This window comes from Tamandua tetradactyla, chromosome 24 (assembly GCF_023851605.1).
Source record: "Tamandua tetradactyla isolate mTamTet1 chromosome 24, mTamTet1.pri, whole genome shotgun sequence".
NCBI lineage: Eukaryota > Metazoa > Chordata > Mammalia > Pilosa > Myrmecophagidae > Tamandua > Tamandua tetradactyla.
The window spans coordinates 24,713,447-25,001,804 of NC_135350.1; the positions used below are offsets into that span (position 1 = coordinate 24,713,447).

At 37.9% G+C, this 288,358-nt stretch overlaps 4 protein-coding genes, 2 long non-coding RNA genes and 2 pseudogenes across 11 annotated transcripts; 4 read left to right on the forward strand and 4 right to left on the reverse strand.

Annotated features, from left to right (window-relative positions):
• The first annotated feature begins 3,062 nt into the window (after nucleotides 1-3,062).
• On the forward strand, nucleotides 3,063-29,956 carry C24H4orf54 (chromosome 24 C4orf54 homolog). 2 transcript variants are annotated; one of them, XM_077142716.1, is made up of 5 exons: nucleotides 3,063-3,171; nucleotides 9,330-9,426; nucleotides 11,711-11,743; nucleotides 14,267-19,737; nucleotides 27,550-29,956. In XM_077142716.1, exon 4 carries the CDS (start codon nucleotides 14,298-14,300, stop codon nucleotides 19,698-19,700), a length of 5,403 nt encoding a protein of 1,800 aa, XP_076998831.1. In that variant the 5' UTR covers nucleotides 3,063-3,171; nucleotides 9,330-9,426; nucleotides 11,711-11,743; nucleotides 14,267-14,297; the 3' UTR covers nucleotides 19,701-19,737; nucleotides 27,550-29,956. The 2 variants fall into 2 exon arrangements, with proteins under 2 accessions (XP_076998831.1, XP_076998832.1); XM_077142717.1 differs by lacking the exons at nucleotides 3,063-3,171; nucleotides 9,330-9,426 and having other exon boundaries at nucleotides 11,659-11,743.
• On the reverse strand, nucleotides 26,088-147,400 carry MTTP (microsomal triglyceride transfer protein). Of its 3 annotated transcripts, XM_077142719.1 has the most exons (19): nucleotides 116,265-116,417; nucleotides 109,959-110,146; nucleotides 108,518-108,661; nucleotides 102,446-102,553; nucleotides 101,197-101,313; nucleotides 100,766-100,905; nucleotides 98,764-98,914; nucleotides 96,518-96,675; nucleotides 93,444-93,612; nucleotides 92,450-92,557; nucleotides 83,429-83,641; nucleotides 81,671-81,882; nucleotides 79,367-79,464; nucleotides 79,143-79,264; nucleotides 77,122-77,349; nucleotides 72,785-72,909; nucleotides 70,891-71,061; nucleotides 69,214-69,394; nucleotides 26,088-26,473 (listed from the first exon to the last, which is right to left on the reverse strand). In XM_077142719.1, the coding sequence occupies exons 1-18, from the start codon at nucleotides 116,323-116,325 to the stop codon at nucleotides 69,223-69,225; spliced, it is 2,685 nt and encodes an 894-aa protein (XP_076998834.1). In that variant the 5' UTR covers nucleotides 116,326-116,417; the 3' UTR covers nucleotides 26,088-26,473; nucleotides 69,214-69,222. The 3 variants fall into 3 exon arrangements, with proteins under 3 accessions (XP_076998834.1, XP_076998835.1, XP_076998833.1); XM_077142720.1 differs by lacking the exons at nucleotides 26,088-26,473; nucleotides 116,265-116,417 and adding an exon at nucleotides 147,151-147,400 and having other exon boundaries at nucleotides 68,911-69,394; XM_077142718.1 differs by lacking the exon at nucleotides 26,088-26,473 and having other exon boundaries at nucleotides 68,911-69,394.
• LOC143668119 (uncharacterized) lies at nucleotides 71,050-75,799 on the forward strand. The gene is made up of 3 exons (XR_013168311.1): nucleotides 71,050-71,452; nucleotides 75,093-75,176; nucleotides 75,613-75,799. It is a non-coding gene; the product is annotated as an uncharacterized LOC143668119 (long non-coding RNA).
• Nucleotides 147,107-172,593, forward strand: TRMT10A (tRNA methyltransferase 10A). 2 transcript variants are annotated; one of them, XM_077142721.1, is made up of 8 exons: nucleotides 147,107-147,255; nucleotides 152,140-152,335; nucleotides 153,760-153,922; nucleotides 154,643-154,714; nucleotides 156,061-156,135; nucleotides 158,010-158,159; nucleotides 170,303-170,408; nucleotides 171,630-172,593. In XM_077142721.1, exons 2-8 carry the CDS (start codon nucleotides 152,151-152,153, stop codon nucleotides 171,896-171,898), a joined length of 1,020 nt encoding a protein of 339 aa, XP_076998836.1. In that variant the 5' UTR covers nucleotides 147,107-147,255; nucleotides 152,140-152,150; the 3' UTR covers nucleotides 171,899-172,593. The 2 variants fall into 2 exon arrangements, with proteins under 2 accessions (XP_076998836.1, XP_076998838.1); XM_077142723.1 differs by lacking the exon at nucleotides 147,107-147,255 and adding an exon at nucleotides 147,454-147,622.
• LOC143668511 (uncharacterized) lies at nucleotides 161,378-163,692 on the reverse strand (annotated as a pseudogene).
• LOC143668469 (immediate early response 3-interacting protein 1 pseudogene) lies at nucleotides 165,042-165,373 on the reverse strand (annotated as a pseudogene).
• Nucleotides 172,138-206,635, reverse strand: C24H4orf17 (chromosome 24 C4orf17 homolog). Of its 2 annotated transcripts, none has more exons than XM_077142725.1 (9): nucleotides 206,465-206,635; nucleotides 201,626-201,847; nucleotides 193,665-193,874; nucleotides 190,187-190,251; nucleotides 184,721-184,864; nucleotides 177,882-177,963; nucleotides 175,359-175,545; nucleotides 174,368-174,411; nucleotides 172,138-172,973 (listed from the first exon to the last, which is right to left on the reverse strand). In XM_077142725.1, the coding sequence occupies exons 2-9, from the start codon at nucleotides 201,693-201,695 to the stop codon at nucleotides 172,774-172,776; spliced, it is 1,002 nt and encodes a 333-aa protein (XP_076998840.1). In that variant the 5' UTR covers nucleotides 201,696-201,847; nucleotides 206,465-206,635; the 3' UTR covers nucleotides 172,138-172,773. The 2 variants fall into 2 exon arrangements, with proteins under 2 accessions (XP_076998840.1, XP_076998839.1); XM_077142724.1 differs by having other exon boundaries at nucleotides 206,403-206,635.
• A 61-nt stretch (nucleotides 206,636-206,696) lies between these two features.
• On the forward strand, nucleotides 206,697-217,867 carry LOC143668016 (uncharacterized). Its single transcript, XR_013168244.1, has 3 exons — nucleotides 206,697-206,948; nucleotides 208,441-208,542; nucleotides 217,737-217,867. It is a non-coding gene; the product is annotated as an uncharacterized LOC143668016 (long non-coding RNA).
• Nucleotides 217,868-288,358: the final 70,491 nt, after the last annotated feature.

Genomic DNA, 288,358 nt, shown 5'->3' on the forward strand with positions numbered 1-288,358 from the left:
AGAGAATCACTGGCCAAAGCAGGAAGAGAGCCTGTCTCTTCTGAATCCTCCTTAAAGGGCTTCCAGTGATTAGATTAATCATCACTCATTGCAGAAGACATGCCCCTTAGCTGATTACAAATGGAATCAGCTGTGGATGCAACTGACGTGATCATGATTTAAATTCTATGAAATGTCCTCATCAGTTATGGCAGCCAGCACTTGTCCAACCACTTGGCTAAGTTGAAACATGAAGCTAACCATGGAAATTACCATTTACGTTCTTCTTCCACATGTGAAATACACACCTATAACAGTCATTATTTAATTTTAAGACATACCTATTTCTCCAGCTACTTAACTCCTTTTTTTGATAACCCTTCATAAAGCAGGTAGATTATAGGTATTCTCATGATAGAAGCATTATACTATTGAGTCAAGTAATGCACAATTTTAGTAATACATTTAATTTTGTTAATTGTTTATATTCCTACTGATTACCCTCTTTGCAAATAGGTGACCTAATGTTAAAAAGATACTAACAGTACATCTTTATAGAGAAGTGTAACTATAATTTTGACCAACTATTTGAAAACCTTGTTGGGTTAGTCAAATCTCCATTGCAGGATTAACTAAGAAGCTACATCGATCTCACTCTTTCTCTAAAGAAGATTGGACTATGTTTTAGTTTGCTAGGACTGCTGTAATGAAATTCTAAAGACCAGTTGGCTCAAACAATGAAATTTAGTGTCTCATAGTACTTTATACCACTAATCCAAATTCAATGTGTCAGTGTGGCCATGCTTACTCTGAAAAGGGAGAATCCATTCCATATCTCTCCCTGGCCTCTGCTAGATGACCAGCAATCCATGACATTCCGTGGTTTGTGGCAGCCTGACTCACTCTCTGCCTCCATTGCAAGACCACCTTTCCATTTCTTCTCTCTCTTTACTCACTGGGTCCAAATTTCATCTGTTTATATGTACAGCAGTTATTTGGATCAAGGGACCGCCCTAATCCAGTTTGACCTCATTTCAACTAACGACATCTTCAGAGATCCTATTTACAAATAAATTCACATTTATAGGCCTAAGGATTGGGAGTTGAACATGTCTTTTTGGTGGGGATATTTGGCTGGAGCCCATAATAGACTATTTCAATCTCATGGCTAAACATGATTTTGGTTTTCTTTCCCCATAGAAATCGAGAAATAGGGAAAGAATATCTACTCATCACTGTTAGTGTTAGTCATCACTATCTACTCATAGTGTTATGTCTCATGCTCTCAGTCTTATCTTTAAAGTAAATGGATTGGACTAAATTACTTTAAAGATTTCTTTGAGAAATGAGAGCAACTGCTTTTATGACTAGTCAGGTCATCCATCTGCCACTGCAATTTTAAAACAAAAAATAATCCTGAAGAAACACAGAATAAATCTTTCTATAGGTTTCTACTCCTTCTCCAACAGGGAAATTACAAGCCCACTATATTTTTTCCCAAAGGCTGCAAAAGATAGAATGATTAGCTGCATCTTCTTTGAACTCTACCCAGCCTTTTATATCTTTTGGAATATCTTGGGTTGGTTAAGTCATGAAAATTTCACTATATGACCCCTAAAAGGTCTGAAAGTCTCTCACAGGATGCCCATTCTCATGAGGCCAGTAATGGAAGCAATAACAACTAACAACAGTGGAGGGCTCACTCTTTGCCAGGCACTGCTTTAAGCACAGCATGCGTATCAATTCCTTTAGTCCTTGTCCAGACCCTATTTACTGTCATTATCTCCATTTTACAGTGTTGCCTTGTGTTTCGTTGAGTGTTCTCCATTCTCCACTCACCAGACATAGGAGAGCATGTTCTTACACTCTCCATAGGGCTATAGCCTAAACAATGGAGTCATCAATATTGTTTCCTTTGTGCAGCAGAAGTAGGTGCTGAACTTCAAAAAGTACAGTTCTGCAAAGTGAGAACTAAATAAGGCATATTCATTAGCAGCAAAGGTATACACACAAGGCATTCACCTCAGCCATTTTTAATTATTTAAATTTTATTTCATACCTCATTATAGGAAATGGAACATATTTCACATTTAATGGCTTTAGTAAAATCTCAATTACCACACCAAAAATCAACTAGGTGAAGGTATCATTCATAGAATGATTTTATGAACAATTTAAGGGATTTCCAATGATAAATTTTATTTTATTTGCCTTTACCTTAAGCATTGACTTAGGAGTCCAAACAGTGAGCCACATGCAACTTTACTGTGAAATAAAATGGCCTTTTAGTAAGTAAGAAGGCCCATTGGATGTCTCCTGGTTCCAAGTGCTAACCCTAATCTGCAGTTAATAGGTGGGTCAGATCCTGCAATTCACCAGTGCTAGAGAGGGAAGCTGACTCAGGAGTGTTTTTATTCGTCCATTAGGTCTTGTCCAGAATCATGCAGAGCTTGCGTTAATCACACTTAGACAAGTGGGAGAAAATTTAGGTAAGAAGACCATTTGAAACTGGGAGAACTATATTCCAATGTCAGTGAGAGACTCTTTCGTGAGCTACCATACCAAAAGTGTTTTATATTGGCTTAGATAGGGTTTCTTCCCCATGTGTTTGCTTCCTTAGCTACTGAGGACATACAGAGAGTACAGGCCACCAAAATTACCCAGAAAAATCCTCTGCATCCATATCTATTCTTAGAGGCTATATATGTGGTAAATACACAGACACCAACTCAAGTCTCATGGAAGAGTGTATATGTTTACAGGGACAAAAATAGTAGTACATTAAAGTCAAGGCAGGTGCTTGGTTGGGGAATGTGAAGCCATCTTCTCAAAAGAGTTTCTGGAAGTTCTTATTTGTGTTTTTGTTGGATGGATAAATAAAAAATACTCAATATAGTCCTTCAGCTGGAAAATGCTTAGTATAATCTTCAGTAGCCAGGAAAAACTGTTTAGTATAATCACTTCACTCACGCAAACTTGAATTATTTTAAACATAAAAAGCCCTTGTTAAACTAGTTTGTCCTTGTCCTAATCTCAATGCTCTCTGTTCTCAGAAACTTTCTCTTCCTTTGCTTGCAGGAATGCAACATCATATGAACTAATATCAGTGCCTTCTTCCTCCTGAAGGACAAGATCAAAGGCCTGTCGGGTCTACCAGATAACAGGATATGCTGATCAAGCACAATGAAACAAGTAACCCTTACTCAATTTTAATGAATCCTGTGACTTTTACTTAGTTTTTAAATTTTTTCCTGCTTTCTTCTGGACTTTTGCCATTTCTTTTTCTGTTTGGGATTATAAAATCCCAAACCACCCTTCCCACTCTGAACTGGTCGTGGAAAGTTTTTCCTCTAGTTTCCTGATGATGCATCTTCAATAAACTCACCTTCTCACCAAAATAAAGAGACTTGCTTCTCTGTTTGATCCTGCCTATTTAGGATCAAGTTTTCTAATGGCAACATTTTCAGCTTAATAAATTATTACTAGGAAAATATGTTGTTAAAATTATAAGGTCTGTAGGTCTGAAATGTATCTGGCTGATTTCTCCTTCCTTTGTAATCCCACTAAGCCTAGGCTCTCAGCAGTGAAAGTTGAATCCCTTTGCACTCTTCATCATCCATGACTACTGGCAGAATTTGTCAACCTTCTGAGCTGAAAGTAAATAGCCTGTTTTGAGTAATACCTCTGATATTTTAAAGATTATGTATACAGAAAGTTTATTTTGACAATTTTGAGAGATACCTGGATGATAATATTATAATATAATGTAATATAATGTACAGGGTGGTGGGATAGAAAGTTGTTCTGAGACCCACTTTAGGTATGGTGGTCAGGGAAGATCCCATAAGGAAGTGATGATTAAATAAAACATGAAGATAAGAAGAACCCAAACATTTAAAGATCCATTTAAAGATCTCATTGATATAAAAGGCCAATTTCCAGCAGTAAAGAATTTTGATGGTAGTAGTGATTGATCTAATGAAGTGCTATGGCATATTCCAAAGATGCTTACTCTGAATTTGTCTCATCAACTGAGTTGAATAATAAACAATAGTCATTAATTTAGGATTTATTAATTCCGAATTTGTATTGACAACAACATATTTACAAATTTATCTTTGTTTTATTTACAAAAGGAGTGTTTACTTAGAACACTTATAAGCTAAGCAAGATGGCAACAGAATTGCTAACTTTTGAGTGTTGCATTCCTAAAGTCTTTGTATGTAACCACTTATAAACAACATATTAACAATACCCATAGATCATAATTCTTTGATGTATTAGTTATAAATCATTCATAGCCATTCATTTAAGAAGGACTATCCATAAATAATTTTAAAGTTATCCAAAAGTAATAACTAAACTATTTAATGATTGATTCAATAATTCAGACAAATACCACTTACTGAATCCCTCTTATTCTTTCATTCAATAGTTACCAAAGTTATTCATTTTGTGCCTACTATGTAACAGACCCTTCCTTAAGCCCTGGGGATAATATCAATGGACAAAAATGTGAAAAAGAAAAGAAAAAGAAAAAAAGTCCCTACACTTATAGATGTTAATCTCAATCCTAGATGTTGAGATTAAAGCAATAAATGAATTAGACACAATCTCTCCTTCCACAGTGTTTAAATTCTGGTGGAGTGGATGGACAAGAAACCAGGATGACAATTTTGAGAGATACCTGGATGATAATATTATAATATAATGTAATATAATGTACAGGGTGGTGGGATAGAAAGTTGTTCTGAGACCCACTTTAGGTATGGTGGTCAGGGAAGATCCCATAAGGAAGTGATGATTAAATAAAACATGAAGATAAGAAGAACCCAAACATTTAAAGATCCAGGAAAAGGGGAGAAGAGTTTTTCAAGAAGATAGCTCAAAGTGGGGAAGAAGTCACTGCTGGAGGAATATAGAGAAAGTTGCTACAAGTAGAGTTTAGTATGAATAACACTGGAGATGCAGATGGAAACTGGATTATATGTGTCTTTGTAATTGTGATAAGGAATTTGGACTTTATTCTAAGTACAATGGAAACAGTTCTAAGAGAGCCAGTGGCTGCATGCAAATATAATGATTTGTATTTGTAAAAACCTATTCTGCCCTGGAAATGTGGGAGATGACTCCCAGGGATGAGCCTGGCCCTGGTATCATGGGATCAAAAATACCTTCCTGACTAAAAGCCAGAAAACTTGTAACAAAGAAATTATCAGTGACTGAAGGAGTTCAAATAAAGTTGACAGGCTACTCTGGGGGCTACTTTTATGCAGTTTCAACTAGATATTGTTATTTATCATGGTTTGCCAAACACAAACCAAAACCATTCCTGCTACCCCTAAAGAACACTTAGAGCTTTATCTGAGATTCTACAAATGTTCCACGCACTATGATTAATTTCTAGAACCCTACAACTTCCAGATGGGTTCCTGGGCCAGATGGGTCCTGAAACCTAGAGGAGTCAGCCTCTCCAGAACATCAACCAGTTCCATTCCCATCCCTTTCCAACATTAAAAAGTTAGAAGTATCGACAGTCCTTTCCAACATTAAAAAGTTAAAAAGTTACATAGCCCAAATTCCCCTAAAGATTTAGAAAAGGTGGAGTTATAAGAGAGAAGATAGGATTTAACAAATGAGTATGGCTGCTGAATCATTATACTGTTATTTTTCTTTAGTCTCCAGTATCTTGGAGCAGCTAGAAGTAAAAAGGTAACATTGTGGAATTGTAACCCATATCAAACTCTGAAATCTGTTCCATAACTAATTGTTGCAGTGTGCTTTGAAATTTATTGCTTTTGGTATGTATGTTATTTTTTCACAGCAAATAAATAAGCTGAAAAAAAAAAACTAAACAAACCATTCTGACTACTAGAGAACGGATTGCAGAGTACAAAGCAAGAGTAGGGCGAGCAGTTTGGAGGTTAATGAATAGTCCAGGAGAGAATGATGAGAGCTTGGACCATGGTGGTGATTCTGGAGATGGAAAGGATTTGGAGATATATATTGGGGGTTGTTTATTAAGTGATGAGATTGGAATGGGCAGAGTAAAAGGGAGGAACAAGATATAGATTGATGGAAGTGCCATATATTGAGATGGAAAGGACTGGGATAAAAATAAGTTTGGCTTGGAGAAAGGGAAGGGTGGCATGAGCTACCACAAGTTCCTTTTTGGTCATTTTAAGCCCATGCTGCCTATTGGACGTCCATGTGAAAATGTCATATACCTTGTGGTATATGAGTCTGGCATTCAGGAGCAAGGTCTAACCTGAAGGCATAAAGTTCGTGGATTTGAGCACATGAACAGTGTTTAAGGCCATGGGTCAGGATGTGATTGCATGGAGAAAGAATGTAGATGATAACGGGTCAGTTAATAACAAATCTTTGTCATGTACTTACTATGTGCAAGGTCCCCTGCCTAGGTGTTGCGGGGCAAACAAAAATGTAGAGACAGAATCTTTATCCTGGAGAAACTTATGTTTTGGGTGAGGAGGAAAAGACAATAACATGAAAATGAAAGTAAATATCAAAAGAAAGAGCAATTTATTAGTCCAGAGAGTAATTACTACAGGCAGAAAAGAATCGCTTTGTGGTGGTCATGGTAATATGGGGATTGTGTGGGGACTTTCAGGGGTTTTAGGAGGGATTGTGAAACCTACAAAATCTTATAGTTTGTGTATTTGTGCATATTTTTTCCCTATGAGAGGGCCTTAGCTTTTGTCAAATTCTCAATTTGTGACTCAAAAAATATTAGAAGCTTTGCCACAGGAGTACAAAGCTTTGATCTTGGTCTTAAATAATGTATTAAATTATAGAAGGCACAAAGAAAGAGAAAGGATATTTTAGGAAGTGGAGAGCGTGCAAGACAGGAGAAAATAAATGTTCTGTGACAGAAAAGTGTGAGGCATCATGGGAATGCTTTTAGACCTTGTGATTGGAATAGGGGATTTATATAGGGTAGTGGAAAAACTGAAGCTGGAAAATAGGTAAAGACTGAAATGTGGAAAACTAAAGAGATTGGACTTTCTCCTAAAGTCCATGGGGAATCATGGAGAATCAATGGATTCAATTAAAATTTTTAAAAAAATATTGAGCACCTGATATATAGAAAGTGATGTGTGGTGTCCTGGTCAGGGGTAGGAGATGCATATGTAAAGAGAGGCCAGTTAAGAAGTTCACATGGTATAGCAATAGTTTCCAATAATTATAGTTATTCAACACCTATTATGGACCAGGCTCTGTTATAAGTGCTTTAGATGAATTATCTAATTTAATCGTCATAACTCTATGAGGTGGGCACTAAATATCATTTCTTTTTCTCTAAATGAAGAAATTGGGGGTACAGAGAAGTTAATTTGTCCTTGGTGATATGGCTAGGGGGACTGGAGTCATTGACCACAGTGCTGGAGATCTGAAATACTCTGTTGACAGTCCAGGAAAATCCTGACTTACTGCAGCAGTTAGAGGTGGTTGTGCCCCCCCCCCCACCCCTCCCAACCTTGTCTCACATCAGGGGGTATTGAAACGTCTGAAGGTGCTCTTGCATTTACCAAAGATGACAAAATAAATATTTTGTAAACTATCAATTTTCTTTGAAGATCTGAAAAAAAAAGAAAATAGACACGGGCACATTGTGGATTAGGTTGTAAAATTTATGTTAATTTTTAGTGAACATATTGCAGAACATAAACAGAAGTGCACACATCATAGGCACACAGCTCAATGAACTTGAACTAAGTGAACGCATTCATGTAGCCACCACACAGACAGAGCAGATTTCTATCTGCACTCCGGAGCTCCTCTGTGCCCCTTCTCTGACACTGTTACCTAAGTTAACCTCTATCCTGACTTCAAGCACCACTGATTTTCCTGATTTAGATCCTTATATTAATGAGTCACATTGCATGTTCTCTTTGCAGCTAGCTTTTGTTTCTTAATATTATGTTTTCTTGAGATTCATCTGTATCATTGCATTTGGTAGTAGTTTGTTTATAAAGTTCACATTAATTTTTAGTGTAAAATATAATACGATGAAGTTGTTTGCTTTCTTGGGGTACATACCCTGATTTTTTGAGAGTGCAAATTTACTCTCCTTTTCCCTTTAGGACACTTTGATGAAAACGTTTGAGCAATGCTAGAACAAGGGAATTTAGGGACAGGTGACCTGGGTCTCTCTACTTTTCTACCTCTCCTCTTCTTTCTTCTACTACTCATTAGCATGTGACCTTGGCAAGTCATTTAATTTCTCTGAACTTCAGTTCCCATATTTATAAAATGATGGTCTTAAGCAAAAGTGCCTCTTTAGCCTATTTCACTAAGAGTTGTCTTTTCCCCAACTGTAAGTTGAATGGGTCTAAGGGGAGTTTATAGAAGAAATGAAATTTTTCCTAAATAATATTATTTTTCTATTATAAAAGAAAAATACATTTGTTGTAACAATTCAAACAATACTGAGTGGCATAAAAGAAAATTCAATGATGTACCCACTATTTTTTCAATCTTACTTTTCCACATATAACAAAACAATGTGAGTTTGGTGCTTATATTTCCATATTTTCTGTTGATTCAACGTTATGTTCACTTAAATGGGTTATTATTGTAGTTGCTTTGGAAAATGAAGTCATACTGATACATTTTATTCTGCAATTTGACTTCCATGGAAATCCTTTCAACATTGGTTTATTTGTTCACTTTCATTTGAATTAATGTCTGTATAATATTCCATAGCATGTGTGTGCTCTAACCAATCAACCATTCTTTTACTGATTGATATCTAGAATGTTTCCAGTTTTTTTACAACATCCCTGCCCCCAATTAATATTAAGACTTCATGTTCTTATTCTATGTGATAGATTTAAGGTACATGCATTGACATTTTAATAATTGCAGTCAGATTGTTTTCCAAAAACTTGCTCTTATTTGTATCTAGGTAGCTGAGTTCTGAGCAGATTTAAATGTAAGATTTGAAGCAAGGGAAGAAATTAATTTTAAACAATTTTCATAGTTCTTTTGAAAACAGAAGACTGAACAATAAAACATATTGAGTATATCTTTACAGGCTCATGTTTGAAACTGCTGAAGTTTGAAATTAGACATGTGGGGAGAAGCAACATTTTCAATGTAAAATAAAAAACAGGACATGATTTTAGCCCCCCAAAATGAAATATCAAGATTTAAAAGGCAAAGGGGAAAATCATTCCTAAAACCATAATGACAAGTCATGCATGTAATTCTGTAGACAAGCAGCTGAGTCGGTTGGTTATTTAGGCTCTGTTTCCACAGCAAAATGGCAAAACTAAGAATAACCTGTTAAAGCCTGATGTGGCATCTTCTCTGTCTTACCCTCCCAGGTTGCGCATGTCCTTACTGACTCCCACCTCAGGGCCCTGCACCCTGCATGAAGGATTAGAGACGGAAGTCCTGGGTAAGATGAGCAAAAATTTAGAGGTAGGCCATTGGAAATGGTCACTACTTTAAAGAGAAATATTAATTTGTCCTATTGCTGTTTCACTTGGAAGTTGGTCTGGGGGGGATAATTTTCTTTTATCAAGTAAGATTTAAAACTCTAAAATCTGACAATCTCCAACTCCCTTAAGGAAAAAATAGACAGAAATGTTTGCCCAGGATCAAAGCCAATGGCTAGGAGGAGGAAGGAGGAGAATGAGCATGGGTAGAGAGAGGGTAAAATATCTAAGACCATTGGGTGAGGAGAGGGGAGGACAGGAGACCAGAGGAAGCAACTCCTTGATATACGTCCTAACTCCAGGGAAATAGTAAAGAACTCTTTTTTTTTTTTTTTTTTTTTTTGCACCACCTGTATCCTCTGTTTACATGCTTGAGTGTCTGTTAGTAAGGTTTTATTTCTGGTGGCAGACGTTCCTTCCTGTCCTTCCAAGTTTTAAGGTCATAGCTAAGAGGAGGCATTTACAACATGCATAGCACAATTCTGCAATAATGTGCATTTCTTTGCACAAAAAGCTAGTGCTACTTATTTATCCACATATAGATGCTGTTGTTCTATTCATAGGAATAATTTTACACTAATCCTTCCCCTCTATTTCCTTGGACTTCATTGTGACCAGCTGGTTCCATGTGCAGGCAGCTGGTTGTGGCTGTAGAACGCTTAATTGGCCAGCAGTGGGAATGACCCTGCAACTTCCACGTCATAGAATGAATGCTCGATCATCACCGAGCATGGGCTCGAGTCAGTCGGTGTTGGGTTCCAACCTGGGCTCCGGCACTTACTGTCTGTGAAATGTCATGCAGGCCACATGTTTTGATTCAGCCTAAAGTTTTTATACTTAAAGTGGAAATAATAGTTGCTCTCTCATGATATTTTTGAGAAGATTGTATGAGCTAATGTAAAGCATTTACATCAGTAATTAAATAACTAGACAATCTTTGGCCATTGACCCCTGTCCCCCTCTCCCCCAGCAGAAATGATACATGGTGCATTTCTTTCAAGTGTGATTCTTTGTGTGCCTACCTGAGCACAGTACAGAAACAGCTGATCACACTCTGGGTGTGGTCAGCAGAAAAGCCTCCTCAGGGTCAGTGTGTGTGCCCACGTGCAGGTGTTTACAGAAGGTCTTACAAAATGCAGGGCAATCAGAGAATATTCCAGCTCCCTCATGCCCCAGAAAATTCTGAGAAAGGCTGTGTTTGAAAGGACCTTTTAATGACTCCAAGGTTCAGAGAAATTTGGAAATGGAAAGTTTAAATACCCTGCCTCTTTTGAGTCTGAGTTTAAATTTGTCTCTTCATTTCCAGTCTAGTGGTCTACATTTGATAAATGGTTCTTCCTTTCTCTCTCTTTTTTTTTTTGTATGCTGTATGGTGGGGGTCACATTTCATTCTTTTTCATTGTGACAATCCCATTATTGCAGCACCATTTGTGGAATTTTTGGGGGGTGTGTGGGGAGTACATGGGTTGGGAATCGAACCCAGGTCTCCGTGTGGCAAGTAAGCATTCTACCACTGAACGACCTTCGCATCTTCCTTTTGAATGACATGCTTGTTTAATGATGTTGTCAGAGGCCCTAATTATAGCCATGTCCTTTTACCAGTCGATGCATAAGTCTGGCCTTCATTCTTAATTTCTTTAATCATTTTAAAGTTTTACATACTATGATAGAGCTGATAAGTCTTGCAGGGAATGTTAAGAAACTTTCTCTGAGGAGATAAAAATAATGCCACTGCATCATTTCCTTTGTTGCTCCCTGAATTCCCATATAAAGCTATCAGCTGAATATACCTTGCCTAGTTGAACAAGTGCCCACTTCACACTGGTTAATGCTGGTGACATTAGTCACTGTTAATTGCTCAAGAGTTGAGATCAGGTAGGCAATCACTGAGTTCATCTGTAAAAAAAAAAAATTACTGTGGGCATCAAAGAATAAAAAGCTCCATGGCTACCAGATGACTTCAAATTATTTCAGTAGAGAGTCTCCACTTTCACAGTAAAATATTCTGATCCAGAACTCTGAAAATATCAAAAAGCAGGCAATTTGGGGTTCTTAATTATTTTACGATAACCTACAATTGGCTATTATTTATTTTCTATGTATTCGTTTATTTTTGTTTTCTTTTAATAGAGATTGCCTATTCCAAGTTATAGATTTGTTTGATTTTTAATAGAATTTGTAGTTTGAATTAAACTCTACTTTTTGGAAATTAACCTTTTTTTTTAAAAAGAATTCCTTTCAAATTTTTTCCACATTTATTTTGATAGAGGCAATAAAGGAGCCACACAGATCTTTTGGAGGTAAGTACCTCTTTTATAGAAATTCTCTCTTTTGTCTTTTGGGGTGTTTTAGCTAGGACAGTATTTTCTGAAGGAAACCAGATTTTGTAGGTAGATTTTCAGAGTCTCAGGCATGAAACAATTATGCTTTAACCTGCAGCCAGGACATCTGGACTTCCAACTTTGTAGTTTGCCAACTCCAAGGAGAAATTCTGCTGAAATCTGTTGAATTGCATAAGACACAGGGCCATACAGAAAGTGCTGAAAAGATTCCTCCATGGACTATAATTGCCCTGATGGGCAGATAATTTGCCTTCTTCAAATTTTCCTCAGCTATGGTGTGTGTATGCCTCACAGTCCCTGAGATAGTGTTCAGATTTTATTGTCCAAGGCACAGTCAGCCTCAGGACAAAATTAAAATGGGGCGCTAAAAATACTCTGTTTGCCTGAAGGAGTCAACTGTATTTTATTTCATTTTATTTATAGGGTCATATTTCTTAACCCCTGAATACACAATCTGTCTAAGGTTGATTACATGATTAAAAAAAAGAAGTGGCTCCTTTTGTGGTCATGCAGATGAAACTGCCTAGCTGATAAGTTGTTCCCTTCTAATTGAGCACCTGGGTGCCAGGCAGACACAGTATTTCGGTGTGAGAATCAGCAAGGTAGTGCAACATAATGGTTAAGGTCCAGGTCCAGGAGTCAAACTGCTAAGGTTTGAATTCTGTGTCCATAATTTCTTAACATCTATGTGCCTTTTCCCATCTATAAAACGAGTATAATAATTACATCTAATTCATGAGGCTGTCAAGAGGATTAAATAAATCAATATATATATAAATTAAACAATGCTTAGAATAGTATCTGGCACAGAGTAAGCACTATATAAGACTTCATTGTAATTATTCTTATTATTATCATTAAGAATCTAAAATTGTGTGCCGTTAATCATGGTTCACAATAATTTAAAAAGTTCATTGCAAATCTAGCAGGTCATGAACTTCTCTCTCTTCTTGTTCTTTTTCCCTCTTTCTTTGTTCCTTGCTCTTTTGCTGTCTTTACCTGGCTTTATAGCCACATTTTGATTCTTGATGTTTCCAAGCTTTTTAATAGAGGCAGTGTGAACAGGAGGGATTTGTGGTGGAGAGAATGGCAGGATTGTGCTGTTTGTCCACTTCCCAAGTTTGAGAAGGTGGGTCCTTCAGTTGTCAGCAGGCTCCTACTCCATACCTACCCACATGTGTACCCAGAGGAAGGAACATTTTTCTGCGTGGGGTTGGCATTCAGGTTGTAAGGAGATGGTTGATGGTGTTATTTTTGTTCCTCACAAATGTGGATGTTTAAAATAGTGCTTTATTCACTCGGCATAAGTGACACATAGACTATGTATAGTGGTGGAATCGGACTTAGCAGGTGACGAGGGCCAGAACTCATCAAGAGTCATGGGTGCTGGCTACTATTGCCCAAGGGATCTGCCCTGAGGATGGCCTACGCAGAACCCCCTTTGGGTTGCCTGACAAATTGGCTTGCACAACTACTGAATTGCCTGAAATGGCTGCATCTCAGAGCCAGTGAACTTGGCTCTTGGCTCTATTTCTACGGGGCATGCCAGAGGGTCACATTTCCTTTCTGAACCTCCCTCCAAGCCGCACTGTACTCATGAAGGGTAAGTGTATTCGTTGTTCTTTCGTGCCTTTTGACTTGATGCCCTGCAGGGCTGGAACTCAGCCAGAGTAACCTGAATCGTGGAACTGCAGCTGAGGCTATATTTAATTGGGGGCTTATTGTCTTGCCATGGTTTTGCAATCTTAGGGAACTTTTTTTTGAGATTTATTGGATATTGTAGATATTTGAACTAGTGTCAGTTTTGACCCCATGTGATCTTTTTCAGTGACTATGGTTAAAAATTTATTCAAGGTATAATAAGGTTTTAGGTCTTTGAACATTGCATTGTTTTACTTTTAGTCGACACAGTAAGGATTCTAGAAAAGATTCTTCATATTTTGAAGCAAACAGGTTAATGTTTCATAGAGTGTAACTAGGGGGGAAAGAGGGATGGAGAATTTTATTTCTATGAAATAAAATATTCCTATGAATAAAATTTGTTACCAGAACTCATTTGATCTCATTATTCAGAGAAAAAGATAAATAGATTTCTAGATGAACATAAACCCCCTTCATTTACAAGCAAAATTTTGACATATTTCTGGACTGTTCTTGATGTGAAATGCAATACAGAATTTGAATTTTTTTAAAGAACAAGGGAGAAGACTCATTTAATCAGGGACTTGGGAGAGAGATAGCAATGAGTAAGGAATAATTTCATACTTGCTAGACATCTTTATAATAGATTATACATAACATTTGCATGCTTTGAATTAAAACCCACATGCTTCCTCCACCCCCACCCTTCTTTTTTTTCCCATCTTTTTAGAGCCTCTTCTCTCTACCCTCAAGTAGTTTCAGTATGTAGTTTCAGTATGACTACAGAATGGACACTAAAAACATTTCTGGAATGACGTGACCCTCTCTTGCCCCATCCAGGAAAGGGACAAGGCTTCACAAGAAACAGCGCATGCTTTCCCTTCATTTCTGGGAGTCTCAGAGTCAGTCTACAGATGCTGCTCCTTCCGTGGCCGATGGCATTCAGGCTCACAGCTGCCGACAGTGCCAGGGAAACAACTGTGCAGGACAGCTCAGCTCTGGGACACTGGCCACAGTCTCGGCCAGAGCAGCAGCCCCCCGGGGGCCACAGACCACCTCTGCCACCCCAAACAGGAATCTTCCCACCTCCCTCAGGTCTGCCTTGGTCCCGCCACAGAGGCTGAAGCACTTGGAGGTGGTGGCAGCAGTGGCAGTGGTGCCTACAGCCTTGGGGGCAGTTCAGGCACGTGGGACCCTACTTCGCGCAACACTGCAGCCCCTCCAGGGCCAGAAAGGTACCCAGGATAGACCCAGCGCTCACCACTGCCTCATCCTGTCGCTGAGACCTAGGCAAGGGCTCAGAATGGAAGGCGCCACTCCTGAACTGATGTCGCAGGTCAAACTGACGGAGGTGGGGGACGGGGTGAGCAGTGCTCAAGACAGCCAAGAGCTAAAGCAGCAGCTGCGGCCACTTCCCAGGGCTTCAGCTCCCTCCCAGGGAGAAGCGAAATATGTCGAGATGTGTGCTTCAGCTGGAGTACAGGGTCCCCCGAGGATGAAACTTACACTGGAGCCCAGCCCAGGAAATCAGAGGGCCTCTAGAAGCCCCAAGGAGAAAGCCAGGGAAGCACAAGATGAACTCAGAGGTCAAGGGTCCAAGGCTCCAAGGCTCCAGAAGAACTCTCCTTCCTCTGAACTCTCCAGATCCCAGTTCTGCACTGGTGAGGCTGGCAACTTCTCGTCCCTGTCATCCTCCTCTTCCTCCCCTATGGACAAAGCAGAGCAGGATGGACTTTCCAAAATGGATGATACCACCACATCGACAGGGGCTCTGGCCACCTCCTCTTCATCCTTAGGTTTTGAAAGTGACAATGGTGAGGGTAAACTGAGCTGCCAGCTTGGAAGAGCAGAAGGAGGGAAAAAAGCAGGAGGAGGAGGAGGAGGGGGAAGAGGTGGTGGAGAAGGAGGAGGAGATGGCACAGAGTGCAGGGACATTATTGCCAAGTCCCAGGGCAGCAGGGACCCCCCCAGAAATGAGGAGGCTCACTACATCACCACCCATGAGATCCAGCTGAGTGAGGTGGAGCAGGACATGGATTTCGATGTGGGGCTGGCCTCCCGCTGGGATTTCGAGGACAACAATGTGATCTACTCGTTCGTGGATTATGCTTCCTTTGGTGGCAGCGACGAGACCCCGGGGGAGGTCACCACCCCCACTGAAGAGGACGACGACAACAGCTGCTACCTTAGCACCACTCCCAGCATCAACGCCACCCGGACACCCAGCCCCACCAGCAGCGACCCCGCCCACCCCAACGCGGGCAGCAGCGGCCGTGACACCAGCAGCACAGAAGTGGGCAGCGGCCCCTCTGACAGTGACCCCACTCCCCCACCCCCTGGGCCTGGCACTGCCACGGCGTGTGAGCCCTTGCCGAAGCCTCCGGAGGCGGCTTCAGCGGCAGCAGCCGCCCCGAGCAGCTGTGGGAGTGCAGCAAGCCAGATCCTCCTATCAATCAAACCAACTTCCCGGGCTATAAATGAGCCTAGCAACGTGCGTGCAAAGCAAAACATTATTTATGCTGCCAAGCATGAAGGCGACATGAGCCTCCGCATCTCCAAAGCTGCCGAACACAATTCAACTTCACTGAAGCAAGACACGGCTGCAGCCGTGGCTCAGGACAATGCGAAGAAATTCATTGCTCTCCCTGCTCGCCTGCAAACCAGGTGCGGGGCCATCCGGGCGAAGGAGCTGGTGGACTACTCCAGTGGAGCCTCCAGTGCCGTGAGCGAGCTGGACGATGCCGACAAAGAGGTGCGTAACTTGACCTCCCGCGCCTTCCGGAGCCTCGCTTACCCCTACTTCGAGGCTCTGAACATCAGCTCCCGGGAGTCCTCCACCACACTCTCCGAAGTCGGCTTTGGGCGCTGGTCGACCTTCCTGGACTTAAAATGCGGGGGTGTTGGAGCCAAGGTGGAACAGAGCCTCCTCCGGAGCAGCGCAGCCTCGGTGGCCGCGGGTCTGAGGAAAGGCGGCGGGGCCAGGCCCACTGCAGACCAGCTCTACATCCAGTCTAAGAAGTCCCAGACCAAGGCCTTGGAGTTTGTAGTCAGCAAAGTTGAGGGGGAGATCAAGCACGTGGAGACACCCCTGTGCTTCCAGAAACAGGTCCAGAAGCCGGTCCAGACGGGCTCCCGCGTGGTCACCCTTCTTGAGCCCCTGACGTTGTGCAGTGAGAGCAAAGCTAGTTCTGCCCGTGGGCCCGGCAGGACCACTAAAGGCTCCAGCAAGGGCCCTGGGTCGGTGTTCACGGATGATGGCTCCGAGGCCTCAGAAAACATTAAGCCTGCCTTCCGGGCTGAAGGCCCCCAGAAGAAATCCACGTTTGCCTCCAGCCTACTCAAAAATGTCATCTCCAAGAAGATGCAGCGGGAGCACGAGTTCAAAATGGAGAGGGGAGAGGTCACCGACACATCCCACAAGAACCTCCCCAGCAGCTCCAAGGAGACAGAGGGCTGTTCTGGGTGTGAGAAACAGAGGGAGAGGGGCTTACAGAGGCAGAGTTCTCGCCACTCAGAGGCCGGCTCTGAGTACACCGTGGTCAGTGTGTCTGATGCAGGTGGGGAGGGGCCTGTGGCTGAGGCTAAATCCCCAATTTTCAAAGCCAGTGCTCCTCGGGAGAGCCATGCAGTTTCTGGCAGGAATTTTGCAGATGGGCACACAGGTGAAGTGTGTGAAATTAAGAAGAGTGCCTCAGAGACTGTCAAGGGCATCTTCCTCCGTAGTCAGAACAGTGCATTCCGGTCATGGAAGGAGAAAGAAGCCGAGAAACATGAGGAGAAAGCCCCCATTGGGAAGCTGAAGCTCCTCAAAGGGGGGGACTGGCGAGCTGACCTCGGGGAGATCTCTGCCAGCAAATCCACCATCATGTCTCGCCTCTTTGTCCCCAATATCCAGCAGACACCCAGGGACAAGCAGCCAGGGAAGCAGGCCACCAAGTATCCTGCTGCCCAGGCCACCTCCACAGCAGTGATCAGGCCCAAGGCTCCTGAAATCAAGATCCGCCTGGGGAGTGTGCAACAGCCAAGCTCGGACTTCAACATTGCCAAGTTGCTCACACCCAAGCTGGCCAGTGGCAGCTCCTCCAACCTCTTCAAGACCGTTGAGGACAACAGCAGAGCCCAGCAGAAACCCTTACGTGGGGACAACCTGGAAAAAGTGCCCCAGTTCCAGGTGAGAGACATCAGAGACAAATCCAAGGTTCAAGGCCCCCTCCATCAGGTGAGAGATGTTAGAAAGCTCATCAAAGGGTCGGGGGATAGCAGTGATAAGGGCAGCGTTACTCCAGAGCAGGGACTGACTGGTTCCAAACCCAGGCAGCTGGCAGCTGCAGCTGGCGGATCCCAACCCCTGTCCCCAATGGTGATTACATGCCAGGCCGTTGTGAATCAGAGGGAAGACAGCATGGACCGAGAGTCAAGGGAGAGCATGGGCAAAAGCCGAGTCCTGAGTGCCTCCTCCCCAGAAGGGACAGTGTTGGTTCACAGGGCATCTGGCAGGCTGCCCGTGGCCACCATTGCACCCAATAAGCCTGAACAGGGCTCGTACCTGCCTGTGCTCAAGATTGTCTCCAAGGCTTCTGCCCAGAAGACCCCAGAGAAGCCCAAGGATGAGGAGGGCAAGGAGGACGGGAAAGCCCCAAAGCCTGCCCGGAATGCCCTGGAGAAGTTGACTGCAGCTGTGAGGTCCATGGAAGAGCTGTACAGCTTCAACAGGAACGAGTGGAAGCGCAAAAGCGATCCCTTGCCTATGATGACAGATAGCCATGTCCTGTCGCTCATTGCCAGGGAGGAGAGGGAAGGGGCAGGGAGTGTGGAAGGGGATTCCGACAAGCTGACCAAACGGCTGGGGGAGGCAGAAGAGCGGGGCACAGGAAGCAAGGGTGGCGTGGTCCTGCGTGGGGCCCCTATAGAACGTCTGCAGCGGAGAAATTCCAACCCAAGTACCGAGAGCGTGTCCGCCCGGGCAGCCGCCTTTGAGAACCTGGCCAAGGAAAGGCCACGATCCCTCTATATTCCCCCGGTCCACAAAGATGTGGAGAGAAGCCAGCCGCTGCAGCCCCTCCCACCACTCCCCAGCAGTCGGAACGTGTTCACAGTAAGTGCCAGCAGCACCCAGAAAACCGGAGGCATTGCCGGCAAGTTCCCACAAGGGCCTTCTGCAGAGCTTGCTTCAGTGGCAAAGGGCATCAAATCTCAGGGACTCCGGTCCCTCAAGATCTCTCCAGCCACAAGGGCACCTCTTGAGGAGGTGACCAACAGAAAAAGCAGTTTGGAAAAGAGTAATAGTGACTGTGAGAATTACCTGACCATCCCTCTCAAAGGAAACTCTGCAGCCAGGGAGATTTCTGGAAAGCCTGGGACTGGCAGGGAGGGTCCTCCAGCTTCCTCAGCTGCCACTCTGTGCAACTTGCCCCCCCTGAGTGCCCGCAGTCAGGTTCCAAGTAGCCCCAAAGGTTCCCAGGTCAGCGGAACCAGCCGGCCAGCTTGGCGTAGCAAACCTGACAACCCCCGGGAGACAGTAGCTGTCCCGACAGGGCTGCAGAGTCCAGACCATCCCCCCACTGCCATCTACCATCAGCAGCCACTGCCCTTCACCCTGCAGGGGGCCCAGCCCCAGGTCCTCTGCTTCTCCCCACCTAGCATGCCTGCCCCAGCACCAGCAGGCCCAGCTCCGGTCCCCACAGACCCCTTCCAGCAGTCACAGCCTCAGCAAACCCAGCGCAAAATGCTCCTGGATGTGACGACTGGCCAGTACTACTTAGTGGACACACCAGTACAGCCCATGACGCGGAGACTGTTTGACCCTGAGACAGGGCAGTACGTCGACGTGCCCATGACCGCCCAGCAGCAGGCGGTGGCTCCCATGTCCCTTCCTGTGCCCCCCCTGGCCCTGAGTCCTGGGGCCTACGGACCCACCTACATGATCTACCCAGGGTTCCTGCCCACGGTGCTGCCCACCAATGCCCTGCAGCCCACACCAGTTGCTCACACACCAGGGGTCAGCGAGCTCTCCCCCATATCGGCAGAGACCCCTGGCAAAGAGGCAGCTGCGACGTTCGCTGAGGTCCCATACTTCGTGGCTTCTGGTCAGTCTCCCGCCTCCTCTTCCTCCTCTACCCCAGCAGCCACCTCCCAGCTCGTGGGGGCCAAGGGCTTTGCCCAGCTGCACGGCAAGCCTGTCATCAGCATCACCTCGCAGCCCCTGGGGCCGCGGATCATTGCCCCCCCTTCTTTCGACGGCACCACCATGAGTTTTGTGGTGGAACACAGATGACAAGCAGTCACCAGAAGGCAAAATGGAGCAGCTGCTGGTGAGTGGATTTTACTTTGATAAGGGTTAAGGGATTAAAAGCAATCCTGTTTCTTTGTGTTTGACGTGGCAGATTTCTAGCAGGGGAGGCTATCTCTAGAAGTGGACGTTTTTGGAAGAATAAACCAAATAAAACAAAACCCCATCCAAATGATCGAGGAACTAGTATTCTTGCCAAATCTCTTCCTCTTCCCACTTCTCGGTCCCCAAGACCAGTCTTTCCCCAAAGAACTTTCCAAATTGCCTGATTGCTTTTCCCGTGGGAGCGCAGAAGGAAAGTGAGCCTTCCATTGGTCGTTTTAGCCTATGATAAAAAGCTGGGGGAGAAATAAAAACCCGGGCTGGATTTGGCAGCGCCTCACACCCTGTTCCCAGCAATACCAGCAACAGAGGGCACTGACCCTCCCAGGAAATCATTGGAAGCATATTAATCTGTTTGCTCCTCAGAAGGAAGGGAAATTTCTTGGTAGGGAGATACCTCATCCTCCTCTTGTGCCAAGTGACTATTTTTAAAAAGCTCTTGCTTTTCAGTTTTCAGATGCTCAGAGCACTTTTTCTTAGGGTGAGTCCCAAAGTCTTTCAGGTGTCTTACGCACACAAATGCACACACAGACATCTGGACTTCTATTAGAGGGAGAGATTCCAGGACTGTAGGTGCTCTTTGGAGGGGGTTGCTGTACTTGATCCAGTGCATTCAAACCGAATCCGTTGCGTTCTTCTGCTAATCCCTACTAGACACTCACTTTCATAGATGTATCCCTCCCTCTTTCTAATCTTACCAGCCCCCTTCTTCCCCCAAGGAAATCAGTTACTGCCTCTTGAGTTAATCTGCATTCACAGACAGGAATCTCCTGCTGTGAATACAGTTCCTGCTCGGGAAAACTGAGGTTAGCTTGTCTGAACCAGGACGCATCAAGTCAAATGTACAGGACAGGAGGAAAGATACAGCTGGCTACAAGCGCAGAGCTGGTAGTGCTGTGGAGATCAACCTGCCCCACAGTCCATTCGCTTCAGATAAGGAGGGGTTGAGATCATAAATGCTGTTAGGATCTTTTACTCCTAGTAAGATCATACTGAATAAAGAAAGAAAGAGGAGAGAAATCCTTTCTGTGCTTATATGAAAGAAAGAAGCCATGTATTTCTTTTCTAAATTAAGGAAAAGGAGCAGAGGAACTTTCTTTGTGCAGCAGAAGACTTTAAATTAGGAAATAGAATCACTGGATTACAGTCACAGCTGCTGCTTCTCACCAGCTGTGTGATCTTGAGTATGATAAACTCTCTAGCACTGGTTGTGTTATCTCGAGGGGACAATAAGATTGACCCCTCAAAATTTATCTGAACATCAGATGATATGATGCCTCTATACCTAGATTATGAGCTATAAAATATGTTTTTAAAGTGCAATGGATTGTCACGGTGTATCCACAAGATAACATTAGGACACTGTTCAGAAATCCTTGCTTTTTTTCTCTAAGAATTTAGGTGAAGGTACAAGAATCACATTACTTGCAGTCTAGAAGTAGATTATTTGAATCCTTCGTCTCTAAGAGTTTGCAACAGGCACTGTGTGATGATCAAAAAGAGGGGAGGATGTGAATTTTAAAGTAAATCATGCATCTTTCGCTTGGGTAGAAAATTTTTTAAAAATTCAATATGCATGGGGATGAGACAGAATTAGAGAAGTGGTTTTGCAGAAGGAGAAGAGGAGCCTATAGGCAAAAGCATTTTGATTTTCTTGACAGGTGGTATGCATACCTAAGGCTGTCTGGGACCAGCTAATCCTGTGGGGCCTTTGTGTAAGCTGCTGAGGTGCAGAAGCAAGGTGAAGGGAGGGCAGAGAGGAGGGAGGAAGGGAGCACAGAGAGGAGAGGAGGGAGGAATTGGGCGCTCACTCCCTTAGTGTCCTCTTAGCAGCTGCCTTTGGCCTTTCTCCTGCCTGCTGAGTCTAGAGAGATTACGCTTGGAGTTGTTTCCATCAGTCACAAACATGAATCAAAGTTTGTAGCATTCAAAATTTCACCAGTGTTTTTGTTAGAATTTTTCCCGTTTTGAAAGCAAAACCTTTATTTCAGTCCTAAAGATAGACAGATAGGGGAAAACGTGCTTTCTTGATTTACAAATCTAGTCATCCAAACTCCAATAACTAATTAAAATCCTTCAAAACTCACCTTCCTGAAACATCTATGCCCCTTGCCAAAGAAAAGTCAGCATTCATGTGTAGTTCTTTCCTTATGTGAAAAACTGTTGTTAAAGCCCTGTTTAGTTATATCAAAAAATTATGTTGTGCACAAATTTGATGTTTATAAGGATGGTCAGTGTGAGGAATCTTGGATGATGCTTTCAGTTCAAGATTTCTTCTGAAAAGCACACTTATCCCAGAGATCTTTTATGAGGTGGGGTTGCATTTGTATGTGCCCCTTTCAAGTCACATAAACAATCTGATCCAACCACAACATTGGATTGGGACTTAAAAAGGAATGGTTTTTCTGAGGCCCCCAGAGGGTGAGAGAGCCAGGACCCGGGGAGCTGGTTCTCAGCTTCTAGGCCCACTCCACGCTCCTGGCAGGCTGCTGTTTGTGCTCCGTGGTCGAATGCATGGAGCAAAAGAAAGGTAGTGGAAGAGGCCTAATGAGCTCTGAACTCAGCTGCAATCTACTTCCAGGTGGTATTCAGACATTAGCATCTGTGTTTCCATTTGCCCTTCTGGACATCTGTAAATTAATATTTGAACGAAAGTCTTCAGTTGTTTCATTCATTAGACAAACATGAATCACATTCCTAAAACCCACCTATGACCCTGTACCTCTACAGAGAAAACTGCAAAATTCACGTTCGAGTTCTGTCATGTCCTTTAAAATTCTTTCCAGCTCAAATAATAAGTGCTTCATCATCTAATTTTGGCACCTCATTGTTCAGGGAGCTTTACTTTCCCCTTTCTCCTCATGCCCCTCTGCCCCCATACCCACACCCTGTATATTTAGAGTATAACTGGCTGCTGTTACCTGCTTTTGATTATTCTCTTGAGTTTTCCCTTATTTTTTGCTTTTATATAAAGGTGGTTCTTTGCCATTTCTCTCTTCTTATATTCAATATTCCAGCACTTCCCAAACTTCGCTATGTGGCCACCCATCTAAAATATAATAACTAATAATATTTATTTAATTATTTTTTGACAATATGGCCTGCTGGCCATAGCTACAGGGCCATAACATTACCCATTCGCAACACCCTACTGTGGTAGGCATACCAGTTGCAAAACTTCTACTTTCTCCTTTACTGAAATGCTTCTCTGTTTAGTGCATTAGGCCTTTTGTCTGTCTATTTTTGTTTTGAAAGTCCTTCTCCAGAGGATCTTTGATGAATTTTGACTTAGATTACTTTTGTTTTTAGTTTTCAGTCATTCTGGGCACGTGGCTATATTTTTCCTTCCTTGACATATTCATTCTCGTGCTTTCTCCTGCCTTCTTAGATGCTGTATTTTTGTTTTAAAATTTTGAGATTAAAAAATGAAAGGTATAAAGATAGAATAAATATGCAATAACAACACAAGTTAACTTTAATTGACATGCTGCATAGTTGGTACCAGCCAAATAAGAGAACTACAATTGTTTTGTTTCATTTGAATGTCCTTTCTTTTCCCTTTAAGACTGGATCCATTTGTTTCTGTCATTTCTGAGTGTGCTGCATGTTGCTATTCTATCCTTGCTCTTTCTTTTACTTCTTCAGAGTTATTTTTACCCCTTGAATAGGGACCCATACAGCAGTCACAGAACTGGAAAGACCAAGGAGGCTAAATTCAGGGAGACATATTTTCATCGTGTTTGAAGGGACCTTAGGGGGGGGCCTTGGACCGTCAAATCAGTCCCCTTGGGCCAAGCAGATGAAAACAGGAGCTCAGACAAGTCAAACGACCCCTCTTAAATCAATGCCCCTTTGAGGCAGACCTGGGACTCAAAACCTGGCTTATCCCGTACCAGGGACTTATTTCAATTTGTTTTTTTCTTGTATATTCTGCATTTTTTTTGTTCTTTTCCCTTAAACCAACCTTCTTTGGTGATTCTACTTCTTCATGTCTCTCTCACTCATCTATTCCCTGCCCCCACCCCTTTTTTCTCCTTGCCATTTGTTTGAGAATATATTTTAGATTCTCTCTCTTTCTCTCTTGTTTTTTTTCTTTCAATTTTTGTTGTCTTCTTTCTTATTTGGCTCCTCATGTCACATTAATTTCAAGTAGATTTAGTTCAGTGCCTTCCACTCCCCACCCCACTTCTTCCCTTCTCACTTTTTTTGTAGTTTGTTTTCATCATACACTGAACAGCTTAAAAGGCAAGGCTGGGGGGAGCCCTGCCTGCTTCCTCACCTGTACCTTGTGCAGCTTTGTGCAGGTCTGACCATGGTTCCGGCTGGCGGAGGTGGCTCGCTGGGCTGCAGGCTGCTGACCCTGACATTTCATTTACAGTTCATCCCGTAATCAGTCTCCTGAATCAATTATTTTACTTTTAGTTTTTCTCCCCCCTAACTTGGTTGCAGCTTCCTCTCCCAATTACCATATCAACTGCCCATTTATGTTATCTTTGTAATGTCTATTTTTGCCTTTTCTTTTCTTCCTTTCCCCTTTCTAAATGGTAGCTTTCCTGTAGCTTACTATTTCGTGCCTTTCTCCACAATTTCACTGCCTTTAGATTTTCTTCCCTCACCTCCCCATAAGTAATACAAAATAAAAAAGAACAGTTTATGTATACTCATCGCTTATTACAGGCCAAGACTTAACATGATGTCATTTGATTGTTAAAACAAGTTGGTACTATTTTTACTCTCTGTTTGACAAATGAAAAAATAACTTGTCCCAGATCACCAGCGAGAGAAGGACTAAAATCCAGGCACACTGGTCCCCACAACGGAGCTCTGAATCCTGACCCCCTTGTTTAGTTACTTTTCTTGCTCTCTGCGCTCTGCGTTTCAGTTCTTTGTGGTAAACTGTCCCTCTTCCTGTACCCCTTTTGCTTCAAGGCCTTTCTTGCTACCTAACTTCTTCAAAAGCTTTCAGCAGTTACGTTTTGTCTCTTGTCTATACCTTTCCTGCAAAAGGATTAATTAGGTAGAACAATAACCTTGGAAAGGGTGAGAGGAGAGAGCACAACTGGGTGAGGTCTCCCTGGTACAAATTTTCCTGACCTCATTTTCATTCAGTGGAAAATGTAAGTCCTATTCAGGGAAAAAAAAAATCTTGTAGCCATCTCACCCCTGAGGGATGTGTGTGTGTGTATATACATGTGTGTGTTTTGCAGAGTTGGAGAAAAGGGGGAAGAGCAGGGGAAGAGAGTAAGAAATTGACCCTGAGTCTAGCAATGCCCAGCATATGCTAAGCCTCCATGTATGTTTTCATTTAATTAAAAAATTTGCTATCTATCCTTAGTCATTAGAACATTTTATGCTACAAAGAGAAGCCTAGCCACTTTTAGAACTTTTAGGGGCTATGGCTGCCAGTGGTGGGGTAATTCTGTGTTTATGTAAAGAGGGGTGGACATGGGATGTCCTGTTCGCAGGACATTAGGAAGATAAAGTGAGTGTGATTCATCTGGTATGAAAGGAGTTAATACATTTTATTTTAAAGGGAGCTGTGTGGCTTTGATGAAAGAGCAAGTCCATATGCTTTGAGTTTAGGCCAGACCTGGGCTCAGATTCTAATGCTGTTTGTTACTACTCTAGGCAGTCAACTTGCCCTCTCTGATCCTCTGGTTTCCTAACTGTAAAACAAAGATACCTTGTAGGAATGTTATGAAGATTGAATTATAACATCACTACAAAGGACATAGCATAATTCATGGCACATAGGAAATATTTGATTTCCTTTGGAAACTGGAACCTCATAAATGCCTCAGAACCAATTTGCTTTCTCAGGGGCCCTTATCAGAGCAGAAAATCTCAGGGCAGCTTCGAGGGGACCCACGGTTGCTTTCTATTTCCTCAAATGGGAAGCGATGCCCATAACTCTGCAGTCTGTTTTGAGTTAGTTGATCTCTTAGGGCAGGCCAATGGGCTGTGTGCCAAGGTATTCTAGTATCCCCTAAGACCTTCTAGAATGTTATACAACTCTGGGCATAGCTTGCCAGCTCTGTGTAGTGATTTTCCTCTCTGTCTGGGCTCAGGCCTGTGTGGAACAAGGGAGAATCTGACCCAGCATCCTTGCTGAACTTGGTCGTGTATTTTGGTCCTACAATCTTGGGACGTCATCCAGACCACACTCCACAGTCACCCTCTCATCTCGACTGACTTCTTAAAGATCTGCCACACCACAATAAATGTGAGGCCCCTGTTAGGTTAAACTGGCAATTTGTGCTATTTTATCCTTACTAGGAATTGGAACAACTTTACGACTTTCAAGATTTCAAACAAAATTCTTCCACAGTTAGTGTAAGCAGAGCGATATGGGAAGGCATGGTGAAAAACACAGTAGCTGGACTACCAATCCCTAAAAATAATCCCAGTAGATTGAATAAACAGATTTCTCACTTGTCTCTCTCGCGCTCACCCTGCTGTAGTATACTTCTTTCTCTCTCTTCTTTTTCTCCCCTTTATGTCCTCTCATTCTGCTCAGGAAGTCTTTGCAAAGCTTGCCTTCTGATGGGACTTAGCATGGGCTGTTGTCAGATCCTTGGATCCTCATTTGAGTTGTTCTTTGTGTCCTGTTGTCTTCTCCTCTTATATTTTCTTTTCCTTTTGCTGCTCTATGTATCCTAGTGTAGAATAACAAAATTTATTACATTGAAAGCTTTAATCTCCAGCACTTAAATGCAAAGCAAAACCTTATGAACACTACACAGAATAAAATTCCTAAACCCTCTTGAAAGTCATTCCTCAATATAAACTACCAAAGAATAAAATAAACATAAGTGAAATATATACATATGAGCTATAAAGCTAATTATTCTTATGGACTTTTTCATAACTCTTATTTAAACAGGTCAGTTTCTAGATGAGAGGATTAAAATATCCCTTGCCTTCCTACTCTGATTGCATGTAATTGGTTAGAGAGCCATTACTTAATAGTTGCTGGAGGGTTTTTTCATGGGATAGCATCTTCCTAATCCCTAACAAATATTACCTGTAGGCCTCTCTATTTCTATCTTCATAATATGTTCAAATATCGACTCTAAAATATTTTTAAAAAATTATTCTTTAGGTAAAGATCTAATAGCTATGCTAGAACATATATAGAAATCAGCAGGAAAAAAGGATACTTTTTGGTAAGTTTTTGAACATGTCAGTTCTTGTCTTGGAATGAATGTAGCTACATTTTAGGCTTTCACTGCTATCTTCCATTTTAAACAAAACTCACCAGGTAAAATTCCAGGCAATTAGGTAATTGTCACTGGCTTTTCAAGAATTTCCATTATAATAATCTTTACTCATATCTAATTAGTTTATTAACTCATGGTGAATTTCAAATGTTTCAATTTAACTTAAATATCATTTCTTCATGCTAACTTTAGGAACATATCTATTGTACTGTTTTAACCCTGCTACGAATAAATTCTATGAAACTAAACATTTAATTCTAAAATAATTTTTGAATAGTTAAGTGGATTTAGTTCAGTTTTCAAAGAGAGATTTCACTTTGGGCACTTCCTTGAAGTCGGCATAATGCCTACAGGGTTCAGAAGCACATTTCCCAAGCACATTTTAAATGTGAACTTTATCATTATTAATGTGGAAATTAGACAGATAGCTAAATAAAAGGTATTTTGACATTTTTCTTGCTGCTTTAAAAATGAGATTTGCTTTTACAACTAACAATTTTTTTTTTTTATAGGAGCAAGACAGAAAGATGGACTACTCTGCTCTAATATGAAATTTGCATTGTAATGGTACTAAGAATTCATCTGAAAACTCTCTACATTTGTTATTCCTAGTTTTTACTTCTTATATACCAAGTGTGTAAGTTTTTAATATTTTCCTAAACCATCCTGTTAAGGCAGTTTGTGTTTTAGTTTTACAAAGCTGATTGATGGTGGTTGCATTATTTTTTTCTCCCTGTAAAACTATTTCTTTTTATACTTTAATACTGGATATAATCTGTTCACCTCTTTCTCTCCTGCATTTGTGACTAGGTAAAAAAAGATCCTTTAAGTATTCATATAGTTCAATCAAAACATATAACAGAATGGGATTGATTCTGCCCTACTTTTATAAATCAAGCCAGCAAAAATCAATAATTTTAACCAAAAATCCCCCTATTGGATCTTGAAGTGTTTCAGTAATCAGGAACTAGCTGGCAGAATTGCAGCCCAGAGTTTGGAGATTAAATATGATGGGTCTGCACTTTGAAATATATACCAGCCAAAATTGGTCATTCTCTTGGTTATGTTCTACCTGTTCTTTTATTGGGTTTGGCATGATTTCAAACGTGATTGTGAAGAACAGTGGTTTTAACTTTTGTGCTTTGCTTTAATTTTCTCATTTGTACAATGCCGTGACTGTATTTGTAGCCTTAAAATAGAATGCCTTGAAACACTGGAGAGCCAGTAATTGCATTTAAAAATATTAAGTTAGTCTCAGGAAGGTATAAAGTGTCTATCTCCCTTTAAGAATCCAACATTTGTTATCAGCACATGGTATATCCTTCTTTAATAATCCCCTTCATAGTTGCACACTCCTGTCTTTCACAGATTGTTTGGAGTCTGAAGAATGAACTGTTTGGGGCAGTAGAGTGGAATGTGAACTCTTGTTTAGGGGCTTTAATTCACTCTAGCCTTAGCCATACCTATAGCAGTAACCTGGAATTACAAGCACTTGCTCTTTATAAGGCAGATTTTAAGAGACATAGAGAATCCGGTTCACAGATTCTTTCATCAACATTCAGTACTGCTTCAGTTGTAACCCAGTCCTGAAGGTTATTTTTGTGAGTGTTCACAATGAGTCTTGAATAGTTGATTGAACAGATATATATTTAGCTTGTAATTAATGTGTGTCAATATATATATTTGACAAATATTGCGTTGAATATTACACTGAAATATTTCTTACTTTTAAAAGAATAACTTGAACATTCTCCTAGGGTTTCTGGAAGGACTCTCCTCTTATCTACTCATATTTGTTCAAAGATAAAGCATTCTGATAACTTTAAAAGACCTTATTTTGATTTTAATGATTAGCAATATTTGGCTTTTGCTTAAAATTGTTTTTTGAAGCTAATGAGTTTTATGCTAGGTTGTGAGTGAAAAAACTATGTGATCATTTTTGTATGATTTGTGTAATCTCATCACTTTTTAGTTTTGCTTCCCATCCCAGACTCTTTAAGAAATAACTCAATTTCACTTTTAGGGCCTTCATTAAAGGGATCTTATTGTAGAAAGAAGTTCTGTTGGGTGAAGGGAAAGGTTTGAGGAGGGAATAGCAAACTCTGGTCACAGTTTCCATCAGTCACTGGGCTAATGAGCTATGTAATGGAGTTATACCTTGTATGAAACATGTATGACAGAATGCCCTTGTGCCGTATTCGGGGACACATTAGCCATAGAGATCTTCTTTCCCAGGTACATCAACACATCCTCTCCAGGAGTCACTTAACTTTTCACCCCTGGGGAACTTCTCACAGAGCAGCAGCAAGTTCTCATTTTCAGGAGAGATTGGCTGGGCAGGATGTCACTTAATATTGAAACAAGAAAGATCTTCAAAGATCTCAAACATGTCATACTCAAAGTGGCACTACAAAACATCAAGTATTTGAACACATTTGGTGAAACTGATGTAGGGTTTGGACTGCACAGTACCAGAAGGCATGAGACAGTTTTAAAACCATGGGTGACTTTTAGGAAAACCTAGTGGATATATTGCATTCTCAACTCCTTGCCAGCTTTTCAGAAGGAAAGATACCTCCTTAAATAGAAAATGTGATAGAGTTCTGACCTACTGAGGGTCTGGTGGCCTTGTAAGCAATTTATCAATATTTATCACCAACAGATTTGAGCCTGAAATTCTCACTCTGAGGCCAACAGGGACAGAAACTAGGAATGTAAGGAGAACTTTTCACTTGTTGGTCCTATCAGAGAGACCACATCCTCTAGGAAGCTGCCAAGGAAGTAGTGAATGTCCAAGTGGTTGAAAAAATAACTTAAAAATACTTTTCTAGGGGGTGGGCAATGGTGGTGCAGTGGCAGAGTTCTTGCCGGCTGTGGGAGAACTGGGTTAGATTCCCAGTGCTTGCCCATGAAAAAAAAAGCAATCAACTTTTCTAGGAATACCACCGCATCTGATTTGAATTTTATCATTCTATTTTTCAACAAATTGTACGAAGCTGCTAGGCCATTTACTACCTCAAGTGTTAGGGGGAACGTTTTGATAGGCATGAGATAAATCTAAACCCTCATTTTTGTTGTTATTTCTTGAGGTTGTTTTGATATCTGAATGCAGTGGTTATAGCCTTCCTTCTTCAACTAAATTTAAATGGAATAAAGCAAGAGTGTATGATGCCTTCTGACCCATAAAACTATTTCCACAACAATGTTCTTTTAGATATGGAACTTCCTTTTTCTGTTTTATGTGCATAAAACCCTTAATAGAGCGTGTAGCATTCCCTAAATGGTGCCCTGAGCCTGCATCTAATCAAAAGTGCAGAGTCTGGCTTTTGTGTTTTCCTCTCAGGGTTACATGTGTGACTCAGTTTTCTAGGGGAACCATAGGGCATCATGTATAGAAAACTCTACCCATTTCCCTTTTTCCCTGTTTGGTAAAATGGTCATGTTGAAGTATGCCCCATTTGAATTGTTTCTGGAAGACTGAACACATTTGTAAACAGAATTTTAATTCACTGGAATGTATTTTCTTAAAAGCACTCACTAAAATTGCCTTTAGGATTAAATGAAATCCAGATATGCAAGTGGTGACTTAGAATGCAGGCTGTCTATATTTCTGTTTATCACCAGGTAAATAAACTGAAACAAATTGTGCTTTGACATTATCACAATAAATCTTGAAGGTTAACATACTTTTCAAATTCATCCTTATATTACAAGGAAATATTTAGTGATAGGAATTTCCTTTTTCTTGATTTCAGATTTGACTTATCATCCTTGCCTCTTAAAGAGATTTAATGCATTTTAATTGTACTTCATAGAAATGAAAGAATGTGTTTGCTACAAATTGAATGTTCATACTACTTGAAATGATATTTTGGACTGCGGGACAGTATTAATTCATCAGTAGATTGACTATATTCTCATAATCAGTAATGTATATGTGCATGGGAGAACACATAAAATAATAGTCTTTGTGTCTAAAAGTTATCATGGTATACATTTTCCTATGTGGTGCTTGAGGAATTTCATTCTACGGTTTACAAGGTGTAGGTTTGCACCCCCAGATTCTCAGGGTATGCTATTTTACCCAAATACTTGAAAGAAAAAGGTGCCCTGTATTTTATCAGTACTGTTGAGGGGAATGATTATATGTAAGTCTGTTGTTTTATAAAACTGCTGATAAAAATCAAATTCATAAAGTATGCTAGACTTTTCTGTAATTTCTAAGGAGATACACAAATGTATCCGACATTTTTGCAAGAGACTGCTTATATATTCTTAACTAATTTCTGGGCCTTAAGTAGACCTCACATGTGCATAAAATCAATACAGCATGTAGCATTTGCTGAATGGTGGCTTGAGCTTGAATCTAATAAAAATTGCAGGGTCTGGTTTTCTGGGAATAAAGTGTGTCTGTCTGTGCCACATGTGATTACAAGGCCCAGTTGAGGATTCTGGAAATTGAACTTGTTTCTGTGTTCTGTGTCTCAGAATAAAATTCTATGCTTACATCAACATTTATAAGCTGTTAACATTCAGTGTATGTGCAACTGCAACACATTATTAGATTTATTTCTATTTAATTCACAATGGTGCCGAATTTAAAACACACACACACAGTATTAATTTGCTTTATTTTTTAATTTCTTTTTTTAAGTTTCATAATTGCTTTTACAAGCTAGAGTTTATGGCAAAAAGCCTTTGAAAATACCTATTCCACCTGTATTCATTTCGTAACAGGTGGTCCTTTCTCCCCTCTCTCCCCCCTTGGAAGATGTGCGTTTCTGTATTTATATATAAATCATACTTTGTATAATAAAAACAGTGGTGGTTGAAAAGAATGTGATGACTGTGGAAGTTATGTCTGAATAGATGCAAATTGTGTGATAATTGGGGAAGGACGTTGGATAATGCTGATTTCTACTTCTGCCTATGAAAAAGGCCAGAGATAAATGGAAAGAATGTGAAATTTTAAACTGCTTTCAACAAAGAAATCTTGGTGGAAAAGTTGTTACCTGAGGTCTGATGTGATTAAATTAAATTATAGAATACAGTGAGTTTGGCCAAGGGGACTTTGAATCTTGCATAACAGCTGTGAGAATTACATTATCAATATATTGCCTATGGAGAAAACTAGACAAGGATTCTTTGAGACGAGCCTACTCAACTTTATTGCCAGCATTTGTAAATGATTGTGCAATGTTGTGTAATGGTCTTTTGACTGTTTAAAAAAAAGTTTTCTTTTTTCCAAGTAAAAGTAACTGCAAAAAAAAAAACACATGTTGTTTGTCTTTATTTTAACTCAAAAATAATGTCAAAAAGCAAATTTTGGACATTTTCATTTTCTTCTGGCTTCTATCTTAAAATTTTCATTTAACTAAAATACTTTTTTATTAATGTTTTGCATTCAATTTGTACTAGTTTTCTATTGCTGCTGTAACAAGTTACTGGTAGCTTAGTGGCTTAAAACAACACACATTTATGATTTTATAGTTCTGGTGGTGGAAGTCTGGTACGGGTCACACCAGAGTGTATCGTGCATGCAAACCTGGAAAATCTGACTGCTTGCAACTTTAAGTAGCACTGAGAGGACCACTCAGCAGCATGTGTGAGACTCTGCTGACACCAAGGAACAACCCAGACAATAAGTGTCCCATCACCAAGGCCTGTGAAAGTAATTTTAGTTCTTGCCCGGGGGAACCACACATATTAGGGCTTCTCTTTGGAAACTTACTGCACAATAAGGATCAACCATGTATCATGTCCCTTTAGTCCCTTGGGTCCCTTAATCACCCGAGGTCACTATTAATTCTCATGATTGGTGCCAAAAGAAATTTGAATCCATATTTTACAAAGAGTGACACCCAGAAGTTCTCACATTATGTCCAGGGATTAAGGGTTGTAGAGCAAGAAAGAAAGCTGAGGGCAGTTCGAGGCCTTTTGTTCTGCTGAGTCACCCTGGTTTATAGCTCTTGTTTCTGGTCAAGTCTCAAATTCCATTTGCCTCCAGTGTGTGCTGTTCTTCTCTATGTTGCATTGCCCCACAGCCTTCATTACAGCACAGCCATCCAATCCTGACTATTCCAGCTTCAAGGCTGTATGTACAGCAGGATTTTGCTGAAAGTATAGAGTAAATGGGATATAGATTATCAGATGGGCCACCGGAGCTGCATGAACAAACAACTTAAACCTAAAACATTGACATCCCTCTTCTTAAATAGCCTCATGCTATCTCTGGCACTAGATAATTTTCACTGAATGTTGATCCCATTTGTTCTTCAGCCACTCTCTCTGTCGCTAGAATCCTCTTCTTCCTTTCACCTTCCACATTCTCAGCTCCCTAGCTTGCTGGCTCCCAGTGCTCCAATTTCCTGATTTTTCTTTCATAAAACAATTTAACAACTAACGAAGTCTTTGGATTGCAGGATCACTTTGGTACGACCAGAAGACTTCATCTCCATAACCAAGAGTGCACGTTATTCTGCATAGCAATCCACCCCAAAACTTTGTGGCTAAGACCACAAAACTGGCTTATTTAGCTCACAGATCTGTAGTTTGGGCAGGGTACAGCCTGGAAGGCATGGCTTTGCTTCACACAATAAAGGATCCATTGCCAAGTTTGGTTCATTCACATAATGGGAAAGTTGATGCTGGGGCCGAGAGCAGGTGCCTCAGTTCCTTTACATGTGAGCCTCTACATGGGCTGCTTGAGGGTCCTCAAACATGGTGGTTGGGTTCTAACAGTGAGCATCCAGAGAGAGAAGGATTTTGCAAGTTTCTTAGGTCTTTGGTCAGAAAATGATGATGCATCATTTTCAATATAACCTTTTTGACAAAGATTCACTGAATTCATATTCAGCAGGTTGGGAACATAGATTCCAGCTGTCAATGAGAAGTGTGTCAAAGAGTTTAAGGGGCATATTTTAAAATCAGCATATTCATGAAGGTATGTTTTTAAGCAGATACTTTTTTTTATTAATTTAAAATTTTTTTTTAAATACCAAAAAACACCAAACGCAAACATTCGTAACTTTTGATCATTCCATTCTACATATATAATCAGTAATTCACAATATCATCACATAGTTGCACATTCATCCAGATACATTTTTAAAAAATAATTCTGAAATCAGTTCTTGGATTATTATAGACAATGTCAAACATTCTAGGAGGAATCTAGAATTAGAGTATTCTATACAAGATTTGCTTTTTTGTGTGTGTGTTGGGCAAAACATTGGAGTCTGTTAAGGTAGAAATTCATATGTACTTTCAGTATTGAGGGAATCCATTTTCTTCAGGAAAAAGAAGAGTGCCTACTATACGCTGGTGCTCTGAGTCACGAAGAGGGTGGATTTCAGAAGTCCTTAAATATGGTGAGAATGCCTGCTATGTTGATGAGGTATCTAGTCTAAGCATTGCCAAAGGCATTGAGATTGAAAGAGGAAATTGGCTAACAGCCACAATAATGAGCTCCATGCCAAAGACCCAGCATGGAGAAGGAAGGGAAGCAAAAATGACTATGTGTGAAGACAAACAGAAAAACTAGGGCAACAGCAACCAACTGAAAGTAAAGTGAAAGTGGCATAATCAAAGACCCCCAGTAGGCAGGGGATAAATAGAAATAGTGTGAAAAGATAAAAGATAACCATTGAAAGACACAACAAATACTAATATTTGTTATTACCACATCAGCAGATTATCCCAACTATAGTCTTCTCTGAAGGCTTAAACTTCAGTACTACTGGAGAGAAAGAACAGATTTATTCCAGTCATATATTCATGGGTTCATACAAGCCCTTATCAAGTTACTTTACCTCTCTAAGCCTCCATCATCTTTTTGTTGTTTTTCTTTTTTTGTTGGTAAAGTTATCTTACTAAGAGTGTATTAGTGTATTATATAAGATACATATATGTAATATACTACATATAATATATAAAGTATATGTTAAATGAGGTATTTGTATAACATTATATACCTAAGATGTGATATATTTATATTTTTCAATTTTCAGATTTTATTGAGATTTATTCACATACCATATATTCCATCCAAGTACACAATGATGTCTCACGGTATCATCATTTAGCTGTGCAATCCTCATCATACTTAATTTTAGACCATTTTCATTGCTCCAAAAAGAAAATGATCGATTGACATGCACAAAAAAGACCCAAAACACCCTTGTTTGGGTTTGATAACGCTGCCAACTCAATATACTAGAAGTGGATTGGCTTTTATAAAGGGGATTTATTAAACTACAAGTTTACAGTTCTAAGACCATGCAAATGTCCAAATAAAGGCACCAATAAGAGGATACCTTCTCAGAAGAAAGATATCCAAGGCTTCTGTGTCACGTGGGAAGGCACATAGGGATGCCTGTTATCCTTCTCTCCCAGCTTCTGGTTTCAAATGGCACTCTCTCTAAGCATCTATGGGTCCTCATTTATCTTCTCTGGGGCAATTTCTGAGTTTTTTTTCTTTTAGCTTTAGCATCTCCAAACATCTGTGTTCTGGTTTCATCTTTCTGCTCTCTATGATAGCTCTGAGCTCTTTCTCTCTCCATTAGCTCTTTTAAGGACTCCAATAAACTAAGACCAGCCTTGAATGGGCAGGGTCTCCTCTCCATCTAACCAAAAGGTGGATGGGACACATCTCCATGGAAACAACCTAATCAGAGAGTCCTATCCAAACAATAGGTCCACCCCCACAGGATTGGATTAAGATTAGAAGAACATGGCTTTCTAGGATGCATACAGTTTCAAACCAGCACAACCCCATATCCATTATCCATTCCCCCACCATTATTGACCCCTAATATTGGTGTGTTACACCAGTTACTGTTGATGAAGGAATAATAAAGTATTACTGTTAACTAGAGTTCATAGCTTACAATAGGTAATACCACTCTATTATTAACTCTGTACAGTGGTATATAATTGTAGCAGTCCATTAATTTTATTTGTAGTGTTAATTGTTGACACACATGACTCTAAATAACCCCTTTCAACCAAATTCACCTACATTATAGCACTATTACTTATAATCCCAATAACAAGCTACCATTACCTCTATCCATTCCCAATGTTTAAATTCAACCTTGCAACAACTTTGTATATATTAGGTAGCTGCTCCCCCTTCTCTAGCTTCTATCTATTTCTAGGCACCTGTATTCTATGTTTTAATATAAGTTTACATATTCCAGTTAGTTCATATTAGTGAAATCATACAATATCCTTTTGTGTCTGACATTTCATTCAGCATTAAATTCTCAAGTTTCATCTAGGTTGTTGCATGTTTCAAGACCTTTCTTTCTTACTGCTGTATAAATTTCCATTGTATGTATATATCACATTTTGTTTATCCACTCATTTGTTGGTGGACACTCGGATTGTTTACAATTGTGAATAATGCCACCATGAACATCATGTACAGATGTCTGTTCATGCCCCTGATTTTAGATTTTCTGGGTATACACTGAGAAGTGGAATTGCTGGGTCATAGGACAGTTCAATATTTAGATTCCTGAGGAACCATCAAACTGTCCTTCACAGTGGCTGTACCATTTTACATTCCCACTAGCAGCAAATAGGTATTCCTATTCTTCCATATTCTCTACAACATTTGTAGTTTCCTTTTTGTTTAATGACAGTTATTCTTATAAGTGTGAAATGATCTCATTGTGGTTTTGATTTGCATTTCCCAAAGAGCTAATGAAGATGAACATCACCATGTGCTTTTTAGCCACTTGTATTCCTCTTTGGAAAATGTCTGTTAATATCTTTGCCCATTTTATAATTGTGTTGTTTGTGTTTTTATTACTGAGTTGTACGTTCTCTTTATATATTGTGGTTATCAAACCCTTCTCAGAATATATGGGTTACCAAATATTCTCTCCCATTGAGTTGGCTGCTTCTTCACCCTTTTGACAAAGTCCCTTGAAGCACAGAAGTGTTCAGTCTCAAGGAGTGTCCATTTATCTATTTTTGTTGCTGTTGTTGTTTGTGCTTGGCTATGAGGTCTAAGAAGTTACTTCCTATCACAAGGTATTAAAGATGTTTTCTTATATTTTCTTCTAGGAGTTTTATGGTACTGTTATATTTAAGTCTTTGGCCCACTTTGAGTTAATTTTTGTATTGGATGTGAGTTAGGGGTCCTCTTTCATTCCTTTGGATATGGATATTCACTTTATTGAAGAGATTTAGTGGATTTGGGGGCCTTGTCAAAAATCAACTGATGATAGATCTGAGGGTCCATTTCTGAACTCTCAATTTGATTACACTGATCAATATGTCTATCTTTGTGCCAATACCTTGCTGTTTTGACCACTGTGGCTTTACTATAAGCTTTAAAGTCAGGAGGTGTACTTCATTCTTCTTTTTTAGGATGTTTTTGGCTACTTGAGGCCCCATTCTCTTCCAAATAAAATTGAAAATGAACTTTTCCAAGTCTGCAAAGTAGGTTGCTGGAATTTTGATTGGTATTGCATTGAATCTGTAGATCAATTTGGGTAGAATTGGCCTCTTAATGACATTTAACCTTCCTGTCTGTGAACACAGAATGTCTTTCCACCTATTTGGGTCTTCTTTGATTTCTTTTAGCAATGTTTTGTAGTTTTCTGAGTACAGGTCTTTTACTTTCATGGTTAAGTTTATTCCTAAATATTTGATTCTTTTAGCTGCTATTGTGAATGAAATTATTTTCTTAATTGTCCCTTGGTTAGCTTATTACCAATGTATAGAAACACTACAGATTTTTGTGTGTTAATCTTGTATTCTGCCACTTTGCTGAATTTGCTTGTAAGCTCAAGTAGCTTTGCTGTAGATTTCTCAGGATTTTGCAAATATAGAATCATGTCATGTGCAAATAATGAGAATTTTACTTCTTTCTTTCTGATTTGTATGCGTTTTATTTCTTTTTCTTGCCTAATTGCTATAGTTAGAACTTCTAGTGCAATGTTAAATGACAGTGGTGACAATGAGCATCTGTGCTGGTTTGAATCTGTAGTGTGCCTCAGAAAAGCCATGTCCTTTAATCTTCATTCAATACTGCTGGGTGGGAGCTTTTTGCTTATCCATGGAGATGTGACCCACCCAATTGTGGGTGGTAATTTTTGATTAGATAATTTCTGTGGAGATGTATTTCCACCCATTCAAGGTGGGGTTGCTTACTAGAGCTGTTTAAGAGGATGCCATTTTGGAAAAAAAACTTTAGAGCCTACTCAGCCAGCAACCTTTGGAGATGAAGAAAAACGCTCCTTGGGAAGCTTCCTGAAACAAAAAGTCTGGAGAGACTTCCAGGTCAAGATGGCAGCTTAACAATGTGCGCATTTAGTTCATCCTCCAGAACAACTACTAAATAACCAGAAACAGTACAGAACAGCTCCCGTAGCCACGAGAGTGACCAAACACACAGCATACCCCATTCTGGACCAGCTGGACCAGCTGTGAGCACCCCCCAGAACCGTGAGTTCCCAAGCTGTGGCGGCCAGCTCCCACCCACACACACACAGGCCGCTTCCCAGAGGGGAAAGGAAAGGACTTTACCAGCAGCAGGGACTGGGCACAATCAAACGCCAATTGTGGAACTAATTAACAAATTCTGACTACTAAAAATAGCCCCCCAGCTTAGGTGGACCTGATCAAAGTGGAGGTTGCTCATTTTTGCCCCAGCGCCAAGGAGGCAGAACTGACAGAAAAAGGGGGAAAAAAAGAGAAGGAAACAGAAGTTTTTGTGGCTGTGTATCTACAAAGGCTTGACTGCCTCTGGATACAGCAGCAGGACTTTTCAGGCTGCAACTGCCCCAGGCATAGGCAGAAGTGAGCTCTTTTGGGGGCTTATCTGGAGCTTATGCCTTCCCCAGGGGAGGGGTGAAGCCCCACCCAGGTGGAATCCCTCCATCAAGGAATTCAGACACCAGGGCTTGGTAATTTGAAACCATTAAAACCAGCCTACAACCTCTCCTCTGTCTCCACCATGCCCCCAGCAGGGAGAGTCTGCCAAAGTTAAAGGTACTGCATCACCTTATGCTAGTGGGACCTGCAATCAGACAAGCGCCACATACTGGACAGGACAACAAAAACAGTGTCCAGAGACTTCACAGGAAAGTCTTTCAACCTGCTGGGTCTCACCCTCAGGGAAAAACAACACAGGTGACTCTTTCCTCCTGATAGGAGGCCAGTTTGGTCTGGGAAAATCTGGCTGGGGTTTATAAATATCTAAGTAGACCCTCCTAAGTGTGTGGGGGGGGCAAGAAACAAGAACTGAAAAATTCTCCTCTGTTAAACAAAACTTAAGCTAAAGGTCCAGATAAAGCTGAACAGAATGTCAAAGAACAGATAGACAACAAATTCATCCAGCAAGAAAACCCTAGATAAAAGAAGTGAAAGCAATCTCCAGAATAAACTAATTAAGGTAATTAAATGTCTAGACACTAGCAAAAAATAACAAATCACACTAGGAAAATTGAAGATATGGGCCAGTGAAAGGAACACAAACCAACAATTCAAATGAGATATGGGAGCTGAAACAATTAGTTCAGAATATACAAACAGACATGGAAAACTTCATCAAAAACCAAATCAATGACTTGAGGAAGGATATAAAGAAGGCAAGGAAAGAACAAAAAGAAGAAACTGAAAGTCTGAAAAATCAAATCACAGAACTTACGGGAATGAAAGACACAGTAGAAGAGATGAAAAAAACAATGGAAACCTACAATGGTAGATTTCAAGAGACAGAACATAGGATTTCTGAACTGGAGGATGGAACATCTGAAATCCAACAAGAAACAGAAACTATAGGGAAAAAAATGGAATATGAGCAGGGACTCAGGGAATTGAAAAACAATATGAAGTGCATGAATATACGTGTTGTGGGTGTCCCAGAAGGAGAAGAGAAGGGAAAAGGAGGAGAAAAACTAATGGAGGAAATTATCACTGAAAATTTCCCAACTCTTATGAAAGACTTAAAATTACAGATCCAAGAAGTGCAGCATACCCCAAAGAGAATAGATCCAAATAGACATACTCCAAGACATTTAATAATCAGAATGTCAGCGGTCAAAGAGAAAGAGAGGATCTTGAAAGCAGCAAGAGAAAAGCAATCCATCACATACAAGGGAAGCCCAATAAGACTATGCGCAGATCTCTCAGCAGAAACCATGGAGGCGAGAAGACAGTGGGATGATATATTTAAATTACTAAATGAGAAAAACTGCCAACCAAGAATTCTATATCCAGCAAAATTGTGCTTCAAAAATGAGGGAGAAATTAAAACATTTTCAGACAAAAAATCACTGAGAGAATTTTTGACCAAAAGACCAGCTCTGCAAGAAATACTAAAGGGAACACTGCAGACAGATATGAAGACAGAGGAGAGAGGTGTGGAGAAGAGTGTAGAAAGGAAGACTATGAATAAAGGTAAAAAGAAGGAAAATTAGATATGACATATAAAATCCAGAAGGCAAAATAGTAGAAGAAAGTACTACCCATGCAGTAATAACACTGAATGTTAATGGATTAAACCCTCCAATCAAAAGACATAGTCTGGCAGAATGGATTAAAAAACTGGACCCATTTATATGCTGTCTCTACTCAAAGGACATGAGGCCAAGGACACAAATGGACATTTACACACCAATGTTTATAGCAGCATTATTAACAATTACCGAGAGATGGAAACAGCCAAAATGTCCATCAACAGACAGGTGGCTAAACAAACTGTGACATTTACATTAGATGGAATATTATGCAGCTGTAAGACGGAATAAAGTTATGAAGTATGTAACAACATGAACGGACCTTAAGGACATTATGCTGAGTGTGATTAGCCAGAAACAAAAGGACAAATACTGTATGGTCTCACTAATATGAACTGACATTAGTGAATAAACTTGGAATATTTCCTTGGTAACAGAAACCATCAGGAGATAGAAATAGGGTAAGATATTGGGTAATTGGAGCTGAAGGGATACAGATTGTGCAACAGGACTGAATATAAAAACTCAGAAATCGACAGCACAATATTACCTAACTGTAATACAATTATGTTGAAACACTGAATGAAGCTGCATATGAGAATGATAGAGGGAGGAGGGCTGGGGCATAAATGAAATCAGAAAGAAAGATAGACAATAAAGATTGAGATGGTGTAATCTAGGAATGCGTAGGGTGTATAATGATAGTGACTAAATGTACAAATTTTAAAAATGTTTTTGCATGAGGAAGAACAAAAGAATGTCATTATTGCAGTGTGCTGAAAATAGATGGTACTTAATAGTTTAAAATTTCAACTAATGTGTGAGACTAAAGCAAAAAATGTTTATTTGGTACAAATCTATACTTTGACTAGTGCATCTCCTAATATAACTTATGTAGATAGTTGATTGAACACCTTAAGTACATGGAACTTTGTATAGGACATGAGATTTTTTTGGTTTGTCCAGATGATGCTCTGATGAATCCCAGAGTGATTTGATCAGTGACTGGAAAAGTATTTGCAAAGTTCCCTTCGGGGAATGGTGAGAATGGGGAGAAACTCAACTTCCCCAAGTTAAATTCTTGATATTCTCACAAGCAGTGTGGACAACCAAAGCTATAGACTGAGCCCCCAGTCTTGGGGTTTGTTCATATGAAACTTAACTCCACAGGGGATAGGTCAAGCCTACTTGAAATTAAGCCTAAGAGTCACCCCCAAGAGAACCTCTTTTGTTGCTCAGATGTGGCCTCTCTCTCCAGCCAACACAGCAAGCAGACTCACCACCCTCCCCCTGTCTATGTGGGACAGGACTCCCAGGGGTGTGGATCCTCCTGGAAGTGTGGGACAAAAATCCCAGAATGAGCCAGGATTCAGCATCAAGGATTGAGAAAAACTCTAGAATGAGCTGAGACCCAGCATCAAGGGATTGAGAAAACCTTCTCGACCAAAAGGGGGAAGAGTGAAATGAGGCAAAGTGTCAATGGCTGAGAGATTCCAAACAGAGTCAAGAGGTTATCCTGGAGGTTATTCTTATGCATTAAGTAGATATCACCTTGTTATCCAAGAGGAAGTGGAGAGGCTGGAGGGAACTTCCTGAAAATGTAGAGCTGTGTTCCAGCAGCCATGTTTCTTGATGATGATTGTATAATGATATAGCTTTCACAATGTGACTGTGTGATTGCAAAAACCTTGTGTCTGATGCTCCTTTTATCTACCTTGTCAACAGATGAGAGGAACATATGGAATAAAAATAAATAATAGAGGGAACAAATGTTAAAATAGATTTAGTTTGAAATGCTAGTGATCAATGAAAGGGATCAGTAAGGGGTATGGCCTGTAAAATTTTTTTTTTCTGTTATATTTTTCTGTTGTCTTTTTATTTCTTTTTCTGAATTGATGCTAATGTTCTGAGAAATGATCATGATGATGAATATGCAACTATGTGATGATATTGTGAATTGCTGGGTGTATGTGCTGGGAATGTTTGTTTCTTGTAATTTTTTTAATTAATAAAAAATTTTTTTAAAAAAGACTACAATGAAAAAAAAAAGAAGTCTGGAGAGAAAGCTAGCAGACATCACCATGTTTGCCATGTGTCTTCTAGTTGAGAGAGAAACCTTGAATGTCATCGGCCTTCTTAAATCAAGGTATCTTTCCCTGGATGCCTTAGATTGGACATTTCTATAGCCTTGCCTTAATTTGGACATTTTTGCAGCCTTAGAATATGTAAACTTGCAACTTAAGAAATTCCCGTTTTTAAAAGCTGTTCCGTTTCTAGTATATTGCATTCTGGCATCTTTCAAACTAGAACAGCATCCTTGTCTCAAATCTGATCTTAGGAGGAAGGCTTTCAGTTTCTCACCATTGAGTACGATGCTGACTATGTTTTTTTCATATATGCTCTTTATTAAGTTGAGGAAGTTTCCTTAAATTTTAACATCTTGAAGAGTTTTTATCAAGAAAGGATGCTGAATTTTGTTGAATGCCATGTCAGCATCAATTGAGATAATCATTTGATTTTTTCCTTTTGATTTGTTAATGGGTTGTATAACATTAATTTATTTTCTTGTGTTGAACCACCCTTGCACGCTTGGAATAAACCCCACTAGGTCATGGGGCATAATTCTTTTAATGTGCCATTGTATTTGATTTGCAAGTATTTCATTGAAAAATTCTGTGTCTATATTCATTAAGAAGATTGGCTTGTAATTTTCCTTTCTGTGTCTTTATCAGGTTTTAGTATTAGAGTGATATTAACATCATAAAATGAGTTAGGTAGTAATACCTTTTCTTCAATTATTTGAAAGAGTTTGAGCAGGAATAGTGTTAGTTCTTCTTGCAATGTTTGGTAAAATTCCCCAGTGAAGACTTTTGTGCCCACAAGGAGGGTCTCTGCCGAGGTGCTCAGTGCCCATTCCCACTCACCCACCCTTGAGCCAGTAGCTTTCAGTACACATGGAGACCTGCAACCTTGACTGGATTGTTGCCTGGTCAGGTACCTGCCAAATGAGCTGCTGCTGTCAGGGAGAGATGGGAGTGTTGGGAAGAGGTGGATCAAGAGTGGGTACTCCAAAACATATGAGGCAAACACTTGCAAACTGAAACAAGCAGCAGACATTTCTACAGTAATGATAAGAGACTTCAACACACCACTCAGTTCAATAGAACAACCAGACAGAGGATCAATAGGAAATAGAGCACCTAAACAATATGATAAATGAATTAGACCTAATAGACATATATAGACCATTGCACCCCAAAACATCAGGATATGAATTCTGCTCAAGCATAGAACATACTCCAGCATAGATCATATGCTGGGGCAAAGAGCAGGTCTTAATAATTTAAAAAAGATTAAAATTGTTCAAAGCACTTTGAACAGGGGAAGGGCACCCGGTGTGGCAATGCATCTCCCTCCCTTGCTCCCTTCTCTCTGCTTATATAAGCATGCAGTGAGCACTCTGGCTTTCCTTGGGGAAATGATGGAGACAATAGGACCCAGAATGTCTCTCTCATTGCCAACTGTCAGGTTGTCACTGCTCTGCACTTCCCTATCCTCCCAACAGGAAGGTCCTGAGTCTCCCCCGAAACCATGTGCCCTGACTAGCTTGCCTCAGAGAGGCAGGGTAGGCACTGGACACCATAGCAAGGTCTCTGTGTGGATTAAAGGAGTCTACTGGCTCCTGGATTCTCCTGAGTCACCTCTAGGCTGTGGCACTGAGAGGGTTGATCTCCCCAGGTGCAGGGGAAGTGAAAGTGTGCCACTCCTCAGCCACCCAATCTGGTCAGTGTGCAACAGGGGGCCCTAGGGATGGTTCACAATTGAGCACACTCACTCCAACTCCCTAGTCATAGTTCCTCCACTTTTCCATCTAGGTCTCCCGTATAAAATGCAGAGGTCCTTCTCTGGTCACCTGGGCCCTGGAACTGCTGTCTTGGTTGTTTTCTGCCTTTTCTCTAGTTATCCCATTGTGGAAGAGTAAGCTGTGCCTATCCTATTCTTCTATATTCCTGGAAGTCTGCACCAGTCAATTGAGGTTTTTTTGCATGGGCAGGCACCGGGAATTGAACCCCGGTCTCCGGCATGGCTGGTGAGAACTCTGAGCCACTGTGGCCCGCCCCAGTCAATTGATTTTTGACAAGGCTCCCAAGTCCACTTAATTGGGATGGAACAGTCTCTACATTAAGCGGTCCTGGGAGAACTGGATATCCATATCACAACAGCACAGACTTGACAAGCTGCAAACAGCAAACACAAGGACATTAGGGACACCCAAACCAATAGGCCAAGCCCTTGATCTTGAGGCCTGCTCTTGTGAAGTAGAGGAAAAGCTTAGCCTACCTATAGGTATGCCTAAGAGTCACCTCCAGACGACCTCTTTTGTTGCTCAGATGTAGACTCACCCTTTCTCTAAGTTCAACTTTGTTGTGAAATCATTGCCCTCCCCCTTATGTGGGACATGACATGAAAGTCTCCCTGGAGGTGTGGGAGATGACACCCAGGGATGAGTCTGGCCCTGGCACTGTTGGATCAACAATGCCATCCTAACCAAAAGGGGAGTGTGGGTAACACTCCATTCAAAGACTGGGGTCCATGGCAACAGATAGGTTCATCATCTTGGTGGAACCCCCAGAAAAACTATGACAGAGAGCCAGCAAGCTGAGAAGGTGCCTTAATCTCACTCAAATTTACATGTTATTCCTAAAAACTTTCTGGATGCTGGGAAACTCTTTCTATGTGCTATGAAAACATTCATCCCAGACACTCAACATGCTCCTGGAGAGGAACCCCGCTGGTGCTGCAAGGTACTTTGTTGGGAGGACTAACTCGGCCCCTTCTCTCCACAGAGCAGATCTTTATTTCTTGTGTCTGTTACCGGAAAATGGCTGTGGATTTTTTTGTCTGATGTCCTCGATAACCAATTCCTGAAACACCAGGGTTTCAAAGAGAGAAAGAATGTATTACTAGGTGCATAGTAGGAGAGCAGATGGCCTATTGGCTCAAAATCTGTCTCCCTAAACTGCAGTAATTTTGATAGATTTATTAGAGAAAAAGATGGGCAAGATTTAGGGTAATGAGCACGGTGGCCCCAGCTGAAGTAATTAGGGGTGATCTAATTATTGAGCATATGCAGATTGCTTATGTAAAAAAATGGCAGAGTCCATGTAAAAAAAAAAAATGGCAGAGTGAGGTATAGGTGACTTGTAGGTTAAAGTCTAAGCTACTGCACATGTCAGGTGGGCCCAGTTTGGTTAGATCTAATCTTGGTTATCCAGATTGTTTAAGACTTGGGGTGGGTCAGCTCTGGGCTGACCCGAGACCCTTCATTAATAAACATTAGGGGCTGTCTTTAGAGACTATAAGACTCTGAAGTTGAAAACTGGGTAACTGGGTAGAAATGAAGGTTAGTCACAAGGTTTTTACAATCACAGAGCAGAAGATAAATGTTGTACAATCATTATCAGAGATCAAGTCAGTTGGATTATAATTTAGAGATTTTAGGTATTTGACTCTGTCTACTCCAGTATATCAGAAAGTAAAAAAGGAATGTCTACATAGTGATTCAGCAATCAAAATTATCCCTTAAATCCTGATTTCTCAGTTACATGTTCACACAACCCAATCAATACCTCACACAGACAAACCCGCCTCTCCTTGAACTCATAGCCCCACTTAGTGGCAAAGGTAGAACTTAGAACTTAGTTTCTCTAATGGGTGAGATGTGATATATTATATTTTACATATGCATATAATAATATATTATTAAAATATGAGAATTAAATATACTAAGCTTCTAGACAATAGTTAAGATGGGAAATATTAACAACATATACCTCTCCATTATAGCATTTCTGCTTCTGAAAAATTCAAATTCACTGTTTTACAGGTTGCTTAAAAATATTTAAACTATTTAATGGGATATTTTGTATTTATAGCAACAATACATATTCAAATAAAGTAAATGGGAAATATTAAAATATTAAAAAAATTAAAAGATGCAAAGAAGTAAACCTTAATCACTTAGACTTACTACACAAATGCCTTTAAAAAGCAAATATTTCTAAATATATCTGATACTTTCTATGCTATTTTTTAGTCTCCTTTTTTGTGTGTGCTTCACGATATTATAAACGTATTATCATATCCTCGATATTCTTAGAGGACATGATTTTTTAAAACTTTTTTATTGTATAATATAACATATAGACAAAGCGAAGAAAGAAAAAAGCAGTAATTTTCAAAGCACTCTTCAACAAGTAGTTACAGAACAAATCCCAGAATCTGTCATGGCCTACCATTACATCATCTCAGATTTTTCCTTCTAGCTGCTCCAGAATATTGGAGGCTAGAAGGAATATATATATATATATATTTTTGTTTTTGTTTTTGTTTTTTCAATCACCACAATTGACTTTTCTCTCTTTTTTTTTGTGAAAAATAGCATATATACAAAAAAGCAACAGATTTCAAAGCACAGCACAACAGTTAGTTGTAGAACAGACTTCAGAGTTTGGTGTGGATTACAATTCCACAATTTTAGGTTTTCACTTCTAGCTTCTCTAGGTTACTGGAAACTAAAGGAAATATCAATAAAATGATTCAGCAATCATAATCATTTGTTAAACCCTACCTTCTCTGTATAACTCCACCATCACCTTTGATCTTTTTCTCTCCTTTAGGGGTATTTGGGTTATGTCCATTCTAACTTTTTCATGTTGGATGGGGCTATCAATAATATGGGCTAGGAAGAGGTATCTAGCTGACGTTTTGGAGAGGCTGGGCCCTCTAGGTTTCAGGACTTCTATGGTCCAAGAAACCAACTGGAGGTTGTAGGTTGTAGATTTCCTAATGCATGGAAACTTTGTAGACTCTTATGTAATGCCCAAAGTATTCTTTAAGATTGGTAGGAATGGTTTTGGTTGGGGTTTTGCAAGTTATGATAGTAGCAATGTCCAACTGAAGCTTGCATAAGAGTGACCTCCGGAGTACTTGCAACACTATTTGAGTTCTCTCAGCCACTGATACCTTATTTGTTACACTTCATTTTCCCATTTTGGTTAGGATGGCATTGTTGATCCAACAGTGCCAGGGCCAGACTCATCCCTGGGTGTCATCTCCCACACCTCCAGGGAGACTTTCATGTCATGTCCCACATAAGGGGGAGGGCAATGATTTCACAACAAAGTTGAACTTAGAGAAAGGGTGAGTCTACATCTGAGCAACAAAAGAGGTCGTCTGGAGGTGACTCTTAGGCATACCTATAGGTAGGCTAAGCTTTTCCTCTACTTCACAAGAGCAGGCCTCAAGATCAAGGGCTTGGCCTATTGGTTTGGGTGTCCCTAATGTTTGACACAGTATCAGGGGTTTCCCTAGTGGTAAAGTTAAATAGTTCCATAATTTTTCTCCCATCTGTCAAGGAACTTTGCCAATAGAGGACATGATTTTTCATGACTGTCTTACTTCCTCAGGTGGCTTTGTTATAATATGTTTAAGTAATTCTGTATTTTTATGTTTACTTTTTATAGTTTGAGCCTTTAAAGTAATGCTGCAATGAGCATCTCTGAACAAAGATCTTTGCAAACATCCCTGATTATTTCCTCGAAGTAGAGTTACTGACTAAAAAGGCTGAACATCTTAAGACTTTTGACACATGTGATTTTGAGATGTCTCTGTCACCCGACTCTAATGCCCCAGCACACCTAAGTTAGCTATTCTTTGAAAATAGTTTATTCTAATGAGAAGCTGACATGCAAATATCCCATCTAGGAATCTCATATTTGAGTATTTTACTCATTTTATATGTTAAAAGTAATAAAACAAAATAGGGTTTCTTTGGCTAAGAGATTTCAAACAGAGTACAGCAGTCATTGTGGAGGTTACTCTAATGCAAATCTCAGGTGGATATCACAAACTGCCAGAGTATGCAAATCCTCAAACAGTGATGTTTCTCAAACCTTAAGAATTTCTGAGCACCACAAATAAACCAGGAGGAAAAGAACTCAGTTAACTATGTAATCTGAAAGACAACTGGAGTAACCCAAATAGCCACCAACCACAGACAACTTGTGCACTCTCCTTTTTTTCTAGAAGCTCCCTTGCCTGGAAATGCCAAGGCAGGCTGATTTGGGTTGCTATATGAATCTCTGCTCCACAAATTGCAATTCTAAGACCCCAAATAAATACTTTTATTGCCTTGAAGCTTAGTTTGTTATTTCTTGGTTGACAATATTATTCTAAAGATAAATGGATATGAGGCTCCTTGTGACTTGCAAAAAATAAATATTTCATAGCTCAAAGTAAAAAGTGTTGCCTTCACATCTTATTTTCTTTCCCATTTACAACCACAGGAAAGATGAATGTTGTTTCTGTGATTTTAGTGTGTTCCTTCCTCCCTGGGTCAAATTTCTCTAGAGCAAATGTGGGTCCCAGACCAACAGCTTGAGTTCACTTGGGAAACTTGTTTTTCACTGCAAATTCCAGTCAGGCCTGCTAAGTCAGAAATCTGTGGCAAGGTAGGAGGGGAACAGCTATCTGCGTTTTAAAAAGTCCTCTAGGTAACTCTGATGCATACTCAAATTTAAGAAACACTGCGCTGGACTTGGAGGCACTGACAACAACCACAAGTTGCTGCTTTCCTGGAGGGAAGTAGAAGGGTGGTAATACTGAACAGAAAGCTCAGCTCTGTCATGTTGGTAGAGATATTTCCTCTTCAATACTCATTTTCCTCAGTTATTATTATTATTATTATTTTTGTGTGTGAAAGCTATATCATTGTTCAATCATCTTCAAGAAACATGGCTCCTGGAACACAGCTCTACATTTTCAGGCAGATCCCTCCAGCCTCTCCACTACATCTTGAATAACAAGGTGATATCTACTCAATGCGTAAGAATAACCTCCAGGATAACCTCTCGACTCTGATTGGAATCTCTCAGCCATTGACACTTTGTCTCTTCCCCCTTTTGGTCAAGAAGGTTTTCTCAATCCCTTGATGCTCAGTTTCAGCTCATTCTAGGGTTTTCCTCAATCCCTTGATGCTGAGTCTCAGATCATTCTGGGATTTCTGTCCCATGTTGCCAGGAAGCTCCACACCCCTGGGAGTCATGTCCCACATAGACAGGGGGAGGGTGGTGAGTCTGCTTTCTGTGTTGACTGGAGAGAGAGGCCACATCTGAGCAACAAAAGAGTCTCTCTTGGGGGTGACTCTTAGGCCTAAATTTTAAGTAGACTTGACCTATCCTTTGTGGGGTTAAGTTTCATATGAACAAACCCCAAGACTGGGGGCTTAGCCTATAGCCTTGGTTGTCCACACTGCTTGTGAGAATATCAAGAATTTAACTTGGGGAAGTTGAATTTCTCCCCGTTCTCACCATTCCCCGAAGGGGGCTTTGCAAATACTTTTCCATTCACTGATCAAATCACTCTAGGATTCATCGGGGTATCACTCTGGACAAACCAAGAAAATCTCATGTCCTACCTGAGATTCCAAGTACTTATGGTGTTCAATCAAACTATCTACATAAGTTATATTAAGAAATGCACTAGTCAAAATATAAATTTTGTACCACATAAACATTTTTTTGCTTTAGTCTCACACATAAGGTGGCATTTTAAAATATTAATTACCATCTATTTTCAGCACCCTGCAATAATGAAATTCCTTTGTTCTTCCTCATGCAAAAACATTTTTAAAATTTGTACATTTAGTCTCTATTATTATACACTCTAGGCATTCCTAGATTATACCATCTCAATCTTTAACATCTATCTTTCTTTCTGATTTCATTTATGCGCCCAGCCCTCCTCCCTCTGTCATTCTCACATGCAGTTTCATTCAGTGTTTTAACAAAATTGTATTACAGTTAGGTAGTATCATGCTGTCCTTTTCTGAGTTTTTGTGTTCAGTCCTGTTGTACAGTCTGTAGGTTATTATTTTTTTTAATGGAGACAATAAATACCTGCCTTACAGGAGTTTTGTGAGCATTTTTAAGGAGTTTTGTGCTTAAGAAATATTGATTTCCTTCCTTTTTGGCAAATTAATCTAGCCTGACATTTAGCCCTTAATTTTCTAACAGCACAAGACCATGAGGAGAGAGTAAATTGCTTCATTATAGAGACTCTGGCTGAATTCTATCCCTTCAAGTGGCACCTTGGCCATTGTGTAAGCAATTGAAGTTGTGAATGCCCTGGCAACTACAGGCAATTGTTCAGTACTTTTTTTTTTTTAATAACATTGTTTGAAGCTGAATATACCCTGAAAAAGATCATGTTCTTAGACTAATCCACTCCCGTGGGTGTGGACCCATTGTGAGTAGGATCTTAAATTGAGGTGTGACCAACCGCATTCTGGGTGTGGCTTAAACCTTTTACAAGAGTCCTTTGTAGAGAATAAAAAACAGATAAAAGACACAGAGAAAAGCCAGAGAATCTCAGAGAGAAAAACTAGAGAGGCTAAGAGAGGACACGCAGAAAACAGAGAGAAGACACAAAAAACACGCTGTGTTTTTGCCACTGAAGCCAGAAGCTAGAAACCTGGGAGAGATCTGCAGGCATCACCATGTGTCTAGCTATGTGACAGAGAAGCTGAGGATCACTGGTATCTTATCTTGGGGGAGAAGTTATTGTCATGTTGATGCCTTGATTTGTACATTTTCATAGCCTCAGAACTGTAAAGTTGTAAGTTAATAAATCCTCATTTTTAAAACCAACCCATTTCTGGCATATTGCAGTTCATCAACTTTAGCAAACGAAAGCAATATACTATATATTACTTAGAAGATATTAGGGATTCATGTCCCTGCTCTTGAGAAATCACACTTTTGGGGGAAAGTTAAGATATTTGCATAATAAAAACAAGACAAAATGTAAAACAGTGGGAAGCAACAGAGAAAGGCAACCACCAAAGTTGATATGGTTAATTCCCAAGTGGGTATTAACCACTGTACCTGGAAAGCAGGTGCCTCAATAAGCCGCAGCTTCTATGTAAGGGATCTGCGATGGGAGCTAGGCTTGTTAATACCTATGAAGTGCCCAGAACAGTGCAGGTACCTAAGAAGTGCAGCAGTAATAAACGATAGAGAAAGACTTCAGAAGACTTTGATTCGACATTAATAGTTTTAATTCCTGCAAATTGTTTACTTATCCAACAAGTGCATTGTATTAAGTTCACCATACCACCTTAAGGTTTTGTTTAAACAGCTAATTTATTTTCTAATTGAAAATTGTATTAGAACATTCACCTTTATGCATCCATGTATATCTCAACAATTTGAAAGATTCATCTCACACTGTAATCTTGCTCTATGACTGTTTACATAATTACTTCAAACAAAATTGAGTGGAACAAGTGTAAATAAAAGTGGGGATAGAGTGCCCAAAAACAGAATGGTGGTGACTCACTTTCACTAACAAAAGGAACCAGGTAATTAAAACCTAAAGCCTATTCTGGAAAGAGAATGTCCAAACCTTCACATGTAATCCTAGAAGATTATGGCAGGAATCTTTCTAGTAAAAATAGAAGGGTGAAAATAGCTTACAAGTTCATGTGCTGCCCCAAGTTAAATGTGAATAAATTAAACTTTTATTAATAGGAGGGTAGCAAAGGATTGCTAATGTCATTCTAAATGAACTACAATTCCCTGATGGAGGGCAAATGATTAGTTAGTGTACCTCAAATGGTGGAATTTTTATTGGCTTAAATTTTTATGTTCTGTTCTAATCTCATCAAATAGAATTTGCTGTTGTACAGTAGGCTCTGAGAGTGCTAATTGTTTATTTGAGCACTTAAGCTGAAAGCAAACAGAACTCTCTCCATTTGGGGGTTTCAGATATAATGAATAGTAAAGGAAGCTGATACATAGCAAGGTAAGTGGCTGATTCTGGTTAAGTAGTAATTGAGGTGCAGGTAAAAAAAATTATATGTCCTGGCTCAAATGTTACCTTGTTAATGATGCTTTCTTTACCTTTCTCCCATTTATGTTCCCTTAGAATTTTGAAAACATTGCTTTAAAAGCATTTATACCATTTTGGTAGTTTGAAGCTGTTATGTGCCTTGGAAAAGGCTGTGTTATTTTAATCCATTCATGGGAATGCAGACTTATTATGGTTGTGACCTTTTGGTTGGGTTATTTCAATTGTGATGTGACCATCCTCATTCAGGGTGAGTCTTAAATCTCTTTACTGGATTCTTTTAATAGGAGATTAATTTAAGTAAAAGTGATGGAGAAAAGCCCCAGAGAAGCTTGGAGAAGACCCACAGATGTTCAAAGAGGAAGCCACTGGAACCAGAAGCTGAAAACAGTGGAATTCAGGAGTGAAGGACCAGTACATGTTGGCCATATGACTTCTCATGTGACAGAGGTGTCTGGATGCAAGCAGCCTGTCTTCAGAGTCCAGGTGTTATCCTGTTGATGCCTTGAGTAGGAAATTTTCACAGTCTAAGAACTGTAAATTGTAAGTTAACTAATCACCATTGTAAAAGCCAACCAATTTCTGGTATATTGTACTCTGGCAGTTTTTGTAAACCAAAATAACCCATTGTACTAAATTTTTTTTGCATTGCTTCCCTCAGTTCTCTAAGTTCTTTGGAATGAAGCACTGCATTTTACTTTTAGTTTTTAAAATTGAAAGCACTTCTTGATCCTAATAGGCCCTCCATGTTGTGTAAGATGCATGATGAAATAAATTAATAAATTGTATGGAAGGACCCATCATATAAGCCTTGGCTGGATTTCTTCCATTTTTACCTCCAACCCCCTTTCCACTCCTTCCTTCTGCTTCCTGTGTAATCCTTTTGCCCTCTGGCTTCTGGGTGGTTTCAGCCAATGGGTCCCCATAGCAGAAGATCAGAGAGAGGAAAGAAAGTGAAGTCAGAGTATTTTAATTCCTAGCTGCGTGATGGTGGGGTTGGTGAAGGCCACTTGTGCCCCTCAACCTAAGGCCCATCTCTCCTTGCTTGTAGTCTCTGAGTTCCAGAAATCACTTCCTTCCTTGACCTTTCAAGCTTCCTGAAGTTATGAGCTTTAGGATGCTACACCATCTTTTATAGTTTCTCTTTGCCCTGACTTTGTCTTTAAAAAGTTTATTGAGCTCTTCTCAAATTACTTAGTTTGAATGGGTTATACCTTTCATGTAGCAATCCTGTTTCCTGCAGGGATCAGCTGTGATTAGATATAGCCATGGTATTCTGCTCAAGTCCTTAGGAAGAATAATGACTAAGCTGGAAAGCAGTTTTCTTCCAGTGTCTTTCCTTCCCTTTTAAAAATGCTAACTATTTCACTTCTTATGTGGAATTCTTTAACTATTTTCTCTAAAACTTTCTATTGCAACTTATTTATATTATGGCTGCATTTTGGATTCATCCATACTTCTTCATGAAAATACTTATTCTTGCATCTTGGAGATTATCACTTTCATAGAGGACAAAGGCTAGGGCTTATAGAGCAGGCTTTCCATAAGAAATGGTGTGCTGTGGGGGAGAAAATACACTGAGTCTTAAAGAATCAGCTCACTGTTCAGCTGTGAATGAGAAGGTGGAAAAGGAAGTCACAGAACCTAAGAGTTGGAAAAGGCCATGCACCAGTTTGAAAATAGTATGTACCCCTGAAAAGCCATGTTTAATCCTGATCAAAACTTTTTGGGGTAGCCATTTCTTTTGATTCTGCTTCAATACTTTAGTTTGTGAACTTTTGATTAGATTATGTCCACAAAAATATGGCATGCCCAATTGTGGGTGTGACTTTTTGATTAGATGGAGATGTGACTCTATGCATTGCAGGTGGCCTTGATTACTAGAGTCTTTAAAAGAAGAAACATTTTGGAGAAACCTCAGATGTGACAGAGATGACAGAAACTTCAGAGCAGAACTGTCACAGATGCTAAAACTTGGAGAATAGAGACACAAAGGTATAGAGATACTTGAAGCCCAGCAGACATTGCCATGAGATGCTAAGCAACCTACAGACTGGAGAGACTCAAGGGAAGCCAAGAGATGAAAGCCAACCCCAGAGAAGTAAAGTGAGGGACCCCCACAGGAGCAGAGGCTGAAAGCAATGGAGCCCAGGAGCAAGGCACCAGCAGATGCCAACCAGGTGCCTTTCCAGCTGACGGAGCTGTTCGAGACCCATTGGTGTTTCTTGAATTAAATTATCTTTCCCTGTATGGCTTAGCCTGTATGGCTAAGTTTTCACAGGCTTAGAACTGTAAACTTGCAACTTATTAAATTCACTTTTTAAAAACCATTCCAGTTCCAGAATATCACATTCCGGCAACTTACAAACTAACACAGGCCACAGAGGCCATCTATTTCTAGAATGGAGAGGCTGATTTGCTGTGGATACATGGCTGGTTAGTGACAGAGTAAGGGGTAATAAAGCTGAGCTTGGAGTTGGGCAAAGAAAGAGTCAGTAAATTCTGAAGCCAAGTTGCGGGTGTGGAGAAATGGATGGAAGTCATGTTTTTATAATGTATCATAATAGTTCCTATAATGAAAAAGTAAATTTTCCATTTTAAATAAACCTGGGAGACTTCCCAATATCAGTGATGTTCAAGGGTGAAAGTTAGCAAAATAAGTTCACTGTATGAAGTCAGAACATAAAATGTTTATTCAGGAGTTCCATAGGATTGTGCATTAAATGTTAATAATGATGTTAGCAATATTAGTCAAGTTTCACCATTAGCAATCAGCTGACTCCTGATTTAAATTTATCTATGTAATATCCTAACAGTAATAATCAGGCCAATCTTGCTTGACCAGACTGGACACCATAACCTAGCCAAGTTGACACATGAAATTATCCAACAAGTTAACAAATACTTATTAAGTGCTTTTTATGTGCTAGACACTGATTCATTACCTTTTCTAATCCATACAACCATTTATGGGGCATGGGGAGTGTGGTGTATTTTACAGATGGAGAAGCTGGGAGACTTGGAAGTTCATACAGGAGTAGTGAGAAGAGGTGAGTCTCCCATAGTGGCTGCACCATTGTACGTTCCCACCAGCAGTGCATAAGAGTCCCAGTTTCTCCACATTCTCTCCAACATTTATAGTTTCCTGTTTGTTTAATAGCAGCCATTCTTATAGGTGTGAGGTGGTAACTCGTTGTAGTCTTGATCTGCATTTCCCTTATAGCCAATGAAAATGAGCATCTCTTCATGTGCTTTTGAGCCATCTGCATTTGCTCTTTAGAAAAATGCCTATTCATATCTTTAGCCCATTTTTTAATTGGGTTATTTGTTCTTTGTTGTTGAGTTGTATGATTTCTTTGTATATGCAGGAATTCAAACCTTTGTCTGATATATGATTTCCAAATATTTCTCCCATTGAGTTGGCTGCCTCTTCACCTTTCTGACAAAATCTTTCAAGGTGCAGAAGCATTTGATTTTGAGGAGTTCCCATTCATCTATTTTTCTTTCATTGCTTGTGCTTTCGGTGTAAAATTTAGGAAGCTACCTCCTATTACTAGGTCTTGAAGATGTTTCCCTACATTTTCTCCTAGAAGCTTTATGGTGCTAGTTCTTATATTTAGGTGTTTAATCCATTTTGAGTTAATTTTTGTGTAGGATGTACGATAGGGGTCCTCTTTCATTCTTTTGGCTATTGATATCCAGTTCTTCTGTGCCCAATTATTAAAAAGACAGTTCAGAGGATTTGAGGACCTTGTCAAAAATCAATTTATCATAGATTTGTTCGTCTCTTTCTGTACTCTCATTTCGATTCCATTGGTCAATGCTTCTATCTTTGTGCCAGTACCGTGCTGTTTTGACCACTGTGGCTTTATAACAGGTTTTAAAGTCAGGGAGTGTTAATCCTTCCATTTTGTTCTTCCTTTTTTAGGATGTTTTTGGCTACTTGGGGTCTCTCTCCCTTCCAGATTCATTTGGTAATTAGCTTTTCAAAATCCTCAAAGTAGGTTGTTTGGAATTTTGATTGGTACTGTGGTGAATCTGTAGATCGATTGGGAGAAAAATGACATCTTAATTATATTTAGCCTTCCTATCCATGAGCAGGGAATGTCTTTCCACCTATTGAGATCTCCTTTGATTTCTTTTAGCAATGTTATATAGTTTTCTGTTTACAAGTCCTTTACCTTGGTAGTTAAGTTCATTCCTAAGTATTTGATTCTTTTAGTTGATATTTTGAATGGAATTTTTTCCTTAACTGACTCCTCAGTTAGGTCATTGCTTGTGTATAGAAATATTACTGATTCTTGCATATTAATTTTATATCCCATCACCTTCCTGAATTTGTTTATTAGCTCAGGTAACTTTGCTATAGATTTCTCAGGATCTTCCAAATATACTATCACATCGTCTGCAAATAATAAAGAATTTTACTTCTTCCTCTCCAATTTGGATGCCTTTTATTTCTTTGTCCTGCTTGATTGCTCTAGCTTGAACTTCTAGCACATGTTGTATAATATTGGTGACAGTGGGCATCCTTTTCTTGTTCCTGATCTTAGGGGGAAAGCTTTCAGTCTCTTTATATTGAATATGATGCTGGCTATCAGTTTTTCATATATTCCTTTTATCATATTGAGGTAATTACCTTTGATTCCTATCTTTTGACTGTTTTTATCAGAAAAGGATGCTGAATTTTGTTAAATGCTTTTTCAGCATCAATCAAGATGATCATGTGATTTTTCTCTTTTGATTTGTTAATGTGCTGTATTACATTAATTGATTTTCTTGTATTGAACTGTCCTTGCATTGCTAGTATAAATCCCACTTGGTCATGGGGTATAATTCTTTTAATGTGCTGTTGGATTAGATTTGCTAACATTTTATTGAGAATTTTTGCATCTATGTTCATTAGGGAGATGGCCTGTAGTTTTCCTGTTTTTAATGTCATCTTTACCTGGTTTTGGTATTAAAATCATATTACCTTCATGAAATGAGTTAGGTAGAGTTCCTTTTTCCTCAAATGTTTGGAAAAGTTTGAGCAGGATTGGTGATAGTTCTTTTTGGAATGAAAGTTCCCCTGTGAAGCTGTCTGGCCCTGGGCTTTTCTTTGTAGGAAGATTTTTGGTGATTGATTGAATCTCTTTCCTTGTGGTTGGTTTGTTGAGATCTTCTATTTCTTCCTGAGTCAGTGTAGCTTATTTGTGTGTCTCTAGGAATTTGTCCATTTCATCTAAATTGTTTAGTTTGTTGGCATAGTGTTGTTCATAGTATCTTCTTATGATATCTTTTATTTCTTCAGGGTCTGTGGTAATGTACCTCTTCTCATTTCTGATTTTATTTATTTGCACCCTCTGTCTTTTTTTCTTTGTCAGTCTTGCTAGTGGTCCATCAATTTAATTAATTTCCTGAAAGAACCAACTTTTGGTTTTATTGATTCTTTCTATTGTTCTTTTGTTCTCCCATTCACTTAACTCTGCTTTAATCTTTGCTATTTCTCTTCTTCTATTTGCTTTGGGGCCAGTTTGCTGTTCTTTCTTAATTTTCTCCAGGTGTGCTGTTAAGTCCTCAATTTTTCCACTTTCTTGTTTTTTGATATAGGAATTTAGGGCAATACTTTACCCTCTCAGCATAGCCTTTGTCACATCCCATAAGTTCTGATAAGCTGTATTCTCATTTTCATTCATCTCCAGATAGCTACTGATTTCTCAAGCAATTTCTTCTTTGACCCACCAGTTGTTTAAAAGTGTCTTATTTAATCGCCACATATTTGTGAATGATCTCATTCTTTGGTGGTTATTGAGATCCAGCTTCATCCCATTGTGATCAGAGAAAGTGTTTTGAATAATTCCAATATTTTTAAATTTATAAAGAACTGTTTTGTGTCCCAGCATACGATCTATCCTGGAGAATGTTCAATGAACACTAGAGAAAAATCCATATCCTTGTGCTTTGGGGTGCAATGACCTATATATGTCTGTTAGGTCTAATTCATTTATCAAGTTGTTTAACTTCTCTATTTCCTTGTTGATCTTCTGTCTGGTTGTTCTATCTATAGAGGAGAGTGTTGTATTGAAGTCTCCTACTTTTATCATTGAAACATCTATCACTCCCTTCAGTTTTGCCAATATCTGTCTCCTGTACTTTGAATCTCTTTGATTGAAAACATAGACATTTATGATTGTTATATCTTCTTGGTGAATTGACCCTTTAATTGGCATATAGTGTCCTTCTTTGTCTCTTATGATGTCTTTACATTTAAAGTCTATTTTGTTGATATTAGTATGGCTATTCCTGCTTTCTTTTGGTTACAACTTGTGTGAAAAATCTTTTTCCATCATTTCACTTTCAATCTATTTTTGTCCTTGTGTCTAAAATGAGTCTCTTGTAAGCAGCATATAGCTGCATTATGTTTCTTAATCCATTCTGCCAATCTGTAACTTTTAATTGGTAAGTTTAGTCCATTAACATTCAAAGTTATTACGGAAAAGGCATTTCTTGAATCCACCCTCTTATCTTTTTAATTTTATTTGTTAGATCTATATATTCTTTTCCCTCTTTCTCTTTGTATTCTTTAAATTACCCTTAGTGGTACTCTTCAATTCTGTGCCCTCCTCCAGACCTCCCTCTCCTGTCTTTTTTTTTCCCACCAGCAGAACTCCTCTTAGTATTTCTTGTAGAGCCGATCTCTTGTTGACAAATTCTTTCAGGATTTCTTTGTCTGTGAAAACTTTAATCTCTATATCAGTTTTGAAGGAAAATTTGGCTGGGTACAGAATTCTTGGCTGGAAGTCTTTCTCTTTTAGGATCTTAAATATATCATATCATTGTCTTCTCACCTCCAGGATGCTAGTTGTGTAGTCTGAACTCAGTCTTATTTGGTTTCCCTTGTATGTAGTAGATTGTTTTTCTCTTGCTGCTTTCAGGATTTTCTGCTTCTCTTCAACATTTGAGAGACTAGTTAGTATGTACCTTGGGGAAGGCATATTTGGATTTATTCTGTTTGGAGTTCTTTGGGCTTCTTTGACTTGTATATTTATGTCCTTTATGAGGGTGGGGAAGTTTCCCCCATTATATCCTCAACTAGTCTTCCTAGCCCTTTACTCCTCTCTTCTCCTTCTGGGACACTAATGATTCTTATATTTTTGCACTTTTTTTGGCCTATGATTCCCTGAGATCCAATTCAAATTTTTCCATCTTTTTTATCATTTGCTGTTTTGAGTCTTCAAAGTCAATTATCCTGTCCTCTATATCACTTATTCTTTCTTCTGTCTCTTCAAATCTGGTGTTGTGTGCCTCTAGTATGCTTTTATTTGGTCAACAAAGTCTTTAATCTCTGTGATATCCACCACTTTTCTATTTATTCTTTCAAATTCTTCTTTATGCTCTTCTACTGTCTTCTTGTTCTCCTTTATGTGATTTGCTATCCCAATTATTTTATTTAGTAGAGATGTATAAACATCTCTGATTAGTTGCTCTAACATCTGTATCTCCTTTGGTGTTTTAATTTGGTCATTAGCAGGTCTGTATCTGTCTGCATCTTGATATGCTTAGTGATCTGTTGTCTTTGTGGCATATAAATATCTTGATTGATTTACTTTGGGAGTTGATTTCTTTCAGCAGTCTAAGGCCTTGTGTTTGCAGGATGGTTGTATAGCAGGGAGCAGGGTACAGAGTGGGGTACTGTTTCAGGGCAGGTATAGGTGCAAGTTGGGGATGTTACACTGATGCATATAAATATGGGTGCCCAGTGGCCAGGGAGGATGTAGCTGTGCAGGTGCACCAGTCTGGGTGGCTTAACCCTGGCATGTGCAGGTCTAAGGCATGGGGCCCTTTGTGCATATGCATAGAGTTGGGGCAGCAGCTCAGCATTATGCCTTCATGGACTGGGGGCAAATTTGACCCAGCTGTGCAGGTCAGCACTTTCTCAGAGCTGGGAAGTATGGCTGAGGGCTGTGTGCATGGGTGATTCTAAACTTGCTGTAAACTGAGGTTCCCAGAGCTGAATGATGTGATTGGGAACCTGTGAGCATGCATGGGTCTAGGACTGCCATAAACTGATGCTCAGAGCTTGGGGGTGGGGAGGGTGGTGAGGTTGTATGACACTATGGGTAGGGAGCCAGGGGTAGCCTGGGTGTGGAGGTTAGTGCCCACAGCCTTTATGTATTGGTGTTCTAGTTTCCTAGCTGCCAGAATGCAACACACCAGAGATGGTTTGGCTTTTAATGAAAGGGGATTTATTTTGTTGGTTCTTCAAAGGAAAGGCAGCTAACTTTCCACTGAGGTTCTTTCTTACGTGGAAGGCACAGGATGGTCTCTGCTGGTCTTCTCTCCAGGCCCCTGGGTTCCAACAACTTTCCCCGGGGTGACTTCTTTCTGCACCTCCAAAGGCCTGGGCTGAGCTGCAAGTGCTGAGATGAGGAATGCCGAGCTGCTTAGCAGTGCTACATTGCAATCTCCCATTTAAGCACCAGCCAGTTAAGTCAAACGTCACTCATTGCAGCAGACACGCCTCCTAGCTGACTGCAGATGTAATTGGCAACAGATGAGGTTCACGTACCATTGGCTTATGTCCACAGCAACAAGATTAGGTATGCTCACCTGGCCAAGTTGACAACTGAATCTAACTAACACAATTGGCAACAGCCTGCAGGAAACAAGGAGGGAGAGGTAGTGCTCAGGAGGGGTACAGGAGAGGTAGGTTGGGCTGCACTTAGATCAGGGTGTGGGACAGGTATGTGCATTGGGGGCTGATGGGGTGGTGGCGTCTGGAGTATGGGGAATGGGAGCAGGTGACAGGGTTTGGGTGTATGGGGTTAGTTGCTGGTCATGGGGCTGTGCTGGTGAGGGTAGTGCATGCAAGGAATATGGTCTGGCTTACTTCCTAGTCCCTGCCTCCCGGTCGTGCACTCCCATGGGCTCTGCACCTCTACACCAGCCTCCACCTTTCTGCCTCTCAATTCCTTGGCCTCTACAACTAGGGCTGCTCTATGTGGTGCAGAAAGTTCTCCCAGGTCAGCTGTACTCCCAAACTGTCACCTCAGTTGCCCTCCTATCCCTTCTCTAACTTTTCCATGGAGCAGGGCTAATCTCTAGCTATTCTATTTGACCATCTTCCTGGAAGTCTCTAGTACATGGAATTTTGAATACAGCATGAGATCTTGTTGGTTTGTCCAGGTTAGTGTGATGCCTCAATATGAACCAGAGTAATTTGGGCAGTGAATAAAGAAGAATTTGCAAACCCCTTGAGGACTGGGGAGAAATCATGAAATATTCAACTTCCCCATTTGGAGAATTCCTGATATTCCCAAAAGCAGTGGGGACAGCCAAATCAATTGGCAAGGCCCTCAATCTTGTGTTCACCGCTATGAAACTTATTCCTACAAAAGATAGGCTAACATTATAGGCCAAGATGGTGGCTTAGTAAGGTACATGCATCTTAGTTCCTCCTCCAGAGCAACTACTAGGTGACCAGAAACAGTGCAGAACAGCTCCCGGGGCCACGGCAGGGACCAGACACACAGCGTACCCCAGTCTGGACTGGCTGGACCAGCTGCGAGACTCAGCTGCGGTGAGCTCCCCGAGCGGCGCACGCTTCCCCGGGCCGCGGCAGCTGGCGGCCGGCACCCCTCCCTCCCTCCTTCCCAGACCGGCTGAGAATCTTGGAGAGGCAAGTTCCCCAAGCCACGGCGGCCGGCGGCCGGCACCCCTCTCTCACGGGCGGCTTCCCGGACCGGCTAGGAGTCTCGGATCAGTGAGTTCCCCAAGCTGCGGGGGCCGGCGACCTGCACCCCTCCCCCACAGGCGGCTTCCCGGTCCGGCGGCAAGTCTAGGATCAGCGAGTTCCCCAAGCCGCAGCGGCTGGCGGCCGGTGCCCCTCCCCCACAGGCGGCTGCCCGGAGGGAGAGGAGGGAGTCTCCGACAGTGGCAGGGACTGGGTCCAACCAAACACCAATAGTGACATTAATAAAGGAGCCACAACATCTTTTGCTGGTGGGACCCGAGACAGACAAGCGCCACATACTGGGCAGGATAAAAAAAACAGAGCCCAGAGACTTCACAGGAAAGTCTTTCAACCTACTGGGTCTCACACTCAGGGAAATCTGATTAAATGTCCAGACGCCAGCAAAAAATAACAAATCACACCAGGAAAATTGAAGATATGACCCAGTCAAAGGAATAAACCAAGAGTTCAAATGAGATACAGGAGCTGAGACAACTAATTCTGAATATACAAACAGAAATGGAAAACCTCTTCAAAAACAAAATCAATAAATTGAGGGAGGACATGAAGAAGGCAAGGGATGAACAAAAAGAAGAAATGGAAAGTCTGAAAAAACAAATCACAGAACTTATGGGAATGAAAGACACAGTAGAAGAGATGAAAAAAACAATGGAAACCTACAATGGTAGATTTCAAGAGACAGAGGTTAGAATTAGTGAACTGGAGGATGGAACATCTGAAACCCAAAAAGAAACAGAAACTATAGGGAAAAGAATGGAAAAATTTGAGCAGGGGATCAGGGAATTGAATGATAACATGAAGCGCACAAATGTATGTGTTGTGGGTGTCCCAGAAGGAGAAGAGAAGGGAAAAGGAGGAGAAAAACTAATGGAAGAAATTATCACTGAAAATTTCCCAACTGTTATGAAAGACCTAAAATTACAGATCCAAGAAGTGCAGTGCACCCCAAAGAAAATACATCCAAATAGGCATTCTCCAAGACACTTACTAGTTAGAACGTCAGAGGTCAAAGAGAAAGAGAGGATCTTGAAAGCAGCAAGAGAAAAGCAATCCATCACATACAAGGGAAACCCAATAAGACTATGTGTAGATTTCTCAGCAGAAACCATGGAGGCAAGAAGACAGTGGGATGATATATTTAAATTACTAAAAGAGAAAAACTGCCAACCAAGAATTCTATATCCAGCAAAATTGTCCTTCAAAAATGAGGGAGAAATTAAAACATTTTCAGACAAAAAGTCACTGAGAGAATTTGTGACCAATAGACACATCTACCATAATAGTTGGAGACTTCAATTCACCACTCTCATCAATGGACAGAACATCTAGACAGAGGACCAATAAAGAAACAGAGAAATGGAATATTACAAATTGAATAAATGAGCTAGACTTAACAGACATTTATAGGACATTACACCCTACAACAGCAGGATACACCATTTTCTCAAGTGCTCATGGATCATTCTCAAAGATAGACCATATACTGGGTCACAAAGCAAGTCTCAACAAATTTAAAAAGATTGTAATCATACACAACACTTTCTCAGATCATAAAGGAATGAAGTTGGAAATCAATAAAAGGCAGAGTGCCAGAAAATTCACAAATACATGGAGGATCAACAACACACTCTTAAATAACCAGTGGGTCAAGGAAGAAATTACAAGAGAAATTAGTAAATATCTCGAGGCAAATGAAAATGAAAACACAACATATCAAAACCTATGGGACGCAGCAAAGGCAGTGCTAAGAGGGAAATTTATTGCCCTAAATGCCTATGTCAAAAAAGAAAAAAGGGCAAAAATTCGGGAATTAACTGTCCACTTGGAAGAACTGGAGAAAGAACAGCAAACTAACCCCAAAGCAAGCAAAAGGAAAGAAATAACAAAGATTAGAGCAGAAATAAATGAAATTGAGAATATGAAAACAATAGAGAAAATCAATAAGACCAGAAGTTGGTTCTATAAGAAAATCAACAAGATTGATGGGCCCTTAGCAAGATTGACAAAAAGAAGAAGAGAGAGAATGCAAATAAATAAGATCAGAAATGGAAGAGGAGACATAACCACTGACCTCACAGAAATTAAGGAGGTAATAACAGGATACTATGAACAACTTTATGCTAATAAATACAACAATGTAGATGAAATGGACAAGTTCCTAGAAAGGCATGAACAGCCAACTTTGACTCAAGAGGAAATAGATGACCTCAACAAACCAATCACAAGTAAAGAAATTGAATCAGTCATTCAAAAGCTTCCCAAAAAGAAAAGTCCAGGACCAGACAGCTTCACATGTGAATTCTACCAAATGTTCCAGAAAGAATTAGGACCAACCCTGCTCAAACTCTTCAAAAAAATTGAAGTGGAGGGAAAGCTACCTAATTCATTCTATGAAGCCAACATAACCCTCATACCAAAACCAGGCAAAGATATTACAAAAAAAGAAAACTACAGACCAATCTCTCTAATGAATATAGATGCAAAATCCTCAACAAAATTCTGGCAAATCGAATCCAGCAACACATTAAAAGAATTATACATCATGACCAAGTAGGATTCATCCCAGGTATGCAAGGATGGTTCAACATAAGAAAATCAATTAATGTAATACACCATATCAACAAATCAAAGCAGAAAAGTCACATGATCATCTCAATTGATGCAGAGAAGGCATTTGACAAGGTTCAACATCCTTTCCTGATGAAAACACTTCAAAGGATAGGAATACAAGGGAACCTCCTTAAAATGATAAAGGGAATATATGAAAAACCCACAGCTAATATCATCCTCAATGGGGAAAAATTGAAAACTTTCCCCCTAAGATCAGGAACAAGACAAGGATGTCCATTATCACCACTGTTATTCAACATCATGTTGGAGGTTCTAGCCAGAGCAATTAGACAAGAAAAAGAAATACAAGGCATCAAAATTGGAAAGGAAGTAAAACTATCACTGTTTGCAAATGATATGATACTATACCTCGAAAACCCTGAAAAATCCACAGCAAAACTACTAGAGTTAATAAATGAGTACAGCAAAGTAGCAGGTTATAAGATCAACATTCAAAAATCTGTAGTGTTTCCATACACTAGCAATGAACAAGCTGAGGGGGAAATCAAGACATGAATTCCATTTACAATTGCAACTAAAAGAATAAAATACTTAGGAATAAATTTAACTAAAGAGACAAAAGACCTATACAAAGAAAACTACAAAAAAGTGGTGAAAGAAATCACAGAAGACCTAAATAGATGGAAGGGCATACCGTGTTCATGGATTGGAAGACTAAATATAGTTAAGATGTCAATTCTACCTAAATTGATTTACAGATTCAACGCAACACCAATCAAAATCCCAACAACTTATTTTTCAGAAATAGAAAAACCAATAAGCAAATTTATCTGGAAGGGCAGGGTGCCCCGAATTGCTAAAAGTATCTTGAGGAAAGAAAACAAAGCTGGAGGTCTCAAGCTGCCGGACTTTAAGGCATATTATGAAGCCACAGGGGTCAAAACAGCATGGTACTGGCATAAAGATAGATGTATCGACCAATGGAATCGAATAGAGTGCTCAGATATAGACCCTCTCATCTATGGACATTTGATCTTTGATAAGGCAGTCAAGCCAACTCACCTGGGACAGAACAGTCTCTTCAATAAATGGTGCCTAGAGAACTCGATATCCATATGCAAAAGAATGAAAGAGGACCCGTATCTCACACCCTATACAAAAGTTAACTCAAAATGGATCAAAGATCTAAACGTTAGGTCTAAGACCATAAAACAGTTAGGGGAAAATGTAGGGAGATATCTTATGAATCTTACAATTGGAGGCAGTTTTATGGACCTTAAACCTAAAGCAAGAGCACTGAAGAAGGAAATAAATAAATGGGAACTCCTCAAAATTAAACACTTTTGTGCATCAAAGAACTTCATCAAGAAAGTAGAAAGACAGCCTTCACAATGGGAGACAATATTTGGAAACGATATATCAGATAAAGGTCTAGTATCCAGAATTTATAAAGAGATTGTTCAACTCAACAACAGAAAGACAGCCAATCCAATTACAAAATGGGAAAAAGACTTGACCAGACACCTCTCAGAAGAGGAAAAACAAATGGCCAAAAGGCTCAATGTCCCTGGCCATTAGAGAAATGCAAATCAAAACCACAATGAGATATCATCTCACACCCACCAGAATGGCCATTATCAACAAAACAGAAAATGACAAGTGCTGGAGACGATGTGGAGAAAGAGGCACACTTATCCACTGTTGGTGGGAATGTCAAATGGTGCAACCACTGTGGAAGGCAGTTTGGCGGTTCCTCAAAAAGCTGAATATAGAATTGCCATTTGACCCAGCAATACCATTGCTAGGTATCTACTCAGAGGACTTAAGGGCAAAGACACAAACGGACATTTGCACACCAATGTTTATAGCAGTGTTATTTACAATTGCAAAGAGATGGAAACAGCCAAAATGTCCATCAACAGACGAGTGGCTAAACAAACTGTGGTATATACATATGATGGAATATTATGCAGCTTTAAGACAGAATAAACTTATGAAGCATGTAATAACATGGGTGGACCTAGAGAACATTATGCTGAGTGAGACTAGCCAAAAACTAAAGGACAAATACTATATGATCCCACGGATGTGAACCGACATTCAAGAATAAACTTGGAATATGTCATTGGTAACAGAGACCATCAGGAGATAGAAATAGGGTAAGATAATGGGTAATTGGAGCTGAAGGGATACAGACTGTGCAACAAGACTGGATACAAGAACTCAGAAATGGACAGCACAATACTACCTAATTGTAATGTAATTATGTTAAAACACTGAATGAAGCTGCATCTGAGGTATGGTTTTTTTTTTTTAATTTTTAATTTTTTAAATTTTTTCTTTCTATTATCGTTTTATTTTTTTTCTGTTGTCTTTCTATTTCTTTTTCTAAATCGATGAAAATGTACTAAGAAATGATGAATATGCATCTATGTGATTCTATTAAGAATTACTGATTGTATATGTAGAATGGAATGATTTCTAAATGTTGTGTTAGTTAATTTTTTTAATTAATAAAAAAAAAAGATAGGCTAAGCCTATTTATAGCTATGCCTAAAACTCACCCCTAGAGAACCTCTTTGTTGCTCAGATGTGGCTTCTCTCTCTAAGCCAACTTGGCAAGTGAACTCACTGAGCTCCCCACTACATGGGACATGACTCCCAGGGGTGTAAATCTGCCAGTGTGGGACTGAACTACCAGATGAGATAAGACCTAGGATCATGGGATTGAGAAAGCCTTCTTTACAATACAGGAAAGAGAAATGAGACAAAATAAAGTTTCAGTGGCTGAGAGATTTCAAACAGATTTGAGAGGTTATCCTGGATTATATAGATATCCTTTTATAGTTTATGGCATACTTGAGTGGCTGGAAGGAAGCACCTGAAACCACTGAGCTGTGTTCTAGTAGTCTTGGTTTTTGGAGACAATTGTATAACAATATAACTTTCACAATGTGACTATGTGATTGTGTGTCTCATGCTTCTTTTGTCCAGGGTATGGACAGATGAGTAAAAAATATGGATAAAAAATAAACAAAGAATAGGGGGGATAAATGTTGAAATATATTGGGTAGTTGGAAATATTAGTGGTCAATGAGAGGGAAAGTAAGGGGTATGGCCGATATTAGGGTTTTTTTCTTTTTATTTCTTTTTCTGGACTGATGCAAATGTTCTAAGAAATGACCATAGTGCTGAATACACAACTATTTGATGATATTGTGAGCCACTGATTGTACACCATGTATGAACTGTATGTGTGTGAAGAATTGCTAATAAAAAATGTTTTTAAGTAGTAGGAATGGACAAACACAATATTCAGATTAGTGAAAGACAAAAGGAATTCATTAAGATTTCCACATATTTATTTAATCATATTTTGTTTTCAATTTACAACCAATGGCATACTAGCATAACTTTAAATTTATAACCAAAGAATGGTATGTTAGCTAAATATATATTTAGCTAACATATTATATATATATATATTAATGGACATATGACCATCTGATAGCTGTTTTGGGTTTATCACTGTAAACACATCTGTTTTACTGAATAAATATTTGGAAATGTTTGACATGGCTCCTTTAATTCATACAAATAAAGACATTCCTTCCTTGACTTCATGTTTCAGCAATCCAAATTCCTCATTTTCTTGAAGTGATATTAAATTCTCTCAGCTCTACTGGCTGTTGTGCAGATTGTAGTTAGACTAGAGCTTCTATTGCATAACAATTGAAGCAGAGATAAAATGATGATATATGAATATGTCCCTTATAAAGGACAATGTAGCACATACAGTCTCAAAGTGACACAAACCAAGAGAAATCAAATAGAGTTTCTTACATTAATTTTCTAATACCTTTGTGCTAAGTCCAATATTGTTGTTGGGCTAGAGGAAGAGAACAGAAAGGCTTCCTTTTTAAACCTGGCTACATGGTCGGCAGAGTGATGAGACTGTATGTTTTAATTTTGCATGCCCTCTAACAATGCTTAATAAAATTAAAAACAGCAGAAGAGATAAATAATAATTCTTGAAATTGGCTAATAAAAGTCTTCAAACTGTCTCTGTCCCCCAGCCCCCAAAGTTGGCCTGTTTTTTTTTCTTGATTAGGCTACATGTTTTGTGGAAAGCAAACCATAAATAAGGTTCTGTCAAGAAAGGGTTTCATACACATTGACTGAATTTTTTTGAAATAAAATTGACTTCTCCTGAATAGAATTATCCTTATTCTACCAAATGGGATTTGAGAGAGATACAAGAAAACTAAGAATATTGCTGAAAATGTCCCATGTGTTGACTCAAAGTGACACTTGTAGATAATATACTAATAGGTCTAAATCTAATCATTTGTGGTTTTTCATAGTTTTTCTTACAAACATCTTAAATACAGGTAAATATGTAAACACCATGCTCTCTGAGAGCAAGCACTTAGGCATGTCACATCGTATTCCTTCTTGGGAGATGGATTCATGTGAAATATCACCTTTTAGTTTCAAAACCAACCACTGGAAGGACTCTCCGGCTCAGGGGCAAAGACGACCTTGCACATGTCAGAATTCTCTTGATGGAGTGGGAATTCAGATCCTGCTATTAGCCTTTCTTTTCCCTTCCGGGAGATGTAACCTCTGCCTGTAGAAAGCCTTTCATACTTTGTCTCAAGTTGCCTGCATAACAAGATCAAAATTACACGCACATTAAAGTCATTCTTACACTTCTCACAGTCAAATATCAACTGTACACTTGAAGCCTCTGTTTCAAAGAAATTTGACGTAAGTTCTAAGTGACAAAGGTTACCAGCCTCCGTTCCCATGAATGGGGGTTATTTTCTTCCCCCATTTCTTTGAACACCCACAGATATATACTTGGCGTGCCTGAAATAGGTGATCCTGCTATACATTTTCCTTGAATGAAGGGCTGAATTCTTTTCAACTCTCTGGAAATGCTGTTAAATTTTTCAGGCCTTGCTATGTGTTTCACCCCTCATTCCAGGAGCCCCACCTTGGCAACACTCCCCTTTCCAGTAAGTACTAAGTCCAACTGGACTTAAGCTGAGACTGCTGACAGGGAAACATTCCCAGAACTCTGACTCGAGTGAAATGTGGATTTATATCAATTAGTCAGGTGGCTGGGTTGGTGGTCGCTGCATTTTGACAATTGGAAGTTTTTTTCTTTTAGTGTGCACTTTTGGAGGTTTATTTTCAACATTAGTTAGTATAAGCTAGTGACAGTTTAATATTCTAGCTACAACCCATAATCTTTTATACTACTCACATTTGTACTTATATTTATACAATTCATGCCTTCCTATGTGGATCTTGATATATCAGTAAATTAATGAAGATGCTTAACTCTGCCCACCTTGTTAGAGGAGAGGATGTCAGATGTGGCTTGTTGTTTTAAGTATACATATTGCTTTAATGGTTATAATGCATGTCAGAGTGACCTTTACAACTATTACGAAGTGTCAATGCTGCCTAGATCCAAAGCACTCAATCAGTTCTTCTAGCTCCATGAGACAGTAGTATTGTAAATAATGGTTACATGATTCAAAGGATACAGAGCAAATGAGAATTAAGCTCTGAAATGGAAGAGATGTTGAGAAACTTTCATGGATAATTGTATGGTTGGTTTTTGCGACACTAAGAATTCTACTGAAAGCATTAAAAAATATATTCAAAATTCCAAGACTCAAGCTTGAGCTAAAATTTAAACAAGATCAAATTGAAGTTGTATGGAATACCTGAGAATTGTAAATTCATTTGGGCCCTAAACCATGGTAAACAGGTTGCTAGGTATTTTATTTTGAACTTTCTGTCCAGGAAACAATTATGAAACACCAGACAGTAAATATGCAATTGGTGTTTTTGCTGAAACCATTTGGCAACTTCTCTGTTAAATAAAATACCTTTGTTTCCTTCATAAGTTATTTCTGGGTTAGAACTGGATACTATCTCCACAATTGCATATATTAGCCATTAGAGTTTCTTGGTATCCTAGGGACTGACTTTTCTTAGCTTTATCAATTATTCTTTTACTTATTCAAAGAAAACTCATCTTTCACTAGGTTTCAGCCATTGTTTTTTAATTCTGAAACTGAATGCTCAAAACTGAGAGCAAGTTCACGGTGGACCTAGACCATTTCATGAGCACTGCTTCTTACCTCACTGGGACTTCACTCTTGTCCATCTGCATGCAAACCAGGAAAGGGTACTGAGAAAACTGCACCGTGGAGACAAACTCCAGTCCTGCTTCTGTTTCCACACTGGTTTCCAGGCCAGTTTTCACAAAAGAAGAGTCCACTGTGATGTCACCATTTATTACTAAGGCCACCCTAAAAATTTGCACAAGAATACTCTATTAACATCTGATTAGATTGAGTTGGATTAACAGTTACAATTTCACAGGGTCTGAACTAATGATGCTGATGAAAGGAAGGAATCCTTACGGGACTGATAGGTGACCTAGTGTGCTTGGAGTTCCTGTTGGTAACCAGGGCCTGAGTAGTCCCAGGGACTGGGCCATGAAGGTTTGCCCTTCACCCATACCCTTCCCAGCTTTCAAGGGATATGGGAAAGAAGCTTTCAACTCTGGATATGTCTATCAGTTACTACTGCTGTTTCGTAGGGGCATACCAAGGGCCCAGAGGAAGACACTCCTGGAATCCAGTTCTCTTGGGAGGTCACCTTAAAAGGAAGTCTAAACTCACCAAGATGTGAATTGATGTTTGTAACAGTTTTCTTGCTAAGTATCTCTCTGTTGGCAATTTTATGCAGCTAATATATTCTTTGTAAATATTCCACTTTCACTACTTTGTCTAAAGAATTTCTGGAGATATAAATCTGTGGTTGCCAAGAAATCTGAAAAGCTATTGTTTTACCAGAAACCTTTGGTATTAGACATGGGTCATGTACAGTATGGACCCAGGAGAAACAGATACTGTGGGAGCTCCAGTGATGGTCCAGAGAACTGGATAGACAGACTGGAGTGGTGAGGGAATATGGCTTGGGTGATAATGAAGAGTAAAAACAATCCCACTAGAATGCTTACCTCCAGAACCCAAAACTAATTTGATAATAGACTTTAAATTAAACTGTGGGAAATTACTCCTACAATTCCACCAAAGTCACATATCCATGGTTTTTCTTATAGGGTACTAATTTTTTTTGTGCATGATTTCAAATGCTTGCTGCTATTGTTCTCAGTGTAAAAATAGTCAGAGGTGGTACTTTTTAATCTCTGAATTCTTTTAGAGTACCTCATGATGACATACTCAACAAAGTCTTAAGAAATACTTTTTAAATGAATGAATGAATGAACAAATGAAAATGGAATATAGAATGGTTACAATGTGGATATTGATAGATTCTTGAATATACTCTTCTTTTAAATGTTCAAGGTATTTGTTTTTGCTATTGATTTCTATCTGAAAGAATTCAATTTGGTTTAATTTGGGGAAGCTTCTGTCTAGAAAATACTACAAAACAAGAGAAAGTTAACTCTTCTTAAAATTAGGAAGTCATGAATTGTATTGTTGCCCTCTGATGGTCAGTTCCATTTCTCATTCTTTGGTTCCTTTTAGTAACATTGTAGGTCACCTTGCTTCTTTTTCATTCTTTCCAATACTTGCATCTGCAGTTCTAAACTTAAGGACTTCTAATGTTCAAGACTTAGATTTTGCCCAGAAGTGATGGTCTTGCTTTTTGTCCTCCATTGAAGGCAGAAAAGCACAAAATGTTTTAAAGATAGCAAGAAGGATAAGCCAAAAAGTTTGCTGCAAAGTAAAATTTCCTTATACTGTCAACAACTACTAAAGTAGAATATCAAGATGAGCCCCTCATCCACAGTCCATGCCGTCTATGAATCTTTAAAAGTAGGAAGAGTCTCAGCTTTCTGAGTTGTATTAGGTACTGAATGATTTTCCATGGCCACTTCCAACTCTATGATTTAATGATTATTAATCAAAAACATAAATTTTGAAAAGTCAGAAGGTTAAAAAATTTCCAAAATATATCTCTGCAGTATTTTGCATAGAGCATTATACATATTATGCTTACCGATTGTTCACTCGGGTTTTGGACTCACGATACCACAGACTAAATTCCATTGAACCTGAAATATCAACAGCTAGACCACCCTGCATCTCCATATTGGCCTTTAGTCCAGACTGCAACTGAATCTCCTAAAAGCAAAATAAATAAATAAATAAATAGTTAAGCAGATAATAGCTAGCTAGCTAGAGATAGACAAACAAGTAAATAGTGCAGTTTAGTGAACTCGCTTTCCAAAGGAACATTCAACTACCTGTGTAGATAGTAACATTTGGGTTGTGTTGATGTTAGAGTTTTTCTCTAGCCTTGGAAAAACCTCATTCTAATCTTGATCACCAGCAGTAGATTGCTGTTGTGCTAAAAAAAAGTTTAGTCAGTTAAAAGAGTAGAGAATCAGAGAGCCCGTTAAGAAGGGGGTTTTCCTTCAGTCATTGCCACACTTGAAGAGCAAGGGTTCTCAAAGTATGGTCCCCTGACGAACAAGAGCAGCATTACCTGTGAGCTTGCGAGAAATGCATATTCTTGGGTTTTTCCAGACCTATTGAATAAGAAACTCTGAGGGTTGGCTCAGTAATCTGTGTTTTCATAGCCCCATGTGTGTGATTCTGATTTACCTAAATTTGAGAACCACTGGATCTCACTGAAGGCACTGAATGCCCTTTAGCACTTGTCTAGTTATGTGCTGTGTTGAATATGGACAACTGCATCCTGATGGTGAGGGAAAAACAAGACAAAAACTGCGGGGACAACATACAAATCCCAGAAGTCACCTACGTCAAGCTAGGAAAGGAAGACAAGCAATTTAATTAAGCCTTAATACCTAACTGTTTGACATTTGGAATGACATCCAATTAGAAGTCAAGTCCAACATTAACTCGACATTTAATTAGATGAACAATAATAATTTACAAACATAGTCCATCTGAGTAATTTTTTGGTTGCCTGAAACCCATTGTTTTGTGCTTTTTGCTAGAATTTAGCCTTAAATCTTGCATTTTCAGTGTACATTGACTGGGTGATGTTGGCCGGAAACCTTTACAACTAGCTTGGAATCAGATTGCATGGGGACAGTGTTGGAGGTGATAATGGTTCTGAGAAAAAGGCTCAGTATCCTTGATTCTGATATTCCTCCAAAGACCTTGAGTTCATGGCATTGATAGAATGACTAACTTCTTTATGTAACTGCCCTACTCAGACTAAACAAGCTGTGAATTTGCCAACTATAAATGCCACGATTTCACTTTTTAGAAAGGATAGTGTTGATCTCCTTGAGTTATCGCCACTTCCCAAAAAAATGTGGCAGGAAATCTCAGTCAAAGGACTTGGTTTACTATCAATTGTACTAAAAAAGTATGATTGGGGCATGATCCCATTTTCAATCTGAAGTACACACTTTGGATGAAGGCATTTGATTCTTGACGCAATGAACAGGCTACACATAGAGCCAGAATGAAAATCCAGACTTTTCTACTTTATACATAGCTATCATGAAATCATGCTTGTCTTTTCTCTCCTGATGTGCAAGGAAGTCTGTTCTTAAAAATGCCACAAAAAGGACCCAAAATGCATATTTAAATTCTTGTCTATGAACTAGAAGAACAAGATAATGGAGCTTTACATTTATATATAATGGGATCGCTTCCACCTTTTACTTTTGTTTCCAAAGTTGTTTCTTTTAAGACATTAACATTTTGATAACTCATCGCATTAACTTCCATTCAGGAAAATATGTTCTTTGCTGGCTAAAGAGGTTTCCTTTATTAAGCTGACTTCATCAGTCTTTGTCCTCTGAAGAATAATCCAATTATCCAGAGAGAGAGAGAGAGGGAGAGCAAGCACAGAGTAATTCCATCTGCCCTGGTGGCTGTGACAGGCTATCCCCTGCCAAAATTTTCTTCAATGTCAGCACTTGACCTAGAGTGGTATGTACTTCTGAAGCTGGGATAGCATTACCGGAGTGTTTTATAGAGCCAGGGGGGCCTCAAACAGCTTATCTATATAGTAACCCTAAACATTCCATCTGAAATATAGAGCTAAGGAATGATTTTTCTCTTAGAATATGCCTTAAGTGCTCTAGTTTAATGAACATCAAAATTCTACAAGATACTCTCAGTGGGTATTGGAAAACTATGACCTGTAGGAAACTCAGGCTCACTGGTTGTTTTTGTAAATAGCATTTTATTGGAACAGTTACACTTACTTGTTAATATATTGCCAATGACTGCTTTCACACTATAACGGCAGAGTTGAATAGCTGCAAAAGAGACCACATGGCCTACGAAGGCTAAAATATTTATTTTCTGGATCTTTATAGAAAAAGTCCGTCATTCTTGATTTAAACTACAATTTACGTGTACATCAAGTTTTATACCCAGATTCAGATCATCAGGAATTTTTGGTAAGTCATTACATACAGATGGTATCGAACTGTTATTTCTGTCCTTTAAATGTAGGCTACTTCCTTGGCATTTCTATGACATTTTAAGAGGATTCTTTCATTAAGAGTGCATCTCACTAGAGGTAACACTGCAATAGAAACATGCAATGCTAACATGTGATATAATTTGAGAACAGTTTTTTTACGTATGACTGTGAAGATTAAGAGGTAGGGCAATCACTGCCGGTAGTCTATTCTTTTCATTCATATGAACAGAAGCACAATTTGCTCAGAGTGTCAATACACCCACTGAAACAACTATTTAAAGCTTCCCTTGCAGCTAGAGACATCCACATGACACAATTTTGGCCAATAACATTCTTGGTAGGGCTCGCATGATAGTTCTTGGAAAGGAGGCAGACTCTGCTGCCCCTTTTCCTTCCCTTTTTCCCTTTAGGAATGAGGAAGCAGTGCTGGAAGTAAGCAGCCATTATATACCCACGAGGAACAAGGATGAGAATAAAAGCCACAAGTAAGCACGGCTGAGCTTGGATGCAAAAGAGCTTGGATCCTGAGTCGTATCATTCCCGGACTGCTTACTTCCAATTATTTTTACACAATAAAAATAAAACGATTTGGTTAAGTCACTCTGAACTAGATATTTTGTTAAATACAGCTGTTCTGATATACTATGAGGAATAGCAAAGACAGAGAATATGATACAGTCCCAACCAATGGTGTTTGGAGGCGTTTTAGTAAAACCTTGTATCAACAGTCTTTCTCAGCTCTTAAAATCTATGATTTCACAAGCAGTACCCAGTAAATATTAGAATCTTCAAATTATCTGACAAAGAACTAACAAATCTGGTAAACTCTTTGGATCATCTATTCCAAATGACTCACTTTTTAAGGAGTAAATGATAGTATAAAGAAATTAAATATTTGTCCAACAGCTCACAGCAAGGAAGTAGTGGAAGCAAAATTTAAGTCTGGGCTGTTTCCTTTGAATTTACTAAACCACAAAAGCAAACTTCCACAAGTAAGTCCTAGAATCTGTAACATTTTAATCCAATCTTCTTATATATCTTAGTATCATAAATATGAATTAGAGTGCACTGGGATCTCTGTTTCACCATAGAATCTTATGTAGTAAATATTCCAGTTTTTATATTGCTATGCTTAGTAAGTTTAAAAAAGGTTTTAAACATCAAATATTCAAACTCAAAGGATATTCTGATGAACCCTCTTTTGTTTCTTAGGAAGTCCAATTAGTCAGACCACACCTATTCTGTAGTATCTTGGTCATTTAAATCTTAACTCTATAGAATAGAGTATTGTAAGACTTTAGTGCAATATCATCAGATTTTGAACTGAGGAATACAGGAAAGCCATACTGAAGACTATGGCTCAAGAGAAAGAAAGTACTTCTGTTCTCTAAGAATGAAAGAACCGTTCTAAGATTCTGCAAACATGAAAATTTTAGGTCAAGTTTGTGAAACACGGGGCTGATGTCAACAGTTGCTTGTGACTCTGCTAATTAGGAAAAGAAAGGTCAAAAATCCACTACATGGATTTTTATCATCATTGTCATTATAAATAACGCCTGTAATTTATAAACCATCTTTTTGGCTCCTACCTTCAGGATAAATATAAAATCTATTGGACCAGGAAAGTCAAGTGACCAAGCAATGCTACTCTGCTTTCTATTACATCTCATTAAGTCCCTATAAGTAAGTCCGTGCTTCTGTCAGCAAATATTTTCACTTTTGCCTCAACAATGAGGAGGCCGCTTAATCTACTAATAACTGCAGAAAAAAACTCTGTTTGCCTGTAGCAAAGGAGAAAAAGGAGAAAAACCAAGACAGCTGGCACTTTGTCTCATTTCCTCTGAGCATAGAGAGTACATTTAAAATGTACCTGACACATTTTAGGGACTCGATAAATATTTCCAGAATGAATTAATTACCTGGGAATGATCTATTAGTAGAATAAGTCCTTTCACCACACTGACAGGGTCACCAGATGCTGACAGAATTTTGGACATCAAATCACTGTATCCACTGAAAAAAGTGACAGGTCTGAGTTGAACATCAAAGAGGATGGCTGACATGCCCGCGTAGGAGTCAAGGTTCTCCTCCCCCTCATCAGGAGTGGCTGCAATTAAGGTCTCCAGTCCTTGAGCTTCAATGACCACCTAGGGAAGACAATATAAGGTACATGACACAAGCTACCTGCCTGTTCTGTAAGAGATGGTGAGGCTTCTGAGCTGCAGCTAGAACTTTTCTTGAGGTAACAAGTTGAAAAATCTGCAGAGACTAAGCAAAACCAATCAAAAAGAAAACATTCTGTATGCCTGATATAAGGACAGTTTGTTTTCTACATTTAATCCTCATAATCACCCTTGGAAGTACATATGATTTAACCATTTTTTAGATGAGGAAAAATAGGCTCAAATTCATCTGGTGAAATGGGAGAGGCAGAATTCAAACCCCTCTGTCTGACTCCATAGCCCGACAGGAGAGGGAGAGGTGTTGGGAGAGTCAGAGCAGACCCTAGAACTGCAATGAGAGGAAATGGAACTCTCTTAACCGTGGATTTCCATGTCAAGCTTTCTTCTCTAGTTTAAAAAAAAAGAGTTGAATGCAAGGGGGTGCACAAACTTATTTCTGTCATATATAGTACTGGGGGATCAAATAGTATTGGGGATCAAATCATATACCACACAAAAGACATGTTCTTAATTTTCATCCACATTCCTGAGGATGTGAACCCATTTGTAAATAAGATCTGTTAAAGATGTTACTATTAAAGTGTGGCCAGATTGGATCAGGGTGGGTCGTAATTCATATGACTGTATTAAAAATTCTGGTGCAGTAAGAGAGACAAAGGAAGATGCCAGAAGTGGAAACCAGAAGAGCAGACCCAAAGAAAAAGAGATTGTCATGCGATAGGAGGCAGAGATGCAAGCCAAGAACCCCTAAGGATTTGTAGCAAGCCTGCACCAGAATGCTGCAGGCTTTGGGGAGAAAGCATGGTCTTGCCAATGCCTTGATTTTGGATTTCTAGCCTCTCAAATGATGAGACAATATATTCCAGCCAGGGTGTGGCATTTGTCATAGCAAACCTTGGCAAACTAAGACAGATAGGAATCTACATGTATTCTCTCCTTCAAACACAGTCCCTTAGCCACTGGGTACTTGGCATTTCAGAGTGCATATCAGGAAACAGATGGTGATTCCTAAGGACAGAGGGACATAGCATTTTGACTATAGTATTAACAAATGGTGTAGTAATATAATATCGATAAGAGCTCCAATTTATGGAGCTCTGGGTAATTTTTTAAGCTTAGACAAACATATTTAAAGGTTATCATTTGATATGCAGAACAACTAAAAAAGGAAGCATGTTCCATAAATAGGAAGCCTTTATAGATTGTCACCTATTTTGGATAAATTTAAAGGGATGGAAGTCAGCCTACTGCCAAATGCCCCCCCTTAATTCTTTTTTCTCCTAGTAGTATTGGGAGAATAAGGATTGACTTTTAGAGCTCCACATTCTGTTATGAAGGTTTTCATTATGAGGAGTTTCAATGTTTTCATAGAAATACCCAGAGAAGAAAAATATACTCTAGAATTAAACATTTGGGATTCTAAGAATTTATCCATGAGTAAAAATAAAATACTATAGAATATGTATGTGAGAAATACTAGCATGAATTCAATTTTGTAAATATGTGTATCTTTGAAAGGCTAACTGGATGTTTGGCAAGTCTAGCGAATCAAATTACTTAGCTTGTAAGTTCATATTTGAACTCTTTGAGACTCTAAACCTACAGCCTCTTTCGGATGATGGAATCATGGGTGAGAGATGCCAGAAACTAACATTAACTTACACATTCTTTAGTGTTGCCATCAGTATATATTCAATTTTATATCAGACTCATTTCTTACATACTTAATTAGGCAAAATGTGTGGAAAATAAATTACCTGAGTAGCATGAAGACGAGTCTTCCCCATGTATTGCAAAATGTTCAGGTTGCTTCTTCTTAGAATGCCAGAACCAGAGTACAGAATATCAAGGCTGTAAGTAGATGTTGAATGGGGATGACCTAATACAAACAGGAAAATCAACGACAGTAACGTATTAACAACTCCAGCAATACAAATTTGGAGAGAAGCCCAGAGGGAGAATCCATTTTTGGGTTACGTACGTTCTATGTAGCCAGTATAGGCAGAAGAGGATCCACTTTTGGAGAAACGGTCATAATTGTGAGCAATCATTTCTTTTAGAACTTGACGGACCATTTTGCTGCAACATATAAAAAGAAAAAGCTGCACACTCATTGTGATATCTGCTTCCCAGTTAGATTTGGAAAAAATCGATATCAGTGCACAAATGGGGGCCAAATTTTCTTCATGCCACTCCATGTTTGGGGGAGATGCCAGCTGGAGCATCAGCATTAGGTTTCCCATTCATTCCTTAGAGATTTGAAATTTAGTTTGGTATCAAAACAACAGTGAGAGGAGGGCACCCAGCTGTGAGATGGTTTATGACTAAGTAGTGGACACACTTTAAGAGTGGAAACACATTTTCTTGAATCATCATGGTTCCATTGTTAAAACTTTAAAGGAAAGCTGTACCAAAGTGGGGGAGGTTGCATAAAAATCTTTTACACACTTTAATGTCATCACTGGCTAATAATATATAACAGTTAATTTCAGTGAAATTATTCTATATTTATGTAGTTTCCAAATAAAGAGACACTTCAGTAAAACCCATATATGAACCATCATCTCCTCCAAAGAAAGTCTTAATCCTTATCCAATCCCTCTATCTTATCTACCAGTCCAATGTAGTTTTGAGATATTTTCATTTCTGATTACCTAGCCATAATTGTATCATTATTAATAAAATTATGAAAACACAACAAAAACATCAAAATAATCAACTAAAGGAATCTGGAAATAGATCTGAAAATTAGTGAGGGGGAAGGAATGGAAATCTTATAGGTTCCCCCTTCCCCTCCCCAAAGTCACTCAGTTATACATGAGAAGAAAAGAAGATCATGATAGCTGTCCTCCAATATTCCAAGGGCATCCATGTGGAGAGAAGAAGGATTAGATATTCAGCTTTGATTCAGTGATAAAACCAGGGCCAACTGGCAGAAATTATGGAGAAGATTTCAGTTTCACAAAGAAGTAATGATTAGACTCCCAAGCAAATTGCCTCAAAGGTGGGTGAGCTCTCTGCCACTGGAAAAAACTGCAACCAAAATTGGGACAACCAAGACTTTGTCAAGAGAGTAAATCCCTACACCAGAAAAAGATATCTAGTGAGGTGGTCTTTAACTTCCCTTCCAACTCTAACAACATGGGTTCTGAGAATCTGGCCTGGGTTTATGGTTTCTCATGTTCTCTAGGCTGCCCCTACCCCATTTCTGCCTCTGCTCTTCCCTGAATGACTAGTTTCAAAAAACAAAAGCAGTAAATAGAGCCACCTCTCCACCCATTCTCATAAAAGCAAGCAAACAAACAAAAAACCAGAAAGATCAAATTCATTCCACTAGAGATACATGGCTGCAAATGGACTTTGCTTCTTTTCTCCCTCACTCCCCTATTTTTTTCTTCTTTCCTCTTCTTGCTCTTTTTTGTGTTCTACTCATTCCTCCTGTTTCTTGTTCTGTTCCTTCAATTCTCTTGTTCTTTGTTGTTCTTTCCATCTCTCGTTTACTACCCTCTCTTGCTGTACTTATTTCTTTTCTCCTTATCTATCTTTGCCCTCCCAGATCTCTGTTTTTCTTTACTACTAAGTATGTTCAAATTGTAACTTTCCTAGGGGAGTGGTCTGCATGTAACTCAGGGTAAATAGAAATTCCTTCTCTGGCCCTCTGATTCCAATAAGGAGTAGAGGGGCTTTGGGAGAGCCACTTTGAAGAATGGTATCAGTGACTTGAGGGAGGAGAGACTCAAAACTAGCAGGAAGATGAAACCAGTGAGACTCACTGAGAGCGGTGAAGTCTGCTGATCCCTCTCTTCGTATCTAGAAGTCTTAAAATGTGGGTCACTCCCAAGATTTTTTTTTTTTTTTCATGGACAGGCACCGGGAAACTCCTAAGATTTTTAACTTAAATGGTAAGTTCATTTGATCTGTGATAAATGAGGCTCTAAAGACCCCTAAATTATGGAAAGTTAAGATGAAGACCATTTGGTTGAAAGCTTACATTATTTTGTTGTGCTATCTGTAAAAATAGTCCTGTTGAAAATAGTTAGAATTTTAAAGATTACTAACATTTGGCAATATATATTCACCAAAGAAAAAGAATACTTTCCAAATCAAACTGCAAAGTGAAATTGTTCTCTGTGGTCCACTACATAGTTCTCTTATGGGTAATTTAGCAAACTCTTTGGTTTTATGTAACATAGCCTAGTACAATGGCCTACCCCTGTGGTTGGCCACATGGCTATCACACCAACACGCAAACAAGCTTGAAAAATCAGTGACCGTGGCGTCATACCTTGCAGGCATTTCAAAACGCAGAATGTCATGGACAATGGCAAGCATATATTTATTCATTTCTTTGGGAAGCTCCCCAATAGACAGGAGGAGGTTTTTTACTTCCATGTAGGTTGGATTGCTATTTAAAATGATAGCAGCTGCAGTGGTACGCACAGTCTTTTCATGAATTTTATGATTCTGGTGGTATATCCTGTTCAAAGTCTTCTTCACCTGTTCATAAGATGATCAAGCTTGATTAATGCATATCTAGATTTCTGGAATTGACATTACGGCAGAAAATAAACGTCCATTAAAATATACATGTGCTCCAACATTTCCCAGGTTCCTATGCAAATAGGTTGGGGCTATGTGACTAGGTCTGGCTAGTAGACTGTGTACAGAATGGAAAGCAGTCACTTCTGGGCTGAAGTAGTTAAGTGCTGATGTGACTTCTCCATCTCTTGCCTCTGCTACTATAGTTAACTTGGGGCCACATATTCCCTTACCCACATTGGGCATAGTATGAATGAGAAAAATCATTGTTAAACTGTTGAGATTTTTAAGTTTGTTACTGCAGAATAATCTCATGTTACCTAATACAGACTTTTAGGGGTACAACTGCCATGTGGCAGTAGGGCTCTGGTGAGAGATGAATACATGAAAAGATATGTACCTACAGTCAAGTTCCTCAAAATCCTCTTCACCATTTTTGTTACAAAACATTAACACCAAAAAAAACTTTCCTTAATAATTGTATTTTGTGGCAGTGAACAATTTCACTGGTTAATAGACTGCCTCCTAATAGCAAGGTGTGAAATTCTGTACTAGACATTTATAAATATTTCTTTCAATTCCACTCTCTTCTGCCTTTTTCTAACTCCCTCAAATCTTGGACTTGCTTTTGGGCATATAAAGGTTAAGTGACCAAGAGCAAAATAAAAAGAGACAGAGCCAGAATTTATGCATAGGTCCTTCTGTCTCAAAATCTTCTGACCCTCAGGTATACCTGAATGTGATTATAAAGGGAGATTTTGGGTTGTATGCATGATAACAGAATCAACATTTTAAAGAAAATCTGTGGAACTTTACTACACAAACAGTGAACCCTAAGTTAAACCATGGACTACAGTTAATAGTACCATTTTTTCAATGTACTATTAATTGCAACAAATGTTTCACACTCACACAAGGTGTTAATAAAATAAGATGGTATATGGGAATCCTGTATTTTATGTACGATTGTTTTGTAAACCCACAAAGTCTCTAATAAAAAAAAAATCCTGTGACCCTAACTACTTTGCTTTGTAGTCTACTGACAATTTGACAAAAACTGCAAACTGGAAACACCATTCACAGCAAGCGGTTTATTCTGAGATTTATAAACAATGTATGCCTTAACAAAAGTTTGATTTTGATGGCTTCCTGAAAATGTAGTTGTAGCAACAACTGTGTTATAGAAACAAGGTAGTATTAGTGTTGAAATTTTTTCAGCATTTAAAACCTTACAGAAATGTAATGACCGTTCTGAAAAGGATTTGTTTCTAAATATAAGAGAATATGCTTTAATATTTACGCTTCAGGATATAGGACATTATCTATTATAAATACAAGGCTGTTTCAAAAAAACCTTAAATCCAGTTTGAGTTATTTCTAAGCAAAAAAGAAAGACAGTTTTAAAAAAAATAATGGGGTCACGAGAGGAATTTGCATTTTACTCTTGCTTAGGCATGTTTTTCTGCTGTTGTTGTGAATGCTGCATATATTCTTGGGGTTTTACCTCCTCAGTTATGAAAGGGACATCATATCTCTGGAGTGCAGTGGTAGCAAGGTGGCTGATGGGCCCTTTGCCTGCCTCCGCGTACTTCAGGAGCAGTGGAATGCCTTCTGGAAGCAAGGCATTTTTCAAAGCCAGCAGGTACATAATGATGTCCTCTTTTTTCTCTGCTCTTTCAAGTCCTCCCAGGATTAACTTCTTGGCTTCGACCACTGCCTGAAAAATACCTCAGACATAGGTATGACCATGCATTAAGAAGGCTTGGACAAGATTGGCTTCATTCCTGAGTCCGAGAAAACAACCTACAGTTTTGCATCGGTTGCCAGAATGAAGCACAAAATGAAAGTTTGATAAAGATGCTGTACTTACAAAAAAAAATACATATACTAACACATTCTTTCAAAAACAATAAGGATAAATTAATAATAGACATTTACTTTTGAACACATTCTGAATATATAAAATCATTTTAAAAATGATTGATTAATGTGATTGATTATTTATTAAATCGCCCATTTATTGAATTTCTAGAGAAATAATTGGATGGCGCCTATGTGGCCCTACACACCTTTTTTTTAAGTAACAACTTTGATGGAAGCACTTAGAGCTCAACCATAAGGTCTTATACTAAGTGTTTTGAAAGTGCTTGACTCTACTCAATCACAAATTTGATCAATGTTACCATACAGCTTAAGAAACATTTTTGAGAGTTTCCTATACGGCAGGCACTTTCCAAGATACTTTTAAAATATGCTCTTTAATCAGAAAAAACCTTTTTTTTTTCTGGCCTGGACAGGAAAAGAAATTGAGTACAAGTCAACAGTTTAATGGAAAACCAAACCAGAAGGAGGGACTTCTAGGTCCTGATTTAATCTTTGTCACTACCTATGTTTTAGGTGCCTCAGTTTTATCTTTAAAATAAAGATCCCTAAGAACTAATTCAGCTGTATGATTCAGGAACTCTGAAATTATGCTGTAGGTACATGCACACACACAGGAGAGACAAAGAAAAAGATACAAAAGACCCTAAATAGAAGAAAAGATGCTTAGCTTCACATGTAATTGTGCATTTTTAAATTAAGAAAATGAATCACTATACTGATGTTCTAGTCACTGTGGAAGAAGGAGGATATGATTATAGAATGCAGGGAGTAATGTAAAAATTCTATTTCTTAATGATCAGATTGGTAAAAAATTCAAATGTTCGGAAAAACAGTTTCTTGGCAAGGCTGGGGGAAATAGGCATTTACACACATAGCTAATGGAAGTATCCAGGGGTTCAATTCCTATGGAAGATAATTTGGCAAAACCGATAAAACTGCATATGTTGGTTTGAAAGTATTATGTACCCCAGAAAAGCCATGTTTTTTTTCCTTTATTCTAGTTTTTGTGAAAAATAACTGCTCTAGTTTGCTAGCTGCTGGAATGCAATATACCAAACTTAATGGCTTTTAAAAAGGGGAATTTAATAAGTTGCAAATTAACAGATTTTAGGTCATGGAAATGTCCCAATTGAAGTAAGTCTATAGAAATGTCCAATCTAAGGCATCCAGGGAAAGATACCTTGATTCAAGAAGGCTGATGAAGTTCAGGGTTTCTCTCTCAAGTAGAGAGGCACATGGAGAACATACAGTCAGGGTTTCTCTCTCAGCTACAGGGGCACTTGGTGAACACAGCGTCATCTACTAGCTTCCTCCCTACCTCCCTGGGAGGCGTTTTCCTTCTTCATCTCCAGAAGATGCTGGCTGGCGACTCTCTGCTTCATGGTTCTGTGGTATTCTGTCATCCTTCTCTACTCTCTCTGAATCTCCCATTTTCTCCAAAATGTTTCTTCTTTTATAGGATTCCAGTAAATGAATCAAGACCCACCTAGAATAGGTGGAGACATGTCTCCAACTAATCCAGTTTAACACCCATTCTTGAGTGAGTCATATCTCCATGGATATATTCTAATGAAGGTTTCCAACATGCAGTACTGAATAGGGATTAGAAGGAATGGCTGCCATTACAAAATGGGATTAGGATTAAAACATGGCTTTTCTAGGGTACATACATCCTTTCAAACCAGCACAAATAACATATATACAAAAAAGCCATAAATTTCAAAGCACATCACAACAATTAGTTGTAGAACAGATTTCAGAGTTTGGTATGGGTTACAATTCCACAATTTTACGTTTTTGCTTCTAGCTACTCTAAGATACTAGGGCACTTTCCAAGACACTTTAAAATAAGCTCTCTAATCAGAAAAAGCCTAAATAAATCAGAAAAAAATTTTAATCAGAAAAAGCCTAAACAAATGAAATGTCAATATAAAAATTCAGTAGTCATGCTCATTTGTTAAACCCTATATTCTCTGTATAACGCCACCATTGCCTTTGGTCTTTCTCCCCCTCTATGCCCATCCTAACTTTTTCATGTTGCAAGGGGCTGTTGATAATATAGGATAGGGGGATGGAACTACTTGATGTTCTAGAGAGGTTGGGCCCTCTGCATTTCAGGACTCATTTGGTCCAGAGACCCATCTAGAGGTTGTAAGTTTCTGGAAAGTTACCCTAATGCGTGGAACCTTTGTAGAATATCATATAATGCCCTGAGTGTTCTTTAGGATTAGCAGGAATGGTTTTGGGTGGGATTTGGTAATTATGATAGGTAGCAATGTGTAACTGAAGCGTGCATAAGAGCAGCCTACAGAGCAGACTCTCAATTCTATTTGAACTCTCCCAGCCACTGATACATTATTTGTTACACTTCTTTTCCCCCTTTTGAACAGGATGGCATTGTTGATCCCATGGTGTCAGGGCCAGATTTATCCCTTGGAGTCATTTCCCATGCTGCCAGGGAGACTTTCACACCTAGATGTCATGTCCCATGTGGTGGGGAGGGCTGTGGTTTCACTTGCAGGGTTGGGTTTAGAGAGAGAATGAGGCTTCATCTGAGCAACAAAAGAGGTCCTCGGGAAGTAACTCTTAGGCATACCTAAAGGTATACTAAGCTTCTCTGCTACTACGTAAGCCTTACAAGAGAAGGCCTCAAGAACAAGGGCTTGGCCTACCAATTTGGGTGTTCCTAATGTTTGACACAGTATCAGGGGTTTTCCCAGTGGTAAAGTTTAATAGTTCCATAATTAGAAAAGCCACGTTTTAATCCTGATTCCATCTTGTGGAAGCAGCCATTTCTTTTTAATCCCAATTTAACAATATGGGTTGGAATCTTTTGAATAGATTATCTTTATGGAGATGTGACACACCCATTCCAAGTAGGTCTTGATTAATTTACTAGAATCCTTTAAAAGACAAAAACATTTTGGAGAAGCCTATAGAAACAACAGAGCCTACAGAAATGACAGAAGCTTCAGAGCTGACAGAGAGAGCAGATGTAGAGGCTTGGAGCCCAAGACATTGCCATGAGCTGCTAAGCAAGCCAAAACCTAGAGAGAGCCAATGGAAGCCAAGAGATGAAAGCCAGCCATGGAGAAGTAAAATGAGGGACCACCACAGGAACAGGCTGAAATCAATGAAGCCCAGGAGCAAGGCACCAGGAGATGCCAGCCACAGGACTTCCCAACTGACAGAGGTGTTCCTGACCCATTGGCCTTTCTTGAGTGAAGGTAACCTCTTGTTGGTGCCTTAATTTGGACACTTGCACTTCCTTAGAACTGTAAACTTGTGGCTTATTAAATTCCCTTTTCAAAGCTGTTCCAGTTCTAGTATATGTTATTCAGGCAGTTTGCAAACTAACAGACTGAATCTTGACCTAGCAACCCATCCCTGAAGATCCATCTCCAAGCACATTTAAAAAAAAAATGTACTTAAGGATATTAATTTATGTATTATTTGTAATAGCAAGATAGTGGAAACCACTTACATGACCATACACAGGAGATGGGTTAAATGATCTGTGGTGCATTGTCAAGGTGGAGTATGAGGCAGTTGTAAAAAATAATGAAGCTATATCTAACAGGAAAACATCAGCACTACCACAGCAACACCAGGGTAAGAAATGGGGGGAGGGACAAGAGTTAAGGGGAAGTTTAGATTTCTTATTTGGTGATGGTGTGTTGATTGGTTTTCTTTTCTCTTGGGAACAACGAAATTATCTAAAATTGAGAGTACTGATGGATTGTGGACTTTGGGCATTATACATGATCCATGATGAATGCAGGTGACTGATGGATGCACTGACTGAGAAGCAGATGGGTGAACGACATTGTACATATAGGACCAAATACTGTGCTGCTACAAAAAAGAATGAAGTCATGAGGCATGTAATGATGAGAATGAACCTGTGGGACATTTGGTGAGGCAAAATAAGCCAGAAACGAAAGAACAATTATTGTATGGTCTCCTTTAGAAAATGCTTGTAAGGAAACAGGGGTCTAGATTGTAAGTTCTTATAGTAGACACATTCAGTTTGGAGCGGTAATTATTATTTCTGGATTTTGAGAGGCTGTTTTATATATCTATAACCTGGTATTTAGAGATAAGAACAAATCCGATCAGGTTGGGATTAAGGTAATTCAGAACACAGGCGTAAGGAAGACATTGTCTATATTTTAGAATCCCACCTACTCTTTGAGTCTGAAAGAAGAAAGGTTTATTTTGTCTAGAACCTAATTTTTTGGTAGCACATAATATAACACAACCTGTCTGAATAGCTCATTTGACCAACTGAAACACAGGGAGCCCAGAATAAGAATGAGGGCCTTTAATCCTGTATAGCTTAATGTAATGTCTGGATACATCTAGAATATATTAAGCAGATAATGAAAAAGTATTGGCAAAGTCCCTTGAAGGATGGGAGAAAAAATATGGAACTATTAAACTTTACCATCAGGGAATCCCCCGATACTGTGTCGAACATTAGGGACATGCAAATCAATAGTCCAAGCCTTTGTTCTTGAGGCTTACTTTCGTGAAGCTTATGTAAGTAGAAAAGAAGCCTCTCCAGATCATCAGTTAGTTCTATCTCCCTACCCCATATTATTGACAGCCCCTTCAAATATGAAAAAGTTAGAATGGCCATAGCCCAAATACCCCTAAAGAGTGGGATAGAAAGATCAAAGGTGATGGTGGAGTTATACAGAGAAGGTAGGGTTTAACAAATGAATATGATTGCTGAATCATTAATTGATTTTTTTTTATTTAGTCTCCTGTATCTTAGAGCAGCTAGAAGTAAACACCTAAAATTGTGGAATTGTAAACCATACTAAACTCTGAAATCTGTTCTACAACTAATTGCTGGATGTGCTTTGAAATTTATTGCTTTTTTGTATATATGCTATTTTTCACAAAAAAAAGAAAAAAAAGTCAATTGTGATGATAAAAAGGTATTTATTCCTTCTAGCCTGCTATACCCTGCAGCAGCTAGAAGGAACAATCTGAGATGATGGTATGGTCGCCCATGACAAACTCTGGGATTGTCATGTAACTATTTATTGAAGAATGCTCTGAAAACTATTGTTTTTCTTTCTTTGCTTTGTATATATGTTTTGTTACACAACAACAAAATTTGAAAAAAAAGCAATGAAGAAGTTCTCTTTGAACCAGTATGGAATGATTTCCAAGGTATGGTATTAAGTAGAAAAGCAAGATACAAAAGGATATATATAAGAATGCTATCTTTTGTGTAAGAAAAAAGGAGAAAAAGAAATGAGCATATGTGTGTGTGTGTTGGAAAAAGCTACAGAGTCCATACAGCCAGAGATCTTTGGAGATGCAGAAGGAAAACGCCCCCAGGGGAAGCCTTATGAAATGGAGAGAAACCCAGCAGGCATCACCACGTGCCCTCCCAGCTGAGAGAGAAACGAGGGATACCCTGAAATTCATTGGTCCTTGCTTTGGAGTTAAGGTGTCTCTGTCTGGATGCCTTAATTTGGACATTTTCCCAGTCTTAGAACTATAAACTTGCAATTTAATAAATTCCCCTTTTAAAAGCAGCGCATTTCGGGCTGAGCCACGGTGACTCAGCAGGCAGAGTCCTTGCCTGCCATGCCACAGACTTGGGTTCGATTCCTGGTGCCCACCCACACATAAATAAATGAATAATAAAATAAAATAAAATAAGCCGTTCCATTTCTGGTATACTACATTCCGGCAGATTACAAATTAAAACACCAAGTAATAAGTATTTAGGGGTAAAGTGTCAGACTCATTTAAAATGGTTTAAGCCCCCACCCACGTCTCACCCCTACAAAAAGGAAAAAAAGAAAATAGAACAAGATAAAGCAACTATGGCAAAATGTTAACAATTGGTGAATCCAGGCCAAGTCTTTCAATCTTCCTGTGTCTGAATTTTTTAAAATACAAATTTGGGGAAAAAGAAGAAAATACGTCAAAATGTAAAGAAAAAACAAATTGAAAAAAAATAGATGGGATGGATTTAATACTAATTATGAATTTAGCTAGCTGCTATTCTGATTGTCATATGGCAGCAGCTTTCATGATAGAAAATGCTGAAAAACCATAACCCCTGATAAAACGGTATGTTCCTTTTGGGCAGTACAAATATGTGGCTAGCAGATTTCTTAAATATGGACTTAAAATATGTCATTTTCTTTCTACTCATATGTCTTTGACTTAGGCAAAAGGTAGGTGAGTATTCCAAACCAGAGAGTGGAAAAGAAAATTTGAATATTTACTACAGTCAGGGAGGGGGCAGGAAGCAAGTCTCATTATTTTCAAAGATACATTAGAAAAAAAAGTTTCTCAAAAGCATTAATAAAATGTCATGACAGCGATAGTGGATAGTTTGCAGCTACCTACAAGGCAACTTTAAAGATGTGCTGAAAACCAGGCCGTCCTGTTATCAGAAGAATTTCAAAGGTAATCTGCTCAGTTTTCACCTCATGCTGAAGTGAAATCCCTTTCTCTCCCAAGGCAAGATTTCGGTCACTCTCTACTCCTAGCCCTAAGTCCTCTTCTGAGCTGCAGCTATCTGCCTACAGGATAACTTATTGTGGTGGCCCAAAGGATTTCAGACTTAGCATGACCCAAACAAATTACTTCTACCTTCCTCCACCCCCAAACCTGGCTCTACAAATCTGGCTTCAGTCGTTGGACCACCATTCACCTAATGCTCTAACCGGGAAGCTTTCAGACACCTTGATTCTTTTTTCTCTCTCATTCCCCACATCCCATTGGCCACTAAATACTATCTGCCCCCTAAATGGCTCTTGAATTTGCCTCCTCTTACTCCACTGCTCCTATATTAATTCGAAACTTTACTAATTTGTACCTAGGTTATTGCAAATGTTTCCTATCAGAGTTCACTGACTCCAGCTGACATACTCCTTTGCTTCTTCCTAAATAAAAAATCTGACCATGTCATTCATCTGCCTAACAGCCTTACTGGTCTCCCTTTCTAGAGAATGAAGGCCAGAGTCTTTGGTTTGTCATGAAAGACTCCTTAGTTTGCCATTGATGAATATCCACTCAGCCTCTTTTTTCTCTTTCCCTCTTTTCTGTTTCTTCATTTCCATCTATCTGTCCCCACAAACATAAGCATTTTGTACTCCAGCTGCACAGAATTTCTGTTTCCAAGCACACCCGGTCCATTTTGACTTTGGGCATTTTCATACACTGCTGTTTCTCCTGGAATGCCTTTCATTCTGTGCTACCATCTGTTCACCTAAAACTCTTTAGATTAAGCTGAACTAGTAGCACTTTGAAGAAAACTCTTCCAATATTCCCAAACAGAATATATGACTGCATTTTCTGTATTCTCAGAGCACTTTGCACATATTTCAATGTTATTATGTATCTGTTTATATTAGTTAGAATAGGAGTTCTCTCAGAGTGGTATAGTATCTTCAGAATCTTTATACTCAGAGATTAGCATTGCACCTCATATAGAGTTGATGCTCATTAAATCTGCTGAATGGATGTTTTTAGGCATAAGCTTGGCCTTTAGCCAAGATATTTTACTATGTAACTTGCTGAAGTAAATCAGTTACTCAAAAAAATTTTAAAAACTAAAAAAAATACAAAAAGTCATAGTTCCTTATTGTCATAAAAATAATAAATTTGGTTTTGGCCAGTATTTAATAAAGTGATATTCAAACATTTTCAAGACCATTCTTTTTTAGTAATCTTTTTTATACTTTACATTCTAGCTGTGAGGTGCCACTTTGGGGACCATTTTGTTTCAAGAATGTTCTCCTTATTGTTTTTAATAAAAAGCACTTAGTAAGCAAAATAATATAGCGATATCTGTCTGGGTTAGAGAAAAATGCTGACTTGAAGTTGGCTGTATAATAAATGTGGGCAGAAAAAAAGACCATGCTTTTGTATATTCAGCATCTTTAATCTATTTGCATTATTGAAAGATGGGTTGTATTGCCTCTTAATCCATTTGGACTTTCCATATTTAGTTATGGTTATAAAGTAAGTATTTTTGTCTTTTATTTTTCATGAGGAAGTTGCAAAAATTGAAATGCATACATTTCTTAAATGGAGAAGCTTTGAGCAAATGAAATTTTAAAAAAACAATGCAAAATTCCAAATAATGAGAACTAAATTTCTACCATTAAAACTGCAAACCACACTTACTACATACAGACAAAGTTCTGCTCTAGAAGATAGTCTTGAATTCTAATATTTTTCTTATAACAAGAACAAGAACTATACCATACACACTAAGCACACTCCAAGCACAGGTGGTACTCACTAAGTATATACTGATAGAGAGATTAATAGACTGCTCACTTTTTAATAAGTATTTATTAATCATTATCTATGTGCCAGGTATTGTTTTAAGCAGTAAAACAATTGGTGTTGGTTGGTGTTGAATGAAATGAAGATATATATTTTGTGTGGAGCTTACATTCTAGTAAGTGAAGACAAATAAACAATAAATCACAATAAAAAATTAATTACAAAATACTTTATATGACAATAATCACTATTGAAATAGGGAAAGTAGAGCAGGATAAGAGGAATTAGATGAACTTGTGATGGGCAGCATGCTGCACATTAAAAGGATGGTCTGGAATCATATAATACATGGGATTGGATTCTCACTTACCTTAAGTTTGCAGCCTTCATTCTGGCACAACTTCCTGACAAGGGCCCCAATGATGATCATTACAGTTTCTCTGATGTCATTGCTCCCAAAGGAACCATGATATTTTGTCTGTTAGCCAAACAGGAATAAAATAGTTTACCGAAAACATGTAAACACTTTACATTCAGGAATAAAGTAGCCAATGCCAGAGGGAGATGTTTTTATCCTCCTAGATTGCAAACTCAGAATTTTGCTTTAGGACAGTTACAAATTCACTATCTAGCTTTGTAATAAAGAGTTAATAGTATCTTCTCTTTCCAGGCATTCTTAACCTGGGGTCTGTGAATTTCTTAGGAATTTATGAATTGGATTTATTGGGTTAGTGAGCCCAAAACTGATCTGTAAAATTTTGTATATGGTTGAAGAGGGGTTTAGTTGTTCTTATTAAATTCTCAAATAGGCCCATTTTCCAAAAATGATTACAAACTTTTCCATCAGATCATTTCTAGTAACATAAGAAGCACTTAGAATTTAATCTTGAGATCCAAGAAAAGCCTAGCTTTTGTTTCTAACGTAAAATTTTTGATATTGGAAGAATTGTATCTCTTCAATATACTGTGTATTAAATACCACAGGTTTTTGAAGCCAAAACAAGTCTTTTAAAATTGATTGTTGGAGCATAATAAATATTTTTCCTCTTTGAAATTTTGTCATAACTATGTCACAGTATATGATAAGTGAACACATCTTTTAAATTTCCATAATTTATAGTTCGTTATTTGGAAGAATGGTAAGGAAGGTTTTTAAATGAAATGATTTACTGCAAAGTTAATGATGAGTGGACAGGAAATAGTCTAATAGATTTTGAATACGAATAATCAGAGGCTCCAGTTTGCAGCCCTCATTCTGACCAAGCAGCTTTTCACTATTGCTTAGATTCTTAAAAGCTTAAAAGCAGCTGAGGACTTTGTTTTTGTTTTTGTTTTTTTTCCCCACTGTCCATTTGACGACTTACAATGAGGGCTTTCAGGAGTGCTTCATTGGGGTGGGAAGCAAATCCACAGGCATAGAGAAACCTTTCCTGAAGGATAATGTCACTGTCACTTTTGAAATCCAGAAAGTCCAAAATAGCTTCTAATGAGTGTGGAGTCTGCGCAGAGGTGACAGCATCCACCAGCTGAGGTCTATAAAAAAAGCATGGCCATGGATATCAGTGTGTAAAATGTTGAAGGAATTATTAAAGATCTCTACCACTCGCAGACTCCCCACTGTTTTTATTTTTCCGTAGATACGAAATGTTATTATTACAAAGACAATCCAATGGATAAGACAAAAAACTAGTCATGTTGGTGGTGAATGAGGCAGAGGCTGAATAGAGATAATGTATTGAGGGTTGAATGTGTAATCATTGCACTAGAAATTTTACATGCGCAACCTCTTGTTACTTTAATTTCTTTATCTATAAAATGGGACTAAAATACTAGTTACCTCAAGATTGTTAGGAGGATTAAATTGCATAATCTATGTAAATAATTTCAAATAGAGCTTGGCACAAATACGTAATGAGTAGTAGCTGTTATTAATACTATCACCTCAGGTAACCTCCTGAAAATCCCTATACATTTAATATCAATATTTCCAGTTACATATGAAGAAACAGACTTAGAAATAATGAGTCATCTGTTCAAAGTTATATAGCTAGTAAATGGTAGCTGGGACTAGAACCCAGGCTTTAGTGACACTGGAGTTCATGGTGTTTTCCAAAGTGTCTTCCCCTTTCCACTAGTCCTACAAAATGCTTTCCGAAAAAAAGCTTCACGCTCACTGTGATTTAGAAATTTTTCAAGGAAACTTACGAAGACTATTATCAGATTAAAGGCTTTGAAAATGTTTGCAGCAAAGAGAACTATGCAATTTGACTGAACCCAGTGCTTTCCAAATTCGGTTGCTCACGGGATCCTTTCCTCATGGTGTATCTGCTAAACTCTTGCAATTACAGGATACGGACAACAGACACTTTTGAAATGTTGCATTCTACCATGCAACTTTTCACTACCCAACAATAAAGAGGAGGGATTATGAACCTTATTTTACAGATGCTGAAAGTAAGACTGATTCAATGAGGCTAGATGTATATGACTTGCCTATAGGAACTGCTATTGGAAGTCTTCTGATTTCAGTGCAGCGTCCTTTTTACTACACTAGGCTACATACGATATGGTACAGTATAGTCCCAAATAATCTGATTTAGAAATTACAGCATTCAGATATCCAAATATTGCTGCCTTAAAATTTTCAGGAAACAAAATAAATAACAAAGGGAACAAATGCTAAAATAAATTTAGTTTGAAATGCAAGTGATCAATGAGAGTGAGGGGTAAGGGTTATGGTAGGCACAATCTTTTTTTTTTTCTTTCCTGTGTTCATTTTATTTCTTTTTCTCTTGTTTTTTTATTTCTTTTTCTGAATTAATGCAAATGTTCTAAGAAATGATGAATATGCAACTAAGTGATGATATTGTGAATTACTGATTATGTATGTTGATGTTTTATTTTGTTTCTTAATTTTTTAATTAATAAATAAATTTAAAAATATTTTTAGGAAACAGACAAAGCCAAGGTTTAGCATAATCACTATTCTAAATTAAAAGCTAAGTTTTGCACTTTTTTTCTCAAATATTTTTACCTATGCTATTAAGACAAAACACTCTACTAATATATTTTAAAGTTCTATCATTAAAACAGAGCCTGGGAATTCATGATTTTTGCATTTTTTCAACTTCCAGTTTAAACATTTATTTTTGAAGTGAGTAAACAATGTGTGGTTAGTTATGTCATAAAGGCGGGTAAATAACAACTGCAATCAATAGTAAACAGACTTCTCAGAAAAAAGCTTAATTCTCTCCTTTCAGGCAAGCTGAGTCCTTTGAACTCACTGAATTGCTGCTGTTGCTCTATGTGTGCATGTGTGTGTTTGCAACTAGGCCAGTTTCCACTACTGGGTTATGTTAATGGCTACTTTCTACCACTTGGCAAATGAATTGGGCCATGATCTGTGACATCAATTAGGATAACTGTCATCATACAGCTGATGAATTTGGTTAATTTTGTAGTCCAGTAACTTGTGTTCACAGACCTAGTGACTTTGAGAATTACCTCACTCTCTTACAAATGTAAAATGAATCACACTTTCAGCAAAAATTTTAAAATGTAGGGAGTTCTTCTCTCTTGTTTCTTTTGGGTATTTATCTCAGTTCTTAGTTTTTTATAAAACTTGGTTTCGATGGGGATAACCATTATATCTTTAATGAAATCAATTTTTCAACTGAAGCAGACATACTCTCTTCTTGTCTTTTAATCAACTCTGAAATCTTTTCAAACGTAAATTTATAGCTTCAGGGTCATGATTTCTAAAACAGTGAGGCAGCATATGCCCCACAGTGCCATGGGAAGCCCTGCTCTCAGTCCTGATTTAACTCATAAACACCAAAAAAGGAAGAAAGAGAGAAAGTAATGGGAAAAAAAAAAGATACTCTATGTCCCTGCTGAAAACTTATAACTGTACTAAATTACTGTACTGTGGTATAACTATTTGATGAAATCAGAAAAACAAAATAATTGATTTAGAGTAGGGACAGTTAGTTTAAAAGGGTCTTTATTTTTTTAATAGCTTTATTGAGATGATCATTTTTAGCACATTTGTATCACCTCAGAAAAATAAATAAGAAGAAAAAGAATAAACTCATTCAACCCATACTCCTTATCACTCCCTTTCATTGACCACTAGTATTTCAATCTACCTTTTTTTAAAATCCTTATCTGTCCCTATTATTTATTTATCTGTTATCCTTACTGTTTTTACTCATCTGTCCATATCCCAGATAAAAGGAGCATCAGACACAAGGTTTTCACAATGACACGATCACATTGTAAAAGCTACAGGGTTACACAATCATCTTCAAGGATCTAGGTTACAAGAATACAGTTCCACAGTTTCAGGTATTTCAAAGGGGTCTTTTTTGATTAATAATAAACAGCAACTTAGCACTGTTTTGCTACAGACAACCCCATACAATGCCGTGGGACTTACAGTATTTCCTTGTTTTCAGTCTTTAGTATTTGGAGTATCTCTTCCTTCTTCGCTGTCCTGAGGTGCTGAATGAAAGCCAGGAAGTTTCTGACAGCCTCGGCCTTGGAGAGGTTGTCAGGCTGCAGATGTTTTCTGATGGCCTGCCAGTGCTCTGCAAGCTGCAAAACAGAGTGGCAGGTTCACACCCCATTCACAATTCTCAACATCCACATTGACAAAAGATATTCTCCCCAGAAAGAAATTTTCCCTTGTATCTGTCAAGCAAGAGAGCTTTCTATATCTATCTTACATCCACATACCTGAGCCTCCTGCCCATATAACTCTCAGAGGCAGAGGAGGCCTGCTAACCCCTGTACATCCATCTGTGAGAGGCCCGCCTTTGTCTACTACTTTATTTAGCTTGAAGCACCTCAGGCAAAAGTTAACTCATTTCTGGGTGCATAGGTTGTCCTGTGGTTACAGGGTCATAGTGAAACTGCAGAATTTCAATTAACAGTAGGATAGTTTAGGAGGGTGGGGAGGGGAATCAAAACTGCAGAAAAATTACCCCAAGTTTCTAATTTTCCTGAACTTCACTGAAAATCATTTTTTAAAATAATTGATGTGAGTTCCCTGTAATATCTCAATTGCATTTTTGGTATGAAATGCTGTGTTTTAAAATTGTTGTGTATGAATTGTTCAGTACTTACATAATATCTATGCTAAGTAGTATTTAGATAAGGATTATTTTCACTCACATGGCTCTTATTTTACTGTGGTTTTAAAAATAGCAAATTGTTTTAAATAGTGACATCTCTCGACATTGAATCAAGCAGAAGAAGATATTTTTCATAATTTACCACTTCTTCCCTAGTTGTAAAGATTGTGTTACATATTGTCTGCAATTTCCTACCTCTAATTCTGGCTAGTCATCAGACTATGGGTTTTAACTTATTCCTTCCCTCTAATAAGCAATAGACACATATTTTTTTCTTTTCCAAACCTTTGGTTATCTAATCATAACAGGCTATTCCAAAGCAATATTCTAGCTTTCTTAGCTAAAGATTTATAGGGTCATTTCTGAGGGCAGAGAGACTGTCAATGTGAATTCAATTTATTTATTTGTTTATTTTTGCTTTACATAGTTGCAAAAGTGACATCATACTAAATTTGGGAAATCAAATTTCTTAATGATTTAAAACCTTCCTACAATAACTAAGAAATAATTATCAAACATCTTAGATGATTTGTAATGTTTAATAACTATGAGGGGAGAAACATAGTTTGCAGCATAAAACAAGATCGTAAACTTCATGATTCAATGTTCTAAATAATTTCCAACTCATATGACATTAGAAAATTCCCTCAGAACATTCAATAACATATAGAATAAAAACAAAAGAAAAAATAAAGTTTCAGACGAAGATTTTTCTTGCCTTTTGTTTTCCCCTTGATTAGATTCAGTAAATTTGAGAAACTGGCAATAAATTACCAGTGCCTTATACTTTAAGCAAATTAAGAAATTACTTCTTGATGATTCTATTTTTGTGAACACCAATAACGTCCCAAGGGAAGAGCATTTCTGGTAGTATTTTGCAGAGTACGAAGCCAAGGGTTCGCTCTCCCAACAAGAGGTTAAGCATTAGAAAATGTTGGACCCTAAAGTCATTTCTGTGGCAATGTATCATTTCTGATTCATGTAATAAATGAAATTGCTTTTTCTTGGATTAAAATATTACAAGATGATCTACACTTTGCCTTGCAGATATTACACTGGCTGTAATGTAGGGGAGGTTGGGACCCAGTAAAGAAATATTCCTTAACTTAGGCAGAGTGTTTGGCTCCCCATTTAGTCCTCCTAACAGTACTCCATAGAATGAGTTTAGTAAAGGATCTCACCTGCGAAACATCGTTAGGGGGATTTTAGGATTCAGACCCATACCATCTCTTGACAGCACACGCTTACCCAAATTTCAACAGATGTTTATCTCCCTACATTCTAGGTGCTACATTTTTAAAAGCTGCCATTAAATCATAATGTCTTTGGTTTGAGGTGAGTGGGTGGTAATTGTTCATTTTTGCCATATCACAGGCCATGTCAGATGCATACTGTTAGGTGACTCTCCTCACAACTCAGTGGTGGCTGGTAGCTCTTTATAAACTTTCTTCATAGAATGAACTGAAGCTTCCAGTGGAGACACCAGGAAAACAGAGTTTTAAGCCATGAGTATTCCCATTCATTATATAACGAGGTTGTTCACACTTACAGAAGGGCATCTTGTACACTTGCTCTGAAAGACCTGTCCCACAATGGGAACAGCCTTGTACTTTGAATCAACTCCTTTAATTACTGCTGCAAACTGTTTTCCAGGTATCATTCTTGGGCCTGTTTCAGTTGTCCTCAGCTCTAATTTCTGCCTGCATAACCACAGAAGAGAAATATCGCATTATCAACATTTGAGTGAGCAAAATACTAATTGCCTTTCTTTTACAAACAAGATACTAATTTTCTCAATTTGTATGAGGTCATATCTTTCAAGCTATAATATCTCCAGAGGTACCTAAAAAAAAAAAAAAAACTCAAGATAATTATGCAGGCTTCCTAGAACAATAATTTTATTTAAAGATTTGGAGTGTTAAGTTTGGATTTTCAAAATATTATGACAAGAGAATACAGAAAATTGGCCTGTATGATGAATGAGATAAGTGATGTATGACTTTTTAAAATTCTAGCTCAGTGTTCTGAAAATGTCTTCTACACAACCACATACCACTTCATTAACCAAGACAGGAAATTTTTTTTTCAAAAATTGCCCCAGTATTTTTGTCTCACATGATCTTCCAGAACTTTGTCACCCAACCATTGAGAGGCAGTCTATGTCCCTCTCCTTGATGCTGGGCAGGAGTATGTGACCGCCACATTTAAAAAAGGACATTGGAAATAACACTCTGACTCTCAAGGCTCAGTCATAAAAGAGAATTTGGGTTTTCATCTGGAGATCTTCCAGGACATGTGCCATTGGAGCCTTGAGCTGCCATTTAAGAAGTCTGGCTACTCTGAAGCTACTTTGCCAAGAGGCCACATGGAGATAAGGAGAGATATGTGAGGAGTCTCAATTATTCATCTCCCATCTCAGGCACCAGATGGGTGAGGGAGCCACTTTTGAATAATTCCAGCCACGGCCAGTGACTGCCCACAATTGTGTAAGAGACCCTGAGCAAGATATGCTTAGCTGGACTGAACCAAACCCAGAATTATGAGAAAATTTTTTTAAAAATTAGTTATTGTTTACTTCACTAAATTTTGAGTGGTATATTGCAGAGCAATGGAAAACTGATAGACCTGATAAATAACTAAAAAAAATTTTTTTGGGGGGGTGGTTTTTTAACCTCTTTATGCTTCAGTTTCCTGGTATATAAAATGGAAGTAGTTATATCACATGCCTATAGCAATGTACACATAAGAAACATTCAATAAATAAAAAAAAATTAGAAAGTTAAAATTTATTTCATGTGAAAATATATGAAAACAATATATAGTATGAGGTAAAATGCAAAATTTTACTCCATACGAGATTTCAGTAAAATTTCAAGCATTTTTAGTTTGGAGCATTTCTGCCAAGATTCTGAAGCCATTCACTTCTGACATTAGAGCTTCTTCAGAAGAAATGTCTAAGAAGCTATCGCATAAAGTATATATGTTGAATGCTAGAAAATATTCTTTTCTGAAAATAATACATACTCTTAGATTTGAAATTCCAGTTCTTAATCCTGTGTGAAGTATTCCAACCAAAAAATTTTTCTCAAATTGAAAAAACAGGCTTGACTATTTAATGTTATAAATCACAAAAAAATTCAGGCACATCTCTTTACTATGGATCTTGTTATGTATTTCTTAAAAAAAGAAAAAAAAAACTTTGAAGGGGGGAAAATGTAAATGCCACCATTTTTTACCTTAACATTAAAAACATTTGACAGAGAAATTAGAAAATGCACCAGAATCAATCATATTGTGTGGCTTTTAAAAATTTAAATTCTATTCAATAAACTACTGATTTTTAATTAAATTTTACTTTTAAAGTTAAATATTTATTATGTATAATGTATTATTGTAGAAGATATGAGGAATACAATATCTATTTACTATTTTCAAGGAGTCCATAGTCAAAATGAAGAAGCACAATGTATATATAAATATCTACTTTAAAACAAAGTATGATAATATAATAAAGAATAGCAAAGAAAATTTAAAAATTAGCATTATCTTACTTTGATACGATCTTGCCTGCAACAGTTCTTAGGAAATTCAGCCCAAAAGCACGTGTCTCTTCTGCGAGCACAGCTACAACAAAACTGTCTTCTATCTTATAGGTAGTGAGAGATGTAGCTTTTGAACTAACACCCAAGACCTACATGCACAAACAAGCAAACCTATTTATAACAAATAGTTCTTATTTCTGAATGAAGTTAAATAACAAGTTATCTTTTACTCTTCAATACAGCTTTCTCCCCACCCTTTCCCCATGACCCTCAGCTGCAACAGTCTATTCATTTATGTGTGAAACTATAATCTAAAAAAACATAAATGTTCCCAAATTATATTCTGTTATTTAGTCTTACCTTATTCTTCTATCATTTTCAATTAGTTTCTGCAAAATATAATCCTTTGAATGTCTCAAAGAAAATTATATTGAACATACCTGATTTTGGGTAGTAAATCCAGACCTTGCTATTTTGCAGGAATCCAAGGTCTTAATTTTGGTCACTTTGTCTTGATGAGCCTGGTAGGTCACTTTACAGTCCCCAGAGATATCTACCTAAAAAGAAAAGTATGAATATAATGTTTGAGATTCTCTCTTGGACTGTTGGAATTCTAATGGGAAATGGCTTGAAAATCGTAGCATGTGGATTCTTTGTCATCCTCTTGGCTGATTCTTAGTAGTACCTACTTACTGTTGTAAGAATAACACAGGATTCCCTACTTCTCTCTAATGCCCAATAAGAATTGAACTAATGGCCTGGTGATAAATGAAATCTGATAAATGGTTGATTGTGCGACAAAGGAAGTTGACTTTTGATGCTGTTATCTCAGCTTTGTGTGTGTGTGGAGGTGGGTATGTGCATGTTTAACTTCGACTAACTGAGCACAACAGAAGTTCCTAGAAAACTAGATATTAATTCTACTCATTATTAGTCATATCAAAAATCTGAGTTTAGGGAAACACGTCCAATACAGACTCTGCTTAGCTTTTCTGAGCTTTTCCTAAAGTCACTGCCAGCACCACACTGGTTTTTATTCTAATACACTAACCAACATTCCCTTGGCCCAGCCTGTGGTTAGATTTTTTCACCTGACTATTGGGCTAGCTAGATTCAGATTCAGAAACTTGGACTCCAACCTCAGCTGTGCCCTTGACTCCAGATGTGATCCTAGATGAGTCACTTAATGTTTCTAGTTTAACTTCAGTTTCTTCATCTATAGAATGAGGGGGATTACTACAGACCAGCGGTTCCACAAATTATCATACTTCTATGAAGTAAGTTAAAATGTAAGCTCAGGTCTTCCCTAATTTACTAAATCAGAATCTCTGGGGTGAGTGCAGGGAATTTATATTTTTAATGAACTCTGCATGGAACAGTAGTGCATGGTGAAGTCTGGGAACTACTAGAATTATCTCCAAGGTTTTCTGCATCTCTAACATTCAGTTATTCTCTGGACCCCCTTAATATAACTGACTCTAATTCCTTTTAGCCTGTATTTGAAAAATAAAATATTGAGGTAAATAGCAATTATTTTATATGTAAATGAGAGTTGGCCATTTGATACTCCTTTTCTGAGCATTACCATGGTAGCAACTCTTTTACTGAATATCTACAAATAGAAATTCATATAAATATTTGATAATCTTATAGCCAAATATGATGCCAAATCCTTAATGTTAGTGGTACCTCACTGGTGGTTCCGGAGCTCAGTTGCATCTGAAATAAGCTAGCCAGGCCTCTCTTGAGATTTTCTATAGCCACTGGTTCATTTTGATATGAGTAGAACTCTTTGACCTAGGGGAAAAAAGGACAAACACAAATGAAGTAAAAATGCATCATTTATCAGATTTGGTTAAACAAGTGGGAGGAAAGGTCAGGTCCTCACTTCTATTAATTCTGGGAGAAGGAGAATTAATTGTTACTCCAAAGTTGGCATTTCTTTATTTGTGAAAAGAAGATATTTAAATTCCTAAGTAGCTAGGCCACCAAAATATGAAATTAGGGGAGCCCGGTAGTGAAGGTTCTAAATATTATGGGCTGATATAGGGAAGGGAAAAAGCTAGGATTTCTGTGAAAAAAAAGAAGGATTGCTCAAAGAAGAGAAATCAGGATCATTCTGTAACCCTGATTGAAACAAAAACTAGCCAAGTTATAAAATAATGGTGAAGAAAAAACATTTTTGGAAGAGAATAGCAATCACCATCCTTGAGAACCCTGAGATGGCACAGCCTATAAACGTGATGACAAGGTCCCAGGCATAGCCATGATATCCATGGACATCCACAATGATGTCTTGTTCTCACCCTACATAACAGTCATGTTGGTCTTGGTTAAAAGGAGATAGAGAAGGTTGGACGATTTGAGGTTGAGATTGCTACTGCTGCAATACATACCCTAGATACAGCTTTGGGGTGCTTTTTTTAGAAAGCAGGGAAGAAAAAGTTAAAATGGGGGAGGATGTGGATTGCTGATTTGGCAGCAATAGGAATTTGAACAGCTCCTCTTAGCTTTGCCTCATCTTTAATATTTACAGGTACAGGAGTGATAACAATGTCTTATACTACTTTGATAATTTAGTTCATGTTTATAAGAAACAAAGATAAAAATACAAAGAGAATTTTCCAGAAAGAACCTGCTGTTTTCCTTTTGTATTAACTCCATTTGCATCTCATGATTTAGAAATACAGCATAGATACATATATCTTCCCTGTAAAAATTCCAAAAGATCTATGATAATTATAGCTGGGTATTTCTACCAGAAATATCCTGACGGCCTTCCTATTTCTCTTTAAAAGTAACCATGACATCTCAAAGTGAAACAGGGAGCTCAGCAATTATCAAAATAATTCAATTAATACCAGTCTGAATAATTTAGCCCATAGAACAACTCTATAATGTCTCAGAAACAGAGAATATTTTGCCCAAAGGATCCAAATAGCTCACTCAAGTCCCTATTTTTACTTTCTACATAGACTCGGCCTGGCAACATATTTACTGGGTACCTTAACTGGTGATCAATTTTAATCATTTCACTGGATGAACCTATAAATGTTGGAATAGTGTTTGTCCCAGTTAAAAGGGAACTGGAATACTGACCACAGCGTCTGTAAATCTATGGTATCATGTTCTAAAACAACTCACTGGCAACTTCTCAGCCCCAACTCTGAATTTCTTATGTTCTATTTTGTAAGCTGGGTCTTCTTTCTTTAGTAGTCACAGCACAACTTCCTTTGCAAAATAATTGCGAGTATGATTTCTTCGTGATTATAATGACTATCAGAGGTTCTAACTGGATCACTTGAGCTTGAAGAGTTGAATTGTTCACATGGTGACAATGCACACATGCCTACTACCCATGACTTCTTGGCCTGAGTCTTAAGTACTTTAAAGGCAAGAAGTGTCATTAGGTAGGGAAAATATGTCATGTCATCATTCTGCTCATTTTCCTCCCAGGCTACAAAATGTATCTGAACTATATAAAGTTTTACCTAAAATTTCAGGAAATCTGGTTCTCAGATTTAACCTTTGAATTTCGTTCAAGGCCTCTTCTATTACTGGGCCCCTTGCATGAATCAAATTTTGATCTTGAGCTCTAAGTCACTAAAAAAGTTGTGTCAGAGCCCCCCACTCCCCCTTTTTTTAGTCTGGCAGGCTGAATGATGTAAACTTGGAGACAGAAAGAAAATCTTTATCTTTTTTTCTTCATTCTTTCAGATAGTTTTTTAAAAATATTTTTATTGAGAAATCTTCACACACATCATTCTATCAGTTTTTATTGTCACTCTAGAGGACAAATCTCTACTTTTTATAGACTACTATCTGTGAGGTCTAAATTCTGTTCCTTTAGTGCAGGCTGATGAGATCAAAAGTGGATCTCACATTATCTACATTTCAAAACTGTGTTAGAATTGAGCTAGTTTGTGATTAAAAAAAAAAAAGTCAGAACTTTGCAGTTCAATTCGTGTGTTGGTCACAGCAATAATCCTAAATTCATTATGTGGCAATAGGAACTAAGTTTTATTATACTCGGGCCATAAAGCTGATTACTTCATTCAGTACTGAAATGAATTCTGGACATCTGCGAGCATGGAACTCATCTAAATTCACAGTCCCCAGTGCCTCCAGAGAGCAGGAGCAGACACAACCTGGTTACAAACTAAGCCTTTTAACCCAAGGAAACCAAAATGAAGAGGAAGCTAGGGAGTGTTATAAGTAAGGAGAAGCAGTGCTACTTCCAGCCAAATAATTTCATGGACCCCCTTGAAATTATTCCCCTTGAAGTCAGTCAGCATTATTCAGTTTCGTTAGAAAAAGAATATGCCTCTCTATAGATTTCCTTAATTTATACATTCTTTAAGAATAAGAAGAGGAAAAATTCCATCAACTGGCCAACCAGCAAAAATAAAGCAGATAAAAGGATCCCAGCAAACAGGAATTAGTTGATGAGTTGACAGAGTCTAGTTGAAAATGGCACACTGGAAAACAAACAAATGAAATAAATGAGAAATTAGAAGGCCTTCAAAGTGTCACTTTTCTTTCAGCGTCAGCATGTGTAGAATCTGTCACACTACCAAATTTAAAGAGCAAATCAATATCTAGAAACAATACCAAATAAAGGGCAACCTCAGCAGCCATGGGATTAATTTAATCATTATAGACAGCCCAAACCAGAAATGAAATCTGGTAATTATCCAGTTAATCAGATGAGCATCTCAGGCCTGTAAAGAATCCACACCAAAGCTTGAAGCATCCTACACTTGTCAGTGCTAATAAACTTAAGCAGATAACTGTCATGTTTCCAACGTACTTTACGATTTGTAGACAAAACTGGAGTCATGCTGAAACACTTATGCAGGGGAGATGAGTGGGCATGGAAAAAAGAACCTGTGCAACAAGAATATTCATCTAAGTATTTTCATGGGCATTCTTTTAAAATGTAAACATTAGATCTTAATATGGGGTCTCTGTCCTTTCAGACGACCACATTATATATATTCTATAAATACATACAAACATATAAATGAAAAAAATATATATATACTGATGAACAAATCACAGAAACTTCAGGGAGAAAAACTAAATTTGAGCTTGGGGTAGAATATATTCTCTAAGAAAATTGCTGATCAACAGTGTAGCCAGTCTCCCCGTAATGTCCCCCATAGTAAACTGAAATGATAGTTTAAGTAATGATCTTTCTGACAGTGATGTGGCTCAAAACTTCACATATCTTCTTTAGTCTCCTGGGTCATATTTTTTCCAAGTACATTATCATATAATTTGAAAGATACCATGATGTACTTTAACCTGTGGCTACACTAATTCATCGCAAATCACTACTCGTTTAGAATTGGCATGTTGGAGTCACAGAAATAATGATGTGGCAGCTCCATTCCAGCCTTTGGACAGTGAGGACATTGAGACTTTTTGTGTAACAAAAGACTTTGCACTCAGCTGGTTGTCATTAAGCTATAATAAATGCAATTAATATTTTATGGGCACAAGCATCTTGCCACATTGGAAGCCCAGAGAAAAAAATAAAAGTATTTCATGTTAATGAAATTGTGTCATATGCAAATAAAGTGAGTTTACAGATACAGTAAAGAATGAAATAAGAATTATAACAAGTCGACCAAAGAGGCAGATACTTTCTCAAATATTTTCCCACTAGAAGATGGTATAACATAGAGACTTCAAGCAAATCCTCTGAAATTAGACCTTCTGTTTCAAATTCCAGATCCACCACTTGCTAGTTGTGTAACCCTGGAAAGTTTCTTAATTTCTCATGACTTTGTTCCCACATCTATTACAAGAGGAGGATTATACGGTATTTTTTTCTGAGGTCTGTTATGAGGATACAAAGAGATAATTCATGCAAGGTCTTCACTCAGAGCCTGTACATTTGTAGTAAATGTTCAGTAGATTTTTGCTATTATTAAGCAAACCATAAGCAAAATCTTTCTCAAAATCTAATGCACTTTAGCCCAATGTAATCTTATTTGTTCATTTATTTATTTTATGAACAAACTGAGTCCCCACCAAAAGCAAGATGTTGTGTATACAGAGATAAAGGCTCAATTGCAGTACACAAGAAGCTAACTCTGAATGTGAATGGCAGACAATTAGAGGATCCAATACACCATGATAAATATTTCCATAGAAATAAGCCCAGGGGACTGTAAAGTTTGGGAGGATGTTGGGAAGAGCTACACAGGATATCAATTGAGTCATTGCAAGGCACAGTTCTTGATGTTATGGGGACCGATGGTAGTGGAGGGGAGGTGGAGGGGCTGTAATTTAAAGGGGAATGGGAATTTTCTCTGCCAAAAACCACAAGCCAGCGATGAACACAAATGACCAAAAGGAAAATGAGAAGGATCATAAGTGAGATACAAAGTGCTAACAGAGTTCTAAAGAGGGATAGTTTTTTCTAGTTGACTAGAATGATGTGAACTTTAGAAAAACAGGGGCTATGAGCAAAGCCTGAGACATGGTAAGTATTTTGACAAAAGTGGAGAAGGAAGAAAAAGCATTCCCAAAGATGGTGATTCATATTTGCTTGTAGGAGAGGTGATAACACAAGATTGTTTCTTGCAAGTCCATTTTTAATACTTTATTTTAAAATGTGCATCATGATTAGCAAGAGATTAGGTATCTGGAATTTACATTTTGAAGTTTTTTTTTTCATCTTTATTTTGAATGTGAGAGTTTAATTTTGGAGTTGCGTAAAATTGTAACTATAATGCTCACTTTGTGAGTCCTAAAATAGAGATCTCATATTTACTGATTCTTTTTTTTTTTTGTATGCTATATGGCAGGGTCACATTTCATTATTTTTCCATGTGACTATCTTGTCATTGCAGCGTCATTCACTGAATTTTTTTTTATTTGTTTGTTTGTTTTGCTTGTTTGCTTTATTTTGGGGGGAGTGCATGGACCGGGAATCGAAACCGGGTCTCCCGCATGGCAGGTGAGAATTCTATCACTGAACTACCCTTGCACCCCCACTGATTCATTTTTATATGTCAATACAATATCTTTATTTTCATAAACCCTCATGTGTAATGACTAATAATTCACTGATCATTGTTCTTCTCAGTTCCAAATATATAAAGACCATTTCAGTGGACTAGAATCAAAACATAAATAATTTACCCTTACAGAATTTTCTGAGTAGAAAATTTCCAAATGGATATTATAAAAGTTTGTTCACTCATTATTTTAATGCATACAATATTTTTCAGTCATATAATGTTTAATTAATCTCTAAATGCTTTTTAAAAAATCTATTTTCCCTTAAAAATGCCATGTCCTTTCAAAGGCGTGAACTTTTGCTGGATGTTCATATTCTCATAACAAGTTACTATCATTTACCCAAGTTGGATGATTTCATTATCATTTGTCTACTTTCTTGAACTTATCCAACCATGCTGTAATGACTTACTTTATTCCACTATCCTTACAATCCTTCCTAATTTGACACAGGACGCACCTTTAATAATGCCTCACGTCAGTAAATAAGTACTTGATTTTACTATAAAGGCTTTCATAAAAATAGGAAATATTAAATAGCTAGAAAATATAAGGGAATTTGGTGTCTTGATTTACTTCTGAAATATTTAATTGCAACTTCTGCTTATTTGTTCTTGTAAGACTTCCATTTATCATAAAAGTAGTGACACTATGATCACCTCAAAATATCTATAAGAAGGAAGAAAAGTACAAAGTTGGAAAAAAAAGATGTGTGACATTCAAAATTACCTTTCCATGAACTAGATGAAGGAGCACAGGTCTTTGCAGAGCTTCCAGGTTTTCCTTTCCTATGATTTTAGGTGGATTTTTTCCTTTGAAGATGCTCTTCTCTCCTCTCTGCTGATTTACATTCTCAACATTTACGTCCATTATCTAGAGTCATGGAAAGAAATCTTTTAGAAAACTCTCATGTCCATTTCCACAAGAGTCTTTAGAAAATAAAATGGTAAAAAAATGGACAGAGTGAGGCAATAATTTCTTCTGCCATTTCTCAATACATGCATCATAGTACCTAACCATTAGAGAATAGAGAAGGAATTTAAAAATTAGGTAATTGAATCAGGTAAAAATATTGATATTTAATGTAATCTATAACTTCAAGCTTATAATAACATGACCTGAATATGAGGATCCTATTCAATGTCACTCTTTTCATTCATTCTGAACTGTTCCTGTCTGCCTGATTTTCTCTTTACATTCTATACCATCTGTTTGGCAAGAATGCTGTTCCATTCTACTTCATCTGTATATATATAAAATCAATGATAACAGTGTAATTACTGAACAAAGAAGAACCTGTTTTCTGCAGAACAGTTTATTATCCTATTGAGAAATGACTCAGCATGGTGGATGATGAAGTTTTGCTCCAATTTGGAAAATATGACAGTTATTAGAGACATCCAAAGAAGTAAAGATCTTGGTAAATTTATTGCAATGACACGTTATTATGTAGTGCATCAGCAGTTACTTATTGGTTATAACAGAACAAACTTTGTTCCAAGTACTTGGTCCTAGGTACCTATTTCATATTAACAGGAAGAAAAACAATCAACTCACTAAAAGAAACTATTGCCTTATGCTCTTGACAAATCAAATATGGAATCACAGTATCTTAAAGTTTGAAAAGGCCCCAGAGGTCATCTAATTTGACCTTCTTTCTCAACATGTAAATTCTAAACACATTGTGACTGACTTAACTAATGGCAGCCCCTGGTTTCTTCCTCAAGAAGTATATGGAATAGGTTTACTTCCTCATTGATAATTCTACCTGTTGTATCAAGGAACTTAGGCACCTCCTAATGATCCCCCTCTCTCAGTTAGAGTTATTTCAATTGTTTTTTTTCTTTCATGACATAGATCTACAGTTCTCATTCCCAGAATAATTTGAGTGGATTCTAGTTCAATGTCAACAGACGAAACTGGACATTGTATACGTACCTGTTAATCACTAGCATGTGCCTTCTTTCACCTACTTCAACAATTTGGAAAAGTCAGATAATTTTTGATTAGCAAAAACTTCAAAATTATAGATCTACATATTTCAGTGAAAGATAAGCAAACTGAATGGATAGATATAACCAAGAGCACAACCAAGTGATATTGAATGGTATACTTCTCACAAACTTTGCTGACATTTAATTTTTGCATTTGTCTGGTAAAAAATGCCCACCGTGATTTTGATCAGTTGGTCATCGTCACCATCAGGATTCCTCCAAAGTAAGACAACGTCCACATTGGATGAAATTCGATAGCCCACAGTGTCATGGAGTTTTCCTTTGCCCCGATCAAGAAAAACTTCAGTGGAGTATGTGAGTTTGTATAGCCGGTCATTATTTAATGAGAGGCCAGTTGTGTGACCTGCATAAAGAAATGATATAAGTAAAGTTTTAGCTGTAAGGCACTCATCAGGCTAGGGACTGTGCTATCTTGTTATCAGTGCACTCCTTGCTGTTTAGCTCGGTGGTGCCCTGTGTAAGTTTGGTAAATATTAGCGGAATAAAGGAATGATTCTACTTTTCCATCTACTTAAATTATTGCCTTGAAAAAATAAATAAATAGGTAAACCAACAAACAAGTTCTCATTTCAGAAGACCTTAGTTTGTATCCTTACTCAATAATCAGATTGTCTATCTAAATATTATCTTGGTTAAACTATAGAACATTTTTAAAAGAAATGCCATTGTAGCACTTTTAGTTTTGTGAATAGGATTACAAGTAGAGGTCCTGTCAGAGATTGCTTTATAAAATCAATCTGAACCATTTGAATTAGCATTTTATTTGAATGCAAAAAGGTCAATGCTAAAGTAATTTTAAGGGTTAAAAGGCAGTTCTATTTCTTAATTTGGTTAATGAATTTCTCTCCAATGCAAGGCTCTCTATTAACTAGCAAATTTTTGGTACAAAAATTCAGTTCAGGGCCATACATATGTAAAGTTAAATTAGCTGAGCCTTATAAAATGATCTTTTATTAGATAAAGATAAATCTTGGCATAGGCTTAAATTTGGAGGTAACAATTTAATACCTAACAATATACAGTCAGTATTGTGAGCCAAGAAAATTGATATATGGACTAGTTCATTCTCTTTAATTCAGTGTAACTTATCTCAGATAAATGTAAGGGAGTAGTATCAAGTCTTTCCCACAGAAGGCTTGAAGAGTTATGGTCATGCAAACTTTTTTTGTTTATTTTCTCTCTATGTTTTTCAGGAGATAGGCAAAAAAAGATTTCAGAATACGTTTTTCCTCATTGCTAATGAGGTTGCATTGCCTAGTTAACTATATAGAGTAGGCAATCATAACTTGTATTTCCTCCTCAGGATGTATACTTACGCTGATGGGAGGGCAGGGGAAGAGGCGGTATAGTGGAAGGCAGTAGGGGTGCAGGAAAAAAGGTTGGGATTACTAGGCCGGAAGTGAGACAGCTGACAAAGGAAGTAAAATTCTTTTGCAAAACCAAAAAATTAAGTAAACCTCTGAAGCCTTTAGACTCTACATAGAAACAGTCTTTTCCATTGTCTCCGCAACCTACCGTAGCACCTCCTGTCCAGAGAAAAAAATGGTCATAATACATTACATCTAATAAGCTGTTCCAAAAGTTTTATCTGTATTAATCATTTAATCTTCACAAAAAAACTAATGGGGTAAGTACTGTTATCATCATCATGTAATAGATAAGGAAACTGAGCAGCACAGATATTATACAATTTACCTAAGCACCCCACAAATAGTTGAGTGGTGGAGCCAGGATTCAAATCCAGGGGGCCCAGCTCCAGAAACTATGCTTTTACTCTTCTGCTCTAAAACATGAGGTTGAATTATTTTCCATTTCTAGGGAATGAGATGGAAAATTAATTCACAAAGATGTATGGGGAACTATTCTAGTCTTTGGGCCTATATCATTTAACAAGCAGATACCCTTATGCAGTCTACATATAAATGAGGGGGAAATAACAATGAAAAACCAAGTAAATACATTAATTATATAGGATGCTAGTAGTGCTAATGAAGAAAAATGAAACCAGGAAGGGGAATAGGGATGCTGAGGGATAGGCCCCTGTGAAAAGATAATAATCAGGGCAAAGGCTTTAGGCTAGCCATGTGGATATCTGTGGGAACAGCATTCCCTGCAGAGGGAATAGCATGTGGAGATGTGGAAAGGCAGGTGTGATGGAGACACAGAAGAGAGGCAGAAAGGAATAGCAGGGAGGTTAGAGAGGCGGGTACTGAATGAAAAACACAGCAATAGGAGATGAAGTCAAGTAGGTATTTATGGGGCGGTAAAGAAAGGTGGGGAAAACATTTGCATGGGCTTAGAATTTGGCTCTGAATGAGATGAGAAACAACCACAGTGTTTAGCTGAAAGAGTGACATGATCTTGACAAGGGACAAGCTATTTTTTAAAAATATTTTTATTGACAAAACACCATACAAACACATTCTTAACATACAAACATTTCATACTTGGTGTACAATCAATGGCTCTCAATATCATCACATGATCATTTTTTAAGAACATCTGCATTACTCCAGAAAAAGTAATAGAAAGAAAAAAGAAAAAACTCATAGATACTATACCCTTTAACCCTCCCTCTCATTGACCACTAGTATTTCCATCTACCCAGTATATTTTAACCTTTGTTCCCCCTATTATTTGTTTATTTTTTTATTCGGATTTTTTTACTCATCTGTCCATACCCTAGATAAAGGGAATATCAGACAAAAGGTTTTGACAATCACACACTCACATTGTAAACATTATATCTTTATACAATCATCTTCAAGAAACAAGGCTACTGGGGAACAGCTCTACAGTTTCAGGTATTTCCCTTTAGCCACTCAAATACACCATAAACTGAAAAAGGGTATCTATATAATGCATAGGAATAACCTCAGGATAAACTCTCCACTCTGTTTGAAATCTCTCAGCCACTGACACTTTATTTTTGTTTCATTTCTTTCTTCCCCCTTTGGGTTGAGAAGGTTTTCTCAATCTCTTGATGCTGAGTCCCAGCTCATTCTAGGATTTCTGTCCCACATTGCCAGGGAGGTTTATGCCCCTCAGAGAAGGACAAGCTATTTAATAGGAACCAAGAAGAGCCAGGAGAGAGAAGTGTGGGAGTGGGTATCTATGTATATTTACACAAAGCAGTCTGTGCTTAAGCACCAACTCAGTCAGAACCTGAGGTACGAGATACAATAGGTAGAAAGTCTTCCCTATCTCCCTCTTTTCTGTATTTTATGCAGGGACTCTGCTGCAAGTTCAAATACTGGCTGTCCTGGACAGGAAAGATATTTTGGCCAGGGAGGACTTCTTTTCTGGCGCTTCTCAAATTCCACATACAGCATGAAAGAAAATATATATTGTCTTATATATTCCTGAAAGGCAGCCATTATTCTGATCTTTGACAGAAAGTGATTGAATTGAAACTCAGCAGTCAACCTAATGTAGCAGCCATTATGCGGAGTTTGATGTTTAAGTTTATTGACATCCAAGCATTATAGGCGATGTGACAGCGTCTTTAAAATACATGTAAAAACATTTTTGAGATTTTTTTTTTTTTTAACTATCATGCAGTTCATTCTTTTGCAGCTCTTGACTGTCACACGGAAGTGATGAAACATGGGAAAGAATGGCCTCGTTCTCCTAGAATTTTTCCCTACCTCTTTCAATAGGAGATACAGTTAAAATGGCTCTTTTAAAATGTAATTTAGAGATCTGGCAACACAGGGCAATGGGGATGGAGATTTAACTTGATTCTGTTCCGTTTATACTGTTGACAATTTCCTTTGTAGGGTGTTGCCCATTAGAGTTACATAAAGACATTTTGTGAGAAACAATGTTAGGCAAAACCATCTAATTAATTGTAGCCAAAAAGCAGTCAATACCTTTTAAAATTTACCCTCAAGTTCATTATGAATTTTTTTAAGGTACTTAAATGCCAAAACTTTTAGTTTTGAACTTTTTAAGAAATGTCTTTAAATGTTCATTGATAAAATTTAGATGAACTCAATAGCAGTTATTTGGCTTAGAAGACAAAGGAGAGGTAAGTTAAAGGTGAGGCTGAAAGAGAAGTGTAATGGTGATATGGTGATAAGGGTGATAGATAATGGAGTTTAGCAATCTAACAGAAAACTATAAAATTAGAAATAAAAGAGTAAGATGAAGGGTAAGGAAGAAGAAGAAAAAAAGAACCGAAAGTAAATATGTGTAAAAGAACTGAAAGGTGATTAATGAGAATGGACTGAAAAGCTAGGGTTGGGCCAGAGACAAAGAAAGACTGGAAGTGAAGGAATGGTTCAGGTTTTAAAGTGACAATATTACATAGGAAGTTTATGTGTGGGTTAAAAGTTAAAGTCCTAAAAGAAAACCCAAAGAAGGCACTAGACTAGACAAACCAACACAAAGTATAATTATGAAAAAGTAGTAAAAACTTGAGTCTTTAAAATGTCCACATTCAGCATATCTCTTCTAAATAGACCTTCCTCCATACTAATCCTAGCCCCTTTATTCTCTTCTGTCTTTATATTCCAACCTGCCCTCATCATAAATCTGGAGATTTGTCACATAGCTACATTTGACAAGTGTAATTTAAGCTATGAGAAGAGTTTTGAAACAATACGTGGGATCCCAAAATTTAGATGGCCCAATTGTAAGGTGGACCCTTCACAAGTAGTTTGCTAATTAAATGTCAAACTTTACAGAGGGCAAGAAGTCCATATACTACAAAAGGTTATCAAGTCCAAGATGACATAAGCAGCTTGTGCCAGGAAGCTAATGAAGCTTAAGATTTAGAGCCTCTCACTTACTCAGGCTCCTTCTAACTTCCTAAAAGGGAATCCAGGGAATTTATTTTTCAGTAAAATTAAAAGTAAGATATTTTTGTAATCTTTTCTCAAAGACAGATCCTAAATTGCATATTTTCAGGTTCTAAATCTCTGGATCTGTCTCTGAGCTCATACACACAAAAAACCTGTAGCTATCTGTCAGATCTTAAGCTGTTGACTGGTGTGTGTGTTTGTGCATGGATTTAAACCTTTATAAGTGCATTTATTTGGAAACCTTTAGTTTCTCAACTTTCTGATCTATAGAATGGGAATATAGGAGAAGCCCCAATAAATATTATCTCAATTATTTTTCATCAATTGTTTCAATAAGTTTGAAATTATGATTTTGAAATCACTCATAGTTCCAATTCTCAACAGTTTATCTGATAGTTAATAAAACAGTAAGCTTTCCATGCAACACTTCTCAGTCAGATCTCATTTACAAATCTTCATTTTGTTCTTATTTTCAGAAAATCAAGACTGTCTTTAAATCCTAAACTTTTTAGAAACTGGTGAAAAATATCATGTTTAGTTCAAGATAGAGTGTGATTTGCTTAGGTGAAATAATTTAAATTAAGCCTCCCTTTTATTGTTCTAATAACAAAAATGATCGTTTTTCCTCACGTGTAAATTTTCTATGCCAAAAAAATCTTTAGACAAACTCTGCTTTGTGATCAAAAGCCACTTCATCACAAAAGTGTTTTACAAGTTTCTTAGTGAATTATTGCATACCTATTACTTAGAATAAACAGTTTTAAAAATTGAACTTTACTATACTCAGCTATATATTAGATCAATTGGCTGAGAGACTCTAAAATGTGATCACTTCACATGGTGCAATATTTAAAAATCCAAGGGCTTTAAAATACAACTGATTAAAAACAAGATTCCATATTAATACATTTCATGGAGCATTTTGAAACTGTTCCTCAAAAAATGTTTGGTTTTCCTCTGAAGAGTATCAATTTATGTTTTTATTTTTCATCAGTTTTATATTAAAATAGAAACTACAAGTAGCAAAACAATTTTTTCAAAGATAATAAGTCTTCTTTAAGTCTATATCATGTAGTTTTATTATTTTTAATTCACCAACTATAAGTCTATCAATTTTCAATGGCAATGGAATTAAATACATGCTTTATCATTTCATTCATAGTTCTTTGGTAAATCAAATGCCTTTTTCATTGGGTCTAATTCTTCCTGATGTCATAATGCTAAGCAACTAGAAGGAAATTTAAGAACTGCTTTTTGATGTCTTTTTTTTTTTTAATCCTCTTTTTACAATTCAAATGAGGAAGCAGATTTCAATGAGTGGCCAACAGCAACAAGTAACACTAGCTGGCATCTCGCCCCCCCCCCCTTTTTTAAAAATAGAGTATGAATGGAAATTGAAGCAAGAAGTACAGAGTCCAAGAGACTGAAGACTAAAAGGAACCTCTGTTTTCTTAATGTACGTGAGAATTTGAATTTGGTTTTCATTCCAACCCAGTCGTGCCTTCACAAACATTCCAAAGTTACATGGTTTAGAAGATGATTTAGATAGGAAACTCATTATTTACTCACTCACACACACACACACACACACACACACACACACTTTTTCACCTAGAGATTAAAATTAAAATTTATCCAAAGGCAATGTAAACTTACCTTTAACCGAAGCTGAATACGAAGAAATAAAGCAGAGGAAAAGGACAGCAAGAAGAATCATATTGACTAGCCCTCTACTGCATCCAGTACCCAGCTAAGAGTCCCTGAGAAGTGCACTCTTCAGATGGCCGCCGAGGGACTGACCCCCTCAGAACCTGCAACAACAATGCTTATCTTTGGGGAAAGGTCAGATTCCAAACTCCAAAATCAGGACCTAAGTACAATGAAGGACTCACTGTTAATGATTAAACTTTGGTGGGCTGCAGTTTTCGGTCTCTCATTCTTTTTAATTTTTTCACTCCTTAAGGAAAATCAAGGAAGTTTTCATTTTTGAGAGCTCAACCAAGCTAGCCAGTCTATCTTATTAAAGCAGAAATACTGAGGCATATTTTGAGAAAAATAATGGTCACACTTTTCTACCCAATATATAATCATCATCATTATGCCCGTAATAATAATTGCCTGTCTTCATATTTCAACAATCTTTATGGGTAGATGATGAGGATTCTCAAATTCAGCTAAGCTTAATTGAATTTTATTATTTCTTGTATAGTCAGCTTTACACTTTTTACACTATTTGCATGCAACTGCAAAAAATCACATTGAATTTTAGGATATAAGTTGTTAAGTTATAACCATCACCAATCACTTCAAAATGATAGAATAAATTTCTCAAAGCCCAATTCTGTAAGTGAAATCATTGCCCACCCCCCCAATGTGGGACATAACATTCAGGGGTGAAAGTCTCCCTGGCAGCATGGTAGATGAATCCCAGAGATGAGTCCAGCTCTGGCATCATGAGATCAATGATTCCATCCTGATCAAAAGGGGGAAAAGAAGTATAACTAATAAAGTATCAGTGACTGAGAGAGCTCAAATAGAGTCGAGAGGCTACTCTGGAGGTCAGTCTTACTCAAGCTTCAGTTAGACATTGCTACTATCATAACTTGTCAAACCCCAACCAAAATCATTCCTGCCAATCCTAAGGAATACCTAGGGCATTATACAAGATTCTACAAAGTTCCCATGCATTAGGGTAACTTTCTAGAACCCTACAACCTGCAGATGCATCCTGAAATGAAGAGTGGGCAGCCTTTCCAGAACATCAACTACTTCAATCCCCTATCTCATATTATCAACAGCCCCTTCCATCATGAAAAAGTTAGAATGGGCATAGCCCAACTAGATAGACAGATTGATATCTATCATAACTTGCCAAAATCCAGCCGAAACCATTCCAGCCAGTCCTAAAGAACACCTAAGGCAATATAGAAGATGCTACAAAGTTTCCATGCACTAGGGTAATTTACCAGAAACCTACAACTCCAGATGGGTCCCTGGACCAGAGAAATCCTGAAACCTAGAGGGCCCCACCTCTCCAAAACATCAGCTAGTTCCATCTCCCTATCCCATATTATTGACAGCCCTTTCCCACATGAAACAGAATGGCTATAGCCCAAATACCCCTAAAGAATGAGATAGAAAGATCAAAGGTGATGGTGGAGTTGTACAGACAAAGCAGGGTTTAACAAATGTATATGATTGCTGAATCATTAAATTGGTATTTTTTTTTTTAGTTTTTTTAGAGCAACTAGAAGTAAAAACATAAAATTGTAGAATCGTAATCCATACCAAACTCTGAAATCTGGCCTACAACTAATTATGCTGTGCTTTGAAGTTTATTGCTTTTTTGTATATACATTATTTTTCACAAGAAAAAAAAAAGTTGATTGTGATGATAAAAAAATATTGATTCCTTCTAATCTCCTATATTCTAGAGCAGCTAGAAGGGAAAATCTGAAATTATGGTATGGTAGCCCATGACAAACTCTGGGATCTGTTGTGTAACTTCTTTGAAAAAAACTATTGCTTTTTCCTTTCTTTGCTTTTCATATATACTATATTATACAATAAAAAAATTTAAAAAAAACTCATGGAGAAAAATGAGTGCATATAAAAACTTGTGAAACTGGAGTAAGGTCTGGATTCTAGTTAACTGTATCATGGCAACGTCAACTTCCTCGTTATGATAATGTACTACACAGTTATATTAGGCATATCACTGGGAGAAGTTAAGTGATTGACACCTCTTAATACTATTTTTGCAACTGCTTCTGAGTTATGATTATTTCAAAATAAAAAGTTTTTAAAATTAAAAAAAAAAAGAGAGTAGAAAGAACTTTTATTCCTGAAACTTAGATGGTTTTCTTTACGTGTGAGACTTTAACTATATGGGATTGTAACAAATCAGCATTGTCTGTTATTAATGTGCCAGTGTTGGAACAGGCCAACTGGGTATATCATAGTAGACCTCTAGTTCTGTCTAGGAGAAGATACACTTGACTGAGTACCTCAACCAATTAGATTGAGTTCCATACTGTTTTGAATCCCATTTCTGGAAGATTTAGAAAAGGGATTCAAGTCCTTAGCATTTTTCTACAGAAAATGAATTGCAAAACTTCCCTAAAACTAAAATAAACACTTCTGTATGGCTAAGGCCACTCTGACCAAACCAACACTTGTTGCTGGCAACTCTCATGAAAAAGCCTGTTATGAACAAAACTTACTAAATGAGATGATGTAAGGGACATGTAGGGATGATTTGGCAAGAGAAGGAATAAAATATTTCCTCCAGGAAGGCTTTTTGAATGTACTTGAAAATACTGTGGCCATGTTTCAGTCTAAAATAGAATCTACCCTGGTCCCTCTCAAACCCTTTTCTAGAATTCTAACCTTGAACTGAAATCTCTTATCAAATAGAGCAGACTTGTTAGGAAGGGCCACAAAATGAAATATAAAATATAAAAATCTAAAGTTAAGCAAATTCTCATTCAAAAAAAAAAAAATATATATATATATATATATTTTTTTTTTTTTTTTGCATGGACAGGCACTGGGAATAGAACCCAGGTTTCCAGAATGGCAGGCGAGAGCTCTGTTTGCTGAGCCATCATGGCCCGCCCCGAAATATATTTTTATATAAAAAATTGAAAATTGTTAAGATCTTCTTTATTGAGATTAGAGACTTTATTTCCATAAGTTTTGTATTCAAATCAAGGCTAAAATAGCTAAACAAAACTTGTTTTGTTGGGAATATACCTTAAAGTTATAGATATTAAGTTTCTATGGTGTCAAACAGACTAGGTTATTCTTAGAGAAGGACTTTTGTTGAAGAAATACAAGTTTTTATGAATAGTCATTATTATGAATACAATTTACTGTGAAACTGCTTTATTTCTTTATATTTCACTAGATGCCTATGTGCTCCTACAATTTATACATTACATGTATAGGGATATGAAGCATTATAGTCAGTTAAACCTTACACAAACTTACATATATACTTAGTGAAGTCAAGATTAGTTTGCTTCTTATTTTATTTTATGAGAAAAGTCTTTTGTGTTTTCATTTGAGGTTCACGGTTACCTAGACCTTTAATGCTTGTGGTTAGACTATGTGGTGCAACAAACGTGTCTCTTCGGGTAAAGTACTATTCATTGTCAGGTGGTTACCAGAGTCCAACCAATAAAAAAACTCATCACCATCGCCTAATAAAATAAATGCTATTTCATTTAGGCATTTGCTTTCTACTGAAAAGCTCTGATAATTCATTGTATTAAGTAGTCATTTCAACATAGAATATTCAAATAAGGTGCTTCTGTTGGTAATCAATAACATGACCATTTGATATCTTACCTGTAACATTCTTGTTTCTAAAAGACATTTGAGAGAAAGGCTTCTTGAGCTTGTGTCAACAGAGATGAAATAAGAACACCAAAACCCTTTTGATACTCAGTGAACTCTGCCAAAGCAGAGGCATTCTCTGTTTCTCTATTGATCAACCTAAGCAAACACTGTACAAGATATATGGGAAATAACCTCCCAAAGCTCAACAGATGTTTTATATAGTTAGTGAAGCAGGGGAGAAGTACAGTACATACAGTAATAGAACAAGAATTATCATCTATGGAACAATTTCTATGTACAATACACTATAAAGCATTCTACTTTCTTTTTTTTAGTAAATTCTCACAATAATCATTTACATATTAGAAAAATGCGGCTTGGTTTAATTTAGTGTTTTAAGGAATATAGAAAACATAAACACTCAAATCCAGAGCCAGTGTTCTCCTTTGCTTAAACAATATTAGAGACAAATGGTGGAAAAATTGACTTCTTGTAGATAATGTGAAATTATTAATTGGTACCGTCCTTTAATAAGTTAATCACAACTTTGTATGGAGACTAATAGAACAATTGATTTTTGTGGTAAGATGTACCAGGCTGAACACATAGTGAGAAATACTGATTCTAGTATAGTCAGACCATTATCAAATAATAGATTTTAAAACAATGTTATTGCAATGCTATTTCTTTTTTGGTAGTGCATAAAGTTGTTAATATTTACCATACTATCATTTTGCAGTGATAAGGATACTATGAAATAAAGATGGATGACTAATTCCAAAGTACAGTTGTGTTTCTGTTGAGTGTCAGAGGTTGTTAGGAGTCAAACAACTCATATCCTCAGATTAGAAAATAAATGAACTTCACCCTGCTAAAGGTTGGAAGCAAACGTACTACCCTACTAGATATATAGTAAGTCAGGGTGTATGACAGAAATAGGAAAAAGTCTATTTTTAACATCAGGCCTCTTTACTTTGTTCTAAAGAGGCTTGGCATGGATGAAAATTTCTTTTTTCAAAAGACACTTCCAGCTTGATCATTATGGTTTGAATGATCATAATGGTTTAAAATCTAATGGCATTTTCAATTCAGTAAGGACTTAGCATTTTCAAGGAATTCTGTAAAAAATATTTTTCTAAGGTTAAGAATGTTCTTATAATGTGATGGTTTCTTACCAAGGCAGACTATAGATGAAAACTAAACCGGTGCAAAAGCTATTATTTAAGGATTTTCTTTGAGAAAATGACTTTATTAAATGGCTTGCCTTAACAAAAGTCAACTTGAGATTTAAGTTTGACACATTTGAAATTTAAGACTCAAGAAAGGGCAGTCATTTTCTCAAAGTAGAGTTACTAGCCAAACTTAACACCCCCAATATAAACAAATTTGACAACAACCCTAAAATCCTTATAGGTGATATTAATCATGCTAGGAGGATTCCAATGTTACATGATCTTTGGCCACAAAAAACTGAGTTTCTATCATTTAAAAGAAAGAATTGATGGAGCTGTTTCAGCAGCAGACATTTATAAAGAGAACAACATTCTTAATTTTGATTGAAAACTTGCATTTGAATTTTTTAAAAAGCAAATTAAAAATTCAGAACCTAAAATAAAATATCCATGTATAAATACAACTATCTTTGAAAATTGTATGCAATCTAATAAAATTAAATTTGGGGACAAACTCAAAATATAGATATAAAAATATGAGCTTATTTAAGTAGAATCAGATGCAAAATATTTTGAATAACCATGAAATAAGATGGAAAATATTAGAGAGAAGTCAAAACATAGAGAGAATAGAGTGAATGGGGTGAAGGCAATATTTGGACAGAATATTTGAAAATTTTTCCTAAAGTACTGAAAGAGAATATATTAGTTTTCTATACCTATTGTAACAAATTACCACACACTTAGTGGCTTAAAACAAGACAAATTTATTATATTACAGCTCTGAAGGTCAGGAACCCAAAGTGGTCTCACTTGGGTTAAAAACCAAGGAGTTGGTAAGGCTTTATTTCTTTCTGGGGTTTCTGGGGGAGAACCATTTCCTTACATTTTCTGGCTTCTAGAGGCCACTTATATTTTTTGACTCATGGCTGCCTTCTTCTATCTCCAAAATCAGCACCAGTAGGTTGAGTCCTTCTCACTTCACATCACTCTACCACTGACTCTTCTGCCTTCCTTTTTTACTTTTATGGACTCATGCTTACTTTGGTTCCACTCAGATAATCCTGGATAACCTTTCTGTCTTGAGGTTAGCTGTTTAACAACCTCAGTTCTATCTGCAATTTAATTTCCCTTTGCCATGCAAGATAACACAGTCACAGGTTCTGGGGATTAGAGTATGGACATCCTTGTGGAGTCACTTTTCTGCCTACCACAGGTATCAATCCAAAGATTCAAGAATCTCACTGAATCTCAAGCAAGCTAAGTTAAAAAGAAACCTACACCTAGCTACACCATAGAGAAACTGCACTATACCAAACAGAAAGGGAAGATATTTAAAGGAGCCAGATAGAGAGGGTAGATTTCCTTAAAGGACATTATCAGTAGCAACAATGGATATTAGAAGATGATAGAATGATGTCTTCAATGTGCTAAGAAAAAACAATTGTCTATTTAAAGGTCTATACCCTGTAAAAATGTCTTTTAAGTATAAAGCTGAAATAAAGATATTTCCACAAAAATTAAAACTGAGACTTTTCAACGATCGATTTTACTAAGACATTTTAAAGATGTACTTCAATCAGAAGTGAGCCCAGTTGGAATCTGAGATGCAAAAAGGAATGAACAGCAAAGAAAGTGGTAAATACGTGGGTAAATGCACTGACTCATTACACCTTAAAAAACAATGTCTTGTGGGGCAGAACTTAAAAATACACAATAATAACAACTTTTATTGTAAAGAATGATGTCACAAGGATCTTATTTGTGGTAAAGTGAGTATTTGGATACCATAATGTTTTTCTACAACAAGAATTAGTTCAATAAATTATGGTAATTATGGTACATCAAGTCCTTGGAACTTCATGAAGACATTTAAAATAGTATTGTACAAATATATTTATCCATATATTTACCAAATCTTTGTAAGTAAAAGAAAGCACTCTTCTAAACATTAGTAGAGATAAAATTTATCTAATTAGTAGAGAAAAATATATATGCATATTTATATATGGGCATAGAAAAAGAATTAGAAGAATATTTATTGAAACATTATTATAGAATTAGGGCTGATTTGTATTTTATTTTTTCACTTTTATTTTCCTATTTTTAAATAATACTCAAAGAATAGATTTTACTGTTTAGAACTGTGGTAGTTAGATTCAGTTGTCAACTTAGCCAGGTGAGCATACCTAGTTTTGTTGCTGTGGACATAAGCCAATGGTATGTGAACCTCATCTGTTGCTAATTACATCTGCAGTTGGCTAGGAGGCGTGTCTGCTGTAATGAGTGACGTTTGACTTAATTGGCTGGTGCTTAAATGAGAGAGAGCAATGTAGGCCAGCCTAAGCAGCTCAGCATACCTCATCTCAGCACTCGCAGCTCAGCCCAGGCCTTTGGAGATGCAGAAAGAAGTCACCCCGGGGAAAGTTGTTGGAACCCAGGGGCCTGGAGAGAAGACCAGCAGAGACCATCCTGTGCCTTCCATGTAAGAAAGGACATCAGTGGAAAGTTAGCTGCCTTTCCTCTGAAGAACTAACAAAATAAACCCCCTAAAAAAGCCAATCTGTCTCTGGTGTGTTGCATTCCGGCAGCTAGCAAACTAGAACAAGAACAATTTTAATTTATAGAAAAATTCCAAAGATTACAGAGATTTCTCAGATAGCCTGCATCCAGTTCTCCAATTAGTAAATATTAATTAACTTTAGTGTGATACATACATTTGTCATAATTAATAACCAATAATAAAATGTTATAATAATACATCATAAAATAATTTATAGATAAATTTATAGATAAATAATATAAATAACCATACATTATTTAGGTTTCCTTAGTTTTTATCCAGTATCTTTTTTCTGTTCCAGGATTCCATTCAGGATACTATATTACATTTAATTGCACTGTTACCTTAGACTCTTTTTGGCTATGACAGTTTCTCAGACTTTGTTTTTGATAACCTTAACCAGCTTTAAAGAGTTCTGATCACTCATCATAGCTTCAAATCAACACAGGAGTGGTATGTATGCCAGAAAAACATGTTCTTAAATCTAATCCATTCCCGTGGGCTTAAACTCATTATAAGTAGGGCCTTTTTAAAAATTTAATGCAATTTTATGGATATATATGATATATTCACATACCATGTACTCATCCAAAGTATGCAATCAATGGTTCACAGTATCATCATATAGCTATGAATTTATCGTCACAATCAACTTTTTTCTTCTTTTCTTTGAAAAATAATATACATACCAACAAGCCATAAATTCCAAAGCACACAGTAACAACTAGTTGCAGAACAATTTTCAGAGTTTGTTATGTTACAATTCCACAATTTTAGCTTTTTATTTCTAGCTGCTCCAAGACACTGGAAACTAAGAGAAGTATCAATATAATGATTCAGAAATCAAACTCTTTTGTTAAATCCTATCTTCTCTGTTATAACTCCTTCTTCTCCTTTGATCTTTCTCCCATTCTTTAGGGATATTTGGGCTATCTGCATTCTAACTTTTTCATGTTGAACAGGGTTGTTGATAATAGGGGATGGAGGATGGAACTAGTTGATGTTCTGGAGAGGCTGACTGCATTTCAGGACTTATCCAATCTAGGAACCCATCTGGAGGTTAGAGGTTTCTGGAAAGTAATCCTAGAGCATGGGACTTTGTAAAATCTCATATAAAATCCTAGGTGTTCTTTAGGCAGGGATGGTTTAGGTTTAGGTTTGGAAGACTATGAAAGACATGGCTATGTCTAATTGAAGCTTGCTTAAGTAGCCTCTCAAGTCCATTTGAACTCTTTCAGTATGATACCTTATTTGTTACACTTCTTTTTCCCTTTTGGTCAGGATGGCTTAAGTAGGGCCTTCTGATAGCTTCCTTCCAATAGCAGTTAAGGTATGGCCCACCTCATTGAGGAAGGTTTTTTTTTTTATTTTTAGCTATAGAATATTTATTTATTTGCTTATTTATTTACTTAGGCCCTTAAGTTGGGTCAGACTTGGTATTTTGCTTTCTTCTGTAGATGAATGTTTGTCTCTTCCCAAGTGCTTTCAGTTGCACAGCTTTTATTCTGTGGTGGCTTGCAGGCCAGGTGGCTCCATATACTGCAGGACAATTTCACTTTCAAAGATGTCTCTGCAGCATAGGAGTGACAACTTTTCCCCAGGACATGAGAGTCCTCAGCCAGCTAGCAATTCAGAAGGGCTGAAAAATTTGCTCCCTAATAGGAAGTCAGTGGCTTTTTCTAGTTCTTATGTTACTGGGAGTAAGCTGGAGGCTTAACTTCCCCTTGAGATGTAGGTTAAATTGGCTTAAACTCTCAAGTTACTGGGCCCATGGAAACTGAAAACCAAGATTTCTGCTCAATCTTTCTAATCCTCCTTGGCCTCCCACTTCTTCCTGGGTTGTCTAGGTCATCCCATGTCAAATTTGAAATTTAATCTTTTTAGGTTTCACCACATAAGGTCATAGGTACCAAGTATGAATAAGATTTTTCATTGAGGAGGGTTCTGGAACACAGTCCCTCCTCTGAATGGTGTCCATTTCTCTCCCTTTCACTTCTCTTCTCACTTCTGGATTTCCCAAGGAGAGCCAACTACTTCTCCCTTTATTTGTAAGAGCATTTCAGCTCTTTTCTCTTGCACCCTGGTGCTGGTCTTCAAGGAGATTCTTGGTGCAGATGGTGGTGGCTTGGGGAGGCATGGAGGTGCATTTTTCCTGAAGTCTTTCTCAAAACATTTTTCCAAAAAGGAAGCATGCCCTTCATTAAGCTCCACTCACATCCCTGATCTTGATACATGGAAAAAGCTTAATCCTATCCACATCAGCTTCATTCATATCTCTTTTCAACTTCTTGTCATTTTTTCAGCTTTTTAAACAGATGCTGTATGGGGTAATCTTGACTTTCATAGCTTCAGTGCTCTAACTCTGAGTCTCAGGTGTCATGTAGATACCTGAAGTTTCAGGGAACAACCAGGCTATACACTAATAGCTCAGTATCTCAGAATTTAGGAATAAAAGTTATACACGAAACTGCTGTAAGAGCTTACAATCTAGAATCCTTTAAATAGGCCCCAAACTATAATCCATGCTCTCAGGTTCAATTCTTTGAGTTTGTATATTATAGTTAGTCCATGTGAGTGAGGCATGATATTTGTCTTTTTGTTTTGACATTTCATTCAACATACTGTCCTCAAGGTTCATTCACCCTGTTGCACGCCTCAAGGATAGGTCTGAATCCTCTTACAGGAGTTCATTATAAATAGAATGAATACAGATATATATAGAGAAAGCAATGGAAGCAAAAAGCTGAAATTTATGAAACCCAGATGAGAAGAGAGAAATCAGCAAACAGTCATGTGCCTTACCATGTGGCAGAGAAGCCAAGGATTGCTGACAGCTGGTCTTCAGGAAGAAAGGATTACCTTGGTGATGCCTTGATTTGGACATTGTCTTGGCATTAAATGATAAGTTAATAAATTCCCACTGTTGAAAGCCAATCCATTTAATGGTATCTGCTTTGAGCAGCCTAGGAAAATAAAACAACCCCTTCAGCAAGGTCATTTAATACAATGGTGCTGAGGTTTGCAAATACCAAACATGTGGAGATAGTTTTTTAAATGGATAAGAGAAAGATTCTGGAAGAGTTGTGAGGATCTTGATAGAGAAGGCCTAGAAGGTTTCAAAGAGACTGTTGGTAGAAATGTGGACTCTAAAGATACTTCTGACAAAGCTTTAGACAAAAATGAGGAATGTGTCATTGCAAACTGGAAGGAAGTTGATCCTTGTTTTAAAATGAAAGATAATTTGGCCAAATTGAGTACTGCTAGTGGAAGGAAGCTAGAATTTAAAAGTGGCAAGCCAGGGTACTTAGCTGAAGAAATTTTCAAACTAAATGTGGAAAATGCAGCCTAGCTACTCCTTGAAGCTTATAATAAAATGCAATAGGAAAGTGATAAGTTGAGAACTGAACTCTTGGGTACAAAGAAAACAGAAATTGATGGTCTGGAAAATTCTGGGCTCCCAGAAAGTGAGACCCCAGTGAAGAGGGTTCCATGTGAGAATTTAATCAAACATGGAACCAGTCAGCCATTTCAGAAAAAGCCAAGACTAGAGATGGAGTTATCCAGAAAGCATTTATGGAAAGTCCTATTGTCTGATGGCATAGATCCTTGTGTACTACATGGAAAATAAAAAAAAAAAATTTTTTTTTTTTGTGAGATCTGCATGTATGGACCCCACTGCAAGTCTGGACTAAAAGGGACAGAAAAGGGACAAATTGAAGCAAAAATGGCTTCAGAGGCAGACCATGGAAGCTAGGTCTGGAGCCAGGAAATCGAGCAAACTCACTGTTCTAATTTGTTAGCTGCTGGAATACAGTATACCAGAAACAGAATGGCTTTTTTAAAGGGGGAATTTAATAAGTTGCAAGTTTACAGTTCTGAGGCCATGGAAAATGTCCCAATTAAGCAAGTCTGTAAAAATGTCCAAATTAAGGCACGAACAAGAGTTACCTTCACTTAAGAAAGGCCGATGAAGTTTAAGGTTTCTCTCTCAACTGGAAAGGCACATGGAGAACATGGTGACATCTACTAGCTTTCTCTCCAGGTTTCTTGTTTCATGAAGCAACCCCAGGGATGTTTTCCTTCTTCATATCCAAAAGTCTCTGACTGGTGATAGTTCTCGCAGCCTCCCATGGCTCCAAAGGGGACTCTTTCCAAAATGCTTCCTCTTTTAAAGGATTCCAGTAAACTAATCAAGACCCACATGAAATGGGTGGAGACACATCTCACTATAATGAAAAGTTAATACCCACAATTGGGTGAGTCACATCTCTGTGGAGATAACCTAATCAAGTTTCCAACTTATAGTACTGAGTAGAGATTAAAGAGTTTCTCCCATAAGATTGGATCAGGATTAAAACATGGCTTTTCTAGGGTATGTAATCCTTTCAAACAAGCACACCAACCCATACACATGGAGAGGGTGCTTGCCCTGGATGCAGAGGGTAGGCTCAGGAAGAGTTTTGCTGCCCCAGGCCTCGGAGAGGGTGGAGCACACAAACCAGGAATTGAGGGGTGCCTAGCTACCACTCTATTGTTCTGGAGGGGTTGAACATGTGCCCTGGAGATAACAGAGATCCTAGTGCTGCCCTGAAGCTTGGAGAGGTTAGAGTTGAGAGAAAGGTGGTCCCCTAATGTTACAACCCTCACCCCAGCATTTGAAAAGAACAAGATTACTGAATAGGTCCTTAGAAAGGGTGGGACTGCTTCTTTCTAAAGCTCCAAGGATGAATGACTTTCATACTTTGAAATCCAATGGAGTTTGCCCTACAGGTTTTCGGAACTGCTTGAGTCTGGTGACCCCTGGTACCTTATGATTTTTCCCTATGGCAATGGAAACATGTACCCCTTACTATGCCTCCTTTATATATTGGCAGCAGATAACTGGTTCTGAGTTTCACAGGTGCAGAGCTAGAGGTAAATTTTTTGCCTTAGGACAGACCATGCCTGTAACTAACTTTGATGAGATTTTGTACTGTTTTTGACTTTGTGTGGTATTTGTTTATTGTTACTGAAATGATTTAAGGCTTTTTTGATATGGTGATGGAACAAACATATTTTACGTATGGAAACAACATCTCTTTTTTTGTGGTCCAGATGGTAAGAATATGCCTGTTTGAAACTATTACATACCCCCAGAAAAGCCATGTTTTAGTCCTGATCCAATCTTGTGAAGTCAGACCTCTTTAGGGTGGGAAACTTTGGTTGCATTGTTTCCATGGAGATGCGACACAGCCAGTTGTGCTTGTGGCCTTTTGATTAGATGGAGTTGTGATTCCATACATTCAGGTGGGTCTTGATTACTTACTAGTTATTTGAAAGTGGAAATGTTTTGGACAAACCTCAAATGCAGATGCTTGGAGAATAGCTGCTTCAGACAGTGACATGGATGTTTGGAGATGTTTGGAGTGCTAAGAGAGAGAGCAGATGCCTAGACACAGGCAGAGCCCAGCAGACATCGCAATGTGCCTTCCCATGAGATGCTAAGCAAGTCAGAACCTGGCGAGACCTAAGGGAAGCCAAGAGATGAAACTCAGCCCTGGAGAAGCCAAATGAGGAACCCCCACAGAAAACAAAGGCTGAGAGAAACAAAGACCAGGAAAAAGGGACCAGCAGGTGCCAGTCATGTGCCTTCCCAGCTGACAGAGGTGTACTAGATGGTAACAGCCTTTCTTGAGTGAAGGTAATCTCTTGTTGGTGCCTTAACTGGACATTTTCACCACCTTAGAACTATAAACTGTAATGCAATAAACTCCCTTTTTAAAAGCTGTTCCATTTCTGGTACATTGCATTCTGGCAGCATTAGTAAGCCAATACAAATGGCAATACAATTAGATTCTCTTATCATAGTCAGCATTCCTTTCTTGGACACTCTGAATTTCTAAATTAATGTTTTAGTTCATATAATTCAAGTAACTCTTTGTGCTCTAAAGTTCTATGAACTTTAACAAATGTATAATGTTATGTATTCACAAATTACAGTATCATAGAGAATAGTTTTAGCACCCTAATAACAATTCCCTGTACTGCACTTATCTGAAACTCCCCCCATCAAATCCCTGGAAATCACTGATGTTTTTACTGTCTCTATAGTGCTTTATCCGGTATATCATATTATTGGAATCATACAGTGTTTATCCTCTTCAGACTGGATTATTTTACTTGGCAATATGAATTCAAGTTTTATCTATGTCTTTTCTTCAATTGCTAGTCATTCCCTTTTATTGATGCATAATATACCAATGCATGGAAGCACTTTCATTTGTTTATTCATTTACCTATTGAAGGATATATTGGTTGGTTCCTGTATTTGGCAATTATGAAAAAGCTGCTATAAATATTTATGTGCAGGTTTTTCCATGGACATAACTGTTCTTATCAGTTGGATAAATAATAGAAGTGTGATTGTTTAATTGTATGGAAAGACAATGCATACCTGTTTTAGTTTGCAAGCTACCAGAAAGCAATATACCAGAACTGAGCAGCTTTTAAAAAGTAGAATTTAGTAAGTTACAAGTTTATAGTTCTAAGCCTATAAAAATGCCCAAACTAAAGCATCCAGGGAATGATATCTTAATTCAAAGGTCTATGGGTACAGAACACCTCTGTTAGCTGGAAGTCATATGGCTGGCATCTGCTGGTCCCTTGCCCCTGGGCTCCAATGCATTCAGCCTCTGTTTCTGTATGGGTTCCTTACTTTGCTTCTCCAGGCTAGCCTTCATCTCTTGGCTTCCCTTGACTCTGTCCAGGTTCTGGCTTGATTAACATATTATGGTGATGTCTGCTGGGTTCCAAGAATCTCCAAACATCCATGTCTCTGTTCTCCAAGTGTCAGCATCTGCCAGCTCTCTCTGTTGGCTCTGAGGTTTCTGTCATTTCTGACTCCAAATTTTTCCTCTTTTAAAGGATTCCAGTAAAATAATCAAGACCCACCTGGAAATGGATGGAATCACATCTCCACCTAATGAAAAGGTCACATCCACAACTCGGTGTGCCACATCACCATGGAGATAATCTAATGAAAAGTTTCCACACTGGATGCATGGGTGGTTCAGTGGTAGAATGCTCCCTTCCATGCAGGAGACCTGGGTTTGATTTCTGCATGCTCCCTTCTCATCCCCCCCAAAAGTTTCCACACTACAATATTGAATCAGGATTAACAGAAACAGCTGTCCACACAAGATTGTATTAGGCTTAAACATGGCTCTTCTGGGGTGTATAATATTTTCAAACCTGTACAATACCAAAGACTCAGCTTTCTAAGAAACTGCCAAACTGTCTTCCAAAGTGGGTATACTATTTTGTATTTCCACCAGTAATGAATCAATGTTCCTTTGCTCTGTATCTTTAACAGCATTTGGCATTATCCATTTTTTTGGATTCTAGCTATTCTAATAGTGCTTAGTAATATCTAATTGTTGTTTTAATTTGAAACTTCCCAATGACAAATAATGCTAAGCTTATTCTCCATCTATATATTTTCCTTGATGTCTGTTCAGTTCTTTTGCCCATTTTAAAAATTGGGTATTTACTGTCTTACTGCTGATTTTTAAGAATTCTTTGTAATTTTTAGATAAAGTCCACTATTTGATATGTTGTTCTAGTTTGCAAGCTGCCAGAATGTGATATACTTGAAATGGAATGGCTTTATAAAAAGGGGAATTTATTAAGTTACAGGTTTATAGATCTAAAGCTGTGAAAATGTCCAAATTAAGGCATTCAGGGAAAGATACCTTGGTTCAAGAAGGTTGGCCGATGATGTTCAGGGTTTCTCTCTTAGCTGGAAAAGCACATGGCAATGTGTGCTAGCTTTCTCTTCAGGAATCTTTAATGGCTTCCCCAGGGCTCTGTCTGTTCTATTGGCTCTGTTAGTTCTGGTGGCTCTAAAGCTTTTTCCAAAATGGTTCCCTCTTAAAGGGCTCCAGTAGGCAACTCCACCTGGAATGGGTGGAGACACATCTCCATGGAAACTGTTCTAGTTTGCTAGCTGCTGGAATATACTAGAAACATGAAGTTCAGGGTTTCTCTCTTAACTGGAAAGGTACATGGTGAACATGGTGACATCTGCTAGCTTTTTCTCCAGGCTTCTTGTTTCACGAAGCTCTCCTGGGGTTTCCTTCTCCATCTCCAAAGGTCTCTGGTTGCCTGGGTTCTGTGGTTCTTGGCCTCGTGGCTCTGCTGCTCTCTCCAAAATGCTTCCTCTTTTTAGGATTCCAGTAAACTAATCAAGACCCACCAGGTATGGATGGAGTCACATTTCCCTCTAATTGCAGGTTAATCCCCACAAATGGGCGAGTCACATCTCCATGGAGATAATCAAAAAGGTCCCACCCAGCAATACTGAATGAGGATTAAAGGACATGGCTTTTCTGGGGTCCACAAATTCAAACTGGCATAGAAACCATCTAATCAAAAATTACCACCCAAAATTGGATGAGTCACAACTCCATGGAAACAATGAAAAAGCTCCCACCCAGCAATACTGAGTGAAGATGAAAGGACATGGCTTTTGTGGGGTACACAAAAGACTCAAACTGGCACATATGTGTTTTGTAAATGTTTTCTCCAAGTCTGTGGCTTGTCCTTTCATTATATTCAGTGTTTTTCAAAGAGAAAAGTTTTTAATTTATTAAAGTACAACTTGATTTTTCTGTCATGGATAAAACTTTAGTATTATGTCAAAAACACATCAGCAAGCAAAAGGTCATCTAGATATTTTCATATTTTTTCCTTTAGAAGTTTTATAGTTTTTGCATTTTACATTTAGATTTATGAACCATTTTTACTTAATTTTTCTGGAAGGTATAAGGTCTGTACCCAGATGTTTTTTAATGCATTTGGACATCCAATTGTTCCAGCACAATTTGTTGAAGAAACTGTCCTTTTTCCATTAAATTGCCTTTGCTCCCTTGTCAAAGATCATACAACCATACTTACGTAGGTCTGTTCTGGGCTCTCTATCTGTTCCTCTATCTATGGATCTATTTTTCAACAATGTCAGACTTTCTTGATTACTATTGCTTTATAGTAAGTCTTGAAATTGAGTAATGTCAGGCTTCCAACTTTTTTCTTCTTATTCAATATTATGTTGGCTATTCTAGGTTTTTTTTTTTGCCTTTTCATATAAACTTTAGAATCAGTTTATTGATATTTATGAAATATCTTAATGAGATTTTGATTGGAATTGTGTTGAATATATAAATTAGGTTGGGAGGAACTGGCATCTTAACAATAGTGAGATTTTAAAACCATGAACACAGAATACCTATTTATTTAGATTTTCTTTGATTTACTTCATCAGCGTTATGCAGTTTTTCACATAGATTTTGTATATATCTTGTTAGATTTATGCCTAGGAGGGGCTGTTACTGTAACTTAATTTAATTTTTTTAAATTAAAAAATCAAATTCCAATTATCTCTTCACTGCTGTTATATAGGAAAATAGTTGTCTATTTATTTATTTATTAGAGAAGTTGAAGATTTACAGAAAAGTCATGAATAAAATACATAAAATACCAGTTCCCATATACCACCTTATTAGCCCCTTGCATTAGTGTGGCATATATATATTTTTTTATTAATTAAAAAAAAATTAACTAACACAACATTTAGAAATTATTCCATTCTACATATGCAATCAGTTGTTCTTAATATCATCATATAGATGTATGATCATCATTTCTTAGTACATTTGCATCAATTTAGAAAAAGAAATAGCAAGACAACAGAAAAATAAATAAAATGATAACATAGAGAAAAAATACAAAAATATATATAAAAAACAGAACAAACAAACAAACAAAAAAAAACTATAGCTCAGATGCAGCTTCATTCAGTGTTTTAACATAATTACATTGCAATTAGGTAGTATTGTGCTGTCCATTTTTCAGTTTTTGTATCTAGTCCTGTTGCACAGTCTGTATCCCTTCAGCTCCAATTACCCATTATCTTACCCTATTTCTATTTCCTGATGGTCTCTGTTACCAATATTCCAAGTTTATTCTTGAATGTCGGTTCACATCAGTGGGACCATACAGTATTTGTCCTTTAGTTTTTGGCTAGTCTCACTCAGCATAATGTTCTCTAGGTCCATCCATGTTGTTACATGCTTCATAAGTTTATTCTGTCTTAAAGCTGCATAATATTCCATCGTATGTATATACCACAGTTTGTTTAGCCACTCGTCTGTTGATGGACATTTTGGCTGTTTCCATCTCTTTGGAAATAATAAGGCAGTCAAGCCAATTCACTTGGGACAGAACAGTCTCTTCAATAAATGATGCCTAGAGAACTGGATATCCATATGCAAAAGAATGAAAGAGGACCCGTATCTCACACCCTATACAAAAGTTAACTCAAAATGGATCAAAGATCTAAACATTAGGTCTAAGACCTAGTCAGTCATTGGACTGACTTCCAATGCTGCTATAAACATTGGTGTGCAAATGTCTGCTTGTGTCTTTCCCCTTAAGTCTTTTGAGTAGATACCTAGCAACGGAATTGCTGGGTTGTATGGCAATTCTATATTCAGTTTTTTGAGGAACCGCCAAACTGCCTTCCACAGTGGTTACACGATTTGGCATTCCCACCAACAGTGGATAAGTGTGCCTCTTTCTCCACATCCTCTCCAGCACTTGTCATTTTTTGTTTTGTTGATAATGGCCATTCTGGTGGGTGTGAGATGATATCTCATCATGGTTTTGATTTGCATTTCTCTAATGGCCAGGGACATTGAGCATCTCTTCATGTGCCTTTTGGCCATTTGTATTTCCTCTTCTGAGAGGTGTCTGTTCAAGTCTTTTTCCCATTTTGTAATTGGGTTGGCTGTCTTTCTGTTGTTGAGTTGAACAATCTCTTTATAAATTCTGGATACTAGACCTTTATCTGATATGTCGTTTCCAAATATTGTCTCTCATTGTGTAGGCTGTCTTTCTACTTTCTTGATGAAGTTCTTTGATGCACAAAAGTGTTTTTTTTTGAGGAGCTCAAATTTATTTATTTATTTCTTCAGTGCTCTTGCTTTAGGTTTAAGGTCCATAAAACCGCCTTCAATTGTAAGATACATAAGATATCGCCCTACATTTTCCTCTAAATGTTTTATGGTCTTAGACCTAATGTTTAGATCTTTGATCCATTTTGAGTTAACTTTTGTATAGGGTGTGAGATACGGGTCCTCTTTCATTCTTTTGCATATGGATATCCAGTTCTCTAGGCACCATTTATTGAAGAGACTGTTCTGTCCCAAGTGAATTGGCTTGACTGCCTTATCAAAGATCAAATGTCCATAGATGAGAGGGTCTATATCTGAGCACTCTATTCGATTCCATTGGTCAATATATCTATCTTTATGCCAGTACCATGCTGTTTTGACCACTGTGGCTTCATAATATGCCTTAAAGTCCGGCAGTGTGAGACCTCCAGCTTCGTTTTTTTCCCTCAAGATACTTTTAGCAATTCGGGGCACCCTGCCCTTCCAGATAAATTTGCTTATTGGTTTTTCTATTTCTGAAAAATAAGTCATTGGGATTTTGATTGGTATTGCATTGAATCTGTAAATCAATTTAGGTAGGATTGACATCTTAACTATATTTAGTCTTCCAATCCATGAACATGGTATGCCCTTACATCTATTTAGGTCTTCTGTGATTTCTTTCACCACTTTTTTGTAGTTTTCTTTGTATAGGTCTTTTGTCTCTTTAGTTAAATTTATTCCTAAGTATTTTATTCTTTTAGTTGCAATTGTAAATGGAATTCGTTTCTTGATTCCCCCCTCAGCCTGTTCATTGCTAGTGTATAGAAACACTACAGATTTTTGAATGTTGATCTTGTAACCTGCTACTTTGCTGCACTCATTTATTAGCTCTAGTAGTTTTATTGTGGATTTTTCCAGGTTTTCGACGTATAATATCATATCGTCTACAAACACTGATAGTTTTACTTCTTCCTTTCCGATTTTGATGCCTTGTATTTCTTTCTCTTGTCTAATTGCCTTGGCTAGAACCTCCAACACGATGTTGAATAATAGTGGTGATATTGGACATCCTTGTCTTGTTCCTGATCTTAGGGGGAAAGTTTTCAATTTTTCCCCACTGAGGATGATATTAGCTGTGGGTTTTTCATATATTCCCTTTATCATTTTAAGGAAGTTCCCTTGTATTCCTATCCTTTGAAGTGTTTTCAACAGGAAAGGATGTTGAATCTTGTCAAATGCCTTCTCTGCATCAATTGAGATGATCATGTGACTTTTCTGCTTTGATTTGTTGATATGGTGTATTACATTAATTGATTTTCTTATGTTGAACCATCCTTGCATAACTGGGATGAATCCTACTTGGTCATGATGTATAATTCTTTTAATGTGTTGCTGGATTCGATTTGCTAGAATTTTGTTGAGGATTTTTGCATCTATATTCATTAGAGAGATTGGTCTGTAGTTTTCTTTTTTTGTAATATCTTTGCCTGGTTTTGGTATGAGGGTGATGTTGGCTTCATAGAATGAATTAGGTAGCTTTCCCTCCACTTCGATATTTTTGAAGAGTTTGAACAGAGGTGGTACTAATTCTTTCTGGAAAGTTTGGTAGAATTCACATGTGAAGCCGTCTGGTCCTGGACTTTTCTTTTTGGGAAGCTTTTGAATGACTAATTCAATTTCTTTACTTGTGATTGGTTTGTTGAGCTTGTCTATTTCTTCTGGAGTCAAAGTTGGATGTTCATGCTTTTCTAGGAACTTGTCCATTTTATCTACATTGTTGTATTTATTAGTGTAAAGTTGTTCATAGTATCCTGTTATTACCTCCTTTATTTCTGTGAGGTCAGTGGTTATGTTTCCTCTTCCATTTCTGATCTTATTCATTTGCATCCTCTCTCTTCTTCTTTTTGTCAATCTTGCTAAGGGCCCATCAATCTTATTGATTTTCTCATAGAACCAACTTCTGGTCTGATTGATTTTCTCTATTGTTTTCATGTTCTCAATTTCATTTATTTCTGCTCTAATCTTTGTTATTTCTTTCCTTTTGCTTGCTTTGGGGTTAGTTTGCTGTTCTTTCTCCAGTTCTTCCAAGTGGACAGTTAATTCCTGAAATTTTGCCTTTTCTTCTTTTCTGATATAGGCATTTAGGTCAATAAATTTCCCTCTTAGCACTGACTTTGCCGCGTCCCATAGGTTTTGATATGTTGTGTTTTCATTTTCATTTGCCTCGAGATATTTACTAATTTCTCTTGTAATCTCTTCCTTGACCCACTCGTTGTTTAAGAGTATGTTGTTGAGCCTCCACATATTTGTGAATTTCCTGGCACTCCGCCTATTATTGGTTTCCAACTTCATTCCTTTATGATCCAAGAAAGTGTTGTGCATGATTTCAATCTTTTTAAATTTGTTGAGACTTGCTTTGTGACCCAGCATATGGTCTATCTTTGAGAATGATCCATGAGCACTTGAGAAAAAGGTGTATCCTGCTGTTGTGGGGTGTAATGTCCTATAAATGTCTGTTAAGTCTAGCTCATTTATTGTAATATTCAAATTCTCTGTTTCTTTATCGATCCTCTGTCTAGATGTTCTGTCCATTGATGAGAGTGGCAAATCGAAGTCTCCAACTATTATGGTACATATGTCTATTTCCCTTCTCAGTGATTGCAGTGTATTCCTCATGTATTTTGGGGCATTCTGATTCGGTGCGTAAATATTTTTGATTGTTATGTCTTCTTGTTTAATTGTTCCTTTTATTAGTAGATAGTGTCCTTCTTTGTCTCTTTTAACTGTTTTACATTTGAAGTCTAATTTGTTGGATATTAGTGTAGCTACTCCTGCTCTTTTCTGGTTGTTATTTGCATGAAATATCTTTTCCCAACCTTTCACTTTCAACCTATGTTTTTCTTTGGGTCTAAGATGCGTTTCCTGTAGACAGCATATAGAAGGATCGTGTTTTTTAATCCATTCTGCCAATCTATGTCTTTTGATTGGGGAATTCAGTCCATTAACATTTAGTGTTATTACTATTTGGGTTAAAATTTCCTCTACCATTTTCCTTTTTGTATTATATATATCATATCTGATTTTCCTTATTTCTACACTCTTCTCCATACCTCTCTCTTCTGTCTTTTCGTATATGACTCTAGTGCTCCCTTTAGTATTTCTTGCAGAGCTGGTCTCTTGGTCACAAATTCTCTCAGTGACTTTTTGTCTGAAAATGTTTTAATTTCTCCCTCATTTTTGAAGGACAATTTTGCTGGATATAGAATTCTTGGTTGGCAGTTTTTCTCTTTTAGTAATTTAAATATATCATCCCACTGTCTTCTTGCTTCCATGGTTTCTGCTGAAAAATCTACACATAGTCTTATTGGGTTTCCCTTGTATGTGATGTATCGTTTTTCTTTTGCTGCTTTCAAGATCCTCTCTTTCTCTTTGACCTCTGACATTCTAACTAGTAAGTGTCTTGGAGAACGCCTATATGGATCTATTCTCTTTGGGGTGTGCTGCACTTCTTGGATCTGTAATTTTAGGTCTTTCATAAGAGTTGGGAAATTTTCAGTGATAATTTCTTCCATTAGTTTTTCTCCTCCTTTTCCCTTCTCTTCTCCTTCTGGGACACCCACAACACGTATATTTTTGCGCTTCATATTATCATTCAATTCCCTGAGCCCCTGTTCAAATTTTTCCATTCTTTTCCCTATAGTTTCTGTTTCTTTTTGGATTTCAGATGTTCCATCCTCCAGTTCACTAATTCTAACCTCTGTCTCTTGAAATCTACCATTGTAGGTTTCCATTGTTTTTTTTCATCTATTCTACTGTGTCTTTCATTCCCATAAGTTCTGTGATTTGTTTTTTCAGACTTTCCATTTCTTCTTTTTGTTGATCCCATGCCTTCTTCATGTCCTTCCTCAATTTATTGATTGGTTTTTGAAGAGGTTTTCCATTTCTGTTTGTATATTCAGAATTAGTTGTCTCAGCTCCTGTATCTCATTTGAGCTATTGGTTTGTTCCTTTGACTGGGCCATATCTTCAATTTTCCTGGTGTGATTTGTTATTTTTTTGCTGGCGTCTGGGCATTTAATCAGATTTCCCTGAGTGTGGGACCCAGCAGGTTGAAAGACTTTCCTGTGAAGTCTCTGGGCTCTGTTTTTCTTATCCTGCCCAGTATGTGGTGCTTGTCTGTCTGCGGGTCCCACGAGCAAAAGATGTTGTGGCTCCTTTAACTTTGGAAGACTCTCACTGCTGGGTGTGTGGTGGAGACAGAGGAAAGGTTGTAGGTTGGTTTTAATGGCTTCAAATTGTGAAGTCCTGGGATCTGAATTCCTTGAGAGAGGGATTCCACCTGAGTTGCGTTTCACCCCTCTCATGGGGAAGGTTCAGGTAGTAGAGAGCCCTGAAAGCAGCCTGTTTCTGCATTCGGGGCAGTTGCAACCTGTGTAATCCCAGCGCTGAGCCCAGAGGCAATGAAGCCTCCATAGAAACAGTCGCGGAAGGCTCTTTTTTGCCCCCTTTCCTCTATTTCAGTTAGCCCAATAGGCGACTTCCACCTTGATCAGTTTTGCCTGAGCTGAGGGCCTATTTTTAGTAGTCAGAAGTTGTTCATTAATGCCACTATTGGTGTTAGGTTGGGCTCAGTCTCTACTACTGTTGGAGACTCTTTCCTTTCCGTCCGGGAAGTTGTCTGTGTGGGAGGGTCGCCGGCCACCGCGGTTTGGGGGTCCGCTGATCTGGGGCTCCCAGCCAACCCGGGAAGCCGCATGTGTGGAAGGGACTCCGGTTGCCGGCTGCCACGGCTTGGGGAACCACTGTTCCGAGGCTCCCAGCTGGCCCGGGAAGCCGCGCGTGGGGGGAGGGGCTCCAGTTGCCGGCCGCCGCGGCTTGGGGAACCGCTGTTCAGAGGCTCCCAGCTGGCCCGGGAAGCCGCGTGTGGGAGGGCTGCCGCAGCTTGGGGAACCGCCGATCCAAGGCTCCCAGCCGGCCCGGGAAGCCGCGTGTGTGGAAGGGGGCTCCAGTCGCCGGCCGCCGCGGCTTGGGGAACCGCTGTTCCGAGGCTCCCAGCCGGCCTGGGAAACCGTGCGTGGGGGACGGGCGCCGGCCACCGCGGCTTGGGGAACCGCCGATCGGAAGCTCCCAGCTGGCCCGGGAAGGAGGGAGGGAGGGTCTCCGGCCGCCAGCCACCGTGGCCCGGGGAAGCGCATGCCTCTCGGGGACCTCACTGCAATGGAGTCTCTTAGCCGGTCCAGCCATTCCAGAATGGGGTACACTGTGTGTGTGGTCTCTGTGGTGGCTCCAGGAGCTGTTCTGTACTGTTTTTAGTTCTTTATTAGTTGTTCTGGAGGAGGAACTAAGACCCGTGTGCCTTACTAAGCCGCCATCTTCTCCAGAAGTCTAGTGTGGCATATTTTTTACAATTCATGAAAGAATATTTTTATAATTGTACTGACTACAATTGTTCTATTAACTATAGTGCATCATTTACAATAAGTTTCACTGTTGTACAGTCCTATGTAGTTGTTTTGTTAAAATTTTTATTCTGGTAACATATACACAACCTAAAATTTCCCCTTATAACTTTAACAGCAACATAATTCACTGTTGTTAAATACATTCTTATAGTTGTACTACCATAATTGCCTCCAATTACCAACACTTTACAATCAACCCAAATAGAAACTGTACAACTCAAGTGTTAATTCCTCACTCTAACCCCAACCCAGCCCCTTGTAACCTGTATTCCAGATTAGGACTCTATGAATTACTTATTCTAAGTGTTTCATATCAGTGAAATCATATAACATTCGTTGTTTTGTGTCTCAGCTTTTTTCACTCAACATAATTTTCTCAAGGGTCATCCATATTGTCCCATGCATCAGGACTCATTCCTTCTTAGGAATAATAGTCCATCATATGTAAATATCACATTTTGTTTATTCATTAATCAGCTGATGGACTAGATGGGTTGTTTCCATCTTTTGGCAATTGTGAATAATGCTATTATGAACATCAGTATGTAAATGTCTGTTCATGTCCCTCCTTTCAGTTCTGAGTATCTCTAGTAGGGGACTGCTGGATCATATGGTAGTTCTATATTTAACTTCCTGAGGAATGCCAAACTGTCTTATACAGCGGCTATACCATTTTACATCCCCACCAGCAATGAATAAGTGTTCCTATTTCTCCACATCCTCTACAACATTTGTAGTTCTCTGTTTGTTAAACAGTGGCATTTTAGTAGTTGTTGATGTCTCATAGGCTTTTGATTAGTATTTCATTAATAGCTGTTTGGTTTGCTAAAGCTGTTGGAATGCAATTTACCAGTAATGGAGCAGCTTTTAAAAAGGGAATTTATTAAGTTGCTAGTTTACAGTTCTAATGCTTAATCTGGGTGAAGATGTCCAGATTAAGGCACCAACAAGAGGTTATCTTTAAGAAAGGCTGATGCCATCTGGACCATCCTTTTCAGTTGGGAAGGCATGTGGCTGGCATCTGCTGGTCCCCTGCTCCTGGGCTTTGTTGCTTTCAGCCTGTTTCCTGTGGGCATTCCTCACTAGATTTCACAGGGGCTGGATTTCATCTCTTAAATTCCCTTGGCTCTGCCTAGTTCTGGCTTGCTTAACATCTCATTGGAAGGCACATGATGAAGTCTGCTGGGTTCTGCATTTCCAAACATCTGCGTCTTGTTTTGGCTCTGTTGGCTCTCTAAGCATCTGCAAACATCTGTGTCTCTGTCATCTCTGAAGCAACCGTTTTCTAAGTGCCTGCATCTCAGTGCCTGCATCTGAGATTTGTCCAAAATGTTTCCCCTTCTAAAGGATGCTAGTAAACTAATCCAGACACACCTTGAATGGGTGAAGTCACATCTCCATCTAATCAAAAGGCCACACCCCACAACTGGATGTGTCACGTTTCCATGGAAATTCAAAGTTTCCTGCACTAAATAGGTCAGGGTTAAAACATGGCTTTTCTGAGGTAAATAATAGTCTCAAACTGGTACAATGACTAATGATTTTGAGCATCTTTCATGTGCCTTTTTAGCCATTTGAATGTCCTCTTTGAAGAAATGTCCATTCAAGTCTTGTGCATTTTAAAAATTGGGTTGTCTTTTTATTGTTGAGTTACATGGTTTCCAAATATTTTCTCCCATTGAGTAGTTTGTCTTTTCACTTTCATGATACACTCCTTTTATGCACAGAAGTTTTTAATTTTGATGAAATTTATTTTTCTGTTAGTTTTTTCTTGGTTGGTTGTGCTTTGGGTATAAAGTTTAAGACCCTGAAGATGCCTTCCTGGGTTATCTTCTAGAAGTTTTATAGTCTTGATTCTTATAATTAGGTGTTCAGTATATTTATTTTTATATTTCTTATTCTTTTCTGAGCTGTTACTACTCTTTAAATCTTCTCTTCTTCAATCATCTTATTTCTGAATTTTTGTTTTATATTGTTCTTTTCTATCTACTATCATTTTAAAAATTCCTCTTAATTTGTTCTGAAATACTGGATTATAGTTTCATCTGTGTTCTGGTACTTCATATTCTCTTTTTAATTATCACATCTTTAATATGAGATGTGATCCTTCTCTGTGGTATAGTTTTAGGCAAAATAAGTTATTCTGTACTTTTAAGAGGGAGGAGTCAATAGGATAGTTTTCCTAGCTAAGGATTTGAGAGTGTCCTTTTCTGTTCTTTTCATAAAACAGGATTAATGTATCCATGTATTTTCTGAGTGCTTTCTACTCTGTTTCCATCTTCCATTTTAATTAGGGCCTATTTTTTCCTTAGCTCCTACTGCTCATGCTCTCTTCAATTTGGATTCTACCGCTAGCAGATTCTCCATAGCTGGACTTTGTCCAAGAAGGGGGTTCTGGTTTGAGATATTATAGGTCACATATCCCTCCAGAACCTTCAGACCTTCTTGCTAACTCCTTTGAAGTCTTCCTGAAATTAGTCACTGAACTCTGCCAGTTTCATTGCTGATCTCAGATTGGGTTCCCCTTGCTTTACAGTGATTACCTATTGTCAGCTTTAGGGTTCAACAGCAGCCTTCAGATGCTGTTGTCTTCCTACCATTTCCTCCTACACAGATGCTGAGATTATTCTGCTGGTTTGTTCCCACCTGCCTATATTTTGAGATTTGTGGGTGTGTTGGTTTGAAGGGATTTGCATACCCTAGAAAAACCATGCTAAATCCTAATCCAATCCTGCGGGAGCAACTGCTTCTTTTAAACCCTATTCAGTACTGTATGCTGGAAACTTGACTAGATTATCTCCATGGAGATGTGACTCTCACAATTGTGGGTATTAACTTTGAATTAGAGGAAGATGTGACTCTACCCATTTCAGGCAGGTCTTGATTAGTTTACTGGAATCCTTTAAAAGAGGAAGCATTTTGGAAAATGCTTGAGATTCTGAGAGAGCAGAGCCATGACAGATCCATGAGACAGAGTCCACCAGCCAGAGACCTTTGGAGATGAAGACGGAAAACAACCACAGGACAGCTTCATGAAATAAGAAGCCTGGAGAGACATCTAGCAGACATTGTCATTTTGCCATGTGCCTTTCCAACTGAGAGAGAAAAACCCTGAACATCATGGGCCTTTCTTGAGTGAAGATAACCTCTTGTTGGTGCCTTAATTTGGACATTTTTATAGACTTGTTTTAATTGGGACATTTTCATGACCTTAAAACTAAACTTGCACCTTAATAAACTCTCTCTTTTTAAAAGCCATTCCATTTCTGGTATATTGCATTCTGGCAGCTAGCAAACTAGAACAGTGGGAATTCTTTCTCACCTAGTTATGTTTAGCTATGATCGTGGTTTGTTGTTGTTTTGCAATCATAACTGTCTTACATGTTTTATGAGGAGATTCAGGAAGTTCAAAGACTACACTGTCTCCAGAGTCATCTTCCTAGATTTTCAATGTCCATGCATTACTTTGGTGTGGGGATAAGATATATTTTTTTAAAATAGACTTCCACTTTTTCTACATTATTGAAGTTTCAATTGAAATGCAGGTTGAAATGGAGACTACAGGGGAGAAATTGATTCTTCCTTTCAGATACCTTTTAATCATCTTTTTTATTTGTTTCCTCCTGGCTTTCCTAACTAAAAAATAAAGTATTCACAAGTGTTTCCCTATTCCCACATCTCCTTACACCTTACTTAATGATAAGTACTCTTACACTTAATAAAATATCAGAACTAAACTTAAAATAATGAAATTTGCTATGATTCTTCAGTGTTTTCAGGCCCAATATGGAGCACATCAGTCTTTATCATCATGTTTTTTTGTCCTTAAATTCTGGTTCTATTAATGGTCTCCTTGTTACCCTACAGTTTAGTCTGATTTAACAAGATGGTTTCCTGCTGTCTGAATGTAGTCCACAGACATTTTTTTTTTGTTTAACTTTGGCTTTTTAAAAATTATTAATTGTCAACACTTAAAAAATAAGATTTCACATAAAACTCTAGATTTCTGGCTGCTTTTGAAAAATTGAGATCTGATATGATTATGCTCACTTTTTCATTTGGAACTTGTACACAGATCAGATGGGGAATGTGCTTTCAGATTTGTGGTATCAACAGACATTTTCACTCCAATGTTCACAGTGGCATTATTCACAATTGCCAAAAGATGAAAACAACCAAAGTGTCCATCTACTGATGAGTGGATAAACAGAATGTGTTATATACATATGATGGAATATCATTCAGCACTAAGAAGGAAAAGTCCTGAAGCATGCGACAACATGGATGAACCTTGAGGATACTGAGTGAAATATATCTGATACAAAAGGACAAAGTGTTGTATGATCTCACTAATAGGATCTAATTATAGTAAGTAAACTCATAGAGTTAAAATCTAGAATATAGTTTATCAGGAGACAAAATGAGGTATAGAATGAGAAGCTGATGCTTAATGTGTGCAGAATTTTTAACTATATTGAAAACGGACGGAGGTGATGGTAGTACATTACGGTAAGTGTAGTTAACAGCACTGATTTAATGTGTGTGGTTGTGTGGAAAGGGAATGTTTAGAGTCCTATATGTCACTCGAAGGAAATCTGGACAGTAAAACATGGGACCATAAAAGAGTGAACCCTGGGGTGGAGATGACAGTGATTAATAGTACAAATAAAAAGTTTTTTCATGAACTAGAACAAATGCATGTCACTATTACAGGATGTTAATAATGAGTGGTATATGGAAGAAATGCATCTATTGCAAACAATGGGCTGTAGTTAATATTAATATTTTAATATTTATTCACCAACAACAAACGTACCATACTAATAAGGGGGGGATGAGGGATATAGGGTATATATATATATACTTTTTTTTTTTTTGCATGACCAAGGTTCTGGGAATTGAACCTGGGTCTCCTGGCATGGTAGGCAAGAATCCCGCCACTGAGCCACTGTTAAACTGCCCAGGATATAGGATATTTTGAGGGGTTTTTTTTTTTTTTTGAATATTGAAACTGTTCTAAAATTGACTATGGTGAAGACACAATATGAGATGATAGTGTGAGTCATTAATTATACACTTCAGTTGGATTATATGATATGTGAATATATCTCAAAAATACTGCTTCAAAATTTTTCTATTTTTCAAAATGTATTTTCTTTCAGCCTATCCTAAATGACTCAGCTAGTAGCATTACATTCCTACACTTGTTCAAATTAGATAAACCCTTCGAGTTATCCTCTTCTCTTTCAGCATAATTCATGTGCCAAGTATGACATATTTAGGTTTCTGCATTCAGTGTTCTTAATATTTTAAACACTTTCCATTCCTTAATCTGGAAAACTCCTGCTTATTTACAAGATACAGCAAAATTATTCAATTTCTCAAACTATGTCTCCTGCCTCCAAGAGCATTTAGTTGTTCTATGTATAGGCATCTCAAGATCATTCAATGTTATATGGTATTTATTTACCACTGGCTTTTACATTAGAGTAAGGATTTCATAAGGACAGAAACTGAGATTTAGTCATATTTTTATCCCCAGTACCAAGGCAAAAAATATTGAACTCAATAAATCTGTCAGATAAATAAACATGAATTTTACCAATCAATTAATGAAAATAAGATTCTGTCTTTCACATCACTTAATGCCTACTTCCTTAACTTTCTATATGCTTTACTCTTCAGCTCAATTGCCCTATTTTGCTGGTACTTTTTTTGGAGCTTATTCTGTATTGATGCTGGAATCATTTAAAAATTCACACAAATGATTACAAAATTATGTGGCTGTGTTAAAAGAAAATGCATTCTGATTCTATTATTAATATATGAGAATTTCTTTTCAGTCACTTAAAAAAACTTTGGTTTAACATATCTAAGGATGCCAGGTAGTAACTCTGAAAATTAAATAATTATTCACAAAATAGACCCCCATAGGGCAACTGAACAGCTGTTAATAGATTTGGCACATCACTGCCAGCCTGAATTTAATGACCTACATGTGAAGGGCTACCTATCCGATTACTAATCCTCCCTCAGCTACTTCTCACCCTGATATGGAGGCAGCTGAAAAAGATGCCCTACTAACAGACCAGAAATGGATCCAGACTTTATTGCCAATTAAGAGGGATCTTCTTTCAAATTTGAGGGGAGAAAGAAACAGTGAACCACAATTATCTTTTCAACGGCCATAATTTTTAAAGTAAAGTTTCAGGGTTTAAAGCAAGAGTGACTTCAGTCTATGACTAAAAATTAAAGGAGAATTTCAATTTTTTTTAGAGAATCTCAAATTCTGAATTTAATTTTGTATCGCACTAAGGCTTTCAAATGTAAGAAATTCGGAATTTTCTCCATCCTGAAATATCAGTCTTCTCAAAGCTTCAAACTCATTCTTCTCTTCATATTCGGCAATAATCACCTATTCGTAGTAGGGCCAAAGCAAACAAAAAATAAATAAAAAGCGACAATCTGTGGGATTATGTTTCCTTCTCCCGGAGTTGACTTGATCTATATATAGCAAAAAGATTATATAAGGTCAAGTACCATAAACAATGAAAAGTCACCTGATGTTTTGCAAAACAGGACAGAAAAATAGCTCAAGGAATGAATGGAAAGTAAGACTTATGGCCATAAACAAGAAAAAAAAAAAAGCTTAGAAATTCTAAATTTAAAAAAGAATCTCACTGAATTTGATCTACTTTTCAAATTTGATTTTCCATTTGAGCTGTGTAAAATCATGCAGTACTGACAACCGTTTCTAATTAAAAAAGAAATTAATGAGGAGATATTTTCCTCATCCCAAATGCAGAAGCACAGAATCATGACCCTTTTCTCAGCGTTTCGCATTTTTCAGTTTTAAGGGCGGGACTGTCTTAATTTCATCCAAACAAGCACATACACATCCATTTAACCCTAACCCAAGCCCCGCCCCTACGAGTCCCCCTCCCCTTTCTCCGACTGCGGGCTCCAGGTTGCGCAGCTCGATGACGTAAGACGTAACCACCGCAGCCCGCAACGTGTAGCTAGCGTCCTTGCCTCTGGGAGTTGAAGTTTCCTTAGGAGGACTCCTGCGCGGCACAGAGACCATTCCAAAGGGCTTTCTGCGCGTGTTCTCCCGTTTCTCGCCAACTCTTCAATTCGGTAAATCTCCTAGCACTTCGGCTGGTGCTTGCCTGCTTTCTGGTACTCTCCGAGCTTAAAAGGGGCGCGTCCGCACTGCTCTAGGCTGGAACAAGGGCTTCCGGGGGAGAGGGAAACGTGGCCGTGGAGGTAGCTGCATCGACGCTGTTCCCGACGGAAGTGACGTTGGAACGAACGCGTCCCCGCGGCTCTCGGAGCCTGATAAGCTGAGTGTAGCGTAGCCCCGCCTGTAGCGTGCGTGTGCAGAAAGGTGGTGGAGAGGGGAGGCAGAGCAGGGGGTCTGCTAGATCGCCGGTTGTGGCCGTCCTTAGCCCAACCTTTAAGGGTCCCGAATGGGCCGGTATCGGGTCCTTAGTATACGAAGAGTGTGAGTTTGTTAAGGATGAAGGGAGAGGGAAACCGGGAGTCTGATGGGCCAGAAAACTAGTTGCGGCTTAGTGGCTAGAGGCCATGACCTAGTCACTTTATCTCATTAAATCTTCCTTAAACAAATATTTAAAAGGAGGGGCTGACCTAGCTGAACGGTGGGGGAATGTAGAGAGGGCTCGGGGGCATGTTGCTACAGGCGATGTTAGGTCCCATGGTGGTAAGCCGAGGATGATTTTAAGACCGAGGCGTTACTTGATTTCACTGAAATATTTTAAATGTTAAAATTCGGCATTTTTAACTCTAGAGTTATAAAGAAGAGAACGATAAATGACTTTCTCATTTTCAGTAGTTCTACTTACCTCCCTCCCCTCTCCCAAGTGTCTTAGGGCGAAGCCCCTTCTGCAGATTTTGTCAGGCGCTTTTTTAAAGGGTTTTCTTTTCCCGTCATTCTCCGGACATTTAATTCCATTCTGCAATTATTCCAACATTCGTTTGGGCCCTTCTGGAAGGAAAGCTTTGTTATAAATTAGGAGGATAGTTTAGACTAATCGATAAGACCCATTCAATTTTTTTTTTCTTGTTTTAGCCATTCACTGACTTATGTGTATCTTCTTTGCCTTGAACTATGCTAAGAAGTGAGAATATGAGGGAGATTGAAATACTTTTTTCAATGTATTTATCCCACATCGAATGGTCTTAGTTTTTATCCATTTCTTAGCTTTGTATCACCACCTGATAATCTATTTCAGTTGACTAGAGCCAATTAAATTTCACACAATTGTTGCTGTAATTACTACAAAAAAGTGTTTTTAATATTTGTTGAACTCGATTAAATGAATGAAAATGTAATATAAGCTCACTGTATGAAAGAGAAAGTAAAACTCTCCACAGAGCTTATAACTATGACGCAAACTATTAAAAGAAAACTAAAAAGCAAATATGCATAGTAAAATACCATATTTTACTTCTCAAGTAATCTGAACAAACTAGCAAAAAAAATATTGTGGTTTACCTCTTGGCCTTTCCTTATATTTGATAGGCTGTTTAGTGATAGGCCAAGTTGAAGTTAACTTGAGACTTCACTGATATGAAAGGGGAAAGCTCCCCCTGGTGTACATATACTGTAAAACACTGCTTTAATTTTCACGGTACAGAGTGAGTCAGCACTTGTAGTTTTTAAATAGAAAATTAACCATAAAATGATGTCACTGATGACCGGAAATGTTCTGCACATTTATTTCTAATTACTTTTTGGCCTGCGTGTCTCTCAGGCATTATCCAAAGATTTTAAGTGTTTCTCCATCTTATTTTTCCTTTCTATTTCTTTGTGCTGCATCCTGAGTCAGAGAATTTAGAATATCTTCTAATTCGTCAGTTCCTCTCTTGGAATGTGGAAAATCTGGAGTCTTTCTCACTTTATGAAATTTTAATTTTTTTATTTCCTGCATTTCAAATTGGTTCTTTTTCATGGATTCTTGTTTTGCCTTTTTTATGCTGATTTTAAGTCACAATTTCCTGTTTTGTTTTATGGTTCTTATTCATTCTGATCTCTCTGAAGGATTCCAGACAAACTTTTATTTTTCTATGTTATTTCTGATTTGTATAGAGTGATTTATCTCCTGATCCTTGATTTTGTTAGGTTTCTTAAAAAATCAGTTCTACCTTTTGTAATTTTATTTTGCATACTAATCTTGAATGAAATTACCACCTCCCCTTTCCTAACCACCGCTTTCTCTCTGCTACTGATTTTGTGATTGCTCCCATCCATGGCCCTTTCCAGCTTCAGTTCGTTTAGAAATCTAATCATTTAGTGTTAATGATTTCATTTGTCACCTCATGGCTTCGTCCATGTTCTAGCTGAGAAGCTTCCTCTGCTTCCTCTCAACTTCCCCAGGTACTTAGCTTGGTATAAACTGTAGTCTAATTGTATCTAATCTAATGTTTTCATGCTTCTTTCATGGAAGAAGGCTAATGCCAACCCCTGATTTCAGGTTATTTATCCCCCGTCCCCTTTCTTGTGTTATTATTATTCTCATTACTTTAAAACTGTGAAAACTTCCAGATTTTCCTCCAGAAAATCCTGCAGGGACAATATCTGTTCCATTTCTTGATTTCGATTTTGAGAGACTAATTTTATCTTCATTTTTTATATTTTATCAATTATTATCATTTCAAGATTGGAGGATAGGGTGTCTCAAAGCACAAACTTCTGTCAACCATCTCCAAGAAATCTCCCAATTTTTTTATCCAAAAGCTAAGGAATAGAACTGGAGCTATTTTTACTACTTATCCTTCAGTGACACAGGCTTTTCCAGAGCCCTCTATCAACAGGATTGGAACAACACAGCTCTTATAAGTGTTTAGGAAGCACTTATTTTCTAAGTAAGGTTTAGGATTACTAGGAGGTAATATGAGATTAGAGTTAGATCTGGATTTGAATCCTTCCTCACTTCATTCTTCTATTCATTCAACAATATTTGAATACTTATACCATGCGCTCGATTCTGTTCTAGGTGCCTTGTTTTTTAAGAATTCCTAGCTTTATGATACTGGGAAAATTATTTAACCTTATTGTGCCTTCTCCTTTATAAGTAGGTATGTAGTACTATCTACCTCATTGGATTGTTTTATAGGGTTAAATTAGATGATAAATTCTTTTGATAACATACAATAAGCATTAATGCTTGCTATTATATTTTTATTATGTTTTTAATCCTTTATCATATTCATTCATTCATTTATTTCACTAATATATAATAAACAACTACTAAGTGTCAGGCACTGTGCTAATGCAGGCAAAATTAGAGATAAATCATCCTTGCCTGCATAGAGTATACAATGTAGAATCAAATTTGAATAATTTTACCCCTCCAGACTAAGAATGCTAAAACGAATGGAGTAAGGAAAACTTGTGAACTCTCAGGTTACTAGATGATTCTCTTCCCCTCTTAGAAGTTTTGTGACTTAGTAAACTGCCAGTATCTTTGTTGTAGCCCCCAAAGGACACATCTTAAAATTTCTTGTCATGAAAATTTGGTAAACTTTCTAAGTTTGCTTAGTTATTTCCATACATCTCGTTATAAAATTGCGATTTTAAAGAATGCAAGAATCGTATAACAGAAACTCCTGCCTAAATTATGTTCTTCAAGTTTTTGTCCTTTCATTATCTAAATTATGGAGATTTTTTTTTTTTCTTTAGATAGTAGCTTCTCTGTGTATATTTTTTAGCTTTCTCTGTAAGAAGGATCATAAAATTTTCCTTATGGCCAATCAAATCTTTATAAGCTCCATGCTTCGTCTTTAAATAACAAATACGTTTTTAAGCTTTGGTCTTAATCTATTAAAGGGAACATAAATCTTTGTGTTTCTAACCCCTTCCCTAATTCAGCAGGCAAGTTCAGTTCTAGTCAGAAGGTATAGAAATGTGTGTGGTTAAATCCAAATAAAGATATGTTTGAAACAACTAATTTATAGCATTCCAAGAGGCCAGACTAATTACAGTACCAATGTCCATGTTTTGTTTTAGCCATGATTAAAGTGGAGTGTTTGCAATTACGTATTTACAATTAAATGTATTAGAAAGCATCCAGATTTGTTGTCTGTTTACAAATCTGTAGCGTATTTTTTGTTAAAAACCTATTGTGAGTTTATACCCAGATAATGAAAGTATATATCCCTAGTTATATAGCTTTAAATAAAGACTGCAAAAAAAGGTGCTTTCCATCTCTCTCTCTCTTTTTTTTCTTTTGTATATGGTCTGGGTATTGAACATGGGTCTTCCAAATGGAAGGCAAGCATTCAACCACTGAACCACCCATGCACCCTCCATCTCTTTTTAAAATAACTTATAGAAACAAGATATTTTCATTATGCAAAATTTGGGAAATTCAGAATACGATATTTAATAATTAAACGTGTGTGTGTATGCTTCTTCAAGCAGAATAGAATATTATATATATAATGTATATATAATTAATTTAACATTTCCCTTATCACTAATTATTTTTGAGAAACATTTTTATTGGCTGCTTAATACTCCTGGCCCATATAGATGAACTGTAATTTATTATCCCTTTTGCTAACATTTGAGTAGTTTTAAATTTTTTACTATTAAAAATAGCAGTGTAGTATACATACCTTTGTGCATTATGTTTGTGTGCATTTCTAATTTACTTATAGGAATTTATTCTAAGGAAATAAATTACTAGATCAAAGGTTCTGAACATGTTAAAGTTCTTGCAACAAATCTGTTTTGTCTTCTGAAAAAATTGTACCAAGACCACTATAGTGTATGGAAACACCCGTTTCTCCAGACCTTTACAGACTTGTTAATAAATGATACTTAATTGATACTAAATAATATATCTTTGACTTTAAGTCCTATTTAATTGTCTAAACTTGCGTTATTTGTTCCTAAGGAGGTTTTAGTCACATCTGTTGGTCGTTTTTTTTTCCTTCTTTGTATATTGTTTGTAAATTATCTGTTCATGTTAAAGTTGCTTTTCAATTTTTCAGATGCCCCAAATATGTCATCTGAAATGTTGCCAGCATTTGCTGAGACATCTAATGTTGAAAGAAAGCAAAACTTAAATGAAGATCAGGAGGAGAACCAGAAACTAAAATTAGGTGAACAGTTTGAACCTATATCTAAACGACAAATGAAGAAACTAATAAAACAGAAACAATGGGAAGAGCAACGGGAACTCCGCAAGTATGTTTTCCAAAATGCTATGCTCTACCGTATTCAAAAGTATGGAATGTTGATCCTTGTATAGGCCTTTTGGCACATTAGGAGTAGTTTGTTAGTTAAAATTAGAGCTTTGAATATTGCTAGCTGACACTGTTAATTGGCTATTAAAATTGTATGTGCTTCGAACTATTATTTTTTTTAAAGCGGTATTGATAAATTTGCACTGAACCCTTCTCACCCAGAACTTACTGTGAGTAGCAGCACAATTTTTGAATCAAATGACTTAAATAAGGTTCACAGGTATGGAACAAAAATAACCAACTTAATGGAGATTAAATTTTGGTTAACTTTATAATTTTACTAGAAGAACCATTGCATGTTTTAGTGAAAACAGTTAGGCTGAAGCTGTCATTTTGTAATGCCAAAATTTACTGGGAGAAAATAAGCTATAGTTGACATAGATTAGAGAAAGAGAAGGGAAATTTTATTTTTTACAAACAATTTTATTTTGCTTTCTTTCTATACCATATAAACATTGCTTGAAAATCATGTAGGGAAGTGTTTTCGTTTGTAAGCTGCTGGAATGCAATATACCAGAAACGGAATGACTTTTAAAAGGGAATTTATTAAGTTGCAGGTTTACAGTTCTAAGTCCATGAAAATGTCCAAATTAAGGCATCCAGAGAAAGATACCTTAACTCCAGAGAAAGGGCTGATGACGTTTGGGGTTTCTTTCTCAGTTGGGAAGACACATGGCCATCATTGTCTGCTAGCTTTCTCTCCACGTTTTGTAAGGATTCCCTGGGGGCATTTTCCTTCTACATCTTCAAGGTCTCTGGCTATGCGGACTTTGTCAGCACTGAGCTTTTTCCAAGTGATTGCCTCTTCAAGGGCTCAAGTAAGCAACCCCACCTTAAATGGGTGGAGACACAGCTCCATGGAAACCATCTAATCAAAAATAACTACCTACAATTGGGTGAGTCATATCTCCATGGAAATAATCAGAAAGATCCCACTCAGCAATATTGATTGAGAATTAAAGAACTTGGCTCTTCTGGAGTATACGACAGTTTCAGACAGCACAGTAAGGAATGATGAAAATGAAATTCATTGTAACTCTGAAATTTGGTATTTATAAATTTTTCTTAGAAAAATTGGTATGAAACCAAGAAGAAATTAAACTATCGAATAGTATAGTTATGATTTGGATAGAAAGCTTTAGATTATTTTTGCAAACTCCTTTTCTTCTTAATTAAAGCTTTTAAATGGACCAAGCAAAGATGTTGACATTTGACCATTTTGACCCATATATATGACAATTTCATATGATTCAACCTAAAGATTTAAAGAAGTAATTATTTCTAGAAGTCTGTTTAGAAGAGTCTTGTGAGTATCTGAATATACAGATGACATTTAAGTTAGTTATTTCAACTACTTAATTTTAGGCAAAAGCGGAAAGAGAAACGCAAAAGAAAAAAATTAGAGCGACAGTGTCAGCTGGAATCAAATGCAGACGGAAATGATAGAAAACGTGTTCGAAGAGATGTTGTTCACAGCAGACTTCGCCTTATCATCGACTGTAGTTTTGATGACTTGATGGTATTAAAGGTATCATGAATCATTGTCAGGAAAATCCTGTTGGTGAACAAGGCTGAGCCATTCTTGCCTTAATATGTAATAGCACTTCAGTTTACATCTATGTACCAAAGTGTATCTGAAATCAAATTTAAAAAAATCTTTGTCCCCTAAATTAAAATTGCTAATGAGTTGTTTTCATATATAATGTCTGCATGTATATGTATACACATAGATACATATACCCAGAAGGAGGATTTCATAATTAAATTATAAAACTCAGTAACTACATATGTATCTTAAAGATTTGTTTGTTTTTGCTATTTTTCCTAATCATTAAGAAGAATATAGGAAATATGATTGGCTTAATAGAATTCTTACCTAACAATTTGAGAAACCTGATTGTTGGAAAAATGCTAATGAAGAGAACATGTTTTAATTATTTCTGAAAACACTGGTAATTCATGAAATTAGTACAATATGGCTCTAAAAGATTTTTGTTGGCTCATAGAAGAGTATATATTTTAATGAACTAACATTTTAAATGCCTACAAAATATAAAATAGTGGGTCACTGATAGAGTATTAACTTTAGTAGTTGTTTTATTAGTATATAGGAAATTGAATGAGAATTATCAGGATGGGTTTATATTTCAAAAGAAAAATTACACCTGTGTAGTCATACCTTCTGCTTATTTGTTTCCACTATGATTTTGATAACTCTGCTTTAAAAAGGAAATGTATTCTTTTCTAGGACATTAAGAAACTTCATAAGCAGATTCAGCGGTGTTATGCAGAAAACCGTCGTGCATTGCATCCCGTGCAGGTATGTGTCAAGAATTTAAATCAGACTCTAGTTTACTTTTATACATTCCAAGGCAGCAGCACAGCTAATTCCAGTTGTGTTTGCAACAGTCCTAAAGGTAATCTTCCTTTAGAAAACCAAATGCCTATTTGAGAACTGTTTTCTTTTTCTACAGAAACAAAGGACATTATTTTAAACATTTTGTAATTTAGGCCATTCTGGAACACTCTTTTTCAATCATCCTCAGTCTTGCTCTTGTACGGTTGTATAGTGCTATTTAGCTGAAATTCTTGATGATAGGATATATATATATATATATATATATATGTATATATATATTTCTATACCAGTTCTCAGCTCTCAATTTCTTTCTGTCCTAAGAGGAATACTGTCCCTTCCTAATGCATGCTGTGTTATTTGTTTGGTTGGTTTTGTCTTCTCAAAGGCCATTAGTTTCCTGTTGGGTCATTGAAGACTGTAATTTCCTGTTGGGTCGCTGAAGACTGTTGATCCATCTTAATAGTTTGAGAAAATTGGTTGTTGGAATAATGCTAGTAAAGAGAAAATGGTTTACTTATTTACCAAACCATTGGTAGGTTAAAAAAAAAGTAATAGTATGGCTATAATAATGCTGAAACGTATTTTTTCAGTTGGCGTAAGGAAGTGATTTGTGAAGACTGGTTTTGTTGCTAAGACAGTCTTTTTTTCATTGAATTTATTTGAATTCTGGGTAACCTAAAAATTAACACTGGCTCACTGATGTTAAAAGCCAGGAGCTCTTAATATATTTTTGGTGGGCTATTTTTTACCTACTGATAGTAATTTTATATTCCCATGGGCTCTTCACACATTTTTGAAGTTCTGTGTCCTCACATTCACCTGTAATAGACCCCTTCGCCCCTTGATTCAGACTTGAAATAGGCGTCAGGATTTAGAATCAAAGAATTATTAATACTTTAGACTGATTAAAAAAAATAAGTAGTGGCAAAAGAAAGAGAATAGGAGCTTGTCATGGAAGCAGGGAGATTGCAGAAAAATGATTATCAAAAGAGAGGCAGATTATCATTGCTTGGAAAAGAGGTGGGGTAAAAATGTACTGAGAATACTGGAGATTAGTGGATTATTAATATACACACACATAATACAAAATATGTCATTTCCACCACAAATTTATTCTTGATATTCAATGCTTGTCACAGATATATTCTCATATGCACAGAAAATGTCACAAATTTATTTTTTTAGATCAATGAAAATGAATATATTTTGTTTCACTGTTTCATTGAGTATATTTGCAAAATAAAATATTGGATTTAAGTAATCAGTTTGTTTTCTCTTTCCTTCTATACCTGCTAATCATTTATCAGTTTTATTTGACAAGCCATGGAGGCCAGTTGAAAAAGAATATGGATGAAAATGACAAAGGATGGGTCAATTGGAAGGTAATTAAAATAGATTGTTACCAAATTTCAAGTATTGTTATGCTTATAAATGTCTACATTTTGCCTACATTCTACATAATGCTATTGAACATAAGAGTCAGCCTACTCCAAGCCCTGTGTGTCAGGTATATAAGTCTAAGGTTATGCATGGGAGAAGCTAACGAAGAGGATGAGACGTTCATTTTTTTTTTGTACTTGTTCTCATTAAATATTACCTGCTACTTTACTGCCAACTGTAAAATATATTTAAAAAATCAAAAATTTTAAAGGTCTTTTTGCAATTTCTCCCTAGCAAACTGGCTATACATTATCAGTATGAATGAAATCAGTACAAAATTTGGAAGTGTACTTGCATTCTGTTTGTTCAAGCCTGCACTGCCCGACATGGTGATGAGTAGCCACATGTGGCTATTGAGCTCTTGAAATGTAACTAGTCTGAACTGAGATATGCTGTAAATGTGAAATATATGCTGGATTTCTAAGACTTAGTACTGAAGAAAAAGAATGTAAAATACCTCCTTGGTATTGTTTTAAAATATTATGTGTTGAAATGATAACATTTCTCTATATGTGTTAAATAAGATGTACTATTAAAACTTAATTTCACCTGTTTTCATTTTTTAATGGAGCTACTGGAAAATTTTAAAATTACATATGCCTCACTTTTTTTTTCCTATTGAACTGTGCCATTCTCTGCCCTTTGAAAAGATGACCGATAAAATTGCCTTTAGTACCAGTCCCTGTGATACTATATCCCTATTCAGTGAGGTATTGTTATTCTTATACTTTCTTTCTCAAAGCTATTTCTTACAGTGACATTCACTCTGACACTCAATAATCCCATAATGGTTGCATTTATTTCATTAATAGCCTTTAGAACGAAATATGTTCAGAGACTGTGTTTCTAAGTATATTGATCAAATCTTATGTTTGTGTAAATTTTCTCAGGAAATAATGTAATAAGTTAGAGTGGGTGTACTTTCAGTTAAATTTATTGTTTACACCACTAATTTGCCAGAGAGATTATGAGATTTACTGGTCTATAATTACTCAGGTGCTTTTTAATGCTCTTATTAAGTGTAGGGATCAAACTTATACTGTCTTCCAGAAAAGTGGCCCTTTATGAATCAATAGGTTATGTATTTTAGGAAAGAGTTCTGTTTCATTCTTGATTTCCTTGAAAATTATAGATAAATGTCATCTGAACCTGATGATGTATCTTCATTTATTCTATAGATATGGTTTGCAAAATTCTGTCAGCTTTTGTTCAGTCTTTTGCCTATGACCCAATGGTTCCGATAGAAGAAATTTTCTAATTTGTGTCTTTATAGAAAGAAACTCATGGAATTAATTCAGTCTATAAGCCATTTCCTTTTGATGATCACGTAACTTGAATTGGGCCTTAAATGAATAGATGGAGAGGAAGTACTTGAAGAACAATATGAGCAAATTTGTGGCAGTAAAAATGCATTTGCTTTTTTTTCTTGTAGGATTATAGTTATGAGAGAAAAAATTGAAATATAGTTAGTGCCATATTTTAGAAAAGCTCCTCAAAAGCTAAGTTGAGGCGTTTGGATTTTATTCTACAGGTAATGGTGAAACATTGAAAGAAATGTTAGGAAATGAGTCCACTATCAGTGTATATAAGTAGTTTAGAGGAGTCTAAAACCAGAAACAGGAAAATAAAATTAAGAAGCTCTTCCAGTAATTAAGGAGTTGAAATAGTAGGTTCTAAATCATGCATTGTATTGACATTCTTTCAAACTTCATTTCATATGTTTTGGGATGTGTTTGTCTTGGGAAAAGCGAATAATCACTGTTAGCCAACTTTCACAAAACCCAATTAGTAACATGTCGCCTTTTGTGTCTTAAAGGATATCTACATCAAACCGGAGCACTATGGTGAACTGATAAAGAAAGAAGACCTGATTTATCTTACCTCAGATTCACCTAATATACTGAAGGAATTAGATGAATCAAAGGCCTATGTGATTGGAGGATTAGTAGATCACAATCATCACAAGGTGGTTTTAAGCTCTTATTTTTGCTTTTGCTCATACTTAAAATTGATATATCAGAGTTTCTTGATAGTAGCAATCATATTAATGTTAGCAGATCTTTATTGGTTTCCTACTATGTGTCAGTCACCTTTGTAACTAAACAAAGCACTTCACATGTATTAGCTTGTATAATCCTCACTACAACCCCCTAAGGTTTTCTCTGTTATTAACACTTTACATTAGTATAATTCATGAAAAAATATTATGATCATACTACTAACTACAGTCTGTAGTTATATTAGGGTTCAGTGTTTGTGTTGTACAGTCCTGTTACTTTTTTTTAATTTTTATTCTGTTAACATATATGCTACCTAAACTAGTAAATAATTCATATGTATATATGTGGTGTTAAATACATTAACAGTGTTGTGCTACCATCATCACCATCATTAACAAAACATTTTCATCACCCTGACCAGAAACTACTCTACCCAGGCTCCTAGTAACCTGTATTCTAGTTTAAATGGATGAAATTTCTTAATCTATAATTACTTTGTATCACTGAGATCATGCAATACTTTTTCTTTTTTGTCAGGCTTGTTTCACTCAACATGATGTCTCCAGCATTCATCCATATTGTTGCATGTATCAGAATTGCATTCTTTTTTGCAGCTGAATAATACCCCATTGAAAGTACATACCACATTTTGCTTATCCATTCATCTGTTGATGGAAATGTGGGTTACTTCCATCTTTTGGCAATGGTGAATAATACACTGTGAACATGTGTGTAAATTTATTTGAGTCCCTGCTTTCCATTCTTTTGGGTATATACCTTGAAGTGAGATTCCTGGGTCATATGTTAATACTGTACTTAACTTTCTGAGGAACTGCCAAACTGCTTTTCATAGCAGTAGCACCGTTACCACCATCAGTAAATTTGTATTCCACATCCTCTCTAACACTTATTCTCCATTTTGTCAATAGTAGCCATTCTAGTGGATGAGAAATGGTATATATAACTGTGGTTTTAATTTGCATTTGCCTAGTGACTACTGATGTTGAGCATCTTTTCATGGGCTTTTTCATCATTTATATCTTCTTTCAAAAAATGTCTCTTCAAATATTTTGCCCATTTTTAAATTGGGTTGTTTGTCTTTTTGTTGTTGAGTTCTAGGATTTCCTTATATATTCTGGATAGTAAACCCTTATCAGATATGTGGTTTCCAAATATTTTCTCCCATTCTGTAGATTGTCTTTTTACTTTCATGATACTGTCCTTTGATGGACAAAGTTTTTTTAACTTTGATGAGGTCCCATTTATCTGTTTTTTTTTTCTCATGGCTTTGGTGTAGGGTCTAAGAAACCATAGCTTAACACAAGGTTCTGAAGATACTTCCCTATTTTTTATTCTAGGAATTTTATAGTTGGTTCTTATATTTAGGTCTTGAATCCACTTTGAGTTGATTTTTGTTATGGTGAGGTGTAGGGGTCCACCTTCATTCTTTTGCGTATGGGTTTCCAGTTTTACCAGCACCATTTGTTGAAGAGAGCATTCTTTTACTCTTTTATTTATTTATTTATTTATTTTACATGGGAAGGCACCGGGAATCGAACCCGGGTCCTCTGGCATCGCAGGCAAGCATTCCTGCCTGCTGAGCCACCGTGGCCCACCCCATTCTTTTACTCTTGAGTGGCCTTGTCACCTTGTCAGAAATCATTTGGCCATATATATATGAGGGTCTGTTTCTGAACTCTCAGTAGTATTCCATTGGTCTCTCTGTCTGTCTTTGTGCCAGTACCATACTGTTTTATTTTTTTCTCTCAACATTTTAGTTTTTAGTTTTTGAAATACAAATCAAAATATGTTTTGTTGCCTCTCATTTTAACAAGATTGATATTCCTTTCAGTCCAGGATTACTTATTGCAATGTACCAGAAACAGAATGGCTTTTAAAAGGGGGATTTTAATAAGTGGCTAGTTTACAGTTCTAAGGCCAAGAAAATGTCCCACTTACAACAAGTCTATAGAAATATCCAATCAAAGGCATCCAGGGAAAGATACCTTGGTTCAAGAAAGCCAGTGAAGTTCAGGGTTTCTCTCTAGTGAGAAGACACATGGAGAACTCAGTTACAGTTTCTCTGTTGGCTGGAAGGGCACACGGTGAACATGGTCAGGGTTCCTCTCTCATCTGGAAGGGCACATGGTGAACACAGCGTCATCTGCTAGCTTCTTCTCCTGGCTTCCTGTTCATGATGCTCCCCGGGAGGAATTTTTCTTCTTCATCTCCAAAGGCTGCTGGCTGCTAGACTTCTGCTTCACATGGCTATGTCATTCTGCTCTGCTCTCTCTGAATCTCCAATCTCCAAAATGTTTCCTCTTTTATAGGACTTCAGAAACTAATCAAGACTCACCTGAATAGGTGGAGATAGGTCGTCACCTAATCCAGTTTAACAACCACTCTCAATTACATCACATCTCCAGTGAGATGATCTAATTACAGTTTCAAACATACAATGCTGAATAGATATTAGAAGAAATTGCTGCCTTTAAAACAAAATGGGATTAGGATTAAAATATGGCTTTTCTAGGGGACACACACCCTTTCAAACCAGCACACTTATATAGGTGCTTTAAAACTTCCTTAAAAAAAATTATTTCAGAGTGAAATAACTCATTAAAAAGATGCATGGTTACATGCTATTATTTTTCATTACTTAATTTATTTTATTGTTTATGAATGCCACATTGGACACCATGCCTTCTGACTTAAAGTCTTATCCACTAAAATATATAAGGATTCCTCCTATAACAGAATAAATTAAATGTTATGATTGAAAAAAAACACAACAGAAAATTTTGGCATAGGCTGTGAGTCAGCTTGAAAAACAAGGTTAAATTCAGCTGTATGGAAGAACATTCTAGACTCTACTTAGAAACCTTTGGTAGAACAACCGGCCTGGTGCTATTGCATCAGAGGGGACAGAGGGTGCATGGGAGGGTACTGAAGATGCACAACAACCAAAGAATCACTTACTCAAAATTAGCCGAAATTCAATATAGAATAATATACAATAATAGAAAACTCTTAACAGTGTTATTCAGTGTTTGGACAGCAAGTAGTCAGCTTAGGACAAGTACCTTAGCAGGAACCATATTCAACATGTTATGACTTTTAAAGGTGAGGAAAACTTCATCATATATAGATGATGTCCTGTGTACAAATACATTAGTTTCCATGATATTGAGAACAACCATGACACACACAAAGAAAAACTCCAAGCTGCTTAACTGTCTACCATTCTCTTGAGTATTAAACACAGGCCACTTTTGGCCACTTGCAGGGGTGTCTTTTCTTCCATATTATCAGTGTAAATACTTGCTCCTTTGGATACCAGCAGTTTTACTTCCACTATTCCCATCACAGGATAAGTGTTTTTGACTGCTTCCCAGTACATTACTGTAGCCTCAAATGGTCCTTAGCATCTGGATTAGCCCTACCTTTTAATGACATCTGGATTAGCCCTACCTTCTCATGCCTCTTTTTGGAAGCTGCATAATGTAGGGGAGTACAGCCATTTTGATTGACATCATTCACTTGAGCACCTTTTCCTAGAAGGGCTTTTACAGTTTCATCCTGGCACAGTAGAAGCAGCAATATGAAGAGGAGACCAGCCTCATCTTTATTTATTTTTCACTGGTACTCCAAGTTGCAGCAAGAAATCAATAATTTCTGTATGTCCTGCTGAGCATGTCCAAGGTAATGCAGTTCTGCTCTCCTGGTCAGTTTGCATAGCCAAGGATCTATCAGTTAGGATCTTCTCCATCAACTCCTCCAGCTTTCCATTGTGGTCCAGATTGCAAACCGCTGGGTTAGAAACACCACTCCATTTCACTGTGGTATTTTGATTACTGTGACTTTGTAATAATTTTTAAGATCATGATGTGTGAATCCTCCAACTTTGTTCTTTTTTTTTTCCAAGATACTTTGGCTATTCAGGGTATTTTACCCTTCCATATGAATTTGATCATTGGTTTTTCCATTTCTACAAACAAGGCTATTAGAATTTTGATTTGAGATTGCATTGAATCTGTCATTTCCTTTTGGTAGGATTGACATCTTAATGAAATTTAGTGTTTCAATCTATGAACATAGAATACCCTTCCATTTATTTAGGTCTTTTATTTTTCTTAGCAGTATTTTGTAGTTATCCGTGTATAAGTTCCTTAAATCCTTGGGTTAAGTTTATTCTTAGATATTTGATTTTTAGTTGCTATTATAAATGTAACATGAAACTTTTTTTTATTTCCTCTTCATATTGATCACTACGATTATATAGAAACAGTACTGATTTTTTTGTGATGGTCTTATACCCTCCCACTTTGCTCAGTTTGTTTATTACTTTTAGTAACTTTGTTGTTGAAAGGGAAAACTAAATTTGTAGTCTGTTCTGCTCAACTGATGTTGGTATTCCATGACCTTGGTAATAAATTTTTGTGGAGTTTGTAATGCTCAACTGATGTTGCCATTGCATGACCTTGATAATAAATTATTGTAGAGTTTGTTATGCCTAAGTGATGTTGCCGTTGCGTGACCTTGATAATAAATTGTTGAAATATGCACTCTAACTGGGAAGACTGGCTATCCTCCCTGAAGAAGATACACTTTGATAAAGTTTTCTAGGTCCCAGGAAACTCCTCTCAGTCCCTAGCCAGTTCCCAGAGGACCATCTGGGCCTGATCACTTAGGCCAATTGGAATCTGGCCACTATTGTGTAAAGATATCATATAAACTGTATGCAAGCAGTTAGATTTAAGAATCTCATGTGTGAGAGAGAGAATTCTATCTGGGAAGAGGATGCTCTGTTGTGGATTTTTATCAGTCAAACCCTGAATGCTGTCTCCAAGATTCCCTGGTTACTCCTCTTCAGGTGTTGGTGCTGTCCCATCTAGTGATGTAGCTATGTCTCATTTCTAACAATCTTTTAATTACTTTCCTAATAAATTCTGTTTTTATATCACTGAAGTCTGTGTTGTCCGTGAATCCAAGCTGCTAAATTAAGTGGCCACAAATATCACATTCCCTTTTGTGCAACAGGTATGGATTGTTTAGAATTTTATATGGGATCATGTCCATATGCACACAGGGAAAGTTTTGTTCCTTCCTTTCCTATCTGTATGCCTTTTATTTCTTTTTCTTGGCTAAGTGCACTGGCCAGAACTTTCAGTACAATAACGAATAACAATGGTGACAGCAGGGATCCTTGTCTTGTTGCTAATCTTTGAGGAAAAGCTTTCAGTCTTTCACCATTGAATATGACATTAGCTGTGTATTTTTCATATACATACTTTATCATGTTGGGGAAATTTCCTTCTATTTCTAGTTTTCTAAGTGTTTTTATCAAGTAGCAGTACTAGATTTTATCAAATGCTTTCTTTTGCATCACTTGAGATGATCATGTGGTTTTTATCCTTTGCTCTGTTAATACTCTGATTACACAATGTGATTCTTAGGTTGAACCACCTTGTGTACTTGGGCTAAATCCCACTTGATCATGGTGCATAATTCTGTTAATGTGCTGTTGTTTAGCAAAACACAGTTTGCTAGTGTTTTGTTGAGGATTTTTGCATCTTTAGTTATAAAGGATATTGGTCTGTAAATTATTTTTCTTGTGGTGTCTGGCTTTGTTTTGAGGGTGATGCTGGACTCATGAATTAGGGAATGTTACCTCCTTTTCAATATTTTGGAAGAGTTTGAGTAAGACTAATGTTAAGTCTTCTTGTACTGTTTGGGAAAATTCACAGGTGAAGCCATTTAGTGCTGGGTTTTTAAATTATTATTTTTATTTATTTATTTACTTGGAAATTCAACTTTATTTGCAAATGTTCTCCTATAAACAAAATATCATTCCATCCCTTCATAATATTGTAACAGTTTCCCCTAAAAATATTATAGTTTTAACTTTTTTTTACAAAACTGTATGATAGGATGAGTAAATAACCTCATAGGATGGTCTAAGAAATAAAAACAAAGCCAAAAATATTACAACTTATTGAGCATAAATGTTCTATGGTCAGACAGAATGAAGAAATAAACTCACATACCTTAATATTTCTACTAGGAAATAAAAACATGACACATTTTTTTGGAGGTAAGCCCTTCACAAAATCGTAGTCTTTTTATATAGTATAGTTTAATTGTGATTCTTTAGGATTGCATTTATGGTGATAAAACAAAAAAGTCACCATTGTAAAAAAGAAGTACACTTTCCTACAGCTTTTTCTACCATGAAGAATATGGTCTGATCTCATCATCTAGCAAACCAATAAAATAATAAATGCATGAAAAGATTTGAAATAAAATCATAATTGTCATGTGACTGACTGACTTACAAAATTAGAATTCTCCCTGAGATCAGGAGTATAGCTCCTCAATAGTTACTATAAATTAGATTTTTCCATAGGTGAGACAATATATAGTAAAAATGTTTAACCAAAAAGTTTAAAATTACCTATTTGTCATTTTACATATAATAATTAGTTTTTAAAATCCTTTAAGCTTTATCTAGGGGAATAACCACTCTTGCATCATTAAGTCAGAGAGAATGTCAAAAATTTGGAAAAACAAAAAACCAAACTCATCCCTGAGAAATGAGAAACAGAAAAATCTCTATGAACATGCATGTGGCAGCCTTGTACCTTTTTAACAAACTTTACCACAGCATGGACTGTTATTAACAGCCAGCAATCAAATGTATTTCAATTCTGAATAGTTACTGTCTCTGTTGTATTAATTTGATCTTCTGTAATGAAACTATAAGTGCAAAATTTTTAAAAATCACATAAATAGGAACTCTTATTTTACTGTCAGCTTTACATTTTTTTTTAAGTGCAAGATTGACCAGCTAAGCTATCAGTATTCCATAATGACTGAAGTAATAAATTTTATTTCCACCTCTTCTTCCAAGTCTCTATTTTCTCCATGGATCTCACCCAAATAATAAAAGTAATACAATTGCAATTGTGTCTACTATTACCAATGGCATTTTCAGCACAGTTCTTACAGATCAAATAAGTTTCATTAGTTGAGGTATAATTCCTGGTTTCTCTCCAAATCTGCCAATTCCCTGGTCTGTTTTCCACCCAGTGTTCTTGAGGAAGTGCTCCTCGTGCCGTAAGGTGCCGGCACTGACCCAGAGCAGGACCGCCTGCAGCAGAGAGTACAGAGTAAAGGCCATAGGCTCCTAGAGCCGCCCTGGGCCCAACAGTTCACACTCCTGCCCCTAATCAAGATGTGGTGCTGCCACAACCTGAGCTTTCCTCTGTTGGACTTTTTTAGTTAGGAAGTTTTGATTATACTGTTTCAATCTTTTTATGTGTTATTAGTCTGTTTAGATCCTCTGTTTCTCCTTCTTAGCATAGGTAGTTTCTGGATTTGTAGAAATTTGTTTACTTTGTCTGGTTATCTAAATTGGCATACAATTGTTCATAGTATCTTTTTTTTTTTTACATGGGCAGGCACCAGGAATCGAACCCGGGTCCTCTGGCATGGCAGGCAAGCATTCTTACCTGCTGATCCACTGTGGCCTGCCCTATTCATAGTATCTTATAATCCTTTTTATTTCTGTGGGGTTAGTAGTAATAGCCCTCCTTTAATTTCTGCTTTCAGTTTTTTTCATCCTCTTTTTTTTTTTTTTTTTTGGTCAGTCTAGCATTTGGTCAATTTTATAGAACTTTTCAGAGAACTAACTTTTGGATTTGTTTATTTGCAATTTTTTTTCAATTGCCTATTTTTGATTGCCATTTTAATCCTTGTTTTTTGTGCCTTCTCACTTTGGGTTTAGTTTACTCTTTTTTCTAAAATTGTCCCATTGTGAGATTAGATATCTGATTTGAGATCTTTCTTTTTTTTTTTAGAGCTACACATTTCCCTTTCAGCACTGCCTTTGTGGCATCCAATAAGTTTTGATATGTTGTGTTTTTGTTTTAATTTGCCTCAAGATTTTTCCTGATTTCTCTTGTGATTTCTTCTTTGACCTATTAGTTGTTTAAGAATGTGTTTAATTTCCACAAATTTGAGAATTTTCCAGTCATTGTTACTGATTTTTAACTTCATCTGCTGTGGTTTTAGTTGATACATTATATAATTTCAGTATTTTGTAGTTATTGAAACTTGTTTTGTGACCTAATGTGTGGTCTATCCTAGATAGTGAACCTTGCATACTAGAAAAGAATGTGTATTCTGCTCGTGGGTAGTGAAGTGGTCTGTGTATCTGTTAGGTCTAGTTGGTTTATAGTATCATTCAATTCTTCTCTTTTCTTCTTGATGTTCTATTGTCTGGATGTTCTATTGATGTCTGGATGTTCTATTCATAATTGAAAGTGGTATGTTGAAATATCCTACTTTTAATGTAGAACCATCTATTTCTCCCTTTAAATGTCAATATTTGCTTAGTATATTTTAGAACTCTGCCATTAGGTACATATATATTTATAATTATTTCTTATAAACTGACCTCTTTATCAGTATATAGTTATCTTTGTCCCTCATAACAATTTTTGACTTAAAGTATAGCTGTCCCAGCTCTCTTGGTTACAGTATGCATGGTGCACTTTTTCCATCCTTTCAATTTCAAAATACTTGTGTCTTTGTAAACAGTGTTAAGTTAGGTCATACTTTTTTATTTATTCTGCCAATATCTGACTTTTGAATGGAGAGTTTAGTCCATTTACATTTAATGTAGGTAGTAATAATGCAGAATTTTATTCTGTCATTTTGCTGTTTGGTCTTTGTAAGTCGTGTGCCTTTTTTTGTCCCACAGTTCTTCCTTTATTGCCAACTGTCATATTTATTTGACTTTTTTTTATTGTACCTTTTTGAGTCCCTTCTCTGTATATATTTTTTTCTTATTTTTTCTTTGTGGTTACCACGGGGCTTAAATTTAATATCCTAAATCTATGAAAATCTCATTTGACTTGATACCAACAGCATACACATCAGTAGTATACACATGCACTGTTCCTTTACATCTCTGTCCTCTCATTTTTTTGTTGTAATTGTTACAAATTATATCTTTTTATTTCATATCAAAAAACCTTAGTTTTATCATTTCTTTCTTTTTTTCTCCAAGTATTTCAGATTATCCTTTATTGGTGATACAAAGATTTTTAGCTTTTATAAATTAAACCTAGGAATATTATTTTATGTTTTATGCTTTTATCATGCTTAGAAAAACCTTCCCTACCCAAGTTTATGTTCATGTTCAATTTTACATTTTTATTCTTAGTTATCATTACTTTTTATACATTTGCATTTTAGAACTGTAAGAAGTAAAAAGTGGAGTTACATACCAAAAAAATACATACAATAGTAGTGGCATTTAAAATTACCATATGGTAATCTTTACCAGAGCTCTTTATTTCTTTATACTGCTTTTATCCACAGACTAGTCCTTTCTATCTGAAGAACTCCCTTTAGCTTTTAGGGCAGATCTAAAATTTGGTGAACCCCTTCAACTTTTGTTTATATGGGAATGTCTTAATGTCTCCCTCAGTTTTGAAAAACTACCTTGCCGGTTATAAAATTCTTGGTTGGCAATTGTTTTCTTTCCGCACTTTAAATATTTTATTCCATTGTCTTTTTGCCTCCATGATATCTTATGAGCAAGTGGCCCTTATTCTTATTAGGATTCCTTTGTACATAGCACATTGCTTTTGTCTTGTAGCATTCAGAACTCTCTCCTTGTCCTTGGCATTTAGCGGTTTGACTTCTGTGGGTTTGTTGTTTTTCAATTTGATTTTATCTTGTGTGGTTTTCTGTGGGCTTCTTCAATATGTATATTCATTAAATTTGGAAAGTTCTCTGCCATTATTTCTTTGACTACTTAATTCCTTTCCCTTTTTTCTATTATTTCCATAATGCATGTATTTGTATGCTTCATTTTGTTCTACAGTTTACTTAAGTCAACTGTTCACTTTTTTTTAATTCTTTGTTTTCTTTTTGCTCCTCAGCCTAAATCATTTCATTTGTCCATCTTTGAAATCACTGATTCTTTCTTCTATCATCTTCAGTCTGCTCTTGGGAATTTTTCATTTCAGTTATTATGGTCTTTAACTCCAGTATTTCTGATTGATTTCTTTTTAAAATTTCTGTTACTTTATCAAGATTTTCAAGCTGTTTATTGTTTCCTTCACATTCTTTGGTTCTTCTTCTCTGTTTTCCTTTATCTCCCTGAGCATACCTGTCTTTTTCTGGTTCAAAGTCTGGTATTTGTTGTTGATGGTTTCTGAATTCTTATCTGATTTCTTTGAATGGGCCATCCGTTCCTATTTCTTTGTCTGTAAAATATACAATGTGCCTGTTCCACATTGTATATTTTAATACTTTAACATGTTAACTCTGGGATTTATCTTTGAACTATCTTTTCATTAAGTGTGTATCCAGCTTGTGATATAACAGAGATTTCCTTGAATGCCAGGAGCTAACAAAAGCAAACCAATGCAAAACAACGCTTTTCACACTTTTTTGCAAATTGGTTTTACATTGACTGGTGCTTTCATTCGGAGTTTAACCCTGTTATCAAGAAGATCAGCTTGAGGTCAATGTGAAGTGCAGGGTTCTCTGTTTCTTTTCTGAGCCTGAATCTTATCCAGGGCTTGTTCTTGTTCTTGGCCTTAGCAGTTTCCCCAAATACAGGAATTTGAATGCCCCCTCTATCCACTATAAAATAGACTTTCTTCTCCACTGGGGTACTCTTTTGTATGATTTAAGGCAGTGTAATCATTTGCTCCAGGCTGCTTTGATTTAATTTTTCTCACACTGCTTTAACTGATTCCAATCTTGTTTTCCCTGCAGGGGAAGTTCTGGGAGGGCAAGCTAGAGATGAGTTTACTGGCTTAGTCTTTCAGGCAGAATTATACATGGATTAGTTCTGACAGACAGGTATACCAGTAACCTTTAGGACAGGGCTAAGGGACCCACAGTGGTAGTTCAGGCTGTTACCATACCATGCTGGTTGGGTTTAGGGGAAGATCCAGCAAGGGCACCATGAGCTACTCCTACTGGTGTTAAACCTGCATTTTCTTGATTCAGCCCTTTGCCAATTACTACAACCCTTCAGCTGTTTTCTGGAGTTTTGAGGAAGTTGGCTTTTTTTTGTATCCGTTTTTGCTAGTTATTCAAAGTTTCTTTGATGGAATGGCACCCTCATGGGTCTTATGCTGCTGTATTGATAAAATTATAATCACTTTTAATTTGATTAGTCACTTGTGGCTACCAATTGGACAGTGCAACTCTATATTAAATGTAGTTTTATCCATAGTGAAAAAATTCAATTTTATTATTTTTTAGAACCAGATTTTCTCCTCCGATGTCGTAGGTTCCTCTGAACATGCTTTCAAAAGCACCTGCCTCAATCTATTAATTGTTTGATTCCCAAATTATGCAAACAATTTGCTGTTGAGAAGTTTAGCTCTTCCTTTTTTTTTTTTGTACTCTGGTTTTTGGCCATTTGTGTCCTTATTAGATCTAAGTTTCAAGAATATTAATTTTTAATTTTAATAAGAGATGAAATTTATATTCAATGTTGTTTTTGATTGACAAAAAATGAAATATATAGGTAGTGTATCATTTTTCAATTCAAGTTTTTATGTCTTTGCCATTTGTGCCTCTTAAAGGTATGTAATTGAAACTTTCATCTTTATTATATATATATATATATATTTTTTTTTTTTTTTTGCATTTATGGAGAGCCTGATGATGCTTCTGTAAGACTTCAGTTTCATTAAAATATTTTTAATGGTTCTGAGTGAAAAGAAGTATGGAATGATGAAAAGATATTTGAGTCAGGAGGCAGGAGAGCCAGGCTTTTCTTGTGATTCAGTGATTTTCTTGTGATACCGAGGAGCTTTGTGACTGAAGGCAATTTTATGTCTTTGATTTCCTTATTTGTAAATTGAGGGGTTTAAACCAGATGCCTTACATGTTCTTGAAATATTTAAGAGAATATTTCCAAATTAGCAATTAAAGATACACACATATATGCACACTTGAAATGCTTCAGGTAATATTCTCTGGGTTAAAATTATTTCTAAGGATTATTTATACTGTCATAGACCCTAATTTTAAGTAATGTTCTAGTAGTTAATTCACAGTGTCTTTGTTTTAGGGGCTCACACATAAACAAGCATTAGATCATGGAATTGATCATGCACAACTACCCCTTGGAAATTTTGTGAAGATGAATAGTCGGAAAGTGTTGGCAGTTAACCATGGTAAGCTGTACAGTGATAAAACTGAAAATATATCTGAGGGAACATTATGGAAAAAAAATTACATATAAGTTTTAGCAAGTTAGAAAATATTATACCTTCCTGGCGACAAACTTGTAAAAATAATCCTTTATAATTGTTTAAATTTCCTTTGAAAAATTTTGAAAATGTAGAAAAGTGTATTGAAAAAAAAGCTGTAATTACTACGTAATGGTGTTAACTTTTTGGTGTTTCTTTCCAGTTCTTTTTATATGCAGCTGTACTATTACTTACCAGTTCTTTTCCAGTTTACTTTTTTACCAATTTAAAATTACCAAGTAATTTTACCAATTACTTACCACGTAATTGGATACTTGCTCTCTTGCATATAATTTTATAATTGTTTTTTCCATTTATCATAATTTTCCATGTCATGTTAATGGCTATGGCTGTGTAATATACCATCACCTGAATATACAAATAATTTAACCATTCTCCTATTGTTGAATTTCTTTTTCTTTTTGCTTTTGGTTAATGGACATTCTTTGTCTGGAGGGGCTTTTTATTTTTTATTTTTTAGTAAGTACACAACTATTTATTGAGCCCTTATTTATGTGCTAAACACCCTGTAAGCTCTAGGGAGTAATAGAAATGAAACTACTGATTGAGAGAATGAACTTCTTCTAAAACCTTTGAGATATAATAGAAATGGCTTTTCTACAAAGTAATCCAAATTAATCCTTCAGCTGTATATTAAAGTGAGAGTACATTGGAGAGAGTATTAATATTCTTTACTCCTAACAAATAAAGGTGGCAGGGGACTTCCCAGAGTTAGTGAATTTTTAGAGGAAAAATAGAAGAGAGAGAAGAAAATTAGATTAATACTAACCATTTTTTTTTCTAGTTTTATCTTAACACATAAGAAAGACAAAGAAGAATAGGTAGGAAACAAAACAGATCCCCTGTTGGTTGATTATAATTAATGATGGTATAAACTTCTGTGTGTTTAAGAAGTAAATTGAGGAAAAGCTCTAGCAGAGGGAACAGAGCTGAGGGCCTTGGGGCAGATCGGTCCTGACAGCCAATAAGAAAAAGAAGAGAGAGAAAAAAGTAGTTATTAGGACATTTAGGACATATTAGCACTCCTAATACATTTTTTTAAAATGTCCTAAAGACAGTGTATTTTAAAAGCCAGTTAGATGAAGTTAGTTAAGAAATAAATGGAGTTTGTCCTCTTTATTACAGTGTTTGAGATTATTTTGGAATACCTGGAAACAAGAGACTGGCAAGAAGCATTTTTTACTATCTTACCTCAACGGAAAGGAGCTATTCCCACAGACAAAGCCTGTGAAAGTTCTTCACATGACAAGAAATCTGTCCAAGTTGAAGGTGGATTGGACAGTGATTCCAGTGAGGAGGAATATAGCAGAAATGAACTAGAATCAGTGCATGAAGAAGAAAAGCAGGATAAAGAAAATAGCACTCAATCTACAGTGAATTCCGTATCACACTAGTGTTTTCTGGTTCTCTTTTACTTCAGGAAAAATTAGGAGAAATTGAGGTACTCCATTGAATATTTAGAACTGAAAGAAATTTTCTTTTACTTCTGTTATGAGTTAAAAGCATGTATCTTAAAGCTAAATGCTCAAAGTATTTTCCTCTCTAAGAAAAATTTTTTTGATTTTGCATAAAAAGATGTAAATGTGTACTTTTAAAAAAATAGTTTTCTAAGCCTTAAGAGTAATTAGGGAATTTTACTTAATTACTATACCTTCATTCTCTTTCATTTACTGGATTTTATTCTTCAGAATGTGCCTTCTGACTTTCATTTCATTATTTTATATTCATAGCTGTGTCTTTCTAATTTATTGGCTACTTATCTGTGGAGGTAGGTGTTCGTAAATCTGCAAGTCTACCTGAATATTCTGTTTTGCAGGTTACCCACTATTAGTTTGTAGATTAGACCATGGAGCCCGTTATCTGTCCCCCTTTGCCATGGGTTTTCATGATTCTGGAGCAATCACTGAATTTTTCTCTAACAGAGTTTGAGATAGGTGTCAAACGGTAACTGCTTAATTCTGATTATGGACGATTTTTGTGCTATCCTGGCCTTATGCTTATGAACTAATACTAATCATGAAGACTGGAAATGTGGTATATAAATAAAATTTCTTTTACATACATTATTAAAATGAACTACAAACATAAATACTGTCTCCATTAATATTTATATAGTAGTATTATATACAGGTACTTTGAGATTTACACGTGCACCATAACGATGACCTAATTGATTCCTTGATATCTATGATATTTTTTGAAAAAACAACTAGATGATGTTTCAAAGTGATGCTAAAGTTTAAGACAGAATTAGCCCAATCTAGAATTTCTACCTTTGGTATGTAAAAGGATAAAATGCTCTTTGAGGGCAAATATTGTTTCCTTGTGTACTCCGTGCTAACACTGGTTTTGTTGATAGGCTTTCCCAAGTTTTAGGCCTGGGAGGGGACTTTGGTTTGCTGAAATATTCTGCAACCGGTATATTCATCTTATTTCTTCTTATAAACAGTGGGGGCTTGTGCTCAGTCTCTGAAACAGAAAAAAATCTAAATAAGATAGAATTATAATTGAGATATACAGCTTTTGCCAAGTTTTAATAGTACATGATATCCAAACCTTTATGAAGCTTAGGTAAATCAGATGCATCCAAAATTCACAAAGAATTTATTCTCATCTTTCTTTCTTACTACCTGTTCATCTCCAGTGAGCTTTTTATCCATTAACATGTGAGAAATGCTCTTTCACTCTTAGAAACAAACATGATTTTGGTAAGAATGCTTTAAAGTGGGTAATAAGAAAAGGGTGATGGGCAAGATTGAGATGATTGAGAGAAATGAGAAAAATCTGTCATCCTGATAAACAAACGAGATTAGACTAGCCGGTTAAAACTAATTATACTCATGAGATTTTTCCCAAGGCCTCCATGATTGTATACAAGTAGGAATAGTTTGAGGGGAAGATGCTTAATATCAACAATGGAGAGAAAGGGGTAAGATTTGAGGATTCCTATACAAGAATGTTCTAAGTATCCAAAGTAAACTCTATTTGGAACCTAAAGACCAGACACAAAGTTGGCTAATAAAAACAATCACTGTCAAGATTTTTTACTTAGAGTAAGGAGTTTGGTAGGAGAGGCCCTACAAAATAGACCAATGTCAGGGTGATGAGTACCTTCCAAATTCTAAAGTATACTTATTGCTTATTAGCAGACAGAGCCTCTTTTGTGTTTGGTTAATCCAAGATGAATTTACCAAACCTGCTAGGATCTAGAGTGACCCCAGAGACCTAACTGATTGCCATATAATTCCTGGTATACAGGGAATTTGTAGAAATAAGAGAGTTTTGTTTGAGGCTTATAGACATCGTCATTGCTCTGTTATCATTGTTTCTATGCATGTTTTGGAGGTAGAAGCAGCCAAATCCACAGGGATGCTTCAGTGGGATTTTTTCTGGACCAAAGTAGGACTTGCCACAAGTCTTGAATTCCCCCAGTCCATTAGTAGGCTAGAGAAAATATGGCAGGGGCTGGGCCTCTCTGGTGGAGAGAGGAACAAAACTATTCCTTTACGTATTTTAGATGTCTCACAGGGCATCTGCTTGTAGCTGACTTCCATTGTACTATTTTCTCTTGTTCTAGTGAAAATCATTTGGTTCTACAACAGTTAAGCTGTGAAAAAACAAAACTCAGATCATTGTCCTTTTGTTATATCAATCAAGAGTTTCTCTTGTGGCTGGATTGGCATGAAACCTATACAGTTCCTGCTGTCCAGATGCTGTCCCTAAAGAATCTAAATGGAAAACTATTTTATTTTACTGCTTTTCTATTCAAAACCACAGATTTTTAATATCTATGGCTCTTAAGTAGTTAGATACTTACTGGTTTTCTTATACCAATTCAGTAATTATCACAAACTGTACTTAACCTTTTGGTACTTCCTTATTTCCATCAGATCCTTGACTTGCCACTCTAAATTAATTGGAGAAAAAAAATGTATTTCACAGATATGTACACATATTTTCTATGGTTGACACTATCATTAACAATGTAAATGTGTGTTATATATGCTAGCCTAGTTCTTTGTAGATAGTTTTAAATTTACTTCCCAATCAAAAATTTTTCTGACTTTGAGTAAATATCTGAATAGTGTATTGTAGACAAGTCACTAAGTTAGAGAGACTGAGCCTTTCTCCCAGTTTCTAGTATGAAAATTTCAAGATAGAGATAAATTTGCAATGCAAAATACCCCTTTGTCTGAATGCTTTTTGAAGTGATACAGGTTTAAATTTTTTTTTCTGGATTTATGCTTTTTCCAAATTTTAGTTTTAAAGCAATAAGACTTTTTCTCAGCTTAAGTCACATCTTACAATACATTCTTTGACCATGAAGTTTTTTATAAATGTATTTTCTGTTACTGAAATTGCAGGGTTTAAAAAGAAATGTCTAGTGAAATAATTGTCAACTCCTTTAATAATTACTTTTCCCTATGGCAATACCCTGGTACATAAAAAACTGATAACTTAGTGACATACATTTAACAAAATATGTAATTTTGGTTTCCTTTATTCTTCGGTTTTTAATTAACCATTTTCTTAGATTTGTAAATGGCTAATTTTGCTTTGTCTTTGGCAAAGAGGGCATTTCCTTCAGAAAGAAAGGTTGCTGGACAAGGAAGACATAGGGCATACGGTTTTCTGGGCAAGGAAGACATACCAAAAAGTGCTCTTTACAGTAGGATTGAGACTAATTCTCTTACTGCATTTATGAAAATGAAGGGACAGAAATACACATTGTAGTCATATAATGAGTAACAGGGAGACTTAAAAACCCAAGCATGTTGAGTGTTTTGAATGATAATGAGAATTCAAAACCCCTATGAACCATATGTCCTCTATGCAGCCATTTTGTCTAATTACCTGGTGGGTAGATGTCCTTCCTTAGATCTCGTCAGCACTTTTGATTTTGTGGGTAAATTCGAGGATGGTTTAACTGTGGATGGCTTCCCAGTTTCTGCTCCTTGTTCTGTTGAGCTGTTTCTTCGGCGAGTCAACAAGTTTATGTCAGTCAACTCTGAGTGAACCAAAGCTGAAACCCACTCTTTTTCTGATTTAAAGAAGAAAAGAGATAGTGTTAATTATCATGTTGACTAGACCACAGGATTCTTCCTTTTATCTGATACTGCAGTGTGAAAGCTGATGCTCTGTTTTCTGTATAGGCACCTATGTGTGAGTCAATGTTTTCGTGAAGAGCGGGCTCACATCAAACCTAGTTTCTACTGAACTGTGACACTATAGCATGCACAGAATATTAACTTGCTGAAGTGTTTTTGGCCCTGGATGACAGTGGAATAGTTTTAAATTTTGAGTACATAACCAGTCTTCTATGAAGGCTAACAAATGAAAAAATATAAGGATACTGATTGTTTCAGTTTGCTACAACTGCTAGAATGCAATATATAAGAATTTGGTTGACTTCTTCAAAGGGGATTTATTGGGTTACAGATTTATACTTCCAAGTCCATAAAAATGTCCAAACTAAGCACCAGCAAGAGGGTACCTTCTCTGAAGAAAGGCCAGTGGTGTTCAGGGTTCCTCTGTCACATGGAAAGGCACATGGCAATGTCTCTCAGGTGGGTTTCAAAATGGCTTGCTCAGCTCCTATGGGTCCTTCTGGCTTCTGTGGCATTTTCTTTCTCCATCTCCAAACATCTCTGAGCTCTGAGCTCTCTGTGTCCCATCACAAAGGACTCCAGTAAAGAATTAAGACCCACCCTGAATTGGGTGGCTCACATCTCCATGGAAACAATCTAATCCAAAGGTCCTGCCCACAATAGGTCTGTGCCCACAAGAATGAATTAGAGGAACATGGCTTTTCTGGAGTACATAACAGTTTCAAACCAGCTCATCCATATAAAATAAGTGCAGTATGACCTCATTAAAATGGTGACTGATAAATAGTTACAAGCATAACTAGACAGATCTATACCAAAGAATTCATGGAAGTGATGTCTGGCTAATTTTATTTTTCTTTCTTTGAGTTTTTTGTTGTTGTTCATCTCCTTTTTACCCAGCAACAAGCATTTATTACTTCATAATTTTTTTGTTTATATATATTTTTCCTTTCTTAGAGAAGTTGTGGATTTACAGAGTAATCATGCATAAAATACAGAATTTCCGTATACCATCCTATTATTAACATCTTGATTTGGTGTGGTGGAACATTTGTTGCAATTTGTGATAGCACATTTTTATAATTGTACTAATAATGATAGTCCATTGTTTAACCTAGAGTTCACTGTGTAGTGTAGTTCCATGGATTATTTTTTAAAAATTTATTTTGTTACCATATATACAATCGAACATTTTCCCTTTTAATCACATTCAGATATATTTCGGTGCTGTTCATTACATTCATGATGTTGTGCTACCATTGCCACCATCCATTACCAGAATATTTCCATCATTCCAAATAGGACCCCTGTACATTTTAAACATTAGCTTCCCATTCCTTATTCCCACCGTGTACCCTGGTAACCTATATTCTAGATTCTGACTCTATGAGCTGGCGTAGTCTAATTACACTTGTGAAATTTTTTAAAAATCGAATTCTTAAAATGGAAAAAATAAAATAGAGAATAATTAAAGATCCCTTGTGCCCCTCCAAATACCTTCTCAATTGCCTGCCTAGTAGTCTTAAATTCCTGGGGTAAGGGACTATTTCCAAAATGCTCCCCTTTTAAAACATTGGTACTAACTAACATTTAGTCAGTGATTTCCAAAGAGTAATTCCCAGACCAGTATTATCAGCATCACGTGATAACTTATTAGAAGTGTACTGATTCTCAGGTTCTACCCCAGAGGTTTTTCCCTCAGTCAGTCTGATGACCAGTTGGTATGAGGACAGTTGCTTTATGCCACTTAGGGTTATCCCACATGCGATGGGCATGTGCTTTCATGAAACAGTCTAGAAAGAGCCCAGAAGAAACTGGGAGATGGCTAAGTTTTTTTGATGATGGTTTTGGAGGGGAATTGGTAGAGCTGTCAGAGTCTGTTAGTGCCATCCATCCCAAAGGAAGGAAACAGGCTCTGTGTTGAGGATTCATAGCAGGCCAGAGGACGTCCTCCAGGAGAGGCCTGACTGTAAGGACTTTGGATGAGAAGCACAAGTCAACTTTAGTTGGGAATAAAGCCTCCCATGGGCACAAGTATTTTGTATCACCCAAATGAATTTAATCTGGGGTATATTGAATTTAGGTTTATCAAACTATCAGCATGGATGCAACTGGGTATACTGAACCACAATGACTGATATTGAAACACTGGGAAGTAACATTCCATAATTATCTTCAAATCCAAGATGGAAGACTTCAGTTACTGCCAAATCCCAATTTCTGACAATAAACTGCTTTCAGTACTTGTAAATGCTTTTCTTAATCTCACCTTTTGAACTTGCATGAAGGAGCCACTGTAGAACCTCCCCCAGAGAATCAGTATGTAAAATGTCACAGAGCTTTATCAGGATCTAATGGAAAACAGTAGAGTTATATAGTTAGCAAATAAATGGTTTAAGGCTTCCTTTCTGGTGTAAAGGTTTATTTTACATTCTCCAGAATCTTGTCTTCCCAAATATAACCCTATACATGAGGCTCAATTAAGTCAATTGGGATTTTAGCTTGGGGGCCAAATTTCAAATGGTACACAGTGGAATCTTAGCAAAAAGCAACATCTCCAAGACAACTGATGGCTTAAGTTAGGCAATGCAGTGGATGTCTACTGTTTTGTCTGTTCAATACCAACATCTTCTGGAAGTTCACTTTTCTCCTTCTGGAGATTTTATCCTCTCTCACTGCATCATGGGTTTCTTCTGAGGAGTTGCCAGTCAAAGAAGTGCTCCCATCTGTATTGTTCCTTTCTGTAGTGGCGTGGAGCAGGGGGAGACTTGAAATCTTAGCTGGATTCATCACTGTACCTTAGTTACTTGAACACAGTGATTGGCCTAATGGGATGGGAATGTTCTCTTTATTCAACCAGAATCCTTTCCTAAGATTTTTTTTTTAAATCTGCAACTAAGGGGGATGGGGTGATAGTATAGATATACAAAGAAACAATTCTAATAAAAATGGACTATAAAAAGAATTAAAACAGAAGTACAAAATACTAAGTAAGCACATTTAATGTTGTTTCCAGTTTGAGACTAAACTGTGTCTGATGTCTAGACATGTCTGGAATTCATATTTCTTTCCTGAACTTCAGTTCTATATTCATCTGCCTACCAGATGTATCCATTTAGATATACTACAGGCACTTTAAAAATATCCCAAACTAAATCAGTCTATCTTTCCCTAAAACCTGCTCCAAATGTCCTCTTCCTCATGACTTCCCGATCTTAGTAAATGCTACCAGTGTACGTTCAATTGTCCAAGCCAGACACTGGGAATCATCCCAGACAACTCATTTGCCCTTTTCTACAACATGCTATCAAACAAATCCAGTAAATTCTCCCTTCTAAATATTTCTCAAATCTATCCATTCCTCTTTGCCCTCACTTCCTTGGCCCATTCTAAACTAGCATCAGATCTTTCTTTGAGCTATCTCTTAGTCACTCTGCCTGCAGTCTTTCCTTAAATTATTATTAATTCAACAAATATTTATGTCAGTAATTGATCTAGATGCTGAAGATATAGAAGTGAAATTAAAGGGCAGAAAACCCCATTGCCATTTATTGAGCTTTGTTACAATATTAAGATTTCTGTCTTCAATAATGCAATGTTTTAGAAGAGAGGAAGTTAAATTTGTTCCTAACTTCACAATAAATCAATGGCCATACCAAAAATAGAACATTCCTACAGGATTCTTTAGAGCATTCTGCCTCTGAAGATTTTTTCATCATTGTGGTGATTGTACATTACTCTCAGCTTCTCTCCCTACTCATAGATCAACTATATTCTCAAGAATGTAATTATCCTTTTAGTGAGAGGAAGTAGAAAATGTCCTTCTAAAAAACCTCATGCTTTTCTCTTCATTTCTCCTCAGATGCAAAATAGAACACAGTAGCTTCCAATCCCTTGGCATAAACATTTGTTTTTGCAACTTGATGAGGGACAGCAAGGCCTGTAAGCTAGTTTTATGAGTTTCGGGCAAAGTATGACCATTACAAAGAGTATCAATTCAGTCTGAATAAGGTCTAGGGAAATGGAAAAATATCCATTTTCAGACAGTAGAGTCTATCTGGGATTCCACCCATAGAAGTTTATCAAAGTTATTTCTTAGAATCTCTCAAAGACCTTTTTCTCTATGATCTCTTGATCTCTTTGAAACTGAGTAACCTTACATTCTCAAGGTAAACTCATGTTTCTTCTGCCATAGGAGTAACTAGAGAACTGTATATGGTATCCTCTGTTTCATCCTGATTGGCAAAAACTCAGAGAAGACTTCCAGGGAGGCTTCTTAAATTGAATAAAATCTGCATGTGACTTATATCCCAAAGGTTGGGACCCAGCATCACAGGTTCTAGAGTGCCAGCTCTGGTACCTATCATAAATGTTGTCCTTCTGTCATCCCATCTTTTGCAGAACTTTCCAGTTTTCATTCTAACAATAAAATTCTCCAAAATGGTTCCTGGGAACTTATAGGGTTCTGTGTACTTGTCCTGAACATAGCTCATGAAATCGCAGAATGTGTCATTGATACCCTCCTATTGTATTAACAGACATTTTTCTTTTGTGGTAATTCTGAAATTTAAAAATATATCTCATTAATTTCTTTTAAAATGTTGTGAGACAACTACTTACAAGAACACATGGTTATTTTTTAACCACTTGTAAGATAACACATACAACACACACCCCACCACCACCTCCACCACTTATTACTAACTGTCCCAGACCTTAATTAGATATCAAAAGAGAAACCAAATTTGGTATTTTAAACATTCTGAGTAGCCATTTTCATGTAATCTATAGCTGAGGTTCATACTCAGCTTTTAATTTTTTCCCTCAAATTATGTGACCATTAATTTCAAAGCATATTTTTTAATGCATCTAACAATCCCATTTGCTGATTATTGCCCAAAAACTTGTCAGGAAATTTATTCCTGGATTAAAAGGGTGACCCTTTCATACTTCACACTCTTTTTAAATATAACAATTATTTCAATAAAAACATACAGTAACAGAGTGCTTCCCTGGACTGGCCAGCTTGTGCCCAAGGTAATTCTCATAGCAATTCAACCAAAGTTGATGCTTTTGACTTCCCATCGTTTTTCTAGTCTAATGATCACTAAGTCTCACTCTGGTAGTGTAATCAGGAATGCAGCTTTAGTTAATAGTAGTATTGATCAATCATTACTTTAGAGGAAGGAATAGTCTAAGTAGTAAAAGAGGTCATTCTAAACAAGCTTACTTTGCTTTTCTCTTTGGGTACAGTATAATGTTTCCTTTAAAACTCCTCATTTAGGAACCAATGTCACTGGCTCTTTTAGGAAATGTGAGATTTGATAAAGGAGAAATAAATTATAAAATTGGCACAAAGCTAGTGGTGAAATCATTATCCTAGAATGACAAGTCTGTTTCTCTATGGATGAGTACAAATTTTAAAAAACGTGGGATGTGCTAAATCAGGCTGAGAGATGGACTTTTTACATTTCTCACTTTAGGAGGAAGCTCCCTAGACTTTGGATTTAGTGGATTATGAGGTAAAGCCAAGGATACCAGCCTCAATTTAAGTGTGCTATGACTAGAGAAGTATGCAAAGAACATGGCTCAGCACCTCTTGTAAAATATCTGTCCCCTCCCAAGTCATCAGGTCAGGTCGGACAAGATTTAGTGATTCTGAATCTCTGCAATGAGTATCACTAGACATCACAAGGGAAATTAGTTGATGATATTGAAGCATTTTATACCAAAAGGCAACACTACCCAAACAAAGTACCTGGAATGGGACAACCTGTAAGTTTGCCCCCATCTCAAATTAATTCTGCAATTGTATCTGGAATGACTCTTCTAAAATACAACTAACCATGCAGTTATTGCACATACAAAGTAATTCAGTATAATTCAGTGCTTAAAATTCTTCAGAACACTTGAATATGGCTTACAAAGTACTTCAGTATCTGGACTGTGCTTAAGTCTCCAACCCCACCTCTTGCTATCTTCTCCCTGCACTTTCTATATAAGTCATGTTGAATTACTTTTAGTTCCTTAAATAAGCAATGACCCCACCTCTTCACATATAGTGGTACTTTGGTTTGGAACAATCTCTTCCATACTCCTCTTCATCATCCAGTTGTATGGAAAGCATTCTTTAGATTTCTTTATCCTTGAGAACTCTCTACTTGCCAAAATCTCCTCCTCTACAATCTTAAAATGCCTATATAATCCCTCTCATAAGCTCTATGAATGATGGAACCATTTGTGTCCCCAGATGCTATTATTTTGTAGTTGATACTAAAAAATATTTTAAAAATAAGTTAATATTTTTGTCAACTTTGGTGTGAAAATAAAACTTTTCTGAAAATTCAAGATCTTTGGGAGGAAGGCTTAAAACAAGGTATCAATAAACAAGAATACTGTTTTTCCTTTCCTTTAAAGTAAGTAATCATGAAACTTAAACTCTTTCACACACACAAACACACTTGCACAAACAGTTCTTGATTTCCATTACCCATTCAGAGTTTTCAGCCTGGACACTAGGAAATTGGGAGATAGTTTTCAGGTTTTTTGATGGAAAGCATGGAAGGATGGAACACCTCCAAGATGGGGTCTTTTTTAAGACTCTTATATAAGCCAGGGAATCTCAGAACTATTTTCTCACTTTATTCTCTCTTCTTTCATTTATTTCAAAAATAGTCAACAATTACTTGGTAAAATGCCATGCTTTTTACACCAGTTAATATTTGCTAAAGACTCCATTATGAACAAAAGAGACAAGATTCCTTCTTTAAAAGTTTATATTTTAGTGGATTTTTGTATCTTTTCAATTAAGCTAGTATCTGTAAAGGGGCTGATACTTTTGAGAGGAAGACTCTTTAACAGATATACATATAGGATCATGCTGGTCTACTAATGTGTCCAAGGAAGAAAGTTTTACCAAAACTGCACTGAGCTTATGGTTTCTTAATTCAATATTTTTGTGATTAGCTGATTTTCTGCAGTTCCACTTTGATCTTGGTAGCACTTTCCTTTTGGTTCATTTATTCAACATTCAATAAGTATTTGTTGAATAATTACTAGATGACTAACACTCATGTAGGCCCTGAAGATAGATAAGGCAGTAACTAAAAAGATATGTATTAGATTTTATGGGACTTAAATTTAAGTAAGGGTAAATTGAAGAGAGACAATAGTCAAAAAAAATAAATAAATACGAACATCTATATAGCAATTGCTATAAAAATAATAACAAAATATAATAGGTTAGAATGTGACTGAATAGCTACTTTAGATTTGGTGGTTAGGGAAAATGTCTCTGAGTAAGTGACTGCATTGGTTTGTAAGCTGCCAGAATGCAATATACCAGAATTGGAATGGCTATTATGAAGGGAATTTAATAAATTACAAGTTCATAGTTCTAAACCTATTAAAATGTCCAAACTAAGGCATCCAGGAAAAAATACCTTAATTCAAGGTAGGCCAATGGGTCTGGAACAGTTCTGTCAGCTGGGAAGTCACGTGGCAGGTACTTGCTGGTCCCTTGTTCCTAGTTTCTGTTGCTTTCTGCCTCTGTTGCTGTGAGGGTTCCTCACTTAGATTATCTGGGGCTGGCCTTCATCTCCTGGCTTCCCTTGGCTCTCTTCAGGTTCTGGCTTTCTTAACATCTCATGATAGCATCTAATGAGCTGCAAGTATCCACCTCTCTGTTCTCCAAGTGTCAGCATCTGTGTCAGCTCTGTTCTGAAGTTTCTGTTGGCTCTCCCTCTCTCTGTTGACTCTGTGACTTCCATTATTTCTGAGGTTTCTCCAAAATGTTTCTGCTTTTAGAGGACTCCAGTAAACTAATCAAGACTCACCTGGAATGGGTGGAGTCACATCTTCATCTAATCAAAAGGTCACACCTACAGTTAGGTGCGTCACATTTCTGAGGAGATAATCTAATGAAAAATTCCCAACCCACAGTTTTGAATCAGGATGAAAAGAAGTGATTGCTCCTACAAGATTGGATTAGGACTAAATCATGGCTTTTCTGGAGTACATAGTACCTTCTAACAGCACAATGACAATTAGACAGTCTTGAATGAGAAAAAGGTGCCACTACGGAGAGGATCAAGGCAAAAAGCATTGTTGTTAGGGAAAATGGTTTGCAGAAAGGCCCTCACGTGGGACAGAAATATCAGTGTGGTCAGAATGTGGTACGTGAGGTGGATAGTAACTCTGAAGACATGGTATAATATAAAATGTTTAGCCAGAATCATCAGGAAATTTTGTGTAAGCACAAGTCAAAGCTGCAAATACTCTCCCTTCTCCATCTTTCTTTTTATTCTCCCTTCAATTTTTAATTATCATCATAATATTTTACGTAATGCCATTATGTTCTACTTTTAAAACAGCTCCTTCTCAGAATTATTCAATAACCATCTTTACAACTTGCTCTGCTACTTATAGCTGCTATTACAGATACATATTATATGTAACTGTTCTTAGAGTCATTATTATAACATTTTAACCCTTAGTTCACTGTAGTGGGTCTTACTTTAGGGCAATGTGGAGGTTACCAAAGGAATCTAGAGCAGAAAAGAAAGAAAGATGACAAATGGCACCTGACTGATTTAGTCTTAATTATATGACATTCTCAGAAATAACTGCGGCCGAGGAGAACCTTTCAGTAGGCTGATGCAACATGCTACTATTAATATGACCCAGTTTATATCAGCAGGCAGAGAAGACCTGAAGAATTAGTTTCCACAGATGAGAGGGAGAGAAGAATGTTGATTGGAGGAAACTTTGCCTTAAAATATGTGAAGGAAATGCATAGGTAATGGCAAGAAGATAAAAGTAGTGTCTCTTGAGCATTAGGAAGGTGATAAATACATAGAAAAAATAGGACTGGGTTTGTTTGGCATAAGCCAAGAATTTCATTATGTCTAAACCATAGGTCATCTTTCTGTGAGAGTGACAGGATTATAGGGAAAAGTAAACCTGGAAATTAAAATAGGATTAGGTCTTAGATTTCAGGCTATTTTAAATCAATTCAGTTGTCAATAGAGAATCATTAAAGAATCTTAAAGAGGCTAATGATGTGACCTTTTATGCATATTCATGCTGTTCCCAAGTTATGCTGCTTACTTTAATTTCCTGATCCAGATAATTTGGTATGCAAACAGTGTTCTCTTTGATGCCATTCTTGGTATTCCTTACTTCTGAAAAATAGGAACCAGCACTGGAACACGTTTTTGGAGGTGATGGCAGATTTTTTGCTTTAATTTCTTCCTAAATAAAAAGTATAATCAATATGAATTTGTATCCACTTATAATTTCTACTAAAATTAAATGTGATATGATTGAGAAATATTTTAGTGAGTAAGAGAGATCCATGAAAGTATTAATCCTCCCTTAAAACCTAATTATCAAAAATTTGCATCCAGAGACAAAACAAATAATAATGTCATTTACATTGTTGAGATCATTTTAAATCATTGGCTAAACACCAAGATGATTTTTTAAATGCTTAATGTATAACCTTTTTGCAGTCCCAGATAACAAACAACTCATGACTCAAGGGATTATCTGTTGATTTGGGGAAGATTTCTTTTTTATAATTGGGAAAAGACAGCTGGGAGGTTTTATGCTGTGTCTGTGAAGAGACTTCATGATGTGAATTGAATTGCTGCTTCCTTGCTCTGCCAATGGCAGCTGAGGGCCAGAGTTAGAGAAGCAGAACTAAATTACTTCCCTTGATTAGTGGTAAGGGGAAATGGAAAGGCTATTTTCTTGTCCACAAGGTAAATATACTGCTTACAAAAAAAAAATTGTGGTTGCTTTAAATCCAAGAGGAGTTATAAAAGCCTTAGATTTATGTGACTGCTCCAGGGAAGGCTTTTAAACTTTCAGATGTGAGTGATATATAAAGACACATATATAAGCTAGTAACTGAATGAATCAACAACCTGGGACTGTGATGATTATATTTGATAAAACGATTTTTAATTATTGACACAGTGAAAATGAAGCTATAATGTGTTTGGATACAGTCTTCTTCTTAAAGTTTATTATGTAGACTTATCTTTTGGAATAGCAGTATGCTTTTTTTTTATTCAACTCTCCCATAGAACACAATTAATATGGCTGAAAAATATCAGTAGTATCTGAGGCTGTATGCACCCAAAAAAACTTCTTAAATCTAATCCATTCCTGTGGGTGTGAATGCACTATAAGTAGGAACTTTTATTGAGGCTACTTCAGTTAAGGTGTGACCCACCTCAATCAGGAAGGTTCTTAATTCTATTACTGAATTTAAGCAGAATGAAATTCAGACAAAGGGAAAGAAAGCCACAGAAACAAGAAACTGAAATCCATAAAACCCACAAGAGAAGGGAAAGACCAGCAGATGCAACCATGTGCCTTGCCATGTGACAGAGGAGCCAAGGATTGCCAGCAGAGGAAAGCATCACCTTGATGATGCCTTGATTTGAACTTTCTTTTAGCCTCAGAAACAAAAGCTAATAAATTTCCATTGTTTAAGCCAGCCCATTTCATAGTATTTGCTTGATCAACATAGGAAACTAAAACAGTATCAAAGAGTAGATAAGATAGCAGGAATGACCAGGTGAAAAGTGAACAGGTGAGAACCTGGTGATGTTATGTGGCAAGTACAAAATCCATGTTTGCCCTGAGGACATTATCTGGTCCTGGAAAATGAGAACTTTCCTTTAACAATGTTAAAGGATGTGCAAGACAGGACTCACAGTTCAGTACTTAGATGAGGACCACTCAAGGGCTACACTTTCCAGGTGAAGGTGACCTTGGAAGTGCAACAGTCCTTACAGAAATTACAGCCTGGAATAAAGGTTAGAACTTGGTTTAAGTTAGTCTAGGTTGGTAGGGCCTCCAGGTTCCTACAAGAAACAAATACAAATTCTTTCTGGAAGAAATTTCCTCTATCATGGGCTTCCTACCAATAATGTTTGGTTCATATTGTCTAGCAATTAACTCATGGGTCAAAAAAAGTTGTAATGAAAAACAGAAAATATTTTGAACTCAATGCTAATGGAAATGCTATGTAGCAAAACTTACAAAAGCAGGTAAAGCAATCTTCAGATGATAATTTATAGCTTTAAAATACATGTAGTAGAAGGGAAAATGAAGCTAGAAAAGTACTATAAAATAAAGTTATTGAATGGAAAGAGAAAAAACATTAATAGAATTTAGCAAAATAGAAAACAAATATCCAATACAGAGTAACATAGAAAAAAAAATTAGTTCTTTGAAATACTAGTAACACTGCTAAACTTCTGTTGAGACTGGTCAAGACACAAATTACCAAAACTGTTAAGCAAAAGGGTGCATCTTATAAATCCTGCAGATACTGAAAAGAGAGTATGAGGATATTATTAATAACTTTGTCAATATATTTAAATTTTAAATGAAATGGACAATTTTTAGAGAAAGAATAGATTACCAAAATTGATTCAAGAAGAACCAGAATACCTGAACAATTATATACCAAAATACATTTCAAAGCAAAGAATATTATCAAGGATAAGAATATTAATTTTTCAAAAGGGTAGTTTCATCCAGAGGCTGTAACAAGCCAGAACAGTTACACTCTTAATAAAAGAGCTTCAAAATGCATGATTAAAAAGCTGACAGAAATCTACATTTATAGTCATAGATTTCAACACTTCTCTCTCAATGACTGATAGAAAAAGTATACAGCAAATCAGTAAGGCTATGGAAGTCTTGAACAACAGTACCAACCAACTTGACCTAATAGATATTTATATTACACTTTATCCAACATCAGCAGGGAACACATTCTTTGCTCATGCACTCAGAATATTAATCAAGGCCAACTGCTCTAGTTTGCTAGCTACTGGAATGCAACACACCAGAGATGGATTGGCTTTTAATAAAAGGGGATTTATTTTGTTGGTTCTTCAGAGGAAAAGCAGCTAACTTTCCACTGAGGTCCTTTCTTACGTGGAAGGCACAGGATGGTCTCTGCTGGTCTTCTCTCCAGGCCCCTGGGTTCCAACAACTTTCCCCGGGGTGACTTCTTTCTGCATCTCCAAAGGCCTGGGCTGAGCTGCAAGTGCTGAGATGAGGAATGCCGAGCTGCTTAGGCTGTACTACATTGCGTTCTCTCATTTAACCACCAGCCAATTAAGTCAAACGTCACTCATTGCAGCAGACACACCTCCTAGCTGACTGCAGATGTAATTAGCAACAGATGAGGTTCATGTACCATTGGCTTATGTCCGTAGCAACAAAACTAGGTATGCTCACCTGGCCAAGTTGACAACTGAATCTAACTAACACACCAACCATATTCTGGATCATATAAGAAGTCTCAATACATTTTAAAAGTTTCAAAATATACAAGTATGTTCTCTGATCACAATGGAATTAAATTGGAAATCAATAACAGACAGGCATCTGGATAGTCCACAAGTATTTGAAAATTAAATATTTTTAAGTAACTGATGAGTCAAAAAAGAAATTAAGGAAATTAGGAAAATTTTTAAACAGAATGAAAATGGAAACCAACATAGCAAAATTTTGGAGATACAGACAAAGCAGTGCTTTTAGTAAAAAAATAGTAATGAATGTCTATATTAGCAAAGAAAAATGTCTCAAATTAATAACCTAAGCTTTAAGAGCAGAAATCAATGAAATAGAAACAACAAAAAACCAATAAAGATAATGAAATGAAAAGCTGATAAATAAGTTGATCAATAAAATTGATCAATAAAATCAGTACATATCAGAAAAAAAATGACACAAATTAACAATATCAGGAATGAGACAGCAGATGTTCCCACAGGTAATATAGGATATTAAGGGTATTTTATGAACTTTATATCAATAAATTCAACAACTGAGATGAAGTGTACAAATTCTTTGAAAAACGCAAACTACCAAAGCCTACTAAAGAATAAATAGGTAATCCGAATAGCCTATTTCAATGGGAAAAAAAAGAGTGAGAGAAATTGAATTTGTAGTTAAAAGCCTTAATTCAAAGAAGACTTCAGGTCCATATGGCTTCACTGAAGAATTTTGCTAAATTTCTAAGGAAGAAAGAATAGCAATTCCACATAAACTGTTCCAGAATATTGAAAAGGCATTCCCAGCTTATTCCATGAAGCCAGCATTATGCTGATGCCAATCAGAAAAAGACAAGAAAAGAAAATTACAAACAAATAACCTTTATGAACATAAGCAGAGTAATGATAAACAATATTTTATCAAATTGAACCCATAATGAGGATAATACATCATGACCTAGTGTGGTTTATACTAGGTACGTAAAGTGGGTTTAATATTTGAAAATTAATCAATGTAATTCACCATATCAATAGACTAAAAAGAAAAATCATATGATCTTCTCAATAAATAAAGAATAAGCATTTGGTAAAATCCAGCCACCATTTCTGATAAAAATTCTCAGCACACTAGGAATGAAAGGAGACTTCCTCAACCATTGAAAGGGAATATACTAATAAAGTAAACTAACATCAATGGCTAGTCTGCATGCTTTCCCTCTATGGTCAGGTATAAGGCAAAGATATCTGCTCTCATTTCTTGTGTTCAACAATCATTGGAGGATCTAGACATCGTAATAAGGCACAACAGAGAAATAAACAGTGCACATATTTGAAAATTTAAAAGAAAAACTTAAAAAATTGAACTTTAACAAAATTATAAATTTTGGTTCTTCTAAAGACACTTACAAAAAAAGGGCAAGTTTCAGACTGGAAGAAAATATTTGCAAAATGTATATGTGACAATTTTCAAAATGTATATTTAGGACTTAACTAAACTATAGAGAGACTAGTTACAATTAAAACAACTGACCATACTGAGTTTTGGGAGGATGAGGAGTAGAGGAAACACAGCTGGGGGTGGGGGGTGGGGGAAGGTAAACTGGTATAAATTTTGGAAAAGAGTTAGCAGTTTCTTAAAAAGTTAAACATATACCTACCTTAAGAACCAGCCAAAACACTTCAAGAGAAAAGAAAGCATACACCCAAAGTTTTGTACACAAATTTTTATATCACCTTATTTATTAAAAATTGGAAACAACCCAAATGTCCATCAATAAGTGGATGGTTAAACAAATTATAGGATGCCCATACAATCGAATACTACTCAGCAATAAAATGGAATGAACTATTAATACACATACTAATACAGATGACATTCAAAATAATTATAAATTAAAGGAATCTTGATAATAAAAGAGAACTCACTATATGATTTTATTTATATAAAATTCCCAAAATGTTTGCCTTTGGGGAGGTCAGGGTCCAGGGGAAGAGAGATTAACAAAGAGTCATGAGAAAATTTTTGTAGTGATTGGTGTGTTCATTATCTTGGTTTTGGTGATGGTTTCCCTTGTGTATGTGTGTGTGTGTGAATGTGTGTGAAAACCCACCCAATTGTATACTTTAAATACGTGCAATTTGTATTATGTTAATTATACCTTAATAATACTGTAAAAAATATTGTAGAACATGGAAAAAGGAGAGGAAACGAGAGAAGAAATTATAGAAGCAAAGCTAAATAGGTAGCTTTAAATAACCATTTCGTTACCTTTTTAATTACTAAAGGATTCTCACAGGAAGTTTTGAAGCACTCCTTGATTTTTCTACAAGGTTCTGAAATGAAATTGAGGAAAAACTTAGATCAAATTGAAGGAAAAAATCTTGCTATTACATGACACATGTCGGTTGCTGAAATAAATGAGAATACATCTAAATTTAAATTAAGGTCAATTTAGGAATCTGTTCATAAATATGAGGAAAATTGCAATTGTATTGCAATAACATAAGAAAAACATATTTATATCATGACCCAATTCTATGCCTGAGAAAATGATATAAAGGAAACACTGCAAGTGCTTTTTTAATCTGATTAAACTGATTAAAAATATTTTTATTAATAAAACAACATACAGACACACAAACATTCTTAACATACAAACATTCCATACATGGTATACAATCAATGTCTCACAATATCATCACATAATTGCATATTCATCACCATGATCATTTTTTGAGCATTTGCATCACTCCAGAAAAAGAAATAAAAAAGGAAAACCTCATACATATCATACCCCCTCACCACTCCCTCTCATTGACCATTAGTATTTCCATCTACGCAATGATTAAACTGATTTTAAAAGTACATGTTTCAGTGTGACATCTTTTCCCTGTTTCCTATTCACTTCCTCTAAAGAGATTGTATGTGTACTCTTCGCCCTATAGACAGAAGGAGATTGCGTGTGCTGACTTATAATTGCATTCTTAATTTTCTTTCTTGTTTCATCAGCCTTTCAACTCTACCTATTTCATCATCTACCAAAATCCCTCTAAATTACCCTGACAATACTTAAAGCTTGTAAATTTCTTTTTACATTAATTTGAAGATGTGCGCTCTCTCTCTCACAGAAGTCCTCATCAGCACAATTTTTTAAAAGGTGGAAATATTTTGCACATACATCCCAGAATAACCGAATTCACTAGCTCTAGTTGAAGAAAGATAGAAAAGTAAAATGTACATTTACCTCTCTCTCAAAGTTATGTGAATGAGTCTAGCAAATTAGTGCTCATTTATGGAAAGCCAAAAGTTCCCTAGTAATTTTAAGCTAAAAAGTAAACAATAAGGATAATTAGGTGCGTTTGATACTTTGGAAGGGCTGGAGCAGAGAACTCTGGACTTGACCTTCACAAATTACTCCAAAAACAGCATCTTGGAACTGCCCCAACAGTGGGGACAGAGCATTTAACACAATTAAGAGGAAGGGGAGTCAGGAGGCCACTGCCATTTGAATTGCCGCCAACATCCATGAAGCTAGAGATCAGGCACTGGAATCCTGCTGCAATTAGAAAGCTACCGCATCTGCTGACTTTGACTTTTGACATGTATAAATCCAGAATTTGGACACTGGAATGTGATAGCAGGAAAACCTCATGCCTGCACCGTTGTGTTTGATAACAGAAAGCTACTAAAAAAGATGACCTTACCCTCACATCTGCTATATAAATCTTACTAGATGGTACCACCTAATTCCCATATGGAACTATACTTGCAGGAGACCCCTGGAAATGTGATTTTTAAATTGCTAGGATCTGCAGTACAAGAAAGTGTACCAGAAAAAAGGCAGAATATGTGGGCTTTGACTCATCATTGCTAGTGGAAAGGAGGGAAGTGGCTCTCTTGAAAGGATAAAATAAGTTGAAATGCTAAAGACCTTAGAATAATATCTGGTATGGAGTAAGTACTCTTTAAATATTCATTCTTATTGTTATCTTTGGAAAGTTATGTATTTTACAACATTATAACACAATTTTCAAGTGCCCTGAAACTTTTAGTGAGAGCATGTGTTTGTACAGAGTAAGGGAAAGTGAGGAACTGGATATAATTTCTAACATCCAGAATGCCTTTCTTCTATTTCACTTTGGCCATTTGTAGCTGCATATTGCTTTGAGTAGTCCCTTTTCATTTCAACTCAATATGCATCAATTAATGAATTACTTACTAAGGGGCAGACACTCTTCTGGGACCTAGGGAGAGGACAAAAATGGCAAAAACACAGAAGGCAATAACACTGGAGCTTGTCCTTGAGAAAATCATAGTCCAGGGAAGAAGATGTGAAGGTGCAATTCCATCCTTATTGTTTTTCCTGGACGCACATTTTATCTGAAGTAGATCCCTTATCAATGTTCCCTAAACATTCTTTTTTAGTATTTTTTAGCTAGTTCTGTGGAGATAGAGTCTAGAACCAGTCCATTATTGGGTGAATTATGTCTCTCCACAAAACATGTTGAAGACTTAATCCCCCATTTCTTAGAATGTTTCAGTTTGCTAAAGCTGCCAGAATGCAACATACCAGAGATGGATCGGCCTTTTTTTTTTTTTGCATGGCTAGGCACCAGGAATTGAACCCAGGTCTCCAGAATGACAGGTAAGAACTCTGACTGCTGAGCCACCATGGTCCACCTTGGGTTGGCTTTTTATAAGGTGATTTATTTAGTTAAAATTTTTTATTTCATCAGAGGAAAGGCAGCTAGCTGTCACTTCTCTGTTACATGGGAAGGCACATGGTGATGTCTGCTGGCCTTCTCTCATGGTTTCTGAGTTCTAACAACCTTTCCCAAGACCATTCCTTTCTGCATCTCCAAATGTCTGGGCTGAGCTGCAAGTGGTGAGATGAGGTATGCTGAGCTGCTGAGCTCTCTTCTGACCTCTCTCTTTTAAGCCTCCAGCCTATTAAATTAAACTTCATTCATTGTGGAAGGCACTTACCTTAGCTGAAGGCAAGTGTAATCAGTTATAGATGAATTTCATATACTGATGATTTAAGGCCACGGAAACAGAACAACGGGGCATCATCACCTGGCCAAGTTGACACCTGAACCTAACTACCACAGTAACCTTGTTAGGAAATAGGGTTAAACCGATGGAATTGGGGAAGAGAAAATGAGGTCATATTGGATTAGAGCTGGCAAATGTCCAGTCCAATGTGACTGGTCTCCTTATAAGATAGGGAAAGGAGACATGAACAGACAGATAAGGGGAAAATACCATGTGATGACAGGCAGAGAACACCATGGATTACTTGGAAACCACCTCTGGTAAGAGGAGGCAAGAAAGGACACTCTTCCCCTCCACCTTTCACAGGTTTAAGAGGAAGCATGGCTCTGTTGACACCTTGATTTCAGACTTCTAACTTTAGCAACTGTGAAACAATATATTTCTACTGTTTTGAGCCATCCAGTTTGCAGTACTATGTTGTGGAAACCCTGGCAAACTTAGATATATACTAAATATTTCTTTAGGAACAATTCATAATAGCAATAATAATATTTCTTAACATATTTTCCTAAGTTGAAATTAGAAGAATGAATTTTTTTTTAATGAGTAACCTATTTCCCATTGTGGAATTTTTATGATTACTTTAAAAAATCACTGTAGCTATATTAGCTGTTACTGAGTGTCATCTAGATTTTCTACCCCTGGGTGGTTTGGAGGAGGCCTGGGAAAATATTCATCGGTTGAGACTCACCAGAATGAGGCCTTGGAGGCACTTTCACATTGTCTAAGGCTGGCGAGACTCCTCTGACAGGGCTCTCCATGGTTGCAGCGCTGGGTGGGTTACTGCATCTGGCAAGTGATACCTCATCCTTCTCCAAGTGGTTCAATGGGCTGACACTCCAGAGTGGTCTGAATGAGTTCTCATCATCATTCACATTACAGATCGGAATGTTATTCAAACCTGAAAGAGTACAGAAAAAAGCACACACAACAGATTAGGTTTCTGTTAGGTTTTCATCAAAGGAATGGCAATTTCCCAACCAAAAAGTTGGATTTCAAACTGTATAAAACAGTGTCAGGTGAACATCTTCTCACAGTCAGTGTAGCCAATGTTGTTTGCAATGCAGTGTTCTTTAAAAAGGTCTCCCATTTTACTGGCCTTGAGAATCAGGCCCACATCTTTGATCTTAGTCTGGAATCCAAGAGGAGTAAATTTACTTTCTATACCAGACAGACTTCTCATATCTCAATTCTTGATAATGACTGAGAGGGATGGTGCTAAACCTCTTCATGAATGTCAGATTTAGATTTTTGAAAGCATCCAGAAAGTCTAAGTATAATAAAGCTTCCTAAAATGGGTTTACTGGCTCTTCTTTTGTACTGACAAAAAGTAAAAAGCTGTTGGTGCAAGGAATGGGAGGGAGGTAAAAGTAGATTGTGAGGGGCAGAATGAATGAGAGTTTGGCTTATAAGTTAAATCATAAAAGTTAAGGAAGGGTGTGCAGTGGTGGCTCAGTGGCAGAATTCTTGCCTGCCATGCTGGAGACCCAGGTTCAGTTTCTGGTGCCTGCCCCTGTTAAAAAAAAAAAGTTAAGGAAAACCAAAAGTTTTGGAATTCTTAATTTAAAATTTAATTTAAAAATAGCAAGCAAATGGTCTTTTTTGTGCACAAAATTCATACCAAAAGTTTTATGTCAGTGTAGTTAATGGTATAAAAGTATTGGATCTTAATTTATGACTTCTAGTTCATATTCTCCTCTCTAGGTAAGACTTGTTTTGGCTTCTATATGAGAGAAGGGGGGATGTGATCTATTTTTTTCCCCTCAACATTATCCTTCTCCGTTTACTGCTTCTAGCTCCTCCAGCATTGGGGTGGAAGGTTGAGGAGTGCTAGAGGAGACAAAAAGTCTTACTTGCTTAATGGTGTTTTAATTTATTGTTGGCATGTACATGAGGCAGAGAAGAATACTGGCTCTATGTTCCATGGGGTAAACTTTTGTGGGTTCTTTAGAGACCCCAGCTGAGATCTCTGACACTGTTCACTGTCATAGGTGATGGACCTACCAGATAACTATTAACAATTTCTTCCTTCTCCTCCGGACCCAAAGTAAAATCTCACCCAGACTCTTTAGGCTGGGATTGACCAGTTATAGCACTTGGCTCTATTTAGCTGGATTCTTTCAAAACAGTTCTAGACCACCTTCCTTCCAGAGTGTCTACTCTAACCTATGGGAAATAAAACCCTTCACACTGTCTTCCATGAGAAAGCAACAACATGCCACCTTTTGCTCCTCTGACACAGGAAGCTCTAGCTAGTCTCTTTTCTTTAGATTTTTGGGTTAGAGTTTCTGCGTCCTCCCTAGCTATTCATAGGGATACAGGACAAGTTGGCCTGTATGCAATCTCCCTATAATCCTCAGCAGAAACAGTTTAGGGCAGACCAGAAACAGTATAGTCGAGGAGCCAGCCAGCCAGTAAGATCTGTGTCTCCTTCTATAGATTCCACACTCTCTATAAATGTTCTCTGGAAAACCTGCTGGTGTAGGTGAATTCAGCCCTAAAGGCCCGACACCACACTGACTTTTTCAAAGAAATCCTTACTTTTTCTTTTCAATGAACCTTTACTCTTCTCTTAGCTTGGAGATAGCCAATGGCTACCAAGGTAGTGTCAGTTTTTTGATAACCCCTTAGCAAGTTATGCACAAATTATCTCATAATTTGACAGTTGCTGATGGTGCTTTGTGTCACAAAGTAATGATAGTCAAACTTCTTTAGCTACTGTAACCTTTGTTCAAATGCATTTTGCTTCATTTTTGTCTTCTGCTGGATCACTGAGACTATAAAGAATATAGGTAGAAAAAGCTCTGCCAAGCAAAAGTAAGATTTTAAGATAATTATTTCTACAAATTCAAGCTTTTCTTATTCTGGTAATGAGGCTTGTAGAGATTACCAGTTTGTTAATTATGTGGAAAATTTTCAGCTTTTACAGGTGTTGATCTTTCTGTGGATGACCCCATTTACTGCTCTCTTTTTCTTTAAAAATCTTTTCTCTTCATTTTCTTGAGAAAACGTTTTCTAGCATCTCTGACTTTTTTTTCTGTCTCTTTCACTAGATTTTCTGTGTCTACCCATGCTTAGACTTTTTGTTGTTGCTCTTTTCAGGTTCTCTTAGGGCTTTTTTGCTTTCTTAACAATAGTGTTACAGTTTTAACTCATATGCTTCTGACTTTTTATAGCACCACCTAGTTCTTAGGCTCTAAGCTCTTATATCCATTTCTCTACTTGACCATTTCTTCTTGGATGTTCTATCAGCATATCAACTACAGAATGTTTAAAATGGAGTTTATACTCTTACTCCCACACATGTTCTTTCTTCTTTCAAGAGTTATTGGTTGTTTCACCTCCTACCATTCTAGAAACTTGATAGTAATTCCAGACTTCCTACACTTTTTCATCTTTTCTGTCTCCAAAACCCAATAAATGTACAAGTTCTCCCTATTCTTTCTTCTTATTATTTATCATATGTATCTTTCTTAATCAAAACATGTGTGAGGTACATTCATGATGCTTCTCTCATGATTTCTGTATCTCTATATTGCATCTGAACTTCAGCATGTTTCTATCATTGCACACAACATATTATAATTATTTCTTTGAATACTTGTCTCCTCCAACTAAATTGTGAGCTCAAAACTGACTTAATATGTTTGTGTCCTTAACATAGCATATAATAGCTATTAAAATAGCTGATTTTAAACTAACGTTTGTTGGGTTGAATACATTTATTGATGATTTAATATCTTAAGCATTTAACCATGAGAACAGTGTTAGATCTCACAGACTAAGTATTCAAGTGTAGCTAAAATGGATTATAAAAACTATAATTATCTTTGGCATAAAACCAGTGAAACTAGTTTTACTGCACTTCTGTTGAGTGTGGATTCAAAGCACATGTTAACTTTTAGCATAGTTGTTAATAGTCATAATAACGCAACTCACTTCTATTTTTCAGACAATTTCAGTGGCTAGGCTCTCTAGAATTGTCATGGATATCTTTGAAAGATTTCCAAAGAAAATTTTCTATGCAGTTGGACATATATAGCTATGTGAATATATACTAATATGAGCAATTCTTTGTGCTAAATATCGTAGGGGATCTGAAGACATAAAAGTCAGTCCCTTGACATCCAACAGTTTTATAGTATGCTATAGGTATAAAATGATTAAAGACAAAATATGGAATAAGATATAGAAAAGGTTTATCTAGTGAGTTTTTTCAAGTATTTGAAATCAGAAAAAAATTGTACTTAGTTTAGGAATATTTTTTCTCCATAGAAAAGAAAGAGTTCCAATTAAATATAATTTTTTTTCACATTGTGGGTTGTGAAAAACTCTACCATTAGAGATTGCAAAGACAGCACATTCCAAGGCCATCTATTACTTCTTTATTGTAATATCCGTGTGCTTACCCATGGTGCTTTCATTTTCCTAATTTCCTTTAGGAATTTGACTTTGATGGTCAGCCAACTCTTCTCCTTGAATCTTGTTGAACGCATAGCCCTCTGTTGGGTCTCTCTGTGCTGTTCATCTGTTTTTCCCTCTTGCTTTGATCCTTAATTCAATCTTCACTTTTTTGTTCTTTTCACTGTCTCTCACATTTCTCACTTGGATGAATAAATCAGTCTTTTAACTGATCTCTCAACCACTTTTCAGGCCCCTGCTCCTCTTCTATCATTTTAAGATGCAATTTTTCAAGGACACACAATTACTAAATGACTGAGGAAGAACCTGACCTAAGACGATTGCTCTGAAGGAAATTGTAAGATGCTGTGAGAAAATACCATAAGGCGATCTAATTTATACTGGGGGTGTGAAGCCTGGAAGGTTGTTTGAAGTGACATGATGGGAGAAGGTTTTATGGCTAGAGGGAACAGTATGTGTGAAAATCCAGAGGTCAGAAGGGCTTGTTACATATTCAAGGAACTTAGACAAGTTTAATAATGGGAGGGGTCAGGGTGGAGGGTGTTGATACAAGATGAATCATAAGAGATAAAGCAGAAGTCACATCCTAGGGAACCTTTTAGCCTATGTCAAAATGCATCATGTTATCCTAAGTGCATGGGAAACCTCTGAAGGAATTTGAGTAGGTATTTTAATAGCCACATTTATATTTTAATATGATATTTTTGGCTGTTTTGTAGAGAATGGATTGGATGAGGGCAAAGGTGGAAGTAGTCAGAGCAAGAGGTAATAGTGGCTTAGAATGGGGTGTAACAGTGGTCATGAGCAAAGTGGCTTAGTTCACAAAATATTTAGATGGGAAAGTGACCAGATCAAGTGAAATATTGCAAAGGGAAAGGAAGAAGAGGAAGGAGTTAAAGAAGAATCCCAAATTTATAATATCATTTACTTGTTAGGGTAGACTGGTTAGAGGGCCAGGTTTGTGAGAGTAGATTGAAAGCCTAGTTTCAAAGAACAAAATTCAAGGTGCCTGTGAAGCATTTGAGTGTCTCACATATAGGTCAAGCAGGTATGTCTAACCTTTAGGAGTCTGAGCCTAAGTTACACATTTGGAAGTATTTGGCTTAGAATGAGTATATTTGCCTAGTTCCATGGTACAGATTAAAAAGAGGACATGGCCAATGATTGAGCTATGAGGGCCTCCAAAATTTATTGCAGAACCAGCAAAAAGGCTGAGGAGAAGAAGCCAGAAAAGTAGGAGAAAACCTAGGAGAGTGTGTTGTTACAGAAGCTAAATTTAAAAATGTTTAAAATAAAGAAGTGATTATGGTAAATGCTGCTGAGAGGTCAAGATGAGGATTTAAGTGTCTGTGGTAGATATTTGTCAAGTTTACCCAGAATCCATTTCTTCTTTCCCTTTGCTAATAGTGCCCAGATATTTTATTCCATTATCATCCCCATGTCTTCTACTCAGAACCCATGAAGCCATGCACTTTGGGGGATGTTGAATACTTTGCCTTACCATGGTTATTGGTTATCCAAACCATGGCCTACGCCTACTAGTCCATGCATGCGATTTCCCTGCTCACAGAGATTTGTTCAACAATGACATATGATTTGGGCATGTATGTCAATAAGATATGAGGAGAGTTTTTCTGGAATCCACTGGGAAGGAAACCAGTGTGGCAGGCAGATGTGAAGCTAAGAACTGATGTAGCCATGCTGCCACTATGTAGGAAGCAAGTCAGTCCTATGATGAAGCTGACACTGTGGAAGGCAAAATGGAGAGATGAAAGAAAGTAGGTTGCTTATGCCATCAATGGGCCAACAAATCAAACCAAACCTGAAGCCCACTTAGTTGCTGAACTTTCCAGTTACCTGAGCCAGTAGATCCTCTTTGTTGTACAAGCTAGTTTGTTTCCTTACTTGCAACCATGGGCATCCATAATGAGATATGCTCATTGCATTTGTCAAAGGAGGATAGCAGTAACTTTAGCAAGCACATTTTATGTAGGTGAAAAGGCCAGGCCAGGTGAAAAATCTGAGTAGATTTAAGAAGGGCTTGGAGGTGAGGAAGTGAAAACCATGAATGCAGACATTTCCTCCGGCTGTGAAGGGATATAATACTTTTGCATATATATCTATATCTATATCTATATCTATATCTATATCTATATCTATATCTATATCTATATCTATATCTATATTTATCTATCTATCTATCTATCTATATATAAGCCTTGTTAAATCTGGTCTCTTATTCACTTCTCCACCTTCACTCCCCATTATCCATTTCCTCCTCCCCGTGTGCTCCATAACAGACATTTCAACCCTCTGGGTTTACAATTCTCTCATGCTTTAAGCTGTGTTTGCAATTGCTATTCCCTTTGCCTCTCTTCTTCATAGGCTGAACCATGATACATGTGTTGTTACAATTACCATTTTATACATGAAGGAACTGAAAATAGAGAGCTTACCAAGATCAAATAGCTAGTGAGTTGGTTGACCAGCCAGGCAACCAGCATTCTGGCTCCAAAGGCCAGGCTTTTGCCTCTATTGTCTCTCCAAATAAATATTAGCAAAATGAATGAATGGATGAATCACAACATGTGCAGTATGTCTACCAGTGAACTGATTTATGTCTGACTCAGTCTGTCTAGAATTTAATTTCTGTGAGGGTAGGGACTTTGTTTTTCCTTCATAATTATATCTCCTATGTCCAGAAGAGTGATCAATATGTATTTGTGATTGAATAAATACTTGCAGAATGAAATGACCATACCTTCTCCCTCTTTGCTTTTCTGTTTCATCACGCACAATACATTCTTTTAGTCAAAGGCATGAGGGGCATGGAAGGGAGCGAAGGAGATGTTCATCTCTGATTTGGTCCTCTTCTTCACACTCTCTATATTGAGTCAGTTGCTGGGGTCTTTTATATTTTCCCCCTAGAAACTCTCTCAAGCCTGGTGTTGGGTCATGGCTTAGTCCCATTGCCAGCAGCATAGTGGAGATGCTTGTCCTCACATGTCTGGATAGGTGCAGGAACTTTCTAATTCTCTTTTCTACTTCTAGACTCTGTCCTTTTTCCAACAAAGTATGGTTCACTTTTATCCTGACAGTGGTTTTTAGCATCACTTTTTTTTCTGTCCCAGTTCACCGTAGGAATAAGATACATTTCCATTGGTCATGGGGCTCACTATGGCAGCGATTCTCATTTTAGAGGTGATTCCTCTGTTCCTTAAGTATAAGGATCTCTGAGATGGTGTGAAGATACATGCTAAGCCAACAAGAGATTTTAATATACTCCATTGTGGGGGGATATCACACACTTACATCATCCTGGGGAATCCTACTTTATACTATCCAGTTCGAACAGTTCTGCTTATTTTCCATTACTTCATAACTTTGATAAATCTACCTGTGAAAACAGCAGTACATTCTCCCTCTTCTATTTCTTTTGTTGTTTTCTGTATCAATTGAAAGTATGTATAAACAGTGTACACATCTTCATTTCAAGACTAGTACTAGACATTTAACTAGTACAGCCTCTCATTGATGACAACTTTAATTTCCCCAAAGTCTAGTGTATAAAGTTAAAGTAAAGGGAAAGAAGGAAGAAATAAAGAGTAAAAATATGTGCTTCTCCAAGGCTGATATTTAGCATGTACATGCCAGCATGTCTGTGCCATTTTTTGAAATATTGAAATACTTTTACACCAGTTGGTAAATAGCTGTTGCCCTGAACTCTCTGATTGGTCCCCATTTTCTGGGCCACTTTGATTCATCTCCAGGGTCCTCACCTAACAATCAAGAAATCCAAAAGTTAGTGCCCTGGTACAGAGGGACGCAGCAGGCCTCTGCTCTAGCCTCCATGTTGACATTTGGGCCTGGTGGTCAATGCCTGTGCCTTAGCAATGGTTAAATATTTTGACCAGCACACACAAGAGAATCATCAAGCAGCCCAGATGTGGAAGAGAGAGACACATTTTAGGGCCTTGTATCCCCTTACCTTTTTTTTTGTTTTGTATGCTATAAAGCAGTGTCACATTTCATTTTTTTTTTCCATGTGAGTATCCTGTTATTGCAGCACCATTTGTTGAACTTTTGTTTGTTTTACATTTGTTTGTTTTGATTGTTTTTTAGGGGATTGGGGTGGGAGAGGAAGTGCATGGACCGGGAATTGAATACCGGTCTCCTGCATGGCAGGAGAGAATTCTGCCACCGAACTACACATGCAACAGCCCCCCTTACCTTTTATGTGGCATACCCGTCTGGGATGAGGAGTGTGCCTGACTAGAAAACAACTTCCATTTCTATCCATAATGAAGTGGCCTTTGCTCCCAAACTGAAAAGCAGTGGTTGGGATTTGAGGTTTGTGTTCATGGGGTGTTGGTTTCCCACTCTCCGCTGTGGGCACAGAAATTCTTGGGATCTACTGCTTTGATTGAGCTCACGTCCAGATGTGCTCAGACCCTGAAATCACAGAATGACAACAGTTTTGTCATGAAATTCTTAATGTGTTTCTACCTTTTGCTTTGCACTGAAATTGTTTCTCAGATCAAAGCAATGCAAGGCTATTTTACTTTTAGTCCAAATTTTGGTAAATACTGAAATTGATATAGGCACAGAGAGAAACAGAAAAAAATTTCCCCCAGAAAATTCAAAACATTTGTAAGAAACTTAAAATATGTTCTTAAATATATTATTAAACTTAAAATATATTTGTTGGCGTGCCAAAACAGTTATTAACTGGTTATTATCAATTTTGATATGGCAAATTAAAATGATGGCTTTAAAAGACAGTATCCTACAAATGAACCTTATAATAAATTAATTTTCAATGAGGATATGTCACACTGTTTTTAAGAAAAACAGCCTCTTGTAGTTGTATAATCTTCTGAGAGGATGGCAATCTTAAAGGAGAAAAAAAATCCAATAGTAAAAAAGTGATATTAGATAGATCTATAGATGATAAACTGGAGAGCTTTTGGCATGTGGTTGCTTGCAATATTCAGTAGTATTTGATGATGTTCCTTCAATCATTTAGCAAATATTTATTAGACATTTATGGTGTTATAGGCCTAGGGGATGAGAGGTACTGCTTCTGGTTCTCAGAAAATTTACAACCTTGTGGGAAAGAAAATTTCTGGATCAGAACATAGAGAAGAATTATTTAAACTTTCTTGAAGACTGTATTATTTTCAAAATCTAGGAAGGCTGTTCATCTGGTGTTTGTTACATATATCCTATCTTACATGGAAACTTATTCATTGTAGCAATATTGGGAAATACACATTTTATTGTCATCTTTGGCAGGGAGGTTCTTGTTCTTTTTTGCTAGAATTATTTACAATGTCAAGACACTTCCACATTCTAGAAATTGATCTCAAGGTTTTGAGATCAATGTCATGGGAGGAGGGGACAGATATTTTTAGTTCAGTTGCTATCTTTTCAGATCAGGGCAATCTGTGTTCACATTTTTCAGGGTATACATTCAGAGCATATAGTGTATAAATTACCAATTCTGTTGCCATAAAATATCTGATTTTCAGGAATTTCAGCTTGATCTATGTAAATGCTAAAATCATCCTAGTTTGAATGAAATATATTTAAATATTTTTAACACAGAAAATTCTATTATCTAGGAAAAATAAGCTTATTGCTTTCTATGAATAGCAAGGATTTAGTTCCAACCTTTTTTTATAACTCAAACCTTAGGCTTACTCATTATTTTTCTGTGTGGAACCTTTTGTAAAATCAAGCCAATAGATTAATTACTTACTCTGTATGGTGGGAAGGGCATAGTAAACAATCTGGAGGGTGGAAAGGACACTAAACTAAAGTAAAAAAATGGGAGTTTTGGTCTCAGCTTAATCAGTAAAGTGACCATAGATGAATTGCTTTATTTCCTAGATTTTGGTTTGCTCATCTGAAACCTGGTGGAATTGACTTAGATGTCAGCTGAATATTCAGTTATTCTAATAGATGTGTCTGTCCCACATCAATTCTTTTATAGTAGCTTGATATACTCTTTAAATTCTAGTATCAAAGGTCAACAAGCAAAGAATTCTTCTTCCTCTTGAAAAAATAGCAGTGCTTCTCAAAAGTCTGAAATGCACTTTGCTCTTGTATTTTAAAAAGGTGATCTAGTACTTACTCTTGGTTTACAGAAAATTTACTAGTCTTATTTATGGCTTTTTATTGTTTCTATTAGAAAGTTTAAAAATAATGTTAAAGGAAGATAGACACTATATAAATATTTTATCCAAAGATATTTAAAATCTGACACTATCCTATTTCTATGGAGAGTCTGATTTAAACTTAAATTTTCAGAAAATGTAGTAAACTTAGCACCAAGTGTACTTTGAATTTTTCTAACAAGTTAGCTAAAGATTGAAAAATAAAACTACCTTAAACCTAAAGGAAAACAAAAGTATTGTTTAAAGTTGATAATGACCTATGTCTTTTTCTTTCACCCAGGCCTATATTGATTTCAGCACTGTTTAATTGGCTGATTATTCATTTCTGGATATCCTTCCAAAACCCATGAGTTCATTTGGAATAATATTTTTATATTAAGATTTCGTTTTATGACAAGTACTGAGTTAAGACTACATTGTTTTAAAACTTATAAACTAAGAGAAAAATGAAAGGATCCTTCATCCTTACACAAAAGGGTAGTTTTTTCTTTTTTTATGAATCATAAGAGAAATATGAAAAGAACGTATTTTAAAAATAAGGAATTGTTAGAAGTAGAGCCCAGGTAATAAATTATTTACCCTTTGATAAGTATTGTCTTTATTGGAAAATCAAAAATCTCATTTATTTTGTTAAAAAGTGATTATAATTTTACTGAAATTAATATTAAAGCTACCTATCAATGCAAAACTAGCCAATGGGTAGCATGGATGGATTCTGTAGACTGAAATAACATTCTGGTTACTTCTACAAATGTGCTGTGGATTATTTATCAGGGCCCAAATGTAGCCTTGTGATAAATAATAGGTGTACCAAAAAGACGTCCAAAGCAAAATAAAGTCACATACTTGTTTCCAGTGTTTTAGCTTAATAGGTATTTTTTGCTCTGTATTATAGAATGGCAGTTCTCAGCCCATTTTCCCCAACAGAATACACAACAGACAATATTCACATGGAATATACATTCCTATCACATGTTCAGATTTTAAAGAATTCATCCCAAAATTGTGGCAAAGTAAAGCACTAAAAAAATTTACAATCAATACATAAAAAGTAACTGTTGCTCAGAAGAGTATAAACTGCTTCTAACTCCATCCTTTCCAGTTAGGTAAGCACATGGCATTGCAACTAAATGAAAGAAACAGTATTTGAGAACTCGCTCGTCTTTGTAATAATTTCTGGAGAAAGTAAACAATTTGCAAGTATGAGCATTTTAGCTGTTATTAGTCATAAATATCTTGGGTCTTGCCACCATCTGTCTGTGCAAAACCTAGGCTGAGATCTCTTGACCTGGAAAATATACCTGAGAGATGTGCCAAATGAAAGTAGGTAAGTTCTGTTTATAGCTCTTTTAATTGTGACGTTAATACTCTGCTTTCACTCTAAGAGGTAAAGAATAACTGTGTGTAAATCTGTGGGATAATTTTATTCAAGTTAGTATTCACTATTCAAGGAATTGTGTAAATATTTCTAGAAGCAATATTTCCTTTCCTATCATTTCTTTTTAAAATATTTCTAAGTTAAAAACTTAACATCCTAACATACATTCTTGATATGCAAAATTCCATACATGATGTGCAATCAGTGACTCACAATATCATCACATAGTTGTGCATTCATCACCATGATCATTTTTTTGAACATTTGCATCACTTCAGCAAAAGAAATAAAAAAGAAAAAACTAATACAAACCAAACTCCTTACCCCTCCCTCTCATTGACCATATAGTATTTAAACCTACTTAATTTATTTTAACCTTTGTTCCCTCTATTTTGTTTACTTTTTAATCCATATTTTTTACTCATCTGTCCATATCATAGATCAAAGGAGCATCAGACACAAGATTTTCACAATCATACAGTCACATTGTAAAAGATATATCATTATACAATCATTTTCAAGAAACACATCTACTGGATCACATCTCCTAATTGCTTCTTGATCTTACTGATATATTAGTAAATTATTGACAATTTTTAGACAAAATTACACATAATCCTCAAAATAGGTGGTTTTTGAAAGATTATTAATCCACTTAGCTCTGATTCTGGCCATTATGACTTAGAAAATACAATGTAAATCTGTATTGAATGTTAATATTCTTAATCCAAATAGCACACTGGAAAGTATATGTTTACAAAAGAAGAATGCCAATATTTAATTAATTAAGAATAGCCAGAAGTTTCTATGAACTCTTAGGGATGTAAAGACTATTGTTTTGCCAATAAATACTGACTAATTTTGTGCTTGTAGATTCCCTAGCCTGGAAAGATCTCCACTTGGATTTTCCATGCCTTCGTCTCTCATGTCATACATTTCTGTCTATACTACACTTTCTCCAAAAGGTCTCCTAGCTCCCTTTCTAAAATAACATGCACCATCATCCCATCCTCAATCACTCTCTATTATTCTTCTTAAGTTGTCTTCACATGGTGTATCACTTTCTGATACTATTTTTTACATTATATTATTTTTTGCTTCTCTCAATAGAACATAATAATCAAGCAAGCAATGATAAAGCCCAGTTTTTTAAAAATCTCTATTACCCATAACTAGAACACTGCCTATTACCTTGTATATGATCAGTACATATTTGTTGAATTGCAACAAAATATTTTCCATTGAATAAATGCCTTATCCTGCAAACTTGGCATATTTTACTCATATGATCCTCTTCAAATAGGTATTTTACTTTAAAAGATAATAACCAATTTCCTTGAAATAGACTTATCTTGCTTTCACTTTGTTTTGAAAAGAAATGAGCTCGAGGTTCACTAAATCGTACCTAATTTTTTTGAAAATTATTTTAAAGATGAATTTGAAACTAAACCTGAGGACAGTTTGAAAGGTGGATGATCTGAATAGCGGGAACCCAAGTCTGTTGATACCCACCTAGCCCTGAGATGAGTCTAGACTGAGTTTTCTTTGATTTTCTTAAAACTTTACATCTGAGCTGAGAATTTTTAATTGGTAAGGACAGCTTAATGTCTAAAGCTTCCAAAAGAATATAGCTGTCTCCCTCCAGTTTCTCCTACTCTCACTCCAAGGAGCCTCTGTGGTTCTCTGGTTGTTAAGATACACTATATAGCTTAGCAACATGGTAACATTCTTTGGGGAAGCCTGAGCTCCAGACCCACTTTCTTTGCTTGCCATTCTTCTCAGAGCCCCACTTGCTCACAGCTTGACAAAATCACAGGGTATCAAATGGCTTTCCTCAGTTTCAAACATATAATAGTGTCACATGCAAAAGAAAGAATAAAGATGAAATAAAGAACAATTGATACAGCTCAACAACTCTTTTTATAATTCTATTCAAGGAACACCTACCATCAGGACAGAATGAAATTTAGCTCGGTACAAAACCTGGGACGAGAAGGTATGAACGTTTTCAAGGTTTTCTTTTTCTATTTTTGTCCAATTTACTCAATTTATTTTAATCTTTGTTCCCCCTATTATTTGTCTATTATTTTATCCATATTTTTTACTCATCTGTCCATACCTTAGATAAAAGGTGCATCACAATCACACAGCTACATTGTGAAAGCTATATCATTATACAATCATCTTCAAGAAACATGGCTACTGGAACACAGCTCTACAGTTTCAGGCACTTCCCTCTAGCCACTCTAATACACCATAAACTAAAAAGAGGAGATCTATATCATGCATAAGAATAACCTCCAGGGTAACCTCTTGAATCTGTTTGAAATCTCTCAGCCACTGACAATTTATTTTGTCTCATTTTTCTCTTCCTCCTTTCGGTCAAAAAGTTTTTCTCAATCCCCTGATGTTGAGTCCCTGTTCATTCTAGGATTTCTATCCCACATAGGGAGGTTTACACCCCTGGGAGTTATGTCCCATGTAGAGAGGGGGAGGACTGTGAGTTCACTTGCCATGCTGGCTGAGAGAGAAAGAGACAGAGGCCACATTTGAGCAACAAAGAGGTTCTCTGGGGGTGACTCTTAGGCCTAATTTTAAGTAGGCTTAACCTATCCCATGTGGGGATAAATTTCATGGGAACAAACTCCAAGACTGAGGGCTCAGCCTATTGATTTGGTTGTTCCCACTGCTTGCGAGAATATCAGGAATTCTCCAAATGGTGATGTTGAACCTTCCCCTTCTCCCCTTCCCCCAAGGGGGCTTTGCAAATACTTCTTTATTCACTATTCAGATTACTCTGGGATTTATTAGAGCATCACGGTAACCTGGACAAACCTACAAAATCCCATGTCCTATTCAAGGTTCCATGTACAATGGTGTTCAACTAAATTGTCCATACAAGTTAAATTAGGAAATAGTCAAAATACAAATTTTGGACCACGTAAACATTTCTTGCTTTAGTCAAGGTTTTCTTAATCATTGTGAATGAAATACCTTGTTCAGGAAGTCAAGATGTCAATGCTGATGATTATTCAGCAGCTTTGAAGAAAAAATTTTCATCTTAACTAAATTTAACAAGGTTCACTAATACAATGAGAAGAAGTCTAATAAAAATTATTGTGAAAGATAAAGATAGAATCATACACATGCACAGACATATTACTGTCAGGATTGTATATACTGGTGCTTACCAATGCTTTTCATTTCAGAGCACACAAAATTTCTAATTTCTGAATTACAATCTCTGAATACACTGTAGATACTTTCTGAAAGGCAAGTACTAATTTTAAACAATTGAAGGATAGAGCCTAATTTAATCTATTTTCTTGAATGGCCCCCAAACTTAAAGGCTCAATACCTCTACATGCCTATAATTCATTCATGCCTCCACACACCATGTGGGAACTCTAATAGACTATTTTATTTTATGGAAATTTAAAGGATTTTCAATGTTAATTTTAACATTTTTATTCTATACTTTGTTTCAGTCAGGAACTTACATTTCACAGTCTATTTAACAGAGACTGGAAAGAGCAGTGCTGTAAGCAAGGTGGAAATTTATTTCTTCCTCACATAAAAGAGTTCCAGAGGTAAGCAGTTGGGGCGATAGGGAAGCTTCGTGGTGTCATTAGAGACTTACCCTTGTTCTACACTTTAGGTCTATCTTCCTAAATACATCTTACACATACATAATACATATACATATGCATAAATGCATATATTTAGGTTTCCATTCTTGAAATTTTTCTTGTCCATCCAAGATGGCTGCTATATTTCTAGACATCAAATCCATATTCCAGGTAGGAAGCAAGAGGAAAGGAGGGTAAGGACAGAAAAGAGCATGTGTTAGCTCTCTGCTTCTTTTGTAAGAGCTTTTCCATGAGTTCCAAACAGTAATCCAGATCTCATTGACAATTTCTAGCTGCAACGTAAGATAAAAAATGTATCTTCTCAACAAGATATGTTGACACCCCATTCTAAAACAGGAGTTCATTTACTAAGGAAAGAGGAAGAAATGTCTATTGGTTTGTAAACAGCAGTCTCTAACATGCATCCTGACATTAGTACCTTCTCTCTGTGTAATGGGCATCTATGCTCTCTGTGGTTGTACCTTTCCTTAGAGTGGGCAAAGAGTCCATTGCAGGTAAACTTAACCATGGCTATGTTTCAGCTATAGCATGCAGTATTCCTTTTACGAAGAGCGATGGGGACCTTTCTTGTCTCGTTATTGGGAAAAATGAAGCAACTGGTTTGTTTGGGCACTGTTTGCATTGATTCTGTCAGAGCCAAGAGGACAGAGGTCACTCTCGTGCACTGTTCAGGGTGGTACTTGTATCCCTGTTTCTTAGTAATCAACAGACTCTTTCTAGTTCAGGACACTCCATTATTTTCAGCAAACATAGAAAAGATGAAGAGATTTCTAGGACTGTATGCATTCATTTATTAATGGTGATTCGTGATTTTTAAACATTGGTTAGGATAATCACAAGCAAGAAGCTTCAAAGGTTGGTCATTTTCCACAGACATTTTGGGCATGAATATGCAGGTCACTCTGTGAAGTCTGATTTCTTACGCAGAAGCAGTGTAGCCATCTCTTGGAGCTGTGAACTGGTTATACCTGTTCATTTTGATCAGTTAAAATCCTCAATTTGGATTTACTATCAAAATGTCTCAGATATAATTCCTGGAAGACCTTGAGATCTGAGTCAATACTAAAATAAAAAAGAAACAAATGCCACAGGTATCTGATTACATATATGAAGGCAATGTAAATAATTTATGATATACAAAACTGTTAATTTAAAATAGTGCAAGAATAAAGCTGCATCATATCTAGTGTCTTACCCACCCTAAACTCATTCTGTTGAATGTGAAAATGTAGGCATGGTTCAGCCTTTAATTGGCAGCAAGTATCGGCAATCCCAGATAATAGTATTTTTGACTTTCAGAGTACAACAAAAATGCCTACATAAGTGTGGTAAAAAAAAAAATTCTAAGATGGTTCCCCAAATTCTTGAACACACCCTGTATATGCGTTCTTTGCACGTTGATGGGACCTGAAAATATGATGGATGTCACTTCTGTGATTAGGTTACATTAAAGGCAAAGGTGAAGAGATTTTGCAGATATAATTAAAGTCCTTAATCAGAATGACTTTGAGTTAATCAAAATGAAATAATCTTGGGTGAGTGTGATCTAATAAGGCAACCACTTAACCAGGGATTTAGGCTGTCCCTGAGTTCAGAGAAACTCACTTTCTGGCCTTGTAGAAGCCAGCTGCCATGAGTTCTACAGCTGTAAGAAAATGATTTCTACCAAAAACAAGGTGAATTTGGAAGAGGTAACCTGAGCCTCGGATGTGACCCCAGTCTTAGCTGACTGACAACCTGATTGCCACCTTGTTTAGGACCCATTTAAAGCTAGGCCATACATGGACTCATGATCTATGGAAACTGTGAGGTAATAAATGTGTATTCTTTTAACCTGCTATGTTTGTGGTAATTTATTCTACAGAAGTAGAAAATAAGTAGGAAATGAAATTCATAAAAAATACTCAGACAACATTCAAGCATAACAAATGATTTGTTTCCATGCTTTTGATTGCCGTTTGTCTTAGTCAGCTTCATGTGTCAACTTGGCCAAATGGTGGTACCTGTTTGCCTGGTTGGGCAAGTGCTGGCCTGTCTGTTGCAATGAGGACATTTCATAGAATTAGATCATGATCATGTCAGCTACATCCACAGCTGATTCCATTTGTCATCAGCCAAGGGGAGTGTCTTCTGCAATGAGTCATGCTCAATCTAATCACTGGAAGCCTTTTAAGGAGGATTCAAAAGAGACAGGCTCTCTTCCTGCTTCGGCCAGCAAACCTCTCCTGTGGAGTGCGTCCAGACCCTCCATCGGAATCGTCAGCTTCACAGCCTTCCCTGCAAATTCTGGACTCTGCATTCCCGCGGTCATGTGAGACACTATTATAAATTTTATATTTGCGAGTGTTCCGTGTTGAGTCTGTTTCTCTAGAGAACCCTAACTAATACATCTTGGTACCAGGAGTGGTTCTTAAGGAACAGAATCTTAAAAATGGGTTTTTATGAATGGTTTTCTACTCTGACTGGACTCAAAGGCACTAAGGACTCTGATTCCCACAATCAGAATAACACTCCCAATCCATGGAGTGAATTGGCAAAGAAATAGTCAAAATATCACAGTTCGGCTCTCCTAATGCTTCGCTTGTATGAAGCCAGGCTCTAGGGGATAATGTTTTTGACCCCTTTACAGAGTTTTTTGGAAATAAGAGGTATAGAGATGTTGACTGGTTGTTGTTAAACACACTGGCTACATTAAGGAGTGAAAGGGATGGGCTTAAGGCTTCAAATGAGAAGCTTAAGCACCGTCTGACAGATGTAGACATTTCTATGAATATCCTGATGGAAAATCTTATTTCTTGTAGCCGTAGACTTGAGATCTCTGAAAATCAGACTCAGAATCTTATTGTTAGAATAGCAACTTTACAACATAAACTGAAATCGCAGTGGTGCATGGTGTCTGCCGTGAAAGTGAGGGCATTGATTGGAAAGGAATAGGATCCTGAAAAATGGGATGGTGACATATGGATTGACAATGATGTCGGGGGTGAAGTTGAAACCCTAGGTCATGGTGAGTCTTCTCTAGGTAACTCTGTAATAATCTGCCCTGAGGACATAGCTGCCCCACCTCCAGCCTGCCTTGAGGAGTTGGCCACCCAACCTCCTCCTGAAGGGATTAGCCCTAGAGTGATTAATCCTGTTTCACCAGATGAAACTGCAAATGAATACCCTGAAGCAAATGGCTTGGAAGATATTTCTAATTCTTTTCATGACGTACCCTTGCCACCCCTCATTTCTTTCAGACCTATAACTAGACTAAAGTCCCAACAGGCCCCTAAAGATGAGGTACAAAGTTTCACACATGAGGAGGTACATTATACTCCAAAAGAACTGGGTGAGTTTTCCAATTTAAATAGACAGAAATCAGGGGCATATATGTGGCAATGGATTTTAATGGTGTGGGATAATGATGGGAGGAATATAAGGCTGGATCAGGCTGAATTTATTGATATGGGCTGACTAAGGAGAGATTCTGTATTCAATGTTGTAGCTTAAGGGGTTAGGAAAGGCATTAGCAGTTTGTTTGGATGGTTCGTTGAACATGGATCAAAACATGGCTGACATTACCTGAGGTTGAAATGCCAGAACTGCCCTGGTATAATGTAGATGAGGGGATCCAAAGGCTTAGAGAGATTGGAATGTTAGCATGGGTTTATCATGCAAAGCCTGCTCTTACACCCCAGGAATGTCCAGAGGATGCACCTTTTACCAGAACAGTAAGAAATAAATTCATGAGACTAGCACCACCATCCCTGAAGAGGTCTGTAGTTACACTTCTCTGTAGGTCAGATGTTACTGTAGGAACTGCTATCACTGAGCTGGAATCCTTAAACACAATGGGGGTGACAGAATCCTGAGTTGGCAGAAACCAGGTGTCAGCACTTAATCATCAAAGACAGGTAGACGTGGCTATTATAATAGACAGCAAACTCAAAGCAGGAGTCAAAATTATATGACTCACAGAGATTTGTGGCATTGGCTAGTAAATCATGGGGAACCTAGAAATACAATAGAAGGGCAGTTTACTAAATTCTTGTTTGAGCAGTAAAAACAAAAGAGTCCTAAGTCGAGTGAACAGAAGTCTAACCTGAATTACAAAAACATAGAGTCACAGCCCCTTAATCAATTTCCAGACTTGAGACTGTTTATAAACCCAGAATCCCTTGAATGAAGGGGAGGCCAGGTCGCTTTAGGGGAGAAACCTGCTACACTGCCACAAATTTATACTGTTAATCTTCCTCCAAGACTTCCCGAAGGAGACTGATGGCCTTTTACCAGGGTAACTGTGCATTGGAGAAAAGGAAATGATCAGATATTTGGGGGATTATTAGACACTGGTTCAGATGTGACATTAGTTCCAGGGGACCCAAAACTTCACTCTGGTTCACCAGTCAGAGTGGGGGCCTATGCGGCCAGGTGATCAATGGAGTTTTAGCTCAGGTCTGTCTCACAGTGGGTCCAGTGGGCCCCCAAACCCATTCTGTTGTTATTCCCCAGTTATAGAATGTATAATTGGTATAGGCATACTGAGCAACTGGCAGAATCCCCATATTGGCTCTCTAACTCATGCAGTGAAGGCTATTATGGTGGGAAAGGCCAAGTGGAAGCCACTAAAACTGCCCCTACTAAACAAAATAGTAAATCAGAAGCAATACCTGATTCCTGGAGGGATTGCAGAGGTTATTGCCACTCTTAAGGACTTGAAGAATGCATGGGTGGTGATTCCCACCACATTCCCACTCAACTCTCCTATTGGGCCTGTGCAGAAAACAGATGGGTCTTGGAGGATGACAGTGGATTTTAGTAACCTCAACCAGGTGGTAACTCCAATTGCAGCTGCTGTTCCAGATGTGTTATCATTGCTTGAGCAAATCAATACATTCCCTGGTACCTAGTATGCAGCTATTGATCTGGCAAATCCTTTTTTCGCAATAGCTTAGGAAGGATCATCAGAAACAGTTTGCTTTCAGCTGGCAAGGTCAGCAATGCACTTTCACTGTCCTACCTCAGGTGTGTATCAATTCTCCAGTCCTATGCCATAATCTTGTCTACAGGGATGTTGATTGTTTCTCCCTCTGACAAGACATCACACTGGTCCATTATATTAAAGATATCATATTGATTGGTCATAGTGAACAAGAAGTAGCAAATACTCTAGACTTACTGGTAAGGCATTTGCATGTCAGAGGATGGGAGATAAATCCAACAAAAATACAGGGGCCTTCCACCTCAGTGAAATTTCTAGGTGTCCAGTGGTGTGGGGCATGTCAAGATATCCCTTCTAAGGTGAAGGATAAGTTGGTGCATCTGGCCCCTCCTAAGACCAAAAAAAGAGGCACAACGCCTAGTTGGTCTCTTTGGATTTTGGTGACAACATATTCCTCATTTGGGTGTGCTATTCCAGCCCATTTATTGAGTGACCAGAAAAGCTGCTAATTTTGAGTAGGGACCTGAAAAAGAGGAGCCTCTGCAACAGGTTCAGGCTGCTGTACAAGCTGCTCTGCCACTTGGGCCATATGATCCAGCAGATCTAATGTTACTGGAAGTGTCAGTGGCAAATAGAGATGCTGTCTGGAGCCTTTAGCAGGCCCCTAAAGGGGAATCACAATGCAGACCCTTAGGATTTTGGAGCAAAGCCTTACCATCTGCTGTAGAAAATGACTTTCCTTTTGAGAAACAGCTTTGGGCCTGCTACTGGGCCTTAGTAGAGACTGAACGCTTAACCATGGGCCACCAAGTTACCATGAGACCCTAGTTGCCTATCATGAGCTGGGTGTTGTCTGACCCACCAAGGCATAAAGTTGGGCATGCACAGCAGCACTCTATTGTAAAATGGAAATGGTATATACGAGATAGGGCCAGAGCAGGTCCTGAAGGCCCAAGTAAGTTACATGAAGAAGTGGGCCAAATGTCCATGGTCTCCACTCCTGCCACATTATCTTCTCTTTCTCAGACCAGATCTATGGCCTCTTGGGGGAATTCCTTACAGTGAATTGACTGTGGAAGAGAACCATCATACAGATAGTTCCGCACAATATGCAGGTACCACCCGAAAGTGGACAGCTGCAGCATTACAACCCCTTTCTGGGGTGTCCTTGAAGGACAGTGGTGAGAGGAAATCCTCCCAGTGGGCAGAACTTTGAGCAGTGCACCTGGTTGTTCAGTTTGCTTGGAAGGAAAACTGGCCAGAGGTGCGTTTGTATACTGACTCATGGGCTGTTGCTAATGGTTTGGCTGGATAGTCAGGGACTTGGAACGACCATAATTGGAAAATTGGTGACAAAGAGGTCTGGGGAAGAAGTATGTGGATAGACCTTTCTGAGTGGGCTAAAAACATGAAGATATTTGTGTCCCATGTGAATGCACACCAGAGGGTGATTTCAGCAGAGGAAGGTTTTAATAATCAAGTGGATAAGATGACCCATCCTTTGGATATCAGTCAGCCTCTTTCCCCAGCAACTCCCGTCATTGCCGAATGGGCTCATGAACAAAGTGGTCATGTTGGCAGGGATGAAGGTTATGTATGAGCTCAGCAACATGGACTTCCACTCACCAAGGCTGACATGTCTGCAGCCACTGCTGAGTGCCCAATTAGCCAGCAGAAGAGATCTACACTCAGCCCCCAATATGGTATCATTCCCCAAGGGGACCAGCCAGCTACATGGTGGCAGGTTGATTACATTGGACCACTCCCTTCATGGAAGGGGCAGTGATTTGTTCTAACTGGAATAGACACATACTCTGGATATGGGTTTGCTTTCCCTGCATGTAAATGCTTCTGCCAAAACTACCATCTGTGAGCTTACAGAATGCCTTATCCATCATCATGGTTATTCCACATAGCATTGCTTCTGATCAAAGAACACACTTCCCAGCAAATGAAATGTGGGAATGGACATATACTCATGGAATTCTCTGGTCTTACCATGTTCTCCATCATCCAGAATCAGCTGGATTGATAGAACGGTGGAATGGCCTTTTGAAAACTCAGTTATGTGCCAACTAGGTGGCAATACCTTGAAAGGCTGGGGTAATGTTCTCCAGAAAGCTGTATATGCTCTGAATCAGCATCCACTGTATGGCATTGTTTCTTTTATAGCCAGGATCATGGGTCCAGGAACCAAGAGGTGGAAATGGGAATGGCACCACTCACTATTACCCCTGGTGATCCACTAGGAAAATTTTTGCTTCCTGTCCCTGCAACCCTGAGCTCTGCTGGTCTACAGGTTTTAGTTCCAAAAGGAGGAATGCATCCACCAGGAAAAACAACAATGATTCCATTGAACTGGAAATTAAGAATGCCACCAGGTCACTTTGGGCCCCTGGATCAACAAGCCAAGAAGGGAATTGCATTATTGTCTGGGGTAATTGACCCTGACTATCAGGGGGAAATAGGATACTATACAATGGAGGTAAAGAAGAGTTTTCTTGGAATATAAAAGATCCCCTAGGGCGTCTTTTAGTACTACCACGCCCTGTGATTAAAATCAATGGAAAACTGTAACAACCCAATCCAGGCAGGACTACCAGTGGGTCTGAATCTTCAGGAATGAAGGTTTGGGTCACCCTACCAGGCAAGGAACCACGGCCAGCTGAAGTGCTTGCTGAGGGTAAAGGGAATATGGAATGGGTAGTGGAAGAAGGTAGTGATAAATATGAACTATTCCCATGTGATCATTTACAGAAACGAGGACTGTGATGCTGTTTTGTTCCTGTCATACTATTTAAGTTGTAAGATATCAAGTTTAAGAATGGATATTACCCAAGGATTTGCACCCTATTCTGGAGAGAGTTACTGTGTTTCCAATTATATGGAGAACAGTTGAATATTGTTAGGTAAAAGGAAAAAATGTGTGTTTTAATGCTTTTTATTTAGAAATTAGACATGGTTTAAGGTGATATATATAGCTGCCAAGTTGACAAGGCATGGACTGTCATGGTCAACTTCATGCATCAACTTGGCCAAGTGATGGTACCTGTTTGTCTGGTTGGGCAAGTGCTGTCCTGTCTGTTGCAATAAGGACATTTCATAGAATTAGATCATTGTCATGTCAGCTGCATCCACAGCTGATTCCATTTGTCATCAGTCAAGGGGAGTGTCTTCTGCAATGAGTGGTGCTCAATCTAATCACTGGAAGCCTTTTAAGGAGGATTCAAAAGAGACAGGCTCTTTTCCTGCTTCAGCTGGCAAGCCTCTCCTGTGGAGTTCATCCAGACCCCCCATTGGAATCATCGGCTTCACAGCCTGCCCTGAGGATTTTGGACTCTGCATTCCTGCGGTCACCTGAGACACTTTTATAAAGTTTGTACTTGTGTGTGTTCCATGTTGAGTCTGTTTCTCTAGAGAACCCTAACTAATACACCGTCTCTCTATATGAGGCAAGTTTTCACTCACAAAATGTATCTAGGGTTTCTCAGCAGTATATTAGCTAGCAAAAGTGCATGGGCTGGGCATGTGTTCTTGAACAGCATCATGAGCAGGCTGACATTCAGCTGCTGTGCACTGAATGGCGAGCTAATGTTTATAGGTGGGTCATTTTCAATTGGCTGGTATCATATCATTTTGCTTTTTAACTATTTTGAGTATCAACCTTCACTATGGGACAATCTCTGTCTTCTTAATTTTGAGAGATTATTCAAAAGTTATCCAAGCAAACCAGTTACTTGGTAAACATCATTATTTTACTTAGGCTTGAGATTTAAAATATCTCATGTGGGAGCTCATATAGAAAGCATTGTTAAAAGTAATAGGGAGGATATGGGGTAGGCAGGGCATGATTTAAATTATCATAACATTTTATAGTATATCAAAGTTTCATTCTCATTCATAATGATCTAAGGCCTCTCAGTTCTAATATGCTACTGAAGATATTAGCAATGCGAACAGGGCCTCGGTTTTCTATAGAAAGTAGGATAATGGGAAGCCCTTCGATAGGAATAAATTCTTAAGAGATTTAGAGATTATTGTCTAAGGAAGGGTTAAAAAGAGGCCCTCTTCTTTGGATGCTTTTGCCAAAGTGTGGCATGCATGAATGTGTGTGTGTGTGTGTGTACATTTAGGTCGGGAGTAGGGTGGAAACTTTTGGGAAGAGAAGGCAGGTGTCCACCATTATAATTTCACTCTTTTGCCCCTGTAGATATTTTGTCTGTGCTGTATCCTCCACGAGGACATTTCGAAAACAAACAATTTATGCTTGAGATTATACTGGGGAAACTGCTATTGGGCAGAATCTGAATGTGATGAGAAAGGGAGTTTATATAGAAAGAAAAGATGGTAAGTTCTCTGGCTTTTGCTGCCTTGTCAAAATGGATCATGCTCATTTGCTGTCTCTCTCTAACCCTTACCTTTTATTCTCACTGCAGCTGAGACCTCTGTGTTGCTGCATTAATTTTTTTTGACATTTTAAATATTCTTTAATTTTAGCATTAAAATAAATAGCACACTTATCCAATTATTAGCCTCCTTTCTGTTTTACAAATGTCTTTTTTTCACATGTGAAAAAGGGCTTATCTCTTCTAAGTATGATTATGAACTCATAACTGTTTATAGACTCAGATCATTCCAATTGTCAAAGCTCTGTTGGACAAAGTGCCACCCTGGCCAGTGGGTGCCACATTCCAGCTAGTTTCGATCTCCTTCAAGCACTGCCCCTGGTGTTCTCAAAAGCATCGTTGCTTTCTGGCATGAAGGAATGATCCAGAACCATCCTGATTCTTTTCTTGCCCCAAGACTAAGAATCAACCAAGGAGACCTGGATCCGACGAGAGGAGAAAAGTATTATTGCTCAAAATCTGAATGCTAGGGGCTGTCAAAACTGGTAGTGAGAAAAAGTGCTGCCACTGTTGTTCTTGGGCCATTTTTAGTAATACAGGGTCAAGGAATATAAACCTTTTTAAGGCAATGATTTCACACTCACTTTTCCTTTTTAACCTATTTGTACTGTGTGTCTTTTTTCCTTCCAGGATGTGGTCCCATTGACCACTAAGAATTTCTTTTACCTCATTAAATACATGGGAATTTCACTAGGGACTCCAAAAGGGTCCTGCCTAAGAAATAGGGCTAAACTAGACCTAGAGAAAGGATGTCTGGATTTGCTTTAAAATGCAGTGTCTCCAAGAACTGTCCAGTCCAAACTAGGGCTTTGTGGAAGCTTAGGGTGTTGTCATTCAGCTGTCTCAGCAGAAGTCCAAGATTGAGAGGGGCTTATCTCAAATTGATTTGTGGGACTGGCTTTTGTCTCAAGGAGTAAATCCCAGTAAGACTCCCAGAAGAAATAATTATTTCTCTTACACAGACATAAAAAAATTTGAAAGACTCTGGGTTGAACTAAGATAATATATTTTTCAAATTACAGGAGATTTTATAGCATTTAATATGCTAGTTCACTTGGCAAGTATTTATTGAGCATCTTCTCTGTGCTAGAACCTCTGGATAGATAGTGTCCCCTAAAAATATAGAGTTTATAGATTAGGAGGAAAGACAAGTCTTAAAAAACATATGAAGAAATATATTGTTACAAATTGTCATGAATACAATGAAGTTCAAAAAGCCAGATGCTCTGAGAGAAAATAGTGGGGAGGGATGGGATTTAGATCAGGCAGTCATAGAGGACGACTTGGAGGACATGAACTCTCAGCTGCAGTCTGAGAGGAAACTAGGAAACACCCAGACATAGAGCAGGGCAAAGACCCCATTGTAGGGGGATGGTCTCTGGGTGCTAAAGCCCCAAGTGGGCTCAGCATAGGGTGGTCTGAGGCCAGTGCAACTGGATGTGATTATCAAGGGGGAGAGAGCAGGAGATGAAGCTGGAGTACAGGCAAGGGCCCATCATGAAGGACCTTGCAGGCCAGGGCAGGGTGCAGGGTCCCGGTTTTATCTTAAGAGCAAGCAGGTGCCATCAAATGGTCTTAAGCTAGGACAATATGATTCACCTTAGGCTATACTTTTAAACAAGCACTGTGGCTCTGTGGGGAGAATGTATTGAAGGGACAGAAGAGGGAGAGAGAGCACCACCAGCACTCAGAAGCCCATTGCTCTAGACCAGGGGAGATTTGGTGTTGGTTTAGGTAGGACTGGAGAGAAGTAGGTAGAATCTTCAGGACTTGCTACTGCTTTTATATGTGGAAAGAAATGAGAGAGGAGAATGAGGGCAAAAGAGATGTCAAAAATAACTTTCTGATTTTTTTTTAAATTTTGAAATAATTTTAAACTTACAGAACAGTTGCAAAAAAAGTACAAATCAATAACTTTCTGAGAACTCCAAAATACCATCCCCACCCCTGATAACCAGATCCACCAATTTTAACATTTGGCCACCTTTGTCATATTAGCTTCCGCCCCCCTCTTTTTTTGAACATTTGAGAGCAGGCTGTGTACATCATACTCCATGAATACATATTAATTCCATGTAGAATTGCATTTAATTTTTCTTTTACTTTTCTGGTTTTGTTTTAATCAGTAAATATTCCATTCTACAGGCTGCATATCATTAATTCTTTCTAAAACTATTTTTACTGAAAATCTACTAGTGCCAGGCATTGTGCAAGGTGCTGGATGCCCATCAGAAAAAAAGAATGATGGTTGCTTTCTTCATGAAGCTCAGAATCTAACGAAGAGTATAGGTATGGAGGAAGTAAACACAGATAAGCATATATTTACAAATGAAGAAAATAACTTATATTAGTTAGGATTGTGTTATATTGCGAGTAATAAAAACCCCTAAAGGCAGTGGCTTTAACAAATAAGGCTTTTTTAAAATTTTATTTTCCATGTAGCATTAGATAGGTAACCCCAGGTCAGTGCAGAGGCTCAGAGATGTCATTGTGCACAGACCCTTACTTTCTCTCTGCTCCAACCATCATTAGCCAGTATCTCTTGTTAAAAGGGGTCTATTGTACTTCCAAGCATTTTTTTTTTTTTAAAGGAAAGACAGAGAGAAGGAAGGAAGGATAGAAGGAAGGAAGGGAGGAAGAAAGGGAAACATCTTTTAAACATTTTCTTGTTTTATTGTATTTTGTTTCTCCGTTTTTGTTACATGGGCTGGGGCCGGGAATCGAACCGAGGTCCTCCGGCATAGCAGGCAAGCACTTTGCCCGCTGAGCCACCGCGGCCCGCCCTTCCAAGCATTTTTAAGCTTTGTATCTGCATTCCATAAAAAGGAAGAAGAAAGAAGTGGTAGGAATTTATGTAAAGAAAGCAATAATTTTCCAGGAAGCCTCATCAGTCTTCTGACTATGCCTCATGGACCAGGTCTGTATATACACCGTGGAAGGATGGCAAATGGAGTGTTTTAGCAGAGCACATTGATGCCCTGAACAAAAATTGGGGATTAGTTACTAAAGAAAACAGGAGATACCAATATCTGCCACAGTAATGGGAAAATAAAAAGAGTCCCATGAAACAAAATAATGAGAGCTGTGTTAGAGAAGGTTTCCAAGGCGCGTCTCTGAGCAAGTGTTAAATTAAGACCTTTAGCACCATACAAAGTTAGGAGGCTGGACAATCTGGCATAGGACAATGGACACTTTAATTTGCAATTTAAATATTTATTGTCATTAAATATGTGTGTTTCATTATAATGGAACTTGATTGTCTATTATAAATTTAGATCTGAATCCCATTCCCCTTAATTTAATCCCAGGAAAAGGGATCTAGACTGCTGTTCTGGCATGTGACTCACTGTAAAGAAAGAAAGTTTTTAAAAATGCCAAATATCGTTACCTACCCAATTTTAGCTTGGGCATAATGAAAACAAGAAGAAATTCCCAGATCTGGATGTCAAATTCTGCTTTCATTTGTTTCAAGTCAGCATGTTTGTAAGTACATATTTTAGATACAATTATCTTCTTAATTCCTCTAGTGCAACTGGTTTATTTATTTAGCAGAGTTGAACACACAAACTTATTTTATTTCCCAGCTTGGTCTTCAAAAATTAATTAACTCAAATGAAATCTGGTGTTTTGAACTGGATCCTGGAACAGAAAAAAATGGGCTATAGTGCATCTTCTTTGGGGATTGCTCCATTTCTGACTTTTTTTTTCATTTGTTTTGCTCTCTGGATAGCTCCACTTAGATGTCTAATAGGCATCAGAGAAGATATTTTCTACTCACCCAGATAATAATAACAATAGCATTTATTGAATGTGTATTTTAAAATCAGGTGTTAGTCCTTTGTTAAGTGTTTTGTATGGATCATCTCAATTTTTACTCTAAGTAATGATTCTTAATATTTTGAAACTTAACTGACATTAAACTCGCAATTTATTTTTGGACTGGAAAAAAGATTATTTAATAGCTGATACAACAGGACATCATGAAATTGTACATTTGATAAAGGCTTTCTAATTTCTCTGCAGAAAGAAACTGGTTATGGATTAAAGAGACCTATCCAATTAAATACTAAATAACTGAGTTTCTGCACTATACAAAGAACATTTGGAAAGTAATAAATATTCTTTAGATTGAATGATATCCAGTGATACAGGAGATGTCATGGACGCTGCAGGGAAAGTAACTAGAAAAGATCATTGCAAACCAGTAATCTTATTTCAGTGAATAAATTAGAGAATCATGCATGTTTACAATTTTCCCCTTTTTTAGACGTATACTTTTCCGTAATGAGAATGAGAGCTTTAGGAAATATCTGAAGTTCTTAGCATAGAGTAGGCTTCTTCTCTGAGCCACACATATAATTTACCCTGATTAGGGGTGATGCAGAGGATACTTGGAGAAAGCACTGGAGTTGGCAAAGGGCAAAGGATAGTTTATTTTTGCAATGCTTGTTATTCTCATATTTTTCTTGTAGCTTCCACTTTAGAGTAAGGAAGTAATTAAAGAATATTTTTGAAACAATTTTCATTAATGATTGTACTAAAATTTTCATTGTGGTATAATTCTAGATTTACAGAAAAATTGCAAAGATAGTACAGAGAGCTCCTGTATACCCCTCTTCCAGTTGCCTCTCATGTTATAATCTTACATTACCTACCATGGCAGATTTGTCACAAATAAGAAACCAACTTTGGTATGTTACTATTAACCAAACTCCAGATTTCATCTGGACTTCAATAGTTTTTCCACCAATATCTCTTTTTTTTATTTCTGTTCCAGTATCTAATCCATGATACAATACTGCATTTAGGACAGTTAATTTTTGATGAACAAGTCTAAAGATGACTTAGACTTGTGTGTTTAAGTCTGTGCTGTAGCTATATATGTGTAGAAGTTATCAGTTAGAGGAATTCAGATATTTTTAATTTAATGTATATACTATGTTACATTCTGGCTTGAATCAAGTGAAGCCAGGCCTGGGAATACCTTCTTGTTTTTTTCTTTTTGGGGGTGGTGCATGGTCTGGGAATTGAACCTCAGTCTCCCACATGAAAGGTGAGCATTCTACCACTGAATCACCCATGTACCCTTCTTGTTTTAAATATGCCCATATCAGGATTGAGTGAGATTTTTACTTGGCATTTAAAAAAACTTTCTTTTGCACTTTTGTTTTTACATTGTTGTTATCAAACCTCTTTTTAATTTTTTAAAATTGAGTATAAAGAAGACAGCTTTATTTCAAAATGGAAGGAGGAAAAGACATACTGTATTTGCATCTCTCTAGTTGAACTTTGTGTTAACTTTAGGACTTTGTGTATGACTGTTGTGTTATCAGCAACAGTGCTGGGCCAACTGATGATGCATTGAGTGCTTACTTGTGCCTGCTTCCTTTATACAACCATCTCTACTAAAATAGCATGCTACAGGAGAAAAAGCATGAATCTGGAACCAGAACTAGAAGAAATAGAAGCATGGACCTGAACTAGAATATTGGCTTCCCTCTTGACTTTCTGCATAGATTTTGGGCACGTCACTCAGTGCTCTCCATTTCAATTTTTCACCTTAAAATGAGAGTATGATAGTGGTACCTACAGCATGAGAATATTGTAAGGATTAAACTGAAGAACTTTCATGAAATACCCATTAGTCTTTTATCCATGCTGTTGATTATTCTATAGTTCTCTCTCTTTTATTGCCGAGTAGTATTCCATTGTTTGGATATACCACAATTTGTTTATTCATTCAACAGTTGCATTTGATTGATTGTATTTGTCAGGGTTCTCCAGGGAAACATTTATAATAGATATTGGCTCATACAACTATGGAGATTGGCAAGCCCAAATTCCAAGCAACTACAAGTTGGGAACTCCGATGAAAGTTTTGATAAATTCCCTAGGAGATGCTGGCTGGCTGAAGTAAAGACAGCATTGATTAGATGAGACTTTTTTCATTGCTGAAATCAACCTCCTTTTTTGATTATAGATATAATCAACCACAGATGCAATCAACTGAACAAAAGCAAACAGTTCCTGTTTGACCAAATAACTGGCCAACAACCTAGCCCAGTTGACTTATGAACTTAACCAGCACATGGATATTTGAGTTGCTTTCAATTTTTGGTTATTGTGAATAAAACTGTTATAAATTTAAGTACCAGACTTTGAATGATAGGGATTACCATAATATATTAAGTTTGATTAAAGGTTCAAGATGATACAACAATTTAACAGACTTGACTACAGACCAGAATAAGAGCTGTAAGAAAATCATCATTAGAAGCAGAAAAGTGGTGAGAAACAGGGGCTTTACAGTAGGACAAACTTGAATTTTTTTCTCCTATATTCCTTTTTTTTGTTAGAGAAATTGTGAGTTTACAGAAAAATCATGCATAAAATTCAGGGTTCCCACATATCACCCCTTTATTAACACCTTGTATTGGTATGGTGTGTTTGTTTTAATTGATGACAGCACGTTATTATAATTGTACTAACAGTCCAAATGGGCTATTAACTAGTCCATGGTTTAACTTAGAGTTTGTTGTTGGTGCTGTGTACTTCCTTGGATTTTCTTGTGGCGTATTTCTCAGGGACTGGAGCCTAGCCAAACTTAAAATTTTTAATGTTTCTCTCCCTCTCTATGTTCACTCCCGGCCCCCATATCGGTAACCTAGTTCACTGTTCCCCCTTCCCCCTCTTGTTGTAGACCGCCCATTTCCGTAGCTCATCTCAAAGCCTGCAACCCTTCCTGTTATGCTCAACTCGTTCCATACCCCTAATTTCTACCCTCTGCCTGGCAACTGCCTACTACCTTGCATGATTGGCTGCCTCAGTGTGACGTGTAGACCCTTAGCTCCACCCCTCCTCCGAGTATATTTAAGCCTGTGTCGTCGATAGAGCCCCGGGGTCTTCATACCCCAGAGGTCCCACTCTTCGGGTTCCCGGGTGATGCATCCCGGAATGTAACAATAAAGGCTTAAAACCCGCATCTGGCCTGAGTGACGACTTCTTCGCGACCGCCGGCAGGGGAAAGACGCCGGCTTCGGCTTACCCAGGTTAATTTCCGCGAGCTCGCTCCCCAACCCCACCCGGTGTGCCAGCCGGCCTGACCGACTGGAGCTCTCCGACGGCAAGTGGCGCCCGAACAGGGACCCTTCCTCGCCCGCCACACACTGGAGACACTAGGACCTCTCTTCTGAACCAAGGTAAGCCCCCTAGACTCTCCTGCTTAAATAAACGCAGTCCTAGTCTCTACAAGCAGTGAGTAGTCCCCTCCAAATTTCAACATGGGTCAGTCTCTCTCTAAGAGTCAGGTCCCTCAAGTGCGCGCCCTGGCCGCCTTGTTGGACACACATAGATGTAAGGTTTCTGCCTGGCAGCTTCAGGTTTATTGGGACCTCTTGCTGCCCTTCAACCCCTGGCTACTAACGAGTCCACTTTGGATCCCAGCTACCTACGATCAGCTCATTGCCCGGGTCATAGACAAAATGGAACATGAGGGCAGGCATTTCCCCCCCCCTGGACTTCTCCCCACCCTCTTTGCTATCCGCTCCTACCTTCAAGGCTCCTTGCCCCCCACAGACGGCCGACCCAAGCAGGTAAATGTGGCTGCTGTGGAGGCCTCGTCATCAGGCTCCGAGTCCGATTCGGATGCCGAGTCCTTGCTTGAGCAGTTAAGTGAGCGACTCGAACAACACCCACCCTTACGGGAATATGGCGGAAAGGCTAACGGCGGGAACCCAAACTCCACCCTTCCGCCTTCTCCCTCTCCGCCCGGGCCGGAAGGGAGTCGCAAGCTTTGCCCCGCCCTCCCTAAGGACGCGGAGGCGAAACTCCCTGACTCCTCTCCCTTGCCTTCTGCCCCTCCCCTGGCTTCCGGCCCCGCTCCCTTCAGCACCACCAACCCCTTCTTCCCGGAAGCGCGGCAGGCGCCATCCTTTTTACCCGGGCCACTCTGCCACAATCCCATGGGCAGCAGCCCTCTCCCAAGTCCGGAGCAGCCTTGGCCCTCGACCCGGCCGCTGCCTCCGACGCAGGCAACACTCTTCCCCATCAATCTCACTCCTTCCCTGCAGCGCCCATTTCCTTGGGTTCCTCATAGCGAGGAAAATATAAAGCGATTACGCAAAGCGGTCAAGGAGGATGGGCTTACAGGTCCCTATGCCACCCACCTCCTAGAAGGGCTAGCCCAAGAACTTAACACCCCTCATGATTGGACCTCCTTGGCCCGAGCCATCCTCACTCCTGGACAACTGGTAGACTAGAAGGCTCATTTCAATTTGGAGGCGGAAAAGGCTGCGCAGGAAGCCACTGTGCAACGAGGCCCTCCAGGGCTCGGCCTCTCCCTCGAATGTTTTCTGGGGATGGGTCCCTACTTCGACCCATCCGTCTATTCGCAGGCCCCATATGCCTTTTTCCTTAAGTTAAGAGAAGTGGGCCTCAAGGCTTTTCGCAACTGCTCCGCGGCTAAGCCCAAGCAGCTCTCTGCCTTAGTCCAAAAGCCAGATGAGGACTTTGCCTCCTTTGTCTCGAGATGCAAGGGGCATGTCAAAAAAGGGTTGCTGGTGCAATGGAGCAAAACCTTCTTGCTAAAGAGTTCATCTTTGAAGGCACTCGCCAGCCATTCAAACAAGCTTTAATGGGAATCAGAGAAAAGAATATTTCAGACTGGGTGTTAGCATGCTCAAATGTCAATCCCAACACCGAGGGGCTAGCTACAGCCCTGTCCACTGCCCTCTCTAGCTCCCTCGCCTCGGTCCTCGCTCTCAGCCAAGACTGCTTTCACTGTGGGGAAACTGGGCATTTCGCCAGAGAGTGCCCACAGCGGCAGGAAAACCCCCAGCCCCCCCTAAAGGGGGGCCCCAGACCCAATACCGGGCAGCTCCGTAAACCTCTCACCCCTTGCCCAAAATGCGGTCAGGGCTATCACTGGGCGCGTTTCTGCCGCAACTCTGACCAGCTGTCACAGCCTTTAAACTCCAGGGGGGGCAAGTCTCAGCCCCGTCCACAAGAGACCAGGGGAGCCAGCAAAAGCACCCCCAGACCATAATGTGGACGATCCCCATAACCCCGAATAAGCCCACCCGTAAGTTGAGAGTAGGAGCCAATTGGCTTCTTGGTACGGTGGACTCGGGAGCAGAAATTTCATGTCTTCCAGCCAAATGGAAGAACTTATGCCCAACTACCGCAGGGCCCGCGGTGCTCGGCGCCACAGGCTCTGCCCCCTCAGAGCGAGCCGCCATCCCCCTTACATGGGAAGATGAAGAGGGCCTCCGAGGTGTCTTCAGGCCACTGTTCTTAAACACCATTGACCAAATTTTGTGGGGGCGAGACATTTTAACAGCTTCTGGGGCGTATATTACCACACAGCCCCCCCAATAGGTTGCGCCACTGCTCGCATTACACCTCCAGCACCCACTCCTCTCCAATGGGACACAGAGGAGCCTATCTGGGTGGAGCAGTGGCCTCTTCCGTCCCATAAACTCGCAATATTACAACAGCTAGTGCAAGAGCAGCTAGAGGCGGGGCATATTGAGCCCTCGTGCAGTCCTTATAACTCCCCGGTATTTGTCATCGCCAAGAAGGGAGGCACCAAACATAGACTCCTTCATGACCTTAGGGAAATTAATAAACATATCCGGCCCATAGGGTCCCCTCAACCTGGTATGCCTCACCCCGCGGCTCTTGCTAAACACCTACAAATTGCCACTATTGATAAAGGATTGTTTTTTCTCCATCCCTCTGCACGATGCAGACAAAGAAAAATTAGCCTTTACTGTCCCCATCACTAACCACGCGGGGGCAGCACGACGTTACCAGTGGAAGGTGCTGCCCCAGGGGATGCGCAATAGCCCGGCAATCTGCCAAAACTTTGTTGACACCACGGTCTTGCCGCTTCGCTCCCAGGCTACCATCCTCCATTATATGGATGATGTCCTCGTGGCAGCAAAGAGCCAGGAGCAACTACAGGTAGTCTTAACCCAATTAATAGTAAACCTCAACGATCTTGGCCTCAAGGTGCAGCCAGACAAAGTTCAAACTCAACCGCCCTTTACCTTCCTAGGCTACACCATCAACACTCAAGTAGCCCCAGTAAAGTTTTCCTTTAACATCCCAGAGCAACTATCCCTACACCAACTATAACAGTTGTGTGGGCAAATAAACTGGGTGAGGGGAGCACTGCCCATGACCACCGCTCAGCTCCAACCCCTGTTTGACCTGTTAAAGACTAGTCGCACCCCTGTAGAAGCTCTTAATAAACCTATTAAACTAACCCCCGCGGCCAAGTCAGTACTAATTAGCTTCAACCGAAGCCTGTGGCATGCACAGTTGGACTGGTACAATCCCAACAAACCGCTCCTGGGAGTAGTAATTGACACATACGAAGTCCCAGCAGGCGTGTTGTGGCAATCGGGTCCCCTACAGTGGGTCCACCCCGCCAAAAATAAGTTCAGGAAAATCTGCCCTCTCGTGCAACTGTTCATTGCGCTGGCCCAAAGCCTTATCAAGGCCGCGGTTCAGCTCACTGGTCATCACCCGGACACAATTGTCTGGCCCCTAGGGGACCAGCAAACTACTTGGCTCATCCAGGAAGACATTAACATGCAAACCCTGGTAGCAACATTTTCTGGGGAATTTTCATCCAAATACCCTAAACATAAAATACTCCAGGCATTAGGACTCCTCCCATTAACTCCATCTCTCTCTGGGCACCCATTTCCGTCATCTGTGCCCATTCCGGGGGCCACCACCGTCTTTACTGACACCTCTAAAACACGCCTTGCGTTCATCGCGTACGTTCCACAGCAAAAACAGCCCGTTTCAGTAATTCAACCCAACTTGGACTCTGTTCAGGTAGGAGAAATTCAAGCTATAATCCTAACACTTCAGCAGTTTCCCTTTGAACCAGTCAATATTTTCACGGACAGCCTTTACTGTTATCAAGTGTGCAGAGTCCTCGCTCATTCCATGTTCTTCCCCAATGAGGATAAACCTATTGATCAGTGCCTAATCTTACTTAAACATCTCCTGCAGGACAGAGAACATCCGTGGTTCGTTTCTCATATTCACAGTCATTCCGGCCTCCCAGGCCCCCTTGCTGAAGGCAATCAGCCACGCAGGACCCAATCAACGCAGCCAAACAGCTTCATAGTCGGTTCCACCTATCAGCAGACGCCATTCGGCATCTCTGTGGCATCCCCATCGAAACTGCCAAACACTTAATCAGAAACTGTGCCGCCTGTGCTCCGTTCACTCCTTTGGGCCCTCTGCAACCGCAGGGGGTAAATCCCCGAGGGCTCAAGCCCAATGCGAGGTGGCAAATGGATGTCACTCATGTCCCTTCATTTGGAAAGTTCAAATACTTGCATGTAGGCGGGCCGCGGTGGCTCAGCGGGCAAGAGTGCTTGCCTGCCGTGCCGGAGGACCCCGGTTCGATTCCCGGCCCCAGCCCATGTAACAAACAAACAAACAAACAAAATATAATAAAACAAGAAAATGTTTAAAAATGTTTCCCTTTCTTCCTCCCTTCCTTCCTTCTCTGTCTTTCCTTCCTTTCCTCCCTCTCTCTTTAAAAAAAAAAAAAAATACTTGCATGTAATCATAGACACTTACTCAGGTATGTGCTATGCGACCCCTATGCAGGGGGAAACAGCCAAGCATTGCATACAAGCCCTGAGGCAGGGAATCCTCTTCATGGGGATTCCTTGGGACCTAAAAACAGACAATGGCCCTGCGTACCGCAGTGCAGCCTTCAAAGCCTTCCTAGACATGTACAACATCACGCACCATTTCGGCATCCCATACAACCCTCAGGGGCAAGCCATGGTGGAAGCACTAAATAAAAGAATTAAAGTTCAAATTGAAAAACAAAAAAGCAATATGCCCAAGGCGGCGCCCAAAGACATCATTACGCAGGTCCTCATTGTGCTAAACCTACTAACCTTTGACAAGGAGGGCCTGTCACCCCTGCATAAACATTGGGGTCCTGCCAATCGACCTTCAGTGGTCCCATCAGTCTACTGGCGAGATCCAATCACAAACACCTGGTCAGGTCCAGCGCCTCTCCTAGCGCAGGGACGTGGTTTTGCTTGTGTCTTTCCAGAAAGTGAACCGCAACCGTTGTGGATCCCTTCCCATTGTATCCGGCCTGCAACCGCCGCTGCCGAAAAAGAAAGATCCAAAACCCCACCGCAGTGAGTTAAACTTTCTAGCCCTCTCCTTTTGGACCTCCTCCATAAATTCTCTTCTCTTTTCCAGCCTTCCAATCTTATCTTCTACGGCATCCTCCTACTAATTTTCATTGTTATCCTTTTCTTGCTCAAGTGTCTTTTCTCGAAAATCTCCCGCTATAAACGAGAAACAAAGCTCTTAGCTCTCGCAACTCTAAAGCTCCAAAACCCCTTCTGCGACACCGAAAATCATCGCCAGGCGCAGGTTTGGCTCGCTAGTGTTGCTCACCCTCAGGATTGATCACCCTGAGGTACTGGTGTCGCTCTCAAGACTGGCCATCTTGTGCAGTCGGCACTGCGCTGCTGCGGCTCTAGCCTTGCCTGCCTATGCCTGTGCCACTCCCTGCCTCTCTCCATTCCCCTACGGGGGCTGCACGTCACCAGAGAGCGTGCATCTGGGGCCGCCGAAAGGCTACCAGATGGGTACCGCTGGGTGCGGCACAAAGTAGCCGCAGAAGAGGGCCACTCTAACAGGCCTCCTCTGGCTCTTCTGGGGCACATGAGATTTGCATAAGGGTCGGCTCAGCACACACCCTTCCCCTGAAATTCTGAGCCTCAAGTGCAAGGGGAATCTCATCCCTACCCCTCCCAGCAAAGGTTCATGCCCACCACTTGTCACACAAGTGTGCTCTTTTAAAAGAAAAAGGAGAGGAATTGTGGCATATTTCTCAGGGACTGGAGCCTAGCCAAACTTAAAATTTTTAATGTTTCTCTCCCTCTCTATGTTCACTCCCGGCCCCCATATCGGTAACCTAGTTCACTGTTCCCCCTTCCCCCTCTTGTTGTAGACCGCCCATTTCCGTAGCTCATCTCAAAGCCTGCCACCCTTCCTGTTATGCTCAACTCGTTCCATACCCCTAATTTCTACCCTCTGCCTGGCAACTGCCTACTACCTTGCATGATTGGCTGCCTCAGTGTGACGTGTAGACCCTTAGCTCCACCCCTCCTCCGAGTATATTTAAGCCTGTTGCTCGCCCAGCCCCGCGTCGTCGAAAGAGCCCCAGGGTCTTCATACCCCAGAGGTCCCACTCTTCGGGGTCCCGGGTGACCCATCCCGGAGTGTAACAATAAAGGCTTAAAACCCGCATCTGGCCTGAGTGACGACTTCTTCGCGACCGCCGGCAGGGGAAAGACGCCGGCTTCAGCTTACCCAGGTTAATTTCCGCGAGCTCGCTCCCCAACCCCACCTGGTGTGCCAGCCGGCCTGACCGACTGGAGCTCTCCGACGGCATTTTCTCCCGTATTTCTTTCCTTCTTTTTTTTTTAACTTTTCTTTAATATATGGTATAACATATATACAAAGCAAAGAAATAAAAAAAGAACAGTTTTCAAAGCACTCTTCAAAAAGTGGTTACAGGACAGATCTCAGAGTTTGTCATGGGCTACCATATGATCCTCTCATATTTTTCCTTCTAGCTGCTAGAAGGAGCTATAGGAGGCTGCTATAGGAGGCTAGGGGGCATAGATACTTTATTATCATTACAATTGACTTTTTTCCTTTTTTTTGTGAACAATAACATATATACAAAAAGCTATAAATTTCCAAGCACAGCACCACAATTAGTTGTAGAACATATTTCAGACTTTGACATGGGTTATAATTTCACAATTCAGGTTTTTACTTTTAGCTGCTCTAAAACACTCTGGAAACTAGAAGAGATATCAATTTAATGATTCAGCATTCATATTCATTTGTTGAGTCCTATCTTCTCTGTATAATTTCACCATCACCTTTGATCTTTCCATACCTCTCATTAGGGTTGTTTGGGCTATGACCATTCTAAATTTTTGCTATTGGAAGGGTCTGCCACTAATATGGGGTAGGGAGATGGGGCTATCTGATGTTCTGGAGAGGCTGGGCTAGGTTTCAGGATTTATCTGAATCAGTGCCCCATCTGTAGGTTGTAGGTTTCTGGCAAGTTACTCTAGTGCCTGGAACTCTTGTGGAGTCTTATAAATTGCCCTAGGTGTTCTTTAGGATTGGCTGGAATGGTTCTGGTTAGAGGTTGGCAGGTTATGATAAGTAGCAAGGTCCAACTGAAGCTTGTGTAAGAGCAACCTCCAGTGTAGCCTCTTGATTCTATTTGAACTCTCTCTGCCACTGATATTTTATTAATTACTCTTCTTCCCCCCATTTGGTCAGGATGTAATTGTTGATACCATGGTACCAGGTCTGGATTCATCCCATGTCGCCAGGAAGACTTTCACCCCTGAATGTCATGACCCATGTCACAGGGAGGGCAATGATTTCACTTGAGGAGTTGGGCTTGGGGAAACTGGGGCCACATCTGAGCAACCACAGAGATCCTCCAGAAGTAACTCTTAGGCATACCCATAGGTAGTCTACACTTCTACGCTACCTACATAAACTTTACAAGAGTAAGCCTCATGATCGAGGGCATGGCCTATTGATTTGGGTGTCCCTAAAGTTTGACACAGTATCAGGGGATTCCCTGATGGTAAGGTTTCATTGTTCCGTAGTCTTTCTCCCCTCCCTCAGGGGGCTTTGCCAATACTTTTTGATTATCTGGTTAATATACTCTAGGGTGTTTCCAGGCATTACAGTAATCTGTATAGGATTAAAGGACCTCTGAATTAAAGGACCTCTTTCTCATTCTGTGCTCTGTGTTTCAGTTGTTCAAATGAGCTATACAGATAGGTTGAATTAGATTACACACTACAAAAAAATTCAGTTCCAGATCAAATAAACCTTTCTTCCATTGGTCTCGTAGAGTATGTGTGGTTCTAAAATATAGACACTGTCTTTCTTACCCCTATGTTCTGAATTACTTTAACCCCGACCTGTTCGGCTTCATTCTTATCTCTAAATATCAGGTTATATATATATAACAGCCTCTCAAAATCCAGAAATAATAATCACCACTCCAGACTTAATGTGTCTGTTCTAAAAGCTTACAATCTAAGCCACTGTTTTCTTATAAGCATTTTCTAAAGGTGACCATACCATTTTTTTTTCTGACTTATTTTGTCTCACTAAATGTTCCACATGTTCATTCACATCATTGCATGTCTCATGACATTGGACAAACTTGAATTTAAGTGTTAGCTCTTCCTTATACTAGATTGTTGGCCTCATAAAATTATTTGATCTCTTAGGGCTAGACCTTCGTTGGATAAAGAAGGATAAGAAAAACTAGTGGATAAGATTGTCATGAAAACAGAAATAGACATGATCAATAGTGGGTCAGAGCTGGCCCTAAATTCATGGCATTTGTTTTCCAGGGGTTGATACTTTTAAATCAGCTATTTCTCTTGGAAGTAAATAGCCTTTCACAAATAGCATATATCAAGTTTATATTTATTCAGGTCCCTGCAAGGGTGTGAAGTCAGAGGGAAAGAAATATAAGCACTCCTGAGGCTCTTAAAACTTAAACCATTTTTAGCTACGTTTTAATCATCAGTGACTCCATGGGAGACCTTAGTGAAAACCACTTAAACGAAAGAATAGGACACACAGAACACATGTACTTAGAAAAAAGGAATCAAAAAGGTCTGAGCAACTGTAAAAGGGAGTCTTTGGCCTGTTGAACCCTTTTGACTAACATTGTCTTAATTGAACTAAAATATTTTTTAGGTCATCCTTGTCAAATATGCCAGAGATCACCTATCATTTACCAATAGTGTGATACAGAGGAGTAGCATTATATGAGAACTTAATCAATATAATTTAAATTACATGGTTGGGAGAGTGAGTGGGTGGTGGTGGGACCTAAATGGGAAAAAGAAAACATAAATGGATGTGATAATTTGGCAACCATTCCACTAATGAAGTCTCGCCTGGAGTAAGGGTGAGATGAGAGATGTGAATCTGCTTTTCACCTCTTATGGGTTCCTCTTTGATTTTAATGTTTAAAGATCAACATTTTTCTTAAAATGGTCATAAGCAGAAGCCAACTGCATGATCTTATAAATGAAGAAAGGACAATCTGTTACAAAGCTTGGAAAATATTAGCTGTGTTGAATTTACTAAGAGAGAAAATATCTAAATGCTATAATTTATGGGTAATTAGAAGGAATTTCAAGGTTAGTTCAAATTTAACCTCTGCTTAGGGTGTATGCTTACTGTGAGTCAAAGACAGATGCCCACATTATAACACTTTGCTACATAATATGGCAAAATTAGTATTTGAATATGATATATTTAATCATATAGGTCTTTGGCTATAGTTAAATTAGTTTAGTTGTAGATTTACATGAATAAGAATAACAATAGCTTTCATTTTCTGTTGATAGCTCCAGGTTATTAGAGGTAAGGCAGCTGTGCTACATTGAAGAAGTAGAATTTTCCCCTCCTAAGGATCATGAGATTCGAGTGGATACTGCATACCTGAGGGGCAGGCTGGGCCACCTCCAGCTTGTACTCTGTCACTGTGAAAACCTATAAGGAGACTGCTCAAAATTTTAAAGTCAGACTGCTTTTGGCTCCATTGTTGAACTTAATTAATACTTTAGTAAGTGTTTTATTGCTTAACAAATTCTAGCAGTGTTTTTTGGGACCAAAACTCTTTGGTGTCCCCAAGAAAATGTGATCTATTGTTAATTTTTAAATTTTTTTTCATTTGGTGACTATTAAATACTTATGTAATTTAACCATTTGTGGCTCCTTTAATCTAAAGTCTAGAAACACTTCAAAATCTGAACTGGATCTGTGTGTGTGTGTGTGTGTGTGTGTGTGTGTGTGTGTGCGTATATATATACGTATGCATGTGTATGTGTGTATATATACAGTGTGTGTGTGTGTTTATCTTATGGGATTTATATATGTGTAGAGGAAGGGGATTTTCCTTCATATGTTTCCTCATATTCAATGAGATCATGAGAACATTGCTCTTCCTTAATGTAAAGCCATAATAAAAAATTATTTGAATGCCAAATAACACCACAAACCTGCTCTCAGTTTTTATTTCCCAATATTGTTGGAGAGGACGCTGATGTCCCTGGTTCTGTCTTCTCACTGAGTCTTCAATCTATTTGCGAAACAGTCAACCTGGGTTGGCAGTTTGTGACCATTAGAGAGGCCAACCTAAGTTGTACCATACAATTGGGTACATGGCCTCAGCCTCAGGAGTGACAGTCTATGGCCGTGGGAGCAGGACCCATTATCTCACATCATTGGGGATTTTTATAAGCATGATTTTTAATACTGCACAGTAATTCATCATATGGACTAATTCACTTAGCCAATCCCCCCCCCATAAAAACATTTGGATAGTAGTCATAACCAAACCAACTGCATTATTTATCTGGATAAAATATTTTTAAGAATAGGTGGGCAACCTTTGCTCTGTGCAGTCACTGAGAAGTAAATAAACAAATTAAAGAAAGGCTGATTGGGAACAGGAATATGTGCAATTATTAGCACCCAAAAATATACTAAAGACTTTTGGTGCCTGTTAATTAATGCTACTTTAATTCAGCCCTTCATCATTAGCAATTATGACAAATGAATGCCATTTCATCATTTTCCAAGAATTTTGAATGGAATAATATACTATCATTTGATTATTTTTCCTTACTCACTTTATTCATTTGATTTGTAAAAGAACCCTTGAGTTAAGCAGGTCTGGAATTAATAGCCTCATTTTGTAGAAAGGTAACACGTAGTCTTGCGTAACTATCGTAGGTATAAAAACAATTTCCAGATGAAAATGATGTGTTTATAATCATGGGGAAATGATGCAATACAATCCAGTCTCCCAAATATTAAGAATTTGTCCTTAATGAAGTGACTGAACATAAGCTTCTATATCCATTGATTTTACTTTGCTGAATTTGTCAGTGGAAATTTAGCAGTGATATTTGTTCCTCCAGAACCTTTGCCTGTCCTTGCAGTGAGGAGAAAACTCCAAGAAAATGATCTTTTTGTAGCACAACACTGCCACTCAGTGGCACCTTCATTTCAATGAGGGAAATACTGAAAACTTCCTAGGTGCAAAAGCATTTTCAGGATGCAAATGAAGAGTAGTGGAGTAAAAAAGGCACTGGATTTGGAATTAGTACTGAGAGTAAATTAAGGCTTTGCCAGTGGCTAGCTGAATGAAATTGTGCAAGCTACTTTTGTAAGTAGCTGTTTTCTAAAAAAATTTTAAAAAATAAAAAATTGCATTTAAAATGTTGCATTTTGAATTATTTCAAACTTACAGGACAGTTACAGAAATAATACAAAACTCATATAGAGAACTTGAACATGCTCCTATCAGCCAGGATACCCAGATTCATGATTTTTTTTTACCAGTTATCATGTTTTATTTACTTTATATATCAAGGAAAAAGTACATTAGGCTATAATTATCTACTACTCTAAATTACATTTTTTAAAAAATATTTTTAGTCACAAATCTTCACACACATACATGGCAGATCTACCAATTTTAACATTTTGCCACATTTACTGTTTCATTCTACCACAATAGTTGGAAAATTCTAGCTTCCAGAAAGCAAGAGCTCAAAGGATAGTGCCCCATGTGAGGATTCAACTGAGAATGGAACCAGTCAGCCATTCAATACAGGTGAGGTTTAGAAATGCAGTTGTCCAGAAAAGATTTTTGGAAAGTCCTATTGTCTTTCCTGTTGTTGGGATCCCTTTGTACTGCAGGTGAAACCAAGAAGTTTTTTGCAAGATCTGTATGAACAGAACCATTAATCTGCCTGGACAAAAAGGGACACAATGAAAGAAAAATGACTTAAGAGGCAGAACCATGGAAGCTGAGGTCTGGAGCAATGACACTTTGGGCCAAGAGTGTGGGCACCCCCTTGTTTGTGGGAAGAATGAAAATTCTTGACCCAGATCTTGCCCCAGATCTTGCAGAAGGCAGTCCTTCCACCCTGCCATTCAGGAAGAATATTGACACTCTAGGGTTCTCAGATGCCTGGGGAATTGTAGAGAGCTTGGCTGCCCCATTTTTCAGGAAGACTGCCGCCACCCCAGTCTTCAAAGAGGTGGGTCACATTCCCCAGGGATTGGTGAGAGAATGTCCATGACCCCACTATTCCAGGGGAGCTGAGCCTGTGCCCTGGAGATTTCAGAGTCTGGCTGCCTCTTCTATGCTTGAGGGGGTGAGGCCTAGAGTCCAGCCATCATCCCCGTGCTTGGAGATGTTGAAGTCGTCACCCCAGTGTTTGGGAAGAGCAAAGCTGCTGCACAAGCCCTTGGAAAGGGTGGGGCTGCTGCTCTATGAAGCCCCAAGGACAGGACATCAGTCTATAGATGACACTCAGACTTTGAAATCTAATCAAGTATGTCCTGCAGGTTTTCAGAGCTGTTTGGGACCAGTGACCCCTGTTTTACTTCCAATTTCTCTATAGAAATGGGAGTATTTACTCTGTGGCTGTTGTATATTGGAAACAGATAACTTGTTCAAAGTTTCACAGGTCCACAGCTGGAAGGGAATTTTGCTCCAGGACAGAACACACCTGTAACTGATTTTGATGATACTTTGTACTTAATATTGTTACTGAAATGATTCAAAGCTTTTTTTTTTTTCAACATGCAGACTTTATTTGGATCCTGATTTGGACAAAACAGTGAAAAGATACATTTTAGAAAATTGGAGAATTTGAATACAGACTGGTTAACAGATGATAATATCAATGGATTATTTTCAGTTTTGTTAGGTGTATTAATGGGATTCTTTTTTGGGGGGGTTTGCTCCTTTTTTATTTTTTAAATTTTTTATTAATTAACGGAAAAAAAGAAATTAACCCAACATTTAGAAATCATACCATTCTACATATGCAATCAGTAATTCTTAACATCATCACATAGATGCATGATCATCGTTTCTTAGTATATTTGCATCGGTTTAGAAGAACTAGCAACACAACCGAAAAAGATATAGAATGTTAATATAGAGAAAAAAATAAAAGTAATAATAGTAAAAACAAAACAAAACAAAACAAAAACCTATAGCTCGGATGCAGCTTCATTCAGTGTTTTAACATGATTACTTTACAATTAGGTATTATTGTGCTATCCATTTTTGAGTTTTTGTATCTAGTTCTGTTGCACAGTCTGTATCCCTTCAGCTCCAATTACCCATTATTTTACCCTGTTTCTAACTCCTGCTGAACTCTGTTACCAATGACATATTCCAAGTTTATTCTCAAATGTCGATTCACATCATTGGGACCATAGAGTATTTGTCTTTTAGTTTTTGGCTAAACTCACTCAGCATAATGTTCTCTAGGTCCATCCATGTTATTACATGCTTCATAAGTTTATCCTGCCTTAAAGCTGCATAATATTCCATCGTATGTATATACCACAGTTTGTTTAGCCACTCGTCTGTTGATGGACATTTTGGCTGTTTCCATCTCTTTGCAATTGTAAATAACGCTGCTATAAACATTGGTGTGCAAATGTCCGTTTGTGTCTTTGCCCTTAAGTCCTTTGAGTAGATTCCCAGCAATGGTATTGCTGGGTCATATGGCAATTCTATATTCAGCTTTTTGAGGAACTGCCAAACTGCCTTCCACAGTGGTTGCACCGTTTGACATTCCCACCAACAGTGGATAAGTGTGCCTCTTTCTCTGCATCCTCTCCAGCACTTGTCATTTTCTGTTTTGTTGATAATGGCCATTCTGGTGGGTGTGAGATGATATCTCCTTGTGGTTTTCATTTGCATTTCTCTAATGGCCAGGGACATTGAGCATCTCTTCATGTGCCTTTTGGCCATTTGTATTTCCTCTTCTGAGAGGTGTCTGTTCAAGTCTTTTTCCCATTTTGTAATTGGGTTGGCTGTCTTTTTGTTGTTGAGTTGAACAATCTCTTTATAAATTCTGGATACTAGACCTTTATCTGATATGTCATTTCCAAATATTGTCTCCCATTGTGTAGGCTGTCTTTCTACTTTCTTGATGAAGTTCTTTGATGCACAAAGGTGTTTAATTTTGAGGAGTTCCCATTTATTTATTTCCTTCTTCAGTGCTCTTGCTTTAGGTTTAAGGTCCATAAAACCGCCTCCAGTTGTAAGATCCATAAGATATCTCCCAACATTTTCCTCTGTTTTATGGTCTTAGACCTAATGTTTAGATCTTTAATCCATTTTGAGTTAACTTTTGTATAAGGTGTGAGATATGGGTCTTCTTTCATTCTTTTGCATATGGATATCCAGTTCTCTAGGCACCATTTATTGAAGAGACTGTTCTGTCCCAGGTGAGTTGGCTTGACTGCCTTATCAAAGATCAAATGTCCATAGATGAGAGGGTCTATATCTGAGCACTCTATTCGATTCCATTGGTCGATATATCTATCTTTATGCCAATACCATGCTGTTTTGACCACTGTGGCTTCATAATATGCCTTAAAGTCAGGCAGCGCGAGACCTCCAGCTTCGTTTTTTTCCCTCAAGATGTTTTTAGCAATTCGGGGCACCCTGCCCTTCCAGATAAATTTGCTTATTGGTTTTTCTATTTCTGAAAAATAAGTTGTTGGGATTTTGATTGGTATTGCATTGAATCTGTAAATCAATTTAGGTAGGATTGACATCTTAACTATATTTAGTCTTCCAATCCATGAACACGGTATGCCCTTCCATCTATTTAGGTCTTCTGTGATTTCTTTTAACAGTTTTTTGTAGTTTTCTTTATATATGTTTTTTGTCTCTTTAGTTAAATTTATTCCTAGGTATTTCATTCTTTTAGTTGCAATTGTAAATGAAATTCGTTTCTTGATTTCCCCCTCAGCTTGTTCATTACTAGTGTATAGAAATGCTACAGATTTTTTAATGTTGATCTTGTAACCTGCTACTTTGCTGTACTCATTTATTAGCTCTAGTAGTTTTGTTGTGGATTTTTCCAGGTTTTCGAAGTACAGTATCATATCGTCTGCAAACAGTGATAGTTTTACTTCTTCCTTTCCAATTTTAATGCCTTGTATTTCTTTCTCTTATCTAATTGCTCTGGCTAGAACCTCCAACACAATGTTGAATAATAGTGGTGATAGTGGACATCTTTGTCTTGTTCCTGATCTTAGGGGGAAAGTTTTCAATTTTTCCCCATTAAGGATGATATTAGCTGTGGGTTTTTCATATATTTCCCCTATCATTTTAAGGAAGTTCCCTTGTATTCCTATCTTTTGAAGTGTTTTCATCAGGAAAGGATGTTGAATCTTGTCAAATGCCTTCTCTGCATCAATTGAGATGATCATGTGATTTTTCTGCTTTGATTTGTTGATATGGTGTATTACATTAATTGATTTTCTTATGTTGAACCATCCTTGCATACCTGGGATGAATCCTACTTGGTCATGATGTATAATTCTTTTAATGTGTTTTTGGATACGATTTGCTAGAATTTTATTGAGGACTTTTGCATCTATATTCATTAGAGAGATTGGCCTGTAGTTTTCTTTTTTTGTAATATCTTTGCCTGGTTTTGGTATGAGGGTGATGTTGGCTTCATAGAATGAATTAGGTAGTTTTCCCTCCGCTTCGATTTTTTTGAAGAGTTTGAGGAGAGTTGGTACTAATTCTTTCTGGAATGTGTGATAGAATTCACATGTGAAGCCGTCTGGTCCTGGACTTTTCTTTTTGGGAAGCTTTTGAATGACTAATTCAATTTCTTTACTTGTGATTGGTTTGTTGAGGTCATCTATGTCTTCTTGATTCAAAGTTGGTTGTTCATGTCTTTCCAGGAACCCGTCCATTTCATCTAAATTGTTGTATTTATTAGCGTAAAATTGTTCATAGCATCCTGTTATTACCTCCTTTATTTCTGTGAGGTCAGTAGTTATGTCTCCTCTTCCATTTCTGATCTTATTTATTTGCATCCTCTCTCTTCTTCTTTTTGTCAATCTTGCTAAGGGCCCATCAATCTTTTTTTTTTTTTTTTTTTTTTTTAAAGGAAAGACAGAGAGAAGGAAGGAAGGATAGAAGGAAGGAAGGAAGGAAGAAAGGGAAACATTTTTAAACATTTTCTTGTTTTATTGTATTCTGTTTCTCCGTTTTTGTTACATGGGCTGGGGCCGGGAATCGAACCGAGGTCCTCCGGCATAGCAGGCAAGCACTTTGCCCGCTGAGCCACCGCGGCCCGCCCAGGGCCCATCAATCTTATTGATTTTCTCATAGAACCAACTTCTGGCCTTATTGATTTTCTCTATTGTTTTCATGTTTTCAATTTCATTTATTTCTGCTGTAATCTTTGTTATTTCTTTCCTTTTGCTTGCTTTGGGGTTAGTTTGTTGTTCTTTCTCCAGTTCTTCCAAGTGGACAGTTAATTCCTGCATTTTTGCCTTTTCTTCTTTTCTGATATAGGCATTTAGGGCAATAAATTTCCCTCTTAGCACTGCCTTTGCTGTGTCCCATAAGTTTTGATATGTTATGTTTTCATTTTCATTCACCTCGAGGTATTTGCTAATTTCTCTTGCAATTTCTTCTTTGACCCACTCATTGTTTAAGAGTGTGTTGTTGAGCCTCCACATATTTGTGAATTTTCTGGCACTCCACCTATTATTGATTTCCAACTTCATTCCTTTATGATCCGAGAAAGTGTTGTGTGTGATTTCAATATTTTTAAATTTGTTGAGACTTGCTTTGTGACCCAGCATATGGTCTATCTTTGAGAATGATCCATGAGCACTTGAGAAAAAGGTGTATCCTGCTGTTGTGGGATGTAATGTCCTATAAATGTCTTTTAAGTCTAGCTCATTTATAGTAATATTCAGATTCTCTATTTCTTTATTGATCCTCTGTCTAGATGCTCTGTCCATTGATGAGAGTGGTGAATTGAAGTCTCCAACTATTATGGTATATGAGTTTATTTCCCTTTTCAGTGTTTGCAGTGTATTCCTCACGTATTTTGGGGCATTCTGGTTCGGTGCGTAAATATTTATGATTGTTATGTCTTCTTGTTTAATTGTTCCTTTTATTAGTATATAGTGTCCTTCTTTGTCTCTTTTAACTGTTTTACATTTGAAGTTTAATTTGTTGGATGTTAGTATAGCCACTCCTGCTCTTTTCTGGTTGTTATTTGCATGAAATATCTTTTCCCAACCTTTCACTTTCAACCTATGTTTATCTTTGGGTCTAAGTATAGAAGGATCCTGTTTTTTAATCCATTCTGCCAATCTATGTCTTTTGATTGGGGAATTCAGTCCATTAACATTTTGTGTTATTACTGTTTGGATAATATTTTCCTCTACCATTTTGGCTTTTGTATTATATATATCATATCTGATTTTCCTTCTTTCTACACTCTTCTCCATACCTCTCTCTTCTGTCTTTTTGTATCTGACTCTAGTGCTCCCTTTAGTATTTCTTACAGAGCTGGTCTCTTGGTCACAAATTCTCTCAGTGACTTTTTGTCTGAGAATGTTTTTATTCCTCCCTCATTTTTGAAGGACAATTTTGCTGGATATAGGAGTCTTGCTTGGCAGTTTTTCTCTTTTAGTAATTTAAATATATCATCCCACTGTCTTCTAGCTTCCATGGTTTCTGCTGAGAAATCTACACATAGTCTTATTGGGTTTCCCTTGTATGTGATGGATTGTGTTTCTCTTGCTGCTTTCAAGATCCTCTCTTTCTCTTTGACCTCTGACATTCTAACTAGTAAGTGTCTTGGAGAATGCCTATTTGGGTCTAATCTCTTTGGGGTGCACTGCACTTCTTGGATCTGTAATTTTAGGTCTTTCATAAGAGTTGGGAAGTTTTCAGTGAAAATTTCTTCCATTAGTTTTTCTCCTCCTTTTCCCTTCTCTTCTCCTTCTGGGACACCCACAACATGTATATTTGTGTGGTTCATATTGTCCTTGAGTTCCCTGATACCCTGTTCAAATTTTTCCATTCTTTTTCCGATAGTTTCTGTTTCTTTTTGAAATTCAGATGTTCCATCCTCCAAATCACAAATTCTACCTTCTGTCTCTTTAAATCTATCATTGTAGGTATCCATTGTTTTTTCCATCTTTTCTACTTTATCTTTCACTTCCATAAGTTCTGTGATTTGTTTTTTCAGTTTTTCTATTTCTTCTTTTTGTTCAGCCCATGTCTTCTTCATGTCCTCCCTCAATTTATCGATTTCATTTTTGAGGAGGTTTTCCATTTCTGTTTGTATATTCAGCATTAGTTGTCTCAGCTCCTGTATCTCATTTGTACTATTGGTTTGTTCCTTTGACTGGGCCATATTCTCAATCTTCTGAGCGTGGACCGTTATCTTTTGCTGGTCTCTGGGCATTTAGTCAGATTTCCCTGGGTGTCGGACCCAACAAGGTTGTAAGATTTTTCTGTGAAATCTCTGGGTTCTGTTTTTCTTATCCTGCCCAGTAGGTGGCGCTCGTGGCACACGTTTGTCTCACGCGTTTGGAAGGGATCCCCCCAGTCACCGTTCTCCGCGGCTTGGGGATTTCCGATCCAATTCTCTCAGTTGGTCCTGGGGGCCACGCGTAGTGGGGGCGTCAGCCGCCGCGGCTTGAGGGGACCCTGTGGCTCCTTTATTAATTCCTCTATTGGTGTTTGGTTGGACCCAGTCCCTGCCACTGTCAGAAATTCCCTCCTCTCCTTGGATGGGTGTCGGTCGCCGGCCGCAGCCGCCTGGGGAATTTGCCACCGGACCAGGGAGCCGCCTGCGGGGGAGGGGCGTCCGTCACCAGCCGCAGCGGCCTGGGGGATTCGCCACCTGACCATGAAGCCGCCCGCGGGGGAGTGCCACCGCGGCTTGGGTAGCCCTCTGATCCGAGACTCGTAGCCGGTCCAGGAAGCTGCCCGCAAAAGAGGGGTGCCGTCCACCACGGCTTGGGAAACTTGCCTCTCCGAGACTCTCAGCTGGTCAGGGAAGGAGGGAGGGAGGTGCTCCGGCCGCCAGCTGCCGCTGCTTGGGGAATCGTGCACCGCTCGGGGATCTCACCGCAGCAGAGTCTTGCAGTCAGACTAGCCAGTCCAGACTGGGGTATGCTGTGTGTCCATTCCCTGCCGTGGCCCCGGGAGCTGTTCTGCACTGTTTCTGTTCACCTAGTAGTTGCTCTGGAGGAGGAACTAAGACGCATGTACCTTACTAAGCCGCTATCTTGAACCGCCACTGAATTTTCCTCATTAGCCCAGGTAACTCTTCAAAATCGACAGGCCTTAGACCTGCTGACAGCTGATAAAGGAGGAACGTGTATATTCCTCCAAGAGGAATGCTGCTATTACATCAACGAGTCAGGTCTCCCTCCATCTTGGGTTTGGTGAGTTCTGCCTGGGAGCACAGAAATACCCACCCCACCCCCACTTTCAATTTCCTAGTGTACCTTTCTTTCTTCTCACTCTTTCGCCTCCTAAACCTTTCACTAGTGACCCTTCACTCGCACCCCATCACGGACCGACCCTACACGCTTCAAACGCACTAGTCTGCGTCACGAGCCCCAGCCCCCCACCCCCATGCAAAACGAAAGTTGACAGTGGAGAGGGCAGGCACGGAAGAACCCTCAATTCATGTCCCAGAACCCTAAACATAACCCCAACCCCCTAATCACTGCCTGGGTCACCTAAATGCCGCCCCAACACCCCAATCCGTGTCCCAGAACCCTAAACATGACACCAATCCTCTAACTGCTGCTCTGGACCTCTACCGATTTAAAGCTTTTATGATAATGTGATGGAATGACTGTTTATTGCATTTGGAAAGAACATGTCTTTTGGGGGTCCAGAGGGTGGAATGTGACAATTTGGAGGTTTTATGGATGCCAGAAAAGATTGGGTTATTTCTGTTGAGGCCTCCCATGTAGGTCTTAATCTTCTTACTGGAGCCCTTTATAAAAGCATGAAATAAAAAGAAAACTACAGAAACTCAGAGAGAAGAACAAGTACAGAAGTTCAGAGAGGGAGCCACTGAAGCTAAAGGATGAAAGCAAAGAAATCTCAGAGAGAAAGGCCAGCAGATGCCACCCCATTCCTTGCTATGTGACAGAAGAGTCCCAGATTGCCAGCAGCTTTTTTTCAGGAAGAAGGTCTCATCTTGTTGACATTTTCACAGCTTCAGAATTGTAAATTTGTAAGCTAATAAATCCCTATTGTTAAAAGCCAGCTCATTTCTGGTATATTATATTTCAGTAACATTAGCAAACTAAAACACCATCCTCAGTTTTATAATATGGTTATGAATGTATTTTTATTTTTAAACTGTGATGAAAAGAATATGAAGTCTTTCACAAAAAATATCTGGAAGATTTGAATCATTGTGGCAATGTTTGCCAATTGAAATTAAACTTCTTTCTATTGTTTCCCTTTTAAACAAATCCAAATTATTCTCAACAGGATTTAAAATCTCAGCAGGTTGTCTAGATCAATAGCTACCTTCCTGACTGTACAAACCTGCCTCCCAACCTGAGCGCATGTTTAGACTCATCCATCAATACCATTTTTACCAAATCCAGATGACTCTAACCATCTGATTGCAATTGACAGTCCAGAATGGCCTCTCCCCACCTGGTCACCCCTAGATTCTTCTTTCTCTATTGTTCTAGTTTGCTAACTGCCGGAATGCAATATACCAGAAATGGAATGGCTTTTAAAAAGAGGAATTTAATAAGTTGCTAGTTTACAGTTCTACAGCTGAGAAAATGTCCTAATTAAAACAAATCTATAGAAATGTCCAATCAAAGGCATCCATCTGGGGAAAGATACCTTGTTTCAAGAAGGCCGATGAAGTTCAGGGTTTCTCTCTCAAGTGAGAAGGCACATGGCAAACACAGTTAGGGCTTCTCTCTCAGCTGGAAGGGCACCTGGTGAACATGGCGTCATCTGCTAGCTTTCTCTCCTGGCTTCCAGTTTCATGAAGCTCCCTGGGAGGTGTTTTCTTTCTTTATCTCCAAAGGTCGTTGGCTATGGACTCTCTACTTCATGGTGCTGTAGCATTCTCTGCTCTCTCCGAATCTCCTTCATTCTCCAAAATTCTTCCTTTTTTTAATAGGGCTCCAGAAACTTATCAAGACCCACTCAAATGGTTGGAGATATGTCATCACTTAATCTAGCTTAACAACCACTTTTGATTAAATCACAATTCCAGGGAGACAATCTGATTACAGTTTCAAACTACAGTATTGAATAGGGATTATTCTGCCTTTATGAAATGGGATTTTGATTAAAACATGGCTTTCTAGGGTCCATATATCCTTTCAAACCAGCACATCTATCTTTCCTCTATAACACTTCTTGGGCTCTGAAAAATATTATACCTTAATGGTGTCTACTAATTAAATGATCATGTTGTTAGTATTTGTGACTGTGGTGACATTATGCATTTTTTTTCACAGCATTCGGAAAATTATTTGATAACAGTGAAAACTTATGAACAGAGAAAAGATAGAAAAAAGAAATACATTGCACAGAAATGAGCATGCTGTTTATAATGATTATATATGTAATTTCTAATCTGATTTCTGTCTTAAGAATGAAGTTCTAAAAAGTTCTTACAAGTAGAACTCTGAAATCTTGAAATGTAAAATCACTGATCTATAGCTAAAGTGTTTATGGGTATACTGGATTACAAGATATACAATTATTAAGTATTCATTAATTCAACAAAAACTTAATGGATATCTGTTATATGCCTACCATGCATATACTATGTACTTAGTCATTTCTGGTGTAACATGTTTTTGGTTTAGAAACAAGTAATTTTCTACAAAAAAAAAGGCAGGTACTTATTCATGCATTAGGGAGATAGCATAACAGTGATTAAAATCATGAGCTTTGCTGTTAGGCAGATTTGGGTTTGCATCCCAGCTCTGATTTGTATCAGCTAAGTGATTTTTAAATTTTATTTTACCTAATTAATTACTTCACCATGGTAGTTCTAGTTTCTTTATTTGTTAATTGTAGATAATAAAACTACCAGCCTCAAATAGTTTTTTAAATAGTTTCATGACTTATTTTACTTCTGAATACAATTTTATTGAGATGTAGTCACACACCATTTAATCCATCCAAAGTATACAATCAGAGGCTCACAGAATCATCATATAGTTCATTCATTACCACAATTTATTTTAGAACAATTTCATTACTAACAAAGAAATAAAAACAAAAAGAACCCCCCAAACATTCCATACCCCTTACCGCTTAATATTATTATTATTTCCCTTTATTTTATTGCTCATCTACCCATACACTGGATAAAGGAAGTGTGAGTCACAAGGTTTTTATAATCACATGGTCACATGATAAAAGCTATATAGCAGCAATCATTATCAAAGATCCAGGTTACTGGATTATAATTCAAGAATTTCAGGGATTTCCTCATAGCTATTCTAATACACTAGAAACTAAAAAGAAATATCTATATATATATGTATGAGTCAGTAGTCATAATCATTTATTAAATCCTAACATCTCAGTTACACCTCCTCCCTCTCATTTGATCATTCTCTCAATCTTCAGGGATATCTGTGCAATGGCCATTTTAACTTCATGCTGGAAAGGGTGTTGACCTTATGAAGTAGAGGAATGAAATTGACTTCTGTTCATGGATAAACCCTTGGGTTTCAGGACTTAACTGACATAGGAATAATTTGGAGGTCTTAAGTTTCTGAAAAAATAAACTTATTAAGATAAACTCTATAGAGTCTTAGATAAAGCCCAGGGGATTCTTTAGAATTTTCAGGAATACTGTTGGTTGGGGCTTGGCATACTGTGGCAATTTACAATATTTGGCTGAAGCATGCATAAGAGTAGTTTCCGGAATGCTCTCTTAACTCTAATTGAAATTTCTTAGCCACTGAAACTTTCTTTTGCCTCATTTCTTTTTCCACTTTTGGTCAACAGGCACCAATCCCATGATGCCAGGGCCAGATTTATCTCTGGGAATCCTGTCCCATGTTGTCAGGAAGAATTACATTCCTTGGAGTCATGGCCCACATCAGGGAATGGGGTGGGGTGGGGAGGTTAGTGAGTTTATTTGCAGAATTGACTTAGAGAGAGAGGTAACATATGACCCACAAAAGAGATTCTAACCTCAGAGATTTTTAAGGATTAGATGTAACATTGTACAATATCTGGAACATAGTGAACATATTATAAATGTTTTTAAATAGTGGAAGACAATTGAATGCTCTTACATGTTGCTAGAGACTGGGAGAGGAGAACTGAGCTCTAGTTTTGCACTTCTGATTATCCTTCCACTGCTTCCAATTCCCACCCATTTAAAATAGCTTGAAGTTCTTGTCAATGATTTTCCAATGTTTTGTTCTGGAGTTAGTTACATATTTCCCTTCTGAACTTCCCATTTCTCCTCAAAGACAATTACTGCCTAAATATATCAGCTTTACATCCCATGACTTCATTTAAAAAGAAAACACAATAAACCCTGTCTTATACCCACTTTTCATCCAAATAAGAGATGCTAATTCCCTATTGAAAAACTGTGTAGATATTTTTTAATCTCTGGGTCTTCCAATATAATGAATAACATTTTCCATGCATATGCTTTACAATGAACTTCTATGAACCAAAACATATTACAAGTGTATACGAAAATCACCACAGTATATGGAACATTTGTTTAATTATAGGCTTGTCATTATCATCCTTTGAGACAACATACTAAGTTACAAATTAAATGTGTTGTTTTTAAGCAACTTATAAAAGTGAATATTGCTAAATTTCTTTGAAATAGGACTATTTCTCTAAAACTAATTCACGAATGTCAATGTTAGTTCCCAGGAAGAGAAGGAATTTTGCCATATTTCTCCTCCCTGTCATAGATTGAATTGCATCCCCCAAAAGATTATGTTCATGTCCTCACCCCCAGTTGCATAAATATAAAATAGAATCTTTTAAAATAGGATCTTTGAAGATATTATTAGTTAGATGTCCTTATAAGAAGGGAAAATTTGGACACAGAGAGAAAAGATGGCTATGTGATAAAGGTAGAGATTGAGTTATGCCACAAGCCAAAGAATATCTTGGACTGCTGGGAAACCATCTCCAGAATCCTACATATTTCAGAGGAAGTGGGCCCTGCCAACACTTGATTTGGATTTCTTGCCTTCAGATCTGTGTGTTTTGGTTTGGTAAAACTGATTAAATGCAGTATAACAGAAATGGGTTGGTTTACAATGGAAATTTATTATTAAAAAACTTACAGTTCTAAGGCCACGGAAATGTCCAAATTAAGGCATTACAGGATCATACCAGGATTCTGAAGGTAGGCTGCCAGCATTAGGACACCTCTGTCATATGGGAAGGCATATGGCTGGTGTCTGCTGATCCTTCTCTCCCAGATTTTGTTGCTTTCAGCTTTTGTTTCCAGGGTCTTCTTCTCTGAGCTTCTGTGGGTCCTCTCTTAGCTTCCCTATAGGCTTCTCTTAATTTCATCTCTCTAGCTTCTGTGTGTTTTATCCTCTTATAAAGGACTCCAGCAAGAGGATCAAGACCCACCCTGAATGAGGCGAGTCTCAGTTCAATTGAAATAGCCTAATCAAATTATACCAACCACAATAAGTCTGTACCCACAAGAATGGATTAAAAGAGCAGGGCCTTTTTGGGGGTACAAAACAGCTTCAGACCACCACACTGTGAGACATTTCTGTTGCTTTATAGTACTTTGTTATGGAAGCCCTAGGAAATTAAGACACACTCCAAGTTACCTGAGTGAAAAAGATTAAGTTGATGTGGTAGATGGAATGGGATGATGGTGTGAACAGTGAAGATGCTGAAGTAGTAGTAGGCAGACCAGAGCTCATCATCATCTTATAAGTTCAATTCCAGGCACTACCAAGTTCTCCAGCAAAATTTAAGGGGAGGTGTGGCAAATAAAAGTGTCAGTTATAGAAGAAATTTATATCTGAGCAAATAAATCACAGATGTTGCAGTAAAAATCAGAAATAATTCCCAATATACAGTCTACATATTTTCATAGCAGTGTTAGTTTTAATGGCAAAACCCTGGACAATACATAAATGTGCCTTAGAAATAGCCCTTCAGAATAGCTCTGGGTGAGAGCCAATGATCTCTTTGAGATTCTTTATAGGAACCAAACAGAAATGCTGGAGTCAAAGGCCACAATAACTGAAATGAAAATTTCTGTAGTGGGTATTAATAGCAGATTGCATCTGGCAGAAGAAAGAATCAGTGATTTCAAAGACAGAACAATTGAAATGATTCAGGCTGAAGAGCAGAAAGAAACAAGAATTTTAAAAAGTAATGATAAAATTATGGCTTTGGACATACAATGAATAAAGATTTTTTTTAACAAATAGAACAAAAAGTGGAGGGACAGAAGGGTATAGCAACTTTTTTTTTCTGTATAGTATCAAAGTTAAGTTGATACCAAGTCAAACATGAGTGCTATTGATTCAAGATGCCAAATTTTAGTTCAATGGTAATGACAAGAAAAATAAATGAAAAATATATTCACAAAAGAAATGAGAAAGGCTTCAATATGGTACACTACAAAAATCAAATAAATATGAAAGTAAGAATTAATGGAAGAATTGAAGGTCAAAAAGGTATAAAATGTACAAACACAAAGTGGCAAAATGGTAGAAAAAAGTCCTGCATTATCAGAATTACTTTAAATGTAAATGGATTAAACTCTCCAGTTATAGGTAGAAATCAGCAGAGTGGATTAGAAAATCATGACAACTATATGTAATTTACAAGGGACTCACCTTAAATTCAGAAGCACAGATAGGATGAAAGTACTAGGATGAACAAAAATACTCAATGCAAAGTGGAACCAAAAGAGAGTGGGGATAGCTATACTACTATCAGATAAAATAAGAATTCAAAACTCTTATGAGAGACAAAGAAGGTCACTTCATTGACTCATAAAGCAGCCAGTTAAATAAGAAGCCATGACAATTGTATAGGTGCAATTATATAAATATGCACCTAGCAGAAGAACCCCAACACATACGATGTAAATACTGACAGATCTGAAGGGAGAAATAGGTAGTTCTACATTAATAGTAAGAAACTTCATTATATCACTTTCAATAATGGATAGAACATCTAAACAGAAGATCAAAAGAAAATACAAGACTTGAATGATACTGTAAACTGATGAGGCCTAACAGAACACTTCACCTAAAAACAACAGAATACATATTCTTTTCTAGTGCATATGTGCCATTCTCCAGGATAGACCTTACATTAGGTCACAAAACAAGTTTCACTAAATGCAAAAAGTATTGAAATCACCCAATGTAACATCTCTGACTGCAATGGAATGAAGCTTGAAAATTGGAAAATTCGCTAATATGGGGTAAATTAAACACACATCTTCACAACCAATGGCTAAAAGGAAAAATCACAAAGGAAATCTGGAAATATCTTGAGGCAACTGAAATCTAAAACAGAGCAAACCAAAAGTTATGGGAAGCAGTCAAGTCAGTGAAGAGAGAGAAATAGTTCTGTGTTTACATTAAAAATAGTAAATCAGAGACCTAACCTTACAATTGGAGGATCTAGAAAAGGAAAAGTAAACTAAACCCAAAACAAACAAAAGAAAGGAAATAACAAAAAATAGAGCAGATATCATTAAATAGAAAATAAAAAAATCAATAGTGAGAATCAATAAAATAAAAATCTAGTTTTTTGAAAAGATCAATAAATTAAAACCTTTAGCTAGAATGAAAAGAAAAAAAAAAGAGAAGACACAACTAAAATCAGAAATAAAGGGTGCTTTGTTATCAACCCCACAGAAATAAAAAGGATTATAAGAGGATACTATGAAGACTGTAGGCCAACAAATTATGCAAACTGGATGAAATGGACAAATTCCTAGAAACACATAAACTACCTATTTATTCCAAGGAGAAATAGATCTTGACAGATCAATAACCAGTAAAGAGATTGACTCTATCATCAAAAGCCTCCCAACAAAAACAAAACAAAAAAAGGCCAGGCTTCACAGGTGAATTTTACCAAACTTTCCAAGAAAAACTACCAAACCCATTTAAACTCTCCCAAAAAATTAAAGAGGAAGAAGGGAACACTTCCTAACTCATTCTGAGACCAAATGTCACCTTAATAACAAAACAAGAAGAGAAAATTACAGATCCAAATCTCTTATGAATGTAAAAGTAAAATGGCACATCCACTTTGGAAGACAGTTTGGTGGTTCCTTAGAAGCCAAATATGGAATTTCCATATGATTTGGCAATCTACTTCTAGTAGATTGAAATAATCGAAATAATTGAAAGCAGAGATTCAAACAGATATCTGTACGCTGATGTTCATAGAAACATTATTCACAATCATCTAAAGATGGAAGCAACCCAAGTGTCCATCATCAGAAGAACGAGTAAGCGAAGGGTGGTAGATACATACAATGGAATACCATTGAGCCATAAAAAGAAATGAAGTTCTAATACATGTGACAACACAAATGGTCCTTGAAGACAACACAATGAATGAAATAAGGCATATACAAAAGGACTAATATTGTTTGTTCTCACTGATTTGAAATAATTAAAATAAGAAAACTCATAGAGTCAGAAACCTGAGTATAGTTTATCTGGGATTGGGCAGGGTTAGGGAATGGAGTGTTAATGCTTAAATTGTACAGAGATTTTATTTGGGATGATGGAAATTTTTGGTAAAAGATGGTGGTGATGATAGGAGTACATTGTGAACATAATTAACAGCACTGAATTATAGATTTGAGTGTGGTTAAAAAAGGAAATTTTAGGTTGTATATATGTTATTAGAATTAAAAAAAAAAACAACAACAAACCGAACTCATAGGATTGTACAACACAAGTAAAGAATCCTAATGTAAACCATTGACTATAGTTAATAGACTCATTATAATAATATTCTTTCATCAGTTGTAAAAATGTACCATATTAATGCAGGGTATTAAAAGAAGAATATATGGAAATCTCTGTATTTTCTGCATAATTTTTCTAAAATATGCAACTTATTTAATAAAAATAAATACATGAAATATGCTCAATGTCATTTGTAACTAATAAGTTACATAAAACTATGAAGAGATATCATTTTTCCATGTGTTGGCAAAAATTAAGAAGTGTGACAATATCACACATTGGGGAGTATGCAGATCAGAAAGAAGTCATACGTTATCGCCAACACCATAAATTGATACAACCAGTTTGGAAAATAATTTTGCTTTCTAGTAATATTGAAAACCAAACAATTACACAGCTTAGTTCTAACTCTCACACATGTGCACAAAAACATCTACATAAGAAAATTCATAATATAATTATTTTATAACATATGAATATATCACAACATATTAACCCAGTAGAATACCTTGTAGTAAAATGCAACTATAGCAGCTACATTTGTAACATGAATTGAAAAATATAAGTGAAAAATATGCTGAAGAAGAGTTTATAAGAATTTCAAAAAGAAACCAAACCAAACCATAAGGTATGTAGCACACAACTATATGTTAAAGTTATAAAGGAAAGCAAATGAAACATTAACATAAAATTCAGGAAAACGATTCACTGGAAGAGGGGAGAGAGGAAAGTAATGGGGGAGGGGTGGGGCACATGAGGCTTCCAAGGTAATCTAAATTTATTTCTTAAGGAGCAGTATGGGAGATAGAATTTTTTAAAAAACAAAGTAATCTATAACCAGAAATACTTGTCTCATAGCTTTTTCCAGAAAGCTGTCTTCATGGAAGTTCAGAGGCTTGGAAAAAGTTTTGAAGTATTCACAGGAGATTTTGAATTAGACATTTTTATCTAAATCAGATGCAGCTTGAGAAAACAAAGAGTAGGTGTGTATTAGTTTCTGGTGGCTGCCATAATAAATGACCACAAACTTGGTGGCTTAAAGCAAGAAAAATTTATTCTCTCATAATTCTGGAGACAGAAGTATGAAATCAAGGTACTTGCAGGGTCCCATTCTCACAAAAGACTCTAGAGGAGAGTACTTTTGTGCTGGTTTGAAGCTGTATGTACCCCAGAAAAACATGTTCTTAAATCTAATTCATTCCTTTGGATGCAATCCATTGTAAGTAAGATATTTGGGTCATGCTATTTCAATTAAGGTGTGACTCATCTCATTCAAGATGGGACTTAATCCTCTAACTTGAGTCCTTTATAAATGGAGTAAATACAAAGAAGTAGAGAAAAATCTGTGGAATCTAGAAGCTGAAACAATTGAAAACCAGAAAAGAAGGAAGAGACCAGCAACACAGTCATGAACGGTGCCACGTGGCGGAGAAGTCAAGGATAGTTTGTGGCCAGTCTTTGGGAAGAGAGTATTGCCTTGATGTCTTGATATGGATATTTTCTCAGCCTCAAAATTGTAAATTGATAAATTCTCATTGTTCAGGATGAACCATTTCATAGTCTTTGCTTTAAACAAGCTCAGAAACTAAAACACCTTCCTTGTATCGTCCAGCTATTTGTGACTTCAGGCATTCCATAGTTTGTGGCAACATAACTCCAATATCTGCCTCCTTCCTCACATAGCCTTATTCTCTGCTCTCTGTGTCTTTCCTCCATGTATCTCTTGTAAGAGCACTTGTCATTGGATTTAGGGCTCACTTGGATAATCCAAGCAGGATGATCTTATCTTGAAATCCTTCAATACATCTGCAAAGATAATTTTCCATTCCACCCCTAAAGATCAAAGGTTCCAGGTATGGACATATCTTTCGAGGGACCACAATTCAACCCATACAAGGTGATAGTAGGATCAAGGATCCTTTAAACAACATAGCATGGCAGGGGAAATCTCTCAATCTCTCTCTCTCTCTCTCTCTCTCTCTCTCTCTCTCTCTCTGTGTGTGTGTGTGTGTGTGTGTGTGTGTGTGTGTGTGTGTGTGTGTGTGTGAAGACTTGGAAGTAATCCTAGAGAGTATTTGTAGTGCTTCCAATTAAAGCCCAGGAAATGTGATAGAGTTCTTCCAAGGTTACACAGAAAGCTAATGGCAGAATTCTTCCATGCTTAGAAGAACCAAGACAAATTATGCAACATCAGCCTTAGAATACCAGAGAATATGAACAGAGCCTCAAAATACAGACTTATATGAATGAGGTTTTTGGTTTGTTTCTTTGTTTTTCACTCTCCTTTCACTTGAAAGACAATAAGAATATATATTGAATACCTTTAAGGACATTTTGGATGGATAACCTTGCTTTAATGATCAATCAATAAACAGAAAAGGATGATACATTTGCTCCTCCCAGTTTGTGGATCTGGTTAGTGCTGTCCCTATCAAGTAATCCCTCTGAGTATGAGAATCATCTCTGTTAGAACTGAAAATGGAGCTCTTCTGAACAATTCTCCTAGCTCTAATGAGAGGTATCTCATTCACTGGGAGAAGTGCTGTTCGGTTGATATAAACGTTCACTGAGAAAAAGATGAAAGAGAATTTTCTGACATTTGTATGGCTAGTTGATATTGACAGATATTGAGGGGTCAGAGTGACAGTTTTCTTCTGAGTAAAAAGAATTCTTTAATGAAAATCTATAGAATGTGAATAGAGAAAGGGAAAAAGGGTACTCCTATGCACATAAAAAATAGCTAATACATAATTCCTGAACTTATTTAAAGGATATATCAAGGTTTTTTGTGGAGGTGTAAGAAGAATATTCAAGATAGTTTTCAAACCAATGCTGCTAATCAAACTACATAGTCTCCCTTCCTAAAGAAATGTTTTACTCCTCACAGTGTAAGTACCATTTCACCACAAGGTGGTGGCAATGGACTACATAGAAGTTTCACTGTACTCCACTCAGCTAGGGCCAGGAGGTACTGGAAAGGAAGCATTTGGAGGTAGGGACTGCTATGCCCATCAAGTTTTATAACTAATAAACCCCTTAGAAGATAAAAATTGACAAAGGCTTATGTATATCCCTGTCAATAAGGTACTCTTGATAAATTGGAAAATTTTGCAATAGCTTGCCTAGACTAGTAGAATTGACATTCTACATCATGATGCATGTTATGTAGCCATCCACTAGTAACTTCAATGATCTTCAATTTTCTCTTCATTAAAATGGGGCTACAAATGCTACATTTCAGGGTAGCAATAGTGAACAATTAAAATGATTTCATGAAAAATATCTCAATATTCAAAAGTGCTAGAAAAATGTGAGCCACCATTGATTCTTAGCTTATTATTGCAGAATGATGATACCTGAGAAAAGTCATTCTCACTCCTGAGTGCACCAAAGAAACACTTAAGGACTTTAAAGAATGGAGATTCCCAGGGTCACATCTTGAAATTCTGATTTAATTGGCCTTCAGATTGTTCATTGCTACTATATAGAAACACAACTGATTTTTGCATGTTTTTCTTGCAGTTTGCAACTTTGCTGAATTTATAAGCTCTAGTACCTTTCTTGTGGATTCTTGGGGATTTTCTAAACAAAGGATCATGTCATCTGAGATTAGACATAGTTTTATTTCTTCCTTTTCAATTTGGATTCCCTTTCTTTCTTTTTCTTTCTCTATTTGTCTACCTGTTCTGACTGGAACTTCCACTACAATATTGAATAACAGTGGTGAAAATTGGCATCCTTGTCTTGTTTCTGATACTAGGGGGAAGTTTTCAGTCTTTTACCATTGTATATGATGTTAGCTGTATGCTTCTCAAAAATGTTATTTATCATGTTAAGGAAGTTCCCTTCTATTTCTATGTTTTTGAGCATTTTTATCATGAAGGGTGAGAGCCAATGTTTTTCCTCCTTTTATAACATTTTTTATTGTGAAATATAGCATATACACAAAAAGCAATGAATTTCAAAGTACATTTAAACAAGTAGTTATAGAACAAATTTCAATGAATGTATGGGTTACAGTTTCACAATTTCAGGTATTTCCTTCTAGCTGCTCTAAGATGCTGGAGATTAAAAAGAAATATCAATATAATGATTCAGTAGTCACACTTGCTAAATTCTATATTTTCTATTGCAACTCCTCCTTCTCTTTTGGTCCTTCTCCCAATCTTTTGGGATATTTGGGCAATGACCATTCTAACTTCTTCATCTTGTAAAGGGGTGTTGACATGGGGTAGAGGGGTGCAACTGGTTGATGCTCTTGCAGAGACTGATAATTCTAGGTTTCAGAGCTTATCTGGCCTAAGAACAGTCAGGAGGTTTTCGGTTTCTGAAAAGTATACATAGTGAGTGAAACTTTTATAGTCTCACATAGAGTCTTGGGTAATTTTTAAGGTTACTGTTGGTTGGGGCTTGTCATACCATGGCAATTAGCAATATCTTGCTGAAGCTTGCATAAGAGTAACCTCTAGAATAGACTCTTGACTCTATTTGAAATCTAGCCACTGATACCTTATTTTGTTCCATTTCTTTCCCCCCTTTTGGTAAGGTAGGCATTGTCAATCCCATAGTGCCAGGACCAAGCTCATCCCCGGAAGTCATGTACAAAGTTTCCAGGGGGACTTATACCCCTGTACATCATGTCCCATGTAGTTGGGAGGGTAATGATTTTACTTGCAGAATTGGGTCTATAAAAAGAGAGGGCACATTTGAGCACCAAAAGAGATCTGGAAATAAGTCTTAGGCATAATTATAAGTAGGCTTAGCTTCTCCATTACAGAAATAAGTTTCATAAAAGCAAGCCTCAAGATCAAGGACTTGACCTATTAATTTGAGAGAGTATCAGGGATTTCCCATGTGGGAAAATTTAATTCTTTCATATTTATTTCTCCAGTCCCTCAAGGGACTCTGCCAATACTTTTAAATTATCTGCCAACATACTCTGGAATATATCCAGGCATGACATTAAGCTGTACAGAATTGCAAGACCTCATTCCCAATTCTAGGTGCCATGTGTTTAGGTTGTTTAACTGAACTGGCCAGATAGGTTAAGTTAGATTGTTACAGAAAATTTAGGTTTTGGAAAAACATAATAAACCTCTCCTTCTTCAGTCTCATATAGTAGGTGAACTTCAGAAATACAGACAATATCAACCTTTATCCTGTATTCTGATTTACTTAGTCCCAACCAGATCAGCTTCTTTCTTATCTCTAATTGAAGTTTGCTCTCTTTTTTTGGTTTCTTTAACAGTTGCTGTATGTAGCAAAGCAAGGCTTACTTTCAGAGCTGAGGAACTCCTGCTCTAAGTCTTGATATGTGCCATTAATTCTTATTTAAAAGATTATACTAATGTTTCAAATATGCATTAACTAAAGCATTTTAAGTATTTAATATTATTCTGACAAATTCTATTCCTTTTTTTTTTTTTTTTCCAATGGGTAGGCACCAGGAATTGAACCTGGGTCTCTGGCACAAATTCGATTTTGATGGAATTGTATATGGTGAAATGCTTGCTGGAAGTAATTACCTAAGTATATAAAGGATGTGTTTTTACTTAAAAAAAATAGTTTTGTCCTAAAATAAAATAAATGGCTGTTACAGAATAAGAAAAATGTAAAACAAAGCCTGAACAAATATAGTAGTTTGCCAAAGGTCTGTGAAAAAGGAAATTATGGTCAAAGTTAGGAAAAGTTTTAAGTAAACTAAAAAGGGAAGGTTTTGGAAGCAGTACCCGAACTCTTTAGCATCTACCCTTCCTTACATGACTTTGAGCTAGGAGACTTGATGTGGGTAAAAGACTGGAAAAAAGGCTCCCTCCAGCTTCAATGGGGAGGTCTTTACTGTGCTGTTTTAGTAACCCCAACAGCTGTCAGAGTCATGGAGAGCATCCCATGGATTCACCACTCTCTGGTCAAGGGGGCCACTGCCAATGACCATTGGGAGTGTACCCCTGATCCGAAACACCTGACATGACTCATCTTCCAGAAACTGCTGCACCCATCTCCATCACAGCAAAGATCAACTGACTGGTCCACAACTAAGGTCTGAGTGACCGTCGTAGCCCTGCTTTGGTCACCCTGGAAGCTGACCGAGCTACAGATGGCTGAAGCCTGAGGAAGCTACCAACCTGCCTAAGTAATCCCTTCCTAGTTTCTATGGAATTCTAATGTTGTGGATATCCCTCTCAGTCCCTTGCTTGTGCTAATCATGTACTTAATCCTCTTAGTTTTCCTAGCCACTGCCTAGAGTGCATGTCCCTGGTGATGGCACTTCCTGTAGCCAGCACTATGCTCCTTACTCTGATGCTCCTAATCAGCATCTTTACAGGCTGTTCCAGTGGGGATGACCCATAAGAGGCATGCCTTAAAACTACCTATACTGGAGACACTGTAGAAACCATGGAGGTCTTCTACAACCAGTATTCATGCTCTGGTTCACCCCAGGTCTGTCACTTAAAGACACTCAATACTCTGTCTACACACCCAAGGGAGGGTCTCCTGTATGCTATAATCCCACTTTCCCAAGTTCAACAGTGCTGCTTCTGCTACTCTGGGGCAGCAAGTCTATTACCATAACCTTTAGAAAGGGAAACAGTTGCCAAGTCCACCTGACCTTCAACAAATGTACAGTTTTATCCCCCACTGAATCCAACATCTTTCCCAGTGTGGTCCTCCTGGTAGTGCAATGAATATGAGATCAGGAGGGAGCTCTTGGATGTGCTAAGGTGGAGGCCTCCTAGGAACTGATGCCTTGTGGTTTGTATCTTGTCCAAAGCTATGAGTTGGGCCCTTTGGAGAAGAAACCTGAGTTCCCCAAAACATGTGACCAGAGTCAGGGCCCCACCAGCAGGTGAGGGAATTCCAAGGCAGGTGCTGGGTGTGAGGGCCAGGGGGAATAGGCTGTTCAGACAGATCAGATCCTCTCAAGGGGCATTGCCTCTCTGTCACTTGCATACCTCACATTACCCTGCTTGGCCCCGGATTCCTCAGGGAAAGAACAACTTAAGACAGGCACAGTCACAAAGGGGCCATCAGAAGAAAACTTTGGGCCAAAAGAGGTGTGGCACAGACCCTCATCCATTCTGAGAAGGGTCTCTTGCCCCCATGGCTACCTTGTTTCCCAGGCCCAGTTCAGACTGGGACCCAGGTAGTAGAGAAAAACCTGACCAAACAGCAACTTCCCACTCACCACAGCCTTCATTTTTACTTTAACTATTAGAAAACATGCAGCTAAAGAAATGGGTTGTGTTAGGGTGCATTTCCCCTTCTTTTTCCTCCTCTTGTTTTTTTTTTTTCCTAAATGCCTCCTACCAGTCCTGATTGACAGTTTACAGCTTTCTATTAAAGCTCAGGTAGAAAGAAAAACAGTGGCTCAGGTCCAGGCCATCTGGAAATACCAACACCTGCAATAAGAAAAGGATGAAATATAGGTGATGCTATTGCCCACTGACATGGGCAAGCATCAGAGGGGGAATGTAGCAGGCAGCCTCTGTTTGTCCAAGCTACTTCCTGTTGCAGCAGACAAGCCTCTGTTTACTCAGGCCATTTCCTTCTTGAAAAGTCCCCCAGACCCCAAGAATGGTCAAAACTGCATATAGGCAGGATGAGAGAAGTCCCTGTAAAACCCCTCCCCTGAGACCACTCATTTGCTTCTGGAAACTCAGCTTTGTAACCCTTTCTCATCAGCACACAGCCAATCACTTCCCTTGAGCATCACCGGTTGCTCTACCCTACCTCTAATGAGCCATTTTGTCTATAAAAATCTTGTGTCAGCCCCTGTTCTGGGCTCAGACTTTCAGAGGCTACTCAGCTGAGCCTTATGGCCATAGACTACTAAAACCTACTTCCTGAAATTGCAGAGCCTTGATCCTGGCTTGTTCTGTTTCCACATAACATTCCTGGGAGCTTGCAGCCTCATTCCTGGTTTTGTGCTAAAATGTGACATTCCTCATCCACTAAAAGCAAAGAATTGAGGGTTCTAGAGAAAAGAAGAAATTCTGCCTCAAGATTACAATATCAAGTCTCTGAGTTCTCAGCCTACTGACATTCCCTACTGATTTCAGATTCAATACTGTAACATCTCTTTAATGGAATCTCCAGGCTGCTAGCCTACTCTATATATCTCAGACTTGCCAGCCTTCACTACCTTATATGAGCCAATTCCTTAAAATAATCACTTTGTCTAAATCTCTTTCTCTCTCCCTCTCTTTAATCTATTTCCTCTTGGTTGTTTCTCTGATGTATTTTTTTTTTTTTTGCATGGGCAAGCACTGAGAATTGAACTTGGGTCTCCAGCATGGCAGGTGAGAATTTTGAATTTGAGCCACCATCACACTGCTCTGGAGATTACTTTTATGTGGGTCTCAGCCAAATATCACAAGCTACCAGAGCATGCAAAGCCTCAAGGAACAACATTCCACAAAACTCTATGAAAATCTGAACACCATGAAGAAACCACAAAATGAAGAAACTCAGTAAGCAATTAATCTGAAGGACTTTTGGAATACCCCAAAATATCCACCAACTACAAACAATTTATCAAATATTTTCCTTCAAAAACTCTTGCCTGGAAATGCCAAGACTAAATTATTTGGGTTTCAACCTAAATCTGTGCTCCATGAAATGCAATTTTAAGACCTCTAAATAAATGCCTTTGTTGTCTTGCAGTCTGTTATTGACAGGTCGCAGGGATGGCGCTTGGGTGCCAATCTCCTCCTCACCCTGCAGCAATGGCTGAAACTTATGGTTCACTGACTCATGACCCTTTCCCTTCCCCCTCCTCCTTGCTACGACTCATAGTGCCTCTTGCTAAATGCTGCCCAAGACAAGAAACTACATCAAAGAATGATATGGCTCCATCAGTAAGGAGCCAAAAAATCAGAACAGGCACAAAAAGAAGGAAGCAAAAATGCTAGCCAAAGGCAATAATCAGACGAGTCACCAAATGCAGAATTCAGGACCAATAAGGGACAGCGAACTTCAGAGTATAAAAGGAGAAACACATAACAACACAGGTGGACACTTTCTACAGGCTCTTGAAGAAAGTGTTTCTTTTCCATTTCCCCCTCTTCCCTTCCTCTTCGCCTTCACTCATCCCCTTCCACCTCCCTCCTTTACAATACACTCCTTTCAACCTCAGCTAGCTGCATGGTTATGAGTGTTGGACCAAACCGCCCAATTCTGGTCTAACAGTTATGTCTCAGTTGACATGTGGAATAGCCCTGAAGGTCCAGAGAGCTTCAACTTTCTAGCCCAGTCTAATAAAAATAAAATCTAACTTTTACTTTTAACAAACAGCTTGGAATTCAGAAAAAAAATTCTTACAGAATTCCTTTAAGAAATTATGACATCCTTTGCTCTAATTATATGAATGTTAGTGTATTTTTAATGTCCATTATTGTGCTTTCATCCCCATAATTTCTGTTGTTTCTTTTGAAACTTTCTAATTCTTCTTCATGCTCATACATCGCCTTCTTAATATCCTTTAGCTCTATACCCACCATTAGTTTCTTTCTATCTGTATTTTCTTTCATGTCCTTGAATTGATTTAGGAAATTTGTTTGAACTTCTTTGATTAATTTTTTCCAAAGTCTGTGCCTCTTCTGAAGTTTAAATTTTTTCCCTTAACTGACCCATATCTGCCTTTTCCATTTCTGCTGATGTCTGGACATTTGATTATTTTGATGTGTTAACTCTGAAGTTCAGTTTCTTTTTCTTGTCTAGAATTTTATTGTAGATGGACTATGTGTTAAAGCTTTTCTTTGACATTTGATCCAACTTGTACCAGACCTTTAGCACCTGTGTTTAACTGTCTAGATTGTTTCAGGTCTATTGCACCTGTTCTTGTCTTGCATATATGGCCCAACTTTTAAGATTGCCCTTTTATGTGCAATTGTTTCACCTCTAGGAGAAATGCTTCTTTTCCTTTGTTCCTTTCCTGGGAATCTTGATATATTCTATTTATTTTTGTGCAGAATTTTCTCTCAAGCTTCTACTATTTGTTTAACTTTTCCCCCTCAAAGAGTACCCCTTTTTATCACACTTTCCAGTCCTGGGGCCTATCTTGCCTTACAACAATTCTGTCCCTCTCCACCTCTTCTTTTATTTCTGTGTGGCTTTTCTGTCTCTGGTTACTTCCCCATTAGGATATCTTGCCCCAGGGAGCCAGATTGGGTCACTCCAAAAATGTCCATTATTTTTCATTTTGGTGCTCCCTCAGAGACTGGGATGATGTATGCACCTCTTGGCAACTGTTCTGCTACAGTCTCCTTTATTTCATAGGGACTTTTTTTGTATGTATGCACTAGTCAGCCACTTGTGTTCCATTCTGTGTCTGTAGACTTGGGTCCCCATGCTTGTATATGCATAGTGTTCTAACTTGCTGCTATGAATGGCTCTTTGTTCTGAATCTGTGATGTTAGGTCTCTGGGCTGTGCTGCTTCTGTGTGTCTATTAAGATGCATGGGACTAAGTGAGGGGTTGGGATCTGGTATTGTGGGTCTGGATCTTAAACTTCTACCTTTCTTGGAATTTTTTTCTTTTTCTTCAATTCAGCATTCATGGAGTCCTTTTCTAGTCTGTATTATCCTCCAAAGTTCCAAGCAAGTGGAATTTGTCCTTTAATTAGTTGTTTCTGAAGGGAGACTTTTCCAAGGGATGCCTTACATTGTCATATTGGTGATGTCACCAGGAGCTCTACTTTCCTAAATGCCTTCTTCAAAGTGTTGTTGGACTGTTTCAATAAAATAACCCACACAAATTGATCTGTTTGTAACAGGCAATCTTAGGACTACTCAAATATTTACTCTTATTATGGATGTCCTGAAATGTCAAACCAGCAGGTTTCTATTCTAATTGGTTGCGGATTCATTCTGATTAATTGGTGCCCATGCCATTTCAGGTTGATAAATACTACGACTATCACATGTATCCATCATGTTTCTTCTGCAGAACCCTGTAAATGAATACATTTTAGCAATAATTTGGCATCTTGTATATATATCTTTCATGAGCAGGAATATTTAATATGAATTGGTCCCCAAATTTTTACTTAAATATAATCACACTAATAAAATTAAGTTCTTGAACTTACAAAGCTGCAAGTTTTAGAACCAAAATAACCTCATCACACTACAGAACTCCATGGAGATGAGATTCAACATTATTCCAGATCTACTCTTCTAACCCTCTTAGAATAATATGAAATATGAAGAAATATGAAATCCAAGGAGCATCTAGGTGGAGGAGCAAAAGCAAAATAGCTGATTCACTATGAGAACAGTATTATTATACCTGGGCTTTCCCAGCCTTCCCAGATATAATGAGAATGCTGTTTTCATAGTGAATCAGCTACAGTGATGAGGATTTCAGTTAGAAAGACTGAAGATAGTAGTTGATAATTTGATAAGCCTATTAGTCAGGGTTCTTTAGAGAAACCAGAACAAACAGCAAGGAAGTAAAGACAGCAAGGAAGTAAAGGTGAGGCTAGAATTAGAAGTGCTAGATTTAAGTATGAACTACACCAGTCTCTGGTAGGTCTTATTGCAAGGCACTAAGTACTCTGAGTTTCACAAAACAGGAAATAATATCTGCTTCAGAGCTCATTGTGAAGCACAGGGAAGGTAATGTGTGTAGAAATGCTTATTCAACTTTTGAACCCTCCGTAAATGAAACTTATAATAAGTGACATACCTAAGGGAAAACATAAGAAAAGGGCCCTTGTGTACATAATAAAATGGAACTCAGTTTATTGTAGAGTCATTCTTAAATAGCAGAAAGAGTTATGCAATTGTAATTGCTGAATCCAAAGAAACACAATGGTGTTTGCTCTACTTTAGCAAACCCCCAATCTTGAAGGTGGAGTTTCATTGTGGCCTTTATTCCTAAAATTATCTGTCTACAACGCTGAAAAGGTGGTGAGTCATATGGCCAGATGCAAGCTGAAACCCATTCTTCCTTATCGTCAGTGATGCCAAACTATGCTGGGATGGGATTATGTTGGTAGGTGTGCTGTGCTGGGGCTCCTGCAGTTCTGCCCTGATTTGTGAAGTTTTTGTTAATCCTTTTTCAGGCAAGCCATACAAGCTTTCAGAACTGCTGCAGAAGATTATGCTTTCCAGTTTCAGGTTTTCTGTTGCATACAAACTCTGCCCAAGAAAAGAATCCAAAGCATATTTTCCCATAATAAGGCAAGGTCTTCACATCTGCTCTACATAATTCTCTGTTCCACTCATCTCATCATCTGTGCTAACTGATGAGAATTACAATTTGAGGATGTCAGGAATTGGGTGGGGTGGGGGGAATCCAACATTTTTCCCTTCTCATGATCTTCCTTTTAAAAGGAAATGTACAGACTGATTGCTTTTCCCATGTGCCTGAATGAAGACACCAAAGCCTAGCAGTTCTTCTTTGCAGAGACTGAACCAGTCTCTGGTAGGTCTTATTGCAAGGCACTAAGTACTCTGAGGTTGTTTCTTTCAGAGAAGGACAGGCTTCAGAACAATGTAGCAGTTAAAAAGGGAGTATGCCTAAGAACTGGAAGACAGGAGACATGACCTTGGGAAGAAACAGATAAGGTTTGAGAAGCATTCATGTCATTAAGTGAAGTTCAGTGATATGTTCTCTCTTTGCATTTATTTCCAAAATTCCCCTTAGGGCTTATCTTAGTCAAATATGGAGTATAATCCCAGAATGTGAGTATAATAAGTAACTGTAAACATTCTCTATGTCAGAGTTCCATACCATATTCAGAGAGAACTCTCAGAATTACCTCTGCAGTGGTGTTGCAGGAAATGGGGCAGTCATGGGAGTATGCTCATCAACTCCCTATCTTATTTCAATTCTAGTGATTTTGCTTCCAGCAATTTTATATTGCCAAGCCTTTGAGAGGAAGAGGAGAATCCTCTGGGCTTCTATGGGAGGAAGAAAGTACTACCTTCTATTTTACTAAATATTATAAGTAGGGAACATGAGTGAATTTCTTAAGATTAAATTGGTCTCAGTATAAATAAAAAATTTCCAATATTATATGGGCTACTTCTAGGTGCTTGTCATTAAAAAGGCAGAATGACCTGCAAGTAACAATGCAAAGAAAATACTTGAATTATTGAATAGATTAGATAACAATATTATTTAAGGCATGAAACATAAGAACTCTAATTAGAAACAAAAGGAATAGCAAAATAGCACACACCTTGGCTCAAACCCACAAAGGTTGTTGTGATTTCCCTCATTCTCCCTAGTGCACTGCTATTTCTGACTGCTACAGATAGGGAGCCAAACCTGCATCAACATATCTCAGTAAGATAAACTAGAGAGTCTTTAGGGAGCTAAGTTTTCAAAAATGATCATATAACATAACCTTGAGGTATTTTCTCAATATATAAGAGATTGGGAGGAGGGGCGTTTATAAGAATGGATGAGTGAAGGAAAGGAAGAGGAGGCACAAACAAACCACAAGAACCAGAAACTTATTGTGACTGAGTGATGGTGCCCAGTTCCCTGCAAAGGACATTTCATGGCTAGTCAATAAAACAGAAGGCTGGTATGCTGGTTTGACACTGTTGTGTACCCCAGAAAAGCCATGTTTTTTAATCATCATTCAATATTGCTGGGTGGGATAATTTTTTTGCTTACATGGAGATGTGACCCACCAAATTGTGGATGCCAACTTTTGATTAAATGGTTTACATGAAGATGTGTCTCCATGCATTCAAGGTGGGGTTGCTTACTGGAGCCCTTTAAGAAGGAATGTTTTTGCATTTTGGAAAAAGCTTTAGCGCTGACAGAGTTCACATAGCCAGAGACCTTTGGAGATGCAGAAAGAGAATGCCCTTGGAGAAGCCATTTGAAAAAAGACAGTAGAGGAAGGCACCAGACATTGCCATGTACCTTCCAAGCTGAGAAGAGAAATCCTGAATGTGATAGTTCTTTCTTTGGAGTTAAGGTCTCTTTCTCTGGATGTCTTTTTATAGGCTTAGGGCTCTAAATTTGTAACTTAAATTCCCCTTTTAAAAGCCATTCTATTTCTGATATATTGTATTCCAGCAGCTTTAGCAAACTAAAACAGCTGGTTTATTAAATCATTAGTTAGTTAATTTCATCAGTGACTGATTACATCTATGAACGCCTAAGGGTTGTTGTCTTCTGCAATGAGAGAACCCAATCAGCTGGATTTAATTCAGTTGAAGACTTTTAAGGGAGAAGAGAGAACTTTCACTTATTTAGCCAGCCATTCTCTTAAACCTCTCATCTCCTATGTCTCAGCCTTCCTAAATAGGTCCTCATATAATCCATTCTTCACACTGGTACAATTTCAAGAATGAAAGACAGCATTATTAATAATAATGTTGAGAAAAAAAGACATAAGCCACTAATGTCCTGGAAAATTTAGAACATAAAAACACTCTGCCTTTAGCTTTTCCCTCTGTTACTTCCATCTCCCCATTTAAGAGCTTCTCTTAGAATTTGTCTTATATTAGTCATTTAAGTCTCTACAAAGTGCTTACTCTCCCAGAGAAATTTTAAACATTTGCTCACATGAAAAAATAAATTTATTTCTTTTATAAAGAATCTATGGAAGATTGCTTTTATGTTTAACTTTATGATGTTTTAAAAAGATGACTTTATGAATCAATACATTTAATCAAAGATATTCCTTATTGCAACCTGAAATTTTTTGTAGGAATATGAACATAGCTGAATAGAGGAAGATAAAGCTAAACTGGTGATTTTTGGAGAAGTAATCAAGTAATACTTTCCTGTATTAACTTCTATGCTGGTTTGAAAGAATTATGTTTCCTAGAAAAGCTATGTTTTGATCCTGATCCATCTCATGGAAGCAGCTGCTTCTTTTTTTCTTTCTTTTTAAGATAGAAGTTTTCTTTTAATTTTTAACTTTTTTTTAATTGTATAGTATAACATATGTACAAAGCAAAGAAATAAAAAAGCAAGAGTTTTCAAAGCACTCTTCAACAAGAAGTTGCACAACAAATCCCAGAGTTTGTCATGGGCTACCATATGATCCTATCATATTTTTCCTTCCAGCTGCTCCAGAATATAGGAGGCTAGAGGGCTTAAATATTTTTTTATCATCACAATCAAGTTTTTCTTCCTTCTTTTTTTGTGAAACATAACATATATACAAAAAGCTATAAATTTCAAAACACAGCACCATAATTAGTTGTAGAACATGTTTTAGAGTTTGACAAGGGTTATAATTTCACAATTTTAGGTTTTTACTTCTAGCTGTTCTAAAATACTGGAGACTAAAGGAGATCTCAATTTAATGATTCAGTATTCATATTCGTTTGTTGAATCCTATCTTCTCTGTATAACTCCATTATCACCTTTGATCTTTCCATCCCTTTCTTTAGGGGTGTTTGGACTATAGCAATTCTAAACTTTTCATATGGGAAGGGTCTGTCACTAATATGGGGTAGTGAGATGGAACTATTTGATGTTCTGGAGAGGTTGGGCAATGTTTCAGGACTAATCTGATTCAGGGACACATCTGAAATTTGTAGGTTTCTGGAAAGTTATTCTTAGTGCATGGAACCCTTGTAGAATCTTCTACATTGCCTTAGGTGTTCTTTAGGATTGGCTGGGATGGTCCTGTTTGGGGGTTGGCAGGTTATGATAGGTAGTAAGGTCTAATGAAGTTTGCATAAGAGCAACCTCCAGAGTAGCCTTTGAACTCTCTTTAAACTCTCTCTGTCACTGATACTTTATTAATTACACTTTTTCCCCCTTTTGGTCAAGATGGAATTGTTGATCCCATGGCACCAGGTCTGGATTCATCCCTGGGAGTCAGCTCCTATGTCGCCAATTAGACTTTCACCCTTGGATGTCATGTCCCATGTAGGGGGGAGGGCAATTATTTCACTTGCAGAGTTGGGCTTAGAGAGACTAAGGCCACATCTGAGCCAAAAAAGAGGTCCTCCAGAAGTAACTCTTAGGGCAGCCATTTCTTTTAATCCCTATTCAGTACTGTAGGTTAGAAACTTGATCAGATTATCTCCAAAGACATTGACTTGCCCAGTTGTGGGTATTAACCTTTGATTAGAGGGAGATGTGACTCCACCCATTCCAGGTAGGTCTCGATTAGTTTACTGGAATCCTTTAAAAGAGGAAGTATTTCCGAAATAGTGAGAGAGCCATGAGAACCATGAGAGCCCATATAGCCAGAGACCTTTGGAGATGAAGAAGGAAAATGCCCCTGCAGGAACTTCGTGACATGAGAAGCCTGGAGAGAAAGATAGCAGTCATTGCCATGTGCCTTTCCAGTTGAGAGAAAAACCCTTGACTTCATCTCTCTCTCTTTTTTTTTTTTTTAACTCATCTGTCCATACCTTGGATAAAAGGTGAATCAGACACAAGGTTTTCACAATCACACAGTCACACTGTAAAAGATACATAGTTATATAGTGTTCTAGAATCAAGGTTATTGGAACACAGTTCAACAGCCTCAGGTACTTCCTTACAGACACTTGAATACACTATGAACTAAAAAGGGATATCTATACATGCATAAAGATAACTTCCAGAATAACCACTCAACTCCATTTGAAAGCTCCCAGCCACTGAGAGTTTATTTTATCTCATTTCTCTCTTGCCCCTTTTAATCAAGAAGGCTTTCTCATTCCCATGATGCTGGGCCCCAGCTCATCCCTGGCAATCAGATTGTAGGTTGCTGGGGGAAGATTTATAGCCCTAGGAGTCATTTCCCACGTAGTGGGGAAATGGCAGTGAGTTCACCTGTCAAGTTGGCTTAGAGAGAGAGGCCACATGTGAGTAACAAAAGAGGCTCTATGGGGGTGAATCTTAGGTGTAATTATCAGTAGGCTTAGCTTCTCCTTTACAAGAATAAACTTTATATGAGTGAGCCACAAGATTGAGGGCTCAGCCTATTGAATTGTTTGTCCACACAGCTTGTGAGAATATCAGGAGTTCCCCTGATGGGGAAGTTTAATATTGCTTCCTTTTCCCCTAGTCCCTCAAGGGGACATTGCAAATACTTTTTTTATTCTCTGCTGAAATTACCCTGGGATATATAGGGGCATCACATTAACTTGTAGAAATCAACAAGATCTAACTCCCTATTCAAAATTCCATGAGATTAAGGTGTGCAAATAAACTGACCATACAAGTTAAATTAGATAATTTGCTGCCCCAAATATAGATTTTGCACTAAATGAACATCTGTTTCTTTGGTCTTGCACAGAGTATGAAGTATGAAAATATGGGCTATATCATCCTTTATCCAGTATTCTGATTTACCTTAGTCTGATCCAGAGCAGTTTCATTAATATCTCCAGATGATGCCTGATCAGTTTTTCACCTTTTTAAACAGCTGCTGAATGGGGTAATGCTGACTTTCACAGCTTCAGTGCTCTAACTCTGAGTTTCAGATGTCACATAAATAACCAAAATTTCAGAGAATGACCAGGTTATATACAAATAGCTCAGTATCTCAGAATTTAGAAATATCAGTTACAACTCCTAAATATACATGACTGCTGTAAGAGTTTAATATCAAGGAAACCTTACTACTGCCCCCACCCTGATAACCCATGCTTTCGACATTTATTCTCTGAGTTTGTTAACGTAAGGCCTGGCCTGGTAGCCTCTGGCTGGAAGGCCCACACCTGAACTAAAACCTGTGAACATCTGGGCATACAACTGTTCCAACTCAGCCAATCAGGACCTGCCCTGACAAACAAAGGACCCCCACTGCACACGGCCCATAGTTATGCCCACTGTACACGGGCCCGTAGTTATGCCCCCGGCCCTAAAGCACGCAAAACTCCTAACCTACCACAGGAGGCCCTGTAGGCATCGTCAGCACCCCCCACTAGCTAGCCTATATCTAACCCTGCCGCTCCTAGCGGGGGTGACTTTCCCGGCCCACACACTGAGCACCCGGACCTGGGAACCTCGCCCTGGTACAATAAACTTTTTAAACTGGGACTCAGTTTCTCTGATTTTTCAGTCAGCTACTGTTTAAAACCTAACATTTTGGTGCCGAAAACACGGGAGGAGTTTCACTACCCCTCCCGGGGGAACTGACTCCTTCTTGCCAGACAGACCTGGGACCCCTCTGCCGCCCATCAGCTGGCCTGTTCTCCGAGTGGACTTTTACTGACCTGTGCCTTCTGAGTCAGTGAGCCCTCCCTTCCCCATACCTTGGTCTTGCCCCTGCCATCCAGAGGGACCTGTCCGTAATCGCGGCCACATCAGGAGCCCATCTCTGACCGAGTCATCCTCTGGGGACACCTGGAGGGCCTCTCGGTTTCCTGCCATTTCCAGGGACATGGGGTGTGGAGACGTCCTCACTCTCACTCCTCCCTGCCAGTCCCCCAGGGGGACCCCATTCCAATAGTCCGGCCATGCCTCGGGACACCGCGACTTGGTCTATTTCTGGACTTGACTTAAATTATGGGCAACCAGGAGTCTCGCATGGACCCATAAACCCCACTCAGATGTTTAATCCACAATCTGGCTACACATTCTGCCAACAGACCAGCAAATGGTCGGAGGTCCCATATGTCCAAGCTTCCTGGCATCTAAGATCCCGGCCTGATTTATGCACTACTTGCAATACTGCTCAAGTCCTCCTTGTAGCAACATGGCCCTCCAGCGCCATTTTCTGCCCCAGCATATCAATTGCACCTGTCCAATCCTAACATGCGGGTTGGTAAGACTGCAGTTCCCATGGAAAAGCCTAACTGGGACTATCAGGTGGGAGGGGCCGGCCATAAACGCCGGAACCAAATGGTTAAATGTATATTAGCAAGATTAGAAAAGGCAGCCCAAAAAGTTGTTAATTATGATAAACTCTGGGAGGTTACCCAAGAAGCTTCAGAAAACCCCACAGTTTTTCTAAATTGTCTTACTGAAGCTCTGATTCAGCACACTAGGCTAGACTCTGAATCTCAAGCCGGAGCCACGGTCCTAGCCACCCACTTTATAACTCAGTCTGCCCCAGACATTAAAAAGATATTAAAAAAGGCCGAGGATGGCCCACAAACCCCCATCAGTGACCTGGTGACCATGGCCTTCAAAGTCTTTAATAGCCAGGAGGACACAGCTGAAGCCACCCGGCAGGCCTACTTCCACCAAAAAGTAAATTTACAAGCCCAGGGTCTAGTAGCAGCCCTGAGGCTGGCAAAGCTTCAGCAACCGGGAAGAAAGGGTCCACCGAAAGCGGCAAGAAACACTCCAATGGGAGCGTGCTTTAAGTGCAGCTAGGAGGGACTCTGGTCCTGCCAGTGTCCACACCCCAGGCCACCCACCAAGCCGTGCCCAGAGTACAAGCAGCACAGGCACTGGTGCAGAGACTGCCCAAACTGGCAAACTGGCTCACCCTTGGCACCTCAGTGCAGAGTGCCAGCTTGCCAACCGGATGAGTCTCCACCTCTAGAACTCCTCGGCATGATGGACAACTGATGCAGCCCAGACTCAGCAACCCCTATCACCCTCGCTGAGCCCAGGGTAACATTACAGGTGGCGGGTAAGTCCATTTCCTTTTTGATGGACACAGGGGCTACCTATTCAGTTTTGCCTTCTCATTCTGGTTTTAGCAACCCCTCCCAGGTCTTGGTGGTTGGTATTGATGGCAAACACTGCCAACCACGGCAAATGCCACCACTGTCTTGCAGCCTTGACCAAACCCACTTTTCTCATTCCTTCCTCATTTTGCCCTCATGCCCAGCTCCATTACTAGAGTGAGATATTCTCCAAAAATTGGGAGCCTCAGTCCAATTCTGCCCTCCTTCCCCCTCCCCAGGGGCAGGACTCTTCTTAGCAGCCATCATCCCAGAAAAGGGTCTATGCCTTCTTCACCATTCGGTTACACCCAGACTTATTTTTCTGTTTGCATTTACTCCTCCTCTCTCCTACCCTGCATCCCAGCAACTCTAGTTCCCCAGCTAAACCTCTATGGGGAAGCTGAGCTGTTGTCTCTTCTCCCTAATCCTCATAGCAGGCAGGTGATTTTTCTACCTGTACTTGTAGGATTGTCTCTTGCTTCTGCAGCTGCTGCTGCAGGTGTAGGAGGGGGCACATTAAGCCATAGCTTGACGGCCATAGCAGACCTTGAGGACAAACTGAATGCAGCCATTGGTGCCTCAAAGGCGTCTCTCGCCTCCCTTCAAAGGCAAATCACCTCCCTGGCACAGGTAACCCTACAAAACTGAAGAGCACTTGACCTTTTAACAGCTGAAAAAGGTGGCACTTGTTTATTTCTGCAGGAACAATACTGTTACTACATCAATGAAAGTGGCTTAGTAGAGGAAAACCTCAACGTCCTGATGAAACTGCAAAAAGACCTTAAAGAAAAGCAGGCTGTTTTCCAGTCATCCTCCTGGTGGAACTCCCCTGTTCTGACTTGGCTAACCCCAATACTCACCCCATTTTTAGTTATCTGCCTACTGTTAATGCTCACTCCTTTTGTTTTAAGGTTCCTACAAGAGCATCTCAAGGAACTCTCTCGGGTGAGAGTCAATCAGATGCTGCTACACCCCTAGCCCCCATTCCAGTTGAAGCACCGGCAAGCTAAAACCCCTTACCCAATGATGCCCCCACTCTTCAGGAAGTAGCCATAAAGACTATGATGCCCTATTGTATAAAAAAGGCTGGAATGTAAGGCCTAGCCCTGTAGCCTCTGATTGGAAGGCCCCCACCTGAACTAAAACCCGTGAACATCTGGGCATACAGCTCTTCAAACTCAGCCAATCGGGACCTGCCCTGACAAACAAAGGACCCTCACTGCACACCTCCCGTAGCTATGCCCACTGCACATGGCCCTTAGTTATGCCCCCCAGCCACGGCCGGTATTATGCCTCCGGCCCTAAAGCACGCGAAACTCCTAACCTACCACAGGAGGCCCCATAGGCATTGTCAGCACCCCCAATAGCTAGCCTATATCTAGCCCCCCCCCCCACCCCTAGGGGGTGCAACTTCCCCGGCCCGCACCCTGAGCACCCAGACCCGGGAAACTCACCCCAGGAAAATAAACTTTTTAAACTCAGACTCAGTTTCTCGGATTTTTCAGTTGGCTACCATTTAAAACCCAATATTAACTATAGTTAATCCATATGAGTGGAGCATGATAGTATTTGTCTTTTTGTTTCTGACATTTTATTCAACACACTGCCCTTAAGGGTCATTCACCTAGTTGCATACATTACAACTTAATTCCTTACGTAGCCACTCAATAGTCCATTGTATGTAAATACCACAATACTCACTTCCATTCCTCAGTAGTTGTACCCGTAGGCTTATCTATTATCCATTGTGAATCACAAACATTCCCTGCCATAAATACAAGTGTATAAATGTTCATTTGTGCCCCCATTCTCAGTTCTTCCAGGCATGTATCTAGTAATGGGGTTGCAAGATCGTATGGAAACCCCAGCCCTAGCATCCTGTGGAACTACCACATTGCCCACCCGAGAAGCTGTAACTCTCAGCTTCCCTACCAACAGTGAATAGGTACATCTCTTTCACCATATTTTCTCTAGCACTTGTTTCTGTTCATTTTTAAACAATTTTATCTACACATCTTACAATCCAACCTAAGTTAATAGACATGACTTCACCACCATAACCTATATGAAGACATTTCCTTTTATTCCACATAGAATTCATATACTTCCCCCATGCTCTCTGTTTGTTGACATTTAGTTTTGACATAATGTGTTTGTTACTATTAGTGGAAGCATATTGTATTACTGTTGACTATAGAACTTGCATTGATTGTACATATTTCTGTATAACATCCATTTTCAACACCTGGCAATGTTGATATTTTTTGCTCTTCCTCGTGCAAAAAATGTTTTTATATTTGAATATTTAATCACCATCGGTGCCCACTGTAGGCATTCTTAAGTTATACTGTCTCGGTCTTTATCCTCTATCTTTCCTTCTGATTTTATACATGCCCCCAGACCTTTTCGTTCCACCGTACTCCTATTCAGCTTTGTTCATTGTACTTATATTACTGTGCAGGTAATATTGTGCTGTCCATTTTTGAATTTTTACAATCAGTTCTGTTGTGTAATCTGTATTCTTTTAGCACCAAATGACCAATCTCGACCCTTTTTCTATCTCCTGATAATCTGTATTCTTAACTTTAACTCTCAAAGTTCACTCATTAGTATTAGTTCATATTAGTGAGACCATGCAGTTTTTGTCCTTTTGTTTCTGGCTAATTTCACACAGGATAATGTCCTCAAGGGTTCATCCACATTGTTATATGCTTCATGACTTTATTCTGTTTTACAGCTGCATAGTATTCCATCATATATATGTGCCACAGCTTGTTTAGCCACTCATCCATTGATGAACATTGGGGTTGTTTCCATCTCATGACAATCATAAATAATGCTGCTATAAATATCAGTGTGATAATGTTTGTGTTCTTACCTTCAGTTACTCTGAATATATACCTACTAATGGGAATATTAGATTATATGGCAATTTTTACTTAGCTTCCTAAGGAACCACCAAACTGCCTTCCAGAGTGGTTGTACCATTTTATGTTCCCACTAAAAGTGGATAAGTGTGGCCCTTTCTCTACATCCTCTCCAGCACTTGTCATTTTCTTTTTTTTTTTTTTTTTTTTTTGAAACTAGCCATTCTAGTGAGTATGAGAAGATATCTCCTTGTGGTTTTGATTTGCATTTTCCTAACAGTAAGTGTGAAGTTGAACATCCTTTCATGTGCCTTTTAGCCATTCATATTTCCTCTACTGAAAAGTGCTTGTTCTTGTCTTTTGTTCATTTTTAAAAAATTTATTTATTTATTAATTAAAAAAATTTAACAACAAATGAACAAAAACATTAATATATGATTATTCCATTCTACATATATAATCAGTAATTCACAATATCATTGCATAGTTGCATATTCATCATTTCTTAGAACATTTGCATCAATTCAGAAAAAGATAGAAAAAAACAACAGAAAAAAGACATAAAATGAAAACAATACAAAAAGATTATATATACCATACCCCTTACCTCTAGCTTTCATTGATCACTAGCATTTCAAACTAAATTTATTTTAACATTTGTTCCCCCTATTATTTATTTTTATTCTATATGTTCTACTCATCTGTTGACAAGGTAGATTAAAGGAGCATCAGACACAAGGTTTTCACAATCATACAGTCACATTCTGAAAGCTATATCATTATTCAATCATCATCAAGAAACATGGCTACTGGAACACAGCTCTACATTTTCAGGCAGTTCCGTCCAGCCTCTCCATTACATTTTGAATAACAAGGTGATATCTACTTAATGTGTAAGAATAACCTCCAGGATAACCTCTCGACTCTGTTTGTTTCAGACATTGACATTTTGTCTCATTTCAGTCTTCCCCCTTTTGGTTAAGAAGGTTTTCTCAATCCCTTGATGCTGAGTCTCAGCTCATTCTAGGATTTCTGTCCCACATTGCCGGGAAGGTCAACAACCCTGTGAGTCATGCCCCATGTAGACAGGGGGAGGGTAGTGAATTTGCTTGTTGTGTTGGCTGGAGAGAGAGGCCACATCTGAGCAACATAAGAGGCTCTCTTGGGGGTGACTCTTAGGCCTAATTTTACATAGGCTTGATCTATCCTTTGTGGGGTTAAGTTTCATATTGAACAAATCCCAAGACTGGGGTCTCAGCGTAAAGCTTTGGTTATCCACACTGCTTGTGAGAATATCAAGAATTCAACTTGGGGAAGTTGAATTTCTCCCCATTCCCACCATTTCCCAAAGGGAACTTTGCAAATACTTTTCCACTCACTGACTGAATCACTCTGGGATTCATTGGGGTATCACTCTGGACAAACCAACAAAATCTCGTGTCTTACCCAAGATTCCAAGTACTTATGGTGTTCAATCAAGCTATCTACATAAGTTATATTAGGAAATGTACTAGTCAAAATATAAATTTTGTAACAAACATTTTTTGCTTTAGTCTCACACATAAGGTGCAATTTTTAAATATTAATTACCATCTATTTTCAGCACACTGCAGTAATGACATTCCCTTGTTCTTCCTCATGCAAAAACATTTTTAAAATTTGTACATTTAGTCACTAATATTATACACTCTAGGCTTTCCCAGATTATACCATCTCAATCTTTAACATCTATTTTTCTTTCTGATTTCATTTATGCCACCAACCCTATTCCCTCTATCATTCTCACATGCAGCTTCATTCAGTGTTTTAACATAATTGTATTACAGCTAGGTAGTATTGTGTTGTCCATTTCTGAGCTTTTATATTCAGTCCTGTTGCACAATCTGTATCTCTTCAGCTCCAATTATGCAATATCTTTCTATCTCCTGATGTCCTATGATAGAACAAAATAATCCAAGTTTATTCACTAATGGCAGTTCATATTAGTGAGACTATACAGCTTTTGTCCTTTAGTTTTTGGCTAATCTCATGCAGCATAATGTCCTCAAGGTCCATCCATGTTGTTACATACATCATAACTTTATTCTGTCTTAGAGCTGCATAATATTCCGTTGTATGTATATACCACAGTTTGTTTAGCCACTCGTCTATAGATGGAAATTTTGGCTGTTTCCATCTCTTTGCAATTGTAAATAATGCTGCTATAAACATTGGTGTGCAAATGTCCATTTGTGTCTTTGCCCTTATGTCCTCTGAGTAAATACCTAGCAATGGTATTGCTGGGTCATTTGGCAATTCTAAATTCAGCTTTTTGAGGAACTGCAAAACTGCCTTCCACAGTGGTTGCACCTTTTGACATTCCCACCAACAGTGAATAAGTGTGCCTCATTCTCCACATCCTCTCCAGCACTTGTCATTTTTTGTTTTGTTGATAATGGCCATTCTGGTGGGTGTGAGATGATATCTCCTTGTGGTTTTGATTTGCATTTCTCTAGTGGCCAGGGACATTGAGCATCTCTTCATGTGCCTTTTGGTCATTTGTATTTCCTCTTCTGAGAAGTGTCTGTTCAAGTCTTTTTCCCATTTTGTAATTGGATTGGCTGTCTTTTTGTTGTTGAGGGGAACAATGTCTTTATAAAGTCTGGGTACTAGACCTTTATCTGATATGTCGTTTCCAAATATTATCTCCCATTGTGCAGGCTGTCTTTTTTACTTTCTTGATGAAGTTCTTTGATGCTCAAAAGTGTTTAATTTTGAGGAGTTCCCATTTCTTTCTTTCTTTCTTCAGTGCTCTTGCTTTGGGTGTAAGATCTATAAAACCACCTCCAAGTATGAGATTTATAAGATATTTCCCTACATTTCCTTCTAACAGTTTTATGGCCTTGGGCCTAAGGTTTAGATCTTTGATCCATTTTGAGTTAACTTTTGAATAGGGTGTGAGATATGGATCCTCTTTTATTCTTTTCAGTATGGATATCCAGTTTTCTAGGCACCATTGATTGAAGAGACTGTTCTCTCCCAGGTGAGTTGGCTTGACTGTCTTATCAAAGATCAAATGTCTATGAATGATAGGGTTTATATCTGAACACTCTATTTGATTCCATTGGTCAGCATATCTATCTTTATGCCAGTATCATGCTGTTTTGACCACTGTAGCTTCATCCAATGCCTTAAAGTCAGGTAGCATGAGACATCCAACTTCATTTTCTTTCTCAGGTACTTTTAGCTATTTGGAGCACCCTGCTCTTCCAGATAAATTTGCTTATTGGTTTTTCTATTTATGAAAAGTAAGTTGTTGGGATTTTGATTGGTATTGCATTGGATCTGTAAATCAATTCAGGTAGAATTGACATCTTAGCTATATTTAGTCTTTCAATCCATGAACACAGTATGCCCTTCCATCTATTTAGGTCTTCTGTGATTTCTTTTAACGATTTCTCATAGTTTTCTTTGTATAGGTCTTTTGTCTCTTTAGTTAAATTTATTCCTAAATATTTTATTCTTTTGGTTGCAATTGTAAATGCAATTTGTTTCTTGACTCCCCCTCAGATTGTTCATTACTAGTGTATAGAAACACTACAGATTTTTCAGTGTGGATCTTGTAACCTACCACTTTGCTGTACTTGTTTATTAGCTCTAGTAGTTTTGCTGTGGATTTTTCGGGGTTTTTGACATACAGTATCATATCATCTGCAAATAGTGAGAGTTTTACTTCTTCCTTTCCAGTTTTGATGCCTTGTATTTCTTTTTCTTGTCTAATTGCTCTGGCTAGAACTTCCAACACAATATTGAATAACAGTGGTGATAGTGGACATCCTTGTCTTGCTCCTGATCTTTGTGGGAAAGTTTTCAGTTTTTCCCCATTGAAGATGATGTTAGCTGTGGGTTTTTCATATATTCCCTTTATCATTTTAAGGAACTTCCCTTGTATTCCTATCTTTGAACTGTTTTCAACAGGAAAGGATATTGAATTTTGTCAAATGCTTTTCCTGCATCAATCGAGTTGATCATGTGTTTTTTTCTGCTTTGATTTGTTGATATGGTGTATTACATTAATTGATTTTCTTGTGTTGAATAATCCTTGCATATCTGGGATGAATCCTACTTGGTCATAATGTATAATTCTTTCAATGTGTTGCTGGATTCCATTTGCTAGAAATTTGCTGAGGATTTTTGCATCTATATTCATTAGCGAGAATGATCTGTAGTTTTCTTTTTTTGTAATGTCTTTGTCTGGCTTTGGTATGAGGGTGATTTTGGCTTCATAGAATGAATTAGCTAGTTTTCTCTTCTCTTCAATTTTTTAGAAGAGTTTGAGCAGGATTGGTACTAATTCTTTCTGGAATGTTTGGTAGAATTCACATGTGAAGCCATCTGGTCCTGGACTTTTCTTTTTTGGGATCTTCTTAATGACTGATTCAATTTCTTTACTTGTGATTTGTTTGTTGAGGTCATCTATTTCTTCTGGAGTCAAAGTTGGTTGTTTGTGCCTTTCTAGGAAGTTGTCCATTTCATCTACCTTGTTGTATTTATTAACATAAAACTGTTCATAGTATCCTGTCATTACTTCCTTTCTTTTTGTGTGTCAGTGGTTATGTCTTCTCTTCCATTTCTGATCTTGTTTATTTGCATCCTCTCTCTTCTTCTTTTTGTCAATCTTGCTAAGGGTCCATCAATCTTATTGATTTTCTCATAGAACTAGCTTTGGTTTTATTGATTTTCTCTATTGTTTTCATGTTCTCTATTTCTTTTATTTCTGCTCTAATCTTTGTTATTTCTTTCCTTTTGCTTGCTTTGGGGTTAGTTTGCTGTTCTTTCTCCAGTTCTTCCAAGTGGACAGTTAATTCCTTGATTTTTGCCCTTTCTTCTTTTTTGATATAGGTGTTTAGGGCCATGAATTTCCCTCTTATCACTGCCTTTGTTGCATCCCATAAGTTTTTATATGTTGTGTTTTGATTTTCACTTGCCTTGAGATATTTACTGATTTCTCTTGAAGGATCTATTCTTCCTTGACCCACTGGTTGCTTAAGAGTGTGTTTTTGAGCCTCCACATATTTGTGAATTTTCTGGCACTCTGCCTATTATTGTATTCCAATTTCATTCCTTTATGATCTGAGAAAGTGTTTTGCATGATTTCAATCTTTTTAAATTTATTGAGACTTGCTTTGTGACCCAGGATACAGAAAAAGCTGTATCCTGCTGTTGTGGGGTGTAATTTTCTATAAATGTCTGCTAAGTCTAGTTCCTTTATTGTATTACACAAATTATCTGTTTCTTTATTGACCTTCTGTCTAGATGTTCTGTCCATTGATGAGAGTGTGGAATTGAAGTCTCCAACTATTATGGTATATGTGTCTATTTCTCTTTTCAGTGTTTTCAGTGTTTCCCAATGTATTTTGGTGCATTCTGGTTCAGTGTATATATATATTTATGAGTGTTATGTCTTCTTGTTGAACTGTTTCTTTTATTAATACATAGTATCCTTTTTTGTCTCTTTCAGCTGTTTTACATTTGAAGTCTAATTTGTTGGATTATTAGTATAGCTACTCCTGTTCTTTTCTGATTGTTATTTGCATGAAATATCTTTTCCCAACCTTTCACTTTCAACCTATGTTTACCTTTGGGTCTAAGTTGTGTTTCCTGTAGATAGCATATAGATGGGTCCTGTTTTTTCAATCCATCTTCCATCTATGTCTTTTGATTGGGCAGTTTAATCCATTAACATTTAGTGTTATTACTGTATGGGTAGTACTTTTTTCTACCATTTTGCCTTCTGGATTTTATATGTCATATCTAATTTTCCTTCTTTCTATCTTCACTCATAGTCTTCCTTTCTACACTCTTCTCCACACCTCTCTCATCTGTCTTTTCCTATCTGCCTCTAGTGCTCTCTTTAGTATTTCTTGTAGAGCTGGTCTCTTCATTCCAAATTCCCTCAGTGATTTTTTGTCTGAAAATATTTTAATTTCTCCTTCATTTTTGAAGGACAATTTTGCTGGATATAGAATTCTTGGTTGGCAGTTTTTCTCATTTAGTAATTTAAATATATCATCCCACTGTCTTCTCACCTCCATGGTTTCTGCTGAGAAATCTATGCATGTTCTTATTGGGCTTCCCTTGTATGTGATGGATTGCTTTTCTCTCGCTGCTTTCAACATTCTCTCTTTCTCTTTGACCTCTGATATTCTGATTAGTAAATGTCTTGGAGCACGTCTATTTAGATCTATTCTCTTTGGGGTACACAGCACTTCTTGGATCTGTAATTTTAAGTCTTTCATCAGAGTTGGGAAATTTTCAGTGAGAAGTACCTCCATCAGTTTTTCTCCCCCTTTTCCCCTCTCTTCTCCTTCTGGGACACCCACAACACTTATATTTGTATGCTTCATATTGTCATTCAATTCCCTGAGTCCCTGCTCATATTTTTCTGTTTTTTCCCTATATATTTTTTTCTTGTTGGATTTCAGATATTCCATCCTTCAGTTCACTAATTCTATCTTCTGCCTCTCGAAATCTACCATTGTAGGTTTCCAGTGTGTTTTTCATCTCTTCTACTGTGACTTTCATTCCCATAAGCTCTGTGATTTATTTTTTCAGACTTTCAATTTCTTCTTTTGTTCATTCCTTGCCTTCTTTATATCCTTCCTCAATTCATTGATTTGGTTTTTTTTTTTTTTTTTTTTTTTTTTTTTTTTTTTTTTTTTTTAAAGGAAAGACAGAGAGAAGGAAGGAAGGATAGAAGGAAGGAAGGAAGGAAGAAAGGGAAACATTTTTAAACATTTTCTTGTTTTATTGTATTCTGTTTCTCCGTTTTTGTTACATGGGCTGGGGCCGGGAATCGAACCGAGGTCCTCCGGCATAGCAGGCAAGCACTTTGCCCGCTGAGCCACCGCGGCCCGCCCTTGATTTGGTTTTTGATGAGGTTTTCCATGTCTGTTCGTATATTCTGAATTAATTGTTTCAGCTCCTGTATCTCATTTGAATTGTTGGTTTGTTTCTTTGACTGGGCCATATTTTCAATTTTCCTAGTGTGATTTGTTAATTTTTGCTAGCATCTAGGCATTTAATTACCTTAATTAGTTTATTCTGGAGATTGTTCTCACTTCTTTTACTTAGGGTTTTCTTGCTGGATGAATTTATTTTCTATCTGTTCTTTGACATTCAGTTCAGCTTTTTCTGGATCTTTAGCTTAGGTTTTGTTTAACAGAGGAGAATGTTTCACTTCTTGTTTTCTTTTTTCTTGCCCTGCTTGTATGGTGCCTCCCCCCCCCACCCATAGGAGGGTCTACATAGGTATTATAGACCCCAGCCAGATTTCCCAGACCAAACTGACATCCTATCAGGAGGAAAGAGTCACCTACATCAGTTTTCCCTGAGGGTGACACCCAGTAGGTTGAAAGACTTTCCTGTGAAGTATCTGGACTCTGTTTTCCTTATCCTGCCCATTATGTGGCACTTGTGTGCCTGCAGGTCCCACCAGTATAAGATGATGTGGTACCTTTAACTTTGGCAGACTCTTACTGCTGGGGCCATGGTGGAGACAGAGGAGAAGTTGTAGGCTGGTTTTAATGGCTTCAAATTCCCAAGCCCTGGTGTCTGAATTCCTTAGGGGAGGGATTCCACCTGAGTTGGACTTCACCCCTCCCCTGGGGAGGGTGCAGGCTCCAGACAAGCCCTCATACGAGCTTGTTTCTGCCTATGCCTGGGGCAGTTGCAGTCTGAGAAGTCTTGCCTCTGTATCCAAAGTCAGACAAGCCTTTGTAGAAACACAGACAAAAAACCTCTGTTTGTTCTCTTTTTCTGTCAGCCCTGACCCCTTAGCAATGGGACAAAAATGAGCAGCCTCTGCTTTGACCAGGTTCCCCTGAACTGGGGCTTATTTTTAGTAGTCAGAATTTGTTAATTAATTCCACAATTAGTGTTTGGTTGGGCTCAGCCCCTGCTGCTGGTAAAGTCACTTTCCTTTCCCCTCTGGAAAGCAGCCTGTGGGGGAGGGGCACCGGCTGCTGCTGCTTGGGAAATTCACAGTTCTGGGGAGCCTCACAGCTGGTCCAGCAGGTTCAGACTGGGTTACGCTGTGTGTCTGGTCACTGATGTGGCCCCAGGAGCTATTCTGTACTGTTTCTGGTTATTTAGTAGTTGCTCTGGAGGACAAACTAAAATGTGCACATTGCTAAGCTGCCGTCCTGGCCCCACTCTTTTTTTTTTGCTCATTTTTTAATTGGATTGTTTGTCTTTTTGTATTGATTGAAGAATCCCTTTATATATTCTGGACACTAAATCCTTATTAATATGTGGTTCACAAATATTGTTTCCCATTCTGTAGGTTTCCTTTTTAGTTTCCTGAGAAATTTCTTTGATGAACAAAAGTGCTTTAATTTTGAGAAAATCCCATGTATTTATTTCTTTTTTCAATGCTTGTGCTTTGGGTGTATGTCTAGGAAACCCCCTCCTACTACAAGATTTATATTTCCCTAAATTTTCTTCTAAAAGTTTTATGGTTTTATCTCTAATGTTTAGGTCTTTAATATATTTTGAGTTAATTTTTGTATAAACCTGTGAGATGTGGATCCTCTTTCATTCTTCTGCGTGTGCTATACAGTTCTCCAAAGACCATTTATTGAAGCAGCTGTTCTGTCCCTGGTGGGCCAGCCTGACCACCTTATCAAAGATCAATTGTCCATAGACGAGAGTGTCTATTTCTGAACACTCATTTTGATTCCATTGGTCAGTAGATCTATCTTTATGCCACTACTATGTTGTTTTGACCACTGTTACTTCATAATATGCATTAAAGTCAGGTCATGTGAGACCTCCCACTTCATTGTTCATTCTCAAGATATTTTTAGCAATTCAGGACATCCTATTCCAAATAAATTTGGTTATTGGTTTTTCTTTTTCTGAAAAGTACTTTGGGATTTTAATTGACATTACATTGATTTTATAATTCAATTTGGGTAGAGTTAACATCTTAATGATATTTGATCTTGCAATTCATAAATACAGTATCCCTTTCCATTTATTTAGGTCTTCCATGATTTCTTTTAGCAGTTTTTGTAGTTTTCTGTGTACAGGTCTTTTGTATCCTTAGTTCAATTTATTTCTAAATATTTGATTCTTTCTGTTGTTATTGTAAATGGAGATTTTTTTCTTGATTTCCTCCTCAGATTGCTTATCACCTTTATATAGAAACACTACTGATTGTTTGATGTTGGTCTTGTACCCTGCCACTTTGCTGTACTCATTTGTTAGTTCGAGTAACTTTGGTGTAGATTTTTTGGAACTTTCAACATGAGGTATCATGTCGTCAGCAAATAGTGAAAGCTTTACTTGTTCCTTTCCAATTTGAGTGCCTTTTATTTCTTTTTCTTGTCCAATTGCTCTGGCTAGAACTTCCTGCACAAAGTTGAATAATAATGGTAACAGTGGGCATCCTTGTCTTTTTCCTGATCTTAGAGGGAAAGGTTAAATTTTTCCCCATTGAGGATGATGATAACTGTCGGTTTTTCATATATTCCCTTTATAATGTTGAGGAAGTTCCCTTCTATTCCTATCCTTTGAAGTGTTTTCATTCAAGAAAGGATGTTGAATTTTGTTAAATACCTTTTCTACATCAATTGAAATGATGTGGTTTTTCCACTTTGGCTTGATATAATGTATTACATTAATTGATTTTCTTGTGTTGAATCAGCCTTTCATACCTGGAATAAATCCAACTTAGTCATGTATATAATTCTTTTAAAGTGCTACTGGATTCTGTTTGCACGTCTTTTTTTGAGGATTTTTGTGTCTATATTCATTAAAGTGATTGGGCTGTAATTTTTTTTTTTTTTTTGGTAGTATCTTTGCTTGGCTTTGGTATTAGGGTGATGGTTTCATAGAATGAGTTAGGTAGCTTTCCCTTCTCTTCAATTTTTTTGAGGAACTTGAGCAGGATTGTTACTAATTCTTCCTTGAATGCTTGGTAGAATTCACATATGAAACCATCTGGTCCTGGACTTTTCTTTTCTGAGATCTTGATGACTGATTCAATCTTTTAACTTTGTGTTTGGTTTATTAGGGTCCTCTATTTCCTCTCAAGTCAGTGTTGGTTGCTCATGCCTTTCTAGGAAGTTGCCCATTCATCTACATTGTCTAGTTTATTAGCATATAGTTGCTCATCATATCCTCTCATTACTTCCTTTATTTCTGTGGGGCCAGTGGTTATGTCCCCTCTTCCATTTTTTATTTTATTTATTTACATCTTCTCTCTTATTTTTTTCTCAGTCTAGCTAAGGGTCCATTGATTTTCTCAAAGAACAAATTACTAGTGTGGTAGTTAGATTCAGTTGTCAACTTGGTCAGGTGAAGGCACCTAGTTCTGTTACTGTGGACATAAGCCAATGGTATGCGAACCTCATTTGTTGCTGATTATATCTGCAGTCAGCTAGGAGACATGCTTGCTGCAATGAATGATGTTTGACTTAATTCACTGGTGCTTAAATGAGAGAGCACAATGTATCACAGCCCACGCAGCTCAGCATACTTCATTTCAGCATTCACAGCTCAGCCCAGGCCTTTGGAGATGCAGAGAAAAATCACCCTAGGGAAAGTTGTTGGAACCCAGAGACCTGGAGAGAAGGTCAGCAGAGACCATCCTATGCCTTCTCATGTAAACAAGAACCTCAAATGAAAGCTAGCTGCCTTTCCTCTGAATAACTAATGAAATAAATACCCTTTTATTAAAAGCCGATCTGTGTATTGCATTCTGGCAGCTAGCAAACTAGAACAACTAGATCTGTTGATTTTCTTTTCTTTTTTTTTTCTTTTTCTCTACATGGGCAGGCACTGGGAATCTAACCCGGGTCCTCTGGCATCACAGGCAAGTATTCCTGTCTGCTGATCTGTTGATTTTCTTGATTTCATATTTTCAGTTTCATTTATTTCTGCTCTGCTCTGCATAATTTCCTTCCTTTTATTTTGCTTTGGGGTTAGTTTGCTGTTCTTTCTGTAGTTCTTCCAAATGAAGAGTTAATTCCTTGGTTTTTGTTCTTTTGTCTTTTTTAATATAGGCATTTAAAGCAATAGATTTTCCTTGCAGCCCCACCTTTGCTGTATTCTATAGATTTTGATATGTTTTGTTTTCATTTCATTTGCATTTAGATATTTACTACTTTCTCTTATGATTTTGTCCTTAACGCATTGGTTGTTTAAGACCTCCATATATGTTCTGACCCTCTGCCTGTTATTGATTTCCAACTCTATTCCATTATGATCAGAGAAACTGTTTTGTATAATTTCAATCTTTTTTTTTTTTTTTTGCATGGGCAGGTACTGGGAATCGGACCTGGGTCTCAGGTGTGGCAGGTGAGAACTCTGCCACTGAGGCACCATGGCCTGTCCTAATTTCAATCTTTTGAAATTTATTCATACTTGCTTTGTGACTCAAGATATGTTCTAACTTGAGGATATTCCATGAGCACTTGAGAAAAATGTGTATCTTGCTGTTGTAGGGTGTAATTTTCTATAAATGTCTTTTAAGTCTAGTTCATTTATTGTATTATTCAAAATCTCTGTTTCCTTACTAATCTTTTGTTTAGATGTTCTATCCATTGATGAGAGTGGAGAATCGAAATCTCCAACTATTATAACAGAGCTGTCTACTTCTTTCTTCAGTGTTTGCCTCATGCATTTTGGAGCATTCTGATCCAGTGCCTAAATATGTAGCATTGTTATGTCTTCTTGTTGAATTGATCTTTTCATTAGCACTTAGTGTTCTTTTGTGTCTCTTTTAATTGTTTTACATTTGAAATCCAATTTGTTGGATATTGGTATAGTTACCCCTGCTATTTTTTGGTTGTTTTTTTGAATGAAGTATCTTTTCCCAATGTTCCACTTTCAACCTATTTTGTCCTTGGGTCTAAAGTGAGTCTCCTGTAGACAGCATATAGATAGCTCTTGTTTTTTAATTCATTCTGCCATTCCAAGTCTTTTGATTGGTGAATTTAAGCCAATAGTATTTAATGTTATTACTGTAATAACAGTACTTTCTTTTGCTCTTTTGCCTTTTGCCTTTAATATGTCATAACTAATTTTTCTATTTTTATCTTTTCTGACAGCCTTTATCTCTACACTCTTCTCAAGACCTCTCTCTCCTGTCTTTTCCTATCTGTCTGTAGTGCTCCTTTTAGTATTTTGTGTAGAGCTAATCTCTTAGTCACAAATTATCTCAGTGACTGTCCAAAATTATTTTAATCTCCCCCTCTTTTCTGAACTTTTCTGGGTAAAGAATTCTTGATTGGCAGTTTTTCTCTTTCAGAATCTTAAATACATCATACCACCGCGTTCTCACCCCTGTGGTTTCTGCTGAGAAATCCACACATAGTCTTATCAAGCTTCCCTTGCATGTGATGGACTTCTTTTCTCCTCCTGTTTTCAAAATTCTCTTTTGTCTTTGACATTTGATAATCTGATTAGTAAGTGTCTTGGAGTAGGTCTATTTGGATCTACTTTGTTTGGTGTATGCTGCAGGTGTTTGGTCTGTAATTTTACATCTTTCATAAGACATGGGATATTTTCAGTGATTATTTCTTCCATTAGTCTTTCTCCTCCTTTTCCCATCTCTTCTCCTTCTGGGACACCCATAACATATATATTTGTGTGCTTCATATTGTCATTCAATTCCCTCAGACTATGCTCATATTTTTTTCCATTCTTTTCCCCATAATTACTTTTTCTCTCTTTTCTCTTTTTTTAGCATGGACATTCTCCAAGAATCAATTCCAGTTTGATATTTTCTTTTGTTTGTTGGATTTCAGATATTCAGTCCTCTAGGTCACTAATCCTTTCTTCTGCCTCTCCAATTTATTTCAGGTTTCCATTTTTTCCCGTTTTTTTCTATTGTGCTTTCATTCTCATAATTTCTGTGGTTTGTTTTTTTTTAGTTCTTCTTAATGTTTATCCAATGACTTCTTTATATCCTCCATTAACTCATTGATTTGATATTTGATAAGATTTGCATATCTGTTTGAACACCTTGAATTAGTTGTTTCAACTCCTGTATCTCATTTGAAGTGTTGGTTTATTCGTTTGACTGGGTCATATCTTCAA

Coding starts and splice junctions, on each gene's coding strand:
- MTTP (XM_077142719.1), bottom strand. CDS start 116,325: ATGATTCTTCTTGCTGTCCTTTTCCTCTGCTTTATTTCTTCGTATTCA. Junction 92,558..93,443: donor CACTCCTGAAAGCCCTCATT/GTAAGTCGTCAA, acceptor TTTGGCTAACAG/ACAAAATATCATGGTTCCTT. Junction 83,642..92,449: donor ATGAAGGCTGCAAACTTAAG/GTAAGTGAGAAT, acceptor GGTATTTTTCAG/GCAGTGGTCGAAGCCAAGAA.
- C24H4orf54 (XM_077142716.1), top strand. CDS start 14,298: ATGCTTTCCCTTCATTTCTGGGAGTCTCAGAGTCAGTCTACAGATGCT.
- C24H4orf17 (XM_077142725.1), bottom strand. CDS start 201,695: ATGGATAGAAATGGAAGTTGTTTTCTAGTCAGGCACACTCCTCATCCC. Junction 190,252..193,664: donor GCCTCCAAGGCCTCATTCTG/GTGAGTCTCAAC, acceptor ATTTCATTTCAG/AACCTTGTAGAAAAATCAAG. Junction 174,412..175,358: donor GAAGGACATCTACCCACCAG/GTAATTAGACAA, acceptor CAATTAATTTAG/AGTGGCAAGTCAAGGATCTG.
- TRMT10A (XM_077142721.1), top strand. CDS start 152,151: ATGTCATCTGAAATGTTGCCAGCATTTGCTGAGACATCTAATGTTGAA. Junction 156,136..158,009: donor AAGGATGGGTCAATTGGAAG/GTAATTAAAATA, acceptor TGTGTCTTAAAG/GATATCTACATCAAACCGGA. Junction 170,409..171,629: donor AGTGTTGGCAGTTAACCATG/GTAAGCTGTACA, acceptor TCTTTATTACAG/TGTTTGAGATTATTTTGGAA.